This window comes from Tachyglossus aculeatus, chromosome 11, assembly GCF_015852505.1.
Source record: "Tachyglossus aculeatus isolate mTacAcu1 chromosome 11, mTacAcu1.pri, whole genome shotgun sequence".
NCBI lineage: Eukaryota > Metazoa > Chordata > Mammalia > Monotremata > Tachyglossidae > Tachyglossus > Tachyglossus aculeatus.
In genome coordinates, this window is record NC_052076.1 from 41,677,755 (window position 1) to 41,924,715 (window position 246,961).

Genomic DNA, 246,961 nt, shown 5'->3' on the forward strand with positions numbered 1-246,961 from the left:
CCCTAACTTCCAATCCTGTGTCCTTCCCCCATTCATAAGGAGTTTGGTAGGGGAAGCAGACCCTAAGATAAAATGTAAATTGAAGGAAGAAGGAAAAGGGATGAAGTTCATGACCTACAGTTTCAGTGACAGGTTATACAAGAGGTAGAAAAGTGCTACAGAAAGCAATGAGAATTGCTGAATTGCAATGAGCAGTGCTTAGCAGGCAGACAGTGCCAAATAGGGAGTACAGAAATATAAGCAGGAGAAATGAGGAACTAATCGGAGAAGGCTTCAATCAATCAATGGAGTGTTTACTGTGGGCAGGACACTATACTAAGCACCTGGGAGAGTACAATACAACAGTTGATAGACACATTCCCTGCCCACCAGGAGCTAGAATGGGAGCGAGGCATTAAAACAAACTATGGATATTTACTTAAGTGCTGTGGGCCTGAGAAGGGGTGAATATCAGGTGCTGAAAGGATATTAGATCCAAGTATATGGGCGTTGCAGGAAGAGGGACTAGGGGAAATGAGGACTTCGTCAGGGAAGGCCTCTTGAAGGAAATATCATTTTAATAAGGCTTTGAAGGTGTGGAGAGTGGTGTCAAATATGAAGGTGGAGGGAGTTACAGGCCAGAGGCAGGATGTGGGCTAGTGGTCATATACCTGTATATATGTATATACCTGTATATATGTATATATGTTTGTACATATTTATTACTCTGTTTATTTATTTATTTATTTTACTTGTACATATCTATTCTATTTATTTTATTTTGTTAGTATGTTTGGTTTTGTTCTCTGTCTTCCCCTTTTAGACTGTGAGCCCACTGTTGGGTAGGGACTGTCTCTATATGTTGCCAATTTGTACTTCCCAAGCGCTTAGTACAGTGCTCTGCACATAGTAAGCTCTCAAGAAATACGATTGATGATGATGATGATGATGGTCAGTGGCGAGACGGATGAGATTGAGCAGTTTGGCCAAGTGTGCAGGCTGTGTTGTAGCTGGGTTATAGTAGAAAATCAATGAGGTAAGGCCAAGAACTGGTTAAGTGCTCTGTCTAGTTTGAAGAAGGGAGCTCCATGCTGTGGGGAGGGCATCTTGTTAGAGGCTGGCAGTGGGAGAGATGAGAACAGCGCATGGTAAGTAAGTAGATTAGGGAAGAAGAGTGTGAGGGAAGGGGAAGGGAGGGGAAGGAAAGGAAGGTTATGAAGGCAGAGCTGGAGGTGGAAGGTCAAACAGTTTCTAGAATTACTGGGATTGGTTTATTTACCTTCTCAAAATTTCCTTACTACCTCCTCAGGGCTGCCCCCAGCCCCTCCTGAAAAGCCCAAAATTTAGGAAGTGCACTTCTTAATCTTACCTTTTATTACCATATTGGTGAAGCTGTTCCTCTTTACCAAATATATTGAGGGTCAAAAGCGGATGATCAAGTGATCAAAACATTGATCAAAGACAACGCCAGAGACTCAAGTTTTTACTTCACGGAAGAAAGCAGTGGTAAACCACTTCCATATCCTTACCAAGAAAACTTTATGGATACACATACCAGAACGACTTTATGACTGAAGATGGAACATTCTAAAGAAAGTGTGTCCATGGAGTGGCTATGGGTCGGAAAAGACTTGACGGCATTTGAAGACGAAGACTCCTCAGTATACTTGGTTTCTCTTCTCAATCCCCCTCTGCTGTTGCCACCTTCCTTTTTAAACGACATTTACTAATCATCTTCTATTTGCCAAGTCTCGGGATTGAGACAAAACGACCAGACTAAATTCAATCCAGGTCTCACACGGTGTTCATAATCTAATAGTTGGGAGAGCTGGCACCTTATCCCCACTGTATAGACAAGGATACCGGGGCCTAAACAGGTTAAGAGGCACAACTGACCCCTTGTGCTGTACTCTTTCATTCATTCATTCAATCGTATTTATTGAGAGCTTACTGTGGCAGAGCACTGTATTAAGTGCTTGGAAAGTACAATGCAGCAATAAAGAGACAATCCCTGCCCACAATGGGCTTACAGTCTAGAGGAGGGGAGACAGACAACAAAGCAAGTAAACATTCACCACCCTACCTCTCCTTCACTGGGTTGTACCTTGTGTGAACTGGCCACAGTGCAAGTCTTCTCTTACTAGCTTTGTAGAAAGGAATGAGTCAGAATCACCCAGGACGATGCTATTTCCTATCATAAATGAGACACCTTTGAAAACGTCATTTCTTTTAAGCTTTTAAGTCCCTATTTTGCACCTTCCAATGCAATTAAAGATTTTCTGAAGCATCCAAAGATGCTTAGCTTAAAACCAGTAACATTTACTGCTCAGATCCCGTTTTACTTTTTCCAAAATCTTTGACTGCCCTTAAAACTTTTCACCATAACATCACAGTTAAAAGTTTCAAAGTTGTGATTTTGCTCATAAGATCTTGTTTCTTTGTTTCAGGACTGGACTCACACAAGTGTATTGTGGGTAATGATTGGTTTTATTATGCACGGAGCCACTCCTGAACCACATTAGGCTGAGGGTAAGATTTCAAGAGTTAGAATATCAACAGCGGAGATTGTGAAAGCCCAACTCATTCCAGATGTCCATTAAGAATCTCTGTTCTCTGTTCTAACAGGGAATGTTTGTTTAGCTTGTTTATGCTAACAAACAGGGGGATCATTTAGATTCTCCCAAAAAACAGCTTGATAATTTCAAGTGATATCATGGGTTAGGATGGAAATCTTGCAAAGCTGGTCAACACAAGAAGCATAGCTTAACCCACATCTTGGTCTTTATTCTTTCTATTGTCCTCATTTGGGGCAGGCTGCCAAATTTGAAATTGTTATTCCCCTTTTGTCTCTATTGTATTGACAGGTTTGTCTCTGTTGACTGAAAACCCCCTAGATCTGTTCATCTTACTTTGCATGGGACAGGGCACCACACAAAGAAAGCCCCTTTATAATGGTTTTCTGATTACGGCGGCAATGATACTGATAAACATAAATAAGTAGAGACTTTTGAAGCTATTTTATAAGAAAATGGATTTGTCAGATAGTGGACATTTTCCTTTCAACTTAAAATGTAGATTTCCCTTTAAGAAGAATCAGTTTCTGAAATGCGTTCCACAAATTTCGTGCTAAACATTCATTCAATCGCATTTATTGAGCGCTTACTATGTGCAAAGCACTGTTCTAAGCGCTGGGGGGTTACAAGGTGATCAGGTTGTCCCACGTGGGGCTCACAGTCTTCATCCCCATTTTACAGATGAGGTCACTGAGGCTCAGAGAAGTGAAGTGACTTGCCCAAGGTCACACAGCAGACATGTGGCGGAGCCGGGATTCGAACCCATGACCTCTGACTCCAAAGCCCGGGCTCTTCCCACTGAGCCATGCCGCTTCTCTAAACATCGATGTAAATGCCCAGAACTCGTTGAAACACTACTGCGTTATAAACACACACATGCACACACACACACACACACACACACACACACACACACACACACACACACAGAGAGAAAATCAATCTTCGTGCTGGAAAATGGCATTACTTGATGATGAAGTCTTAATCTTGCACACATCAGTGACTGAAAAGACCCATTTTTGATCAATACTTAAGTCCCAAAGTTGCACATAATGAATTCCTACTATGCTACTTAGAGGGCTGCTGTGGTTTTCAAATTTTCCTCCTTGACTTCTGGTCTTTCCGCAGCCTGTGTTCGAGGAGAAGAAGGTCTCTCCTGATAGCCACAAGCCAGGTTGGGATGCTTGCTGCTCAGCTGCTTGGTGGACAGGTAAGAGAAGCCTTATGGTCAGTTCCCAAGGGCGCCTAGCTCAGAGGCTGAAGATGGAACTGGGAAGTCCTATGATGACCGGCCTTGGGATCTCCAGCCAGGGCGATCTTTGCCGATCCACCTGGGAGGACTGAGGGCAGATATAAGCCACGGCCTATATCTCCCAGACCACTGCAATTGTTTTAAAGAAGTCTCTGAAAGCCAAAGACCTCAGGGTCTCATGCCTGTAAACTTCAAATTCCCCAAGCATCCTTTGGCACAATAACCTATGACTCTCAGTTCTTTGAATTCTATTTCCAACAGCACAGGACATTTTGTATACTTGAACCTAATCAAAAACATGGCTCATGATGAAGATGGCAATGATGTACTGGGTGATAATGAACTTTATATAATAGAAACAACTTATCCAATTCCTAATCTGAGGTCACTGTATCCCATCTGAGCTACTCATGTTGCACCCTTTTATGGGATGACTAAGAAGCAAATAATGTTATCAAAAATTCTTGATAAGAATACGATTTTTATCTCAAGTGCCAGTAAGTAGTATAAGGCTTTGGGAATAATGGAGCAAACCCCCAGGGCCTGCTGTGTGTAGGAATGGCAAGGATATCCACGGTTGTCCAAGCCAGACACCTCAAGTATCATGATTCTCACCAAGGAGCCCATCCCTGCCATTTCACCTTCCTTTACCCCCTTCCTCTGGAATAGCAGCCCCAGCCCTCGGAGCTGAGCAAGGGAAAGGCAGGGCAAAGAAGATGGAGCCAGTTCTGGGTGGGGTGGAGGGGGCTGTAGTACCACCACGGTCTTATTATTATTATTATTACCACTATTATTTGTAATGGTACTTGTTAAGTGCTTACTATGTTCCAGGCACTGTATTAGCATGTGGAGTAGAGACAAGCTAGTCAGGTCGCACACAGTCCCTGTCCCACCTAGGGCTCACAGTCTTAATCCCTATTTTACAGATGAGGTAACTGAGGCCCAGAGAAATTAAGTGACTTGCTCAGGGTCACACAATCAACAAGCGATGGAGCCGGGATTAAAACCCAGATCCTTCTGACTCCCAAGCCCATCCCAGTGGCTCTATCTACTAGCCTCTTTTTCCTTCTTCTTCTTCTTCTTCCACAGGCCTTGTCCCACATGGGACTTACATTCTAAAAAGGAGGGAGAACAGGCACTGAATCCCTATTTTACAGATGAGAAACCTGAGGCAGAGAGAAGTTAAGTGACTTGTCCAAGGTCACAAAGTTGACGAGTGGCAGAACCAGGATTAGAACCCAGGTTTCCTGACCTCCAGTCCCATGCTCTTCCTACTAGGCCATGCTGTGCCTAGTGAGCCCAGTGGGACCAGTAAGTCCACGGGGCCAAGCTGAGACAGGACAGAGATGTCCCCTGAGCTCCAAATGGAGCCAAGAAGGACGTGGATACTTTCGTCCACTACTTTTCATTCGATTTCTATCGGAAATCTACTTGGACTGTGAGCCCCATGTGGGCCAGGGACTGCAGCTGGCCTGATTAATTTTTTACCTCAGTACCCAGAACAATGTTTGACATATCGTAAGTGCTTAACAAATACCATTTTTTAAAAAAAGAATTCATCACAAGAGAATGATATGGGTATTTGCTTTAGTCAGAAGCTTGGGTTCCCCTAATCTAGAAGTATGGGGAGAAATAGAGGAGGTTGAGTGATGTTAATAGAGCAAAGGGGTGAATAATAACCAAGAGTAAAGAAGCAGTGTGGTCTAGTGGAAAGACCACAAGCCTGGAGTCAGAAGGATCTGAGTTCTAATTCTCACTCTGCCATTTATCTGCTGACTGGCCTTAGGCAAGTCATTTAACTTCTCTGTGCCTCAGTTCCCTCAACTGTACAATGGGGATTAAGACTGTGAGCCTTATGTGGGACAAGGACTGTGTCCAACCTAATTAGCTTGTATCTACCCCAGTGCGTAAAACAGTTCCCGGCACATAGTAAGCCTTTAACAAAATGCCATAAAAAATTAACTTCTCTGTGCCTCAGTTCCCTCATCTGTAAAATGGGGATTAAATCCTACTATATCCTACTTGGACTGTGAGCCTCATTTGGGACAGATCCTATAACAACCTGATTAACTTGTGTCTACCTCAGTGTTTAGAACAGTGCTTGGCACATAGTAAGCATTTAACAAGTACCATAATTATCCATTGTTATTATTATTATTATTTGGGATAGGAGCCAGCCAACTGTTATTGACACCTGGTAATGTCTAAGTACCTGTAGAATTTCTGAAACCATCAGTAGTAAGAGCACAATCATTGCTGTCCGGTGATTCTCTCCTAAGGCAGAAAATCCCCACATGTGCATTTTTTCAGATATTTTTGAAGATGTTTCTGAAGAGTTTTTTATTCCCAGCTATGAAGCTGAGCATGGTAAAAAGTACTTGGGGAAGGTGGTTGGGTGGTTCATGCTGGCTGTTTATGTCCTGGGATCATATTTGCCACGGGGCGGTTGTTGGTTACGTAACCAAACGTCAGGATCTGGTAACTAACAGCTCCATATTGCCAAGTCTGAAAACCATAATTAAGGTTTGATCACGAAATCCAAAGTCACCAACGTTCCTCCGTTGAGTCTAAGTCCCCTCCAGCTGGTTTTGGCTCCAGTTTGTGGCATTAAAATGAGTATGTTCTTTTTGACCAAGGGAGAGATGAAGGTAGAATTAAAATACGATCAAGACAAAGCCTGTGTTTTTGGTGACTCCATCTTGCCAAGCCTGTCAAGTTAAACCTCACTTACAATTCTGCCATCGCCTGTTTCAGTTTCTCCAAACATCTTTACTGTGGCCCATTAGACTTAACTCTGGCTTCCTGCTAATGAGAGGTGAGGCGCAGTCCCTGAGACGGAAATAACTTACATATGGCAGGTAGAGGGGTCTGCCTGAGCAAGCCGAGCTATAAAAAGATTAAAGAGGGATATGAATGAAACCAGATCGAGCGCAGAGGCTCTGATTCGAATGGACACGTAGAATGAAAGGCTGGAATTGGAGCTTACAATGTAACAGCTGAGTAAGCAGTGGAAAAGAAACATTCGAGGTGCTTTTTCGAGCTGCACATTTGCAAAACGGAAAAGTCAATCCGATTGAAAGAGAAGGCACTGCCACCGCTGAGGCGCCAGGTGTTCAAGCCACCAGCAGGGATCCAAGTGGCAGAACCACCCATGCCAAGTTCCGCTCGTCTCAGGTGTGTGGGTCTACAACCCCAGATTCTGTTCCACAGAGCCACTGGGGCAAAAACGAGAATGGAAGAGGTGGATCTCTCACTGGTTTCTTCGACCTGCTCATTTCTCTGGAGCTGGAAGAGGATGTCAAAGAGGGGAGGTAGCCCAAAGCTGCACCTGAAGCAGGGTGGCATAGTGGACAGAGCACGGGCCATGGGAGTCAGAGGTTCAGGGATTCTAATTCTGGTTCCCTTACTTGTCTATTGTGTGACCTTGGGCAAGTTACTTTCATTCATTCAGTCAGTCATATTTATTGCGCGCTTACTGTGCGCAGAGCACTGTACTAGGTGCTTGGGAAGTACAAGTTGGCAACATAACAGGGAAGTTACTTCACTTCCCTGCCTCGGTTACCTCACCTGTAAAATGGGGGTTGAGACTGTGAGCCTTACATGGGAGAGGGACTATGTCCGGCCCGATTTGCTTGTGTCCATCCCGGAGCTTAGTACAGTGCCTGGCACATAGTAAACACTTAAAAAATAACGTTGTTATTAGCTGTAGGGCCAAGGCAGGTCAGCCACTCCCCAGAGGGGCTAGACTGCTTTATTCTCATCCTGCTGAAAGGTAATCATTTTTCTCAAGTGACCTACCCGTTACACTATCGCATGAGCCAGCCTCCACCTCCTAGAACAAAGGTGCACTATATGGCTCCATATCACTGATAAATCTTTGATGACATGTGGGTTTCCAACTCATCCGGAGACGTGAACAAGAAGTCCTGGGCACAAAGTCTGAGTTTCCTTCCTGGAGAGAGGAATGAAAGTCATGGATTTGATCTAATTCAATTACTGAGCTTCCTCTGAAGAATTCTTGATAAAACCTACTTGAAAAAAGATTTAGAGACGCGGGGGTGAAGTGTTTTTTGTCACAGGCCTTTCTAAACCTTGGTAACCCATCACGAAACACATAGCCAAATGGAAAAAGCACAAGACTGGGAGCCAGGAGACCTGGGTTCTAATTCCCGCTCTGCCATTTGCCTGCTAGGTGAACTTGGATAAGTCACTTAACATCTCTTTCTCAGTTTCTTCATCTGTAAAATGAGCATTAAATACCGGTTCTGAGCCTCATGAGGGATTGTGTCATCTATTTGTATCGTGTGCACCCAATGCTGGGCATCTAGTAAGTTCTTAGCAATATTATTGTTATTATTATTATAATTACCATCATCATTATCTTTATTATTATTACTGAGCAGGAGCAAAGGCATGGGACCCTATACGATTATATGACACTGTGTGTGTGAAAATGTGTGTATGTGTCAGTGTGTCTACACATTCAGTTCTCCTATAGAGCAAGGATTACATCCTAAATAACCCTGCATTAAGGAAAGCTCACATACTGATGTTGTACTGCTGCACAAAACTGTTTCTTTCAACACTGCACCTCATTCTGTGCTGGTAGAACTGCAAGGATGAAAGAATATTCCCTGATTCCCCAAAAGTGTTCCATCCAAAATATGTGGTGAAAACATGTGCCACCAAAGCATTGTGCATGTGCATACATACATGTGTACGTATGAATGAGTGTGTGTTTGTGTGTGCAGATAGAGCAGGTGGTAAAACCAGTGCAAAATTAGATGATGTGGGTAAAATAGTTGAGGTGGAAATACAGGGTGAGATTTTAGACTGAATTTTGAATAAAATGCTTGTGGCTATGGTCTAGATGCAAAATTTTTTTTCACCATGCAGCAGGCCTGACTTCTTTTGCTGCATAGTGAGAAAAGCAGTGTGGCTCAGTGGAAAGAGCGTGTGCTTTGGAGTCAGAGGTCATGGGTTTGAATCCCCGCTCCGTCACTTGTGAGCTGTGTGACTTTGGGCAAATCACTTAACTTCTCTGGGCCTCAGTTACCTCATCTGTAAAATGAGGATTAAGACTGTGAGCCCCCCTGTGGGACAACCTGATTACCTTGTATCCCCCAGTACTTAGAACAGTGCTTGGCACATATAAGTGCTTAATAAATACCATTATTATTATTATTATACTCCTACTCTACAGATTTCTTCTTTCTTTTACTTTCACCCCACATGGATACCTGGAACCCCCTCAGTCCTTTCTCATTTTGGCTTACCCTATCATCTCCTCAACTGCTGCACCCCTTCATCTCCCATCTGCCTGGTATCCCAGCCCCAATACTGGTCAACTACTGAGGGTGGGGAAAAGTAGATGGGAATGGGATGGGGAGGCAAGGGAGACTGAAACTGAAAAAAGGCTCTGGTTCATAGAGACTTGCACAAGGCCTCAGAAACACTAAGTTGGAAACAGGGATGACCCCAAAGGTCTGCCACCTTCTTTTCTGCCCAGGTTTGGTGGTTTGATCCTCCTTAGTTTTTGGAGTCATGTAGTCCATTGATCAATCGTATCACTAAATTTATTGGGTGCAGGGTGCTGTACTAAGTGCTCGAGAAAGTACAGTTTAACAGAGTTGGTAGGCATGTCTCCTGTCCACAGGGAGCTTACATTAGAGTCTTGCAGTGTAGTCTCAGACCGGGGCCAACTCTAGTGAGAGTGGGATGAGGGGAGATGGGCATATGGCATGACAAATATATTGTATTTATTGAGCATTTACTGTGTGGTAGAGTACAATATAACAATATATAAAACATTATAACAGTAAACAGACACATTGCCTACCCACAACAAGCTTACAATTTGGAGGGGACTGTTCCCCTTCATACAGGCAGATAAATCCTTGGTGGCAATTCCCAAACTAAGCCCCCTTTTCCTCAGCTCCCCCTCCTTTCCGCATCACCTCAACTCTCTCCCTCAGTTTGCTCTTCCCCCGTCCGCCTCACAGCACTTTATATAGATAAGTATATATCTATAATTCTATTTATTTATATTGATGCCTGTTAACTTGTTTTGATGTTTGTCTCCCCGCCTCTAGACTGTAAGCCTGGTGTGGGCAGGGCTTGTCTCTATTGCTGAACTGTACTCTTCAAGTGCTTAGTACAGTGCTCAGCACACAGAAAATGCTCAATAAATACAATTATGTGAATGAATGAATGAATGGACTTGGTCTGAGAAGCCCGAGAAATTTATCTAATTCTGAGGAGAGGCCACATTCTCGACTCTTACTTTCAGGGATTCTGCCTACTAGCAAAAGGTAGGTGTTAACCCTCAAGAGCACTTTCATTCTCACTCTGGTCCTCTTCACATTTTCAACTATCAGATCATGAAAATGTAAAGAGCGAATTCATATGATCATATTTATTGAGCACTTACTGTGTGCAGAGCACTGAACTAAGTGCTTAATGATGAAGGATGATAAATAAAACACTTATCATGAAGAGTTGGAAAATGGAGTCTAATTATGGAGGTAGCAATGCTAAATCAAAAGAGCATAGGATTGGGATTCAGAAGAGGCAGGTTCTAATCCCATTCCTGGCGTCAGCCTGCTGTGCCTGTTTCTTCACCTGTAAAATGGAGATTAGATACCTGCTTTCCCAACCTCTTAGATATTGCACTCTAATCTTTTCTAATCCAATCAGTGGTATTTATGAGGGTTTATGCAGTACAGAGCACTGTACTAAGTACTTGGGAGAGTACAATAGAGAGGGCAGATATGAGCCCTGCCCTCAAGGAGTTGATAATTTAACGGGGGAGACAGACATTAAAATCAATTAGCAGAAAGGAAAACAACACACTGTAAGAATATGCACAGAAGTGCTGTGGAAGTGAAAGTAGGGAGAGTATCAAGGATTTAGGGGGTATAGAACCAGGTGCCCAGGTGACAAAGAAGGGGAGAGAATAGGGTGGGGAGATGAAAGTTTAGTTAGGGAAGGCTTCCTGGAGGAGATTTCATTTTGGCAGGACTTTGAAGATGAGGAGTGTGGGGTCTGTTGGATATACAGAGAAGGGAATTCCAGGCAGGAGGGATGATACAACCAAGAGGTCAACAGCAAGAGGTATGAAGTCAAAGCACAGTGAGTAAAGTGGTGTTAGAGGAGCAAAGTGTGCAGGTTGGGTTGTAGTGAGAGAGGAGCGAGGATAGGTCGGAGGGGGAGAGCTGACTGAGTGCCTTAAAGCCAATGGTGAGAAGTTTCCATTTGGTGTGGATATGGATAGGCAACCCCTGGAAGTTTTGAGGGGCACAGAGCATTTTCGTAGAAGTGATCCAAGCCAAAGAGTGAACTATGAGTTGGAGAAGAGAGAGGCAGGCGGCCAGGAGGTCAATGGGGAGGCTGAGGCAGGTGATACACCAGTCAGGACAAGGGCTGAATCTGATATGATTATCTTGGATCCACTCCAGCCGTTAGCATGGTGCTTGGCACAGGGGAGGCATTTAGTAAAAACTTAAAAATAGAACAAAAACCAATCATTAGGCAGCCAAGGAAAGTAATTGTAAAAGTTTGCCTGGGAGGAAAAGAAATGAAAAGAAAGAAGACAAGGCAAGCTAATTTGCCTCTTCCCTTCCATCCCTCTCTCTATGCTTCTACAAAGATTGTACTAATTAAAAGTGAAAGAGACTCTACACCTACTTTTCCTGTTCCACCGAAGTCCCGAGGAGGAAGCCCAATCTCTGTTCGAAAGGCATTTCATTATATCTGAAATTGGAAGTCTCCTTGGTAGCTCTCTGGTGTCTGAAAGTTACCATCCCCAAAAGGGTACTTTCAAACCCATGACACTTGTTAATGGATGTGCATCAGGCAGAAACTCCTCACCCTTGGCTTCAAGGCTGTCCATCACCTCGCCTCCTCCTACCTCACCTCCCTTCTCTCCTTCTACAGCCCAGCCCGCACCCTCCGTTCCTCTGCTGCTAATCTCCTCACCGTGCTTCGTTCTCGCCTGTCCCGCCGTCGACCCCTGGCCCACGTCATCCCCCTGGCCTGGAATGCCCTCCCTCTGCCCCTCCGCCAAGCTAGCTCTCTTCCTCCCTTCAAGGCCCTACTGAGAGCTCACCTCCTCCAAAAGGCCTTCCCAGACTGAGCCCCTTCCTCCCTCTTCCTCTCCTCCCCCTCTCCATCCCCCCCACCTTACCTCCTTCCCTTCCCCACAGCACCTGTATATATGTTTTTACATATTTATTACTCTATTTATTTAACTTGTACATATTCTATTTATTTTAGTTTGTTAATATGTTTTGTTTTGTTCTCTGTTTCCCCCTTCTAGACTGTGAGCCCACTGTTGGGTAGGGACCGTCTCTATATGTTGCCAACTTGTACTTCCCAAGCGCTTAGTACAGTGCTCTGCACACAGTAAGCGCTCAATAAATACGATTGAATGAATGAATGAATGATGTGTTGAGTTCATTGGCCCAGATTTTTTTCTCTAAACAGGCCAGACCAAAACAAAAAGGAAGAGATTGAAAGAAGCAATGACTAGAGAAGCAGCGTGGCTCAATGGAAAGAGGACGGGCTTGGGAGTCAGAGGTCATGGGTTCAGATCCTGGCTTTACCAATTGTCAGGTGTGCGACTTTGGGCAAGACAGTTTCTCTTTGCCTCGGTTACCTCATCTGTAAAATGGGGGTGAAGACTGTGAGCCCCACAGGGGACAATCTGATCACCTTATATCCTCCCCACTGCTTAGAACAGTGCTTTGCACATAGTAAGCGCTTAATAAATGTCATCATTATTATTGTAACAGATTGTTAGGTGTACCAATGGGACTTTCATTTCTTTCCATTCTACAAGGTGGATGAAGGAAGAAGCTTTATTTTAGTGATGTTCTTAAAAGAAAATTCCATTTCCTAGACTTCCAGATCTTCACTCTACCATGGGTTCTTTCTGGCTGGGGAGTGGAATTCACAACTGTGGGGTTCCCGGTCTCAGTTCCTTCTTCAAGAGAGAACAGCTTGGCACCAATCGGCCTTTCTGATACAGGAACGGGGAGGTAAATTATTCCACTCATCAGTCCGCAGAATCACCTTCTAGTAGCTTGAAGAGAAAACAAGGAAACAGATCAGAGCCTGGTTGAAAGAAGTCAAAAGAGAATATGATTATCTTATATCTTATCTTATATCTACCCCAGAGCTCAGTACAGTGTTTGGTACAGAGTAAACAAGTGTCAATAAATGAAAGAGATGGGCAATGGAGTACTGGCCCAATATTAGTGCTTGCTAATGAAATTTGCTCAGAATACACTTGTATCTTTGTTTTGGGTTCAGAGAGGATGCTACCTATTGAGTGAGATTTTTATCCTGGTGTTTGAATGACTGATTAACTGAATGACTGAATAAACTGATGCATGACTCACTCTCTCTTCAATGCTGTGAACTCATTAATGAGAAGCAGTTTGGCCTAATGAATAGAGTTCTAATTCTGGCTCTGCCACTTGTCTGCTGTGCGAACTGGAGCAAGTCACTTCCTTGACTTAGCTACTTCATCTGCAAAGTGGAGATTAAGACTGTGAGCCCCTTGTGGGACCTGGACTGTGTCTAACCTGATTACCTTGTATCTACTGCAGTGCTCAAAACAGTGCCCGGCACATAGTAAGGGCTTAATAAATGTCATTAAAAACCCCCTGAAAACCTAAAGATGTGCCTCCCCAGTTCCAAGTACGGGTAACGATTACACATGGTTCAGACCAAGGGCATTTGGAGCAAATTGTCCAGTTTCTGATTTTTCCTACAGTCTGGTATATTAGGTAATTACTCTTATCTCTTCCCAAGGAACCATAAAGGAAAAAAATGATAAATCAGGAAGCAGAAAAATGTGCCAGTCTTTAAAGATTCTGTTCCATGTAGGATGTGACGTTCGCGGTAAGGTGTGATGTTCACTCCCATAAGCGGGAAGTGATGAATCATTAGAGATATGAAATAGGATGGGTGAGGCCATGACAGGAAGGTGTATGCTAACTACAAAGCAGAAAAACTGAGATCATGATCTAAAAGCAGCCACCTAGTGAAGTTCTTTACTTTCCTCCCTTGGAGTCTTCTCAAGGTTTTGAATCTTTCAGATTGAAGTATTTATCACTGTTAGATCAACTAACTGGGAATTAGCTTGGCAAATCTGCTTTACTTACATTATTTTGGAGGGGTTGTTTAGAGTTGAGGAGTAGGCCTGAGGCCCATTTAGGGTATCTGAGGGTACTCCTTTGGGTCCCTCAGCCATACCCTCATCACTATTTTCTTGGCAATGATGTCACTTAGTTTATAATAGGTGTGAGAAATTCAGCTTTCCCATTGATTGGTGGGAAAGGTTGTCCTTATACCGGTAGTAGCTCCTGAATATTTTCTAAGGGGCTTCACGGGCCATGGTATATGCGGGTTACTGAGTGCATCCTGCTGGAGCTTTGGAGAAAATTAGGAATCATCACAGGTGCAAGTACAAGTATCTCTGCCTCTTTACCCCTCCACCTTTTCCCTCTTTCACTCTCCTCTTCCCTGGCAATTTACCATGACACCTGGGAGGAATTTATGTAGTGCCAGTTTATGTAACACCTTCAACAGGTCCCAAGAAGGTTTGCCAAACTGGATAAGGGACCCTCTGACTGAAGTAATTGCACATTTCTGGCCTAGATCTTGGCTGCCTAGAGAAGCTTCATAACAAATATGAATTAATGACCATTCTAGACTAATAGAGGACTACAAAATTTCATTGTTTCTGAGGAAAGGATGAGTACCCCTCTTTCTCACCAACCCCAGGAGGGAGAGGGCACAAAGTTGCCCTTCTGGTTCTCATAGTTCCCACTGTGTCTCCCTCTTTCATTATTAACTCCTCATTGTCTTCTCCTTTATAATCTCAAAAACACCTGGTACAGTTCATGGAAGTTAAATAAATAGTGGAAAATGACTATTCAATAGAAAGAAATGACAAGTCTGGTCTCTGAGTTCTTCTTTATTGTTCAACTGCTCTCTGGACAGGAAACAAGTCTAACAACTCTGTTGTACTGTATTCTCCCAAGTGCTTAATTCAGTGCTCTGCACCCAGAAATACAAGTGATTGATTGATTGATTGATTTGTGTCCCCATGTTTACCTTCAATTGTTAGCTCCTTCAGTGTGGGGGTTTGCCTTCTCTTTGGTGAACCTCTATAACCAATCTGGCATGGAGATATGCCATGGTAAGCCCTCAATCAACACTCATTGGGAGTGGGATACACCATGTTTGACATGTTTCTTCTTAGTTGGAAACATTCTGGTTTCCCCTCCATTAGTCCTGTGTCTGTGTCCAAAATCCAGGAGCCAGAGGGAAAAAAAATTCAGCTGAACTAGCTCAACAGAGCTATAAAAATGAAAAAGCCGAGCACTAACATAACGTTCTCTGAGCCACATGCTGCATACCTCCTCCTCAGAGCTCTGAAATTGTGGTCCAAGCTAATTAATCTCAGGTGTGTGGCATTCTATTCCGGTCCCCCAAACTTATTCATTGTACAGGTTGATGAGGAATAAATAAGGAGTTTCCGACTACTGCGGTTGCTTTTTTTCTTATGCATGAGACAATTTAGTAACAGTCGGCTCCCTAACTATAACATTTCAGTCAAAAAAGACAACAAACCAAGGTTATATGTGGGGCTTTTAAAAATAAGTGAGGCTGGAACAGGAACTGTGGGTAGGAGGGCCCCTTCAGGGGTTAACCTGCTAAAAGGAGAGGATTCAGTTTCCTCAGGAAGTATGGAAACCACTAGCAGGGATGCTAGGAATTTCTACATACTTTATGCGTAAATCTTGATGATCATTAGACTTTCCTAATTGCTTTCATTATCTTGTATCTACCCCAGCTCTTAATACAGTGCTTGGAACATAATAAACACTTAACAAATACCATTAAGCAAGAGGGGAGGGATCTTTGTTGGCAATGAGGACTGACTCTGCCTTATCTTTTTAGAGCTTCACTGGGCAAAAGGCCATGGCCTCTAGGCTGGAGAAGCCAGCTGGGCGCCTTTCCAAGCAAGGTGGGTTGGAGCAAATTTTCCTGCCTAAGAGTTTTCCATTATCCTGCTCGTGCCGAGATGTCCTGCTGCTCCTTCCAATCCCCCACTTTTCCAACCATTTCTTCCAGAACTTCATCCAGTGATTTTACCTCTCCATCAGGAACCCCTAGGAAGATAGAGGCATCCAGAGGTGGTGGAATCCCCACGGGACTTGTTGTGGTGCAATGACCAGACTTTTCTCATTATTAATAACGATAATAAAATAATAATCAATCAAATAGTAGTATTTGTTAAGCACTTACTATATGCCAGGCATTGTACTAAGTGCTGAGGTAAATACAAGGTAATTGTGCTGGATACAGTTCTTGTCCCACATGAGGCTCTCAGTCTAAGACCCTATTTTACAGATGAGGTAACTGAGGCACAGAGAGGTTAAAGGACTTCCCCAAGGTCACACAACAGAGAAGTGGTGGAGCGGGGATTAGAACCCAGGCCTTTCTGATTCCCAGGCTCGTGATCAGAAGTTATAGAAGAACAAAAGGACACAGCATAGAAAGACTTGAAAAAGAGATTGAAGCTTCTAATACTAGTTTATTTTCTCTGGGATGTCTCTCAAATTCCCTGTGATTTTATTGTACAAGTTTTGTTGGAAGAGTTTGAGTGTCCTAAATTCAACCCTTTCAGGTTTTAATTTGCACAGTATTTGTGAAGGAACCCACTAATTTATTATTCTTGTATCTTATTATAGAGGTCTTTAAAGTGAACAGGTAAGCCTTAGGGAAGATTAAGGACAATGTCAGTGCCAAGCAATCATCAAATGTTGTTTGGGAAAAAATCATAGGCTACAAACTTTTCTAAAACCCATCAGTTTCATCATATGTGAAGTCTGAACATTACCTATTTCCCTACTGGAAAATTTAATACATACAATCCCTGAATGATTCTTTTTGTAGTATTTGATAAGCCCTTACCATTTGCCCAGCACTGTAGTAAGCACTGGGATAGATACAAGATAATCAGGATGGACAAAGTCCATCTCCAACATAGGGCATACAGTCTTAATCTCCATTTTACAGATGAGGTAACTGAGGCACAGACAAGTTAAGTGACTTACCCAAGGTCATACAGCAGAGAAGTGGCAGAGCTGGGATTAGAACCCAGGTCCTTCTGACTCCGAGTCCCATGCTCTATCCACTAGACCAAGCTGCTTTTCTTTATGATTCCTATGCTTATGAATGAAGGGTAGCCATTAAAGTAAGACCCACCACCTTTTTTATAATCACATTGAAATGTTTTAATATGGTAGAATATTTATTAAAATCATTATCATCATCTTCATCAGCACCATCAACGTCATCAGCAACATCAGTATTTTCTAACTTTCCACTTTGGGCAAAGTACTATACTGATCTGCTAGATAGAAAATGCAAAATGTGTTTTGCTTGTTCTTTATTAGCAATAAAAAGGAAACCAGAGTTATCTCAAGAGGCAAATGACTAATTCTTTCTTTTTACCACTGGTCTGCCTCTGGGTGGTTTTTCTGACTTGGGTTTGCAGGTACAAATGGATCACATCTGCTCATACTTCCTTCCCAACAAAATCATGTCTGTTCAGAAATAAAAGTAAAAAGCTGATTGATGAGTTATTATCCCTCTGCTGAAAAAGATACACTGCAAAAAAAATTAGAGCAATGCTAGTACTGCAATTTATTGTAATGAAGGATTTTCATTCAATTGAGTTCTCCTACTTGCAACAGAAATACCTTGGATTAGCTTCAGTATTTGTCTTGGATTTTAAATAGCCGCAGGACTACATTATTGCCTGATAAATCTCTGTTCCTCTATCTTTATCTCTTAGGTAAATAATATATAGTGGACTATGTTTTGAAAACTTGTACATGAGCTGAAATTGGACTCTCCATCAACCTGCATGAGTCTGGGTAAGTATCCTGAAATGGAGATAAAATAGTTTTATGATTGTTTATTCAGGGTTATGGGAAATAACCCCCTTTGGGGTAGTTTAAAGTGCCTGTATTTCATGCAGAGATGAACAAGTCAGATGGCTCCTAAAATTCTGGCTAATGAAGATCCACTTCATGTGTATGCTAGTTATCCCCTTTTAGACTGTGAGCCCACTGTTGGGTAGGGACTGTCTCTATGTGATGCCAATTTGTACTTCCCAAGCGCTTAGTACAGTGCTCTGCACATAGTAAGCGCTCAATAAATATGATTGATTGATTGATTATCCAACATGTGATTCACTCTACAAATGGTGAACCTTCACTCACTGAGGCTGCAGGGAAGCCTGGTGCAAAGCAGTTTGGGGGGCTCTTGGTTCTATCATTATCATCAGTGATAGTTATTGAGTCTGTCATCATCATCGTCATCATCATCAATGATATTTATTGAGTGTTTATTGTGTACAGAGCACTGTACTAAGCACTTGGGAGAGTATGATACAACAGAGTTGGTAGACATGTTCCCTCCCCACGATAAGCTTGCAATCTAGAAGGGGAGACAAACATTAATATAAATAAATAATTTATAATATATAGTTATTAGAAGCAGCGTGGCCTAGTGGATATAGCAAGGGCCACGGAGTCAGAAGGCCATGAATTCTAATCCCAGCTCCACCACGTGTCTGCTGTGTGACTTTGGGCAAGTCAATTCACTTCTCCATGCCTCAGTTACCTCATCTGTAAAATGGGGATTAAGACTGTGAGCCCCATGTGGGACAGGAACTGTGTCCAACCCAATTTCCTTGTATTCACTCCAGCACTTAGTAGAGTGTCTGGCACACAGTAAGTGCTAAACAGCTACCACAATTATTAATATTATCAGTTATTTCTACAAAGAAAAAGACTTACCTTTTAATAAATTAACTTCAATACCTTAAATTCACTTTGAAAAGGAGACACTTTTCTGACTGTTCCCTAGTTTCTTTTGCTGGATCCTCAGTGCTTGGCACATAGTAAGCACTTAACAAATGCCACCATTATCATTATTATTATCTACCTCCCACTCTCTGACAGTGGGGGTCTCTCAAGGCTCGATTCTGGGTCCCCTTCTATTTTCCAACCACATCCACTCCCTTGGAGAACTCATTCTCTCCCAGGGCTTCAACTACCATCTCTATGCAGATGATTCCCAAATCTATATCTTCAGCCCTCACCTCTCTCTTTCCCTGAAATCTGGCATTTCCTCCTGCCTTCAAGACATCTCTTCCTGGATATCACACCTACAACTCAAACTAGACATGTCCAAAACTGAACTCCTTATCTTCCCACCCAAACCCTGTCCTTCCCTGTCTTTCTCATCACTGTAGACAATATCACTATCCTCCTTTGATTTCCTAGCCCTCAGTGAAGTATAAAATAGTGGGGGGGGGGGGGGTTATTTGCTGGGTCTTAGATAAATCCCAAAGATGAAGCAGGCATTTGAGCAAAAGAGAGTTCTTGCACAGCAGGAACAAATTGGGGAACAGTGTGGCCTAATGCATAGAGCATGGGCCTAGAAAGAACTGGGTTCTAATACTGACTCCACCACTTGCCTGCTATGTGACCTTGGGCAATCAATCAATCGTATTTATTGAGCGCTTACTGTGTGCAGAGCACTGTTTTAAGCACTTGGGAAGTACAAGTCGGCAACACATAGCCCCCAACAGCGGGCTCACAGTCTAGAAAGTCACTTAACTTCTTTGTGCTTAAGTTCCTTCATCTGTGAAATGAGGATTAAGAATGTGGGACATGGATTGTGTCCAATATGATTAATCTGTATCTTCCCCAGCATTTAGTACAGTTCCTGGCACATAGTAAGCACTTCAAAAATACCACAAAAAAAGCAATAGGCAATTGGAGAGCTGTGTCAGACTAGTACCAAAGCCCTCCCAAGGACATACAATGGCTCCCGCCACAGAGGAGAGCAGGACAGGGACCTTACTTGCCACTGGTGGGTGGTAAGTCCGTTTATCCTAAAGACGGCCTTATCCCCTAATAACCACACATATTGACTCTCCAGAGGTTGAAAAGGAGGAGCTGAGGCAAAGATTCCCAACCTCTGATCACGTGGGAACAAGAGTGGGCATGGGGATCTTTGAATGCTTGTGCAATGACAAGACAGCTTTCACCATTTTCCCATTTCTGACAGAGAGAGCAAGGTTCCCTAGTTCTAGTGGGACTGTGATTTCCCGAGTCTCAGAGGTACTGGGTGAGGGTGGGATTTCCCATAACTCCCCCAAACTCCAAATGTGGTTCAAGAATATTGGCCTGGAACTGGGATTCCCCTTTAGTTGTCTTCCTAGGATTTGGGGTACAGTTCACTTGAACCTTCCTCAGTTGGCAGGAAAGTAGCCTAGTGGGAAAGAGCATGGGCCTGGGAGACAAAGAACCTGCATTCTAATCCAGGTTCTGCTAATTGCTTGCTGTGTGACCATAGGCAAGTCACTTAACTTCTCTGTGCAACAGTTACCTCATCTGTAAAATGGGGATGAAGTCCTCCTCCCTCCAGTTTGCCATCCAATTTACCAACCAATTTACCATTGGCTTTAAGGCAATCAATCAGCTCATCCCTTCCTACCTCATCTCGCTGATCTCCTACTACAGCCCAGCCCACACACTCCCCTGCTCTATCACGAGCTTACTCACAGTACCCCAATCTTATCTATCTCACTTCTGACCCCTTACCTATGTCCTCCCCCTAGCCTGGAACTTCCTCCCCTCTATGTATGCCATATCACCACAATTCCCAACTTCAGAGCATTATTAAAGTTTTATTCCTTCCAAAACGCCTTCCCCGATTAAGGCCCCCTTTCCTCAGTTTGCTCTCCCATCTGTACCATCTATGCACTTAGATCTGTAACCTTTGGGCATTTGATATTTGCCCCACCCCCAACCCCACAGCACACATATACATATCTTTAAATTATATTTTATGTCACTTATTTATTCATATTAATGTCTGTCTCTTCCTCTAGACTGTAAGTTCATTATAGGCAGGGAACGTGTCTGCTAATTCTGTTGTATTATACTCTCCCAAGCACTTAGTACTGTGCTCTGCACATAGTAAGTGCTAAATAGATACCATTGATTGACTGAGACTTAGAGATATACAGTTGGACCATGGCTCCGGAGAATTTGGTTGAACACAGCTAGGCTGAACTTGGGCTACAGAAGGCTTGACAGAATCAATCAATCAATCTATTGGTGGTATTGATTGAGTGCTTACAGTGTTCAAAGCACTCTGCTAACAGCTTAGATAATAATGGTATTTTAAATGTGCATTAAATGCCAAGAGCTGAGGTAGATACAAGATAATCAGCTTGGACGTAGGACTATAACTTGTCATGGGCAGGGAATGTGTTCATTTATTCTGGTATTGTACTCTCCCAAGCACTTAGTACAGTGCTGTGCACACAGTAAGCACTCAATAAATACCACTGACTGGCTGACATGGTCCCTGACACATATGGGATTCTCAGTCTAATTAGGAGGGAGACCAGGCATTGTAACTCCATTTTACAACTGAGGAAACTGAGGCACAAAGAAATGAAATGACTTGTCAGGGGTCACACAGCAGGTAAATGACAAAGCTAGGATTATAACACTTGTCCTCTGACTTCTAGGCTAAAACTCTTCCAACTAGGCCACACTGGTTGCCTGAGTCTTACAAGCCTGTTCAATTGTGCTACAAGTAAACTAAGGAGAAGTCAAGAACACAGGCAGTGTCACTTCTTGCTCAGATCTTTACAAGCTATTAGATGCTTTGGAATGACTAGGGACCTGGTCAAATTAATGGCCAAAACCCAACTGTTTCAGATGACATGGGTGATTTAGATGACTTGAATTGAGGGCTAACGACATAAGGAAACAGAAGGAAAATCCTAAAACAATTCAGCCTAGTCATGCGTAAGTTAAAATTCTGCCTAGCACAAAATCTCAGCATCTTCTGGCCAAATTCTGCTCTTCTGCAACGTACAGAGATGGCTGCAAGTGCTTGTGAAGGGTTTCAGGTTCAGGAAAAGGGGACTAGTACTGCGTCATCCTGTCACTCCCTTGCTATCCCTTTTTTTAAAAAAATCTTCCTTCTCCCTCAGGTACCACAAACCAAATAAGACAAATTGCTAAGAGACTAGCTACACTTTTAGGGGGAGATATGCTTTTGGGTTTTTTTTTAATAGTATTTGTTACTATTTATCAAGCATTGTTCTAAGAGTTGGGGTAGTTAAAGGTTAATCAGGTTGAATCCAGTCCCTGTCCCACATGGGGCTCAGAGTCTAAGTAGGAGGGAGAACTGGTATTAAATCTCCATTTTACAGTTGAGGAACCTGAGGCTCAGAGAAGTTAAATTACTTGACCAAGATCACACATCAAGCAAGTGGTGGAGGTGGAATTAGAACTCAGGTCCGCTGCTTCCCCTGTGACTGATGTAGCACTGCAAGAGACCGCCACTGAAGATGAAATTCTACTGTGTAATTTGATCCAATTATCCTGACCTCTTTTACATCTTTGTAAATCTCATTAATACCCTGCATTTTAATATTCATAACTTTAAGGTTTACATCTCCAGGATAGTATCCCATTTATTTCCTTAAGGATCTTAGTTGGTCTGTACCCTTTGGTATTCACCCCACTTGGTGTTCACTTAGTATTCACCCCACTTATGTACATATCCATAAATTATTTATTCATATTAATGTCTATCTTCCCCGACAAGAATGTAAGCTCACTGTGGGCAGGGAATGTGTCTGCCAACTCTTGTATTGTACTCTCCCATGTGCTTAATATAGTGCTTTACACACAGTAAGTCCTAAATGAATGCCACTGATTGATTGATTGTTTGGTCTAACATCCCTTACTGGCTGTAAAATACTCAGGAGAAGATTATGGATCTTGTCCTTCTTTCCTGTGAAGAAGTGTGACCTAGTGGAAAAGAGAACAGGCCTGGGAATAATGGGCTTTGAATCCTAATCTCGTCTTTACCACTTGCCTGACATTCTTAGGCAAGTCACTTCACTTCTCTGGGCCTCAGTTTCCCTGCTTGTAAAATGGGGATTAAAAACCCCTTCTCCCTCTCCCTTGCACGGTGATCCCATTTGGGTCAGGGACTGTATCCGGCCTGATTATTTTACTAGAGCTTAGTAATAATAATAATAATGATGATGGCATTTATTAAGTGCTTACTATGTGCAAAGCACTGTTCTAAGTGCTGGGGAAGTTACAAGGCAATCAGGTTGTCCCACAGGGGGCTCACAGTCTTAATCCCCATTTTACAAATGAGGTAACTGAGGCACAGAGAAGTTAAGTGACTAGCCCAAAGTCACGCAGCTGATAACTGGAAGAGCAGGGATTTGAACCCATGACCTCTGACTCCAAAGCCCATGCTCTTTCCACTGATCCACTCTGCTTCTCTAGTACAGTGCTTAGCACTTAATACCATTGTTGTTTTTCTTAACAGTGCCCAGGACAGTGCTCTGCAGAGCCCAATAAATATTTTTAATGATGGTGATGGTAGTACCATCATTAAAAATATTTTGTTGGAAAACAATTAATATAGCATCTCCATCCCCTCCTCAGCAGCTACATACTTAAGCATCCCTTCACTCTGCAATGGGAAGCTGTCTGTGGAAATGGAAGAGCATGGGCCTCTGGGAGTCAGAGGACCCCACTCTACCCCCTTTTTTTAAATGATATTTGTGAAGCACTGACTATGTGACAGGCACTATTCTAAGTGCTAGGGTAGATACAAGATAATAAGGCAGAACACAGTCCTTGTCCCAAATAAGACTCACAGTAATAATCCCCATTTTACAGAAGGGGTAACTGAGGCATAGAGAAGTTAAGTGATTTGCCCACAGTCATAAAACAGACAAGTGGCAGAACCGGGATTAGAACCCAGGTCCTCTGACTCCCAGGCAAAAACTGGGTCCCCTTTTATTTTCCAACCACATCCACTCCCTTGGAGAACTCATTCTCTCCCAGGGCTTCAACTACCATCTCTATGCAGATGATTCCCAAATCCACTAGTTCAATCCACTAGGCCATGCTGCGTCTCTGCTTTATGACCTCAAACAAGTCACTTAACTTCTCCGTGCTTCAGTCACCTCATCTGTAAAATGGGGATTAAGATTGGGAACCCTACGTGGGACAGGGACTATGTCCAACCTGATTAGCTCGTATTTATCCCAGGGTTTAGTTCAGTGTCTGGCACATAGTAAATGATTAATAAATACCATTAAAAAAGATGGCAGAACCCATGTAAACTCTAGACGGTGTTCCCGAACAGGAGTAAGCCCTGGGCAGGGCCAAGAAGGAGCAGGGTGGAACCTTTACCAGACTACAAGCTAATTTCCCTAGATACTTTGGGGGAAGGCAGTGAAGGGGAATTTTGGGAAGCAGGCCTCCTCCAGGAAGCGACGCAGCTGGAATGTGGCTTTTGGCAGCTATGACACAGTCAGGCCCAGAGCATTCTGCTAGCTCCTTTCCACGTTCAAGAGGAGAATGGGGTGAAAGGGAAACTCTGCCTTGGAATACTGCAGCTGGTTTATGCTGATCCACTTCCTTCACCAAGGTAGGAAGTCAGGCTAATTTTGTACGTGTGCAAAATAGTTGAATAAGGGAACATATGCTTTTTCCATGTCAGTGGTACCGCCAACAGCCACAAATTCCATGCTCCCTCTTTAGCCTCAAAAATGCATCCATAAACATTCATCTTAGCAGTCTGTAGAGATTTAATAAAGATTATAGCTTCCTGCAATTGTCTGGTGGGCCTATGGAGCTGGAGCAAGGCAGATCAGCCACCTATGGTAAACAGACCTGTTCTGGTACTGTTCAGTAAGTTTAGGAAAATAAACTTCAGACAAAGAAAGGGAACCCACTTGACTGTGCAAAAAAGTTCAGGGAATTTAATTTTCATGGTTATTTTATACAAGCTCCCCAAATACAGTGTAGGTTGCCCCATCGTAGTCTTGGGGTGATAATTGTGATTACTGTGAAAGAAAAAATAAGAGAAATTTTTTCTGGGTTGGGTCAAAAAGTAGCTTTATAAATGGTGTTCATCTTTAATAAAGCTGACAGACTATATCTACCTGTAAATCATATAAAATGCTGGAATTTGCAAGAAAAAACAGAAAGCTACTTCTGGTTTTCATTCCCTAGATAAATCAAATAATTTGTGGAAATTTTGAACTTCTGTTCTAAGATATCTTCAGTTGAAAGCCATTTTTGGAGCAGATATAATAGTATCTGAAAATAAAGGGACTAGATAAAACTTTGTGAAGCCGTTGGGAAAGAAGGATTTCAATAATATATAGAATAGTCAGTGGAGTTTATTTCTTTGGTATAGTCTCTAGGGCAAATGACTGTTTATTGTTACTAAAAGGAACTTCATGAATTATGAAGTCCTGAGGGCTTTAAAGGGAGCTATTCAAAATTAGATATTTGAAACCTTCTTTTGAACTCATTGCAGATACAGTAATAAACATTCACTTGGTTTAATTTCCTTTTGCATTTCTGCTTTGACTTGACAAAGAATTTCTTGTATTTTAGGGTGAATAGTTTCCACTTTCGGCTTTTTGAGGCCAGAGTTTGGCTAGCCCCCCTGGACATTCAGCCCTGTGGGAGGCCTGAAACATAACCTGGATGGGGATTGGGGGTGGGGACGAAGAGGAGGCAGAAAGGGGGATGATGTCCACTGGGCAGTGTATCAGCTGGAGTGGCCTCCTTTCACAGAATTCCAGCACCGCGTCTATCCCTAACCCTACCCCAGTCTTGCAACTTGGCCTACAGACTCCGCTCCATATTAAGCCTCTGGTGCCCAAGAGGCCCGGGATGTTCTAACCTGCAAGTCCCCTGCACAGCCAAGGTGACATTCAATAAATACGATTGAATGAATGAATGTTGCCAACTTGCGCTTAGTACAGTGCTCTGCACACAGTAGGCACTCAATAAATATGATTGAATGAATTTACTATTCTATTTGTTTCATTATGATGTGCGTAGAGCTATAATTCTATTTATTCTGACACCTGTCTCCGTGTCTTGCGTTGTTGCCTGTGTCCCCCTTCTAGACTGTGAGCCCGCTGTGGGGTAGGGACCGTCTCTCTATGTTGCCAACTTGTACTTCCCAAGTGCTTAGTACAGTGCTCTGCACACAGTAAGCGCTCAAAAAATACGATTGAATGAATTAGCGTGAACTTCTCTGTAGCCTTCCTTGGGGGACTGGAGGCACTGGAGCCCACCAGGCATGCCTGGTGGATACTAGAACTGGGGGGAGACTCCCGAGAGTATCCCTGAGAAAGAAGAGGAGCCTCCACCCAACAAAACAACTTGAGCAAGTCTCGATTCTATGGCATTCCAAGGTCCTTCTGGGCTCCGTGCAGCGCATTCTTGGTCTGAAGGTACCAGAGTTCCCAGGAGCAGGGGAAAATGGCCCAGCTGGGGCTGCCCTTTTTGTTACCGGGAGATGTGGTGGGAACAAGGGGAGAGGGAGAGTGAAGATGAGAAAGAGACAGAAGCAAGTGAGAGAGGGAATAAAAGGAAGAGTGAGAAGAAGAAAACAACAAAGAGAAATGCAAGGAAAAGAGAAAGGGGAGAGGGAAGAGGGGGCATAGAGGGGAAAAAAGAAGAAAGGGGGAAATTGTTGTGTGCTGGCTGGGAGAGGGCCAGGGGGAACAAGTGGGAGTTGGGACAAATTACTAGTGCATGAGATCGCCAAAGATGAATAGCTTAGTTATCTGCTGGGTGGAGTGGCCCCAGAGGGCAATGATTTTGTGGAGTCTAGGAAGGTTAGAAAACATTTTAGTGTGGTACAGTTTTCCAAAACTCTGCCTATCCAGTTCATTTCATTCTTAGGGTGGAAGCAACCATTTAGAAGCCCAGGCTCAGAATCTTTCTCTTCCCTGGGTCCTGCCCCTCATATGGGGAAAATGGGCCCAGCCGGCTTTGAGTAGGCTGTTCAACCCTGCTTGGGCCCTCAGCTGCCTAACACTTTCATCTGGGCTAGTGAGTCAATGAATGCAGATGGGTCCCCACCTTCACATGTCTTATTCTATGATAATTTTTCAAAGTCCTACTAAAATCATACATCCCTCTAGACTGTAAGCTCCTTGTGGGCAGGGAATGTGTTGGCCAACTCTGCTGAATTGTATTCTCCCAAGTGCTTAGTACAATGTTTTGCACATGGTAAGCACTCAATAAATCCACTGATGATACTTCCTCCAAGAAGCTTTCCCTGACTAATCTCTCATCTCCCCACCCTATTTTCCCTCCCTTCTGCATTACCTATGCACTAGACTCAGTACTCCCTAAGCATTAGGTCATAGGTTCCAATCCCAGCTCTGCCACTCATCTGCTGTGTGACCTTGGGCAAGTCACTTAACTTCTCTGTGCCTCAGTTTCCTAATCTGTAAAATGGGGATTAAGACTGTGAGCCCTAAGTGGGACAGGGACTGTGTCCAACCCTATTATCTTGTATCTACCCCAGTGCTTAGGACAGTGCCTGGCACATAGTAGTCATTCATTCAGTCAGTCATATTTATTAAGCACTTACTGTGTACAGAACACTGTACTAAGCATTTGGAAAGTGCAGTTCAGTAAGCGCCTAACAAATACCATAGTTATTAGTAGTATATTATTTAGGAATTCAGCCCCCCCCCCCCCCGCAGCACTTAAGTATGTATCCTCCTACTCGGTTACTTCCCCCAACCTGTAATTTATTTTAATGTCTAAATCCCTGTTAGACTGGAAGCTACTTGAGGGCAGGGACTGTGATTATTTACTCTATTGCTGTTCTCTCCCAAGTACTTGGTACAGTGCTCTCTACACAAAGAAAGCACTCAATAAATACCACTGATTGACTGATAACTTCTATTTCATGAGTCATTTAGAAAAATGCCCTGCCCCAAGGGGTGGAAACAGGAATACAATTGAGTTTTCCTCATCTTGGGCAGATTCTGCCAGGCTCCTTCCACTGTGTGCCCAGAGTGGTGCCCTGTTACCATGGAGACCATTTGGATAATGGGTTGCGGGGTGGAGTGGAGCTGCCGCAATATAGCTCTGCATCGGGACTTTGCAGCTCTGGCAAATAAGGGTCAGAGGTCTAATTAACAGTAATCTTAATGCTGGCCTCCCCCTATAAACTGTAAGCTCCTTGTGATCAAAGATCATGTCTACCAACTCTGTTGTATTGTACTTTCCCAAGTGCTTAGTCGGGCTAAGGTCATGGGTTCAAATCCCTGCTCCACTGCTTGTCAGCTGTGTGACTTTGGGCAACTCACTTAACTTCTCTGTGCCTCAGTTAACTCATCTGTAAAATGGGAATTAAGATTGTGAGCCCCACATGGGACAAACTGGTCACCTTGTATCCTCCCCAGCACTTAGAACAGTGCTTTGCACATAGTTAAGGGCTTAACAAATACCAAAATTATTAGTATTATTATTAGTCAATCAATCAATCAATCATATTTATTGAGTACTTTCTTTGGGCAGAGCACTGTACTGTTTGGGAGAGTATAGTATAACAAAGTTGGTAGACACACTCCCTATCCTCAATGAACTTACAGTCTAGAGGAGGTTACAGTGCTCTGCACGCAGTAAGTGCCCATGAAACGCCACTGACATTGATTGACTGACTTAAGCGCTTAGTACAGTGCTCTGCACATAGTAAGCGCTCAATAAATACAATTGATTGATTGAAGGCATGAAGAAGAGAGGCACTTAAATCCACTTGACTCAGCAACATAGATTTCCTTAAAGCCAACCCTTCTATTCGATCAATTGAGAAGCAGCTTGTTCTAGTAGATAGATTACAGGCCTGGGAGTCAGAAGGACCTGGGTTCTAATCCTGGCTCCGCCACTTGTCTGCTGTGGGACCTTGGGCAAGTCACTTCACTTCTCTGTGCCTCATTTACCTCACCAGTAAAATGGGTGTCGAGACTGTGAACCCCATGTGAGACAGGGACTGTGTCCAACCCGATTTGCTTCTATCCACCCCAGCGCTTAGTTCAGTGCCTGGCACATTGTAAGCGCTTAACAAATACCACAATTATTACTAACCCCACTGTAGCAGTAGAACTAGTAACGGTGCCTATCGAAAGCCTTCTGAATGCAATACGCTGTACTAAGTGTCCGGGAATGCAGAAGAGCTTTGAAGGAGGAGATGAAGTCTAGCAGATTTTTGAAGGGGGGAGTTCTCAACTGGGGAACAGCATGGCAAGGGTCTGGAAACTCATGAGGCGAGAGCAGGGAGCAATTAGAGCTTTCTTGTCCAATCAATCTGTGAGGCTTCTCCCAAGCTAGAGATACCCATGACTTGAGACACCTCCCCTCCGGGTTTGAGTGCCCACATGTGTGTCTGGTTCACTGTACATGTGTCAGTGTCCATGTCTGTCTGTCTGTGTCATTCAGCCACACCCATGCTAAGTAAGCACGGATAATTTGCTTTTATTAATGACAAACCGACTGGCTGGGACAGAATGCGATGCGAGGATGGTATTTATAGGTTTCTCATCACGAACACTTTGAAAAGAGGAAAATTGTGAAAGCTAGATTAATTTATTTCCTGGGCTTGGGACTCATCCTTCTGCCTGAAACAGTGCCCCAGGGCCTGGTGAGTGTTTCTCATGTGCTTTTGCCTTGCATGCTGACCTGTCTCCTGACAGAGTATTGGAAACATTTTTATATCAAGACTTGAAGGGCAAAAGCTTTAATGACCCCTGTCAAACTCACATCCTTCCTGCTGCCATCTTGTCTTCTTATTTGGCCCCAAATTTGGGCTTACACATATTTTCCTTATTTGTCTTCTCCCTGCCGCACACAGCTCATTCTAGCACTTAGTTTATTTGCCCTAGAGCTCACTAGTTTATCCTCTATTTATTGGAGTGGCTTGGAAATATTTGAATTGTCTGTCTGAAGAAGTGATTAACAGGGCTACAGCACCTTAAATGATGCAATTCACCCCGGCCTTAATTATGACTTTTACTATAATTGCTTTGAGTATTTGTCTTTGTCTCTGTAATGTGCTGGTCACTGCATAGTATTTTAGTCCGGCAAACAAGGTTCACAGGTTTTATGACTCTGTCTACATTTAGGGCTATACCCTCCCATGCTTCCCCAAATCCACGATCTCATTAGCAAATAAGGGGCAAACTCCCTTCCTAGATCCTTCTTCTCCGTATCTGTGGAACTAGTCTTATGGCCTTCACAAATCACCGTCCAAGTGGCATCTGAGTGCTGCTTCGAAATAGGGCAAAGAGTCGTCCAATCCCCTTCGAAACTTTCAACTCATTGAGGGCAGGGAACATATCTACTAACTCTACTGCATTGTATTCTCCCAAACACTTAGTACAGTGCTCTGCACACAGTAAGCACTCAAGAAATTACATTGATTGATTTATTGATTGATCTTCCCCCAATCCCAGGGAGCAGATATGTATGTAGCTTTAAATTTTTGCCTCCTCCTACTTGGAATTTCTGTCATTCTGACTAGATTGCAAGCTTCCTGAGGGCAGGAATCATGTCTACTTTCTCTCTCATTCTATGGGGGATAGAGAATAGGTATTTCAGATGAGAAAACTGAGGACCAGAGAAGTTAAGTGACTTACCCAAGGTCTCTTGACTCCAGCGCAGTACTCTTTACATTAGGCCCCTCTGCATCTTTTATTAAAGTGTTGAAGGGAACAGTGCTGTGGAGGCCAGAATGGAACCACAGAAGACTCCTGGCTCATAATCACCATGGGCCCATGCCAATCCTAAACCAAGATATGGAAGCAGCATAGAGTGGTGGAAAGAGCACAGGACTGGCTATCAGAAGACCTGGGATCTAATCCCTACTCTGCCACTTGCCTGCTGTATGACCTTGGGCTAGTCACCTAACTTATCTGTGCCTCAGTTTCCTCATCTATAAAATGGAGGTTCAATACCTGCTCTTCCTCAGACTGTGAGCCCCATGTGAGATAGAGACTGTGCCTCATCAGGTTATTTACATCTACCCCAGCACTTAATACAATGCTTGGCACCTAGTAAATGCTTAACAAATGCCATGATTACGATTAGGGTTATGGATCTTTGTGAGAGAGAGGGTCCTGAGGAGCACATGGGTTAGGAAAGGGCTGCACGGAGGGGAGTAAGCAGATCTTGCCTCCCGGGTAACCATCAAGCTACGCCCCCGGAGTTTGGAAGGAGGCCCGTAGCATAAATTAAGGAGCTTCTTGTGCTTCTATTTCAAGTTTCAAATTTCATCAATGCAGCGACTGTAGAGATGTAGTTATTATTATTGATTATGATACACTGGAGTGGAAAAAGGGATTCTTTACAAGATTAAATCCAGAAGTAAAACAGCCCTTGGAAATGATTTCAAGTTGAGAATGCAGGTATGTCTTTCACCGCGAGAGAATGGAGTTTCCATTAGAGGGCAAATTATTTTTACTCTGAAATGGTGATGCTTTTCCCCCCAGAGCCAGCCAAAAATATTTACTGCCACCATTTTCAGCCTCACTTTTGGAGAATAATTTCCCAAGTTAAAGTATTGTTTCTCAGAGCCATTCAGTGAGTGGCTTTCTCTCGGTGAATCGATCAGTTCATTTGGCAGAGCATGCAGAGGGATTCTGCTTTCTTTTGAGTCTGATATTCTGTGCACCCTTCCCCAATGCCCCCTACCTCCCCAGGGTGGGGGATGCTTAGGTGACTCCTGAGAAGAATTGCAGACCAGCAGCTCTCTCCCTCTTACCCTCACTCCTGTCCCACTACAACCCAACCTGTACACCTTGCTTCTCTAATACCAATGCCTTGATCACATCTTTCTTGTTGTTGGCTCCTTGCTCGAACACTCCCTCCTGCCTGGAAGGCCCTCCCTATTCATATCTGAAAGATCACCACTCTCCCCGTCTTCAAAGCTGTACCCAAATCACATCTCCTCTAGGGAGTCTCCAATGACTAACCTCTCATCTCCCCACTATAGTCGTCCTCCCTTCCATATCACCGATGTTCTTGAGTCCATACCCACTATGCATGTTGATTCTCACTCAATCCCACCCCTACAACCCATCTGATGCTTCCCCTAGCTGTAATTTATTTTAATATCTGTCTCACCTACTAGCGTACAAGTGGGCAGGGGTTGGGTCTAACAATTCTATTATGTTATACCAATTTTATTATGTTATACTCTCCTAAGCACTTAGAACATTGTTGTACACACAGTAAGTACCATTGATTTGATGGATTAGACACCCCTTGGCTGACTTGGAAGCCACAGGTGTATGCTACATAGGTTATGAATGTTGCATGACGATTAGGACACCAAAAGGTTTTTTGTGGAAGCCTCCAGAACCTAGAGACGGTCACTGGGTAGACCTCAACCCCTCCTCTTGGTTCAGAGCTGTCCATTCGTTCATTCATTCATACTTACTGAGCACTTACTGTGCGCAGAGCACTGTACTAAGCACTGGGGAAGTACAAATCGGCAATATATAGAGACGGTCCCTACCCAACAACGGAATCACAGTCTAGAAGTGGGGATTGTTGCATTACATTGTTGCCCAGGTGCCTTTTCTGAGCTTGGGATTTGGCAGCAGGAGCTGAAGAGAGGGAGGTTGGACATTGAAAATGAAAATAGCAAGCATAAAAGCATCAGTATTGGTCTGGGAACAGACCATCTGGTCTAAAACGGAATTGTCTGATCTAAAATGGGATGAATGGTCACCCTAATTGGGGGGAGGAAGTCATGACCTATGCCATAACTACACTTAAAGAGGATTGGCTGTGACTATTTCCCTCCACACATTCCTCTTATTCCACCTCTTCCTGAGGCTTCCTAGTGTGGAGTATTGATTTTGGGAGGGAGGAAGGAAGGGAAGGGGTTGGGGGAAAGGGAGAGGTGGAAAGAAGAGATGTGAAGAGGGGAGGGAGGGAGGGATGCCTGGGGCTGGGATAGGCTGGGAGAGGAAGAAATGAGAATCACACAGCCTGAAGATTCTGTTTCCCTCCCCCATTTCCTCTGCACACCCAAAGAGCCTTAATTTCTACCCGTTTAAATTCACAGTTCCCCACCACACACACACAACACACAACACACACACACACACACACACACACACACTCAGGCACTATAATCTTTATTCTTACAGTGAACGAAATTGAAGCGATTTAAACTATTTGAGATGCTTGTGCAGGCAAATCCATATTTCTTTAATTGAATGTCAAGAATTGGTTTACGATCCTACAGATGGATTCAGTCCAAGGCCTTTAGAAATCCAGGTGGCTTTTCTAAATTTCCAATGGCTTTTCCCCTTTCTCCATTATGCAAGTGCCTTTTTACTTGTAGGCCAACGTACCTACACACGCATACACACACACACACACACACACACACAGATACACCCCCCCCACACACACACACACACATACCATATACACACTCAGGCAGCTTTGTGAAAATGGGGTCTAGGGTGTCATGGCTTTGCATGTCCCCATGAACTTGTAGCACTTGCAGAAGAGAGACCTCTTCTTCATCTCCTCAGCCTCCTCTGGGAGCTCTGCTTCCAGCTGCCAAAACTCCGGAAGAGAAATCTGGTCACAGCCACCACCCAAAGACCCTTGGGGATTCTACCGCCTCGGGACACATGCCTATACAAAGAATGGACATAGTGGACAGAAACACTCCCCCCCCCCCGCAACAGCCCCACAAAGAGAACGCGGTGCACACGCCTACCATGCTTCTTCCTCATGGGACCCCATGAGCCCTCTCGGGCGTCTCCTGTCAGGCAGGCTTTTGCTTGGCACCAGGCATCCTGTGGGCAGGGGGGTGGGGGTTGGGTGGTACCCGATTCAGAGCTCAGGTAGGAGTCATTTCCTCTGTTCTGAGTCCAGTTCTTCACCTAGTGGGGAAGCGGGGATGGAGGGAGAAAGTACTGTTGGAAGCCCTTCATTTCCCTGGCCTAGGGAGAGAGAACAACTTCCCTTCATTCCTCCCTCCCTCCTTCCCTCCCTCCCTTGCTCCCCTGGGGGCTGTACTGTGCTCCACATCCCTGCCCTTGAGCTCATTCCCAAGGACAGGCCCTTTCGGATACTGGATGGCAGGTGTGGGGATAGGAGTGTGAAGTCAGGAGCAGAACAGCTGCAGGCTCCACTGCCTGCATCTGGACTCCTTTCTATGTGGCTCCACCCTTTGTCCCATCCAAATTTTACCAATGCCAGTGAAAATCTGGAGACTGGAGGCTTCATGCTTTTTTTTCCAAAGTGTTCTCTAACCCAGGGATTTATGGCACAAGAGCACTTCCAGATCTCTTTTCCGACAAAACAACCCAGGGTCCTTCCATCCAGCCCTCTCCTCCTGGATTTAGTAACCAGCTATCAGTCTTTTGTCCCACAATCTTAACTCTTCATTCAGGATTGTATAGGTTGGGCTCCAGAGATTCAGATGAAATCTAGGATGGCGAATTAGCCAAGAAACGTTATTTTGACCTGAATTTCCTGTTATTTCAGATAGGCGGGCTTTGTTTTTCAGCCTGAAATAACCAAATATTTCAAATATTTCAGACTAAAGTGAGTTTTTTTAATTTCATTTTTCTAAATTTGTAGAAGCCATAGTTGTCTGATTCCAGAATGTCCAGAGCTTCAGAAGGGAGGGGTAGGATTTGACAGTGATCTCTCTCTGCAGATAGACAGCTTATGCACTGCCAAACTGGCGCTGGCTGCCTCTGTCCTGGTCAGTGTCAGGCTGTTTGTATTGACAGCCTCAAACCAACTACTCCCTGGGCGTCATTCTGGTCTCTCCTGCTCACATCCTCCCTTCTATGTGGAACTTCCTCCTCCTTCACATCGGGCAGATCACTGCTCTCCCCATTTGCAAAACACTTTTGAAATCACATCCCTCCAGGAAGGCTTCCCTGATCATTTTCTCATCATCCCATCCTTTATCCCTCTAGCTGCCACTTCTGTGGCTCCTTATCATTTCCTTTTCCCTCCCCTTTCATCCTCCAGGCAGTAGAGAAGCGGCGTGGCTCAGTTGAAAAAGCCCGAACTTTGGATTCAGACATCAGGGGTTCAAATCCCGGCTCCGCCAATAGTCAGCTGTGTGACTTTGGGCAAGTCACTTAACTTCTCTGTGCCTCAGTTACCTCATCTGTAAAATGGGGATTAAGACTGTGAGCCCCCCGTGGGACAACCTGATCACCTTGTAACCTCCCCAGCGCTTAGAACAGTGCTTTGCACATAGCAAGCACTTAATAAATGCCATCATTATTATTATTATTGTTAGCACTTTATACTCCATTGCTTTCTCCTCTCTGTAACTTAATTTTTGTCTCTGCTCCCCCTTTGTTTTGCAAGCTCCTTGAGGGCGGGAATCCTATCTACTAATCCTATTGAATTACTCCAAGCACTTTGTACAGTGATCTGCACAGAGCAGGGGGTCAACAAAAAATGTTGCTCAATTCATTCTTGCCCTGAACATGGCTTAAAGGATTAAACAAGACTATGATAGCCCCAGGAGCTAGAAATGAAGTGTCAGGAATGGTGGAAGGTTGTGTCAAGAGGTCACAGAAATATGCAGGAAAATGGAAAATGAGAAAATGCCAGGAAAATCTGGTGCAAATACATAGCGAACAGAGAAAGCCAGAAGAAAATATAATGGGAAACAGCCTGACCTAAGTGGAAAAAGTACAGACCAGGGGGTGACAGAACCTGGGTTCTAATCCTGGTTCTACCACCTGTCTGCTGGATGACCCTGGATAAGTCACTGAACTGCGTGGTGCCTCAGTCTCCTCATCTGTAAAATGAGGATCAAAGCTTATTCCCTTCAATTTCGACTGCGAGCCCATGTGGGACAGGCACTGTGTCCATCCTGATCCAATATTGTATCTACCCCTGAATTTATGTCTCAACTGAATTTAGATAGGTGATGACTGACCCAAATGAGAAAAATGCAGATTTTTCATAGGCATCACTTAGTTACTTGGATAATTCAGATGTGCAGGCCCATGCCAAGGAAAGCCAAAGGATCTTGCCCTAAGTATTAGAGACAGAGCTGGATCAGATGTCAAAACTCCCTAGAAAAGTTCCAGGTTTGCTGGCTGCAGCCAGACAGATAGTGAATCATGTCCAACACTGTGTATCACTCAACAAACCCAAATGTCCCCTTGGCCAGCAGCCTTCCCCAGACCCATTATTTTATAGACAGTAAGGAAATTTATGGGGTTATAAAATATCCAATCAAATCATTTTTGTTATTGTAACTTCTCTGGATGTTTGTTAATCAAAACCAAAGAACCAACTATAATCTCAGAGATTAGCTGGTAACTCTTTTGACTATTTGGTCAGTGAACCTTTATCCTTTGTTAAAAGTTTCATTTTGCTAATTAATGCCCATAAGTGTCTTGCCTGAGACCTTGGAAAAGAGAAACAGAGATCACTTGAGGCATTATCGTTGTTGTTATTAATATTAGTGTTATTATTATTATTATCATTACTATATTTATTAAGTGCTTACTATGTGTCCAGCACTGTTGTAAGCACTGGGGTGGATACAAGTTAATTGGGTCGGACACAGTCCCTGTCTCACATGGGGTTCACAGTCTAAGTAGTGGGGAGAAATATTGAATCCCCATTTAAAAGATGAGGAAACTGAGGCATGTTCCAGTGATGCCTATTTTGAGAGGTGTCCTATGGGACAGTAAAATGGAACATGTGATGCCTATTTTACTGCTTCAAAGAACACCTCTCAGAATCCCTGGAAACTGATGACCGTTGTGACATCAGAATGAATGATTGCTCTGAGTTGTGGGTGCTTCTCTCTCTCTTTGCTTCCATATTCAGGCCTATGTCAATCAATCAATCAATCGTATTTATTGAGCACTTACTGTGTGCAGAGCACTGTACTAAGTGCTTGGGAAGTACAAGTTGGCAACATATAGAGACAGTCCCTACCCAACAGTGGGCTCACAGTCTAAAAGGGGGATGTCAAAAAGTCTAAGCAAAAGGCAAGATAGGATTAGTGGGAAATTATGTCCATCATCTGCTCACTCCAGGGCACTGAATGCTGGTCATCCTTCCATCGAGTTCATCTGCCTGTTTTCATTAAATCACTGTTGAGATGTTGAGAGCCTGCTGACCTACTTAAAATGTAAGTTAACTGATCATGGCTCCCGTATCATTTCAATTTAAGCTTACTGCAGGCAAATGGCCAATTACAGTAGCACCATATATGGGTTGCTTCTATTTTTGAGCCTGCCCGTGTCATCCCAAAGACATTAGGAAAAGCCATGCTTCCTTAATTGCTGAATGCCAGGCTGGTCTGTCTGAGGCAGGGGTCTCTGAAGTGTTCCCCTGCAGCTCACTTTTTTTGAGACTGTGTACCAGTCTGTCTTTGAATTGTATACTCTGCTGTCTTGGCTTGTGTGAACCCTCTTTCAGTTCATCATGCAGCAACTGTAAGTAAAGAAGAACGAAGCTGCAAGTCTCTTATTAACTGACTTTGTGCTCCTGATTTTCTAAGCCTGGAAATGACAGTGGTAGATATTAAGCCTGTATTATGTGCCAAACAATCAGATTGGACCCATTCCCTGTCTCACAGCCTAAGGGAAGGAGGGAGAACAAGTATTTATATTTTGCAGAGGAGCAAACAGAGGCACAGAGAAGCTAAGTGACTTGGCAAGGTCACACAGCAGGCAAGTGTCAGAGGTCGGATTAGGACACGGGTCTTCTTACTCCTAGGTCCATACTCTTCCCACTAGGCCCTGCTATCTATTTTTTTCCCTCTCCCCAGCAAACTCCATTTATTTTTGTTGTCCAGTGGTTACCTATCAACAATGTAGCAGAAACCATTTCATCAGCTCTCTCCCTCTACTTATCAACAATCTTGACCCACTTCTCCACTCACCCTCTGTTTTCCTCTCCATCCTCAAAGTCCTCCTCAAAACCCACCTCTGTCAGAAAGCCTTCCTCAATGACACTACCTTCCTAAATCCCAATTGTCCTTAGTCTTCGTGCTTATTAATCTACCTTGGACACTTAAGCCTGTTCTTGACAAATATTAATATTCACTTACTATATTTCTCCAGTTATCCTTCCCTACTTCTGCAATCAGCAACTGCAGTGCTCCTCTTTCCTCTTCAAAATATCTGTGAATGGCTTGTCCCTGTCATATCCTCCCTTCCAGGGCAGGGACCAAATGTCTTGCTCGATTATTGTTTCTCAAGCACATAGTGCTCTGTATATAGAGATGGAGCATGGCATTGTGCAAAGAAAGGGGCCTGGAAGTGAGAGGACATGGGCTCTAATCCTGGCCCTGCCACTTGCTTTGCTGTCTGACCTTGGGCAAGTCACTTCATTTCTCGGTACCTCAGTTTTCTCAACTGAAAAGTGGGGTCTCTATACCTGTTCTTCCTCCTAGTTAAGTCCTAGGGAGGCAGCTTAGCCTAGTGGAAAGAGCATGAGACAGGGACTGTGTCTGACCTAATTAACTGTATCTACCCCAGCCCTTAGAACAGTGCTTGGCACAAAGTAAGCACTTATCAAATACCATTAAGAAGTGCCCATAAATATTTTTGATTGATTTACATGGCCCTTTTGAACAAGATATCATCTCCAAGCCTGAAGCACAAGCTATATTTTTGTTGGCAGCATGGCCTATAGAAAGATCAAAGGACTGGAAGCCAGGAAGTCTGGTTTCTAGTGGTATCTCTGTCCCTCACCTGCTGAGTGGCCTTAGGCAAGTTCTCAACCTCTCTGGGCTTCTGTTGCGCATCTGTAAATGGGAATAAGATAGACTGTGAGCCCCAAGTGGGACAGGAACCATACCTGATCTGCTAACCTTGTATTTACCCCAGCGCTTAGCACACAGTAAGCACTTTAAAATGTCATATTTATTATTATTGATGATAGAATCATACAGCACTTCTTTACATACCTGTAATTTATTTTAATGTCTGTCTCCTCCTCTAGACCATAAGCTCCTTGTGGGAAGGTGAAATGCCAACCAACTCTGTTGCATTGTACTCCCCAAGTGTTTAATTCAGTTCTCTGCACACAGTAAGTACTCAATAAATACCATTAATTGTTTACTTGATAGCAAATTATCTAATATCATTCAAGCCAATACATCTGGGGTCTGCAGCTACATGAGGCTCCAGTGAATTTGGTGACCTAAATGATCTAGCTAGTTTAGGGTGGATCCAGCATTAACGAGAGAAATGAAACTGAAAAGGAGATGGCTGAATTTCTCTTGGACATTGCTGAAACTTGTTTTCTTTGAACCAATCCTCAAATTCTTCTCTCTCTTTTTCTTCCCAGGAGACTATTATGCAAATACTAAAGTGTTTCCCTTTCCTTTACCACTGAACAGCTGCACGATGGCCAGGACTTCATTGTGCTCATTTGACCTACGACAAGACTTCCTTACCCAAGTAGTTAATGGACTCCAAGTAAACCAGCTTAACTAAACTCCCCCTTGAACAAAACAAAGTCTCAAGACTAGCCATTTTGGTCCAGGTCACCGGGGAAATGCTTCTGACTTGACTTTTCCCCTGTGTTTGGTCCAAACCAGTGGAAAGAGCATGAGCCTAGAAGTCAGGGGACCTAGGTTCTAGTCCCGGCTCTGACACTTACTTGTGGTGTGACCTTGGGCAAATCATTTCCCTGCTCTGTACCTCAATTTTCTTGTCTGTAAAATGGGGATTTAATACCTGCTCTCCCTCCTACTTAGACTGTGTCCAAACTAATTATCTTGTATCTGCCCTAGCAAGCACATAATAAATACCACGATCACTATTATTATTATTAACAATAATAATAATAAAGAATCCAAGAGGCTCAGAAACATGATTTTTAATTTTGGGTTTCCCGGCTAGTACTGACATTTTGAAATCCTGTAAGAACAACCCTGCTTACTTCATTCCTAGCCAGTCCTTCCAGTCAAAGTGCCAGAAATCTCACAAGAAAGGCTGTTCTTGCAAGATTTTCTGCCAAGTCTTTCAGAATCCAGGGACATGGACAATCTAGATGGAAGCACCGGAGTTTTAGATTTGTACCCACGCACACTTGCTGTGTTTCTCCTCCTCCTTCTTCCTCTCCATCCCCACAGCATTTTGAGATTCCTCCATTACTTAAAATGTGCCTTTTGGTGTCCAGCTGTGAGCTGGGGTCAAGCACGAGGAAGTGGTTCATTTGGCCACTAGCCACTGGAATATTTCTGATGAGAAATAACAGTGATTGAAAACTGGAGGGATTTCGTTTTTCTTCCTTCCGACATCCCACACAGAGCTCAGGTTTTCAGTGGCGTTTCGGTAGTAAGTTCAGCTGAGTTAACAGTTGAGTGTTGGCATCTTATCAGAAAACACAAAGCAGCAGGAACCTCATTTGAAGCCCAGTTGAAACCATAGTCATTTGATGGATAAAAAAAAATAAATTCAAAAGCCACTGATTCCTGACTAATTGTGTGTGCTATCCTGCAAAAGCTAAAGGAGCCCTCCAGAGAAATAGTTACCTTGTCTGATGGGTGAATCAGAAGGAAATGATGTGATGAAATATACTTCTCTCGTAACAAGCTGGTATATTTCCCAGTCTTTAGTGTTTTACTCACTTTGGGGGTGGGGTCAATGTTATTTATCCAAAGATAGGCAGAGATGGTTATGGTAATATTATTACTATTTACTGTCATACATATTTGTATTATCCTGGTCATTTGGCCTTTGCCAATCATAATGATGATGGCATCAGCATGTACATTAGGGCAGAGTTCGGGTGTTTGAACTCTATTGTGCTCTCCCAAGCACACAGCTCAGTGTTCTGCACATAGTAGGTGCTCAATAAATACCACCGATTGATTAATATGGTCATTTACCATGGAGATGAAAACATCCTGACTCCATGACGAGAATCCAGAAGCATCTCCTTCTGAACTGAGATCTATGCAGAACTACCCCAGTAACTCACGATGCCAGATTGCTTAAATTTGCTTCACTCTTCTTCAATCTCCATATTTGTTTCAGTTCCCTTATTTGGAAACTTATTTGCACAAACTTCTTTGTCTTTCCTTTGTGTAGTATTGCGATAGAGTAGCTTAGGGGAATAGCTGCATTAAGAAGCATCATCATTTTATTAAATTTCTTAATAAGATGTCATTATTAGAGAAGCAGCGTGGCTCAGTGGAAAGAGCATGGGCTTGGGAGTCAGAGGTCATGAGTTCTAATCCCAGCTCTGCCACATGTCTGCTGTGTGACCTTGGACAAGTCACTTAACATCTCTGAGCTTCAGCTACCTCATCTGTAAAATGGGGATTAAGACTGAGAGCCCCATGTGGGACAACCTGATCACCTAGTATCCCCCCAGTGCTTAGAACAGTGTTTCGCACATAGTAAGTGCTTAACAAATACCATCATTATTATTATTATTGTCATCAAAATTATTCTCATTTTAAAAATAATAACAAATACCCATAAATTAGCCACAGATTTTTGGAATGTCTGTTTCTGCCTTACCCTATAGGTTAGCTTCTTGTACATATTATCTTTTGTCTTCCTCTGCCTTACCTCATCCCTAGCCCTGTTTCTCACCTACTCTTCCTAAATTTCTACTCTCAATATCTCCGTACCTCTCTCTTCCTTCTCTTTCACTGTCCCTCTCTTCCTCATCTTCCCCTCTTCCTATCCTTCACCTCTTCCTTCCCCTTCCTCACTGCTTATTTTTCATGTTTGTCCTTCTCTCAGCCACGTTGATTCCATCTCTTCCTTCTCTCTCACTGCCTGTGCTACTAATTCTCTCTTCCTTTACTGTCCCTTCTCTATCGCTCCTTCTCCCTTTTTTCTCCCCACTCTAACTGGCTCTCTTCACTTCCTGTCTGCCTCTGACTCAATCCTCATCTCTCTATCCCAGTCACACCCCAACCCACAGAGCTTACCTAGACCCACAGCCAAAGGCTCTCCAAGGCTTCATTCCCTGTCACTTCCAACACTCCACATTCCCACTCTTAACTATTCTCAATTTTTTGTAGCCGTGGTCCCCAGCCTAGTCCACTTTCCCCCCAACTCCTTTACTTGTCTCAGTCATGATCTCCCCGATTCCTGACCTATCTTGTTCCAAATTATTCCTTTTCTACTTCTTAACAATAATAATAATAAAAATGATGGCATTTATTAAGCACTTACTATATGCAAAGCACTGCTCTAAGCATTGGGAGTATATAAGATTATCAGGTTGTCCCACGTGGGGCTCACAGTCTTAATCCCCATTTTACAGATGAAGGAACTGAAGCACAGAGAAGTCAAGTGACTTGCCCAAGGTCACACAGCTGACAAGTGGCAGAGCTGGGATTAGAACCCATGGCCTCTGACTTCCAAGCCTGGGCTCTTTCCACTGAGCCACGCTGCTTCTCTTCTTGCCACACTTTGCCTGCCTCATCCCAGTCCCTTTAAAAAAAATGGTACTTGTTAAGCACATACTATGTGCCAGTCACTTCACTAATCGCTGGGGTAGAAACAAACTATTCAGGTTGGACACAGTCCATGTACCACATGGGGCTGACCGTCTTAATCCCTGTTTTACAGATGAAATAACTGAGGCACAGATAATTTAACTGACTTGCCCAAGGTCACAGAGAACACAAGTGGAGGAGCCAGGATTCAAATCCACCCCTTCCCCTTTGGGTTGTAAAGAACTGTCCAAACAGAGGGGAGAATTTTCAAAACCCTACTGAAAATTGGATGGTTCTGTTGACCCTGAAGTTGAAAGTAATTGTCTTCTAGCTAATCAATTAATCAATTAATCAATCAATCAATCATATTTATTGAGCATTACTGTGTTCAGAGCAATGTGCTAAGCACTTGGAAAGGATAATGTAACAAAATTGGTAGACACATTCCCTGTCAATCAATCAATCAATCGTATTTATTGAGCGCTTACTATGTGCAGAGCACTGTACTAAGCGCTTGGGAAGTACAAATTGGCAACACATAGAGACAGTCCCTACCCAACAGTGGGCTCACAGTCTAAAAGGGGGAGACAGAGAACAGAACCAAACATACCAACAAAATAAAATAAATAGGATAGAAATGTACAAGTAAAATAAATAAATAAATAAATAAATAGAGTAATAAATATGTACAACCATATATACATATATACAGGTGCTGTGGGGAAGGGAAGGAGGTAAGATGGAGGGATGGAGAGGGGGACGAGGGGGAGAGGAAGGAAGGAAGGGAGGAAGGGAGCAATGTCCAGCACTGGAAAACTGTATGTACTCCCTATTAAATTCTAATTAGACCTGGGTTCTAATCTTGGCTCTGCCCCTTGTCTGCTGTGTGTGACCTTGGACAAATCACTTCACTTTTCTGTGCCTCAATTACCTCATCTGTAAAATGGGGATTAAGACTGTGAGCCCCATATGGGACAGAGACTGTGTCCAAGCTGAATACTTTGTATCTACCCCAGCAGTTAGAACAGTGCTTCACATATAGTAAGTGCTTAACAAATATCATCATCATCATTTTTGCTACATTCCACCTATCAAGCGTGGAGCCAGGCACTTCCATCCTGGACAAAACATTCCATGTGAACAGAAAACACATCTACCAACTCTGTTGTATTGTCCTCTCCCAATCACTTAGTACAGTTCTCTGCACAGAGTAAGTGCTCAATACATACCATTGCTTGCTTTACCGATTGATATGATCACATCAAACTGATTGGCAGGGAGTGGCTCAGGCTTTGAGCGTCTCCTTTTTCATTCATTCAATCGTATTTATTGAGTGCTTCCTGTGTGCAGAACACTGTACTAAGCACTTGAAAAGTACAATTCAGCAACAGAGACAATCCCTGCCCACAATGGGCCTGCAGTCTAGAAAGGGGAGAGACAGACATCAAAACAAGTACACAGGTATCAGTAGCATCAATATAAATAAATAGAATTATAGATATATGCAAATCATTAATATAAATAAATAGAATTATAAATATATGCATAAATACATGCTGCAGGGAGGGGAGGGGGTAGAGCAAAAGGAGCGAGTCAGGGTGATGGGGAGGGGGGGAGGAGCAGGAGAAAAGGGGGGCTTAGTCTGGGAAGGTCTGGGAGAAGTTGAGCCTTCATCCTTCCATCCTGCCCCCTCCCCACATATGTACAACTTTAGAACTGAAGGACCTGGAGGACCTGGAGGCAAAGGAAAGAGGGAGGAAAAGAGGATAGAGGAAAAAAATAGCAGATGGCAATGACATGGACTGACCAATTAAGAACAGAGAAGCTATATCAATGACAGGCAAGGCGGATCCATGGCAATTCTCAGGGTGAGCCTTCCTTAATGGTCACCAAATTTCCCCTCTTGATAAAGAGACTGAATTCACTATGGCAACAATGCTGCAGGCTGAATTCACTCAGATTATTTTTGTTGATTTCTGACTGCCGTACAGTTGGCCTCCTGTAGACATGACTGCATTCCCATTTTTGCAGTTTCTCTAGTGACCTTAAAAGAAATGTCTGCTTATTGCTTTTCAATCACAGGGAAAGAAAGAATGGAAGTAAACATTTATGAATCTGAGAAATAATGATTGAAGATGAAAACTTGCTTTAGGTGGGAGGTGAGGTCTGGGAGAAATTCGCTTGTTTAGACAAACAAGGATTTTACAGTTCACTTAGTTCAGAGTGTTTGGTTCTGTAAGGGTGGATACTTCACAGGCAAATAATGCACTCTTTTAATTCTTCCTTTATTGGCCTATAACATGCTTGCATGCAAGATTAAGCAGAAACCCTTTATTACAGGGCCATATGGCCAATTTGAATGGAGTAAATCGACTGAGAATTGTGCCTGACCTACCGCTTTGGATGTTGCTGGATCTGATTAGTGTGTCTCCTCCCACCGCATGGAGCTCCATCTGATGCTAAGAGGAGTTATCTGAGAAAACAGCAGAGAAACAGAACTCCAGGGTATATTCTCTGGGCACTAAATGAACTAAATGTGTATTCTCCACACTTGAGCTATCTCAACTTGGCTGACCTTTTTCTGAGGGGTAACTCTGAAAGTCATCTCTCAGAGTCACACATGGAGAGTTTCCAGTACTCTACCACTCTCGACTCTGCACGCAGTAAGCGCTCAATAAATACAATTGAATGAATATCCATTCCATGCCTAGCTTGAGCAGTGGCTAGCGAGTGGAAGGCAATCTGCTACAAACTCACCTGTGCTGGGCAGCAGCAGCATGGGAGAGAGATGAGGGCAGAGACTCGTTTACTGTGCTGAAGGAGGCAATGGTAAACCACTTCCATATTTTTACCAAGAAAACTATGGATACATTACCTGAACAGCTGCAGATGGAGGTGGGGTGTTCTGGAAAAGATGTGTCCCTGGCGTCACTACGGGTCCAAGATGACTCGGCAGCATAAGACAAGACAACTCTGAAAGTCATCTTTTCATTCCCTTTCCTTTGGGATTTATTGTCTGTAACTTATTCTAATGTATGTCTTCCCCTGTAGACTGCAAGCTCCTTTTTATGGTATTTGTTAAGTGCTTGCTCTGTACAGGACACTGTATTAAGCTCTGGGATAAATACAAGCTAATCATGTTGGACACAGTCTGTGTCCCACATGGATCTCACAGTGTTAGTCCCCATTTTACAGATGAGGTAACTGAGACAAGGAGAAGTTAAGTGACTTGTGCGAGGTCAAACAGCAGACACATGGCCTCTGACTCCCAAGCCTGTGCTGTATCTACTAGGCCATGGGATCACCTCTACCAACTCTAAGGTAAGGGTTAGGGTTAAGGTTAGGGTTATTATATTTTTGTACTCTTTCAAGCACTTAGCACAATGCTCGGCACCCTGTAAATGCTCAATAAATACCATTGGTTGATTGATTGAGATTGTAAATTACAAGCTGATTGGCTGGCCACTCTGTCTGCTCCCTATAGCACATTCTCCAAATCGCTAACCGGCCTACTCCCTAGACAGGTTAAAGCCACCACTAATCACTAGATCAGTGATTATTAATCATTATTAAATATTAATTAATTGTTGATTAATCATTAATCACTACAGCAATAGAATTTCCTCCACATCCAGGAAGATGCTGTTTCCTTGAACACAGTCAGTTGAGGGGAGAGGAGGGGAGTGAGAAAGTCTAACCCCTCTGGTTGGCAATGTTTCTGTCAGTTCTGCTGGTGACAACTAAAAACTCATTCAGCTCATACCTGTGAGGGTAGGCTATGGGAGAAGAAAACCCCAAACCATCCCAGACCACCCTCATGTCAGACACTCAGAACAGAGCAACCGTGCTTGCTGACGCATTTTATGAGGTGCTTTGCTGGCTCTTGACTTATTGTTCAGCTTGTTATCATTGGAGCAGTTGTTTCTGGCTCTTGGTGATGGCAAGGAGGAAAATCTCACTTATTTCACATATTCCAGCATTTGCTTTTGAAACTCAGAAATGTTAGCGCCAAGGGTATGTGGAGCCTGACAGAATTTGGGGTCTGGTTTGACGTACTCCACGCCCAATATGTCCCCTTGGCTTGGACTCACAGGTCCTGCCCGGGAGGAAGTATGTGCTAATGATTTTGGCAAAGCGTAGCTAGACCTGAGTAGGCAAATATTTCACCTTTGGGTTTGATGTTGCAGAGAGAATAGATTGTGTGGGAATGCTAGATAAAAAGATTTAGACACCCCTGGTCATTTGACTTCACACCACATTAGCAATGGCTTCAGTTTAGTGACAAAGATTTTGCTCCAATGCTATGGTGATTTGTTTTCTATTTGATCCCAATCCTTCTATTTTTTTCCACATATCTCAAAGTAGTCTTTTGAGAAAGACTTGCAAATAAAATCCCAAACTTCCCAGCCCACACCCAAGCACCTTTGAGTCAAGGAAGAGAATGAGCAGAAGCTCTGGGCAATGCTTTTTGCAAGTTTAGTCTAGCAATGGAGCAATTGTCCAGGCTTTTCCAAGCCTGTTATTCCAATTTTTAAAAAAGCAGAGAAGATATTGGAAAGCAAGGTTTGGAGAAGGAATAGGAAAGAGCTAAAGTGCTTGAATTAGAAGTTGCTGACTCCGGAAAGGTCATGTTTTATAAGAGTGGCTGATTGCTCTTGCCTGCTGCTGGGAAAGGAGCTCTCGCTAACTTTTTCATTTTTCAAGAAAAGTGACAGCCTCAGCCTTGGACACTTTCAGATGAAAAGAAGATAAGTGGCCTAACATTTAGCCAGCCAGTGACATTCAAACCACTGCCACAGGGACAGTGGAAGGGTCTAAGCTGAGTTAGGAAGGGGGGTCATCAGGCAGAAAGGTCCTTAAGACTCTGAGTGCCTTGTGGACAAGGAACATGTCTACTAACTTTGTTATATTGCATTTTCCCGAGTCCCAAGAGTCCCAAGGACTCTGCACACAGCAAATGCTCAAGATTGTATTTATTGCCCACCCCTCTTTCCTGGTTCTGTACCAAACCTGTGAAAGTAAATCCAGGCTCGGGCAGAGTGTTCAGAGGAGTCTGGGCTCCAGGATTCTATTACAGCCAACTACTCTACTAAAGCTCAACTGCTGGAGCTGCCACTACTCTCCGGTCCAGAGAGGCAGTTCATTTTCCTCCTGCACCCAAAAGACCTTATCATTAGCCCTCTCCCATGAGCATGGAAGAGAATCAGACTGAATGAGCATTGGAGAAATCCCAAGAGCCCACCACTTTTTACTCAATCAGTCAATCAATCAATCAGTATTTTTTGGAATGCTTACTGTGTGTAGAGAGAGCACTGTCCTCAGTGCTTGGGAAAATACAATACAGTAGAGTTGGTAAACTCAATTTCTTCACACAGGGGCTTAGGTTGTGAGCCCCATGTTGGACAGGGACTGTGTTCAACCTGATTAACGTGTATCTAACCCAATACTTAGGATAGTGTTTGGCACCTAGTAAATGTTTAACAAGTACCTTAATTAAGGAGCTTACTGTCTACAGGGGGAGACAAACATTAAAATAAATTGCAGATAGGGGAACTTGTACTGTATAAGACAATGTACACAAGTACTGTGGGGCTGGGGTGAGTAACAAAGTGTTTCCTTCCCTCGGAGAAACAGCCTAACTGGAGGATGACTCCACTCCAGGCTTTCTGATTTCTGCTGTATACTGAATTCCCCTCTAGAATGTAAGCTGTTTATGGGCAGGAAATGTGTTGGTTGCCTGGGACTGGACCAGAATACTTCTGGAGGTCTAGATTGGCCATCGGAAGCCATTTGGTCTGGACCCCAACCCCTGGAGTTCTGGGCAGAATTCTTCAGGCTAGAGTCTGAGTCAGTCAAGACACCCTGCTGAACCTCATCCTGATTCTCCATAAAGGTCCAGGATTATACGTTCTTTCCCCGAAGTCCTTTTTTCCCCCTATTCCTTATGATTTATTTATTTATTTATATTAATGTCTGACTCCCCCTCTGAACTGTAAGCTTATTGCAGGCAGGGAATGTGTCTGTTACACTGTTACATTGTACTCTCCCAAGTGCTTAGTCCAGTGCTGTGCACACAGTAAGCACTTAATAAATATGACTGACTGACTGGTTCTGACCGAATCCCAATGTCCTCAGGCCAATTTGGACACTTTCTCCCTTTTGGTCCCACGTTGGGAGGGAAGTAACACCAAAACCATTCAACTGTCTTTTTGTGAGGAAATAGTCAAGCCACACTTTGAAGAACAGCGTAACATCCCACCGGGGGAGAGGCAGCAGCTGCTAGGCAAGCTGTACAATCTCTGCTGATCGGTTAATCCTGGCATGTTCCAAACTCACGTCTATCCCCCACTGCTTCAATCCCCACCCCAGAGCAAATTCTGGCCAATCATAGGGTATTCCAAGCGCTTAGTACAGTGCTTTGCACACTGTAAGTGCTCAATAAATCTAATTGAATGAGTGAAGTGACTCATGCCAAGGGGGCAGCATTTGCCCATAAGTTGGAGGGGAGAGGAGGGAATAGAGGAAATAATCAGGTTGGTCACCTTAGTCACTCTCCACTCCTCTGTAAAGTAGATAGCTAGCAAGGAGGCTCAATCCAAGTGTGAGGGTGAGGCAGTGGGAAGTTGGAGAGATAACACTCCTTGCTCAAAGTCCTTCAGGAAGGCAATTACACAAAATTCAAGATTTCTGATTCACCACCCCTTAGTCAATGAAAATTTATTGAATACGGAGCATTATTCTAAGCACTTGGGAGAGTCCAATAAAATTAATAGACTTGAGCAGCGTGGCTCAGTGGAAAGAGCACGGGCTTGGGAATCAGAGGTCATGGGTTCTAATCCCCGCTCCGCCACTTATCAGCTGTGTGACTTTGGGCAAGTCAGTTAACTTCTCTGTGCCTCAGTTCCCTCATCTTTAAAATGGGGATTACGACTGTGAGTCCCACGTGGGACAACCTGATCACCTTGTATCCCCCCAGCACTTAGAACAGTGCTTTGCACATAGTAAGCGCTTAACAAATACCATCATTATTATTATTATCCCTGGCCTCAAGGATCTTACTATTTAGTGGAGGAGAGAGAAGAAGTGAATTACAGGGAGAAGGAAATAATAGGGCATATATCAATCAATCAATCATATTTATTGAGCGCTTACTGTGTGCAGAGCACTGTACTAAGCACTGTACTATATCAGTAATAAGGGGAGGGATTGTGAGTACTGAAAGTGCTTTAAGTGACTCAAAACTGCTGAACTGGAAGCGGTGGCATTAGTAAAGTGGGCAGATTAGAGATTAATTAGAGAACGGTTTCTGTTGGGGATATACCTTCATAGGGATTTTGAAGATGGGAAGAGCAGGGAGCTGTCGGATATCAGTTCAATAGCTCATGGTGATTGATAACCAGAAGGGTCAGGACTGAGTCCATCCCAGATGGCAGAAACATAACATCATTCCAAGGAAACCCTCCCCTGGAACGTTCTTGCCTGGCCACACGCTCCTTGCTGATCCCGACCTTCCAGTCTGAGAGCTGTCAGAGAGGCTTCGGATGCCACTTCTTCCGCTCTAGCATGGAGTTGTTGGGTAGGGACCGTCTCTATATGTTGCTGACTTGTACTTCCCAAGCACTTAGTACAGTGCTCTGCACACAGTAAGTGCTCAATAAATACGATTGAATGAATGAATGAGGCAGATGGAGTCAGCGACAACAGAGAACAAAGAAACAAGGTGGAGGTAGAGAAGCAGTGTGGCTCAGTGGCAAGAGCAAGGGCTTGGGAGTCAGAGGTCATGGGTTCAAATCCCGGCTCCACTGCTTGTCAGCTGTGTGACTTTGGGCAAGTCACTTAACTTCTCTGTGCCTCAGTTACCTCATCTGTATAATGGGGATTAAGATTGCGAGCCCCACATGGGATAATCTGATCATCTTGTATCCTCCTCAGTGCTTAGAACAGTGCTTTGCACATAGTAAGCGCTTAACAAATGCCAACATTATTGTTATTATTACTTTCTGGAGGGGGAATTTCTGAGTGAACATATTTTGGAAAAATGGGATTAGCTTGGATTTGAGAAAGTTTATATTAGCTCAAGAAAAATCTTCAAGGGCCTCCCCCATCACAAATATTCTGCCAGGGAGACACTTGAGCCCTGAGGAAAATGGGCTGTAAAAGAAACTAATTTTCAGGGCCAGTTGCCCCAAATGTAGAAAAAGGATATATCTATTATGAAAACGGGACAAACTTTACAGTGGAAACTGCATGAAACATTCTATATTGCAGACCAAATCTATTTCACTGAGTCATTCCTCCTTTTATTTAATGAAATTTGTTAAACTCTTACTATATGCCAGGCCCTGTACTAAGCACTGGGAGAGATAGGAACTAATCAGGCTGGACACAGTCCATGACCCACATAGGGTTCATGTTCTTAATTCTCCTTTTACAGATGAGGTAACTGAGGCATAGATAAGCTAAGTGATTTGCCCAAAGGTCACACAGTAGACACATGGCAGAACCAGGGTTATTAGAACCCAGGTCCTCTGACTCCCAGGACTGCGCTCTTTCAACTAGGTCAAACTGCTTCTTAATATCTTTTAAGTGTCTATTCTAAGCAAACTTTAGTTCTGTCTTTTTAAAAATAACTTCTTACACTTCAAAAACTCCAGAAAAAGACAAATTTGCAAGTGCAAGAGACACACCATAGCTTGCAAATGCTTCTAGAGAGGAGAAAAGTCTGCATTGAATAAAGAGAAGCAGAAATCTGTCAGGATACATTTCTTCTGAGGACTTACATTATTCCTGGGAGTATCGAGTTTTGAAAAATGTTTAGTTAGAAAGGAATGCATTGGCAACCAGTTTGAGCTCCAAATGGAAGAATTTAAATCTACAAATGACAATATCAAAGGAAGGAAATTCTTGGTAGATTAAAATCCCATTCCAGGTACAGTATGTTAAGTACTGTTGATGTGTCCTGGCCCCAAATACCATACCATATTACATAGTAATACTTTTTGTTTCTTTTCATAGTTAGTGAGTGGTATTTCTTTTGTACCCTGGCCCAGAGGCATATCTGAACACGGGACATATTTCATGTCAGTAACAGCCTCTTTCTTTCACGGAGTTTGAGGTGTTTTACTGATGTTATCTTGTTCATTTCAATGTCTCCAGGAAATTTGGGAAGGCAGGTAGGATTCTACTGTTTTTTTGGTAGGATAATGATTTGCCCAAAGCATCATAAATTACCAGATTACTGTCAGGATTCTTTTTTCTAGTCTCATGCTCTATTCTTAAGGCCTGGATTCTAAAACTCCCCATTCCACCAGTAGCCTGCTCTGTGTCTTCCGGCAAGCCATTTAATTTCTCTGTATCTGTTTCCTCATTTGTAAAATGGGAATTAAATACCTGTTCTCCCTCCCTCGTGGGCTGTGAGCCCGACGTGAGATAGGGACACTGTCTGTTCTGATGGTAGTGTACCTTCCCAGCGATTGCTGAGCGCATAGTAAGTGCTTAACAAATTCCATAATAATATTAATAATTATTACTGTTTGCCTTTTCCCAAATAAATAAATAAATAGATAAGCTAACTGGCAGCATGCAACCTTGGCATCATCTTTGATTCTTCCCGGTCATTGACCTCCCACATTCAGCCAGCCTCTAAATAATAATAATAATAATACTAATAATGATGGCATTTATTAAGCATTTACTATGTGCAAAGCACTGTTCTAAGCACTGGGGAGGTTACAAGGCGATCAGGTTGTCCCACAGGGGGCTCACAGTCTTAATCCCCACTTTACAGATGAGGTAACTGAGGCACAGAGAAGTTAAGTGACTTGCCCAAAGTCACACAGCTGACAATTGGCAGAGCCGGGATTTGAACCCATGACCTCTGACTCCAAAGCCCAGGCTCTTTTCACTGAGCCGCGCTGCTTCTAGGCTTCTCTAGATCTGCCAGTTCTTCTTAATATCTCACGGGCCCATCTCTTCCTCTTCATCCTTACTACCATCTCCCTGCTTCAAACCCTCATCACCTCCCAGATGGATTACTTTAACAGGCCTCTGCTTAAAGTTTTTCCCAACACAAGCCTCTCTTTTGTTCATTTGGCCATACGAAGTCACATATATCATCTTTCTACCATGCCAGTTGGAAACATCACCACTCCTTGAAAGTTTCCAATGGCTATATATTTTTCTTGCACAAAGAAGGAATGCTTAGCCACTGACTCCAAGGCTTTCCTATTTACCTATCAGCTCTCTTCTCCTGTTATCTCAAATTCAACTCTTTGTTCTTCCCAAATTAACCTTCAAATGGTATATTTAAATATAGTTATTCTGCTAGCTTAAAAAAGATTCACATATGGCTGCATGTGTGAGCTGAATAGGCTAGTGTAGATCCCACAGTCTGGAAGCCACCATGCACACACAAAGGCCCTCCTTTGTTCTGTTGTGATTGTTGTTTACCATGCTCCTTGTTAATTTTGCCTCCTTATGGCATGGTCCTTATAAATAATAATAATAATGATGGTATTTGTTAAGCACTTCCTATGTGCCAAGTACTGTTCTAAGAGCTAGGGTAGGTACAAGGTAATCAGGTTGTCCCATAAGGGGCTCAGAGTCTTAATCCCCATTTTATAGAGGAGGTAACTGAGGCACAGAGAAGCTAAGTGATTCGCCCAAAGTCACACAGCTGACAAGTGACAGGGCTGGGATTAGAACCCATGACTTCTGACTCTCAAGCCTGTGCTCTTTCCACTAAGCCACGCTGCTTCTGCTTGAAAAAAAGTCCTTCTTTTCTGAATGGTAGCACATTATGCTGCTCTCTCCATGGCAATTGACTTCAACACATTAATTGTAAATGTTTGTTGTTGAATTGTACTCTCCCAAGTGATTAGTACAGTGGTGTATACACAATAAGCACTCAGTAAATACGTTTGAGTGAATGAATGCATGAATGAATAGTTGGGGTATTTGTTAATGACTTACTACGTGCCAAGCACTCTGGTATGTTCTGAGGTAGATACAAGATAATCAGATTGGACACAGTCTCTGTCCCACATGGGGCTCACTGTCTAAGAGAGAGGAAGAACAAGCAATTATTCCCCATTTTACAGATGAGGAAGGTGAAGGGCAGAAAAGTTAAGTGACTCACCCGGTCACACAGCTGGCAAGTGGTAGACATGGGATTGGAACCCAGGTCTCCTGCTTTCCAGTCCTGTGTTCTTTCCACTAGACCACAGTGAATATCCTTGAACACCTCCTGATATAGATGATGTGATGCCATTATAACTTTCATTCATTCATTCATTCAATCGGGTTTATTAAACACTTACTCTGAGCAGAGCACTGTACTAAGCCTTTGGGAAAGTATGATACAGCAAACACAACACAATATAACTTCCTCACTCGTGACTCTCTTGTCAGAGATGCATGGCTCCCATCTGTATCCCTACCTAGAACTCTCTCATCAATTAAATCTGCTAAAAGACACCACTCTCTATCTTCAAAACCCTCCTAGAGGGTCGTCTCCTTCAAAAGGAATTCCCAAGTAACCGCTTCATCTCTCAATGGGTAGGGAACCTGTATGGTAATTCTGTTGTATTGTACTCTTCCGAGCCTTCAGTGCAGTGCTCTGCACATAGTAAGTGCTCAATAAATATGATTTATTGGTTGATTGATCTTTCTGAGAAACAGCATGATCTAGTGAAAAGAGCACAAGTCTGGGAGTCAGAGGACCTGGGTCTTAACCCCGGCTCTGCCACTTGCCTGCTGTGTGGCCCTGGATATGTCACTTCACTTCTCTGTGTCTCAGTTTCCTCGTCTGTAAAAATGGGGATTCAATACCTGGTCTCCCTCCTCCTTAGACTGTAAACCCCATAGAGGACAGTGGTTATAGCCAACCTAGTTACCTTGTATCTATCCCAAAGCTTAGTGCAGTGTTTAGCACACAGTAAGTGCTTAATAAATACCATTATTATTATTCCTGGTCATTTCAACTCGGGAGGAAGCAGAGACTCTCAGAGTGGACTATTCTTTTCTCTCTTCTCCCTGCCCCTATTCTGAGCTCCCTGTGGACAGGGGTCTTGTCCACCAACTGTATTGTACTCTCTTAAGTCCTTAGTTCAGTGTTCTGCATACAGTAAGTGCTCAACAAATACCACTGGTTGATTGATTAGCTAAGGAACAGAGCAGATCCAGAACAGAAGTGAGTTGCTCGTCTACCAAGTATGGTTTCCTCTGGACCTTAGCCCTGAAGCAAGAGGCAGTGCTGGAGGGAGAAGAAACAACAGGAAGTTCTAGGAGTAAAATTGCAGAGAAAAAAGGAAGTAGAGGGTCGAGAAGCAGCCAGCTGATTAGGAGCAAATCAATAATGACAGAAGAACAATTATCAGAGGGGATGATCTATATTCAAAACCTCATAATTCCCCAGAAGGCTGGATGGCTTTTTTTTAATGGTGTTTGTTAAGTGCTTAATATGTGTGAGGCACTCTACTACTACTAATAATAATAATGATGGCATTTGTTAAGCGCTTACTATGTGCAAAGCACTGTTCTAAGCACTGGGGGGATACAATGTGATCAAGTTGTCCCACATGGGGCTCACAGTCTTAATCCCCATTTTTACAGATGAGGTAACTGAGGCTCAGAGAAGTTAAGTGACTTGCCCGAGGTCACCCAGCAGACTTGTGGTGGAGCAGGATTCGAACCCACGACCTCTGACTCCAAAGCCCGTGGTCTTTCCACTGAGCCACGCTGCTTCTCTAAGCACTACTAGGCACTGAGGTAGTTACAAGATAATTACGTTGGGCACAGTCCCTGTACCACATATTTCCCAGATATTTCTTAAGTGCCTACTATGTGCCAAACACTGTATTTAGTGCTGGGGTGCAAGATTTATCTGGTCCCACATAGGGCTCAGTCTTACTCCCCATTTTACAGACAAGGTAACAGAAACACAGGGAAGTTGAGCGTCTTACCCAAGGTCACACAGCAGACAAGTGGTGGAGCAGATATTAGAACTCAGGTTCCCTGACACCTAGGCCTGTGCTCTTTCCATTAGACCACACTGCTTCAAAAGGTTTTGAAAGAAGGGAGGTGAAACAGAGGGCTAAACCTCCTTTTCTCAAGTCAAATGAAGGCATGTGGTACCTTCCCAATCATCATCATCATCATCATAATAAAAATGACGGTATTTGTTAAGCACTTACTGTGTGAAGCACTGTAGGTAGGAGTTGTAAGTTTCTGAATAACTAGTGAGACCGGGAGAAAATTGGCTACTATCCGAGCTATTTGAAAAAGCAGCAAAAGACCAGTGTTTGCACAACTCATGAACAAATAGTGTTCAGAGGGGACAATTAGTGTTTCAAAGAAAGCTGGTAGAGCAGGGAATTGTCAGCAAATCATAAAAGAGTTAAAGTTACTGAATGCTTTAGAGGAAATATGTGGCCTAATGGAAAGAGCACAGGCTTAGGAGTCTGAGGACCTAGGTTTTAATACCAGCTCTGCCATTTTCTGCTGTGTAAGCTTGGGCAAGTCACTTAACTTCTCTGTGCCTCAGTTCCCTGCTCTGCACACAGTAAGTGCTCAGTAAATACGACAATGAATGAAAATGGGGATTCAATACCTGTTCTCCCTCTTACTTGGATTGTGAGCCCCATGTAGAACCAGATAATCTTGCACCCCAGCACCAAGTACAGCGCTTGGAACATAGTGAGCACTTAGGAAATATCACAATTATTAGAAATAATGAAGGGGTGATAGATTCTGGTCCATGCCAATGCTAGGAGTCTCACTCAGAAAGGAGAAAGTACAAGTTGAATGGATCCATTTTGATTGTTTTAAGCATCAGTAGCTGATAGTCTAGCTAGTCTAGCTAGTCTAGATAGTAGTCTAGCTCTTCTAGACTGTGAGCCCACTTCTAGACTGTGAGCCCACCTTCTAGACTGTGAGCCCACTGTTGGGTAGGGACCGTCTCTATATGTTGCCAACTTGTACTTCCCAAGCGCTTAGTACAGTGCTCTGCACACAGTAAGTGCTCAATAAATACAATTGAATGAATGATAACACTCCTCTCGAGGTCACACCTGGAGAGTTTCCAGTAATCTACCAGTCTCAACTATGGGAGGGAGAGTCAAGCAGAACCATCATCAGTCGTATTTATTGAGCACTTACTGTGTGCAGAGCACTGTACTAAGCGCTTTGGAAGTACAAGTTGGCAACATATAGAGACAGTCCCTACCCAACAGTGGGCTCACAGTCTAAAATGCACTCCATTCCTAGCTTGGGCAGTGGCTAGCAACTGGAAAGCAATCTGTTGCAAGTGGGTACTATTCCCAAAGCTTGATAGGAAGAGATGAGTCTGAATCCTTTTGAGGCAGCCACTTTTAGTAGTAGTATTTATTTCGCACGTACTGGGTGCAAAGCACTGTTCCAAGCATCAGGGGACAAAGTGTATGGATGAGAATTAGACACAATCCCTGGTCTTCGAGGGGCCCACAATCCAAGGAGTAAGCAGCGTGGCTTAGTGGAAAAGAACACGGGCTTGGGAGTCAGAGGTCATGGGTTCAAATCCCGGCTCCACCAATTGCCCGCTGTGTGACTTTGGGCAAGTCGCTTAACTTCTCTGGGCCTCAGTTACCTCATCTGTAAAATGGGGATTAAGACTGTGAGCCCCCCGTGGGACAACCTGATCACCTTGTAACCTTCCCAGCGCTTAGAACAGTGCTTTGCACATCGTAAGTGCTTAATAAATGCCATTATTACATTAAAAAACCCAAAAAACTCACTTGTACTGGGCAGCAGTGGCATGGGAGAGAGCTGAGGGTGGCGATTCAAGTTTACTGCATGGAAGGAGGCAATGGTAAACCAATTCTGTGTATTTACCAAGAAAACTCTATGGATACACTACCAGACCAATTTGCAGATGGAGATGGGTGTTGTCGGAGAGATGTGTCCATGGTGTTGCTATGGGTTGGAGGCGACTCGACAGCATAAGACAAGCTGCTGTTATTTAGCGCTGAGAAGCAGAGTGGCCCCATGGAGAGAGCGGAGGGCTGGGAGCCAGGAGACTTAGGTTCTTATTGTGGCTCTGCCACTTGCCTGCATTGTCACCCTGGGCAAGTCATTTAACTTTATTTGTGCCTTAGTTTCCCCATCTGTGAAATGGGAGTTAACAATTCTCCTTCCCTCTTACAGCTCTAAGTGGGACAGCCTATAGCATTGTATCTATTTTATTGTATTGAGAGGAACAGTGTGACCTGGTGGAAAGAATGCAGGCCTGGGAGTCAGAGGATCTGGATTCTAATCCTGGCTGTGTTAAATTGGGCAAGTGACTTAACTTCTCTGTGCCTCAGTTCCCTCATCTGCAGAATGGGGATTCAGTGCCTGTTGTCCTTTCTACTTCGACTGTGAGTCCCATGTGGGACCTGATTATCTTGTATCTACCCCAGCACCTAGTACAGTGCTTGTTATATGATTAACAAACATTATTATTATTACTAATTATTATTATTACTAATGATAACTACCACAGCATTTGGCACATAGAAAGCACTCGACAAATACCACAGTTTGGAGGGAGGCCCCACAAGATTGAAAGCTGCTGTGTCTGCAGGGATCCCGCAATGCCTGGGCTTACCTCCTTCGCCTCTTCCTCCTCCTCAGTGGCCCAACCCCACTGAAGTGAAGCCTGGAACACCCATCAGAAGGCTTCCAGCCTTTAGGACCAAACACTGTTTGGCTGGACCAGTGAGGAGCCCAAGGACTCTCTCCTCTAAGTGGTTTAGCTACTTCATGTATTATTTCATTTGGATAGTTTAATCTTTAATTTGCTCCTGTTGTTATGTTTAATAATAATAATAATGTTGGTATTTATTAAGCGCTTACTATGTGCCAAGCACTGTTCTAAGCACTGGGGTAGATACAAGATAATCAGATTGTCCCACGTAGGGCTCACAGTCTTCATCCCCATTTTACAGATGAGGTAACGGAGGCACAGAGAAGTTAAGTGACTTGCCCAAAGTCACACAGCTGACAAGTGGTGGAGCCGGCATTAGAACCCACGACCTCTGACTCCCAAGCCCGTAGTTCTTTCCACTTAGCCACGCTCCTTCTCCAAAGTGTTCGAGCACTTACACATTTCCAGATACCTGTGGCACTTCTGTACAAGCCAATTAAACACTCTATGACTCTGGCATTTACTCATCCAGAAACCCTCCTTTCCACTCTCTTCTACCTCCCAATAATAATTTTGAGTGTCTATCTCTGCTGTTAGTCTGTAAACTATTCAGAGGTAGAGATTGGGTCTTAGGCCTCTATGATACTCTTCCAAGTACTCAGCACAGTGGTTTGTGCACATTAGGAGCTCCATAAGTACCACTGATTGATTGATTGATTGATATATCTTTCTTTCCCACTTAGAGAGTAAGGCCCTCTTGGGCCTACAACCACGTTTGAATTACCTTGTGTTGCCTCTAGCCTCAGCACAGGGCCTGACATGTAGTAAGTGCTCAATATCCCATAATCCCAGGTAATAAAAGAGGAAGGGAGGTTTGCCTTCTAAACCAGGAAAAACAAAAGGCTACAGTTACCTCAGGGACCCGGGAAAGTTTGTAAAGAAAAATGTAGACTGAGGAAATCTTGATCAGAAAAGGAAGCGACAAAGGCAGCATTATGGCAGATATTGAAAGGGCCACCATTAATCTTTTCCTTTTGAGAACTAAAGGATGAGTGAGACCCCTCCAGAAGATCATGCAGAATAGAAACAATGAAAGATTGTTCACAGAACTGAATCAGGAAATGGAAATGAAGAGGTGCCTTCAGGAAAATGTTGGCAGGAGGTACAGGGTAAAAGGGAAACTATACAAAGTAGATTAAGGAACAAATGAGGGACGTATATATATAAAGGGAACTGAGATAATGAAGGTAGGGAGGGGAATCCAGGTTCAAAATATAGCCTTACCTGGAGCTCACGAGGAATATTCCAGGAGATCAAGGAAAGGAAAGCTGCCCTAACATTAAAGGTCAAAAATGGCTAATTCAAGATCAACCCAAAGCAAAAGTGGGAAGTGCACTTCCTAGGATTCACCCAGAGGCTAGGAAAACAAAGAAGACATGGGAAGAAACCTTGGGGGGCCTCCAAATGATACTAGCAAAAACAGAAATTGAGGATTCGTGGGCAAAAATATTTACCTCGTGGGTAAACATTTTCCTGATGAAGGGGAGAATGTCACTGGGATTGATGGACCCAGCACTGCCTTTTAAGAAGAATTTTCCCTTTGTTCTAGGGAGGCTTTGGCAGAGGATTTCAGTGTGACTCTGGAGAAAGGGGAAATCACCCCTTTTTAATGCTACTGACCATATTGTGCCTGGTTCTCCAGAAGTCAGGGATCCAGTGAAACCTCCTTTTGGGAGGGGAGGGCGGGGCGAGGGGCAGTGAGGGGAATTGCCCTCCAGTTATGGCCCAGTAGATCGCCATCACAAGATGGTGATAGCTCTGAGCATCCCCAAGACCACATAGCCCAGAGCACAATATGAATGGTCAGAACACTTAATAAAAATTATGATTATTATGATGGCATTCATTAAGTGCTTACTATGTACTAAATGCTGGGATAGACACAAAATAATCAGTTCAAACATAGGTCTAATCTCATCCTGGGCTCACAGTCTCTAAGAAGGAAGAAGAACTGGAATTTTTCCCCATTTTACAGATAAGGAAACCAAGGCATAGAAAGGTGAAGTGACTAGCCTAAATCATATAGCTGGCAAGTGTTGGGGTGGGATTAGAACCTAGGTCTCCTGTCTCCCAGTCTTTTGTTCTATCTGCTAGACTATGCTGACTTTCTATCATCCTCCAGACCCCTTTTGGGAGCTACTCAGCTTCCTGGGAGATTTTCCCTGCCTGCAGCCTAGTCCCTCCTGCCATCAGAATCAATCCATCCATCCATCCATCCATCCATCCATCCATCCATCCATCCATCAATTAATTGTATTTATTGAATACTTATTACTGTGTGTGCAGTGAACTGTACTAAGCACTTGGGAAAGTACAATATAACAGAGTTGGTACGCATGTTCCCTGCCGACAATGAGCTTACAGTCTACAGGGTGAGAATAGAGCCAAAAGAAGCAAGGGAAGAGGAAAAACCCTTGCAAACACAGATTACAAGATCACTGTGAATCACCCAAATGATTCACAGAAGCTAAACTGTTCCATAACAAGAAGGATAAATGGACCTTAAAAGTAACCTCAAAAGACAGAGTGATTCTGGCCTAAGGAGAAGTTGCTGGACATCCAGGGGACAGATCAAGAAAAGGCAGTGGACAGGATAAGGCATGAGGTTTGGGTTTTGTTTAAAATCTGATAGAAGCCAAAGGCTTACTAGCCATGTCTATGACATGTGGGAACACAACATAATGTATCACATTTCAATAGAGATTGTGTGGGACTGGAGAAGAAAAACGGCCATGAGGAATCAATCCATAGTACTTACTGAGTGCTTACTAAGTTCTCAGGAGAGTACAATAGAGTTAGTAGAAACAAACCCTGCCCTTACAATTGAATAGAGTTAGGTAGGCTTATCAGGCATAAATAACACCATAAGGAAAAGGAAATATATAGGCAGTATATTGATGCTGCCTGCCTGCTGGATATCCAGGCAACATTTCCATTGGCCATTTTATTATGGTATTTGTTAAGCACTTTCTTTGTGCTAGTTTCTGTACTAAGCACTGGGACAGATACAGGCTAATCAAGTTGGACATAGTCCCTGTCCCACATAGAGCTCACAGTCTGAATTCCCTTTTTAAAGATGAGACAACTGAGGCACAGAGAAGTGAAGTGACTTGCCCAACATCACACAGCAGACAAGTGGTAGAGGCAGGATTGGAACCCAGGTCCTTCTGACTCACAGGCCTGGGCTCTATCCATTAGGCCATGCTGCTTCTCTAATTTGGGGCAGAGCTAGGCAAGGCAGAAGAAATAGGGCACCCAACCTCTATTATCCCGGAAGCAGTGTGTAGGAGAGGATACATAGATCAGAGAGGAGTAAAACTTGGATTTCAAAGCGGGTGTTGGAAGAAGATTCAGGGAGAGAGATGTTTTTCATACCTAACACCACTGTAGAGAATTTTTCACCAATAGAGATGGGTAGCTTTGAAAATGAGAAGAAATGATAGGTATTTTCATTGTTTCACTTTAGATGCCAAGATGATAGGCCATGAAAAAATGATCACGAGGCATTCAGCCATCAAGAGGAATGTGCCCCCACAGCTAGATTCTATTGTGTATCCATGATTCCCAAAACATATCGTGCCAAAGCTGGGTTCTGCAGGATTCCATGTCCCAAATAGTCAAATAACTATAGAGGCACTTAGCAATGGCAGGTTTAAGTGAAGCTACCTTTCAGAAAATGCATTCTCAGCAGGGGTGGTCCCTGCACGCTAAGAACTTCTGAGGCAAACTAAGTTAAAAGTTCATGAACTTTTCAAATTAGTTTCTGTTGAACTCAATAACTTATTTGGCAAAGGGGGTAGGGGCAGGTGCATGAAAGCATTTGAACAAAGATCGCTTCATTTTGGCTCCCAGTCAAGCTGGAGGCAGCAGTCCCGTCCTCTAAGGGCTAGAACTAGTAGCCAGAAAGGAAATAGTACTCTCATTCATTGTCTTGCCTTTCCTGAAAAGAGGCCAGTGGGCTATTTTGGACATGTAAGGATGACCCTGTAACTTGTGAGCCTTAGCTGTCTACTGATTCAGACAACTGCACAGCACAAATTGGTCCTGATCAGTGGAACTGGGGGACGTTTTCAACTAGAATATCAATAATGACTACTCCCTGTTCATGTGATGCCCATTAAGCCAATTTCCAGGCATGGGATCAAAGAGAAACTAGGCTGAGATGAAGAAAATTTTTGATAAGATTGGCCTGCACAACTGGAACTTTCTTTCATAGGGCTGCTACTGTGAACTGTAAATTAATTAAAACAGTGGCACTGACCCTTGTAAGGTAAGGTCGGTGAAAATTGTATTGGATCCAAGGTAGTTTCAAAAAATCCATGGATCTGAAAATTTTCAACTTATGTGCAAAACTATATTAACCTATTTATGGTCAGTGACAACTAAGAATCAGAGATGAGTGGGGTCCTCGAAAGAAGTGCATGGCAAAGCAGAGTGCCACTTGGTTACTGGAGGGAAGTTATCCTAGGACATATTGATGCTGTGGATTGTTGCTTGGGAAGAGCCAGAGCTAAACCATGTAAACTCATTAGTGGACCACACTGCTGATTTACTGCATATCTGTTAGAGTGCAAGGCCCTTGAGTAACTAGTGAAAGGGTCTGAGAAGGATCAGGCAGAGAAGGAAAAGGAAAACCATGAGAAAACCAGGTCGAAGTGAAGGGAGAGGTCCACTGTGTAGAAGGCAGCTGAGAGATTGAGGAGAATTATGTTAGAGTAGAGCCTGTAAATGGTTATTGGTGACCCTGAAGAAAGATAGATGTCTCTGTGAATTGAAGAGAGTGGAAATGATTTTAGAGGGTCAAGAAGGGAATTGGAAGAGAGGAAATGAAGACGGCCAGTGTAAACAACCAATTTGGAGTTTGGACAGGAGTGAGAGGAAGGAGATGGGATGATAACTCCTCACCCTGGGCTTCAAGGCTCTCCATCACCTCGCCCCCTCCTACCTCGCCTCCCTTCTCTCCTTCTACAGCCCAGCCCGCACTCTCCGCTCCTCTGCCGCTAATCTCCTCACCGTACCTCGTTCTCGCCTGTCCTGCCATCGACCCCCGGCCCACGTCATCCCCCGGGCCTGGAATACCCTCCCTCTGCCCATCCGCCAAGCTAGCTCTCTTCCCCCCTTCAAGGCCCTGCTGAGAGCTCATCTCCTCCAGGAGGCTTTCCCAGACTGAGCCCCTTCCTTCCTCTCCCCCTCATCCCCCTCTCCATCCCCCCCATCTTACCTCCTTCCCTTCCCCACAGCACCTGTATATATGTATATATGTTTGTACATATTTATTACTCTATTTATTTATTTATTTATTTTACTTGTACATATCTATCCCATTTATTTTATTTTGTTAGTATGTTTGGTTTTGTTCTCTGTCTCCCCCTTTTAGACTGTGAGCCCACTGTTGGGTAGGAACTGTCTCTATATGTTGCCAATTTGTACTTCCCAAGCGCTTAGTACAGTGCTCTGCACATAGTAAGCGCTCAATAAATACGATTGATGATGATGATGATGATGATAACTGGATGGTGCAATAGGAGCCAGAGACGGTTGATTGAGGATAGGGGAGACTAGGGGAGACATGGCAGAATATGAAGGAGGATATGGAGGAGCCATCCTGGAGTGAGTGGCTGGAAATGACCGTCAGGGAGGGAAGGAAAGTGAGCAAAAAGGGTTTTTAGAAGGTGAGAAGAGTTGGGGTTAGAGGCACAGGGGGTGGGGTTAGATTGTGAAAGCAAATGAGAAATCTCTTGAGAGATTCATTCATTCATTCAGTTGAATTTATTGAGCACTTACAGCATGCACAGCCCTATACTAAGTCCTTGGGAGTGTATAACAATAAACAAATAATTAAACATTCCCTGCCCACAACGAGCTTACAGTCTAGGGTTGCTGAAAAGAGTGAAAGTGTGGATTTAGAGATGACAGTGTGACTCTGACTTAGACTCTGACTTGGTCGAGGATCATTGCCTTAAAATGGCTGCTTTTTTTTTGCCCTCAAGCTTTGACCTTGGTTTTTTAGAGTGGGCAGCTGAAAGTTTTGGCCAAGATGGGAAAGCGACTGCCTTTAAGTCAAAAAAAGGAAGCAGAGCCAGCGTGTTTCAAGTGCCACCAAACCAGGGAGATTTACTGCTAATGCTGAAAAAAAAAGCAATAAAATATTAACAGCTCTTCAACTTGGCTAGTTAGCTATGCCCTCCTGTTGATGAGCTTGCATCCAAATTATGAGAAAGGGAAGTAATTTACAACAGCCCCATAACTTTGTCTTCTGCATCTGCTTCATTCAACTTCTCAAGCCGTGGAAAGCTGTTCTTAAGAAGAGCTGGACATTACTTTGGGGAAATGGGGGTTTCTTCTGTCAGAGGGATGCACTGATAGGACTTTTTCCCACTGCTTTCTCCAGCACTGGGCTATTTTCAAAGTATAAGTCCTAAAGGTAACAGAGCTAAGGTATGGGAAAAGGATTTCAGGTTTGCACTACCTGTTTTATTGCTGTTAAATAAAGGTGTGGCAGATAGCCATCCAAGGGGATCCTGCTCTTAATCATTGCGACAAATGACTCCACTTTGGGGAAGTTGTAGGTGAAAAACGAGTTGTGGAGATTGTCCAGGCAAGCCGAGCTATATGGCGCCATTTTTTAAGGTGCAAGTCTGAGTGGGATTTAGGTGCTCAGGGGAATGGAGGGAAAACAAGACTCTGTTCCCGCCCTCTAAGTTATAAGAGAAGATATGGCAAATACAAATATACATTTGACTGAAGTTCATAAATCCTACAAAAGATCCCCGAGGATACAATCGGCAAAAAAATCAAACATTTAATTTACCAATACAAATTCATCCATCTGTGTAGATCCTTTTGCAAGGTAAATGGAAACCTCTGAAAATACATGAAGGCAACATTTCCCCAGAGCCGCACAGAAACCAAATAGTCAAACCAAGGCTGAACTACTGAATCACCCTTTCATTCATTCAATCATATTTATTGAGCACTTACTGTGTGCAGAGCACTGTACTAAGCGCTTGACTGGCCTTCTTGCCTTCAGAAGCTCCCCTATCCAGTCCATACTACCCTCTGCTTCCTGAATCACTTTTCTTAAATGCAACTCTGCATAAGTCTCTTCACTCCTCAAAACTTCAGTGATTGTCCATTCCTCTTCACATCAAACAGAAACTCCTGACCATTGGCTTTAAGGCATTCCATTTGCTCTCACCCTCTTGCTTGTCCACTCTCATCCCCCATTGCCGCTCTCTGCACTCAATCAGTCAATCAATCAATCGTATTTATTGAGCACTTACTGTGTGCAGAGCACTGTACTAAGCACTTGGGAAGTACAAGTTGGCAACATATAGAGACAGTCCCTACCCAACAGTGGGCTCACAGTCTAAAATGGGGAGACAGAGAACAAAACCAAACATATTAACAAAATAAAATAAATAGAATAGATACGTACAAGTAAAATAAATAAATAAATAGAGTAATAAATATGTACAAACACTCCAGCTCACACTGTTCCTCCCAAGCACACCTTCATATTATGGTCTCATTCTTAACTCTCCTTCCACTGACCCCATGCTCACCCCACTCCTCCTTTTTGGAACTCTTTCTCTCACTTCAAACTGACCATACCAAAACCTCCTCATCTTCAAAGCCTTTCTGGAATCTCCCCACCTTCAAGAGCTTTTCCGGGATTCATTTTTCTTCTCCTCAGATCACAAGCTCCTAATTACTACCTTGGCACTTTTGCACTCATAGTTACCCCTAGCACTTTTGTGCTTGTTGATTCACGTTCTATTATTTTAAGCAGGTACTTATCCATGTATCCATCTTTCCATTCTCTTTTTCCTCCTGTCTGTAAATTACTTTGCCTGCTTCCACCCATTAGATTGAAAGCTCCTTGACAGAAACCATGTCTTCTTTAATTGTTCTCTCCCAGGCACTGAGTGCAGTGCTTTACACACAGTAGGTCCTCCATAAACAATAATAATAATAATGATGACGGCATTTGTTAAGTGCTTACTATGTGCAAAGCATTGTTCTAAGTTTTGGGGGGCTACAAGGTGATCAGGTTGTCCCACATGGGGCTCACAATATTAATCCCCATTTTACAGATGAGGTAACCGAGGCTCAGAGAAGTTAAGTGACTTGCCCAAAGTCACACAGCTGATAAGTGGTGGAACTGGGATTAGAACCCATGACCTCTGACTCCCAAGTCCGTGCTCTTTCCACTGAGCCACGCTGCTTCTCTAAATACTAAATAAATACTGTTGATTGATAGATTGGTTGATTGAATAATACATCCTAGGTTGTGGAAACTAGATGAGATTTCCTGGAGGAACTGGGACTCTGGTTTTAAAGGAAGAATATTAAAACCTCATGGTGACAGTCTGTTGCTCACATAATTTTCTACAAGTAGTGGCATTGATTAGGTGCTTTGGGGCAGTTCAAGGAAATAAATACTTTAATCATCTCTTTGCTAATTATCTCTATTCATGCCACCCCAGCTAGAATTCAGCCACCAGAAACTGGAGCTCTGCCTGTTTTACTTCAGTCCTCAAACACACAAAAAGAAGTCTGAGCCAAAGGATAGTAAGTCAGAGCCAGTCACTCATCTTCAGAGGGCTCACAGCCTCGAAGAGGTGAGGGATGATAGGGCAAATTTGGTGAAAAGCAACAATTCAACAACAATAATCACAAGGAAAGCAGAAGTACCATGCCATACTGCTGGAGGGGAGAGTGTTCAGGTTCCTCACTGCTCCAGGCAGGGCCATCTCCCATCTGAAGAGTTATGATTCTCCCAAAGCTTGAACAGCCAGGAAGACAGGCTTTTTCCCTGGCCATCATGTACTGGAAGGGTGGAGTGACAATACAACTTCTGACAACACTATGTGGACCCTGGAGCGTCAATCAATCTATGGTATTTATTGAGCACTTACCAGTGCAAAGCACTGTACTAAGCACAAGGGAGATTTCAACAGAATTGGTAGATGGGTGGGGAGCTCAAGTTTGTATGCCCAGTGCTAGCCTCTGGCTGTCCTGTCTCCACATAATAATAACTGTGGTATTTGTAAATGCTTACTACGTACCAAGCATTGTATTAAGCGCTGAGATAGATACAAGATAATCAGGTCCCACATGAGGCCCACAGTTTAAGTAGGAAGAAGAATGGGGATTGAATCCCCATTTTTCAGACAGGGCACAGAGAAGTTAAGTGACTTGTCCAAGGTCACACAGCAGACAAGTGGCAGAAACAGGATTAAAACCCCGATCTTCTAACTCCCAGGTCAGTGCTCTTTTAATCAATCGTATTTATTGAGCACTTACTGTGTGCAGAGCACTGTACTAAGCGCTTGGGAAGTACAAGTCAACTTTCCACTAGGCCATGCTGCTTCCCACAAGGAACTGGGCTTCTGTCCCACCCTCATCTAAAATGTCATACACCTGAATCCCAACATTAAGAAACTCCTCAGCCTTCTGTCCTAGTTTAACCTTTCTTCATTGGGTCTGTTTTCCAGTCCTTTAATCATTTCAGTCATTCTTCTTTGAACCTTCTCCATGTACCCTAGATAGACTTCTGGGTGCAGAACCCTGAACTCAGTGCTGGAAAAGAACTATCCAGATGAGATATAGACACAGTCCTTGGCTCCCAAGAGGCTCACAATCTAAGAGTAAGGTGGGGCAGGGGTTGGTAACAGACACATAAAAAAAGTTTAACCAAAAATTTAGAAGTCAAGAATGACTAAATACAGCAGCACCAATCTGGCCTCAGAGCCCTCACAGCATATTTTTTGAACCCAGCACTGAAAACTGGATGCTATCGTCAATCAATCAATCAGTGACATTTACTGAGCACTTACTGTGCGTAGAGCACTGTGCGAAGCACTTGGGAAAATAATAATAATAATGATGGCATTTATTAAGTGCTTGCTATGTGCAAAGCACTGTTCTAAGCGCTGGGAAGGTTACAAGGTGATCAGGTTGTCCCATGTGGGGCTCACAGTACTAATCCCCATTTTACAGTTGAGGGAACTGAGGCCCAGAGAAGTTAAGTGATTTGCCCAAAGTCACATAGCTGACAGTTGGTGGGGCCAGGATTTGAACCCATGACCTCTGACTCCAAAGCCTAGGCTCTTTCCACTGAGCCAAGTACAATACAGTAGAGCTGGTAGACGCAATCCCTGCCCTTCATGAGCTTTTTGTCTAATAGGAGATTGAGTGCTGAGTTCAGCGGACTATTTCCCACTTCTGCCATGTCACACTCCTGATAATACCCTCCAATATCAGCTACATTGCTGATTCAAATACCTTAGCTTGTGGTCCATTATGACGCCCAGGTCTTTCACTATCTTTCATGGACCTAATCGAGCTTTCCTCATCTTGCCTATGTTCTTTGTCCCTAAGTGAACTGCCTTGCATTTGGCTCCAGTGAATTTTATTCTGTTTTGAATGAACCACAAGCCATTTTCTTTCTGTCTCTGGAAGGAAAAATATGCTGGCTCAACAACCTCCTCTTAGCTGTTAATCTACCTCCAAGTAAAGCCCATAATAAACGTGATCGTGTTCTCCCTCCCTTCCCCCCATCCTTTCTTCCTATTTCTTTCTTCCCTGTTATCAAGAAGCATCTGTCAAAATGAAGGCTTTATTCTTGCTTCTCCCATGAGTTTACTGAACTGAAAGTTTTAGGGTAACTTGTGTGCAAATACCTTAATGGAAGGAAACCTACTTGATTAGTGTTTTTATGTTCAGATTCATCAATCACCCCTTCAAATAAATAAAATGCTGTCTGTTTGTGTTAAACACCTTGGTTTTCCTTTATACATACTGTAGTGTGCCATAAAAAGAAACTAACAAGAAAGCCATATATAGCTCTGTTAATATTTAATTGCTAGAGCAGTACCCAGCTTTTTATAGCGACTGTATCATAAACTGGAGTCACGGCACCAGAAACAAATTAACCATATCTAGAATACAATGGTTGAGTTTATTAACATTGAAATGTAAGAGGCATGCTTTTACTACTTTTAATAATTATTTTTTATCTGGTAGCAACTTCCAAAAAGCCAACTAAATTTATTTTCACTTGTTCAGGACTTGCTTTCCCCTGGGAGGAAAGAATTTTTAAAAACAGTAATAGTATGAATAACGGCATTTGTAAAGCACTTATCATATGCCAAGCACTGTACCAAGTGCTGGGTTATATGCAATACAACTAAATCAGATATGGTCTTTGTTCCACATGGGGCTCACATGCCCCCCCCCCCTCAAATCCGGCAGACAATCCTTCAAAGTCTTACTGAAGGCACATCTCGTACAAGAAACTTTGCCTGATGAAGCCCCCGCTTTCCTCTTCTCTCACTTCCTTCTGTGTCACCCTGACTTTCTCCCTTTATTCATCCTCCCCAACCCAGCCCCACAGCACTTATGTACATATGTGTAATTTATTTATTTATATTAATGTCTGTCTCCTCTGAGGGCACTTCTCTTCCAAGAGGCCTTCCCAGACTAAGCCCCACCTTTTCTCATCTCCCACTCCCTTCTGCATCACCCTGACTTGCTCCCTTTGCTCTTCCCCTCATCCCAGCCCCACAGCACTTATGTATATATCTGTCATTTTATTTATCTGTACTGATGTCTGTCTCCCCCCTCTAGGCTGTGAGCTCGTTGTGGACAGAGAATGTCACTGTTTATTGTTATATTGTAATAATAATAACAATAATGACATTTGTTAGGTGCTTACTACATGCCAAGTACTGTTCTACGCGCTGGGGTAGACACAAGACATTCAGGTTGTCCCACATGGGGCTCACAGTCTTAAGCCCCATTTTACAGATGAGGTAACTGAGGCACAGAGAAGTTAAGTGACTTGCCCAAAGTGACACAGTTGACTAGTGGTGGAGTCGGGATTAGAACCCACGACCTCTGACTCTCAAGCCTGTGCTCTTTCCACTAAGCCAAGCTGCTTCTCTGTATTTTCCCAAGTGCTTAGTACAGTGCTCTGCACATGGTAAGCTCTCAACAAATACTATTGAATGAATGAATGAATAAAGGGGACGGAGAACAGCTATTCCATTCCCATTTTATAGATGAGGAAATCAAGGCACAAAGAGGTTAAGTGACTTGCTGTTGTCTTTCTGAAATCAGTCAACAAGTAGATTAATATTATCACTCCCATTCTGAGACTGGAAAAATTGGGGCCCAAAAGAGTAAATGGCTTTCCCAACATCGCTTACCAATAGCTCGACCATAAAATCGTCATCAGGGACATCAATTGATCATTAGCATTTATTGAGCAATTACTCTATGCCAAGCACTATACAAAGTGCTTGGGAGAGTAGAGTATGATAGAACTGGTAGACACAGTATGGCCTAATGGAAAGAGCAGAGGCCTAGAGTCAGAGAACCCAGATTCTAATCCTAACTCAACTACTTGTCTGCTATTCACTCATTAATTCAATCGTATTTATTGAATGCTTACTGTGTGCACAGCACTGTACTAAGCGCTTGGGAAGTACAACTTGGCAACATGTAGAGACAGTCCCTACCCAACAATGGGCTCACAGTCTAGAAGGGGGAGACAGACAACAAAACGAAACATGTGGACAGGTGTCATCAGAATAAACAGAAATAAAGCTAGATGCACATCATTAACAAAATGAATACAATAGTAAATATGTACAAGTAAAATACATAGAGTAATAAATTTGTACAAACATACATACAGGTGCTGTGGGGAGGGGAAGGAGGTAGGGCAGGGGGGCATGGGAAGAAGGAGAGGAAAAAGGGGGCTCAGTCTGGGAAGGCCTGAAAATGTAAACAGAGTCAATCCTCGGCACCTTTCAAAACCTACAACCTCTTGCAAAAGCGTCCCCAGGGAAGTAGCACCTCCAGCTGACCCACTTCCAGCCCTGTAACAGACATGTCTTGCTCCCCACTCCTCCCACACATGGCTTGCTCAGCTTTGCACCTTGGGAAGCTCCACCTGAGTTCTGTGAGGCCTTCTCTTTACCCAGAAAGAAGGGCTCCCTTCCACCCGCCCTTCCCTCCACCTGAGCCCAGACTCATCCCCCTGGCCTGCCTCATTGTCGCGGGCCAACAAGAACTGAAATGGTCCCCTGAGCACTCCTGGCCCTTGAGCCCCCCGTGGGCTGGCAGCCCAAGAACCAAACCAAAGCAAACAGAAAGGACAAGGCCTGCTATGTGATGGGCAAGTCGCTTACCCCCTTTCTGCCTCAGTTTCCTCATCTGTAAATTGGGGATTGAATTTTATTTCCTCCCAGTTAGACTGGAAGCATCATATGGGACAGTGTCCACCCTGATTATCTTGTAACTACCCCAGCAGCTCATCATTTATACTCTAAGCTCATTGCTGGCTGAGAATGTCTACTAACTCTGTTATTTTGTACTCTCCCATTCACCTAGTACAGTGCTCTGTGCACAGTAAGTGCTCGGTAAATACAATTGATTGATTAGTACAGTGCTTGGCACATAATACATGCTTAACAAGTACCATAATTTTTATTAGACAGTATCCCTGCCCACAAGGAGCTTATTGCCTAGGGAGGCAGACGGAAATTAAAATAACATACAGAATAGGAGAATAGGTACATAAGTGCTGTGGGTGTGGGGTGAATACAAAGTGTTTAAGGGGTAATAGATCCAAGTGCTTTAAGTGATGCTTTTATTAGACAGTATCCCTGCCCACAAGGAGCTTATCGCCTAGGGAGGCAGACAGAAATTAAAATAGCATACAGAATAGGAGAATAGGTACATAAGTGCTGTGGGTGTGGGGTGAATACCAAGTGTTTAAGGGGTAATAGATCCAAGTGCTTTAAGTGATGCAGAAGGGAAAGTCAGCAGGGGAAATAAAGGTTTAGTTGGGGAAGGCTTCGTGGTGGAGATATGATTTTAAAAGACTTTGAAGGTGGGGGAAGTGGTGATCTGTCATTTGCAAAGTGGGAGGGAGTTCCAGGCCAGAGGGTGAACATGGGCTGGGGATCAGTGGCGAAATAGACGAGCTCTAGGTACAATCATATTTATTGAGTGCTTATTGTGAGCAAAGCACTATACTTAGCACCTATGGTGAGTTGGTTGGCTTTAAAGAAGTAAAGTGTGTGGGCTGAGTTATGGTAGGAGGTCAGCAAAGTAAGGTAGAGGTGGAGTGCTTTAAAGCTGAGGGTAAGGAGTTTCTGTTTGATGCAGAGGTAAATGGACAGCCACTGGAGATTTTTGAGGACTGGGGAGATAGGGACTGAACAGTTTTTCAGAACAAACATATTTACTGAGAACCTACCATATCCAACGAGGCCCAGCAGTGTAAATGAGCTGCTTGCTGCTGAGGGATGTCCCAGTGTGATATGATGTGTTCCAGACAGCCGGGTATATTCTTTGAGAGTGGGAGGGAGCAGGAAAAGAAGAGGCGACATAAACTTTTCTGGAAAATGTAATTTCAGAATGGACTCTTGAAGTCACCATGACCCCTGGGCCTACAGTCCCCAGTAACACATACAGGGAGCCAAGAAGGCAGCCAATCAGGAACACTTGCCCTCAGTTTTTAGCAAGTCACTGAAAGTGCCCTGAGGAAAGGGAACTTAACATCTTCCGATCCCCAGTCCATTGCTCTCTATGCAGTGAGTCCCTTTTGTCAATGATACTCACTACCGTAGTGCACATTCTCTGCTTATCTTGTCTTATGCTGTCGAGTCATCTCCAACCCATAGCGACACCATGGACACATGTCTCCCTGAATGCCCCACCTCCATCTGCAGTCGTTCTGGTAGTGGATCCATAGAGTTTTCTTGGTAAAAATACAGAAGGTTCACCATTGCCGCCTTCTGCGCAATAAACTTGAATCTCCTCCCTCGACCTTCTCCCTTGACGCTGCTGCCCAGCACATGTGAGTTTTGACTTGTAGCAGATTGCCTTCCACTCGCTAGCCACTGGACAAGCTAGGAATGGGTAGGCCTCTGCTTGACTCTCCCTCCCATAGTCAAGATGGTAGAGTACTGGAAACTCTCCAGATGTGACCCTGAGAGGGAGACATTCTCTGCAACTGAAAGAATTTCAGAAACTCTGGTCACCTACCTATCACATCCCTCCTACATCTAGAAAGAAGCAAACAGGACGCCTGAATCTTCTACTAACATTTGAATTTGTGAATCAGGGCTTAGAGGAAAACTGAAAAACACTTTACAGAATGAACCCATTTGATTAGATGTATTTCAAGCATGTGCCTGGAGAAGGTCAAGGGGAGAAAATCACCTCCCCCTCCCAAGTATTGATTACATACTTCTCATTATTACATAAGACAAGTAAGGGTTTATTGTGTTGACACTGGAGCAGGGAGTGGTAATAGCTATTTGACATTGACTACTTTCATATGTTGTTTATCATTTACAGCTTAGTTTTACAACTTGAATTGTCTGGCTTCCTTATCTGCCACGTAACTGTGGCTATCACTTGAATGATACAGAACTTCCAGATTTCTCAAGTCAAGCCCCCAAGAAAGTTTACAGGGAACAGAATTCTTTCACATGCTAGCATTCGGGGTGAAGACACCTCAGGCCTAAACTACCTGATCCGAATAACAACTCTCAGAAACTGTGACCGAGGCTTCGCTTACCCCAGAAGGTCAAAAGCTGATTCTGATCAATCAATCAATCATATTTATTGGGAACTAACTGTGTGCAGAGCACTTTACTAAGCACTCTGATCGAAGTCTGGAGGATGATTTGGGCAGTCCTGTCCCAACCATCCTACCCATGGGAGATTTGACAAGGGACATACCCCTCACGAGAGGTACAGTGGATAGCAAGAGCAGCGGAGCAAATGCGGGGAATGGAGGTGGAGAGGTGTCCACGAAGGCAACAGTGAAATAACATGCAAATTGAGCTTACTTCCTCCTTTGTGTGAGATTTCTGTTTGTGGTTGAGGTTGGTGCACAATGTCCTTGTGAACCTTCTTAAATAGTCTCTCCTGCCCTCCTTGTGAAACCACAACTAAACTAGGAAAATAGCTCTTATTAAAAGAGTCTAGGTTGGAGCTTTCTTTGGGCTTTGGGGTAGGTACCCTCTTCGGGCTCCATGCTAGGAAGGCTGCCCACTGCCCAGCTGCTGTTTCTCCCCTTGTTCCTGTTGCTCTTCCATGGGTCCATCTTCACGATACAAACCCCGGCCCTTCCCTGTGTTGGGCCCCAAACTGCTTGGAGCGTGTCGGGTGGCAGGCAGCTGTAGCGGTGGATTGTTTCCTGGGTGGTGGGAGTGGGGAGGAGGGAAGGGAAGCTGATTTTGTGGAAAAATCTTTGGAGAAGGAGAAGGAGAAGGAGGAGGAGGAGGAGGAGGAGGAGATGAAAGTCTCTGTCTGCCACTTTCCCCGGCCTCTCAAGTTGTGTGAGAAGTCCCTCCTCCATTATAACTCTGACAAATCAGGTCCTGCCTGATGGCTCTGAGCCTCCTGCCACCTGGATGGTGGTGGTGAGTAGGACTCTTCAGCCCCAACCTTGGGGAGGGGGATCTGGGTGGCAGGTGGGTTTCCAGAGAGCAGAGCTGGGCAGCCCCCAAGGCAGTCTCCAGTCCTGGAAACCTGGCACTGAGAGTTGGATCCACCATGCAAGTCTCGACTGAGCCTCCCACCACCCCACCCAGGACCAGCTCTTGTCCCCTGTCCCCTCTCATCAACCTCTTCTCCTCCTCGTTCCCCCAAATAGGGAGGGAGATCCATGAGTCTGCATGTTCCTCCCAGTATGCCCTCTTCATTTTTTTAAAAAAATGGTATTTGTTAAGGGCTTTCTGTTTATCAAGCATTGTGTATCAAGCATTGTGTATCAAGTGCTGAAGTAGATACAAGTTAATCAGTGGGACACGTTCCCTGTCCCCCATGGGGCTCACAGTCAAGTAGGAAGGACAACAGGTATTGAGTCCCTATTTTACAGCTGAGGAAACTGAAGCAGAGAGGATAAGTGACTTACCCAAGGTCACACTGCGGGCAAGTGAAGGAGCCAAGATTAAGAACCCAGGTCCTCTGGCTTCCAGGCCCATGCTTTATCAACTAGAATTCACTACTTTCCCTTCCATTGGATGAGTCGCCCACACATCTCAACTGACTATTATATTTTCCTCAAGCATTTGCAGGGCACATACATGTCCCAAGTATGTGCAACAGAACCTGACTTTCAGGGTATCTGGTCACTTAACTTAGACCCAAGCCCTCCTACACCCCCGTTCTGTCACACCTATGTAAATATCTTTAAACTCTGTTGCCTCAGCCTACCTAAAATGTATTTCAGTGTCTCTACCCAGTTAGACTGTAAACTCCCGGAGGGCAGGGATCATGACTGCCTACACAACTTTACTCTCCCAAACATTTAATATAAAGATCTGCACAAAATAAGCCCTCAGTAAACACTTTTGAGGGATTGTCTAGAAGAGTTGAGATCTGTGGCTGTTCAGTGTGTTGATTCATGTGACAGTGAATGTTAGAACAGCCACTGATCATTTTTGTTTGAAGTATTAGCCTCTGGTCTCAGGATCATCCACTTGGCTGGGGATTGCGAAAAACTTAAGTATCACATGGGATTGGATTTAACTTAAGTGTCCAGATGCTGCATTGCCTATCTAAGTTAAGGTTGGGTTTCTTGGCCAGGGTCTGTCTTCTGAGAAAGGAGGTTTCCAACATAAAGAAAACAGTCAATGTTCTCCGGAGTTCCGCCATTGCTGTCAGAACCGAGGCTGCCTGATGAGAACGTGTAGACATTAGAGGTATTTGACAAGTGGACTAATGCATTTTGTGCACCTGGCTAGATTGCAAACTTAAGGGCCGGGATGGTGTCTACCAACTTTTTGTACTCTCCCAAGTGTGTTGTACAGTGCCTTGCAAACAGTAAGCACTCAGGAAATATCATTGATGAATTGATTTAACTGGTATTTATAGAGTGTTTATTACAATTGATTGAACGAGAGACCTGTTTATTTATCTGAGCCTCAATTTCATCATCTGTAAAATTGAAAATAAATACCTGTTCTCCCTCTTCTTTAGGCTTTAAGCCACCTGTTGGGCAGGGACTATTGGATGTGATTGTATCGTATCGCATCTATTCCAGAGCTTAGCACAGTGCTACAAACATAGGAAATGCTTAACAAATATCACAATTATTTTTTAAAAAATTACTACTATTATTATCAAATAGCATTTTAGAAAGATGACACCGGCAGACAGATATAAAATAGATGGGTCAGAGAAGACGTTGATGGCAGCATGATCTATAAAGACTCTAAGGTAAAAGTCAGGTTAGGAGGTGACAAGGGCTTGGATCTGGATCGTAGTAGTAGGAATTTTATTTATTAAGCACTTACTGTGTGCAGAACACTGCTGTAAGCTCTGGTGGGAATTAGACATGTTCCTGGCCTTCATGGGACTCCCAATCTATGAGGCCATAAAGACAGAGAGAAGGAGGCAGATCTGGGAAATACGGGGTAAGAAAAGACATCTGGATTTAGAGGAAGACTAAATAAGAGAGGTGAAAGCAGAAAGGAATCAAAGATGACAGCTTGGGTGTGAACTTCTAGGACAGGTAGGATGGCAGTGCAGAGGCAATGTGGCAGTGTGATGAGAAAGGTGGAAGGAGCAGGTATAGGAGGGAAGATGAGGAGTTCAGAGTTTGCTATGCTCTCAAGTGGAAGCTTCTTGTGGGCAGGAAACTGTCTACCAACTCTGTTATATTGTACCCTCCCAGGTGCTTAGTACAGTACTCTGCACCCAGTAAGTGCTCAATAACTACCACCATTTGATCGATTATGTTGAGCTTAAAATGCCAGAGGCACCCATGAACAAGTAGAGAAGCAGCGTGGCTCAGTGAAAAGAGTATGGGCTTTGGAGTCAGAGGTCATGATTTCAAGTCCCGGCTCTGCCAATTATCAGCTGTGTGACTTTGGGCAAGTCACTTAACTTCTCTGGGCCTCAGTTACCTCATCTGTAAAATGGGGATTAAGACTATGAGCCCCCCCATGGGACACCTGATCACCTTGTAACCTCCCCAGCACTTAGAACAGTGCTTTGCACATAGTAAGCATGTAATAAATGCCATCATTATTATTATTATAAAAGGCATCCTCTCTCCCAGTCTGAGTGCACCTGTCACAATGACTAGGATAGTCTTCTCTCCGGGTTAGCAAAAATCCAAATTAGAGATGAGAATCTTGGGATGAAGCATGGACAGGATCCTTCTTTTCCACAGCTAGGAGACACCTTGCTGGGATCCTTCAGACTCACTGAGGGCATTACAACCCAGGGCACCTTCTCCTTCCTGGCGCCACGATTACCTTTCCTGCTACTCAAACAGCTTCAAGGCCATACTGGTTGTCTGACATTGATCTGGCTTTAGCCTCTGGAAGGCATTTACTCAGCTAGGAACCAGATAAGTAGCATTCAGCATTTATTCCAGGGATGATGCCAGGGTTTCTAATCAGACGCTGAGATTGCTGAGGCTATCATTACTAGGTGTCTTGGGGCAGAGTCCAGGGAGAAAAATATAAAGTCTTATCTTCCCAAATGACAGTTGTTCCGTGCGTGGCACAGCTGGGCCAAGACCTGGTGTTCACCTCTCCTTTCCTTCATCTGATACCACATTGCCTGGGTTGGGGGTCTCTGGGGGAGGAGTGAAGAAGGAAAAAGACCAGTTAAGGGCCTTCTGAATTGTTCACACCTACTTCTCTCTCAAGTCCATTAGTGTAAGTTCAACCTGTTCTCTCCATCCTAGGGCTCCTCTTCTCTCCTGCCTCCTTGACATACCATCTTCTGCATCTTGTAACCTCTCCAAATCCCAGATGTTCCCCTGTGCCCCTCCCCAACCCCCCGCCAAGCATGAAGCAGTCATTTTACAGGCAACATCTTAACTTCAGTCCCAGAATAGGTGCACTCTTTCAAAAACTATCTTTAAGGAGAGCATTGGTCCAATTTGACACGGGAAATCCCATTTTCAGTTGGCCTGTCCCCTGTCCAGTAGGCATAAAGCACCGAGGGCACAGCCTCCCTTTGCCACGGTTCCTGCCGCCAAGTTCCCTGCCGGGGTTCCGAGGGGCCTGGGAGGGGAAGGCAGAGACTGTGGAGCACGTAGTTAGGGTGTCCCCAGAAAATCAACTAATCAATCAATCAATAGTATATATCAAGCACTGGTTGTGCAAAGCCCTTAATGGAAAAATGCTCTGTTACGAAATGGCAGCCATGATGTCATCATATTGGGCTGTGAGCCTGGAGTAAAGCAGGTGATGTCCTTTGTGACCCCTTGTGCAGAATCTGAGAGGGCCATCAGGGTCCACCTTACCTCTAGTTCACTGGCAGAAATATTTTATGCTCTTTAAACAGAGCCCTTCAGCATGTTAGGGTTTTATTCTGTATTATGGAGTTATCCATCTGCAGTTATAATTTTCCCCAGCTCTGGGATAGAACCACACTAGCAATTTCTGCCCCTGGGACAGTAGCACATTGCTGCTGGTCTCTTCCAGAGGATGCAGAGAAGCATTATCTTCCCTATTGTCCCTGGATGGAAGCTGGAATGAGATGGGAGAAAGACATCTGCACTATTTACCACCAAGGAGACACATTCTTTACATAACCTCTGGCTGTAGCTCCCTTCTATTACCCTCTACCCCAACTGGGATTCAAGTAGGGGTTCTTTTTTTAAAAATAGTGTTTGCTAAATGCTCACTATGTGCCAGGCATTCTACTAAGTGCTGGGGTTGATCCAACATAATTGGGTTGGATCCCACAGCCCCTGTTCCACACAGGGCTGGCAGTCTTAATACACAGTTTACAGTTGAGGTCAGAAAGTCACAGAGAAATTAAGTGACTTGCCCAAGATCACACAGCAGACGAGTCAGGGAGCCGGGATTAGAACCCAGGTCCTCTGACTCCTAGACCTAAGCTCTTTCGACTAGCTTAGTGTTAGTGCTTAGTCTGCCGCACTCTCCCAAGAGCTTAATGCAGGGCTGTGAACCCCTCAATAACTACTACTGATTGATCGATTAGCATTGGTGAACAAGACAAGCCGATACCCTCAACATGCTTCTGTTCTTGAGTCCATGACTCATGCATACAGGCCTGAAGACAAATCTGGCCTATTGTATGCCATAAACTCATTGTGGGCAGGGAACATGTCTGCCAACTTGTTACATTGTACTCTTCCAAGTCCTTAGTACAGTAATAATAATAATAATAATAATAATAATGATGATGGCATTTATTAAGTGCTTACTATATGCAAAGCACTGTTCTAAGCACTGGGGAGGTTACAAGGTGATCAGGTTGTCCCACGGGGAGCTCACAGTCTTAATCCCCATTTTACACATGAGGGAACTGAGGCACAGAGAAGTTAAGGGACTTGCCCAAAGTCACACAGCTGACAATTGGTGGAGCTGGGATTTGAACCCATGACCGCTGACTCCAAAGCCCGTGCTCTTTCCACTGGGCCACACTGCTTCTCTGTGCAGCACTGCACACTGCACTGCACACAGTAAATGCTCAATAGATACCACTGATTGATTGCCCTGGGAATCATATGACTTCCTCCCTGTATTGCTGTGGCTAATGAGCACAGACTAAAATCTCCATTTTTGTGAGAGAAAATAGTACTGGACCTTTCCATAGCTTTCTGAGGCACTTGGAAGACGGTCACTTATTGAGCCCAATTTTGACCCCTGTGTTGGGGGAAAGCAAGCCTGGGCAACTATGGACTATCTCAACCAACATTTGATTTTGCAAAGGTAGGAAAGAGACAAGTTTAACAAAACAGAGAGCTTCAGTGCTTGGATACTCAACTCTCGATCAGATTTACCATTAGTGAAGTTAAATGAACCTTAATTTGCTTCCCCAAACCATCATCCACTAAGCCCAATTCTCTCTTCGGACATAATAGGGGCTGAGTTGTCCAGGGGCATTTTTTTTTCTGCCCCTCAATGGCAGCTTAGTGATAGACAAGTGATGTATATATCTAAATATACCTCCTTCCCTTCCCCACAGCACCTGTATGTATGTATATATGTTTGTACATATTTATTACTCTATTTATTTATTTTACTTGTACATATCTATTCTATTTATTTTATTTTGTTAGTATGTTTGGTTTTGTTCTCTGTCTTCCCCTTTTAGACTGTGAGCCCACTGTTGGGTAGGGACTGTCTCTATATGTTGCCAACTTGTACTTCCCAAGCGCTTAGTACAGTGCTCTGCACACAGTAAGTGCTCAATAAATATGATTGATTGATTGATTGATCTAAATAGATAGATAGACAGACAAGTGATGTATCTATCTATCTCTCGATAGATAAGTAGACATTTTGGCTGTTTTAGAGAATCAGAGACAGAACAAAGGGAAAGTTTTTTTCACCTCACCACAGTTTAATAGAGAAGCAGCCATTGCCTAGTGGAAAGAGCAGCGGCCTTGGAGTCAGAATACCTGGGTTCTAATCCTGATTCTGCCACTTGCCTGCTGCGTGATCTTGGGCAAGTCATTTAACTTCTCTGTGCTTCAGTTTCATACCTGTGAAATGGTGATTAAATGCCTGTTCTCCCTCCTACTTAGACTAAGAGCTCCATGTGGGACAGTGACTGTGTCCAGCCTAATTATCTTGTATCTACTCCAGAGCCTACTATAGTGCTTGGCACATAGTAAGCATTTATCATGTCATAATTATTAGCATAATTGGACAGGTGTAGGCTTTAGTCATCTATAACAGGAAGGTGAGACTTGAGCTCTCTATAATTCACAAAAGAAACTACACACTCCATGAGCCTCAGTGCAACAACCGCAATGACTGAACACCCAAGTTTAGCTTCTCTGTAATTGAGTGAAGGAAACCATCAAAGAAAATTACAGAAACAAGTCTTCTGAAAATCCTGGTAAGACCAGAAAGAAAGATACTTAGCACCGGGATGGAAATGGCTAGAAGTGATTAACAGACCTCTATAAATTTCCAGATTGAAATGATGGGGACAAAAGAAGCCTCTTTGAGTCACAATGGGCCAACATTTTGGAGTCAAAGTCTAGGAGAAGTCCATTCAGTTAGATGGACTTTGAATTTGCTTTGGTGGCTTCTTCTTTTAATCTGAATACCAACATTTGCAGAAATATATGGAGAACAGAATTCATGATTTTGCTCACTAAAATGTGGAGAGCCCTCCAAAACCTAAATTTGAGTCTTTGGAAGGGCTGTGTGTATCACCAATACAGCAATATTAGCATCTTCTGAATCAGCTCTGCAATAGTTAGATCATTAAAGGCTATTAAATAAAGGGTCTCTAATAGTGGGTAAACAATCAACTAATGGTCAATCACTGAGACATTCTAACAACACGCAAGCATCCATCAATGGTATTTTTTGAACAATTTCTATGTGCACAGCACTGGACTAAGTGCATGTACTATACTAAGAGTTTAAAATGTTAAACTATCTAAATGCCAGGCTTCCCACAAAGCAAGCATCAATCCCTTGTTCTAAACCGGTTCTAACCCTATCCCCAGTGAACCCTTATCTAATCTTAATAAGGTTTTTCGATGATTTCATTTTGTCAGTGCTTCAACTTTGAGGTTGGCTATTTGTCACTGAAAAGATCTCTTGAATATGTGACAGTTCCATCAGCCTAACCGTCAATAAATCAAAAGCATTTTATTCAGCACTTACTCTATGCTAAGTGTTTGGGAGAGTGCAACAGAGCAAAAAATCATGATGCCCAACTTTAAGGAGTTTGCAATCAATGGGGAAGGCAGGCCCAAATTAAATTACAGATAAGAAGAAGACAGTGGAAAGATGGACATGTGGATGAGTAAGTGCTTAAATAGTAGAGTATGTGAGACAATATGTGCAGAAGTATAACGGGTAGTTGTGCATGCAAGGGCTGAAATGGAACATAAGTGCTTTGAGGTGGTTGTTGGAAGGGTGCGATCTCCGGAGAGGGAAAAATGATCTGGGAAAGACTCCTGGAGGAGGAGGGATTTGAGAAAGGCTTTGAAGATGAGGAGAGCTGCAGTGTAATGTGAACCAGGTCCCAGAGAAGCCGGAGATTAGAAGGAGGCACAGTAAATGGGTTAGCTTGAGAGGGTGTGATTGAGGGTAGAGTGAGAGAAGAGTGTGGGCAATAGGGAGCAAACTGACAGAGTGACTTAGAGCCAATTTTCAGGCATTTCTGCTTGATGTGAAGAGGAATGAGTAACCGACTCATACAAAAAAAAGTCATGGGTCTTGTAGTTTCTTGATTCTAGCAACTAGTTCTGGGCTAGATACCCTTAGACTGTGAGCCCGTTGGGTAGGGACCGTCTCAATATGTTGCCAACTTGTACTTCCCAAGCGCTTAGTACAGTGCTCTGCACACAGTAAGCAAAAGAGAAGAAGCATGGCTCAGTGAAAAGATCCCGTGCTTTGAAGTCAGAGGTCATGGGTTCAAATCCCGGCTCCACCACTTGTCAGCTGCGTGACTTTGGACAAGTCACTTCACTTCTCTGTGTCTCAGTTACCTCATCTGTAAAATGGGGATGAAGACTGTGAGCCCCCGTGGGACAACCTGATCACCTTGTAACCTCCCCAGCACTTAGAACAGAGCTTTGCACATAGTAAGTGCTTAATAAATGCCATTATTATTATTATTATTATCATTAATAAATATGATTGAATGAATGAATGAATAGAGAAGCAGCATGGCTCAGTGGAGAGAAGCAGTATGGCTAAGTGGAGAGAAGCAGCATGGCTCAGTGGAAAGAGCACAGGCTTGGGAGTCAGAGGTCATGGGTTCTAATCCTGTCTCTGCCACATCTGCAGTGTGACCTTGGGCAAATCACTTAACTTCTCTGAGCTTCAGTTACCTCATCTGTAAAATGGGGATTAAGATTGTGAGCCCCAAGTGGGACAACCTGATCACTTTGTATCCTCCCCAGCGCTTAGAACAGTGCTTTGCACATAGTAAGTGCTTAACAAATGTCATTATTATTATTATTATTATTATTATACCAAATAAGTATTGCTCTTGGTCACAGTGATGTATCTAAGAGACTCCATCACTGCCTATCAGCAGCTCCCCAAACATGTTGCACTAATGGCTAAGTTTGATTTCTCTGTATTGGTTTCAATGTTGGAAATAATATCTCTATTGCATGCTTAAAAAAAGAAAGAAAAATGGAGAGACAATCACCTGATACTTCTAAATATGGTGCTTTATGGTGTACTGACATAGCTTTATTGTGTACCGACATAGCTTTATTGGGTACAGACAGAGGAAAACTTTGTCTCAGACCAGAACTATGCATTCATTCATTCAATCATATTTATTATTATTATTATTATTAATAATAATAATGATAGCATGCGCTTACTGTGTGCAGTGCACTGTACTAAGCACTTGGAAAGTACAATTTGGCAGCAGATACAGTCCCTACCCAACAGCAGGCTCACAGTCTAGAAGGGGGAGACAGACAACAAAACAAAACAAGTAGTGTGAATGCCAACACAATAGATAAATAGAATTATGGACATATACACCTAATTAATAAAATAGAGTAACAAATATGTACAAATATACACAAGCTTTGTGGGGAGGGGAAGGGGGAAGGGCAGAGGGAGGGAATGGGGATGGTGGAGAGGGGAGGAGGAGCAGAGGAAAAAAGGGGGGCTCAGTCTGGGAAGGCCTCTTGGAGGAGGTGGGTTCTCAGTAGGGTAGAAGGGGCAAGGTGATGGAGAACTAGAAACGGAGACAAATGAAATGACCATATACAACAGGCGTTTCTCCAACAATGGTCACTTGTCTGTTTTTCAAATGGTGATATCACATTTAGACATAGTACTGTTACTAGGATGCTAAATTTAGTTCATTTAAATGGTTTGGAGTTTCAGAGGCAAATTTTGAATAAATTTTTCCTCTCCACCACACCCATAATGGAAGAGAATCCCTTTACCCTACAGAGAAAGGGGAGGAATTTAGTCAGTCTTTCTGCCCAATCACCACTGTCACTCCTTTTATTCTATCTCCTAAATAGTTTTCTGTAATTTCCCTGGGATTCAAATTTCTACTACCTTGTAAACAATGATGGTGTTGCTCCGAACCAAAGAAAACCCTTTCATACCAGAGATGCATGTCAAGGTCCCCAGTCTATAAATGGTCATAGATTCTGGACAGCTATGGATCCATATGGAAAGAGAGAGTCTATAACCACAACTATTCTCTGTAGTATTCCTTAAGATTAGGATACTTAATTGTCTTCGTGTGGAGTGATGCCATTTGATATTTTACATGAGTTAATGCCAAACTGATTTTTTTTCCCCCACTGAACTGGTGAGCCACCATTGGCTAGGTGGATAAACATAACTGGCCCTTCCAGCTTCCTCCTTAAGCTGACACTGGCCTTGTTTGGTAGGAGCTATTGCTTTGCCCTAGGAGAGAACCGTTGGTTTTGAATACCTTCCCCACTGCACTTTTTTTTATGTTGTTTACACAGGGATTGACATAAACTGCATTGTATTGAACCAAGGATGCATTCCAAGTTGATTTAGCTAGGGCCTTATCAGCATCATATAATCACAATGGGACACTGATACATAGGTAGGGAGTCAGAGGGAGAGAGAGAAAGAGAGAGAGAGGCAGAGAGAGAGCTGAGGGCCAGCCTCCCTTCCCTCTGGCCTGCTTTCGGCACTGGGAGGGGGGTCTGAGGGAGTTGGGTAATGATTTGTCATTTTGAGGGCTACGTCTCTTTTTGCAGTGGAGACCTTGGCCGTGATTGACACTGGGGCTGTTTTGGCCTGATCCACCGTATTTGACAGGTAATAATGAAGCTTTGTGAAACCATAATGGATATGGATATGCCAGACTACGCTGAGTCGCTGGACTCTTCCTACACCATGTTGGAGTTTGACAGCCTGAGAGTGCTTCCCACCAACTCCGGTGAGTCCTCCGTGCCCCTATTATTTCAGATGGTTCGTACTGTCTTAGGAGAGTTGCAATGGGAAAGAGAGATTTTTCAACTGAGACCCCGAAAGTTGGGGGCAAGGAGAATCAGAGGGTTGTTGCTGGTTGTCGTTTTCGGAGGCAGTTAAATGTAGAGGAGCAAGTCCTTCCACACAAAAAAATGGAATACTTCTTAACCATGTTTCTGGCCTTTTCTACCGCATGGAGGTCTGGTATATTTTGTGACCCTCCTTCTTAGTTGTACTACGCTTACTCGGCCAGAATAACTCTGTTTTCCTGGTACCGGCCGCAGGGAAGATCCAGATTTATGATGACAAAAAAATGTATAAAAATGTGTTGTTTAAGCAACTTAATCCTTTAAACCTCTGCCCAATGCACCCTCATGTCCCGGGGTTTGTTTTGGAACTATTTTCTCTCAGATATTTAAGCGATGAAATAAATATCTCAGTGCTATAATCACCCAACAGGGGAACGACTCATTTTTATTTAGTAGTCTTGACAACTTGATGTGCACAAGTGAATGTGTAAATGTGTTTTAAGAGAGTGTATTCATCATCAAAAGACCCCCACCCTATCCGCCAAGATCTCTCCGAGAAAACTGAAAAGTCACACTTGTGACTAGATTTCTCCAGGCCATTTCTGACCTGTTTCTTCACCAAGCAACAATGACCAGTCATCAGAGCCCAAAGTTGGGGTTTGGGAAGCTTAGATAAAAGCCACGATGCTAGAGGTCCAGTCAACTAATGGTTTTTATTTAGCACTTACCGTGTGTAAAGCACTGTACTAAGCATTGCACCAAATGGTGCAGGATATGTGAAACCAGCCATTGTAGGAAAAAGGGTAAATTGCCTACTCTGCTCATTCCTGTTCTGGGTGGGACAAGTGGGATATAAACCATGTTTTATTATATCAATTATGCTCCTCTGATATTTCGGTTAACATTTTTTCATCAGTGGTTTCAGCAGCCCCTGATTTTTCAGGGCTGGGGGGAAAGGGTTGTGATGAAATGGAAGGAGATGTGTTTTCTATGAATTGGAGGCTGGTACGTCCCCCAGGTACATGCCAGCATGAGGAAGAGTTCTCTACCCTAAGAAAGTAACTTTCTCACCAGGTGTGCGATTTTAAGGGCATACATGGCTTCTTTTTGACCCAAGAGATGTCCATTTCCAGTCATAAACTAGATGAATTTCTGAATCCAGATCCATCTCCCTCAGTGGAAGGCTTATTTCTGCCCCTTGTTGATGGATCATGACACTTTTTTTACTTTGTTTTGACTAGGTCATCACATTGTCCCCAGACCCTCAAACCCAGCAGAAAACTTGGATTTTAATTATTTCATTTGAGGGGAGGGCAGGCTGTCATTTCTAAAGGGAAATGCTATCTAGGTCAATGTTGGCCTGTTTGCCCTGCTGTTAATCAGTAACTAACTCTCTTAGAAACTAGTTGTTTTGAAATGTGCTTGTTTGTCTTGGTTTAGAATCCTCTGGGCAATTGGGAAAAGTAGCTGTTGTTTTAGAAAGCCAAACTGAGAATTTGGGGTTTAGAGCAGAGGGGAGGCAGGGGGTCTGTCTCATTCGATGGAGAACCATTTGAGGAGCTGGAAAGGCTGCTCAGGTTAGCCTTCAGTGAGCCGCAGGAGACTGTGTGGAGGGCACATTAGCCTGTCCTGTGAAAGACTGAACTGTCATTAGTTGTTTACGCCCATTAAAAAATGGCTCCAGGAAAAAGGCAGAGACAGGATTTAAAAAATAAAAGCCAGCCCTTTGGGCTGAGGGATGGTCAAGATGAACAAACAGGCAGTTCCCAACCATTTTACTCAGGAACTCGGTGTTTTGAATGACAAAGCCCGTGCAAGGGTTCTGGTGAGGGAAAGAGGAACTAGAAGTGGGAAGCAGCCTGGCTGGAGACTGATTTGTGACCTTGATCAAGTCCCTTTATCTCACTCTGCTACAGCTTCCTCTACAAAATTCAGAAAACCCTCTTAGCCTCCCTTTAGCAGGGTGAGGCCTGAATACAAGTCCTAGGCTTATTCAGTATTAGTGTCCACAGTTGATCAAATGGCCATTTTCAGAGGCTGGTGCGTATGTTGGGCAGGATGATCGGTGTGTACTAGAGCTTCTTTAGCCATTGGACAGATGAGATGGTTGCTCCATGGCTTTCGGGAAGGACCACTGCAGCCACCCCAAAACTCCCCACCTCCACACTTACCACTGTTGTAGCACCCGCTAACCTAGAAATAGCCCCTGCAGTTTCAGGCAGAAAAATTCATGCCCTGGCCCTGAGTGTGGATACATGGTCCATGGAACCCAAGGGGGATTTCTCTACCCAGGAACTACCCAAGATTTAATCTGGCCTTGACAACTCTCCTCCACATCCCTATCCAATCTCACCCTTCCCTTAACAGAGTTCCTAAGGGGCAGCATGCAGCAATTGCCTAGCTCAGTGCCAGGTAACACAATTGTGTTTTTTAAGCACTTACTCTGTGCCAAGCACCGTTCTAAGCACTGGGGTAGATACAAGGTAATCAGGTTGGACACAGTCCCTGTCCCACATGGGGCTCACAGTTTTAATCTCCATTTTACTGCTAATTGACTGAACTGACTGATTATTCATAAACCCATCAGCAACGCCATTGGGTCGATTCAATACAGGCCAGGATTCTGGCTCCAGCAAAGGATGCTTAGGGATCTGAAAAAACAAACAAACCAGCAACCCATGCCTAGGCCAGGGGGTTCTTAATGCTTTCTATCATTTAGCCTCTGCCTAAATTTCCCCCAACTTCCTAGAACACGGCCAATGTTTCTTTATAATAATGTTGGTATTTGTTAAGCGCTTGGTAAGTGCCACGCACTGTTCTAAGCGCTGGGGTAGATTCGAGGTGATCAGGTTGTCCCACGTGGGGCTCTCAGACTTAATCCCCATTTTACAGATGAAGTAACTGGGGCCCAGAGAAGTGAAGAGACTTGCCCAAAGTCACACAGCTGACAAGTGGCAGAGTCTAACGAGTCTAATTCTCTCCTCCAGCCAAGAAACATACACTTTATTCCCCAGGAGCAGATAGAGAAGATCTTTCTGCAGGTCCCCCTTGTATTCTTCTCGGAACTGGCCTAACTCAAGATGAGAACGTTCCTGCTGAAGCCATGCCACTTTCCTATCCCTTTCCAAAACTTTTTGTGGGAAGGTGTTGAGTCTGTGGGAGAGCAGAAGGGGGAACTGGGTGTCCAAGAGAAAGAAAACTTGCTCCATGTTCTGCCAGTCTACCCTCAGGCACTGTGTTATGTTGCTCTGTGTCCTGCCCAACTCCTTTGCTTAAGGGAGGAGAGAGCAGGTGTCATTCTCCACCTGCTCACACATTTATTATACTTACCCGCTCACCTATGAGACACTCACCTCATTTCCAGGCTTTCCTCCAGCTCCCACATTTTCTTTCTGTTTCTCTCATCAGCCCAGTCATGGGCAAACCCCACCCATCCCCTCAGAATATCCCCATTTGTCCCTGTGCCTCACTCCAGCTCCATCCAGACCCTACTCACTTCTCCTACACACACACACACATAAGCAAAATCTTCTGGCTCTAAGGATCTGACATGAGCCCCGACGGCTCCTCGGATTCCTCGCAATCATATGAATTGTGGGTGAAAACTAGCTCTCAAGTAGCAGTGTAGAAAAAAGGAAGTCCTGTTAAAGCCTCTAATCCATTTCCTGGAGGCCAACCCAGAACGCCAAGCCCAGGCTCAATTGCCAGGTAGCTCCATGCCCTTCTTTAGAAATGGCAAAATGGGGGAGGGCGAGGAGGATGGGGGGTGGGGAGAAAAGGAATTCAATCATTTGTCCAATCATATTTATTGAGCTCTTGCTATGTGCAAAGCACTGTACTAAGCTCTTGGGAGAGTACATCATCCATCATCATCAATAGTATTTATTGAGCGCTTACTGTGTGCAGAACACTGTACTAAGCGCTTGGGAAGTACATGTTGGCAACATATAGAGACAGTCCCTACCCAACAGTGGGCTCACAGTCTAAAAGGGGGAGACAGAGAACAAAACCAAGTGTACTAACAAAATAAAATAAATAGAATAGATATGTACGAGTAAAATAAATAAATAAATAAATAAATGAGTAACAAATATGTACAAACATATATTCATAATATACAGTACAATAAAACAACAGACACATTTCTGCCCACAGTGAGCTCACACTCTGGAGGGGGAGACAGACATTAATAAAAATAAATAGATAAAGAAATTACAGGTCTATACAGAAATATGTATCTGCACTGTGGGGATGGGAGGGAGGATGAAGGAAGGAAGCAAGTAAGAGTGGCGTAGAAGGGAGTGGGAGAAGAGGAAAGTCAAGGAAGGCTTCTTGGAGGAGATGTGCCTTCAAAAGGAAGAAGGGACAGATTGTCCCACAGACACAGTGAACTCAGATTTTTTAAAAGGTATTTATTTTTACTTTAAAATGTAGTGTCCTAATTGCATCCAGTTATTTCTAACCTCCTGATTTCCTGTTTCAATCCCACTTCTCCTTGGCATTCACACCCTCCTAATGATACTTGACGTGGCTCACATTAGCCAAGCTATTTCTGGTCCTTCAAATCCTTCCCCTTTAAATATCCTCAATAAATATCATTTCAATTTTCCTGAGAGATTTAAATTGTAGCATTCAGGTTTTCATGCTTCCTCTCCACAATGCTCTCCCATTCTCTCACTGCCACCATCCATTCCTCCCTATGAATTAAACAGATCTGTATCCATCTCCCTCAAGGCTGCACAGCCAGCATTTGACCAGCTGTAGGGTAGCAACAGGAAATGAAGCACTGAACTGAAAATTGGGGGATTTAAGAGTATAGATTCTTTCATCGAACTTACTCTTATGCCTCACTTCTTTAATTTCCTTGGGTATTTTCCCTCTTTTCTGCAGTTCTGATCTCTTAACCTATCTTAAGGTTTTGAAAATTAATGTGACAGATAAGTGACTGTAGGAAGAATCTTTAGAACTTCATGGCAGAAGATAGTGACGTACGTTCTTTTGGCCTTCTGGAAACCCTGGGTTTCGAAAGGCTCTCCCACCACATAATGGTTTTGGATGATTCATTTTTTGCAGCATTTTCAACGGTAGGTGTGATTGGCCAAAACTTGGCTAGAGGCCTTTCCAGACTGAACCTTTCCTTCTTCTCCCCCTACTCCCCCTTCCCATTCCCCCCACCTTTCCTCCTTCCCCTCCCCACAGCATCTGTATATATGTATATATGTTTGTACATATTTATTACTCTATTTATTTTACTTGTACATGTTTATTCTATTTATTTTATTTGGTTTATATATTTTGTTTTGTTGTCTGTCTCCCCCTTCTAGACTGTGAGCCTGCTGTTGGGTAGGGACCGTCTCTATATGTTGCCAACTTGTACTTCCCAAGCGCTTAGTACAGTGCTCTGCACACAATAAGCGCTCAATAAATATGATTGAATGAATGAATGAATGAACCTCTCTGTGCCTCAGTGTCCCGCTTCTTAAAGTGGCTATAATAAAACTCCCAAGCATCCTGTCATCATAGATAGTTCATTATTATTGGTTCTGACTGTAAATAAATAGTCAATATCCAGCATGCTTTTAAAATAGCTAGATTTGAACACTGCTATATGGTGCTTCAGGAGATGGCTTTTTAGAAGTACTTCAGGGACATCTATGAGGCAACCTATAATCTGATTATAAGTAACCTCCAACAACCCTGTAATTACATAATTTGCTATTTTAACAGGGGCTATGGCATAGCTTCTGTTTACCCATGGACATGCTTTAAGTGTACATAGGTAGGGTTATTTCATGAGTGTTAGACTAAGTTTTTAAGGTAGAACTAAATAAGAAGAAGCCCTTTATCCATTAAAAAGTTTCCATCTGTCCTTCTGCCAATGCATCATGGCTAAAGTCGCTCCAGCCCTGTGACTCACAGAGCATTTCCTCTGCCAGAGGAGCTTTGACAGCCAATATATCCCGGTATGAATCCCATTGCTGGGGCCGAGTCTGTGAGCTGACAGTTCTCCAGAGTTCCCCAGGAACCCTGCTGAGCACAGACCATACCTCAGAGACCAGAGTTAGGCCTTTACCGCTCCTCTGTGGCCACAAGGTCCCTGCTGGCTCCATTCCTCGTGGGAGTTTTCATCCTTCCCACAACCCTTTGAAAACCCAAGCTTAGGTCCAGCTTGAATCCTTAGTCCAAAAGCACCCAGATGCAACCACTATGGTGGGAACCCAAAGGCACTGTCTTGGGCCCCAGCAAAAAGAACTCTCTACCAGGGATGTGAAGACAGGAAGCCAGGTCCCCAGTTGGGCTCCAAATGTGGTCCTGGGGAGAAGCCCATAAGGAAATGTGTTCTCCTGCTGTCCTGCTCTGGTAACTCCACACCCCAGATCTCCCTCTCCCTCTCTCTCCTCCCTGCTCTGTCCCACAACCTCTCCTGGGCAGCTACCCTGGATGCTGGACCAATTCCATTACATGACCAGTGACCAAACTTGCTATTGCAACTATCCCCCTCGTCCCCCTCTCCATCCCCCCCATCCTACTTCCTTCCCTTCCCCACAGCACCTGTATATATGTATATATGTTTGTACATATTTATTACTCTATTTATTTATTTTACTTGTACATATCTATTCTATTTATTTTACTTTGTTAGTATGTTTGTTTTGTTCTCTGTCTCCCCCTTTTAGACTGTGAGCCCACTGTTGGGTAGGGACTGTCTCTATATGTTGCCAATTTGTACTTCCCAAGCGCTTAGTACAGTGCTCTGCACATAGTAAGCGCTCAATAAATATGATTGATGATGATGATGATTGCAAATGGCTGAGGCCTGAGGAAGCTCAATGACTTGTGGCTCAAATCCTCCTTGAGGAAAGCTGCGTGGCTTAGTGGAAAAAACACAGACTTGGAAGGCAGAGGTCATGGGTTCTAATCCCAGCTCTGCCACTTGTCAGCTGTGTGGCTTTGGGCAAGTCACTTAACTTCTTTGTGCTTCAGTTACCTCATCTGCAAAATGGGGATTTAGACTGTGAGGCCCACGTGGGATAACCTGATTACCTTGTATCCCCCCCCCCCCAACTCAGTGCTTAGAACAGTGTGTGGCACATAGTAAGCACTTAATAAATACCATTATCCAGTGCTTAGAACAGTGCGTGGCACATAGTAAGCGCTTAATAAATGCCATCATTATTATTATTATAGTAAGCGACAAATACCATAAGTATTATTATTATTATTAGAGTGGTGGTGAGGGAATGGAAGGAGCCCAAAGAAAGGAACCAGGCCCGACTTTCCCCCTCTGGAGCTCATTGCAGCTCCAGGGGGAACACAAAATTCCCAGCTGTCACTCTAGCAGATTCTTGGATGCTGGGAGAAAAATACCTACTCTGTCCTTGCAACCACTGGGGAGGGCCATCAAAGGACTCCAGCTGCAGGAAGAGGAACAAGGGTTCTCCACTGAGATCAGGGTTTCTGGAGCCCACCTGAGGGCTCCTTCATTCAATTCATTCATTTATTCATTCAATCATATTTATTGAGCACTTACTGGGTGCAGAGCACTGTACTAAGTTCTTGGAAAGTACAGTTTGGCAACAAATAGGAACAGTCCGTACCCAACAACGGGCTCGCAGTCTAGAAGGGGGAGACAGACAACAAAACAAAAAAACAAACAAGTAGACATCAATATAAATAAATAGAATTATAGATATATACACATCATTAATAAAATAATAGAATAATAAATACGTACATATATACACAAGTGCTGTGGGGCAGGGAGGGAAGTAGAGAGGAGGGAAGGAGTCAGGGCGATGGGGAGGGGAGGAGCAGAGGAAAAGAGGTCTCAGTCTGGGAAGGCCTCCTGGAGGAGGCGCCCACAGTCCTCTTCAATTTTGGGGTTCAGGTTGTACCTGGGGAAGTGAGACCAGGCTGGGGTTCCCCTCAGCCCATTCCCTACGATGGAGTTGAAGCAGCACGAGACTCATGAGTTGCCCCAGATTAAGGAGATCCTGACTGTGAGGGCTGTAACCAAGGAACCAAGTCAAGGCGTCCTTGGCTTTTACTGATCATTTATTAATGGTATTTGTTAAGCACATGCTTAGATTAGCATATTTTGGACACATAATTAGGAGGACTAATTCTCTGGAGAAGACACTAATGCTAGGAAAGGTCCAGGGAAAATGTGGAAGAGGCAGACAGCAGCTAGATGGATGGAAACCATAACAATGATAATGGAAGAACCACTAGAAAGATTGTGGATTATGGCAGAGGACAGGATGTTCTGGAGAAAGAATATCCATGGAGTCACTATGAATTGGAAATGACTCGACGGCACTTAGTAATAATAATTTGTTAAGCACTTACTATGTGCCTGGCACTGTACTAAGCACTGGGTTAGATAAAAAATAATCAGGTTGGACACAGTCCCTGTTCCACAGTCTTCATCCCCATTTTGCAGATGAGGTAACTGAGGCACAGCAAAGTGAAGTTAAGCGACCTACCCAAGGTCACAGAGCAGCCAAATAGAGGAGCTGGGATTAGAACCCAGGTCCTTCTGACTCCCAAACCTGTACTTGGTCCACTAGGCCATGCTATTTTTACCTCATCTCTCCCTACTCCCTGGCTTTGATCTGAAGAAGCAATAGACAAAAAAGAGAGAGACTTGGTCAAAAATAGAGTTCAGTCCGTTTCAAACATTTCCAGTTCAACCAGTCAGAGCACTATACTAAACATTTCACAGACTATAATAGATCTGGTAGACATGATTCTTGTCCTCTAGGAGCTTACAATCCAGCTCAACTGGAAACATCTAGCTCTTAGTACTGTTCCTCTTTTAGAGACAAAACTATAGATCGGGCAAGATGTTTCAGTATGTTAAACAGCTGACTGTGTGCAGAGCACTGTAATATGCAGTTGGGAGAGTACAATGGAGTTGGCAGATATAATCAATCAATCAATCAATCAATCGTATTTATTGAGCGCTTACTGTGTGCAGAGCACTGTACTAAGCGCTTGGGAAGTACAAGATGGCAACATATAGAGACAGTCCCTACCCAACAGTGGGCTCACAGTCTAAAAGGGGGAGACAGAGAACAAAACCAAACATACTAACAAAATAAAATAAATACAATAGATATGTACAAGTAAAATAGAGTAATAAATATGTACAGACATATATACAATCCCTGTCCTGTCTTTAAGAGACAAACCTATAGCCGGGGTACGCATTTAATGTGTTAAAACAGCATTTTTCCACTGGAGACGCGCAAGGCAGACACCAAAATCTTTTCTAACCTTTTATAAACCTTTGTTTTCTTCTCAGTAACAGAAAACTCCCCTTTTGGATCAGGGTGAGGGACAGGTAATTGGGAGCTATGAGATTCAATATATGGTGGAAATTCAAAAACCCCAAGATCCATGTGCATTTGTATTCAATTCTTTGGGTATCTGGAGAGGTATATGCGGTTGCATGGGGCAAGGGGGTCGTAAACAAGGATGAAATAGTTATTGGTGGGTGTTTATAGCACTTTTATCCCAAATTATCCCCCAGTACTGAAATTGCATTCTCTTCAAAATAGAGAGAAGTCAGGTTCCAATCTGCAGCCTTTACCATCTGTTGGTGAGTCACCAAGGATGATGGGTTGGCTGAAGTTACTCTCCCTCCTGGACCAATTCCGCCAATGTGTTTTACAACCAAAATCTGGGAGCCATTTTTCTCCCTGTGTCATGGGAGGAACAGCTTCTGGGTGTATCCATCCCTTAGACACACGTCTTTGGGTGGTGGTTGGTTATTAGCTTGCCGCACGGAATGCTTCGGATTGAGGCTCTAGCGGCAGATGACAACTACCTGAATCTGATTCTGGCCAGGTTTCGGATCTCTCATCTGAAAAGGAAGCAGTAGCATTGAACGTTGTGTGCCGGACAAGCACTGAATGCCTTGGATCTGGAGGTCTGGAGGGCCAAGGTTTGCTCCGCCGGCAAACACTCTACCCTGCTCTTTTCTAAGAAAGGCCCTGAGAAATTTTAAGGCGGATGAACAATGAGACTTTATTTTGGACAGGAGAGCCTTATCCTCATCCAGGAAAGAAATGAGTGGAACAAGAAGACCCACATATGTGCTTGATATTGACACAAGCCATGTGTGTGGGTGTGCAAAACACAAAATTCTGGCAATGTAACCCTGGAATAGTATATCCCACTCTTCCACAGAGTCCTGATCCAGCCACTGGCCATTTAAGGTACTATCAACTGGAGAATGATAATAAAAATTGTCAGATTTGCTCAGCACTTACTGTGTGCCAAGCACAATACAATACAATATAATCAGAACAGACACAGACCCTGTCTGAGAGAAAAGAACGGGAAAAACATCGCCATTTCACAAATGAGGAAACTGAGGTCAGAGAAGTAAAGCAACTTGCCCGAGGTTATACAACACGCAAGTGACCAACCTGGATTTAGAATCCAGGTCCCCTGATACCCCATTTTCTGCTCTTTCCATTAAGTCACACCACTTCTGAAGACTTGATTCTCCAGTTCCAAGAGGGACCCTTGGTGTAATTGGTGTCTTGCAGAAATTTTTGGCATTTTACCATTTCCTTACTTATATCTTTCTCCCTGCCCATTCCCCTCCTTTGGATCCTTTAGGTTGCTTAATACCAGTTCAGTGTCAGCAGAATCTTCCCAGAATAACTCGTTCTGAGAGACCCAAAAGAAAAAGAGCAGGGGAATTTTCTGAAAACACCCCATCTGAAAATTCCCAGGAAACTCTGTGGAGCTGGGAGAAAGCTCTCCTGATAGAGACCTAGAGATTTTCTAGAGAGGTGACCCGTTTTAGGTTTGTGACAAAATATTGCAATTATATTTGGAACATCTGCCAACTCTACAGAAAGTAACAGTGGGTATTTAGAGGAGCTGACCAATGTTTCATAACCAACCTCAAAAGTTTTCGGCACGTATGGGATGCCAGTTAGCTCATATTAAACAGGAACGTGGTGATAAAGGATCTCTTTAAAGAGGTGCAATAATCAAATAACAGGGATTATTTTAGCAGGCTGCCGGGAGAACCTGCTTGGTGAAGAACTCAACTCTATTTTAAATGAAAAAAATCCCTGAGTCAAGAGAAAATTTAAGGACTCTGTCAAGATAAGTCATCTGTTTAATCTTTTTTCCCTTAAGTGATTAATGGCATCCTAGGTTTTAAAACCTGAGAAACATTTTAAAATTACGTTTCCTTTTCCCACTATCCATTGCACTTACATTTTATTTAATTTGGCCAGAAACAATAATAACCGTGGACTTTTTTAAGCATTTACTATGTGCCAAGCACTGTACTACGCCCTGGAGTAGATACAAGATAATCAGTTCAGATATAGTCAGAAAAATAGCTCTCATCAGCTTTCATTTGGGCTTTTTTGTCGGATTAGACCAGTGGCCCCATTAAATGAGGATGATAGGGTGGAAGGAACCGTGGAAAGGGATGGAGGATTATGAGAGAAGCAAAATAACAAAAATAATTTTAATATTTGTTAAGCACTTATTATGGGTCAAGCACTGTTCTAAGCACTGGGGTAGGTATAATCAGGTTGGATGCTGTCCCTGTCCTCTCGTTCCCCCCATCCCCTCCTCATCCCCCCTCTCCCTCTATCCTACCTCCTTCCCCTCCCCACTGCGCTCGTGTATATTTGCACATATTTATTACTCTATTTATTTTATTAATGATGTGGATATAGCTATAATTCTATTTATTCTGATGGTACTGACACCTGTCTACTTGTTCTGTGTTGTTGTGTGTCTCCCCCTTCTAGACTGTGAGCCCATTGTTGTATAGGGACCATCTCTATATGTTGCTGACTTGTACTTTCCAAGCGCTTAGTACAGTGCTCTGCACACAGTAAGCGCTCAATAAATACAATTGAATGAATGAATGAATGAATGTTGCCGATTTGTACTTCACAAGCGCTTAGTGCAATGCTCTGCACACAGTAAGCGCTCAATAAATACGATTGAATTTATGGATGAACGTGGGGAGCATAATATAAATATCAGGGAGAACAGGTATTGAATCCCCATTTTACAGATGAGGAAACAGAGGCCTAGAGAACTTGTGACTTGCTCAAAATTGTATAGCAGGCAAGTGATCATCATCATCATCAATCGTATTTATTGAGCGCTTACTATGTGCAGAGCACTGTACTAAGCGCTTGGGAAGTACAAATTGGCAACATATATGTTGATGAAAATGAAGTGATGAAAATGAGATTAGAACCCAAGTCCACTGACAGCCAGGCCCATGCTCTTTCCACTAGGAAAATGCTGCTTCTCAGAACCTCCCTTCAAGGCCCTGCTGAGAGCTCACCTCCTCCAGGAGGCCTTCCCAGACTGAGCCCCTTCCTTCCTCTCCCCCTCTCCATCCCCCCCATCTTACCTCCTTCCCTTCCCCACAGCACCTGTATATATGTATATATGTTTGTACATATTTGTTACTCTATTTATTTATTTATTTGTTTTACTTGTACATATCTATTCTATTTATTTTATTTTGTTAGTATGTTTGGTTTGGTTCTCTGTCTCCCCCTTTTAGACTGTGAGCCCACTGTTGGGTAGGGACTGTCTCTATATGTTGCCAATTTGTACTTCCCAAGCGCTTAGTACAGTGCTCTGCACATAGTAAGCGCTCAATAAATACGATTGATGATGATGATGATGAACCTAGGATTAAGAGAGGTAAATGAGCCAGTGAGAGTTCTAATCATGGGCAACCTATTTCTTCCCCCCTCCCCATGGCCCAATCCATTCCTGGTTCTTGCCCCTCTTCCCTTGAGTTCTACTGGGCCAGTTTTTCAGTTCGATTGGTTTGGAGTTTCTGCTTTCCGTTTCTACCTCTAGATTGTTAACTCCTTGAGGGCAGGGATCTCGTCTACTAGTTCTATTTTACTATCTCAAGGTCTTAGTCCAGTGCTCTGCATACTCAATGAATACTATTGACTGATTAACAATCAACAAGTACGCTTGCAAGGCTGAAATGCAGGGAGTTGCTGCTACCAGATATGTGCTCTTTTCTTTTGGATTTGAAGGATACAGTCTGGGGGAATGCTAACTATCTGCATGGAAATTTCCTAGTAAATTTGATTCTGCCCCAAAGTTTTGCTGAACCTGCACTCTGCCTCTTTAGCTTAACTGTATCCCTTTAAGGGAGCCAAAAACATCGAACCAAATGAGAAATGGTTCTTGAATGTGCTTTTTTAGAGTATCTTCTTTTGGGAAATGCATCTACCAGAGGCCGCATTACGCTTCCACTGTGAAATGGAAAACTAGGGACAATTACCTAGCTAAGTCAGACCCTCTGAAACCTATTTAGCCTGAAACACCCAGTTCATTGAGGCATAATGGGTCTAATTTCCAGGGAATTGCCTCAGCTCTCCATGGGTCTTTGCCAGCACTCTGAGGCTTGATTCCCAGTCCTTTCCTGGAGATGAGTACTAACCTGACATGGGCAGTGGATTGGGGGTTCTTCTGTTCACTAGTTCTCTTTCCCCTAGTATCCTGATTTCCAGAGTTATTAACATAAATTACGAATCAACATGGACCAGGAAGAGTATCATCATCAATCGTATTTATTGAGCGCTTACTATGTGCAGAGCACTGTACTAAGCGCTGTACTAAGAGTATGAGTGTATGCTGTTGAAGCAGCATGGCCTAGCGGAAAGTGCGTGGACCCGAGAGTCCGAGGACCTGGGTTCTAATTCCAGCTCTTTCCCTTGTCTGCTGTGTGACCTTGGACAAGTCATTTAACTTTTCTGTGCCACAGTTCCCTCATTTGTAAAATGGGGATTAAGACTATGAGCCCCACGTGGTACACAGACTGTCCAAACTGATTGGCTTGGATCTACCCCAGCGCTAGCTGAGGTTGGGATTTCTGGGTCTTGATCTGAGCCATGAGGGATATAAAATCCTGCTGCTCCGTTGAATTTGTCACCGTCCTTGTCTTTAATATTTTTGTTTCATCATTCCATATATGGAAGGCCCCCTCTTTCCATTGCCTCACAACTTATTCTTAGATTGTATCAGGGAGAGTCTCTATAGCTCCACCAGGAACTTCTTTCCCAGCGTTTAGTACAGTGTTCTGCACCAGTCAGCTCTTTTAAGTACTATTACTACTAATAGAATTGATCCATTCTTTATGCCAGTCAAATCAGTTGCCCTTTTCAGAACTTATCTGAAAAATGGGCTAAGGTTACGTTTGCAGAATCTATGTTGTAGGATGAATCTGTGGGGATGAGTTATCAATAGTAAAAATAATATTGAATTTATTAAGCACTTACTCTGTGCCAAAAGCAGTGCTAAACACAAGATTGCCAGTTCACCCACAATCCCTGCCCCACATGGCATTCACAATCTAAGAGCTGGGGGAGCAGATTTTATTTATTCCCATTTTGCCTATGAGGAAACTGAGGCGCAGAGTGCTTAAGTGACTTTCCCTAGGTCCCATCAGCTGACCAGTGGCAAACAGCGCTTAGAACAGTGCTTTGCACATAGTAAGCGCTTAATAAATGCCATTATTATTATTATTACCTCGTTGTCCTCACTTCCAGACCCGTGCTCTTAATCATCCAAAGAGTTTCCCTTGAAAGTGGGCTAAACGAGAACCAGGTATTGATGATGTATGATCTGTGAGACTGAAGAAGGAAGATTCCCCAGCACCATTGAAGCGGTAGGGTGGTGAAAGCTGCCTGCAGCTGGACAACAGTTTGAAAGGGCATCAATTTAATGGAAACCTGTCTGCCAACAGCTCCACCAGATGTGGGGTGAAAGGCCTGAGTTCCCGGAAACTGGGAGAGGTGCTCAAACCATTTGAGAGCTAAAATTAAAACCATGAATGTTGGCTCCGTTGCCAGGTGTGGGGAGGGGGTTGAGCAGAAGCATAAGCAACTTTCTGCCGGTGGGGAACATGGCTGGCATGTTTCTTTGGGCCACAAGAGCATGGCTGTTTTTCCAACTGGAAACTGCTTTTTACTGGATCAAAATGTTCGCTTGCGAACCGACTTGGAAATCTGCGTTATTGTAGGAGGAAGGTCAGGACACACATTTTTCCAGTCTTCTAGCGGAGCAAATTTTCCGATGTCGCCAATCCTTTCATCCCAAGGATCCTAAGTATTGAGATATTCAAGAGTATCTCTTGGAAGGGCTGATTGGTACGGGGAAACCGTTTGGGGGTTTGGGAGCAAAGATGCCCTGGAAATATAAATTAATGAAAGAGAACCTCTGGAGTTGCCTTGCTTTAATGTCCTTCTTTTTGTTCTTTCCTCCTCTTGCTTTAAAAGGACTGAGAGAGTCCGTGCTGTGCCCCCCGGAGACCATCGCCTCAGAATCCACCAGTGCCAGCCTGCTGAACAATGGCATCAACTCCCTGTGCGCTATCTGTGGTGACCGAGCAACCGGGAAACACTACGGGGCCTCCAGCTGTGATGGCTGCAAAGGATTCTTCAGGAGGAGCGTCCGCAAGAACCACGTCTACTCGTGCAGGTATCAGCCCACGGCAGGGGGACTGACGCGGTGGCTGGAGGGCTCTGAGTAGCTTGGGGTCTGGGTTCATCCCCTCACTGAGCTGCATCAGTTTCCTCTGGGAAACAGGACGGCTCTAGACTGTAAGCTTGTTGTGGGCAGGCAATGTAGCATTATTTTGAATGAGAAACAGCATGCTGTAAAGGATAACATGGACGTCATCCCCCGGGCCTGGAATGCCCTCCCTCCGCCCATCCGCCAAGCTAGCTCTCTTCCTCCCTTCAAGGCCCTGCTGAGAGCTCACCTCCTCCAGGAGGCCTTCCCAGACTGAGCCCCTTCCTACCTCTCCCCCTCGTCCCCCTCTCCATCCCCCCCATCTTACCTCCTTCCCTTCCCCACAGCACCTGTGTATATGTATATATGTTTGTACATATTTTTTTTTACTCTATTTATTTATTTATTTATTTTATTTGTACATATCTATTCATTTTATTTTGTTGGTATGTTTGGTTTTGTTCTCTGTCTCCCCCTTTTAGACTGTGAGCCCACTGTTGGGTAGGGACTGTCTCTATATGTTGCCAATTTGTACTTCCCAAGCGCTTAGTACAGTGCTCTGCACATAGTAAGTGCTCAATAAATACGATTGATGATGATGATGATGATGATAGAGCATGGGCCAGAGAGTCAGAAGGACCTGGATTCTAATACCGGCTCCACCACTCTTCTGGGTGTTCTTGGGCAAGTCATTTAACTTCCCGGTGCCTTAGTTACCTCATCCGTAAAATGGGGATTAATCAATCAGCCATATTTTTTGCGCATTTACTGTGTGCAGAGCACTGTTCTAAGCACTTGGGAGAGTAAAGCGTAACAGAGTTGATAGACATGTTTCCACGCTGAGAAGCAGCGTGGCTCAGTGGAAAGAGCACGGGCTTTGGAGTCAGAGGTCGTGGGTTCTAATCCCGGCTCCGCCACCTGTCAGCTGTGTGACTTTGGGCAAGTCACAACTTCTCTGGGCCTCAGTTCCCTCATCTGTAAAATGGGGATTAAGACTGTGAGCCCCATGCGGTACAACCTGATCGCCTTGTATCCCCCCACCGCTTAGAACAGTGCTTTGCACATAGTAAGCACTTAACAAATACCATTATTATTATTATTATTATTTCCTGCCCACAATGAGCTTACAGTCTAGAGGGGGAAACATTGATATAAATAAATTAATGTCGATATAAATAAATGAATTATGGATATGTATACAAGTGTTGTGGAGCTGAGGGAAATCCAAGTGATTAAGGTCGTGAGCCCCATGTGGGACATGGACTGTGTCTAGCCAGATTAGCTTGTATCTACCCTAGTGCTTCGTACAGTGTCTGGCACGTGTTAAGTGCTTAACAAAGACCATTTTAAAAAATCACAAAACAAAATCTGGTGTTTTCCAAGTGGAACTATGCATTATTGTTTCAAATTTGAATTCCTGTTCCTGGTACTGTCTTCAGCCTGCCCCAGATATCTTGGGGTCAGCACATTCACCTGACATGACTGGCAGTATCTGAGGCCCTTTTCCCTCCCCCAGGCCTGTGCCGCCCACCTCACAGCCATCCCCAGGATCTGGGCTGCTCCAGGTGAGCTAAAGCAGAGCAGGTTGGGAGTGGCAATACCTCCAGACACAGCGGCTGATCCCTGGGAGGACCCTCATGCCAGATAGGAGACACCCCTGAGCCCCCACAATCATCATCCATAAGCCCTTGTCTGCCTGGCCATAACAAGATATGTATCAGCTGATTTTAATAATAATTATTATGCTATTTGTTAAGGGGTTACTGTTAAGTGGTATTTGTTAACTGAGCGGAGCACTGGGGTAGATACAGTTCAGTGCTTAGAACAGTGCTTTGCACATAGTAAGCGCTTAATAAATGCCATCGTTATTATATACAGTACAGTCAGATCAGACCCAATCCCTGTCCCACATGGAGCTCACAGTCTAAGTGGCAGGTGAACGGTATTGAGTCCTCATTTTATAGATGAGGAAGCTGAAGCACAAAGAAGTGAAGTGATTTGCCCAAGTGGCAGAGGTGAGATTAGAAGCCAGGATTCGTGACTCCTGATCCCATGTTCTTCCCTAATTATAAACCATGGGGAGGAGCCACATCCCCGACACTGCATCAGGGCTGTCAGTGATAGTCCTGTCCTGGGTAAGGGCCGATGTGTAACTGGGGGTGTTAGGATCACAGGGCTAGTTGGGAGCAAGTAGGGTTTTCCTATAATCAGAGGTCTCTGGAGAGCTTGGAATTTTCCAGCTCAAATGGCCGACTGTCTCCAAAACCTGTCCTGGCCCACGCATTCTAGATTTATAAGTCTCTTTTATTTGAAGGTGCTGCAGCCTGACATTCTGTGAGACAAAGTGAGGTGGTCTCTGAGGCTGGGGAGGCCCCGCAAGTCTAGGATGATTATTTATCAGGAGGAGGTAATAAAAGATTCAGACCTTGTCTCCAGTCATCTAAGAGAGAGGGTGTTCTCTTTGAAGAAGGGAGAGAAGCCATATTAGTACTGTATTCCTTTCAAAGTGAACCTGGGGAGCTTTTAGACTGCTGCAGGACCCTTCTTTAGTTGAAGCTTTTTCAGTCTTGAGAAATACCTGTTTCCTTGATGCGAAGACATATATTTGGGGGCAAATCTGAACAGACAGTGATTCCTCAGAAATGTTCCCACCTGTTGAAGGAGTTGAATTAATCAACTTCTGATTTGCCAGGCCTGAGCCTTTAGAATTAATCAAAATTTAAGGTAGAGCTGGTATTGAATTGGAGTGAATGGGTGCTAAACTAATCAATCACAAAAATGCATGGACACAAACACTCTCACCCTCTCATATTCACTCCGCCAAACCCACTCACCTTCCTCAAGTCTGGGGCCCCAGGGGACCTTTAAATACCCTTTAACATTTGCCAACATTGAAAATAGGGCCCAGAAGTGTCTATTTCCCTCTTCATCTTTATCTTTATCTTCTTCATCCTCCTCCTCCTGCTCCTCCTCCTCCTCAGACTCTCCACCCCTCCCTCAGTGCCTCTGCTTCCCTCTAAGTGCAAACATAATCCCTACCCTGACAGATGGGCAGCACTTAAGAACTAATGACAATGCTATCAGATTTTGGTCGATGAATTCCTGATTCGCATCAGATTTACATGCATTTGCATAATAGCCTCACCAGACCCTGACTCTGAGTATATGAAATAAATTAATTCATGCAACCTAGAGCAAACAATTTCACATTCAATGTTAAAGGTACATTCGATTATACCTGAAATGCATAACAACCTTTGAAAGCATGAGGATAGGGGAAAGGGGGCACAGAATGAGGAAGTGGTGGAGAACCTGTTGAGACCCTTGAATCTCCAAACTCTCATATTCCTCCTCCCCAGCGTGACCTGCCTAGAACTAAAGACGAAGCTGAGTCATCTGAAGACATGGCCCAGAAGAGAAGAAACCCCCCTCTAGACTGTATGCCTGGGTAGACTGTACGCTCTTTGTGGGCAGGTATCACATTATCTCAACCCCACAGCTCTATGTACATATCTTGAAATTACATGTTATAAACTATTCATTTATATTGATGTCTGCCTCCTCATCTAGCTTGTAAGCTTCTTGTGGGCAGGGAACATGGCAGCTAACTCTGCTGTATTGTACTTCCCCAATTCATTCATTCAATCGTATTTATTGAGCGCTTACTGTGTGCAGAGCACTGTACTAAGCACTTGGAAGTACAATTTGGCAACAGATAGAGACAGTCCCTACCCAACAGCGGGCTTCACAGTCTAGAAGGGGGAGACAGACAATAAAACAAAACAAGTAGACAGGTGTCAATATCATCAAAATAGAAAAATAGAATTGTAGCATTGTTCCCCACACACCAAAAGTGTTCAATAAATACCACTGATTGATTGATTTACTACCAACTTTGTGGCACTGTACTCTCTCAAGTGCTTAGTACAGTTCACCTGGTAAATGCTCAATAAATTCCATTGATTGAAGACAGAGGAACAGGATCAGGCATTGTTCTTCGAAACTGAGGATCTCAGTGAACCTTACACCAAAAAGGAGTAAAGTTTCCTCCTGGTGGGTCCAGGATTGAAGTGGTTGCTGAGGTATAGGGCATAATGAATTCTATGGAACTCATGCAGTTTTCCTGGGAAAGTTGGAAGTTGATGGGGAACTAGTTAGAGAATCCGGTGCCTCAGTATCTGCCCTGGACACAGCCATAGATAGCCCCTGGGGGTTACAGTGAAAATGGAAGGGAAAATGATCCCCATTGGAGGGGTAGAGAATTTTTGTCACTGCTGCAGTGATTATTTAAGCTCTCTGCCATTCTGAAAAAGTACAGAATTTTACTGCAAGGATGCTATTCCCAGTGAATTGTCAGTGCACTATTTCCCCTGCATGAGAATTAATCCACATCATCTTCATAATCATCATCATCAGTGTTATTTATTGAGTGGTTACTGAGTGTAGAACACTGTACTAAGTACCTGGGAGAGTACAGTACAACAGAGATGGTAGACGTGTTCCCTGCCAACATTACACACATACGCAAAAATGTGGGCCATGTTCAGAGAGGCATTGGAGCGTAGAAGACAAATAAAGGGTTTGGCACAGCTGGAAGTTACCTGTATAGGTCTGTCAGCTAGTTCAGAAGACAGATACTTGACATCCAGAGCTCGCTTTCCATTTTCATGGCCTACAAAATGGAAATGGAAGAGCGGGACAGGGCCCTTCAGGAAGCACCATTCCCACTGCCAGCGTTTTAGAGTGGGGCTTGGCCAAATATGTGGCCACGAGAAGTTGATCCCTTTTCTAGGTTCAGAAATGGTCAACAAAGTATTTGAAAAATGCTCTTTTCTTTCCGGCGCTGCCTGTTCACTTCCTGATATCAGCTGGGATGGGGACCAAAAACGTCAAAACACCTCAAGAAAGGTTGTTTTTCTAGGCCAAAGAGAACTGCAAATCTCAGGGCGAAGCTGGAGGCTTCCAAAGTCCACGTTGGCAGCCTTGAGCAGTTCAGATTGTTTGGATTAGCCACTCAATTTAGGAAATTAATGGGATCTGAACACAATCTTGAATTTCATTAGGTGAGTCCGTAGCCAATTATTCACAAGGTTCTTTTCTTCTTTCTTTCCTTTGGGCCACTGGCAGAAGGGATGGCAAGAAATGAATTTAGGGCATTTGAAAGAAGTAGCAGCTTTCAACCTGCTTTTCTTCTTAGTGTGTTTTGGGAAGACTGTCATCTCCCTCTAACATCTCATTGCCTTCCAGATTTAACAGGCAGTGCGTGATAGACAAAGACAAGAGAAATCAATGCCGATACTGTCGCCTGAGAAAGTGCTTCCGAGCAGGAATGAAGAAGGAAGGTGGGTATAGCTATAATTATTTTTAGTCACTCCACTTCCCTGGTGGGTACTGCTTTCTTAGGTGTTCTCAGGGTGGCTTTCGTCTCCATGATATTTCCTTAGAGTCATGCTAATGGTTGCTCTGTGGTGAATCATAGACAGGTGTGCATCCTTCTTCCACAGAAAATCCATTACTTATTCATCCGCTGAGCACCTGCTCCTTGGATTTGATTTCCAGCAGGAACTAGGCAATTTAATGTGTTTTGTGCATCGCTGCCACGACGCTTAGAGATACGCCAGGGCACAACCTCAAGATGAGGACTGCTCAGAGGCAGAGGTTACTGACAGGCTGCTCTGCCAAGCAGTGGTCAAGAATGGGTGGCTTTTCCTGGAGTCAGGTTCCAATCAGATCACGAGGCCGGGAAGGAGTCCCTCACAGGGCCCAGCAATGCAAGTGGCATGCAAACCTGTGGTAAATTTAGGGCTTACGTGGTCACATTTTGGTCTTCTCAGATGTTTATTTCCCACCAAAGATGTTATCATCAAGATTAGGGATGAAACTCTCTTCTATCTCTCTTCTCTCTCTTCTTGTGAGCATTTCCCCTTCTCTGCAGTGAATTCACTCTGGCAGAGCCTGACCTAAGGCCTCCCCAAATCTGTCTGGGGAACTGGACCACTTAGCTGCCCAAAGAGGACCTTCAGGTCATGAATGGGGAAAGCTGATTTTTGCCATCGTTTGCTGGCTTTCTGGAAAACTACATGGATATTTTGAAGAAACTCTTATGCTTTCCTATGAAATTTCTGAGTTTTCAATGCTGCCTTTAAGATGGGAAAAAAACAATATGTCATCCTTACTGAATCAATTCCTAGTTGAATGGCAAATAGAGTATTTAGCAGCAAGAGTCATCCATCAGTCAATCAATCAGTAGTATTTTTTAAACACTATGTTCCAAGCACTGTACTAAGCACTTGGAAAAATACAACGGATAATGGTATTTGTTAAGCGCTTACTATGGACTGTTGTGTTAGAATACTCTACAAGATAATCAGGTCCCACATGGATCTCACAGTCTAAGTAAGGAGAGAGAAGAGGTATTGAATCTCCATTTTGCAGATGAGGGAACTGAGGCAGAGAGAAGTGAAGCGACTTGCTCAAGGCCACACAATAGGTAAGTGGCGGAACTAGGATTAAAACCAGGTCCCCTGACTCCCCTAGGCCTGAGCTCTTTCCACTTGAAGAACTTTCAAACTAGCAGGACAGACAGACCCGAAAATAATTTATAGCAGGAGGAGGGAAATGAATATTTAGGTGAGTGAGTGCTTAACTAATAAGGTGTGTACAGAAGAGCTACAGGTGGCTGTGAGTAAATTAGTGTGCGGTGGGTGTAAAATTCTGGGGTAGAAGTTACGGCCTGTGGAAAATAGAAATTATTCAGAGAAGGCTTCCTAGGGTAGATGTAATTTCAGAACGGCTTTGAAGATGGGGAGACCTTTGGTCTGTCGATTCTAAAGGGAGAGAACATTTCAGGCAGGAGAGAGAGGTGAGCGCAGGCTCAAAGGTGAGAGAGCAAGAGTGACGCACAGTAAGTTGGTTTCAGAGGAAAGAAGAACATGAGTTAGGCCGTAGTGGGAGTAGAGAATGTATCAGTAGCCGGAAGATAGATGTTTGAGTGCCCTATAGCCAACCACCAGGAGTTTCTGCTTGTTGTAAGGAGGAATAGTTAGTTATTCAAGGCAGTTGAGAAGTGTGGAGACGTGGGCAGAACAGCATTTAATCAATCCACTGATCAGTGATAGTTGTTGAGCACTTACCATGTGCAGAACACTGTTATAAACTACTGGGAGATTATAATACAACAAAATCGGTAAACATGTTCCCTTCCCACAGTAAGTGTGCAGTCTAGAAAAGAAAATTAAAGCAGAGTGAAGTACGGACGACGAGGAGAGAGACTGGAAGCAGAGAGGCCCGTGAGGAGGCTGATGAAAGTGTCAAGCCACGATATGGAAAGTGGCTGGACCAATATGGGGGCCATTTGGATGGAGAGGAAGGGACAAATCTTGCTAATGTTGTGGAAGCAAAACCAATAGGCTTTAGCAACAGACAGATATGAAAGTTAAGAGAAAAGATGGAATCCAAGCGAATACCACGGTTTCAGAAGAGATGAGAATGGTGGCATTGCAACTGTGAGAGGATAGTTAGGTGGAGGAGAGGATAGGGGAGTGAAGAAGAGGAGTTTGGTTTTAGTCATATTGAGCTTGATTTAGAAAAATGCTATTGTTGTTGTGGAAACTGGGCTATGTTTTCTTGTTAACATAGGGGTCTCTCTGAAATGAAATGGAGGTTACTGAGTCACATAGGGTCCAGAGCCTACACTGACATTGAACACATGGAACCACTTGGTGTATTTCAGGTATAGCTACTTTACTGTCTCACTGAATACAGTCAAAAGGCTACATTCAGGCATTAAGTATGCTTGCACAATATGCAGATGCAAAAGTGAGATTACCCAAAAGTAAAGCTGTCAATCTATAAATGACCTCCTCTCAATCTCTGACTTCAGGAAAAATGAAAAGCTTGCAAAATGACAAGCCTAGGGATCCTTCTATCAGTTGGAAGCAAAAATATTAGAAATGGAGAGAAAATATTGAGTCACAGAGTCTACGACCTGTCAGTGCAGGGTAGGAAAATTAAGGAATACTGTCTTTTCTCCACATTTTCTTGAAAAGTCCGCCAAAGTGCTATCACTTAGGGAAGCAGCGTGGCTCAGTGGAAAGAGCCTGGGCTTGGGAGTCAGAAGTCATGGGTTCAAATCCTGGCTCCACTGCTTGTCAGCTGTGTGACTTTGGGCATGTCACTTAACTTCTCTGGGCCTCAGTTCCCTCATCTGTAAAATGGGGATTAAGATTGTGAGCCTCACATGGGACAACCTGATCACCTTGTATCCTCCCCAGCGCTAAGAACAGTGCTTTGCACATAATAAGCACTTAACAAATACCAAAATTATTATTATTATTATTATTATTATATCATCAGTGGTTAAGCTCCTTCTCTCTGTCCCACCACCCACCATGAAGCTTCCATAAGATTAAGATGTTTCATTCTAAAAAGACAAAAATTGCTCATGGTTAAAAATTATTATGGCTGTGCAAAGGGTGAACACAGAATTGTTGTTCACCAGGTGCCCAAACCCTAGAACTTGACTGCTGCTTATTAAGGCTTGAGAGTAGTAGGTATAAAATATGAAAGGAAATATGGAATATAGAACCTAACAGGGTTGTACAGCAAGAAAATATCAACATTTTCAAAAGGTTTTAATAAATTCATGGTTGATGGGACCATAATGGGTAATTAAAGGGGCAAGGTAAGGGTGTTTGAAGCATCAGTATCTTCATTTATTGAGGGTCCGTTGGGTACAGAATGTTTGAAAATATGTAATACAAGTCAATACACAGTCTCTGCCCTGGAGGTCTTACAATTTATCAATCTATCTATCAGTGGTATTTATTGGGTGCTTACTGTGTATACAGCACTGTAGTAAGCACTTGGTAAAGTACAATACAATTGAGTTGGTAGCCCCAATTTTCCCCACAAGGAGCTTATAATCTACAGGTGGAGACAGTCATTAAAATAAATTTTGATTAGGGGAAATAGTAGAGTGTAAGGATATTTACATAAATGCTGCGGGATTGGGGTGAGCATTAATGTCTCAGGAAGGGTAAGGTAGATTCAAGACTAAAGAGCTTAGATTGCTCCTTCCATCAGATATGGGGGGAGAAAGGAGGGCATCAATCACATAGGTCACTTAAGTCTGCTAAATTGCAAGATCCTTGATGGCAGAGATTTTGTCTAACAACTCTAACGTGTTCTCCCAAGCACTTAGTAAAGTGCTCTGCGCAGAGTAATCACTCAATAAATACTATTAAATGATGGATGGCTCTTCCAAGTGTCTTTTGCTGTCCCCATCAGAGTTTGAAAGCTAAGTTGGAAGGGCCATTTGGTTGGCCCTGTGTAGTACTGCTCCCACTCCTCAGGGAATTCTGTGGGCTTGTCTCATTTAGAGTGAGTTCAGTGGGCAGAGTCCTTGCCCTTTGCATTTGCACTTGATCCTTGATAAGCCCAGGGAATAGTAACTCAAACCGCATGACATCTGGATGCTCTCTGGTCCTGGAGCATCAAGTTCCCACAAGGACGGATCATGGGAATTTTGCTGGAATTAAACCCCAGCACAGCATGTTCTCTTATCACAGTGTTGGGAGTGGCGAATTGAAAATGGCAATGAAATATCCTTTCAGCCTTCTTTCCTTTAGCAGTTTTAGCACTTCCTTCATCAGACCTCTTTGTACCTAATGGTGACCTTAAAATAAATCACTACTGGTTTGGCCAGCCCTAAATATACTGTCTGTTTCTCATTTCCCGGTAAATGTAACATCCATAGAATACTTTATAGATACACTATAGAATAGTGAATAGTCGAAGTGAACAGAAAAAACCCATCTTTATTTTAAAAGCAAAATAAGCTTCATTCCCACGGAGATGAGTGGATCCCTTCATCTAGTTTATAAGTACTGGGAAAAAAACTGTCAGCTTTTAGGATGCAAATTAAGTTGTCCAGAACTACAAAGCCATCTATGTAAACCAATGAGAATAACTTTCTATGATCCAGACCAACTGTAGACATTGGAATTCACATGGGTTCCAAATACGTTATTTTCCCACAGACGTGGCTTTGCTCAGCAACTCTCCCCACACCACACCTCCCCCAGTTCATGGTTGGAATCATCAGACCACAAGCCACTAGGTCCAGGCAATTAAAGTCAAATCTCCTAAAAACTGCAACCATAGAAGGCTCACGCATTAGAAATCCATCGAACTAGGAACCTGCATGGCTGAAAAATCTCGCTTTTGCATTTCCCCTTGCTTTTTTAATTTAGGAACCCTGAGCAATCTCTTTTTATATGTTTCCCTTTTAGTGCTTCATTTTGAATGATCTGTTACAAAGTCCACTGAAGAGTTGGTGGACCAGCCCCATTTGCAACCATAGAACGCTCTTGCATTTAAAATTGATTCAACTAGGAAGCCTGCCACCTTTGAACGTGCATGGCTGAAAAATCTTACTTTTGCATTTTCGTCCAGCATTTTTTTTTTTCAGGAACCCTGAAAAATCCTTATTAAATGACTTTATGTTAGTGTTTTATTCTATGTGCTCTGTTATAAAGTCTACAGAAGAGTTCTCAGACCCTGGTATACCAGCTCCATTTTGACTGGGACAGGAGAAAGGACACCTACATGGACCACTAGCTCTAATTCTTTTGGGTAGAGTTGGTCAGGGAGATATTGACGCTCTCCCTCCATCCCTCCATCACCAAGGCCACAAGGGAATAGACACTAATTTGAGGTGTTAGGGTATGAATGTGGTGGTAAAATGGTTGCCAAGCAACTAAGAGGAGAAGCCCATGAGTAATGTGGGTACTGTCTTTGCATGGAAAAGGAAACCTTCAGAATTGACCAGAATGCAACAAAGAACTATCATTTTAGGAAAATTTGTGGCTTTGAAATGGTACAAAAAATTGATATTCAAGAGATTAAGTAGAAAATGTCATGCAGGAGATGGAAAATTAGATTATTTTCACACTCAGTTGTGCTTGAGTGGCTCCTTCGCATGCTCGTGTTCTCAGTAAGTTTAAATGTATGAGATGGTTTCCCATAAATATAAACTTAACCATGATGGGCAGGAATGGAAGGAACCAGGTCTGGAGGGAGACGGAGAGGGTGGTGTCTGTTTTCAATCAAATCTGCTAACAGTGACTAAAACTTGCCGGGACGTTAGAAATATTATGAGCTCCGATCGCCAACAGTTTTGACGGTTAATGGCATTTCCTGGAATATGGTTAGCAAACACAGCCTCGGGGCTGATTTTGGTTGGTAAGCAGAGAGCATGTCAATGGGTTCATTGGGAGAGCTGGAGAGAAAACGTGGCATTTCCAATACTGGTCCCCAGAAAGGGGCACTGGAACAAGGGCTGGATGGAGAGCTCATTTGTTCACATCCAGCTTGTTTTATGGGAACCGGTCCTTTTGAACCCTACTTGAGGAGTCCCTGTATCAGGACTGGAAACTCTATTTTCTTCTGGGCCGAAGTAACTATCATTCAATTGGTGGTTGATCATTTCCTCTTGATTCCCCTTTTCCGAATAGATGGTCCACACCATACAATATAGATCTGAAAAGCCACCCTTCGGTGCAGGGTCAACTTGTGGTATCCCAAAAAATAGAGGTAATTGTTTAAAACAGAAACGTTTGCGGCATGTGGGTGAGTTACATTTGCCATATATATTCATCTAGGGAGAAAGTGCATTTTGAATTATTATTAATATTAATTACCATAGTAATAATGAGGGCATTTGTTAAGCATTTACTATGTGCCAAGCACTATTCTAAGTGCTGGGGTAAATATAAGGTAATCAGTTTGTCCCATGTGGGGCTCACAGTCTTCATCCCCATTTTACAGAAGAGGTAACTGAGAAGTGAAGTAATTTGCCCAAAGTCACACAGCTGACAAGTGGCAGAGCCGGAATTAGAACCCATGACCTCTGACTCCCAAGTCTGTGCTCTTTCCACTAAGCCACGCTGCCTGGAAACACCTTGGAAGCAGTGTGGCTTAGTGGATTGAGCATGGGCCTGGATGTCAGAAGGACCTGGGTTCTAATCCTCGCTCCACCAAATGTCTACTGTATGACCCTGGGCAAATCACTTCTCTTCTCTGGACCTTAGCTACCTTATCTGTAAAATGGGGACTAAGACTGTGAGTCCCTGGGGGGACAGGGACTGAATCCAACCTGATTAACTTGTACCTACTCCAGTGCTTAGAACAGTGCTTAGCACAAAGTAAACACTTAACAAGTACCATTGCTGTTATTATTATTATTATTATTAGTAGTAGTAGTAGTAGTAGTACACCAATCCTCAAATTGAAGCACTGCTAAAATAGAACAATGTCTAGAATTCCTTTTTTTTCCCTTTATTTTACTTTTTTACTTTTAGTGTACTCTTTATACACTGTTCAGATCTCTTTATTTTGGAGCTGGAACTTCCAATAATGATTCAAAAGCTCACCAGTGAAGAACAGGGAAATGAAAAACATTTTCCATTCTTATTAACCAATGTCTCCTGAAATGGAAGGCCAGAAGGCAGTAAGATCTAGTAGTTAAAACATAAAGCTGGTAGGCACAAAAACCGTGTGAGTTCTATTTTGAGCTCCATCCCTGATTTGCTCAGGGATTTGGGAAAAGTGACCTAACTGATTTTTTATGCAGAGTTCTCTTATGCCGAATGAAACAATATAGGAATGCCATGATTGGGTCAAACCAATTGTTCATTGAGCCGATTATTCCATCTCTGACAGGGGCTACAGGAGGCTTAGAAAAACTGTCTGATTGTGGTTCTCCACGGCACCCATTCTTTTAGTTAGGGATGTACCATCTAACATCCCTAACTTTTCCCTTTACATCCCAAACTTTCCCTCTATCTTGGACCACTCATTCCTGAACTCATTCAGAGCCCTTGTATCCCTGCTAATAGTTCCTGTCTTCACAGCTTTCTGTGGTAACATGCTACCCAAACCCCACTGTGAAAAAGGGTTTTCTTTTGCTTATTTCATAACTTTCAACCTAAATTCATTCATTCAATCATATCTATTGAGCGCTTACTGTGTGCAGAACACTGCATGAAATGGAGAGCCCACTCATCCTGGAGCTGCGGGAATTAGTGGGAAGCTGTGTGGCTTAGTGAATAAAGATGGTCCTGGTAGACAGAGGTCCTGGGTTCTAATCCCAGCTCCACCACCTGCCTGCCATGTGACCATGGGCAAGTCATTTAAATTCTCTGTTCCTTAGTTTCCTCACCAGCAAAATGGGGATTCAATACCTGTTCTCCTTCCTACTTAGACGGTGAGTTCTATGTGGGACAGGAATTGTATCCGGCCTGGAGGCTGGTGAACTAGTGGGGCAGACACTCCTGATTTTCCAAAGCTTTTTCTAAATTAAAAATTTTAAACCAGGCTTTTTTGGGAAAGATCCAATACCCCTTCCCAAATGCCCAATATAATTTTCAGGGGGAATCAAGCTCAGAATTAGGATTTCAGGCTCCTCATTAGCATCTTGTCAACTAGGCCCTCATTTCTTCTTCTCCCACTTCCTTCTCCATCGCCCTTGTACTTGGATTTGCAGGTTTTATTCACATCTCCCTCAGCCCCACAGCACTTTACATACATAGCCGTAATGTATTTATTTATATTAATGTCTGTCTCCCCCTCTAGACGGTAAGCTTGTTGTAGACAGGGACTGTGTCTACCAACTCTGTTTTATTGTATCCTCCCAAGCATTTAGGGCAGTGCTCTGCACACAGTAAACTCTCAATAAATATGATTAATTAATTGATTGATTTACTAACCTTGCAAATCATCAATCATAGAAACAAAGTCTAGTACACTCAGTTTTCCTATTTCGGGGAAGTTATGGTCCTGATGCACCCCCATTTTATAAAACCTACATTTTGGTATCCCACCTAGGCAAACAAAAGTTTCTTCCACCATTCTACCACCTTCTCTTCAGCTAGACCTAGCATGTCAACAGAAGAACGTTTCTGATTCCAAAGTAGCAGTTGATCCAAAATGCACAGCAAAAACATGCGGTAGGGAAATTTAGTATAATGTTTCAGTTAAAGATGCAATATGGGAAATGGCCTACATAGAGGGACAGAGCATATATGATTGAATAATACTTTAGGTCCTTTGAATCTATAAACAGCCACTCTGCTAAAACAGATCCTGCTATTTTAATATACCAGCATGACGTGTCTTGTAAAGTTGTTTCTGAAGGCAATAACTAGACATATCTCTAGAGATGGAGCACTCACAGTGATCCAGTATGAATGGTATTCCAAAATTTGGGATGCCACCAGAACACTTAGACAATTGAAAAGGTTCTGAATTGGAGTAATGCCACTTTAGACCTGTCTTCCCTCCTGCTTAGGTTGCTAGCCCCTGTGGATTATGCCCAATCTGGTGATCACCTATCCACCCCAATGCTTAAAAAAGTGCTTGACATATAGCAAGCGCTTAACAAATACCGCAATTATAATTATTATTATAATATAGGTCTCGTAATGAATGAGTGAATGAATTAGCTACTCCCTACTTCAAAATAATAGTAATAGTATTTATTAAGCACTTACTCTAGATGAAGAACTTTCCCAAGGGCTGGGAAGGATTACATGAGTGGGAATAGAGGATCACTGGCCCTCAAGGGGCTGACAGTCTAAGAATAAAAGGGGAAATGGAACTGATGACAGACATATACAGGAAAAATAAAACAATGAGAAGGCAAAACCAACATTAAAGCGAGGACTGAGATAAATACAAAAATAAAATAAAATGCAGTAAAAAACATAGGTCTATGGCTAGAAGAACCGTGTTTTGGGCCTCTTATGGCTTAGTCTAATAGTCAAAGCAGTAGTCACGGTGACTGTCACAGATGAACCCATGACAAAGTTCTACATTTTGTGGAGGGAACAGCTGCCACTCCTTCTGCCCTTCCTGCCAGGATGGAGCAAGACAGGGCATTGGCAAAGCGATTAGGTTATTGAATGGACTGAGAGACCAAGAGAAATCCTGCTGGATTTTTGTTTTGTTCGTTTGTTTGCTTTATATGGTATTTGTTAAGCACTTACTGTGTGCCAAGCACAGTACTAGGCAGGTTGGACATGGGGCTCGCGGTCTTAATCCCCATTTTACAGCTGAGGTAACTGAGGCACAGAGAAGTTAAATGACTTGACCAAGGTCCCACAGCCGACAAGTTGAGGAGTCAGGATTGGAACTCAGGTCCTCTAACTCCCAGGCCCAGGGTCCTTCCACTAGACCACGCTGCTTCTGTGTTGCTGTTACTCAGGAAAGTTTCCATCCTAAGCTATATTTCAAAAAGAGCTAACCTTGTCCACCCCAGAGTTACATTTGTTAACAAATCACTCCTTCAGCACCGACTTTCACCTCCTGTAGTTGGATTCTGCAAGTTGTCTGCCTAGCTGCACTCTTCAGCCAAAACCAAAACTGTCCCCAAAGGTCAGAATATGAATTTGGAGTTAATATGTGGCCATAGCCCTCCAAAACCAGAGCCCAGCCCAGAAGAAACCTGGGAATTAATTGCTGTGGACGGACCTGCCTGACATGGTGCTCCATTCGAGCAAACGTTTTGAAAGGAAGGAGAGAAAAGGAGGCAGAAAAGAAACAGTGTCAGGTGCTGCAAACATTAAACACAACATCATCATAAAGGACAGCCTTTTTCAGGGTGTTTTTTCAAGCTCCTCGTGGGCAGCGATGCTGTCTATCAACCCTATTATACTGTACTCTTCCAAGTTTAGTGCTTGGCACAGAGTAAGTGCCCCCAAAATACCACCGATTGATTATTTCCACTAGGCCACAAAGCTTCCATCTTTAATTTCAGGCCTAAATCTCAAAGCACCACTTACTGCAGAGATTCTCGTCACTTTTTCTCCTTAGAGAAGCCAGCCTTTAAAGATCCCTGGTGACTTCAGGGAAGATAGTAGAAGTAGCTTTAGAAGAATGGATTTAGATCTGCTTATGTTAATGTCTATCTCCCCCTCTAGATTGTAAGCTCGCTGTGTGCAGGGAATGTCTCTGATTACTGTTATAGTGTACTCCCCCAAGAGCTTAGTATGGTGGTCTCCACACAGTAAGCACTCAATAAATACGATTGAATGAATGAATGAAAGGCTGAACCAGCACACGGTGTGCAGGTGTCCCACACTGACATTTTAACCACACATGTACTCATAGTTGAATTTCACCATCAGCGGTGTCTTCTTTGAATACGAAGGACAGTTACACACTTCCTCCAAAACCGTTCAGGTAAAATCACCGTGTTTCCCCTGTGGTTTCCAGACGCAAGTCCACGTAGCCCTGAGTTCTCACAGGAAGTGGCTTGGCAGAAACCCCTGTGTACTGTGATGGGAAATAGTTCCAACCTTGCCAAATCTCCTGACTCAGTTCTTAATGCTTCCCGGACATCACCCCTGTCAATATTATGTCATTTAAGATTACCCCTCTTTCTGTTATCTCCATATAAAGTGTTGAAATATCGCGTGAACCTTGAACAAGGGCGGGAAGGCCAGGACTAGTGAAAGGCAACAAGACATTCAGTGCCAACAAACCAGGACATGAGTGGTGTTGGAACAATTGGCTCACAGGAAGACTTGCTAATAAGAGCGGGCATTGTCAACGTTCTGGGATCGCTGCTGTTCTGAAGTTTCTGAGGGTACGAGAAAGGGAGAGGAGGAAACTGTATTTTTAGTTTTATTTATTGCACTCTTTACAGTCTGACTAGATGAGGCTTGTTCTCTGTCCAATATCCTCGGCGGCTGTACGTCCTCAGTTGAGTGATTTGAGAAATCAGACTCGTTCTTCCTCTCATCGGATCACGAATGTGGGGCTATTTATGGATCACCGCCCATCGGAACAAGGCTTAGCAGCCCTCCAACAGCCCCAGCACACTCTATGCTCTCCAAGATCACTGGAGGCAAGTGCCAATCCGACTGGCAACAGCTGAACTGCCAATCCATTCATTCATTCATTCAATCGTATTTATTGAGCGCTTACTGTGTGCAGAGCACTGTAGTAAGTGCTTGGGAAGTACAAGTTGGCAACATATAGAGACGGTCCCTACCCAACAGTGGGTCCTGCGTCAGCTGGGAGACCGTGTTTATTTTGATGTTTGCTTCCCACAGTTAAAAAATGGCAGGACGTGATGTTTGTAGCGACAGCAAATTCCCTGCCTCTCCCTCTAGGGATGCTGGGCTAAGCTGGAAATCAAAAATTCATGCAAGATTTCTGCCCAACTATGTCACTGACAAGACCTTGCCCCCTTTGAGTCCATCCATCTCAGAGACTTGGCCGATTACCACGCTGGCCTTGCCTACTCTCTCTCCTGTCACTGAGACTGTGGCCTTTTCCAGAGAGCTTGACCCGGCCTGCATAAAAAGTTAATCATAGCCTTTGAAAACTGGCCATGCCAGTCACCGAGCTGCCTTGGAGGTTGCCAAGAATCTAAAGAGCTAAAAGGAGCTTACATGGCTGAAAAGGATTAGTTCCTCCTAAGATACAGACAAATCACCATCAAGCTAGGGGACTCAGAATCAGAATCAATCACTCATTGAGTGCTTACTGTGCGCAAAGCACCACACTAAGCACTTGGGATAGTACAACACATTCGAGTTGGTAAACACAGGCATTAAAATAGACTACAGAAATAATAATAATAATAATAATAATGGCATTTGTTAAGCGCTTATTATGTGCAAAGCACTGTTCTAAGCGCTGGGGAAATACAAGGTGATCAGGTTGTCCCATGTGGGGCTCACAGTCTTAATCCCCATTTTACAGATGAGGTAACTGAGGCTCAGAGAAGTTAAGTGACGTGCCCAAGGTCACACAGCAGACATGTGGCGGAGCCGGATTCGAACCCATGACCTCTGACTCCAAAGCCCGTGCTCTTTCCACTGAGCCACGCTGCTTCTCTTGAACACTTTCTTTTTACAGAAAGTAAAAATGGGTATGTAAATAAGTGCTGTGGAACTGAAGGTGGGTGAATATTGGGTTCTTAATAATAATTAAGTAATATCAATAATTATGCTACTTGTTAAGTGTTTACTATTTGCCAAGCACTGTTCTAAGTGCTGGGGTAGATACGAGTTAATCAGATTGGCTACAGTCACTGTCTCACATGGGGCTCACACTCTTATTCCCCATTTTACAGATGAGGTAACTGAGGCCTAGAGAAGTGAAATGACTTGCCCAAGGTCATACAGCAGGCAAGTGATGGAGCTGGGATTAGAACCCCAGGCCCGTGCTCTGTCCACTAAGCCATGTTGTTTTAATGAGTTCTCCTGAGTCGTCTTGCGTCTAGTTGCTTCCCATCCAACTCGATTTGCTCGATCTACCCCAGCACTTAGCACAGTGTCCAGCACATAACAAGATCTTCCAGTGCTTAGTACAGCACCTTGCACATAGTAAGTGCTTAACAAATACCATAAGTATTATTATTATTGTTCATTTTGCATCCCCTTGGGGAGTTTAGAGACAACAGAGCATCCAGCTTCCGGCCAAAATGAAGACTGATGAAGTGGTGGGCGTGGCTCAGTGGAAAGGGCACAGGCTTTGGAGTCAGAGGTCATAGGTTCAAATCCCGGCTCTGCCACTTGTCAGCTGTGTGACTTTGGGCAAGTCACTCAACTTCTCTGTGCCTCAGTTACCTCATCTGTAAAATCATATTTATTGAGTGCTTACCGTGTGCACAGCACTGTACTAAGCACTTGGGAAGTACAACTTGGCAACATATAGAGACAGTCCCTACCCAACAGTGGGCTCACAGTCTAAAAGGGGGAGACAGAGAACAAAACCAAACATACTAACAAAATAAAATAAATAGAATAGATATGTACAAGTAAAATAAATAAATAAATAGAGTAATAAATATGTACAAGCATATATACATATATACAGGTGCTGTGGGGAAGGGAAGGAGGTAAAATGGGGGAGAGGGGGACGAAAGGGAGAGGAAGGAAGGGGCTCAGTCTGGGAAGGCCTCCTGGAGGAGGTGAGCTCTCAGTAGGGCATTGAAGGGAGGAAGAGAGCTACCTTGGCGGATGGGCAGAGGGAGGGCATTCCAGGCCCGGGGGATGACGTGGGCCGGGGGTCGATGGCGGGACAGGCGAGAACGAGGTACAGTGAGGAGATTAGCAGCAGAGGAGCGGAGGGTGTGGGGTGGGCTGGAGAAGGAGAGAAGGGAGGTGAGGTAGGAGGGGGCAAGGTGATGGACAGCCTTGAAGCCCAGGGTGAGAAGTTTCTGCCTGATGCGCAGATTGATTGGTAGCTACTGGAGATTTTTGAGGAGGGGAGTAATATGCCCAGAGTGTTTCTGGACAAAGATAATCCGGGCAGCAGCATGAAGTATGGATTGAAGTGGGGAGAGACACGAGGATGGGAGATCAGAGAGAAGGCTGAGGCAGTAGTCCAGATGGGATAGAATGAGAGTGCATACTAAGCACTTTAGGAGTATCATTAAAAAAATGAAGTTACACCTACACATAAGGTCCCATCCACTATTATGCTATTACGTGTCAAGCACTGTACTAAGTGCTGGTGTAGATACAAGATAACTACGTCCCCCAGGGGCTCGGAGTCTCAAGTAGAAGAGAGAACAGTTATTGAATCCCCATTTTGCAGATGAGGGAACTGAGGCACAGAGAAGTTAAATGATTTGCCCAAGGTCACACAAAAAGAAAGTGATGGAATAAGGATTAGAACGCAGGTCCTCTGGCTCCCATTCATTCATTCATTCAATCTTATTTATTGAGTGCTTACTGAGTGCAGAGCACTGTAGTAAGTGTTTGGGGGAGTACAGTATAACAATAAACAGATACATTCCCTACCCATAATGAACTCACAGTCTTGGCTCATGCTCTTTCCACTAGGCCAAGCTGCTGTTCTAATTATTCCCCTAATCCTTAACCTTGGTGTCCTTCTTGGCCCTTCTCTACTGTTCAACTCTCACACTCAGTCTACTCCCAAATCCTGCCAGTTCTTTCTACACAACTCCTGGATCCACTCCTCCTTACCAACCAAACTACTACCTTCCTTGTACTACCTCTAATCTTCCTCTAGAATGTAAGTTCATTATGGGTGGGGACCGTATCTAAAAACTCTGTTATATTGTACTCCCCAAGCACTTAATATAGTAAGTGTTCAATAAGTAAAGCATGGCCTTGGGAGTCAGAATGCTGTGGGTTCTAATCCCGGCTCCTCCACTTGTCTGCCTTGTGACCTTGGGCAAGGCACTTCACTTCTCTGGGCCTCAGTTACCTCATCTGTACAATGAGATTGTGAACCCCACATGGAACAGGAACTGTGACCAACCCCATTTGCTTGTATCCACCCCATTGCTTAGTACAGTGCCTGGCACATAGAAAGTGTTTAATAAACCCCACAATGTTTAAATACCATTGATTAATTGACTCCTTATTTGGTACCACTCAAAGGCCTGGTGCAATATACTGCAGCTAGTGGTGGCTCAATAAATGCTACTACAACTACTACTACTGTAGATATGCACATTCGTATATCTTGAATTTATTAACATCAGGATGTACAATGAATAGCTTGGACCAGCAGATTTCTGTATGAAATTTACCTTACCCCACCAAACGCTCGATTCCAATTTTGTCTAATTAAAGGACTGAATTAGTACTACTGGAGCATGAGTAAACTCTGCCACCTCTGTTCTTCTACTTCCAAAAAGTAACTACATCAGCACACATATGATCCTCAGCTCAGGATCGAAAGATTAAATCAAAAAGATTTTAAACTCCAAATAATAAAATCTGCCTAATGCCAATGTCAGCACCAGCTCCAGAGTCCCAGAGCAATGCAAGAATAGGCTAGTCTGTTGGCTTTTCATTAAGTAATTCCCTGTTCTTGGATTTGGGCCTTGTGTGTTGTTGTTTTTTTTTAATTATTATTTGGTGCCGTTCCCTTCTGGGATTTTAAAACACAGATGTAGCCGTGGGTAGAGAGGAAAACAAACACAGCTAGGGAGATGTGGGGAAGCTTCACAATTTTTCAGTCTGGAGGTGTTTTCCATTTGGTCAGCCCTGGGGGAAAGACGATGGAATGAAAAAGAAACAGGATGGAAAGAAGATACTGCATCTAAATTAGAATCTGACTCAGCTGGTCAGATGACAGATGTATGTTCAAAATAATAGCCTCTGTGACATGAGATCACACATGGGAATCCACCAAGGAAGTGCCTTTCTGAAATTAACAGTCTGTAGCCCTTCAGTCTATATGTGGTTCCTTGGACCTTTCCCTGTTTTATTGGGTAATTACAGTATTTTACGTGGAACCTAAGGAATCACAAACAGTTCCTGGATACAGGAAACCCTTTTTACTTGAATCTGTTGAGAAAAATGGAAGCACCACGAGCGGGAAACAGGAAAACTAGCAGCATTTTCCTCCAAGTAAACAATAGCCAATGTGGCCCCTTGCTTTCCTCCCTCTATCTCTGGTTCCCTTTTCCATCTGCCCTCTTTCTTTCTCCTCACATCACCAATCACCCCCCACAATACTTCATATTCTATAAGTGTTCTAAAAATGAACTCTTCTATTTCTCTCAGGTCCTCTCAACTCAGGTGGTATCCAATGACCTCCTCCCTATAGACTGGTCATAGTCCCCAGATCAATCAAACAATGGTATTTATTGAGCACTAAGTATGTGCAGAGCACTGTACTAAGAGCTTGGAAGAGTACAGTACAACAGAGTAGGTAGACAGTTTTCCTTCCCACATCAGGAAATTAGAGACTAGAGGGGGAGACAGACGCTAATATGCATAAATAAATTACCAATATGTACATAATGTCAGGTGCCCGGGTGCAATTTTGAAGATTGTGGTTTCTGGAAATTCTGGATTTCCTGTGACACCACTAAGGGACAAGGCATGAGGAGACCTAAGGTATTGTTTCTTCCCATTCCCATTCTGGCAAAGTGCAAAAAAGTACCGCTAACCAGGCCATTGGGAAAATTCATTCAGTAGTGTTTACTGAGTGCTAATTGTGTGGAGAGTACTGTGCTAAACACTTGGGAGAGTACAACAATAGAAACCTTCTCTGCCCACAACAAGTGCCCAACTATTCTTTGAGGTAGCCCAACAATAGCATTGTCGAATTAAAGGACTGAATTAGTACTACTGGAGCGTGAGATACATGCTCCAACAATAATAATAATAATAACAATAATAACAATATATATAACAATATATAACAATAACAATAATTATAACAATAATAATAATTCTTATGGTAGTTGATAAGCACTTGCTGTAATGCCTAGCACTGTACTAAGTGCAGGGGTAGATACAAGATTATAAAGTCAGACACAGTTCCTATCCCACATGAGTCTTTTCAGCTGGTATTTCTTTTTGAGAATGCCCTTGGGAAGAAGCACTAATTATTGAGGAGCTAATTTACCCAATTAGGTCTTAAGTTTCCTCCCTAATGCACTAGGTTTCTCTGGCTGTACCAAGTTCTTGGCTTCACAGACCAGATTCCACCACAGGCAACCCTTTAGGTGGAGTTTTTCATCCCATTTTGAGAGATCACCTACTCAGCAGTTCAACTCAATTAAGAGAGCTGACCTGTACTCTACTTACAAGTATAATAAATATTGCAGCATAATTACACACAGTAATGCTTTGATTTCATAGGAAGTGAAACATTAACTACTTTGTGAGGGTACTGCCATGACTTCTAAGGAAGTTTTAGTGATAACGTAAAAAAAATCACCCTGAGAAAGTCATTTGGTAGCAACCCCTCATACTTGACCTTATCAGTTTCTGTGAGGATTTAAATATGGGCAATAAAAACCCATTTGGCAACTTGAGATAAACAGGGATTGTCAAGTATATCTGCTGTAAAGGAATATTAATAAGACTTTACTGTCATCGTTTCCAGTGGTTCCTCCAGGTAGATCAGGTCATTTGATATAAATCACTTCTCTCTTAACTTGGAGCGAAGTGGATGAAAGAGACCTTGACTTAAGCCTCCACGGTTGGAGTTCCCTGATTTGGGATGGACATATTTCCTGTTTTCTTCACTTTTTAATGCAGGGGTTGGGGGGAGAGAGGGAGAGGGAGAGGGAGAGGGAGAGAGGGAGAGAGAGAGACAGAGAGAGACAGAGAGAGACAGAGAGAGACAGAGAGAGACAGAGAGAGAGAGAGAGATCCTTGCACCTGAAGGGGGAAAAGCCTGATAGGTGCTTTTGAATAAAGCAGATGTTTCCCTTCTGCAGAAAGAGTCCAGTTGGAGGTTAAATAGGACTGAATCATCATCAATCATATTTATTGAGCGCTTACTATGTGCAGAGCACTGTACTAAGCACTTAGTACAGTGACTGAATGACCAATTATAGATAATATATATCATTATTTCACCTGAGGATGAATATATCTCTTTCTTTTGTGCATGCTATTTGCCATGAGTTATTAACAGGTAAGTTTATTTGGGGATAAGCCTGGAGGAAGTGGTTAGCGTGCTTGTGTTGTCAGTTGAGGTGCCAACAAAAGAGTGGTGTTTCTCTTTAATACTGTTCATTGTTGATATTGTAAGTAGTGAGTATTTACATGTGTGACTCACAAAAACTTACTAAAGCTTGTGACGTGTTCCTTCAGCCCCAGTGATCACCCACCTCAACTTAGCCCTACCAGAAAGTAATTAAGGCCTTTCAATACTGAATAGAATTCATTCCCCAAACTGAATAGAATTATTTGTGTTATGCTGCCTCACTGCATCAAATCAGAAATACAAAGGATGAATGGACTTGGAGGGCTCATTATCTCCTATGAATAATAAATGTTGGAGTTAGTAATACCATTTACAGAGAAACTAATATAGATAGGAATGCACTGAGAAATTAAATTGTTCATATTCATCATGCTTTAATTACTCTAGAGTAATAGCTTTACCATAGCTTATCTATGGGAGAGAATGGGTGGCTTAATTTGTAACATTCAAGTCAGCTGTAGAAGAGAGACTCTACCTACAGTAGCACAGTGTGGAGCATTACCTAAGTCCTCCTTGAATCATTACAACGGAAATTACATTATGAGGATAAAAAGAAAGGTTCACCTCGTAAAGCCGATAATGCAGTGTACTAAAATGCCCCTGGAGGGGTATACCAGGCTATAAGTAGCCATGATTAACCCTCATGGCCAGAGACCAAAGTAGGTGGACGTGGAAGGCAAGGGGGAGGAAGTGGAAAAGGAAGAAGAAGAGGAGGGGGGACAGAAGGAGGAGGAGGAGGAAAAGAAGGGGGAGGAAGAATAGGAGGAAGAGATAGAGGAAGCAGAAGAGGAGAAGGAGTAAGAGGTGGAGGAAGCAGAAGAGGAGGAGGTAGAGTTGGAGGAAGTTGAAAAGGAAAAAGAAGAGGAGAAGGAGCAGTGTGGCCTAATGGATAGAACACAGACCTCAGAGTCGGAAGGACCCAGTTTCTAATCCTGGCTCCGCCCCATGTCTGCTGTATGATCACTTAACTTCTCAGTGTCTCAGTTACCTCCTCTGTAAAATGAAGATTAAGGCTGTGAATCCTACGTGGGACATGGACTGTGTCCAACCTGATTGGCTTATATCTACCCTAATGCTTAGTACAGTGCCTGGAACGTAGTAAATGCTTAACAAATTCCATTAAAAAAAAGGAGGAGGAGGAGGAGGAGGAAGAGAAGAAAGGAGGAAAAGGAGGAGGTAGAAGAGGAAGAGAAAGAGAAACAAGAGTGGGATGAAGAGGAGGAGGAAAGCTCACATGATTCTGGTTGGGTATGATGTAAGGTCTTTCAGGGAGACTTCATAGGTGATTAGATGGAGGGTCTGGTCAAGGATTCCCCTTGATTCATATGAGACTGTAGACTGTAAGATGTTTATGGGTAGGGAATGTGTCTGCTAATTCCATTTTACTGAACTCTCCCAAGCAGTTAGTACAGTGCTCTGCATTTAGTAAGCACTCAAAAAATACCACTGAATGATTGATTATTGAGAAGCAGTCAAGAACCCAGTGTCCCCAGTTCTTCCTTGAAACCACTTCATTTGCCACAGAATGGAAACTCATTCAGGACATAGATTATCCCAACTAACTCTATTGCACACTCCCAAGAGTTTAGTACAGTGTTCTGCACAAAGTGCTCAATAAATACCATTAATGGATAACCTTCATCTCTGAAACTAGGAAGTATTTCTGAAGAAGTCATATGACAATTAGAGAAGCAGCATGACTCAGTGGAAAGAGCACAGGCTTGGGAATCAAAGGTCATGGATTCGAATCCCGGCTCCACCACTTAGCTGTGTGACCTGGGGGAAGTCACTTAACTTCTCTGTGCCTTAGTTACCTCATTTTTAAAAATAGGGGTTAAGACTGTGAGCCCCATGTGGAACAACCTGATCACCTTGTATCCCCCCCAGCACTTAGAACAGTGCTTTGCACAAAGTAAATGCTTAACAGATACCATCAAAAAAAATTATGGTATTTATTGAACAATTGCTGTGTGTCAAACACCGTTCTCATTGCTGGGGTAGATGTAAATTAATAAGGTTAGAAACATCCCTGTCCCACATGGAACTCACAGCCTAGGAGGGAGAATGAGTATTGAATTCCCCACTTTACAAGGTCACACTTGCTCAAGGTCACACACTAGGCAAGTGGAGGAGCCAGGATTAGAATCCAGGTCCTCTGGCTCCCAGGCATGTGCTCTTTCTGCTAGGCCATGCTTCTTCCCTAGTAATGCGGACCCTTGGCAGGCTTTATTGAATGCCTGCTGTGTGGGCAGAGCACTGTACTGGGCACTGGGGTGGGGGTAGCTAGAAGCAAGTTATTTAAGGAGATTATACTGTTCCCGCCCTGCCATAGATAGGACATGCTGATATCAACCCAGACATATGAGAATTTCTTCTTTGAAACAATCCTAAACCTCTCCTGCATCCATTGCTATTTCATTTTGTTCTCAAAGGACAGTCAGAAGAGTTGTTCACTGTCTTCTGCACACTATTCTTCACTTCTTTGAATACTGATACTGTCACCCCTCAGCTTTTTCTTCTGGAGGCCAAATAATCCAGTTCCGCAAAATAACGCCAATGCCTTGAACCACTCTTCATAAGCCTTTATTTTCTAACCCTTTAATCATGCTTGTGGTTCTCCTCTGAACGCCCTCCAAGTTCTCAGAGTCTCTCTGAAGTTGTCTTCCAGAACCGTACATGGAAGTCAGACTGAGGACATTTAGCTCGCGTGCTCCAGCTTGGAGCCTTAGCTGGATTGCTGACTTCAGCCGCTTCTATCAGTGGGATGGGACTCTGGCCATTAGAATCAATCCAGCAAGAAAAGAGTTTCCTTGACAGTTGGCCAAATGACAAAATGTGCTTGGAAACCATTTAATTGTCCCACCTTTAGGGCCAGGTAAGATGTGCGTGGTCTAGGTGGAAACTTAGATAAAGTCTATTCCCTGTAAAGTCCCTGATTGTCAAATCAACAATTCCTTTTGGCATCCCTGCTTTCTATTCCTTGGCGTCAGTTGTGGAGAAAGCCAAAGAAATCATTTCACCAGGTTATGTGAAAAAGGTCTGAAAAAACACTTAGAGCCTCTACTGTGGGCAGAACACTGTACTAGGTTCATGGGAGAGTACAGTGTCATCACTATTGTTATCATTATTACAAAGTAAATGATTCAGAACCTGCCCTAAAGAAGCATTCCATCTAATGGTGAGAAGCACCCCTGAACCTTGTGAGCCTTAATTATTTTTTGGTCATGTCTGAATCCACTTTATTCTGATTGGGGAGTGTAAATCAATCAACGAATTGTGTTTACTGAACATTTACTGCGTGCAAAGCATTGTTCTAAGCACTTGGGAGAGTATGATATAATGGAATTGGTAGTTACATTTCTGGAATCCAGCAGCTTACAGTCTAGAAGGGGACACAGACATTAAAATAAATTATGGATATGTTCATAAGTGCTGTGGGGCTGAAGGTGGGGTGAATAAAGTGTACAAATCCATGTGCAAAGGTTATGCAGGAGGGAGAGGGAGTAGGGAAAATGAAGTCCTAGTCAGGGAAGGCCCCTTGGAGGAGATGTGATTTTAATAAGGCTTTGAAGGAGGGGAGAGTGATGTCTGTCATAAAGGAGGAGGGCATTCCACGCCAGAGGCAGGACATGGGGTCGGCGGCAAGTAGATGAGATTGAGGTACAGTGAGTAGCTTTTAATGTTTTGATTTGAATGGTATTTTTTAAGCATTTACTATGTTCTAGACACTGTACTAAATGTTGGGGTATATATAAGCTAATCAGGTCGGACAGAGTCCACGTCCATGTCCCACTTATGGCTCACAGTACTAATCTTCATTTTACAGATGAGGGAACTGAGGCAGAGTTAAGTGACTTGCCCAAGGTCACACAGCAGACCATGGCATTAGAGGTTGGCAGTAGAAGAGTGAACGTGTTGGACTGTAGTAGGAAATCAAAAAGGTGAGATAGAAAGGGTAAAGTTGGTGAGTGCTTTAAAGCCAATGACAAGAAGTTTCTGTTTGATGCACAGGTGAATGGGCAACCACTAGAAGTTCTTAAGAAGTGGGAAAACATGGACTAAACAGTTTTGTAGAAAAGTGATCCGGGCAGCTGAGGGAACTGTGGACTGGAGTGGGGAGAGAAGGCAAGGAAGTCAGCAAGGAGGCTGATTTAGTAATCAAACCGGTGATAGGATAAGTGCTTGGATTAACATAGTAGCAGTTTGGCTGGAGAGGAAAGGGTGAATTTTTGTAATGTTGTGAAGGTAAAACTGATAGGATTTGGCCACATATTAAATACGTGGATTGAATGAGAGAGGTGAGCTGAGGATGCCAAGGTTACGGGTACGGTAGAAAGGGAGAATAAACCTGAGAGTTAATCCTTAAGAAAATGTATAAAAACAAGAGAAACAATGGTTTTGCCAAGAACAGTTGGGTCCAATCTGTCCACTCTGCTTAGCATTTATGAAGATCCCACAGTGTGAAATACACCACTCAGGAGATTTAAAAAGGCGTAGCCTGATCTCAGGAAAAGTTCACAGTAAGACCAGATGCACAGTGAGACAAGACGCAGCATGGCCTAGTGGAAAGAGGACCAGCCTGGAAATCAGTGGACCTGAGCTCTAATTCCAGCTTCACCGCTTGTCTGCTGTGTGACCCTGGACAAGTCATTTAACTTCTCTGAGCCTCAGTTACCTCATCTGTAAAATGGGGATTAATACTTTGATCCCCATGTGGGACATGGACTGTGTCCAATCTGATTATCTTGTATCTACCCCAGGGTTCAGTACAGTGCCTGGCACCTAGTAAGCATTTAACAGATACCACAAAAAAAAATATGGTGAATAATTAATTAAGGTACTTGTTAAGTGCTTACTGTATGCCAGCACTGTTCTAAGTGCTCGGGTAGGTACAAGATAATCAGTTTGGACAGAGTCCCTATCCCATATGAGGCTCACAGTATAAGTAGTAAGGAGTAGGGTGTAATAGGCTTGCTGGAATATAAAGTAATAAATGCTATCATCATGCTCTTTCCTCTGTCAATCAATCGATTGTATTTATTGAGCACTTACCGTGTGCAGAGCGCTGGACTAAGCGCTTGGAAGCAGGATGGGGTGGTGGATAGAGCATGGGCCTGGGAGTAAGAAGGTCATGGGTTCAAATTCCGGCTCTGTCACTGCTTTTTACTCCCAGGCCCATGCTCTATCCACCACGCCATGCTGCTTCCAAGCACTTAGTCCAGCGCTCTGCACACGGTAAGTGCTCAATAAATGTGACTTTTTGGGCAAATCACTTTATCTGTGCCTCAGTTACTTCATCTGCAAACTGGGGATTGAGACTATGAGCCCCACGTGGGACAGGGATTGTGCCCAACCCAATTTGCTTCTATCCACCTCAGCACTTAGTACAGTGCCTGGCACATAGTAAGCACTTAATACCATAATTATTGTTATTATTATAACCCCCATTTGACAGATGAGGAAACTGAGGCACAGAGAAATTAAATGATTTGTCCAAGGTCACACAGCAGACCAGTTGGCAAAGCTGTGATTACAACTCAGATCCTCTGATCCCCAGGCCTGTGCTTTATGCATTAGTCCATCTTCTTTGCCAACTTGTACTTCCCAAGCGCTTAGTACAGTGCTCTGCACACAGTAAGAGCTCAATAAATACGATTGATTGATTGATTGATTGATTGATCTTCAGAGAAGCAACGTGGCTCAGTGGAAAGATCCCGGGCTTTGGAGTCAGGGGTCAGGGATTCATATCCCGGCTTCACCAATTATCAGCTGTGTGACTTTGGGTAAGTCACTTCACTTCTCTGTGCCTCAGTTACCTCATCTGTTAAGTGGGGATGAAGACTGTGAGCCCCCCGTGGGACAACCTGATCACCTTATAACCTCTCCAGCGCTTAGAACAGTGCTTTGCACATAGTAAGCGCTTAATAAATACCATCATCATCATCATCATCATCATTCTGTTGGTCATACTCCCTCTTGGTAAGCTGATAATGTACTATCTAGTATAGAGTGGGCAACCTGTATGGCAGTGAGGGAAAAAATGATAGTCATGGCATTCTCAGCCTCATTTTCCATCTCTCTGGGACTAGGGGATGATGAGACATTGTGAAGGGTTGTGAGGGATTGATAAATTGCATTTTTTTTTTACCATCTAGTCCGATTCTCCTTTGGAAAGCCCGAAAGCCCCCAGAATTGACAGATGAGGTCTGAGGGAACTGTTGGCTCGACATCCCTGCACTGTTTTAGACTGTGAGCCCACTGTTGGGTAGGGACTGTCTCTATATGTTGCCAATTTGTACTTCCCAAGCGCTTAGTACAGTGCTCTGCACATAGTAAGCGCTCAATAAATACGATTGATGATGATGATGATGATGTTGACCCACCTGGATTGGGAACTGCCCTAAGGTCACCCAGGCTGGCCAAGAGGTTGGAGAAGAGGCCTGGTGGGTAGATAAGCATGAGAAACTCTCTTTCAGTTAGGGCAGCATGGGGTCCAGAGGGTTCTGGGGGCAGATTCAGATTAGGGGTACTATGGGACCACTGCTTCTACGCAGCCCAAATATGAGAACAGGAGCTAGGATAAACTCATGGCTAAAATAGAACTTTGAACCCCCAAATTCATCTGGGAAAAACACTGGTTCCTGGTGGAAATAAGAGACAAGTGAAGGAGCCAAGAAAGGCACAGTAAACATTTCCAGGCACTAATGCTCAAGGGTGAGGATCGCAGACCCTCACCATAAGGTCCTGTTCTGTTTGCTCTTTGAAGAACCAGGTTGAGGTGCTAGAGTGCTTGGGATGGAGAATCCTGCTTCTCATCCTTCTTCTCGCCCCAAGACTGGTTCAGGGTAGATCCTTGACTCTTCCCAGAGGGAATGAATCTGCAGAAATAAGGCAGTTTCCTCCTGAGGAAGGAAGGAGAAAGAGGAGGGAGAGGATTGGGGGAGAAGTGAACAAGGACTTGGACTAAAGTTGGATGGGCTGGGAACAGGGAGGGAGAGGGAGGAAACTGAGAGATATAAACAGGAACTGCCGGTGAAGAAGAGGACAAGAAGCCTGAATTTTGATGTGGTAATAATAGTAATAATAATAATGATGGCATTTATTAAGCACTTACTAGGTGCAAAGCACTGTTCTAAGCGCTGGGGAATTTACAAGTAATTACTGTGATATATATTATGAGCTTACTAAGTGCCAAACACTGGGCTAAGCGCAGAGGTAGACATAAGATAATATGATCAGATACAGATTCTGTCCCACATGGTTTTCACAGTCTAAGGTGGAGAGAGGACAAGTGTTTAATCTCCATTTTACAAATGAGAGAACTGAGGCATAGAGAAATTAAGTGAGAGGCGGGAAGGTGGGGGAAGGGGAATGAGGGGGCTGACAGGGTAGACTTTCCATTTTGTTTTCCCCACTTGACTAAGGGGCAAGTCCTCAATCTAAACCGAGCTCTGCTTAGTGTGGGCTTGGAAAAAGGATCCTGATGGATGAGGTGATGGTGATTGCCTGAGAATCTTCAATGATGGTTCCACAGCTTATTGAGCACTAGGCAGTTAACAAACTGTGATTATTTTTCGGCTGCCTTCCCCTCAGCTGAATTTATAATGTGTTATAAGGTCATGGTGCACAGAAGGGGTAGTGTTGAGGCTATATTTGGACATACACACAACTCCAGAAACTTCTCCTTTGGTTTCAGCTATCAATCCTCTCCCACACACTTAGTCCAGGGCTCTGCATGGAGTAAACATTTAGTAAATGCCATTAACTGATTGACTGATCGACTGGTCAATACTGTCCTTGGCAGAGTCAGCCTGGGGTCCCTCAGCACACTTCTCCTCTAGGGCCTTCAGAGCCAAGAGGAAGTGGCCTGAAAGAGCCAGAATTGCTAGGCAGACTGGCTAACCTCTCCTCAGCCTCCCTTTCCTCACCTATTTGCAGGAAACCATCTTTACTACGCATCTGCTGTCCTTCTCTGGTGCTGCCTCTGCCGTCCCGTGAAGGGAAGGGGAGGAGGAGATTGGCTGCTCCTTTGTAGGTTGAAGGAATCTCTGTCTTCAAGAGAGATCCAGTCTCCTGCCTGGGATCTCCTCAATCAGGGTCTGACCGGCAAGGATCAGTGGTATTTACCGTGTACTTACTAACCTCTTAGGGGAATACAGAAGAGTAGGGAGACACAATCCCTGCTGCTTTCAAGGTGCTACAATCTAGTGGATCCTAGAGCTTCCAGGTTGCACCGTTCTCCCATACTCCATTCCCTTCCAGGAGTGTTGAGACAGGCCTTGGGTTGAAGATAGGTGCAGGAGGACCCCAGTGCAAAAGTGCATTCTCTTTAGAAGGGAACCTGAATTTCCTGACTTCTTCCAGAAACCAGAGCCAGAAGGGAGAAATGCCAGGACCTCCTCTTGTCCCAAGGGTGACCAGACTCCGATGCTTCCCTCAGTGTCAGAAAAGGCCACGGGGAATCGCCTTACCCTACCATTTATCCTTTCGGTTGATCAGCGCGGCTTAGTGGAAAGAGCCCAGGGTTGGGAGTCGGAGGATGTGGGTTCTAATCCTGCCTCTGCCACTTGTCTGCTGAGTGACCCTGGGCAAGTCATTTAACTTCTCTGTGCCGCAGTTATCTCAACTGTAAAATGGGGATTAAAAGTGTGAGCTCCATGTGGTACAACCTGATTACCTATCTACCCCAGCGTTTAGAACAGTGCTTGGCACATAAGAAGCACTTAATACCATATTATTATTGTTGTTGTTGTTAATAATAATTTAATAATTAATGTTAATGTTAACATTAATAATGTTAATGTTAATAATGTTAATAATTTATTAAGTGCTTACTATGTGCAAAGCACTGTTCTAAGAGTTGGGGAGGTTATTATTATTATTATTATTAACCATTTCCCCACTTCGGTAACCTAAGAGATTGACGTCAAATTATTTTTCCAGGATTAAAAGCAGGGAGGTGGGATGGACTCCACATTCTATTCTGCTGCTGTAGCCATGCAATAATAATAATAATGGTTTTAAGCATTTATTAGGTGATGAGCACTGGGCTAACCACTGTGATAGATCAAGATAATCAGACCAGACACAGTCCCTGTCCCACACAGAGCTTGCAGTCTAAATTGGAGGGAAAACAAGTAATCCCCTTTTATAGGAGAGGAAACTGAGGTCCAGAGAATTGCGACATGTCCTAGGTCACCCAGCAGACAAGTGGTGGAGTCGGAATTAGTACCCACGTTCTCTGATTCCCAGGCCAGTCCTCTTTCCTCTTGGCCATGATGCAGTAAGACAAACCCAACCAGTCTGTCCTCCTTTGCTCAGTGATAGGTGAAATGAGAGTTCAAGGTGAGATCTTATTTAATCTTGCTCCTAGAGCACCACCCATGTTGGACACCCCACCCGCTTTCTGGGTTCTGCTGGAATATAAAAAGCTCACACCATCCTCCTGTGTGACTCCATCTAGAGTAGGTAAAGTCAGTTGTACAGGACCCTCACTTACAATAACTTCAGTGCGCCCCAGTAGATGTGGGGAAAAAATGTAAAGTTTGCCACCTTTGTTTGTATCTGCATCCATTTCAGAGGCCTTTGTTTCCACAGAATTTTACCTGGATCATCTAAATGGCTCTCTTCAGTCCCCTCTTTTCTTGTATATTACTTGCTCCCATTACGTTTGTACAACTTTGATTTCTTTAGAGGAGCTGTTTCCTTTTGGACCTACATTAATGTTTTAAAAAATACAATTGTTTAATGGGAGATGAACGGAATTGACTAAGAAAAGCCTGCACTTGGATTTGGCGAATAAACCCGTGGGCTACTTCCCTGGTGAAATGGTGCTGCCTGCTCTAGATTATAGCTGCTCTAGGCTTTCTTCTCCCCAAATGGGCTAGGCATTCCCACGTGCCAAGGAGGTTGGAAGAGGCCAAAGGACAGCAAATGGTCAGCTCCTCGGAAGAAAGGATCCAACCACATGGGTCTCTGGGTGCTAAGTAGTCAAAGCCAGACTCTGAACAGAATTAAGCATCATTTAGCAAGAGGAGCAGAACCAATGCTCAATTTTTTTTTGCTTTTGAAGCTGTGCAGAATGAGCGGGACAGAATCAGCATTCGCAGGAGCAGCTATGAGGACAGCGGATCCTTGTCAATCAGCGTGCTGACCCAGGCAGAGGCAATGGCCACCCAGGTAAGACCATCCCTCCTCAGTGTGGGAATGATGGCAGGGGGTTGGCAGGCATAGCCCTGATTTGTCTGGGGCTGGACAGGGAGCAGAGCTGACCTTTACTAGGGCATCCTGGTTCCCTACAGCATTTCTGGGGGAATTTCAGGATTGCAGCATGGAGGGAAGCTTTTCCTGGACTTCAGGTGTAACCTGGATGTAGTGTGCCATTGCACTGCCTAAGGTAAAGTCCTTTAGAGACCCAAACCCAAGGCCCACCCTCCTCCTGGAAGACCCATTTGTCCCCAAAGTATCCTGTGATGGGATCCACCCATGTTGGACACCCCACCCGCTTTCTGGGTTCTGCTGGAATATAAAAAGATCACACCATCATCATCATCATCATCATCATCAACATCATCAATCGTATTTATTGAGCGCTTACTATGTGCAGAGCACTGTACTAAGCGCTTGGGAAGTACAAATTGGCAACATATAGAGACAGTCCCTACCTAACAGTGGGCTCACAGTCTAAAAGGGGGAGACAGAGAACAAAACCAAACATACTAACAAAATAAAATAAATAGGATAGATATGTACAAGTAAAATAAATAGAGTGATAAATATGTACAACCATATATACATATATACAGGTGCTGTGGGGAAGGGAAGGAGGTAAGATGGGGGGGATGGAGAGGGGGACGAGGGGGAGAGGAAGGAAGGGGCTCAGTCTGGGAAGGCCTCCTGGAGGAGGTGAGCTCTCAGCAGGGCCTTGAAGGGAGGAAGAGAGCTAGCTTGGCGGATGGGCAGAGGGAGGGCATTCCAGGCCTGGGGGATGACGTGGGCTGGGGGACGATGGCAGGACAGGCGAGAACGAGGTACGGTGAGGAGATTAGCGGCGGAGGAGCGGAGGGTGCGGGGTGGGCAGTAGAAGGAGAGAAGGGAGGTGAGGTAGGAGGGGGCGAGGTGATGGACAGCCTTGAAGCCCAGGGTGAGGAGTCCTGTGTGACTCCATCTAGAGTAGGTAAAGTCAGTTGTACAGGACCCTCACTTATAATAACTTCAGTGTGCCCCGGTAGATGTGGGGAAAAAATGTAAAGTTTGCCACCTTTGTTTTTATCTGCATCCATTTCAGAGGCTTTAGTTTCCATTGAATTTTTCCTGGATCATCTAAATGGCTCTCTTCAGTCCCCTCTTTTCTTGTGTATTACTTGCTCCCAATACGTTTGTACAACTTTGATTTCTTTAGAGGAGCTGTTGCCTTTCGGAACTACGTTAATGTTTTTAAAAAATACAGTTGTTTAATGGGAGATAAACGGAATTGACTAAGAAAAGCCTGCACTTGGATTTGGCGAATAAACCCGTGGGCTGCTTCCCTTGTGAAATGGTGCTGCCTGGTGGTCAGGTATTGACTCATCAGGGTAGCATGATTTCTACTAGCCATTTTCGGCTTTCATCATCATCATCATCAATCATATTTATTGAGCGCTTACTATGTGCAGAGCACTGTACTAAGCGCTTGGGAAGTACAGATTGGCAACATATAGAGACAGTCCCTACCCAACAGTGGGCTCACAGTCTAAAAGGGGGAGACAGAGAACAAAACCAAACATGCTTTCCCTGGGCTACTCGAGCGCAAGAAATTTCCCATTAACAATCAATAAGGTGTCGTTTTTCAGAAACGGACACCGACCTGGCAATCCAAACAGTGAAGACATTTAGAGGCAGGACTGAAATTGATAAATGTGCCATAACACTGATCACGTGGCAAGAAACTCTGCCCACCGAGAGGACTGTAAATATTTGCAGTGCCTGTCTTCTTTCAGAAGTGGGCTGTGCTGGGGTGTTCTGAGGGTTGTTTTGTTTTGTTTTTTACTAAAAGACTGATTTCCCAGCTAAAACCTCTCCTCCCTCACTCAGAAAAGTCAAGAAAAGGATAAGACAAATAGGTAGACAAACCCTGTGTATGTCACAACTGAGATGAGCAGTGGTATTGTACGGGAGGGAAGGAATTTGGTGCCCTTCTCTCCCAGATGTTTTGGTGGCTAAGAAGTAGCCAACATCCAACACACACAAACACACCCCCCCACACACACACACAGAGTGTGTGTATCACTGACTCCTTTGACACAGGGAAAACATTTGTCCTTTGATCCAAGGGAAATAAGGCCCAAAAAGGAGAGGCAGGTTGGAAATGAAGCAAAAGGACTCATAGAGTCAACTGCATCAGAGAAGACCCGGTTACGGGATTTAGAACCACTTCTGTTGCTAGTGTGATGGTGGAAAAGTTTACTCATCCTGACTAACCTGTGCAGCCTGGACAAGATGGAAACAAAGAGGCAAGTGTGGCTACTCAGTTCAGGACTGAAAGATCCAAGTTGAAATTGAGGTTCAGTCCTAAGGCTCCCTATTTTGGTGGGGGGGGGGGAGGTTAATGACATTTGTTAAGTGCTTACTATGTGCCAGGCACTGTACTAAGCGCTGAGGTAGAGACAAGTTCATCAGGTCGGACATAGTCCCAGTCCCCCATGGGGCTCACACTCTGAATCCCCATTTTACAGATGAGGTAACAGAGGCCCAGAGAAATGAAGTGACTTACCCGAGGTCACACAGCAGACAGGTGGCAGAGCCAGGGACAGGTTGGACACAATCCATTTTCCACATGGGGCTCAGTCTTAATCCCCATTTTATAGATGAGGGAACTGAGACACAGCAAAATTAAGTGACTTGCCCAAGGTCACAGCAGACAAAGGGCAAAACCGGGATTAAAACCCAGGTCCTTCTGACACCCAGCCCCATCCTCCATCCATTAGGCCACACCGCTTCCCAACACAAGGTAACTAGGTCCCTATAACCTAGTTACCCAACCTGCCAGTGCCCTTTCCATCTTCCAGTCAAGGTGATGGGCACGAGGAAGGTGATCCCTGCCCTTTTTCCTCCTGGAGATGATATAAGAGAGACTTATTAAGCACCCATTCCTTGTCTAATTTCAGGTATTTTCATCCTATAAATAATTCAGCTTGAGAGAAGAGCCCATATGAGAGGAAATGTAGATTTCTTCTCTTCAGCTGGAGTCTCTGGCCTTCAACTGAGGCCCTGTTGGAACACGCAAAATGAACTGACCTTTGCTACCTGAGTGGGTTTTTCAAATTGGGCTGTACTAGCCCCTTGGGCTGAGTTTTGGATGATGTCTCCACAAGCTGAGCAGCCTCAGGGCCCTGCAAATCTCTGACAATTCTCCCAGTACAATCTGTGGTCACATTTGAACACTTTGGTGTACAGTATGTGTGAGATTATATTGATGCACTATGTGCTTGCTAAGAAATGCCTATATAGAATATGGGAGACTGTATTCATGTGCTTGCCTTTGGGCACTAAGGCCTGGAAAGTCTGCCTTCAAAACAGTCTTCAAAACAGGGTTAGATATTCCCGAACCCAGTTTTACTATGAATTTACCTGGGAGTCATAAATTCATGCGTTCTAATCCAGGCCCTGCCACTTGTCTGCTGTGTGACTTTGGGCAGTCACTTCACTTATTCTGTGCCTCATCCGTAAAATGGGGATTGAGACTGTGAGCCAACCCAATTTGCTTGTATCCACCCCAGCTCTCAGTACAGAGCCTGGTAAATAGTAAGAGCTTAACAAATACCATTATTATTATTATTCTGCAAATACCCCTCCATCCTTCCCGTCTCACAAGCCCGTAACCTTGGTGTCATCCTTGACTCTGCTCTCTCGTTGACCCCTCACATCCAATCCGTTACCAAGAACTGCCGGTCTCACCTCCGCAAAGTCGCCAAGATCTGCCCTTTCCTCTCCATCCAAACTGCTACCCTGCTGGTTCAGTCTCTCATCCTATCCCAACTGGATTACTGCATCAGCCTCCTCTCTGATCACCCATCCTCCCGTCTCTCCCCACTTCAATCTATACCTCACACTGCTGCCTGGATCATCTTTGTGCAGAAACGCTCTGGGCATGTTACTCCCCTCCTCAAAAATCTCCAGTGGCTACGAATCGGGCAAAAACTCCTCACTCTCGGCTTCAAGGCTGTCCATCACCTCGCCCCCTCCTACCTCACCTCCCTTCTTTCCTTCTACAGCCCAGCCTGCACCTTCCGCTCCTCTGCCACTAAACTCCTCACCGTACCTCGTTCTCACCTGTCCCACCGTCGACCCCTGGCCCACGTCCTCCCCCTGGCCTGGGATGCCCTCTCTCTGCACATCCGCCAAGCTAGCTCTCTTCCTCCCTTCAAAGCCCTACTGAGAGCTCACCTCCTCCAGGAGGCCTTCCCAGACTGAGCCCCCCATTCCTCTTCCCCTCCCCACAGCACCTGTATATATGCTTGTACATATTGATTACTCTATTTTACTTGCACATATTTACTATTCCATTTATTTTATTTTGTTAATATGTTTTGTTGTCTGTCTCCCCCTTCTAGACTGTGAGCCCTCTGTTGGGTAGGGACCGTCTCTATATGTTGCCAACTTGTACTTCCTAAGCGCTTAGTACAGTGCTCTGCACACAGTAAGCGCTCAATAAATACGATTGAATGAATGAATGAATGAATGTTATGCTGTAACTTTGCTGGGCATTAGTGCCCTCAGCTGGCCAACTGCATGAATTGCAGCCCTGACTCAAGCTTGCCTTCCTTTATAAACCGAGACAGTATTCGTCATTAAGCCCAACACACAGTGCTGACATGGCTATGAAGAAGATTGCCACCATCAGTGACGTGTGCGAGTCCATGAAACAGCAGCTTCTGGTCCTGGTTGAGTGGGCAAAATACATCCCAGTGTTTTGTGAACTTCCGCTGGATGATCAGGTAACTCCCGGGTTCCTGGGGACAACGTTTCAAAATTTCACACCAGCATTATTTGGTGCAATTCCATCATTTCATGGTATTTATTGAAGGCTTACTATATGCAGAGCACTATAGAGTACTATATGACCTTGGGCAAGTCACTTCACTTCTCTGTGCCTCAGTTACCTCATCTGTAACATGGAGATAGCGACTGTGAGCCCCGCACGGGACATGGGACTCTGTCCAACCCAATTTGCTTGTATCCACCCCAGCACTTAGTACAGTGTCTGGAATATAGTAAGTGCCTAACATATACCATAATAATAATCATTATTCTATGCAGAGCTTGAGAAAGTACAACAGAGTTGACAGGCACGTCCCTTGGTCAAAAGGAGCTTACAGTCTAGACAGGAAGACAGACATTAATATAAATAAACGATTAATATATTCTCTGCATTCATTGGGTTGTTACTTCTGAATAAATAAGGGTCACAGGCCTTCAGGGCCGGAAACCAAGGCCTCAGTGAAGTTGTTTGCCATTTTATTTCCTGCTATTGATGACGCTGTTGCTCATTAATTTGGAGGGCCTGACTCGGGTTTGTTCTCAGTTACAGTTCTACCCCTGGCCCTTTTCAGAAGCCCCCTCCTCTACTCGCCCTCCCAGTAAAGACCACACTTCTACCCGATGAGTAACTCATGGCGAAGCCTAGCGTGAAAGGGAAAAAGGTTGACACCAAAGGATGAATAGTGGAAACAGCAGTCCAGTCATGCTTCCAAGCAATAGTGCTCGTCTCTAGGAGGTAGAGCACTCTGAAAACTTGGGAAAAAAGAGCAATTAGCCCAAGGAGGTGTGGGCTTGAACTGTGAGAGAGAAAGCCAGAGTTGGCTGAGGAGTTTCTGCCAGAAAATGATGGTGGAGGGTGAGAGGCAAAATCTTCTCATCAGCATTGGCTGGATTGCTGTAAGCACCATCTCACCCAGTGAGACTCCAGAAAATCCTCCTTCCTTCTGGCATTTCTCCCCATTAAAACTTTTCCCCATAGGTCCATCTGTGACAAACTTCCCTAATGCAACAGTTTCTCTTAATTTCCCCAATACAATGTTGGACTCGTGTTGCATCTTCCCATTCATTCCCCTAAGAGAAAACCATGCTACCTCTTTAAGCTCATTATGGGCAGGGAACATGTCTACCAACTATGTTGCACTGTATTTAGTAGGTTTAACCATTATACCAAGTGCTTAGTAGAGTATTCTGATCCGTCTGCCTCACAAGAAGCCACCATGAGAAATGGAGTAGGGTGCAAGGAGTTAAGAACCTACTGTATTTCTACACTGATCTTCTGCCTTCTGCATCTAACCTCTGATTTCTCTTTCCCTTGCACCTTGCAGGTAGCCCTACTAAGAGCTCATGCTGGGGAGCACCTGCTTCTTGGAGTTGCGAAGCGATCGATTCCCTACACGGATTTTCTACTCTTAGGTAAAAAGATTACCAGCTCCTTGTCTCTGCTTTGCTCCAACTTGCGGTCAATCAGTGGTACTTATTGAGAGCTTACTACAGGTAGAGCACTGTACTAAGCTATTGGGAGAGTACACTACGCTTATACTCTGAAGCAAATCAACAGGAGAGTAGCTCCTTGGGGAACCACCACAGCAGTCAGGCAGCAGCAACACCAACTGTTGTTTTTCACTCAGCCCAGAAGCTGGCCCATCAGGGAGTAACATCAGCGGGGGAGTGTGGGTATGGAGGCAAAGTGTGCACACCTCGAGGAGGGCAGGAGGGGATGAAATTTGAATTGAAAAGCCCCTCGGACTTCCACAGTCTTGGACCTACCGGAGCCTTAATCCAGTCCTGCTTGGAGGCAATTCCTACGGACCATTCCAGTCCCACCACCCCATCTTGAAATTGAAACGGGTTAGTCTGACCATGCTGATTGGATGCTGAAAGTACCACATCGCTGCAGGCACCTCCCTCATTTAACCAACCCAGTCCCTCAGGCCCCTTGCTCATGGCAGAAGAGGAAGAGACTCAGAGATTACCTCCTGAAGTCTTTTCTAACCCCAAAGTCTTCCCATGAAAACATCTACTCTAGCGCATTCAGAGCCACCTCTCGGTATCAGCAAAGCATCATGGATTGGCAGTTAATCTGAAGGCCTTTCCGGGAGGAGAGCTGGGAGGAGCAAATCAATTAATTGATTGTGTTTATTGACTGCTTAGTGTGTGCAGACCACTCTACTAAGCATTAGGGAGAGTAAAATATAACAGAGTTGGTAGACATGCGTCCCCTCCCACAAGGAGCTTATAGTCTAGAGTCTGCCTTACAGACAGCCATTAAAATAAATTATGTATAGGTACATAAGCGCTGTGGGGCTGAGGGTAGGGTGAATAAAGAGTACAAATCCAAGTGTTAGGGTGATGCAGAAGGGAGAGGGAGTAGGGGAAATGAGGGCTTAATAGAGGAAGACCTCTTGGAGGAGGTGTGATTTTAATAAGGGTTTGAAGGTGGAAAGAGTGGTGGTCTGTCAGACACAAAGAGGGAGGGAATTCCAGGCCAGAGGTGAAGGATCTAAAACCAGAGATCTAGGTACAGTAAATGGGTTAATGTTAGAGGAGTAAATGAGTGTGAGAAGCAGCATGGCTCAGTGGAAAAAGCATAGGCCTGGGAATCAGTGGACCTGGGTTCTAATTCCGGCTCTGCCACTCGGCAGGACACACTCTGCTGTGTGTCCTTGGGCAAGTCGCTTAGCTTCTCAGAGCCTCAATTTCCTCATCTGTAAAATGAGGATTCAATATGTGTTCTCCCTCCTACTTAGACTGTGAGCCCCATGTGGGACCTGATTATCTTGTATCTACCCCAGAATTTAGCACACTGTTTGGCACATAGTAAGCACTTAACAAATACTGCAATAATAATAACAATAATTAGTAGGATATCAGTGAGTTAAGATAGGAGGGGGCAAGGTGACTGCTTTAAAGCCAATAGTAAGGAATTTCTGTTTGACGCGGAAGTGGATGGGCAACTCTGGATGCCTCAGCCTTCTCAGGATGGCAAAAGTGGGGTCGGAAAATGGAAAGCTTCAAACCAGAGGCCGGGACTAACTGTGGAAAGACTCTGACCAGCGGCTGGGATTGACTGCAAGAAGTTTAGGACTAGTGGCCAGTACTGACTGCAGAATTCTCCGACCAGCAGCCAGGACTGACTGAGGAAATTCTCTGAACAGTGACCAGGATTTACTGCGGAAATTATCCAACCAGAGGTCAAGACTGACTGTGGAAATTCTCTGACCAGCGGCCAGGATTTACTGTGGAATTCTCCAACCAGCATCCCGGACTGCGCAGAAATTCTCCGACAAGCAGCCAGGACCGACTGCGGAAATTCTCGGACCAATAGCCAAGGACCGACTGCGGAATTCTCGGACCAATAGCCAGGACTGCCTGCGGAATTCTCCGACCCAACCCAGTTGTAGCCAGGATTTACTGCAGCAATTCTCCAACCAGAAGTCAGGCCTGATTGCGGAAATTCTCTGACCAGAGGCCAAGGCTAACCAGAAATTCTCTGACCGGTGGTCAGGATTTACTGTAGAAAATCTCCAACCAGCGGCCAGGATTTACTGCAGCAATTCTCCGACCAGTGGCCAGGACTGGCTGTGGTAATTCTCCGACCAGCAGCCAGAACTAACTGCAGAAATCCCTGGACCAGTAGCCACAATTGACTGGGGAAATTCCCAGACCAGAGGTTTGGAACTGAAATGGGAATCTTCATGCAGGTTGGTCTACAGGCCTAACTGGCTGGCTCTTTGCCTCTCTGCCTGCCCCCCTGCCTTCAGGGAAGCTGAGGAGGAGACACTTCCTTCATCAGTTTGGACCTTGCCCTGCCTCAGCACACAACACAGACCAGGTGTGGCAGTGGGAAGCAGGGGTGAAAACTCGGGGTCTGTTTACATACACAGTTTCTGGTTTTCACCTCAACACATTGGTCTATTTACATGTCAACATGTAAATAGACCAATAAACATGTGGTAGATACATGTAGATCTACTCTCAAAGATCCCCTTGACTGGGTGTGATCCTTCTCACCTTCCTGAAAGGATCTGCAATCAGTCTTGCAATTAATCACAGGAAACACCCAATTAAGCTGTTAAAACTGCAGAAAATCTTGTAAAAACCTTAAAATTCTCAGACCTCAAGTCCCCTCAAGCCCCTTCCTCATCACCCCCATTCCAGTCCTTTTCTACCACAGCCCCATAACCCCCAGCCTTCTTTTCCCCCATCCCATCCTTCCCAAGCAGTTTCTCATATAATTTTATAATCTATCCCCTCCACCTTCTTCTCCAAACCCATACAATCAATCAATCAATCAATCAATCAATCGTATTTATTGAGCGCTTACTATGTGCAGAGCACTGTACTAAGCGCTTGGGAAGTACAAATTGGCATCACATAGAGACAGTCCCTACCCAACAGTGGGCTCACAGTCTAAAAGGGGGAGACAGAGAACAGAACCAAACATACCAACAAAATAAAATAAGTAGGATAGAAATGTACAAGTAAAATAAATAAATAAATAAATAAATAGAGTAATAAATATGTACAACCATATATACATATATACAGGTGCTGTGGGGAAGGGAAGGAGGTAAGACGGGGGGATGGAGAGGGGGACGAGGGGGAGAGAAAAGAAGGGGCTCAGTCTGGGAAGGCCTCCTGGAGGAGGTGAGCTCTCAGCAGGGCCTTGAAGGGAGGAAGAGAGCTAGCTTGGCAGATGGGCAGAGGGAGGGCATTCCAGGCCCGGGGGATGACGTGGGCCGGGGGTCGATGGCGGGACAGGCGAGAGCGAGGTACAGTGAGGAGATTAGTGGTGGAGGAGCGGAGGGTGCGGGCTGGGCTGGAGAAGGAGAGAAGGGAGGTGAGGTAGGAGGGGGCGAGGTGATGGACAGCCTTGAAGCCCAGGGTGAGGAGTTTCTGCCTGATGCGCAGATTGATCGGTAGCCATTGGAGGTTTTTGAGGAGGGGAGTAATATGTCCAGAGCGTTTCTGGACAAAGATAATCCGGGCAGCGGCATGAAGTATGGATTGAAGTGGAGAGAGACACGAGAATACATTCACATTCCCTTTCATTTTCCTTCCTTGAGCACTGTAACCAGCCGCTCATTATCCAGTGACTCCTTCCCCACTGTTTTCAAGCATACTCATGTATCCCTTATCCTAAAAAAACCCTCTTGACCCCACAGCACCTTCCAGTTATCAGCCCGTCTCCCTCCTAACATTCCTTTCCAAACTCCTCTTTGTCCACACCCACTGCCTCCACTTCCTCTTCTCCAATTCTCTCCTTGATCCCCTGCAGTCTGACTTCCACCCTGCTCCACTCCATGGAAATTGCCCTGTCTTAAGGTCAGCTATGACTTCCTTCTTGCCAAATCCAATGGCCTCTACTCCATCCTAATCCTCCTCGACTTCTCAAACTGCCTCCAACACTGTAGACCACCCCTTTCTCCTGGATACATTATCTAACCACTGCTTCACTGACGCTGTCCTCTCCTGGGTCTCCTATCTCTGTGGTCAATTCTTCTCAGTCTTTCACAGGCTTTTCCTCCGCCTTCCACCCTCTTAGTTTATCCTAGCAACAACCAAGATTGGAATTATAAAAACACTGTGACACCAATGCACAGACTGTGAGAGCCATGGGGGATAGGGATTGCATCCAATCTGATTACCTAGTGCTTAGAATAGTGTTTGACACATAATATGTACTTAACAACAAAAATAATAATCATAACAATAATAGCCACAAGGGAGAAATGAAAACAGCACCAGGACCCTGTGGGGTTAAAAAATGTTATCAGTACTGTAAAAGGCAATCTTTATATGCATATAACGTTGGGCAGTCAGTCCTATCCCACATTATAATAAAAATCACAAAATCAAATAGTGTCTTCTTCAAACTTGAAGAGCATCTATAATATGTGTGTATGTATAAGGTAATATATACTATGTATGTAATTTATATATAGCAGCCTATATATATAGTGGGATTGTATATGTAGGGAAATAAAAATTCTGGCCCTACTGGCCTTATAGTATGAACCTGAGAGCAGGTAGGGGAAGAGGAAAGCTTGCTCCTGGGTCTGCCCAAGGCCAGCCCATCTTTGGTAAGGCTGGTCAATGTGGATTTCCTCTCCACAAGGGATAGGTACGGGAGCTGAGTCACCGGCCAACGGCTGCTGGGCAGGGCATCAGTGCCACCGAGGCAGGTTCATCTAGGGTTTAAACTTTGGGCAACAAGTAATCAGAGCTTTGGGAATCTGAGGTCGAGTTAGATCATTGTTTTTTTAGGCTTTGAGAAAACGCCTCCTAGTTAGCAACTAATTCATTTAGTCCCTCTCCCCACCAACAGACCATATTCCAAAACACCAAATGAATTCTTGAACAGAAATTCTGAGACTGTGTTTTTGGCTTTATTCCTGCCCTTGGTTAAGCTGAAACTGTTGCTTTGGGGTCATGTGACCTTATGTGACCCTTAGCCAGGCTTCAGTTTCTCCTCCAATAAAACCAGAGAAATTGGCATTGATTTGCCAGTTGTTCTGAATTATCCAACTGACGGGCTTTATGAAGTGTCTGGATTCCATGCCAAATCCCAGAGCCAGACCTGAACTGCTAGTAGGTGGGTAATCCCAATACAGGTGTCTGGTGGCAGGTGGCCATTTCCCTTCAAGCAGGGACAACTTTCTAATTGTACCTCCCCTGGAATCTTTTTGTACTGAGGACCGGTGTACTGTTTTGATCCCCTCTCCTCATACTGATCCTTTAGAAGGTTGAGTTAAAGCTACTGACAATTTGTATATCCCTCTGCCCCTCTGTTTTGTAATCAGTGATGACAGAAATGGTTGTGTATGCTTCATCTTTGTAACAGGAGATGTTTTCAAAATGACCCCAGGTGTTAAAGTGGAGATTTGAGGAAGTTTCCCTGATAATAATGGTATTTGTTAAGCACTTAATATGTGCCAAGCACTGTTCTAAGCACTGGGGTAGATATGAGGTAATCAGGTTGTCCCACGTGGGGCTCACAGTCAATCCCCATTTTACAGATGAGGTAACTGAGGCACAGAGAAGTTTAGTAACTTGCCCAAGGTCACACAGCACACATCTGGTGGAGCCGGGATTAGAACCCACGTCCTCTGACTCCCAAGCCTGTGCTCTTGCCACTATCTTCTCTAAGGTGGAGATCACATCTTCACTTCTAAGATTTGATCACCAGTTTACACCTAGGAAATCCAGACAAAACCAATTATCTTTATCAGCCGATTCACTTCTGCTACTCAGACAGTCCACTAGCCAATAACACATGGGCACATAGGAAGTAGAAATCAAAAAGGCCAGCATGATGAACAGATGTTCCGCAAGGCACCACTTCAAGTTGAAGGGTTATAAAGTTATTGTGGAGTCCAATCTTCTTTATGGCTGTAAGACTCTGACCTATCAGAAGGCACAGCCGCCTTCCTGAGGGTTTTTTTTTATGGTATTTGTTAAGTGCTTACTTTGTGCCAGGCACTGTACTAAGCTCTGGGGTAGATACAAGCTAATCCTGTTGGTCACAGTCCATGGCCCCCATATAGGGCTCACGGTCTTAATCCCCATTTCAGCTGAGGTAACTGAGGCACAGAGAAGTTAAGTGACTTGTCCAAGGCCAAACAGCAGACTAGTCACAGAGCTGGGATTAGAACCTAGGTCTTTTTGACTCCCAGGGCTGAGTTCTATCTACTAGGCCATGTTGCTTCTCCGGGGAGTTGTATCACCACTGGTACATATGAACTGTACTCAGTCTCCGGAGAGCTGTATCACCACTGGTAAATATGAACTGTACTCAACATCTCAAACGGCAAGGAAGGATTACCTAGAGCCAGGTCTACAAGGCAGCAGCTCACAGCATTGAAATACTGCTCAGAGCAACACAGTTCCATTGAGCAGGTCAGGTGAGACTATGGACAACACAGGATACCAAACCTCCTGCTCTGTGATGTCCTCAAAGAGACCACATGCAAATTGGGAAGGCAGAATACACTGTACCTTTTAAGAACTTGATATCTCCCCACAGCACTCAGGTAGATACCCAAAATTGATTTTGTCTGTCTCCTCCTCTAAACAGTAAACTCCTGGTGGGCAGAGAATATGTCTACCGAATGTGTTGTGTTGTACATCTCCAGGAGCTTAGTACAGTGCTCTGCACACAATACGTAGTAATAAATACCACCGTCTGATTGATTGCAATATTTGGAGACTTACTGAAGTACAGCCTTTGTGTGATGTAGCAGTGGACTGTTTGAAGACTCCTGCCGCTCTCCTTGAGGTGGTGACCTGGCCAAGATCAAGAATCCAAGACGCAGGCTCAAAAACAGAGGCTTGCCCTGAGTAGGGCAAATCCATTAACATAGCAAGACTCCATTTTTCATGCACACAATGCATTAGAGAGTTTGGGTCACACACCAGTCTTTCCAGGCACTAGCACACATGGATAGAGCCTCACCGTCAGTAGTATCTCTGTCATAAATGAAGGACAGTATATAAATGTCAAATGCTTTTGCCTCGGTGGCGTGGGATGATTTGGGAGCCGAGTATCTGTGCAGGATTCTGTTAAAGTTCCTAGTTTCTAGATTACAAACCTTCCCAGACCTCTCAGTAATTGCTAATGGGACTTGAACCTCTCAGATTTGGGGACGTTTGTGGTTCTCTTCTGCAATGGAAAGTCACTGAGGTCCATCTTGGCTATATCCCCCTTCTAGACTGTGAGCCCGTTGTTGGGTAGGGACCGTCTCTATATGTTGCCGACGTACTTCCCAAGCATTTAATACAGTGCTCTGCACACAGTAAGCGTTCAATAAATATGATTGAATGAATGAAAATAGTTACATGAGCGCCTTTCACTTGGCCTTTAGATGAGTTTCATTTTTGTAATTAAGAAAAATGATTTTTCTTAAACTAACCCACAGAACTTTCCCTGCCCAATTGAAGAACTTTCCAATGGCAGCTAAAAAAGAAGAGCAAAGAACAGTGCTTTGCACATAGTAAGTGCTTAACAAATACCATTAAAAAAAAAGAGCAACAGGGTTGTGAGTGTAGGCGGTCAGTTTTTATGAGTGCCTGGGCTTGTTCACAGCTTGATTTCTCTCAAGTTCTAAGGCTGATATAGTCCTTTTCAACTGGAAAGGCTGCAAGACGGTGATAATTTCTACACCTGGGAAGAGGGACCAAGAGATTCCAGATGTTTCCATAGGTGTTAAGAGGACCCAGATGGTCTCCAGGCCAAGGGGATGATGCCGAGATGTTTTCTGTCCTCCCCAGGAAACGACTTCATCATTCCCATGCACTGCCCGGAACTGGAGATTGCTCGTGTCGCTACCAGAATACTGGATGAGTTGGTCAAGCCCTTGAGGGAAATCCAGATTGATGAGAATGAGTACGCTTGTCTGAAAGCCATAATATTCTTTGATCCAGGTAAGAGAATTACAAATCACTACTCCCGAACTGGGACCATTTGAGAAAGCCAGGGAACAGAAACCTATGGCAGAATAGTTGATAGAAGAAAGATAGAAGGGGAAGGAAGAGGAAAAAGGAAGGAAGAGAAAGAGAGTGTTTGGGTAATCAATCAGTTCCGTGATAGATGGAAGAAAAGTCTACATTTATTCCTGTTCTTTAGATGAGGAACACTGATAGAAAGTACATTGCTTTTGCCTAATGGAGCAATATGATTTCTTCTAAATGAGGGAAGCCCATTGCTTTCTGCTTTGTGGTATGAGTTCTCTTTTTCCACTTTTCTGGGGAGAAATTTCCTCTGGCACTATTAAAGCCAGAGTGTCAGTCAGTAGTAGTCAGCAGTCAGTAGTAACTGCCTGCCTGTGCAGTTCTCTACCTACAGGGTAATTTGTCCAGTCTGTCTGTCCATTTATCTACTCCTGTGCTTAGCACATAATTATGATGTTTGTTAAGCATTTACTGTATGCCAAGCACCTGCATTCTAATCCCAGCTCTGCCACTTGCCTGATGTTTGACCGTGGGGTAGGCACTTCTCTGTGCCTCAGTTACCTCATCTGTAATATGGGGATTAAGAGTGTGAGCCCAATGGGGGACAGGGACTGTGTCCAACCTGATTTCCTTGTATCTACACCAGTGCTTAGTACAATGCCTGGCACGTAGTAAACACTTAAATACCACAATTATTATTAACAAGGACCACAAGCACAGTACTAAGCTCTGGGGTAGATATAAAATAATCAAATACCACACGGGGCTCATAGTCTAAATAGGAGGGAAAACAGATATTTAATTCGTTCATTCATTCAATCCTATTTATTGAGCACTTACTGTGTACTAAGCGCTTGGGAAGTACAAGTCGGCAACATATAGAGACAGTCCCTACCCAACAAAGGGCTCACGGTCCTGTTTTGCAGATGAGGAAACTGAGGCACAGCAAGGTTAAGTAACTTGCCCAAGGTCACAAAGCAGGTAAGGGGCAGAGCTGGGATTAGAACCCAGGTCCTCTGAGTCCCAGGTCCATACTCTTTCCACTAGGCCATGCTGCTCCTCATAGGAGTCTTCAGGCATTTTAGAAAGTGTCTTCCTTAGCACCTCACCATAAGGCATCTCATACAAGATAGCACAACCATTAACTTCCATTTGCTTCGGCAGGGATACGGGCATGATGGGTATGACAGAGGGGATGAGTCAGGACACAACCTTCCTTGGGATCAACATTATTAAGAGCATCTTCCTATTAATAAAGTATTAACGTAGCATTGCTTAACTCCTAAAACATATCCTAACACATTTCCTTATTTATTACTCCTCCCCGTTTAATTATAAATATTCAGAAGTCAAAAATCAACAGAAATAATGGTCTCTTTCAGGTATCTCACCACCCCAACCAGAGTTGGTGCCAACTCTGAGTGACATTTCCGTTTCAATCCTTGTGGTGGGCAATCCCATTCTACCAAGGGGAAAATCGAGGCACAAATGTAAAGTTTAGGATGGATCTTGGAATGGGACATATGAGTTTCTGATCTCAGTTCAGTGTCCAGATCTAGTTATCATCCACTCTGGAGCAATTTCCCATAGATATTACTCTCTACCCGAGGTCAGAGAAAAACAGGTGAAAAAGAGTTAAGGTCCAAATTTCAGGTTTTCACAGAAGTCAGAAGAGCACAGCTCGGACTGAATCGGTTGGACTGTGGATTCCTGGTTTGAACCCAGGGTGACAGGAACCTTCTTAGAGGGCCAGGACTATGTAATAACAGCAGCTGCAATAACAAAGCAAACAGTCCAGCAATGTGCCTCAATAGATTCCGGTCAGTTTAATAGAGCCGGAGAGAGTGGCCCTAATGGATGCGTTACAGGGTGTGCCGGGACAAGGAGGCCAGCTCAAGGTGACGAACATTTCATGAGGATTTGGACTCAGGTGACAAAAAAACAAGTTAGTTAGAACCAGATATTAAAGCTGGTCAAGACTCCTGGTCTTTTTATTAAAGGAAAACAGAAGACAAAATCAACTAGGATTTAAAGATTCAAGTGAATAGAGCAATAATCATGATGATTCTTATTAAATTCTTATTAGGTGCCAAGTGTTGGAATAGAAACAAGATAATAATAATGATAATGATGGCATTTAAGTGCTTACTATGCGCAAAGCACTGTTCTAAGCGCTGGGGACGTTACAAGGTGATCAGGTTGTACCATGGGGGGCTCACCGTCTTAATCCCCATTGTACAGATGAGGTAACTGAGGCACAGAGAAGTGATTTGCCCAATGTCACACAGCTGACAATTGGCAGAGCCGGAATTTGCAGCCATGACCTGTGACTCCAAAGCCCGTGCTCTTTCCACTGAGCCATGCTGCTTCTCTAAGATCAATCAATGGTACTTACTGAGCACTTACTGATAATCAGATCAGACCCAATCACTATCAGACACGGGGTTCTCTGTGATCTAAGAGGTAGGGAGAAAGCAGCTATCCTATCCCCATTTTACAGATGAAGAAAGCAGGGCTCAGAGAGGTTAACTGACTTGCCCAGAGTCACACAGGAAGCCAGTGACAGAACTGGGGCTAGTGACCTGCTCTTCCTGAGCTCCCAGTCAAATCTTTCCACCAGGGCGCCTTGCCTTTTCTATAACAGAAAGGTAGAAGGCACATGACTGCTCAGGTGGCTAATGGGAAAGCAAGAGTGGGAAGGTGGGGGGATTCATTCATTCATTCAATCGTACTTATTGAGCGCTTACTGTGTGTAAAGGAGTAATTTATACCAACACACTACACTCTGGGCTGGCTGTCCATTGGCTTCCCAGTGCAATTCAAGTGTAAGTCGACTCGAATCTAAAACCTCCAAGTAATTTGACTCTCATCACCTTACATGTGTTGCTAACTTCTGGCCCAGGCATCTTTCCACTAGGATGCTCTCCCTCACAGTTATATTGTTATGTTGTAATCTCCCAAGCATTTATTAAAATGTTCTGCACACAGTAAGTGCTCAATGAATATGACTGACTGACTATAGAGCAGCTAGCACAGGACGTTGTGCAGACTTAAAATATCAATAAATTCAAGTAATATTTGGACACAAATTCAAATAACCAATCAATCATATTTATTGAGCACTTGTGAGAGGGCATTATTACGGAGTTGGTTAGACACATTCCCTGCCCATAATGAGCTTACAGTTCTAAAGTCTAATAGTAGTGGTAGTAGTAGTCGTAGAGAAGCAGCGAAGCCTAGTGGAAGAAGCACAGGACTGGAAGACAGGAGACCTAGGTTTGGGCCACTTGTCTGCTGTGTGGTAATAATAATAATTAACAATTATGGTATTTGTTAAGCACTTACAATGTGCCAAGCACTGTTCTAAGCTCTGGGGTGTATACAAGGTAATCGGATTGTCCCACGTGGGGCTCAAAGTGTTAATCTCCATTTTACAGATGAGGTAACTGAGGCACTGAGAAGTTATGTGACTTGCCCAAGGACACATAGCAGATAGGTGGCGAAGCCGGAATTAGAACCCATGTCCTCTGACTCCCAAGCTCATGTTATTTCCACTAAGCCACGTAACTTCTCTTTGCCTCACTTTCCTCCTTAAAAATTGGGGATAAAATACTTAATGATGATAACATAATAATAATTATTACAGTACTTAAGGGCTTTCTATGTGCCAAGTAAGAGAAACAGCGTGGCTTAGTGGAAAGAGCATGGGCTTTGGAGTCAGAGGTCATGGGTTCAAATCCCGGCTCCGTCAATTGTCAGCTGTGTGACTTTGGACAAGTCACAATTTCTCCAGCGCTTAGAACAGTGCTCTGCACATAGTAAGTGCTTAGTAAATGCCATTGCACATATGGGGCACATAGTCTGACTGGAAATAGTCCTTTCCCCACATGAGGCTCACAGTCTGAAGGGGAGAGAGAACAGGTATTGAGTCTCTATTTTACAGATGGGTTTGTTCAATCAAATTTATTGAGCACTTACTCTGTGCAGAGCATTGTACTAAGTACTTGAGGGAGTACAATATAATAATAGACACAGTGAGTTTACAGTCTAGAAAAGAGGGGACATTGAGGTATCTAGAGGCTAAGTGACTTGCCCAAGGTCACATAACAGGCAAGTGGCAGAGCTGGGATGAAAACCTAGACCCTCCCAGATCCACTCTTTCCACTAGGCCACATGTGTTCTCCCAACCTCTTTAGTCTATGAGCTCCATGTGGAACAGAGTCCATTTCCAATTCATTCATTCATTCAATCGTATTTATTGAGCGCTTACTGTGTGCAGAGCACTGTACTAAGCTCTTGGGAAGCACAAGTTGGCAACAAATACAGACGGTCCCTACCCAACAACAGGCTCACAGTCTAGAAGGGGGAGACAGACAAAACAAAACATGTGGAAAGGAGAGAAAGGGGCAATGAAAGGAGGAGGAGAAATTCATTCATTCATTCAATCGTATTTATTGAGCGCTTACTGTGTGCAGAGCACTGCATTAAGCACTTGGGGGAGTACAATATAATAGACAAGGTAGACATGTTCCCTGCCCACAATAAGCTAATTAGTGCTTTATACTACAATGATTATTATAGTAATAACAATATTTTTGAGCACCAACCTGGTGCAGTGCTTGGTATTAGGAGCTTGAGAAATTCAGAGCAATGAAGTGATACACTTGCTACCCACAAGGAGCTTACCCTCCTGTAATGAAGGCAAGGGCCTTCATTCTGGTTTTGTACCTGCAAGCTACGCAATAACAGTCAGGAAGATTTCATGGAATTCCCCAGGAAAGCTGCATTTGGGGTTGAATTTCACCAAGCAGAAATTCCAGCTGCTAGCCCACAGGCAATCAATCAATCAATTGTATTTATTGAGCGCTTACTGTGTGCAGAGCACTGTACTAAGCGCTTGGGAAGTACAAGTTGGCAACATATACAGTCCCTACCCAACAGTGGGCTCACAGTCCTTCATATAGCCTCCATGTAATAATATACAGAACTCCTGCATATCAATATTTCATTTGTAAAAGCTTGCGTAAACAGGCTTACCGCAGCAACATTTTAGTAAAAGTCAAGCGCAAACCCTACCGTTTCATCGTTGCATATTGAGTGGATTTGGGTGCCAAACATAACTGCAGTAAAAGCGAGAAATAGGAGACCCTCAAGGCACAAGAAGATCAATAGGATTACAGTCACAGGTGGAGAAAAGTCACTGCATTCAGTCCACTGTCTTGCACTTGTTTCCTGGTTTTGCCGTCCCTCTCTCTACATGAAATTAATAGAGTTATAGTATGGTATTTGTACCAGCTTGAACTGAAGTGTCCCAAGCTTAACCCAGGAATTGAGTCACTGACCTAACTGTTGGCACATTGCACTGACCCGCCTGACCTTTGAAGGTGAGAGCGCAAGCCATTGACTTAAAACACCTTTGTCGGTGTCTCTCTCTCTCTCTCTCAGACTGCAAAGGACTGAGTGATCCCGGCAAGGTGAAAAATATGCGTTTCCAAGTCCAGGTGAACCTGGAGGATTACATCAACGACCGGCAGTATGATTCCCGAGGGCGATTCAGCGACATCCTACTCCTCCTCCCGCCTCTGCAGAGTATCACCTGGCAGATGATAGAACAGATCCAGTTTGTCAAGCTCTTTGGAGTGGCGCGGATTGACAGCCTGCTGCAGGAGATGCTTTTGGGAGGTAGGAAGAAGGGAGTCTGGGCCTCCAGTCCGTCCTGAGGCAAACCACGATGTCCTTGGACCTACTGCGCTTTCTACTCATGCTCAAGGACTTTGGATCTTGAAGTTTATCGTGATGTTTGCCTTGACTGGACCTTTAAAATGAGTAGCTTGTAACCTTGGCTAGCAGGATGGGAGTCCTTTTGCAACGTATCTTTAAGTTATGTAATATGAGTTATATTTATTAATGTCTGTTTCCCCTTTAGACTGTAAGCTCGCTGTGTCTGCCAACTCTGTTGTATCGTTCTCTCCCAAGAGCTTGGTACAGTGCTCTGCATATAGTAAGCGTTCAGCAAATACCAGTGATGATGATGAGGATGGTGATCAAAATGGGATCCTAAGAACCATTCCCTCTTCCCTGTACAGGCAACATCATGGATATGCCACAGTACCATCCTGGGCCACCCAACCTCAACCTGGAGCCACTCACAGGACACATGCTTCCCAACACCCTCAATTCTGTGATCCATTCGGTTCCCGTTCCAATCAACAGATGCTCTTCTTTCTCTGAGAGTCACGGTGAGGAAACTGAGTCAGGCCTTGTGCCTGGATTTTCTTGGAAGTGCTACCATGAACTAATGATAGTGATATTTGTTAAGTGCTTCCTATGTGTCAAGCACTGTACTAAGAGTTGGGGTAAATGCAGTAGAATCAGATTAGGCACAGTCCCTCTCTCTCATGGGGCTCACTTTCTGTGGGGGAGAGAGAATGGGTATTTCATCCTCACTTTACAGAGGAGGAAACTGAGGCATAGAGAAGTGAAGTGACTTGCCCAAGGTCATACACCAGGCAAGAGATAGAGCTAGGATTAGAACCCAGGTTCTCTGACCCCCACGCCTACTCTTTTCACTGCTTCTATGCAGAAGGCCAAAGGGGCCAATCCAGTCTTAGATGGGTGGGCAGAAGCGCCAAGTGGCCAAGACAAGGAATGGAAAAATCATCCCTCAGTACTTGGACGATACACTCATTCATTCAATCATATTTATTGAGCACTTACTGTATGCAGAGCACTGTCCTAACCGCTTGGAAAGTACAATTCGGTAACAAATAGAGGCAATACCTACCCCAACAATGGGCTCACACCTGCTCCCAACTCTTTGTAAGGCCGCTCAGTGTGAAAAATATTCAAAGCACCAGTGGACCACAAGTGGCTCATATGTGAATCACAACTAATATTCCAGGAACAATCAAGTCAATATTTTGCAACAAAAAATATGGTTGGAGTTGAGGGGTGGCACAGACAGTTCAACAAGCAAATGTCTCATTAAAGTAAGGGAATATGTCTATGGTTACCTGCAATGCCTATATAGTGACATTCCATGACTCACTCCACCCCTGAAAGAACCACACGGTTGAAGAGGTAACACGTGTTTAATGAAGGTGGGCCAGGGAGGAGAGGGGAGTAAAAACAGCCTGTTCTTCCCCAAGGTTTGAAAGTTTGGATTTTATTTGGGAGAAATGGCTCAATGACAGCCATTTCTTTGTTTTGAAAATTGGAACTCTGAAGCCATACTAGCTTAGAGCCTAATAGCCTTTGTAAAGCTTAGGCAACAGTTTCCCAGTGTGTCATTGGATGGCAAAATGGATTCTGAAGACCAAGACTCTATGTACCAATCCATCCTTCCCCACCCATTCACCGGGCTGCCTGAGGAGGAGAAGAATTATCCTGATGAAATGTTGTCTGGCTTTCCCGGCCCTACAGGCTGACAGAATTCAGGACAAGTATCAGAGGCTGGGGCCAGGCCAGGCCTCGGGGACCTCTGGGTTGGGAGCAGCCAAGGAAGATGAAGCTTGACCTCTGGGGTCATTTCCCAGTCCAAATCAATGGAAAATCAGGGCTGTTCTGGGGTCTTCTGAGAATTGGGCCAGATCCAAACAAACCTCCGGAAGTGGGAGAGTGCCTCCAGCACTTCCCCAGAGGTGATTTCTTAGAGTCATTCCCTGACAGGGCTAAAGTAATTTCTTTGTTCTACTTACATGCTTCGTTCTAGAAGCATGGGTAGGAACTTGTCTGTGTTGTTGTGGGTGGGGAATGTGACTGTTTATTGTTACATTGTACTCTCCCAAGTGCTTAGTACAGTGCTCTGCACACAGTAAGGACTCAAATACGATTGAATGAATGAATGAATAATAGTGTCATTTTACAGACAATCAATTAGTGATATTTACTGAGTGCAGAGCACTGTATTAAGCACTTGGGAGAATACAGTAGAGTTGGCAGCCAGGATCCTCGACCTTAAGGAACTTGAGGGAGGGGGGCACCTTCCCTTTGAATATTTTCCTGTAAGGATAAAAAATCCTTAGCTCCTTGGGATGGGTTCAAACAAACCATAGTCGACTCACAACTCAGTGGGCTAAGAAATGTTTAAGAATCGAGGGTCTCCCCGTTCTAATTCTGGCTGTGCCCGTGGCTGAACCTGTGACCTAGGGGTGCGGTCCTTCCTAGCTCACTGTCCTAACTCCCTCACAAGAGTAATAAAGGAAATTGCTGTAAACTGTTCCATTTGCACTCTCTGATCCCAAGCTTTTTTCGTTTTCCCCCCAACTTCCAGTATCTCCAGACACACCCCTTTCTTCTCCTTCTACCAGCCCCGGAAGCGAAGATTACAAGCTGGGGCCAGCCACGGTACCTGAGGCCCCACTTCAGATGCTGCCTCAGGCCATTGTTCCCAAACAGGAGATTTTATAAGGCACGAGCGAAGGACACAAGCCACCCAGAGAGCCGACCGTGAGACTTTCCCATTCCTTTTGCAGTGATGCGTTAATGGCCCCTGCCCTTATCTGCCCCAAATCTGGGGGAAATGAGCCTGGAAGACTGGAAATTTCACTGATGCTATCTTCAGCTTTCTTGTACTGGGTTTCCAGCAGGCTTGGGATCACTTCATTGACTCTCTAGTGCATCCATTGGTCTTGAGAGCACAAAATGGCTAACTTTTAGAGAAGTTTTAGAAGAGTAAAGTGCTTTCCATAGCTCTCACCTATTGCTACACGATCACCACAACGACCCTCGAAATGGCAGTGTCAAAAAAACCTCAGGTACTTCTATCAAAGGACACTCCCATTGCCTGTTCTAGTAGGGTCTATTTGTAGGAACGACCTGCCTGAAACCAAAGGCTCAACTCTCCTCCATAGCGTCTTGCGTCTGGATCAAAGCTCCCCTGCCACACAAACACACTGCGTATTGCACCAGACTTAGTATGATTTATGAATGTCCAAACTTATTGAATGATGATTCAGAGGAACCATACTTAAATTTTGATAAATATATGATTTGGAATGGCAGTGTCTTCAAAGGTTTGAACTTTTTGCTTTGCTGTTTTTTTAAAAAAGTAAATTCTTCCTTTGGTCTTCAGTCAATATGCATGGAAGTGGGGGTAGGGGAAAAGAGTTAGTACCAAAGGACTGCTATTCTGTTCAACACTTTTTTTGGAAAGAAAATGACATTAGATCTATATGGTGTTTCTGTACTTTTTCAGGTGCTTCTTCAATCTATTTAATCCAAGGAAACACATACATACATATATTTTCACTGATGAAAGCACTTTCAAAGGCCTAAGTAGAAGACATACTCATCACAAACCAGAAGCAAAACAACAAATGTCATTTATTGGAAAGGGCAGAAGTACTCCTCTGTGGTGGCTATTTTGTGACACAGAGATCTAGTGAGTGTAACATAGCAAACATCGATCTCAAGTAGCTCAGTTCACAGATGTCCCATTTATTTCCAGCCACATATCTTTGGGTTATAGCAACTCACTTCTGTCTCACTATAAAAGGGACAGGCCACAAACAATATAATTGGAGATGCATTACAAAGGGTTTCTATAATATGAGAGCGTGCTTACCTGTTTGGTTCAATGTAAACCAGTGTCGATCCTTTCCAAAATGCTTTTTGGCTGGCCAGCTGAAAAAATAAGAAATGAACTGCATGCAAGCACCCTTACCAACCATAAAAATGCTTTAAAGGAGTCACTCATCTTTTGATATATGCTCTCTACATAGTAAATGGCTTTACATTTAGCAAATATGTACCCGAGGTCAGGTTTTTCCATTGTGGAGGTTTGTTAGATGCTAATAAGACACAACCTGAGAGGTCACAATGAGTTACCTGACCCTTTAGGGATTATGAGTTGTCTTCAAGTCTGGTTGAAAGGCAAGGTGAAAGTAGGGGTTAACTACTGGAAAATTGAGTTTGGTTCTTTAAAATGGCTGTGAAATGAACATTTATAATGTTTTCACTGAAGGAATCACAACTTCTCTATGCCTCAGTTTCCTCACCTGTAAAATGGGGAAATAAATAATTGTGCTCTCTCCCCGTAAGACTGTAAGTGTCATGCCGGGTAGGAACTGTGTCTGACCTGATTATCTTGTATTTACCTCTGCCCTTAGTTCATCACAACTTCTCTGTGCCTCAGTTTCCTCACCTGTAAAATGGGGAAATAAATAATTGTGCTCTCTCCCCGTAAGACTGTAAGTGTCATGCCGGGCAGGAACTGTGTCTGACCTGATTATCTTGTATTTACCTCTGCCCTTAGTTCAGTGCTCGGCACAGAGTAAATGCTTACATACCACAATTATTATTTAAGTGGCCTTGAAAAGAACAACATTCGGGTGTGTAAGAAGGGCAGATATTGCTGCTTCTCCTATTTCAAGTTTTCCCAGCCTGAAGTGGGGCCCCCAGGTACCTCAACCAGGACCTCCCACCTCAAGTGGGAGGTGGGTTATGGGGCTGGTAAGTTAAAGGGGCAAGGGAGAAAGGATTGGAAGTCAGGATGCCCTGGCTAGAATCCAGGGCATCATGCAGCACTCTCGGGGCCGGTATCCCCTCTGCCAGGCCTCCCCGCCTTGAGAAGTGTCTGAACAATCAGTTGGAATCTCCTTGACCACCACCTGATGACAAAACAACACAAACCTCCAGCCCTCATAACCTGCCTGACTGCTCCCTTTCCTTCTCTCTTTTCTCCGATGCTGTTTGGCGGGCTGCTGAGGTGGTCAAAAACTGACTCCCCCTTAGGAAAGGAATTCAACATCCTTGCACCAAATTACAAGATATGCTTCTCATGACGATAAACACACACGAGTTGTCCACATTAGCCTGTGGAAGTTGCTTTATCCATATACTAGAACGGTAGAAGTTAGAAAAAGCTAAAACATCTTTGGAAATACTCTTAGAAATGAAGAGAAAAAATTGCTTCCTAATTAGCTTCCTAGAAAAATTCAGCAGATATGATTTCATTTTTAAAAAGTTGACTAGCACTACATGAATGGAAACATTTACCAATTAGGAATTTAAAGTATGGTAAGTATGAAACTATGAACTGTTTTACTCTGAACAACTTCGCACATGCAGTATTACTGACAAGTGAATTTAATGAACAAGTGATGATTTTGTTCTCCTATGTCTGTGAATCAGGGTAAATACACACAAATCTCAAGTTTCTTGAATATTTATTCCCCAGATATGTCAGCTTTCCAAGTTAGCCTTCAAGAGCAAACTTCTTCAAATCACTTTTTCTGATGCATAAATTGCAAAATGTCAAACCCCAGATCTTTAGCTTAGCTGAGTCAAGACAGAATCTGATAGCAAAATTGGCCGAAAAATGCGACGTATAGCTTGTTATACTAAGGAAGGCACTGTATACCGGTAACAGTATTTACTTGCATCCTAAAATACAAAATCTTAGTGGGTTGGCATTACAGAATAACATTTACTTTGGGGCTAATCATTTTGTCTTAACCAAAATGCCTGTATTTGTAAATTGGCCGATACTCAGCTTCAGTGTTAAAATTGAGAACTATGGTAGACTAGCCATGTTTTATGTAACAAATACCTTTGTTCAGGGAACTCAGAAAAATCTTTCAAGCTTCCTGTCATCTTGGAAGGTGATTTCACAGTCAGAGATAGGAATGGGGCAGGAACCTAGTGGAGCAGGGCAGGAATGGAGGCAAGGGCGAGGGAAACTTATTACCTCTATTGTGGCTGGAGAAAGCCAGTTCCAGGATCTTCCTGCCAAGATTATTCAAGCCGTTGGTGGCAGACCAGAAAAACAAGCTAGGGTTACCAAGTCCCATTTCTGCTCTTCTTCTCCCACATAACTTATTTAAAGTGAATTTACCTGAGTCAAAAATGAAAATTTGAATTTTGTAAAAGGTTAAAATGAATGACATGCAAAACATTCCATTTTGATTACTACTTGTAAACAGTTTTGCATGGTTTCTCCTAAAATAAAATACCGTCTCCTTTGTTTCTTTTCATGTACTTTCAAGTACAGTCCGATGTATCTGTAAATACCTGTAAACAGAAGTGCTGTAAGTATCATTACTTAACAAGTGCCCTTTTCAGATTTCTGGATTTCTTTTTTTAAAAATAAATGTGCAAGACCCATTCGGTGATGATTTTGTTTCAATCAGATGTCGGAACAATTTGGGTCAGAAAAACACAGTTGCCTCGCCTCTTAAGGTTTGATTTAGGCTTCATACTCAGAGTATGGCAGACGCTCCTGTTGCCTTTTGCTGTGTGGCATTTTAACTGGGCCAAATGGCAACACACTACATAGAAATTGGCTTTACTGATGACTCTAAAGTATTGAATCTTTCACTGTCCTTGTAGCAGTTACTATAGAGACGTACCACTATATCAAGCACTGCAACTCACAACCAGTTTTTCTAAGGGTCTTCTGATGTCCAATTTTCTTTGGATTTCCACCACTCCACTACATATGCCAAGTTTTCAGTCTGGGTTGGATCTGAAACTTCAGCTCTATTTGAAATGGAGGAGAAAAACAATGCATTAGAGGCCAACTGAAGGCTCTGCTCACACTACCCCACTAATGGTGTTCCATTACCCTCCCAATGGTTATTCTGAAGTTGGGGGTGGGTAGGAAGTCGATGCTACTGCTTAGGGTGCCCATATGCCAGGTTATATATCAGACAGTTACGTTTTCAGCTGGACTGCCCGCAGCCATTAGTGATGCAACATTGGATGTCTTTAGGGCTGCGATTTTCATTTTAAGCTCCCACCTTCCCAGTGCCTTGGCTCCTGCAGCCGAGTTCCATGGCTCAGAGGTGTCTCCTGGGAACCTGGGAGGGGTGGCAAAAGCTCTGGAGAAAGTTTTGAGACTGGGGTCGGGGGGCAGTTCTCCCACAGAAATGCTTTAGGTGAGGGAGGTCTCAAAATAGTGCATTTGACTTCATGACACGAAGCTGCATTCCCACTGTCATGTGCACTACATGTCCAATACCTGCTGTTAATTCTGTTGCATTGTACTCTCCCAAGCCTTAGTACAGTGCCCTGAGCATAGTAAGCGCTCAATAAATACAATTAACAAGTATTATTAAAAAAAAAGGGGAGGTGAAAGGACAAGGTCCAAGTAACTGGCCAAGACACTGGTTAAAGCAAAGTCCAACAGGGCAAGTTATCTAAGTGTTGGCACCCATACACATCCAAAGATAATAACCCGTTTTTCGTACATCAGCTTGGGAAAACTCATTTTGGCAGCCTGGGCACTCACTGCAATGCATACGCTAAGATATGTTGTTCAAGAAGCTTTATGCATCTCCTAAATCCCATATTTCTCTGGTTCAAGGAACTCACCACGTCTACAGTGCTCAGGTACCTGTAATAGCAAGCTCTATTGTAAAGAGCTTTAGGTCTTTAGTTTGTCAGACTTATATACAAAAGATATAGCAGTTTTCTCCCTTGGTGGGGACAGGAGGCAGGTCAAGGAGGAATATATTTGTGTTTGAGCCAGACTTAGTTTAAGATCATATAATGGCCAGGCATGATAACTGGATGTTGGCTAGGGAACACATTACTTACATACATAGCCACTAATGCTTGCATCCCCATTCGAACTGTAAGCTCTTTGTGGATAGGGAACATGTCTACCAACTCATAGTTCTCCCCCAAGTACTTAGTACAGTGCTCTGCACGCAGTAAGTGCTCAATAAACATGATTGATGATGGAACTGAAATAGGAGCAACCAGCAAGCCGATAGCAGTAGATCACCTTGCCATTCTAAAGCCTGTGGCAAATCCCAGTCAATGCTAAATGCTCAAAGCCACAAACCTCTTTCTGCTCAGAAAGACGTTCGATCAAACTTCTGGAGCATTTATGTGTTTTATCCCTTCCTCTGCAGATCCCAGTGTAAGATGCATGTGGCAAAAATAATGGCAGCGAGAGTTAGTTTTGAGAGTCTAGACCTCATGATAATTCACAAGTAGAGTCAAGCCCTCTCTGCTCAAAGGTCATTTTATTCTGTACACAAGATGCCATGACAAAGTTTTCAACCTTCAGGGGCAGCTGGGGGTAACGTGTCACTATTTCCCCACATTATATAAGCTCATTGACAACTGCCAATAAATGTTCTTCAGACAGATGCAATGCTTCACTAAATCACTTGCTCTGTAAATCCCAACCCTGGTCATCTCCTAATAATAATAATAACTGCAATAAGCTCATTTTTTGGGGGGAATGCATCTACCAACTCTGTTATATCGTATTCTCCCCAGCACTTTGTACAGGGCTCTGCACATGGAAAGAACCCAATAAATATGGCTGATTGATATTTGTAAAGTGCCATGAGCCAAGTATTGTTCTAGGCACTGGGGTAGATGCAATACAATCAGATGAGAAGCAGCATGGCATAGCAGATAAAGCACGGGCCTAGGAGTCGGAAGCTCATGAATTCTAATGTCAGCTCCACCACTTGTCTGCTGTGTGACTTTGGGTAAGTCACTTCACTTCTCTGTACCTGTTACCTCATCTGTAAAATGGAGACTGAGACAGGGAGCCCCATGTAGGACCGGGACTGTTTCCAGCCCGATTTGCTTGTATCCACCCCAGTGCTTAGTACAGAGCCTGGCACATAGTAAGCAAATACCATAGTTATTATTATTATTTTCCAACACCCAGCACAGTTTCTGTCTCACGTGGGGCTCAGTCTAAAGGAAAGGGTAGTTAATTCCCATTTGAAATACAGTGAAGTGACTTACCCAAGGTCACACAGCAGACAGGTTAAAAAGCCAGGATTGGAAAACGGGTCACATGACTCCCAGTCTTGTGTTCTTTCCACTGTTTTTTTCTAGAGTATTGAGGAGGCATCATGAGAGAGCAGTGTGGGTTACAACTGCATGGCGATGGCCCTGGAGTCTTTGGAATTCCTCCAAAACAGCAGTAGAAAAGCCAAATAGGGAAGTGGACTGTTACCAGCCACTCTAATCTATAATGATGCCTTTCTGTTCCGTTTTACTGAAACAGAGCCTAGAAGATGGAAAATCTATTTTTATCTTTGAAAATTTCAATCCTATTATCCCACTTACAAAGCCAAATCACATTAAAACCCAGAGATTTGGATTGCCCCCTAACTCAATTACTTGGCATGAGTATCTCAGATGGATTCTCAAAGAGTATCAAGCAACAGTGCAGCTTTGTTGTACGAAAGGAGGTTGAAAAGCCAAATTGGTTGTGGAATGGAGAGGAGAAATGGCTCCACATGGGAAGCAGGATTAGAGGGGGAAAAAAACAGAGCTAATTTTCATAATCTGCCTCTAGTTACACTCTTCCCCCACCACCAACCCCTGATTTTGCATGTCACCTTCTCCAATTCAGTGGACAGAGAAAATATATTTCTTTTATTGAAGGCCCTAACACAGTTCCACTGACCGACAGCCCTCCTCACAGAAAGGAATATGGGAAGCAACGTAGTAAATCAGCAGTAGTGTGCATTCGAGGCACGTGAGATGCCACGCACGACCAGCAAACAGCCAGGGGCACAGGTGTCCCCCACAAACACACAGGCGGCCGCTGTAAGTGCCGCATGTGCACTTACCCAAACGCAGTCCACCTTAGAAATACAGCTCCTAGCACGGCCTTAAACTAGCTTAAAAGCACACGCGAATGCATGACTGTGACAGCCTGACCTCAAAGGAGGACTCAAAATTGAGAGCTCCTGGGGATGAAATAGCTGGTTCAGCTGGGGACTGGGAGGGCCGGAGTCTAGTCAGAGCCTGGCTTCCGGAGCACTGCCTAAGGTTTGGCTGCCGTTGGGGTCAGAGAAGACACCCCAGTCCAGCAACAGTAGTGGCATGGAAGCTTGAAAGCAGCAAGGAATAGTGGGTAGAGCACAGACCTTGGAGCCAGAAGGTCATGGGTTCTAATCCTAGCTCTGCCACTTTCATTCATTCATTCAATCGTATTTATTGAGTGCTTACTGTGTGCAGAGCACTGTACTAAGAGCTTGGGAAGTACAAGTCGGCAACATATAGAGAAGGTCCCTACCCAACAACGGGCTCACAGTCTAGTAGGGCTCACAGTCTAGAAGGGGTCTAGAAGGGTCACTTGTCTGCCGAGGGACCCCGGGCAAGTTACTTCACTTCTCTGCACCTGTTACCTCATCTGTAAAATGGGGACTGCGACTGGGAGCACTAACTGGGATAGGGACTGTGTGCTTGTATCTACCCCAGCACTTAGTACAGTGGCTGGCACATAGTAGGCACTGTACAAATACCGTAATTCTTATTTGCAGCTGGAGCAAAAGCCATATATCCAAACATTAAGTGATTGAGAGGCCTTAGAAATACAGCTCCTAGCACGGCCTTAAACTAGCTTAAAAGCACACGCAAACGCATGACTGTGACAGCCTGACCTCAAAGGAGGACTCAAAATTGAGAGCTCCTGGGGATGAAATCGCTGGTTCAGCCGGGGACTGGGAGGGCCGGAGTCCAGTCAGAGCCTGGCTTCCAGAGCACTGAGCTTATATAGCCATCCATCATCGATGATGCTTAAGCACTGTGTTGAGAGCTCTGTACTAAGCACTTGGGAGAGTACAGTACAACAGGGTTGGTAGACACATTCCCTGCTCAAAGTGAGCTGACAGTCTAGAGGGGGAGATAGGCATTAATATAATTTGTAATATATAATTGATAGATAGGCGCTGTCAGACTGAGGGTGTGGCAAATATCAAATACCCAAAGGTCGCAGATCCAAGGGCAGTCGAGCCAGAAGCGAGAGGGAGCCGGGGGTAGGAGAAGCAGCGTGGCTTAGTGGAAAGAGCATGGGCTCGGGAGTCAGAGGTCGTGGGTTCTAATCCTGGCCCCCTGCCACTTGTCACCTGTGTGACTTTGGGCAAACACTGAACTTCTCTTTGTCTCAGTTACCTCATCTGTAGAATGGTGATTAGGACTGTGAGCCCCACCTGGGACAACTTGATTACCTTGTATCTACCCCAGCCCTTAGAACAATGCTCGGACATTGTAAGCGCTTAACAAATAGCAAAAGAGAGGGTTTAATTAGGGACCGCCTCTTGGAGTAGGCGTGACCTTAGTGTCTATGCACTTCAATCTCATCTTCATGCTTCAATCTGACCCTTGGACACTTGATATTCTCCTCACCTCCAACCCTCCAGCACTACGTATCTTAATTATATATTTATTCATATTCATGCCTGTCTCCCCCTCTATCATCATCATCATCATCAATCGCATTTATTGAGTGCTTACTATGTGCAGAGCACTGTACTAAGCGCTTGGGAAGTACAAATTGGCAACATATAGAGACAGTCCCTACCCAACAATGGGCTCACAGTCTTAAAGTGGGAGACAGAGAACAAAACCAAACATACTAACAAAATAAAATAAATAGGATAGATATGTACCCCTCTAGAGTGTAAACTCATTTTGGGCAGGAAACTTGGCTGCTAATTTTGTTATTTTGTACTCTCCCAAGTGCTTAGTCCAGTGATCTGCACATAGTAAGTGCTCAATACAATTGACTGACTTCAATTTTACTTACTGAGAGCTGCGTGCAGAGTACTAAGCACTTGCAAGAGTGCAGTACAGCAATCAACAGACATTCCCCGCCCACAATGAGCTTAATCTAGAGAAGCTTCTTAACCATGAAGTTTTGGATCACTGAACTTAATTGCATGTTTGCCTGCCTGAGATACCTGAATCCAATCTGTGCAGTTGTACAAATGTTCAATGATCTAAAGGTAGTTTCAAATTCACTCCTGTATAACTGCTCTCAGGGCATGGTTAACTCGGCCGCTCAACAAGTGCAAAGTTAAACATGTACCTACCCCCCTTTAAAATGCCCTGCTTATAAAATTAGGCACAGACACCAGCCCTTAGATGTCACTTACCATCCACAACAATCCAAATTGAACATTGGGATGCCTCAATCAGTCCAGCAGGCCCCATATTTCTCACCCCCCTGCCCTTCTTATGCACTTGTGTTTAAATGCATAATCCACTGAACAGTCAGTTATTTACTCTGATGACTATCTGTAAACATTTTTAAGTCTCTCTCTCCCTTCAGCAGATGGGACAATTTAACAGAAAGAAGCATGAGACACATACCCTGTCCACGATGAGCTTACACTCCTACTAGGACAGTCCACAAAGACTTTTACTGCTGCCACCAATCACTACCTCCCAAGGTTCCAGAGTAGTTTACGAGACTGCCAGTGTGCCTTTGAAGTGAAAAAGGAAGGAGTCGAGGAAAGCGGGGTTCATTGGTGTGCTTCAATTCCACTTCCCATCACTTAATAACCCACCCAGGGAGTGCTGTCAATTTATTATTTTATTTTATATAAAAAATTACAATATAACAAGGGGTTGAAAAGCCAAGTAAACTTTGATTTCACACACACTTGCTAGGTCTCACAGGATTTAACCGCTTTGAATTTCTCGATTTTTGACGAACAGAATATACATATTAAAAGCCTCAGGGCAAAGCTCAGATCATGTTTTCACTCTCAAGGGAAGTTGTGCAACGGAAGATGCACGATTATTCTGGAACTCACTCATATCACCTAGGTTACATACAATATACATTTTTGTTCACCTGACTGTGATGCACTGAATGGGCCCACCGATTCCCTGCTACTATATACATTTCTGCAAATATTTAATACAGATTCAGAAATATTGTACAGAGTTTTGTTCATTTGGCGATTGTGTATAGTGATCTCTTAGTTAATTCACACCTCCAGTGGTACAGGCCCTGATGAGGGGAGGGTGGAGATATTCTTTAACAGACTTTTTCACAGATAAACAGTTTGTGCCCACGGGAAACATACATTTTTTTAGCCCATGAGGTAAACTGACGAAATGCCCTAGAACATGTTAAAGACTAGGGGGTAGGCAAAAGATGGTTCCCAACTCCGAAATGGCCTACCAGAGGACTGAATCTGTACCGAGGGCTGACACTGGGCAAATCGCTTCTACGTACATTGGCTGGATGCTGGTTCCAGCCCTAAGGAGCAAACTCCATGTCCCCAAGGCCAGTGACAAGTCAGTGCTCCCTAACTAAGCCGTTAAGAAGGAGCCACCACGGATTAAAGTGGCTGCTCTTCTAGAGCTCGACCGTCTTCCACAACCCCCCGACCATTCTCTTCACCATCAACTGGCCCCGAGCCACTTACAAAACATGGTAAGTGGCCCCTGGACCAAATTACTACCCACACTCACAGCCTGGCTATTCAAGCTACTGGCCAAGTAAACATAAACTGAAAATGTTTTAAGGCAAACCTGAAATGAGGGAGCCGTTTACTGTCCAGGGTTAGTTTTAAACTCTGAATCACGGTTCCTGTTTCTCAATCATCCCACGGGTAAAAGGAACATATGTGATGACACCAGAAGGAATTCTAGCTCTACTATACCTGATGGCCTATTTTCAGTTAAGTTTATCCCTAGAATGGCAACATACACGCTTCCCCCATTAACATTTGCGGCAAAGCTACCATAGGCAGCTTATTCTACAGTGGTCATTTCCTTAAAATCACCTTGCTGCTGCTAATGAAATTGAAATGTCCCTTCAGCGTGGTGTGTTTTTCTCCTTAAATATGAAGTAGCACAAAAAATTGGGCTAAAACAAGGTTTCTCTCTGCCTTCTCACTGAGAGTGCCGCTAGTTCATTAGTTCACTGGCTGAAAAATCAGTTCCAGACTGTGCTCAAGGTCCACATTTCTTAAAAAAAAAAAAAGTAATAAATGGGCAAAATAGGACCAGAAAGGAGTGATTATGCTTCGGATTGGGTTACTCTCCATACTGCAATACATTCATAATTAACCCCCCAAGAGGATATAATCATAGTGCTGCCCTCCTCCCTGAAAGTAGGTTTTAAAAATGCTTTTGTTGCTGTACACAGTCATTAAATGCCATAACATTGGGAAAAATCTACTCCCAAAAGAGGGAATAAAAAGAGAAAGGCAGGCTGCTCGCTCAATCAGTGGTATTTATTGAGCGCTTACTGTGAACAGGGCGCTGTACTAAGCCCTCAGGAAAGTTGGTGGACATGATGCTCGCCCATAAGGAGCTGACATTCTACAGGGGGAAAGAGACATTAAAATAAATCAATTGCTTTGAGGGGCAAGAAAATGCTCTCTCCTGGGGGACTGGACGAGGAGGGGAGAATGAATGAATTAGAGAACTGTACCTGACTTGTCTGGGTTGCTCAGTGCACTAAGCTTTTGCATCTTCAGTGCAAGAGATGATCCTGGGCCAATGTCCCTGTCTTGTTAAGCCAAGCAGAAATGCAGTCAATAAATGATCTGAGGTGGTAAACAACTCCCTGAAGCTATAAGTTCTAGACCTCTCTTTCCCCTGTTTCCCCCTACATTAGTATCTGTCTTCATGATTGACAACCACAGCTCAGTACATAGTATCTTAATAAAATAGCATATGCAATACCCCAAACAACATTTTATCAAATGAAAAGGATTTAACAAAAATCATAATTAGTCTCACAGTAGGATAATGACATTTGGCTTCTTTAGCGTGGCCGTACACCTCCCATTGGTTGTTGTGCTGAAAATCCATTACAGCATCCACTTAACATTTGGGAAAGTTGATGATCTCCGTGACTAAAAATGTATAAAACTCTGCTTGCTACAAGCAACGTTTGTGTTAGTTTCAGTTCCGACAGGTCACAGATTATATGTCGACAGCCTTTCAGACCCCAAATAAATATTTTATAGTAAGTTTGCAAGTTCCAGCGTGGGAAGACAGATCTCAAACAGAAAACTCTGGTCCCCCTTTCTTTGCTCTAAGGAGAAGCCTCCTGATTTGAAATCCAGCAAAAGGATTTATCCATAGGAGTGACGGCTGGCCCCCAAAAACAGATTTCATGCCTTCCCATCGTAGTCTCCGTTCCCACGTTGGCTTTTCACTTTTGAGTCTTTCAATCTCCTGCATACAAAGTGAGCGATAAATGATGGAATTACTACGTGATGGCAGCCAGATTACCCAAATGCACAAAAATGAGAAAATTATCAATGAAAGAAAATCACATACTACCAGTCAGAAAAGAAATTAAGTTAAACACCCAATTATTTTGAAGAAAATAACAGTGATTCATCAAACACGTCACTATGTTGTCTAAGTAACATTAAACCAGCTTAGATCATTTCACCCCAGGGGCATTACAAACTTAATTTTGTTAAAAAGAACTGGGTGATACAAAATGGTTACCACTGACTTGACATACACCAAATGACACTCTTTAATTACTTTAATCGGTCTCTCATCAAACCAAACAACTACTTCCACCATTCACCTTTTACTTTATCTCTCCCATTCAATTATAACCAAATGGTATCTCAAGCATCTCCAATTCATTGGCAGATCTTCCTAACAGAGTGGCATGCAGGGAAGTTTCAAACTCTAGAAAAGAGCCCATAAATTTGCCGATTTACATCTACTTGTATCCCCCTATTAAGGTGTAGGTTCTTTGAGGGGAGGGATAGATTCTTATAGGTTCCCCAAACAACTCCTTCAGCGCTTCACATAAAGGAGGGGCTCCCATACTGTTCATGATGTGGATCACAGACCAGGATGGGAAAATGCTCCCAGCAAGCTATGCTAACGATGGCATTGGTTAAGCACTTACTGGGTGCCAAGCACTGTACTGAACACTGAGGTAAATACAAGATAATCAGGTTGGACAAAGTCCCTGTCCACATGGGGCTCACGGTCTTAGGAGGATGAAAGTCAGGTACTGAAGCCCCATTTTGCAGATGAGAGAATTGAGGCCCACGGTCACAGAGCAGTAAGTGGCAGAGCTGGGATCAGAACCCAGGTCATTCATCCAGTCGTACTTATTGAGCGCTTACTGTGTGCAGAGCACTGTACTAAGCACTTGGGAAGTACAAATCGGCAACATATAGAGACAGTCCCTACCCAACAACAGGCTCACAGTCTAGAAGACAGGCTCATAGTCTAGATCTGCCTGGGACAACTGAAAACTAGGTCCTCTGCCTCTCAGGCTTCTGGTCTTTCCACTAGGCCATGCCGCGCTTCTAGTTATTCAAGCGGGTTCTGGGAGGCAGGTCCAGGGTAATGAAGTGCAGGTAGAGGGGAATCCAGAGGGAAGATTGGTGAAGATGGAAGTTGTTGTTGGTCCTGAGGATGGGTCAGAATGAGACAAATGGCCCAGTGGCAGTCTGGCAGAAGTGGACTCAGCCCACCTAGGAATTTTAAGACTGGGAGCAGGGGATTTCCCTAACTCTCTTTCTAACCCTGAAACACAAACCTATAGTAGGTTGTGTGGGGTTTAAAAGGGTAAAACTGCCTGCCCCTCTAGTAGGTCTGCTCAGTGAACCTGCCCCTTTCTAAATCCGGACTGGGGACAGGGTGGTAAAGGAATGGGCTTATTGGAGTGGCAGGTAGCTCCACTTTAACATGCTCCTGCCCGGGTGCCAAAGATGGCATTTAGTCTTTCAGCTTTATCCCCTATATGGCCACCCTGCTCAGACCACTGTAATTTTGGTCCTGGGAGGGCCTGCTGTCAAGGGACACCAGAGGCACCACTTTGGGATGCACACAAATTGAATAAATGTTATTCTATTAATTTTATTAATGATGTATATATATCTATTATTCTATTGACCTATTTTTGATGCTACTGATGCCTACTTGCTTCGTTGTCTGTCTCCCCACTTCTAGACTGTGAGCCTGTTGTTGCGTAGGGATTGTCTCTGTTGCCCAACTGTACTTTCCAAGTGCTTAATACAATGTTCTGCACATAGTTAATCGCTCAATAAATATGAATGAAGAGATCTGATTGGTCAGGGGACCGTCCAGACTCCTGAATGGATCTGCGTGGATCGACAGGAGTCCTATCCAGGTAGAAAAGTTGATGTGAATTAATATACAGAGATAATGCTCTAAACTTTACCATAGAGGTGGGGAAGAGAGACTAGATGGATTCTACACAACCTGGCCTGGGAATCAGAAGGGTCTGGGTTCTAATCCTACTCCACCGCTTGTCTGCTCTGTGACCTTAGATAAGTCACTTAACTTCTCTGCACTTCAGTTACCTCAACTGTAAAATGAGGATTAATCCTGCAAGCCCCATGCGGCACATGGACTGTGCCCAAACCTGATTACTCTCTATCTACCCCAGAGCTCTGCACGGTGCCTGGCACACAGCGATTAACAAATACCATGTAAGGGGGAAAAAAAACCCACTCCCAGCCTCAAGAAGATAATAATTTGGACCAGTCTCACAGTTTAGAAATGAAATGCTTTAAAAGTTTTGCTATTACTGCCAAAGAATGCCTGCCAAAACAAAAGGTTTGGCTGGACTAATAGCTTAAACCTGCCACTGATCAAAATGTATTTGGGGATGTGAAAAAAAAACTACTGGGGCTCTCTGGTCCCATTTTTTCCTCTGCTTGGCTCACAATAATAAGGTGAACACTACATTAACAGCAATAGTGAAAATACTGACTTCACATTTGAAAAATTCATTTGAACACATCTTCAAAAAAAGCACGAAATCTAGGCACAAGACTTTCAGAAGAAAAGATAAAATGGGGGCCAAGTAGAAAAAGCACATTCGTGTAAGAAAAACAACATGCACCAAAAAAAACTTCAAAAGCAAAACTCTCGTAATTGGGCTATTTTAATTTCATTTTATGCTAGAGTGGAAAAAGAACTAAATGACTGAATTTGTCTCATCGCTATGTCACCTGGAATTCCGGGTGCCCTGGTAGGTTGTAATTTCAAATACTCTAGAAAAATGAAAGCATTTTAAAGCCATTCTAAATGTGACCTGTCAGAATCAACCCTCCTCTGAAGTATTAAATATAGGCTATACTTTCCAAAATGTGTAAAAGCATGAGTAGAGCTGAAAAAGTTGCTGAGCTATATCTGTAGAGACTGGGGAAAGCCACTGAGGTAGTTAGGGTTATATAAAGGACATTTCTTCCCTTTCGGCTTGTAGAAATTAATCACTAAACTCTGTATAAAAAGAGCACTTCCAATCAAGGCTCTTGTGTGTTTCAACGCGTGACCCATTGACGAATGGCTAGGGAAAGAGCAGCCATCGTAACGAATGACTGAATCCCTGGTAAGATTTTTTACTGAGAATTTTCACACAAACTCCCCAAAGAGGCAACAGAATAATTTTAACAGTTCTTTTTTTTTTTTTTATCCCAGCCAAACCAGTGGGTCTCAAATGCTATCCCAGATTTAAACACGAAGGTAAAACACTAGTTTAAACCCAAAGAGGCCCTGCAAAACCAAAGATCAAGGTTCCAGTGAAGATGTTTTTTGGGTCATTTTAGGGCCACAGCTATTTCATGATGCCAGACTTGAGGGACAGTCGCTATTTGCTCCCCACAGCCGAACCTCAAACAGGTAGAATCCATACCTAAGCAGTCAATGACGCTTGGTTCCTAGCTGGAAGTACTGAAAATAAATCGGTAATATTTTCTAAAGAGGAGAAACGAGGCTGTGGGTCAGACAACTAGCATTTGAGTGTCCATGAGATGCGGAGCATGGTTTAAGGAACGTGGTTCTCCCATTAGGGGCTGAGAGGAACGCAGGGTAATTTAAAGATTAAACACTTGCTGACGTTGATGCTGCAAGTTGTTTCGACTAATAAGAAGCCACTAATTACTTTCTAATGTCTAATTATAGTTTAGGTTCCTAGGCAGAAAGTAAATCTATTCCCCAGAGGAATCTAACATCTGGAATTAGATTTTCCTTTCTAAAAATATTGTGTCATTGGTTCTCAGCTACACCACTTTCTACAAAGTGATGTTTGTCAAATAAGTACACTGTACATTTTAATGTTACTTCAAATTATTTGGAGGGCCATAACTTTGGCCAAGGCTAATCTTCACCCCAGGAAACCAAATCAAATTAAGACAAGGCAAACTGAGTATATAATAAACAAAGAGCTAAACTAAACATGATCCAAAACCTTCAATTTTTCAAATAGAAACTGAACCCCAGATTGGGATTCTTTACAGTATTTTTTTTTAAAAGAAAATATGGCTAGTACTACTAAATAATTCTAAATGAAATTCCTATTACCTGCTCTTGGGAAATTTGCATGTTCTGCAGTCACTTTAAGAACTAAAATGACAATAAATGGACAGAGCCTTTCTAAACATATAATTTGAATCACCCAATTTGGGGAATCAGATATTGTAATGATCAGGGAGAGCTCAAATGAGACATTTATGATTGCTTTTCAATAATCCTTCATACAGCCTCCATGTAACAATATACACAACTCCTGCATATCAATATCTCATTTGCAAAAGCTTGAGTAAACAGGCTTACCATAGCAACATTTTAGTAAAAGTCAAGCGCAAACCCTACCGTTTCATCGTTGCATATTGAGTGGATTTGGGTGCCAAACATAACTGCAGTAAAAGTGAGAAATAGGAGACCCTCAAGGCACAAGAAGATCAATAGGATTACAGTTACAGGTGGAGAAAAGTCACTGCATTCTGTGAAGTGAAAAGACAAATGAGCAATGAGTAGAATATGAATTTCTGAATCATGTAATGTTGGCTCCACTTTGAAAAAGAACTGTACATTTTCATTTAGTCTTACTATAGAAAGCCTAAGCTTATAATATAGTCAATTCGGCAAGACTAAGATGCAAACAGGTAGTTTGGATCTTCTAGAGATAGGTAAATATTCACTGCCTCTTTCAAAATGGAAAATAACTCCCTGAAGGCATGGACTGCCTTTCATCGTATATACAGAACCTGGCATATTGTTGGCTCTTCACAGATATGTGAAACAAATTATTGTACTTTAAAGAATTCCCTCCCCTTACTTCCATGCTGGCCAAGAACCCTGAGAAAAATCCCCAATTCAGGAGGGCAGCAGGGGAAGAACCCTACCTGCATGACACAGTGTGGGGAAAATTGGGGTCAAATGGCTCTTCCGAGAGTGGTGAGGAGTCCAAAGCAATGGGTAATAATAATAATAAAAATAGTGATTTAAGTGCTTACTATGTTTATTCTATCATATTTATTGAGTGCTTACTGTGTGCAGAGCGCTGTACTAAGCACTTGGGAGAGCACCAAATAACAATAAACAGATACATTCCATGTGCTAAGCACTGAACTAAGTGCTAGGGTGTATACAGGATAGATCAGAGCAGAAACTCCGTGTCCCCTAAGAGGCTCACTAAGTGGGAGAGAGAGAAGACAGTGAATCCTCATTTTACAGATGAGAAAACTGAGGCACAAAGAAGTTAAGTGACTTGGCCAGGTCCCATGGCACGCTTGGGATAGAACCAGGATTAGGATCCAGCTTCTCTGATTCCCAGGCCCATATACTTTCTACTGCACCACACTGTACTGCTGTTCTTACTGAATTCAGCTTTTGCTAAATTACCCTGTGTGCTTGCCTCTCCTGGTCTTCCTACAGACTGCAAGCTGTCTGCATAAACTGGGGGCTGGGAGAATTAGTAGTAATAGTACGAAGTGGTCACTATGTGCAGAGCACTGCGTTTGGTGCGGGTGGGAATTAGACAAGGACTTATGGGGCTCACAGTCTAAACACCACTTCAACTACTGATCATAATAATAATAATGGTATTTGTTAAGCGCTTACTATGTGCCAAGCACTGTCCTAAGCGCTAGGGAAGATACAAGGTAATCAGGGGTTCACAGTCTTAATCCACATTTAACAGATGAGGGAACTGAGGCTCAGAAGTAATGTGGCTTGCCCAAGGTCACACAGCAGTCAAGTGGTGGAGCCGGGTTTAGAACCCACATCTTTTGACTCCCAAGCCCGTGCTCGTGCCATTAAGCCACGCTGCTGATAGTAAAATTAAGAAACTGCAGCTCCAAATCCTGGCTATCATCGAAACTTCTTAAATTAGGAAAATGAAAAACTGAAAATGAGAATCTTCCTGTCTTCTCTAGAAATCCACCCCCTCCACCTATGCATCTGAATCCATCCCTTCGCACCTTATTCGAAGCACTTGCTCCACGCTTCTTCCCTCCTTGACCATCATCTTCAACTGTTTGCTCTCCAATGGCTTCTTCCCCTCTGCTTTCAAACATGTTCACATTTCCCCATCCTAAAAAAAAACCCTCCCTTGATTCCATGGCTCCCTCCACTTATTGCCCCATCTCCCTCTAATCATTCCTCTCCGAATTTCTAAAGGAAGTCGTCTACACCCACCGTCTCCTCCAATTCTCTCCCTGACCCCCTCCAATCGGACTTCTGTCCCCTTCACCCCACAGAATCAGCCTTCTCAAAGATCACAAATGATCTCCGTCTTGCCCAATCCAACGCCTCTAACCCATTCCTAGCCCTCCTCGACTTTTCAGCAGCCTATGACACTGTCAACCACCCTCTTCTGGAATCATCCAACCTCAGCTTCGCTGACACTGAACCTCTTCTGGCTCTCCTCCTATCTCCCTGGCCGCTCATTCTGTCTCTTTCATGGGATCCTCCTCTGTCTCCCAACCCATAACTGTGGGAGTCCCTCAAGGCTCAGTTCTGGGTCCCCTTGTAGTCTCCATCTACACTCACTACCTTGGAGAACTCACTCTTTCCCATGGCTTCAACTACCACCTCTATGCGGATGATTCTCAAATCTACATCTCCAGCCCTGATCTCTCTTCCTCTCTGCAGTCTCACATTTCCTCCTGCCTTGAAGACAACCTCTACTTTGATGTCCCGCAGACATCTCAAACTTAACACATCCAAAACAGAGTTCCTTATCTTCCCACCCAAGCCCTGTCCCCACCCTGATTTTCCCATCACTGTAGAAAGCACCACCAACCTTCCTATCTCACAAACACATTACCTTGAAATTATCATTGACTCATCTCTTTCATTCAAGCCACATACTCAATCCTTCACTAAATCCTGTCGGTTCAACCTTCAGAACATTGCTAAAATCCACCCTTTCCTCTCCATCCAAACTGCTATCACATTACTCCAAGCAATGATCCTATCCCACCTTGATCCCTGTATCAGTCTCCTCGCTGACTTGCCTGTCTCCTATCTCTCCCCAATCCAGTCAATGCTTTTGTCTGCTGCCCACATCACTTTTCTACAAAAACACACAGGCCATGTCACCCCACTCCTCAGGGACTTCCAGTGGCTGCCCATCCACCTGTGTCAAAGAGAAACTCCTTACCAACAGCTTTAATCAGCTCGCCACCATCTACCTTACTTTGCTGATTTCCTACATAACACAGACTGCACATTTCACTCCTCTGGTGCCAACCTACTCTCTGAATCTTGACGTCGTCTATCTAGCCACTGATCTTTTGCTCACATCCTGCCTCTGGCCTGGAACACCCAGCTTCACAGCACTTATGTGTATACATATGTAATTTACTTATATTCATGTCTGTTTCCCCCTCTAGACTGAAAGCTCACTGTGAACAGGGAATGTGCCTTCCAACTCTGTTAAACTGTATTCTTCCAAGCGCTTAGTATAGTGTTCTGCATAAGTGCTCAATAAATATGACTGTTTGTATAAAAGCAGGCAGCTATAAAAGAGCTGCACCAACTGGGAACTATTAAAAAACATCATGCCCTCACCAATTCATTACTAGAGAAATGTGGAATTGTGGGGATTTTGATTTTTGGACAACAAAGAGGCATAAAATCAACTTCAAGTTCTGACCCCATATTGAAAAGGATATTTAATTGGTAATACCTCTGAATACCATTTACTAATTTCTCTCTTCCATATTTTCTTCTCTTTCCTCGTGGCAGTAAAATAGTACAACTACACTTCCACTCACTATTATACTCCTAAGTATTATGACAGTCACTGACAAGGTGGGTGGTGGATCCTTTTACTGGAGACAATTACGGAGAAGGTTGAAGGTAATTTTTCTGCCTTTAACTTGGGCTTGGATTTCAGCCTTTCAGAGTCACTCATTTACTGGGAACATAGGCAAGTAACAGCGTCTGCTAAGAGGTAAGGAATGGTGGCTTCATTTATTTTACTACCTGTTTATATCCCCTGCTGTAGAGAGGTGGAGAAAAAATTTGCCTGAGCTAATAAATTGTGGGTACTTATTTCCAAGGCTGACCTAACAGACCCTTCAAACGTCCTTCCTGACCCAAATGTGATTAATACAGCATGTCAGGATGAACAGGTCACCCAGAACTGGTCAATTAGACACTTGATACTCCCGCAAATTTCTGAATCACATTTGTCAAAGCAGTTCTCAAGCTCACAAATTACAACAAGGGAAACTGAGGGGACTCCAGCCGAAGGAGAAATGAGAATTTATTTCCCAGAGGTAAACCATTACCTGAGAAGGAAATGGAAGAAGTCTAAGTTAGAAGAGCAGGTGGGAGAATAAATTAAAATTTGCTAGGAGAGGCAAATACTCTTAAGTTTTAAAATTTGGCAACTAAACTGCAAAGGCTTTCTCTGGGCAAAGGTTAAAAGACTGAAGGGGTGGAGAGATTTTGTTGGGTGGTAACAACAAGAGGAATAAACTGAACTGAATTGTTCTTTAGATTCACACCACCTAGAGAAATAGACCTCTAATGAATCAAAACAATTAATACAGGGAAAACAGGTAAAATAGGAAAGTCACACATTGTGGCTCCATGCTAGGCAACTATGGAAAACTAATGTCCCCGGATGTAAAGAATAAGTCACTCTAAAGAAGGATTCAAAATTCACTCAGTTCTTTCATAATGTCCTCGTCCCCCACTCCATCCTCCCGTCTTACCTCCTTCCCTTCCCCACAGCACCTGTATATATGTATATATGTTTGTACATATTTATAACTCTATTTATTCATTTTACTTGTACATATCTATTCTATTTATTTTATTTTGTTAATATGTTTGGTTTTGTTCTCTGTCTCCCCCTTCTAGACTGTGAGCCCACTGTTGGGTAGGACCTGTCTCTATATGTTGCCAACTTGTTCTTCCCAAGTGCTTAGTACAGTGCTCTGCACACAGTAAGCGCTCAATAAATACGATTGATTGATTGAATTTCACTATGTGCTTTGCCTAGAATGTTGCTGATGGAGTCTCCCATCAGGAATGACAGAGGAGTCTTGGTCCTGTGATTCCAGGACCAAGAATCTATGCAGGGGGAGAACACTGTTAGGATATTAAGGAATGTTCTTTCAGCAATATGAGGCTATTTGGATTCAGGATGTCGCTATAACAGAATAAATGGTTTACACATACGTGCACGGCCTAGGACACCATGAGTATTACAGCATGAATTTTTCATACATGGGATTTTCAGAGAACAAAATCCCTATGTTTAGGAGAAACGGATGTATAATAATGGAGAAGCCAAATGAGATACTTCAGGAATGTTAAAAGCTTATTTTCACTTTACAAGATTTGCTATTTTATGAAACGTGCACAAAGATTCACTCAAAAGTGAACATTTATAGGTTTCTATTAATGGCATCCTCAGAGAGAAAAGGTAAATCTTTGCTTACCAGTCCACTGTCCTCGGACACAGGAAAAAAACTGAAACCCACACAGGATAAGAGCATGTGCTGAAGATAGAGCTATATACATCTGGAAATGAAAATAAATGGAGAGGAATCCTATTAGCCAGATCTCACATTTGCCATGATCAGTGTGATCAGTAGGCTAACTGTTGCTCAAATTCCAATTTGTCTTGTCAGATATAGCTAGAGCCTCCCCACCCCCAAATTAAATTTGAAGATCCTTGCAAGACTAAGATAAAATGACTAATTAATAATAATAATAATAATAATAATAATGGCATTTATTAAGCGCTTACTATGTGCAAAGCACTGTTCTAAGCGCTGGGGAGGTTACAAGGTGATCAGGTTGTCCCATGGGGGGGCTCACAGTCTTAAGCCCCATTTTACAGATGAGGGAACTGAGAAACAGAGAAGTTAAGTGACTTGCCCAAAGTCACACAGCCGACAATTGGCGGAGCCGGGATTTGAACCCCTGACCTCTGACTCCAAAGCCCGTGCTCTTTCCCCTGAGCCACGCTGCTTCTCATAGTGGAAGTCAATACATTTTTAAATAGAATGCATTAAAAGGTAGCCAGAGATGGGCCTTGGATCATTAAGTGCATCCCGTAAATTGACCAATCATATTTATTGAACATTTACTGTGCGCAGAACACTACTATGCATTTCGGAGAGTATAATACAATGGACTTAGCGGACATGATCCTTTCCCTTAAGGAGCTTACAGTCTAGAGGTGGGGGGGAGACAAACTAAATTACAGATAGAGGACAGTGGAAGAGCATACGGACATGCATAAAAATGCTATGGGACTGAGGGAGTGCCAAAGGGCGAAAGGGGTATAGATTCAAGTGCATACGTGACGAAGAAGGAAGAGCGAGTATGGGAAATGAGGGTTTAACTGGGGAAGGCCTCTTGGAGATGTGATTTTAGGATGGCTTTGAAGGTAGGGAGAGTGGTAGTCTCTAGGATATGAAGGGAAAAGGAATTTCAGGACAGAGTCTCCCTGGGCAAGAGCAAGGAGTCACCAGGGAGCTAGGCGAGATGGAGGTTCACTGAGTAGGCTGGCAGTAGAGAAGTAAGTGTACGGGGTGGACTGTTGTAGTATGAAATCAGTCATGAAAGGTAAAAGAAAGAGAAATGATTGACTAGCTTAAAGGAGTTTCTGTTTGATGTGGAGGTTGATGGGTAACCACTGGAGGATTTTGAGGAGTGGGGAGACGTGGACTGAACTTTTTTTAGACCTGGCTGCAGAATGGAGAGAGACAAAAGGAAGGGAAGTCAACAAGGAGAGAAGACATGATATGGTAAGTGCTTGGATCAGCACGACAGCAGTTTGGATGAAGAGGAATGGGTGGATTCTAAATAACTTAAGAAGGCAGATGGTGAGGATTTGGAGACCGACTGAATATGTGGGTTGAATGACAGATATATCAAGATAACGCCCAGGTGACGGACTCGTGAGACAAGGAGGATGGTGGTGCGATCTACAGTGATGGAAAAGTCAGAGGGAGGACAGGGTTAGGATGGAAAGAGGAGAAGTTCTATTTTGGATGTTACTTTTAAGGGGTCAGTGGGACGTCACAAGGAGACATCCTGAAGGCAAGAGGAAATGCTGTTGTACTCACCCAAGCATTTGGTACAGTGCTCTACACACAGTAAGCAATCAATAAATGACTGATTGACCTAGTAATAGTACTCATGCACAACCATGTATAAACCTTAAGCTAAAAAGAAAGTTTACCCACCCTGTAGCTAATAATACACTGCTAATCAAGAAATATATATTTTGTGCCACCAATTTTAAGGATTGAGGAGAAGTTTAATTCTAAAATCAGCCCAAACCAAGGATATACTTAAATCAATGTAAAATAGTTCTACTTACTGTAAAGAGCACAAAAAATCTCTGATTTTTTTCTCCCACACAATTGTTCACCCAGGGGCAGTGGTGATCCATCTTCCGAATGCATCGTTTGCAAATACTATATAGATATTTAAAAAGAGAGCATCCTTTTGACAATAGTATCTGGTGAGCTAAGACTAGCAGAACAATTCACCTGACTAAATCAAACATAGCAGGAAAATAAAGTGCAGAAAATATGGCTCTCAATAAGACTTTGGGACTTGCAAGTATAACGTAACAAAAATGCTCACGGTGCTTAAACAGGAGGAAAATGTTTACAAATGTTAGAGATATTTGCTGAAAAGCGATAGTGAAAGAGGTGCATTTACTGCTTGTTGCTGTGGTGTTTTATTATGATGCCTGCTAAGCAATATTCAGCTTCAATAGCCCTTCTTGCCTTCAAGTTTTGAATATCTCTGATCTGGTTTCCAATAATGTCAGCTTCCCAATTATCAAGATAGCTCTAGCAAAATCATAAGGAAAAGACACTACACAACAACAAAAGATACTACAGCTTGCAAGATGATTGCCAAAGAACAAAAAATAGACTTTCAATCATTCTTAGAATTTCCACCTAATAATTAATGATGATAATAATCCTGGCACTTGTAAGCTCATTGTCGGCAGGGAATGTGTCTGTTTATTGTTGTATTGTACTCTCCCAAGTGCTTAGTACATTGCTCTGCTCACAGTAAGCACTAAATGCAGTTGAATGAATGAATCAGGGTGGACACAGACCCTGCCCCACATGAAGTTCACGCTCTTAATCCCCTTCTACAGATGTGGTAAATGAGGCACAGAGAAGTTAAGTGACTTGTCCGAGGTCACACAGCATACGTGTGGCAGAGCCAGGATTAGAACAAAAGGCCCATGCTCTATTTACTAAATCACGCTGCTTCTTGTTAGGTTATTTGACCTAAATGCCAAATAACCTAATCGACTCGTGCAATGTTTGGCAGAAAACAGTTGGTTCAATTTGTAGGCACCCACGTTTTAAATCTGTTTCAGGGTATAGAGAGCTGAACTAATATCTGCAAGAACTGAGAAATTTTTAGCATTTCCAAAATTTCCACAAAAGTTGCACTACCCGCACAGTTCCAAGTCAAGTGATATGAGCATATGCACCCACAAAATTCTGACCCCCCAAATACTCTTTATTTCAGTGCTTATTGGCAATTTATTCTTGACAATATTCTACAGATAATATAATGGCAGATGACTTGTTATATCTTTATTTCGTACTCCTTCCTTTTCTATAGGCTCTTTCCGCTTACTTCTTATTTTGCTGACCAAAAATTCACCTTGCCCTTGAATGGTTCAGAGATAAATGGATTTGGTCTCAGCTCAGGAGGATTCAGGCTGACTTAGCTCTGTTCAGTTTAAACTTGAGGCAGCTCTGAAGGATCATAAACACAAATGCAATCTGTTCAGCCAGACTGAGGCCTGGTAGATGGAAGTTATCTCTTGAGCCTTTGCCAAACAGACCACCCTCATGCATGGCCCCACTGCACTAGCCAAGGCCTGTGAAGAGTCAAACGCTCCGGATTCCTCCCGAACAGAGGCCAGAAAGATCAACAATGAGTGAAGTTTTCCCTGACTCGAGTCTGGTGGAAAGCTTAACACACAACAGTGTAATGCTGTATGTTCTAGGAACATACGTGGGTCTATTGGCCCTGACTTGAAGCTTCAGGAAGTTGAGAGTTGCACATATGCACACTCTGCTCACCTGCTTTTCTGGCAAACTTGAGCCCTGGCAAAAGCAACTCTACCAAGAGCAGGTTCGGGGTGATGCCACTGATGCCAAGACTGGATCTGTGTCAGAAAGAATCTTTTGCACACAGTCTTTGAAAACATAGAAGGGAACCTTCTCTGGTCCTCTAGACTGTGAGCTTGTTCATTCATTCATTCAATTGTATTTATTGAGCGCTTACTGTGTGCAGAGCACTGTACTAAGCACTTGTTGTGGGCAGGGAATGTGTCTGCTGTTGCACTGTACTCTCCCAAGCGCTTATCTCTCCGGTCGTTCATTCTCAGTCTCTTTTGCAGGCCCCTCCTCCCCCTCCCATCCCCTTACTATGGGGGTTCCCCAAGGTTCAGTTCTTGGTCCCTTTCTGTTCTCAATCTACACTCACTCTCTTGGTGACCTTATTCACTCCCACGGCTTCAACTATCGTCTCTACGCTGATGACACCCAAATCTACATCTCTGCCCCTGCTCTCTCCCCCTCCCTCCAGGCTCACATCTCCTCCTGCCTTCAGGACATCTCCATCTGGATGTCTGCCCGCCACCTAAAACTCAACATGTCCAAGACTGAACTCCTTGTCTTCCCTCCCAAACCCTGCCCTCTCCCTGACTTTCCCGTCACTGTTGACGGCACTACCATCCTTCCCGTCTCACAAGCCCGCAACCTTGGTGTCATCCTCGATTCCGCTCTCTTGTTCACCCCCTCACATCCAAGCCGTCACCAAAACCTGCCGGTCTCAGCTCCGCAACATTGCCAAGATCCGCCCTTTCCTCTCCATCCAAACCGCTACCCTGCTTGTTCAAGCTCTCATCCTATCCCGTCTGGACTACTGTATCAGCCTCCTCTCCGATCTCCCATCCTCTTGTCTCTCCCCACTTCAATCCATACTTCACGCCGCTGCCCGGATGGTCTTTGTCCAGAAATGCTCTGGGCATATTACTCCCCTCCTCAAAAATCCCCAGTGGCTACCAATCAACCTACGTACGCATCAGGCAGAAACTCCTCACCCTGGGCTTCAAGGCTGTCCATCACCTCACCCCCTCCTACCTCACCTCCCTTCTCTCCTTCTCCGGCCCAGCCCGCACCCTCCGCTCCTCTGCCGCTAACCTCCTCACCATGCCTCGCTCTCGCCTGTCCTGCCGTCGACCCCCGGCCCACGTCATCCCCCTGGCCTGGAATGCCTTCCCTCCCCACATCCGCCAAGCTAGCTCTCTTCCTCCCTTCAAGGCAACTACTGAGAGCTCACCTCCTCCAGGAGGCCTTCCCAGACTGAGCCCCCTCCTTCCTCTCCCCCTGCTCCCCCCTCCATCCCTCCCGCCTTACCTCTTTCCCTTCCCCACAGCACCTGTATATATGTATATATGTTTGTACGTATTTATTACTCTATTTATTTTACTTGTACATATCTATTCTATTTATTTTATTTTTTAATGCTTTGTTTTGTTCTCTGTCTCCCCCTTCTAGACTGTGAGCCCACTGTTGGGTAGGGACCGTCTCTATATGTTGCCAACTTGTACTTCCCAAGCGCTTAGTACAGTGCTCTGCACACAGTAAGCACTCAATAAATACAATTGATTGATTGATTGATTGCTTTGCACACAGTAAGCATTCAATAAATATGACTGAATGAATCAATGGTCCCTTGCCATTTAGATGAGCGCTGCTCAAACATCAATGGTTAAGATCAATCAGTTGTACTTAGTGCTTACTGTGTGCAAAATACTGTACTAAGGGCTTGGAAGAGTACGGTATAATAGAGTGATAGACGTGTTCTCTGCCTACGATGATCAGCCTATGATGATCAGCCGTTCTCTGCCTACGATGATGATTACAGTCTGGAGAGGACGGTAAGAGGGGAAAGGTATATCCCACCTCCAGAAGAGTATGTGCTTTCTATGCAGCAGTACTGGCGATGATCTGCACTGAGCCATCCACACTCTCTCAGCAGATCCCCTAGTGTCCAGTGGGAATGGCCAGTACAGATAGCATTTGTAGTCCCTGGTCAGACGTTCTCAATAGCAAGAAAGCACCATCGTGCGCTCAACACATTTGTTGCACCATCACTGAGTATGATATTCAGAGTAGTTTGGTAAGGGTTGGGGGGCTGCTTTCAACTTTCTTGCAAAAACCAGGGGAAGAACAAAAAAAAAAATATCCAAGAATCTAAAAATAACAGTTGTCTTCTGCGTAACCAGGGTAGAGAACAGGATATGAGAGCAAGGAATAAGAACACGAGGGTGGTTGCTTCAAGGGACAGTGCAGTGTCACCAGACCCAGTTTTTTAAATGGTATTTGTTAAGTGCCTGCTATGTGCCAGGTACTGTACAGATACAGATGTGCAGACACTGGATGACCAGGTTGGACACAGTCTTAATCACCACTTTACAGATGAAGGAACTGAGGCACAGAGCATCATCATCATCATCAATCGTATTTATTGAGCGCTTATTATGTGCAGAGCACTGTACTAAGCACTTGGGAAGTACAAATTGGCAACATATAGAGACAGTCCCTACCCAACAGTGGGCTCACAGTCTAAAAGGGGGAGACAGAGAACAAAACCAAACATACTAACAAAATAATATAAATAGAATAGATATGTACAAATAAAATAAATAAATAAATAGAGTAATAAATATGTACAAACATATATACATATATACAGGTGCTGTGGGGAAGGGAAGGAGTAAGATGGGGGGATGGAGAGGGGGACGAGGGGGAGAGGAAGGAAGGGGCTCAGTCTGGGAAGGCCTCCTGGAGGAGGTGAGCTCTCAGCAGGGCCTTGAAGGGAGGAAGAGAGCTAGCTTGGCGGATGGCCAGAGGGAGGGCATTCCAGGCCTGGGGGATGACGTGGGCCGGGGGTCGATGGCGGGACAGGCGAGAGCGAGGTACGGTGAGGAGTTAAATGACTTGCCCAAAATTACACAGCAAGCAAACGGCGGAGTAGGGATGAACACCCAGGTGTTCTGACTTCCAGAGCCGCCCTCTTTCCACTAGGCCACACTGCTTCCACCTCTGCAGAGATTTGGAAGACCTGATGTCAGCAGGTGTCTGACTGCAAAACCACCCTGTCCTATCTGCTTCCACACTGATGAGGACAAAAGGCCATGAAACAAGGTGCGTCTAGATCCCATCTCCTCGAGCCATCTTTCATCGTACTACAAAGGCTCACCAGTGCTGTGATAGCAACTCCATTCTTGGACAGTACACTTGCTACACATAATGCCAAACTTTCTGGGCAATTTATATTCAGTCTTAAAGAACGCTGTTCATTTTCACACTACGGAAATTATACTCAAAGGTACGGAAGAAGGAAGATGGTAAAAAGTTATTAAAAACCTATACTCTGAACTACACCAACCAGGAAGGCAAGAGTGGGAAAATCATAATTCCCCAGATGCCCCTTTTTCTGAGTTGGGCCAGTGGAAGAACATATCAAAGGAGAAATGACTTGTGGCCCTCCTATATTCTGGATCCAATTTGTCCACTAGAGTGAGGTTCTCTATTCCAATGTGCAAAACATTCAGCATGCAAAGGGCTCATAAGGGAAGTACTGGCTGCAGATGCACAATGGGAGAGCAAAAAATGAACTTATGATACTCTGGTGTATGAGCCACTGCATCCACAGAGGGAGGAAAAACAGCAAAATGCTGATTACTACACCACTTCTGACAGAGAAGCAGCGTGGCTTAGTGGAAAGAACACGAGCTTGAGAGTCAGAGGACATGGGTTCTAATCCTGGCTCCACCACTTGTCCGCTATGTGACCTTGAGCAAGTCACTTAACTTCTCTGTGCCCTCACCTGTAAAATGGGGATTAAAACTGTGAGCCCCATGTGGGACAACCTGTGATTACCCTGTATCTACCCCAGCACTTAGAACAGTACTTGGCACATAGTACTATGTACATACACTCCTAAAGGAGGCCTTCCCAGACTGAGCCCCTTCCTTCCTCTCCCCCTCGTCCCCCTCTCCATCCCCCCATCTTACCTCCCTCCCTTCCCCACAGCACCTGTATATATGTATATATGTTTGTACATATTTTTTTACTCTATTTATTTATTTATTTAATTTATTTGTACATATCTATTCTATTTATTTTATTTCGTTAGTATGTTTGGTCTCTGTCTCCCCCTTTTAGACTGTGAGCCCACTGTTGGGTAGGGACTGTCTCTATACATTGCCAATTTGTACTTCCCAAGCGCTTAGTCCACTGCTCTGCACATAGTAAGCGCTCAATAAATACAATTGATGATGATGATGATAGTAAGAGCTTAACACATACCATCATCATTATCATGATCACACCACTTCTGACTACACCAAATCAACCACCAGTACAGCTGTATTGTGGTTCCCTTCTCCTCCGTTTCTGAATGTCTTGTGTTTGTCTGCTTGAGGGCAGGGACCATGTCTCAAATGCATTTTCACAACACCCAACTGTTCCAATTTACTTTCCCAAGCAATCAGTAGAGAATTCTGCAAACAGTAGGAGCCTACTACTTTTTTTTAAAAAAAAAGAAGAGGGAATGAGCATTAAAAGAGTAGGAGGACCCAGAACAGAACCTTGTGGGATGCTCCCAGTTATGGAGTGAGAGGCAAAGGAAGAACCAGGAAGAGACTAAGAGGTAACTGTGTCAGTAAAGCCAATAGTGGAGAGCATTTCAGGAGAAGGGAGAGAGGTCAATAAGGAAGGGAAGTTCAGTTCAAATTAGTGAAAAGTATGAACTGCAAAATATTTTTTTCAACAGTTTTAAGTACACAGAGTAAGGGAGAAATGGGCTTCACTCCGTTGGGTTTCTGTGAAGGTAAGTAACTTGGGTTAGCTGCTTCTTATTTTATTGACCGTCTCTCTAAATTCATTCATTCAATTGTATTTATTGAGCGCTTACTGTGTGCAGAGCACCGTACTAAGCGCTTGGGAAGTACAAATCGGCAACATATAGAGATGGTCCCTACCCAATAACGGGCTCACAGTCTAGAAGACAGGCTCACAGTCTAGCTCTGCCTGGGACAACTGGAAACTTGGGATAAATCTCTCCTCACACTGCTGTTCTGTGCTCCGACTGCTACTTCTGTGTTTCCTCTGCTATCTGCAGCTTAACATGATCTTAAAAAGGGGGGGGGGGGGATCATTCAATCACTTTCTTCTTTAGATCACAGGCTCCCTCCTCCCTTGGGCAACCACTGAGACGGCAAAAGTAGGAAGCAAGTCAAATCATCATGACTTTCAGCTTAGTGGGGTCCAAATTAGTGACGCTGCATTTTGAATAACCATGACCTTTGTCCCAAGAGATGATTTTAAAGCATACAGAATTTTAAGATAACTGAAAATGAATCCATTCAAAAGCATCTGAATTAATTTAAAAAAAAAACAGGACTGTACCTGCAGTGGTGTGCACGTTCAGGTTTGATGCAGCAACATTTGGGGCACTTGTAGATCACTTCTCCGGGTTTCAACTGCAAACTCTCCATATATTCTTTAGTGGCATTTCCTTTGGGTACAGCCCCCTAAAGTTGCCAGGTTGTAGTAGTGATATTTTTTTAAAAAATAAAAGGATAAAATGTTTTAAGGAGAGAATACTTTAGGCCACACAACTTAATTTTTTTATGGTATTTACTAAGCGCTTACTACGTACCAAGTACTGTACTAAGCACTGGGGTAGATGCAAGCTAATCACGTTGGACACAGTCCATGCCCCACATGGGGCTCACAGTCTTAATCCCCATTTTACAGATGAGGTAATAGGCACTAGAAGTTAAGTGACTTGCCCGTGGCCACACATCAGACAAGTGGTGGAGCCAGGATTAGAATCCAGGTCCTTGTGACTCCTGGGCCCATCCACTAAGCCACCCTGCTTCCCTTCCTGTAAAAAGAAGGTATTTTACAGATTTGTATTTGTAATTTTAATGAGCGGGCTCAATATGAAAAACAGTATGCGTTTCTTCAGGCAAAATGTAAACATACATTTCTAAATGTGTGTATAACAATTTATCCATAAAATAAATACACTAAATTCACTGCTTCCCAGCAATGGCAAGCAGCCTGAGACCAATTGGACTGTTAAGACTGGTCTTTACCACATGGAAATGCATATGAATGGCAGTTCATTATTAGGTCTGCATAGTATTAGCATACTTTTGGAATCAATACAGTAACACTGCCCACCAATTTCATTCCATTTTAACAAAATGTGTGCAATGTCAAAGAAAACTATTTTCAGTATGAAACCTCAGAAAAATTGTAAATAAGCCTGGACCTCAAAATACTTCTTTCACATTCTACAAGTTATTTACATTATTTTTACAGCTTTAAAATAAAGCCCGCAGAATGCATGTGTACTACCTGCCCCCGATTATCCCACAGACTATCTGCAAGTGCAGCAGAAGGCGGATGCCTAGATTTCTAAAACCGGGAGAATAATCACTGTTCAAAACAGAGATTTTTATTTGACAGGGTACCTCTATAGATCACTCATTCATCAATATTAAATAGTATTTATTGAACGCTTACTGTGTGCAAAGCACTGTATTAAGCAGTTGGGAGAGTACAGTACAAAAAAAAATGGATGCATCACCTGCCCACCACTACTGAGCACTAACTGTGTGCAAAGAATGGAAACAAAAATGTGGTTATTTCCCCACAGCACCTGTATATATGTATATATGTTTGTACATATTTATTACTCTATTTATTTATTTATTTTACTTGTACATATCTATTCTATTTATTTTGTTAGTATGCTTGGTTTTGTTCTCTGTCTCCCCCTTTTAGACTGTGAGCCCACTGCTGGGTAGGGACTGTCTCTGTATGTTACCAACTTGTACTTCCCAAGCGCTTAGTACAGTGCTCTGCACACAGTAAGCGCTCAATAAATACGATTGATGATGATGATGATTTGTTAAGCACTTACCATATGCCAAGCTCTGTACCAAGCCCTGGGGTAGATACAAGACAATTAGGTCCCATATGAAGCTTACAGTTTCAGTAGGCGGGAGGACAGGTTTTGCAGATGAGGAAACTGAGGCACTTAAGTAACTTGCCCCAGGTCACAGAGCAGTAAGTGCCAGTGCTGGGATTACAACCAGGTCCTCTGACTCCCAAGCTCCTGCTCTTTCCACTAGGCTTCCCAGCCTGCAAGCCTTCCTATAGCCATTTGAGTCATTTCTACGTGCCAGAAAAGAACTATCAGAGCACATGCCGGACAGATCCTGGTCAATGTGTCCCACAAAAAACGAAGTCTAAAACACGAATTTATTTTCTTTGTACGTTGCAACTGAATATTTACCTGAATTAAGCAAATACTCCCCAAATCATATTTCTTTTTAAAAATCCCGAAGAACCTCAGTCTACTTGCAGGTAGTTTTGGGGGTTGACACAGCTGATAGAGATGTACTGTGCACAATATTCAGAGACTGGTTGTCTGGTAAGTTGTACTGTACTTTCCCAAGTGCTTATTACAGTGCTCTGCACACAGTAAGCACTTAATAAATATGATTCAATGAATGATCAAAATCCCAGCTCTGCCACTTATCAGCTGTGTGACTTTGGGCAAGTCACGTAACTTCTCTGTGACTCGGTTACCTCATTTGTAAAATGGGGATTAAGACTGTGAGTCCCACGTGGAACAACCTGATTACCTTGTATCTACCATAGCACTTAGAAAAGTGCTTGGCACATTGTAAGCACTTAAATATTATTATTATTTTAATAATACATATTTTTCTGGGAGGAAATTGTACACAAGAAACACAGTAACTCTTAGCATAATGCAATGAACTGTCCTTTCCTATATATTGGTCAGACTTGGATAACAACCTGGAATTTTCTCACTGGTTTTCAATTTTCTTCATCTTTCATCTTTTGAAATAAATTGCTAAAATCCCAATATGGCACTTTGCTAAAGTTCTGAGGAGGGAAAAAAACAAGGTTTTCCGAACAGGCTATCTGAATCAGATTTTATTTTTTGCATTTGTTAGTGATTTTTTTCAGCAAATATATGAATATGGCTGAGTCCAACCATTATATGTTTTCAAGTTAAATGTCACAAATGTGTGTGTGTGTGTGCGTGTGTGTGTGCGTACACATAATGTAGAAATATATGTAATCCTGCTTGGTCACTGAAACAAAAACAAATTTACACTCTCAGCACTGAGTTCACAGGGTTTCATTTTCTTGATAAAATGTAATGATACTTCGTTGATTTCATTTTTGAATGTACACCATTAGAGAAAAATTTTCCCCAGGCAATTAGTCCACCTCAACAAAGAATGTATGTTATTGCAAACTGCTTATAGCACTCATTTGCATTACTATCTCAGAGGAACTACTCATGGTAACTTAATTTGAGAAATGTCTTCTCATTCTTTTCCATGGTAGACAGAATACAAGTATAAAATAAGAAGAGTTAAGGTTTCTATTTTTGTACTTCAGAAGGAGGAAAAGCACTGCTTTCACAATCTTTTGTGGTTCTGAACATAAATCCCTCCATTTAGAATCTTAAAATTTCACTTCAGTTTTAAAATGCTGAAATAATATTTACAAAGAATACAGGCTCCCCCGCGCCCCCTTCCATCTAAACCTGATTATTTGCTCATTCCTCTCCTCGCCCCTGCAAATGGGAAGGGCTGAATTAAGGAGAATCCCAACTTTAAAGACTTCCAAAGTCTCTTCATCATCATCATCATAATAATAATAGCATTTATTAAGCGCTTACTATGTGCAAAGCACTGTTCTAAGCGCTGGGGAGGTTACAAGGTGATCAGTTTGTCCCACGGGGGGCTCACAGTCTTCATCCCAATTTTACAGATGAGGGAATTGAGGCCCAGAGAAGTTAAGTGACTTGTCCAAAGTCACACAGCTGACAAGTGGTAGAGCCAGCATCTGAACCCATGACCTCTGACTCTAAAGCCCGTGCTCTTTCCACTGAGCCATGCTGCTCCATTCATATAGTACATCACATGCCTATTAATAATGCATAGTGCAGCACTTCGGTAGTGTTATTTCATAAGACACTATAAATATATAAGCCTAATTATTAAATAGATTCTAAAGCTGCGGCTATTCTTTACCTATTAATATTTGTTAAATCTCAAATAGAAAGATGGCAAGAAGTGCTATGGTGCTAAAAGGTTAGAATATCTTGATTTGGGGAAAAGACAATAATCCAATATCACTGACACCATTCAAATACATGACAAAACTGTGTGAACGGGCATGTTGTTAGCCCAGTGCGTGTATTTTCATACACCAATGGCAATATTAAGCAGCTTGTGTAAAAACTTGAAAACCAAGTTAACCAAATTCAATAACTAGGACTTTAGTAACCTCCTACCAAAAAATAATTGTGGGTAATCCTCGAATATTACAAATCATATCAAAAGAACCACACTCTCGAGGGGGGGAAAACAGACTCATTTACATGACTTTCCAAAATGTAAAACCAACATGAAACTACATCAGAGATTCACCCTGAATGGGTTTATTTTCAAATGGAGGTTAGAAAATAATTTCATGCAATTTAGATTTTCAGTACACCTAAAATATGACAGATTTTCAGAGGCTACAAGATGAGTTAATTTTTAAAAAATAGCTCCTCTGGAATTTCCTTGCTCAATTCAATCCCCAAACTATATGTACTGTGTAGTAGTTAGGAGAAGCTGATGATAACTCCACAGTGCCACTATCATTTATGATTTCATCTCTTTCCAAGGAAATTACTCAAGGACACAAACAGAACCCACCACCTTTACAAACTGTCTTTGATAAATGGCACTGTTAAAGTGCCCCCAACACACACACACACCCCAACCCCCCTACCCTTTTGTCACTTCACAAACTTTTATCAGCCTCCTGGCAACCAAATTCTGATTTGAAATAACTACCTATTACTTTATACTGTCATTTGCAATTTTTGATAAAATAATAGGCATTCTGGGTAATAAACCTATAATTAGCACAAACTGATTACTATGATGTTAATCACAGGAAAATGAATGTAAGACTAGCAATGAAAAAGCACAAATTTGTTTAAATGGTTTATGGGATAGTCCCTTCTGGTTTTCTCATTTTCACATATTAATGGTGTGGCTTCCACACAAATACAGCTACATTTATGGAACTGGCAATCGGAACATAAAGTAATCCTAAAATAGATTCCTTTCCTTTTTGACTCAGGACCTGATTTAAAAGTCTCCAAACCTCTACTTTAAGAAAATTATCTCAATGAGGAGGGAATTAAAAACAAAACGCTCTTAGCAGAAAATTTCCGAGTCCCAGAGGGGAAAGTGTCAGAGGGAACAGCAAGATACTTACGGGGTCAGTTAGCATTGTTCTCAGATGAGATGACAGAGCTAAAATCGCCAGGCAATTAAAAATCACACCATTGACCACAGAATACCAGAAGTCTTTGGAAGGCAGCAACATGACAAAAGTCACCACGAAGTCTGCATAGACCACTAGAAGCCACGTCATGACGGCGCAGACCATGCCGCAGCCATCCCGAATGAACCAAATCCTGTCTGCCACGTCGGCTTCGGATGAGGAGTCATAATTCTCATTTTCGGCCAGAAGGGGATGGTGCTCAACATCCCGGAACCTGTGCCCTGATGACTGCATGATTTCCTGGATGTGCCCTGCGGAAAAGGTGGAAAGACAATATTTTTCCGTGTCCACACCAAGGCCTCATACTATTTGTTCATTTTTATTTCACCACAGAACACTCTGCCTTGAACTCAGGACCATACATGCAAACCTCTCTAAAATGGACGAGGGACAAAAGGCATCCCATAGACATGCAAGAGAATGGAAAAATCTTCCAAAAGGACAACCAATGATAACAATAATCGATCGTATTTACTGAGCGCTTGCTGCGTGGGTGAGAGAGTACAATACAACAAAGTTGGGAGACATGGCCCGACCCACAGCGAGCTTATGGTCTAGAAAGGATCTCACTTGAAGAAGTGAAACTCATTTGAAGAAGTGAATTCTAAGTATTTTCATGTTGTCTAAAATTATCATCTACACATCAATGCACAAATAAAATCACAGCAGCTCCTATCCTATCCAAGCTGTGAAATGAACAAGGAGCCTTTAAAAGAAGTTACACCCTTTCGGGTACCTTACATAACACAGGGTTTAAAGACATTGACATTTACTTGGCTTAATCTCCAGGGGATGTCGACAGACATTCTGAATCTTGAAAGAAAGGAAGGGGTGAGAAAGGATCATGATCCTGGAGGAGGATAGACTCAAGTGACTCTCATGCTTTCCAGTACTACAACTGTTAAAGCCTCATTTGATGGTGTAAAACCCAAGAGCTCATTTCTTAATTCCTAATCTAATCTCACAGCAATGTTGACTGTACTGACCTATATTTAAAACGGGATTTTATTTTGCCTGTGGTATCTCTCGGTGTTGGATAAAGAATTACGGTGGGGGAGGAGAGATTCCTTGGAAGGATCAGCAACCAATTCATTTAAGTCCCGTACAATTCCCTTTTCTTTCTTTTGCTAATGAATCTCACTCGAGCCGAACTACAGCTCAGAAGATTTAAGCACCAGACAGGCAATTATGAGACTTGAGTTGTATTTAAAAAAAAAAAAACCAAAATCTACCACTGACTCAGCATGATCCTACAAAAATCCAGACTACTCCCTTTGTTTCCTTCACTCTATTTACAGGGATAATCCGTGTACCTATCCCTCAGACACAGGGTACCTACTAATGAAGTGCTTGGAAAATGTTCTGACTTCTTTAAAGAAGTAATACAAATTCAAGCTTGGTTTATTCCTATTTAATACATAAGCACCTAATCTGATTGGCACTGAGTAGAATACAGACAAAACAAGGCTAAAAACCTACAACCAGTGCTTAGGACAGTGCAGCGCTTAGAACAGTGCTTGGCACATATAGAACAAGTACCAACATTATTATTATTATTATTAAACTATGTTGTTAAAGAGAAAGTGAGCTACACAAGCTGGAAATACTAAATACCTAGTTTTCTTCTCCAGACGTCAGTTGTTTTGGTGGTTTCTTTCTTTCACATGACATCAGGATCTACCTAACACAGCTTGATTTCGAGTGCAGTGGTTTATGGATGAAGGTAGTCTTAAGAGGAAGATGAAAGAGGGAGTTGGGAGTTGATTTTAAAAACAGGAGGGAGAAACAGCAGAGGCACATGCTACAAAAAGAAAAACGCACAGAGAAGGGAATTGGAGGAAATCCCCAAGAGGACTGGCCGGTGGCACGTCAACGTAGAGAGGAGTAAAAGAAAAAACAAAGTAATGACGGTACAGGCTAAGTACACAGGAACTTTATATCAATAAAGGCTGTGCAAAAGAATCAGGGGAAATCTTATCAAGTGGTTTTTAACTGATCCAAAGTGTGAGGAAATAAATGATTTTGTCCATACCTTTCTGAATAGACCACAGGATAGAGGTAATGGGAAGGAAAATGACATACTGATGAAGTTATTTTAAATACAGGCACACGCACTAAATATTTACCACAATGTTTGCAAAAACCCTTCATCATAACCACTTGGAAAAAAATCTGAGTAATGTTTGAAATGATTAGACGATTCCACACAGTGAAACCTGGAAAGGTTAAACACTGATGGAAAAATTGCTCTGAATTTCTAAAAATTGCTGCAAGGCTGCTGGTTGTGACAGGATTAAACACTGACCAGGAGTAAGGAGACAGTTCTGGCACTTGCCTGCTCCATCTTTCGTTAAACTTGAATCTCTGGATGCCTTTATTTTTCACTGTATAAGATGGTATAAGATAGTAATTCTACCTACTCCTTCTTGCTTTTGGGGACTGTTTTGGGGACAGTGGAACATGTGCAAGTGCCTGGAAACAAACACACTGTGCAATGCAAGAGTTTATGTCCATTGCATAGGACCTTGGTCATCAGCAATTTATTTATTTTTTTAATGATGATTCTTCAACCTTTTTATTCCACTACAACCCTTTTGGGTTCCCTTAATCCACAATTCACCTCATACCACCGCTCTCACACAAAAAGTCAAATGTGTTTTCCCTTGGCATCACCACAGATAATAAAGAAATACAAGTGCTGTTCAGATAGCTGCTTCTGTGGTCTCAGCTATGGTCCTCTTTTCTTACTCCTGACTATATTTTACATATCTTCACCACTTTTCATTTTACATGCAGTAGACTACTTGAATTTCCTTTTTACCTGTGGCATCACCCCTCCTTTCTCCCATATTTGCAAGGACATGGTAAATTTAGCTTTAAAGTGCTATGGGCAACTAGGTAATAAAAACCTTGTCTTCCAAACAAGGGAGAATTGAACTCTCCTAGTTCTACCTGTTGATGCCTAATTTTGAAACTCCAGCAGAAATGCGTAAGGAGTTTGGCAATTTCAAATTGAACTGACTCTTTACCCTCAAACTTATCATGTATTCAGAACAGTTGCCAAAATTTAGGTTAGTTTTATCTTTTTAAATTGAAAAGAGAATCTGAGGTATCTGGTAAAGGAAAGAGGGAGAGGAGGACAAAAGGCTATTTACTTTTTCATTGCAAGGGGGAATCAACTGAAAAGACCGGAAAGCAGGATAGAGGCTGTTTAGTGATCCAACAGCAATCAATCATTTGTATTTATTGAGCATTTACTGTGTTCTGAGCACTGTACTAAGCACTTGGGAAAGTACAACACAACAATACAACAGAAACATTCCTTGCAATGGCACTTATTAGTTAGCACTCAGAAGTAAATGGGCTTTTCTCATAAACAGATAAAGAATTTTTAGCAATTCCTTGCTAAAGAATTGTGCAGTACACATTTCTCCCTAGGACATTAGTATTCTTGTTGATAAGTGTTGTTACTGCTACTTATATTTCCTACTGGTGCCAATCAAGGCTCGAAAACTACCTGCATACCTATTATATGGCTTCAGTCTGGGGTTTATTATACTGCATTTTCTTTAGCTAAGCTTGCTCTTAAATGGATATTTGATTTCTTGTTATCTGAGACTGTCAGAAAAATCATAGCATTTTTCCTGGTGTCACTGCAGTCGACTCTGCATGTGTAGAAAAAATTACTAGGTGCGGAGGCACTGTGCTGAGTCACTATTATTTATGCTTTAACAAGAGAAACAGGAAAAAGGGAGAGGAGGAAGTGGAGAAACAATTCCTCTGCATTGACTAACTTGCAAAATAACTAGGAATGTGATGGGAAATGCTAAATGAAAATTTTGTATTTGTACAAGGAGGGGATGCAATCTGATCTCTTAAAACAAGAACCATTAGGAGTGTCTTGCTGTCCTAGAGCTACACTTAATCTTGAAATCGCTATTGATTTACTGCTATTAAAGGCCACTGCTGAGAGAAAACCAAAAGCACTATATTGATTGAAGACACTCAGGCAGATGTCTCACAACCATTTTTCTACGCTAATAGAAATTTCCCTGTGATGACTGAGCCTTAACAGGATTTTGATCATAGCTTCAAGCCTGGGATATTTACCGCTATGTTAAAGACAGGATCTTCACACAAAAATCTAAAACTGACAAATTCAACAAGCCTCCTCTATATACTGAAGAGTCTTACTTGTAATCAATCAATCAATCGTATTTATTGAGCGCTTACTGTGTGCAGAGCACTGTACTAAGCGCTTGGGAAATACAAGTTGGCAACATATAGAGACAGTCCCTACCCTACAGTGGGCTCACAGTCTAGAAGGGGGAGACAGAGAACAAAACCAAACATATTAACAAAATAAAATAAATAGAATAGATATGTACAAGTAAAATAGAGCAATAAATATGTACAAACATATATACATATATATAGGTGCTGTGGGGAAGGGAAGGAGGTAAGACGGGGGATGGAAAGGGGGACGAGGGGGAGACCTTTCTGTATCTTTCTGTTCCCTGGAGAACACCTGATGGCATTTCTTAAGCGCCTACTACGTGCAAAGCATTTCAATCAAACTTGAAAAGCAAATGGGGGCATTATTTACTGTGAGATGTGCTAATTCTTCATCAATTTAGCTATTTTACTGAGTCCCACAGCAACAGATATAATCTTAAATTCTGACCACATCATTTTGGGAGGAGACAATAGAAAACTGATTTAGAATACATTTATGGGAATACCAAAAATAACTAAATTCCTTTCAGAATAAGTATTCTTTTGATATGTGCCTTAGTTTTCACACACCTATGAGTGATGTCATAGATGAAGGGGGAGGGAGTTCCTGGTCAGATAGAGGGCAGGGGAATGGTTTTGGTGGTGGGATAGACGAGATGGAGGGATAGTAAGTAGGTTGGCATTAGAGGAGTAAAGTGTGTGGGCTGAATTGTTGACCATCAGCAAGGTAAGGAAGGAGTGGGAGAGCTGATTTAATGCCTGAGAGCCAACTGAAATGAGTGCGTTTGATGCACAGGTGTATGGCCAACCACTGGAAGTTGGAGGAGTGGGGAAACATGGACTAAACTCTTTTTTTTTTTTAGAAAAATGACCTGGGCAATAATGGAGTGAAATACAGACTGGAGAGGGGAGAGACAGGAGGCAAGGAGGTCGGTGGGCAGGCTGATGCAATAATCAAGGTAGGACAAGTGCATGGATCAGTGTGGGAGCAATATGGATGGAAAGGAAAGAGCAAAAACAAACTGGGAAAAGCCATAACCTGCCCTGAGGTAATTAACTAGAATATGAGCAGGTTATGAGTTAAAAACACCCAAGTTAGAGATTTATTTTGCTGTTTTCCTTGTTTTTTTAAGGGAAGAGATGGCTAGAAGAGGAAAAACTGAAATTAGAGTCTCCCCATCTCCACTGAGACCGACGGCAAATGCCTAGCAAATTGAATACTGTTGAGAATGAGAAAAAGCCTGGAGAATGTGAGAGAGGAAACACTTGGTGAATCCCTAGTCAAGCCCCATCATATGTGCCCAGAGGGTAGCCCATGAAGCCAAATAATAAATTTGCACTGCCAGTCCCAGGCTGTTTTTTTTTTTGTTTTAAATAGCATTTGCTAAGCACTTACTAAGTGAAGCAGCGTGAAGCAGCAGCAGAGAAGCAGCATGGCTCAGTGGAAAGAGCCCGGGCTTTGGAGTCAGAGGTCATGGGTTCAAATCCCAGCTCCGCAAATTGTCAGCTGTGTGACTTTGGGCAAGTCACTTCACTTCTCTGGGCCTCAGTTACCTCATCTGTAAACTGGGGGTTAAGAATGTGAGCCCCCTGTGGGACAATCTGACTGCCTTGTAACCTCCCCAGCGCTTAGAACAGTGCTCTGCACATAGTAAGCGCTTAATAAATGCCATTATTATTATTATTATTATTATTATTAAGTGCCAGGCACTGTTCTAAACACTGGGGGAGATACAAACTAAGGTTGGACACAGTTCACATCCCAAATGAGGTTCACAGTCTTAATCCCCATTTTAGAGATGAGGTAACTGAGGCACAGAGAAGCTAAGCGATTGTGGTATTTGTTAAGCGCTTACTATGTGCTAGGCACTGCACTAAGACCTGGGACAGATACAAGCTCATCGGGTTGGACACAGTCTCTGTCCCACATCAGGCTCGTGGTCTTCATCCCCATTTTACAGATGAGGTAGCTGAGGTACAAAAGTTAAGTGACTTGCCCAAAGTCACACAGCTGACAAGTGGCAGAGTCGAGATTTGAACCCACGACCTCTGACTCCAAAGCCCGTGCTCTTTCCACTGAACCACGCTGCTTCTCCTGGGTCCCTGCTGATGCTCCAGCCCTACTGCTCTCTTCTCCCTCCTGCTCCAACTTACTCTGTATGGGACATAAAGGGAGGTGGAGAAGCACACTACGTAAATGCTACTACAGATGGGCTAGAACAAGCAGTAATGTCTAATAGCTGGTCTGCCCATTTCCTTCTGGCATCTCCAAAAAAAATTGGTTTAGGGCCTAGTCTAAATTCCAGCCTCACCTTTCCTTTAATATATAATTTCCTTTAATATAGTATATATGTTTGTACATATTTATTACTCTATTTTACTTGTACATATCTATTCTATTTATTTTATTTTGTTAGTATGTTTGCTTTTGTTCTCTGTCTCCCCCTTTTAGACTGTGAGCCCACTGGTGGGTAGGGACTGTCTCTATATGTTGCCAACTTGGACTTCCCAAGCGCTTAGTACAGTGCTCTGCACACAGTAAGCGCTCAATAAATACGATCAATTGACTGATTAATTCAAAATCCGCACTGTGGCTGTGGATAGGCAGCAGCAGCTTGCTAAAGGCTGTCCAGTAATCAGAATATGAGAGCCCCCCTTTTCCTCTTCTTCTCCTTCCCTCCCCATTGCCCTGACTCACTCGCTTTGCTCTACCCCCTCCCCAGTACTTGTGTACATATGTATATATTTATAACTCTATTTATATTCATGATGTGCACATATCTGTAATTCTATTTATTTAGATTGATGCCTGTTTACTTGTCTTGATGGCTGTCTCCCCCCTTCTAGATTTTGAGCCCATTGTGGGCAGGGATTGTCTCTACTTGTCGATGAATTGTACTTTCCAAGTGCTTAGTACAGTGCTCTGCACACAGTAAGCGCTCAATAAATATGACTGAATGAATGAAAAAGGAGGCCAGGATAAATATTCCATAAAAGTAAATAATAGCCACAAGTCTAAGGTCACCCTGAAGATAAGAATTTGCATTCTCTCATGGAGAAACTGGGCAATCCCCTGCAAACCTGGGTCATGTGGCTCCATCAAAGTCTTGCGCCTTACCAGTGGTCTGATTTTGCAATTGATCTAAATAGTTAATCAAATTTATTGAGTGTTTATTGTGTGCAGGGCACTCTATTAAGTGCTTGGGAAGTACAATTTATAATGGCCTTGGTAGTCACATTCCCTGCCCATTAATTCACATGTTTCTATTATTCACTATCAGAAGGAAAATATCTGAGATGACAATAAGGGATGTTTGACCCAGCCAAGCATTTAAAAATTCTAAATATCCTTGGTTTTTTTTCCTTTTTTCCACCATTACAGAATCAGCAAACAGTAGCAGGTGAAAAATACCACAAATCCCCTGAAGCAACTTTTCTTTAAAAAAAAAACAAACAAAAACCAACTAGCTTCCACTCCATCCCCCTGACGTTTTCAACACTACTCTGATGTCTGGTCTATCTTACTACGCGTACTTTCAGAGCCTCCAAACTCAACTGCTATGACCATCAGTTCTGTGTAATTTAAAATGCAGAGCCGTCAAAGAACACATCTGCTCTTAGTCTGGTACCACTCATGAAGATCAGTGGTTGAATGCATTTATAACAGGATTGAAAATTACAGTCACCAGGTCACTAGTGGGTATACTGCTTTGTTTACTAATGCAAAGAGCTGCCTGAGGCTAATTACCTTCTCTGCTTTGGATAAAAACTGCAGTGACAACTCTTGGATGCCAGAGAACACTCTGGTAAAGAGACGGGCTTCCCTCCGCCTACTCGCATAGGCAATGGGTGTTACTGCCGCCTCAGTTGTCTACCATACTCACCCTGATCATTTCAGGGAAGCAGCACGGCCTTGTAGAAGGAACACGGGCCTGGGTGTCAGAGGACCAGATGCGAGTTCTAATCCTGGCTCCTCCACTGGCCTGCTGTGTGATCTTGGGTAAGTCACTCAGCTTCTCTGTGTCACAGTTACCTCATCTGGAAAATGGGGACTCAATGTCAGTTCTCCCTCCTGCTTAGATTGTGAGCCCCATGTGGGACAGGGACTACTGTCTGACTTAATTATCTTCTACCTTCCCCAGTGCTTACAGCAGTGCTTGACACATATTAAGTGCTTAATACATTATTGTTATTCTTGTCGTTTTTCAGGATTGACTCCTGTCCCTCCTCTCTGGAGCCCCCAGGGCTGGGGTTAGACTTCTATCAATTGATGGTATTTATTGAGCGCCTACTATGTGCAGAACACTGGGGGCAGAGTAATGAGGAGCTGCCAGTCTCCCATCTCAGCTCCTTCTCTGGCACTGGCTCCCAGGGCTCTAAGCGTTTCTGAATTCAATTCTGCCCAGAAGTCTTCAAAGATAGGCATTAATTTGGTTGCATTTTAATAATTTGTTTCTATTTTTTTTTCCTGTTCTGAAGCTTCCTTGGGCTCAAAACACAAGATAAACTTTGAATAAAACCAACAAAAAATGGCCATATTCCTTGAAAAAAGGATACCAGATTAAAAGAAAATAAGTAAATGGAATTATTTTGGATTGTCCACCCTCAGACTTGGATCTTCAGTAACTGGTACAATCATTGCGGCATTTGTTAAGAGCTTACAAGCAATAGGGTAGATACAAGATAATCAGGTCAGATACCCTTCCTGTCCCCATGGGGCTCACATTCTAAGTCAATCAATCAATCAATCAATCGCATTTATTGAGCGCTTACTATGTGCACAGCACTGTACTAAGCACTTGGGAAGTACAAATTGGCAACACATAGAGACAGTCCCTACCCAACAGTGGGCTCACAGTCTAAAAGGGGGAGACAGAGAACAGAACCAAACATACCAACAAAATAAGATAAATAGGATAGAAATGTACAAGTAAAATAAATAGATAAATAAATAAATAGAGTAATAAATATGTACAACCATATATACATATATACAGGTGCTGTGGGGGAGGGAAGGAGGTAAGATGGGGGGATGGAGAGGGGGACGAGGGGGAGAGGAAGGAAGGGGCTCAGTCTGGGAAGGCCTCCTGGAGGAGGTGAGCTCTCAGCACTAAGTATCCCATTCCCTCTGGGTGTAAACGACTTTTATCTACCTCATCCTCCTCATTTCATTCATTCATTCAATCGTATTTATTGAGCGCTTACTGTGTGCAGATCACTGTACTAAGCGCTTGGGAAGTCCAAGTTGGCAACATATAGAGACGGTCCCTACCCAACAGTGGGCTCACAGTCTAGAAGGGGGAGACAGAGAACTAAACATATTAACAAAATAAAATAAAATTATTGTATGCCATCCCGTAAAACCCATTATTTGAGGCTTCTAAAGTCTTGCAGAAGCTCAGCTAGTAAAGTTGTCTTTTTTCAAAAAAAAAAAAAAAAACTATTGCCTTCAATGCTACCAGCTCCTTTCATTCAGGGTGAAGGTATAAGATTGAGGACGAAGCACAGGGAAAGGCTGGGAACGACTGGGAACTACGGGCAATTCTCCTCCGCTAATTCTAGACAAGGAAACCACTGCGCTTCTCAATGATGACTTCTACGAGATTTTGCAAGCGACTGGCTAGCTTTATGTACAAATTGTTCGGGCTCTACTTACATACACTGAAGAATTACACAATATTAAAAAAAACCCAATAAACCTGATCATAGGACCTTAATCCTAATGGTAGAAGGGGAAGAAATTGCTGCCTATTGAGCAGCATTAACCCTTTGGCCAGACAGAAGTTGGCACACTAAAAGAGCTATTTAATACTTAATGAATAGTAAATGTGCTTCCAATTTACTCCAATTGTACAATTAATCCAACTTGGAGCTACTTCATATGACATTGGTAGTGACTCCAAACTACAGGTGCCAAATTTTCAGGCTGGAGGCTAAGCCTCGTTTGGTCCACGAAAAATTAAATCCAAAAGACAGAATCAATTTGGCAAGGCACTTGAAATGCAACAAACCAAACCACAACCCGGACTGTTTATTTTGATAACAGTTTGAAGAAACTATTCCCAGACAGGGCAGGTGGGACCAAAACTGTGTAAATAAACCAGACTCCCTGAATTTTCCCAGAAAGGCTAGACATTTCTGCCCTGAAATTATCACCTGAAATGCAAACCTGTTAACCATCACGTCCATTTTCTTGTTCAGTTTCACAGTGTCACCTACCAGTCACATTTGATAGTGACAAGTGAAGGTCACGAGCAACCAGGAACTAGAAAGCAGCCAGTCAACTGGCACAAAAGCAATGTTTCTTGCTACACAGCTCTGCTGCTCAGGACATTTGAGGCAGATAGATGACAAAGAGATATCAAAGCAGCTGCTTTATGATGAGCTGAAGTGGTAAAACTATGAGCAGATTGGGCAGAAGAAACGTTATATAAGGGCACACTTAAATATCACTTCAAACAATTGAGCATTGCTGTAGAATGCTGGGAAACAGCAGCAGAACAAACTTGCATATTGTTATTTATAGAGTGATTTAATCAATCACATTTAATGCGCGCTTCTTTGTGCAGAGAAGCAGCATGGCTTAGTGGACAGAGCACGAGCCTGAGAGCCGGAAGGACCTGGGTTCTAATCCCAGCTCTGCCACACATCTGCTGTGTGACCTTGGGAAAGTCACATAACTTCTCTGGCCTCAGTTACCTCATCTGTAAAATGGTGATTAAGAGTGTGAGCTCCATGTGGGACAGGGACTGTGTCCGACCTGATTAACTTGTACCTACCTCAGAGTTAAGTCCTGGGCATATAAATACCATAAGCACTTAAATACCATAATAATAATAATAATAATAATAATAATAATAAATGTACTAAACACTTGAGAGAGTGCAATGTAAGAGTTCAAACCAACTGTATTTATTGAGTGCTTACTGTGTGCAGAGCACTGTACTAAATGCTTGGGAGAACGCAAGACAACAGAGTTGGCAGACACATTCCCTGCCCATAACAAGATTACAGTCTGGAGGGGGGAGACGGACACCAATATAATAAATTACAGATGTGTACACAGGTGCTGTGGGGCTGAGGGAGAGGTGACTAAACGGTGCAAATCCAAGTGCAATGCGGAAGGGAATGGGAGAGGAAGAAATGAGGGCTTAGTTGGGGTAGGCCTTTTGGAGGACAGACACAATACCTGCCCTCAGGGAGCTTACAGGCTAATGGGGATATGTATATATTAAATAAATACATGGGGTAAATCATCAGGCAGAGACAGGATCACAAATAGCTATAGGCTTTAAAAGCAGTGGCTATAACCATAAACCAAAAAATGGCCTTCACATGAACTCAGCATTATTTCAACCACACCAAAACACAGGTATAAGTACCAATAAAAGGGTCATTTTTCAAAAATTCAGATTTATTGGAAAAAAAATCCTTACCTTAAGTTTATTTGCTTTTAAATTTTGGACATTGTGCATTTCCCTTGGCCTCTTAAGTGCATATAGCCATATCTGATGTGATCTGAAAAGAGAGTTAAGGAATGTTGAGTACAATTCTCTAAGTTCAGGGTAGAAAGTTTCAAAATCCTAAGACGTAAAGACTCACTCAACCTTTAAAACAGATTATAAATTCAAAACGTGGTAGTTAGCCCTTTGCTAATGGTCCAGAAAGAAACTTAAAAATAAACTGAAAGGCACTGTTGGCAAAGCCTGGTTGGGATAATATTCGGATTCCTCCTGGAGGCAGAAATAAGGTCGAGAGTAAGATGCCTATTCTTGCAGCAACTGCTGTCTTGGAACTTCATTTCCTCTAAGCCAGAGGCCTATATTTCCCAGAAACATGTGAAAATAAGAACCAATCATCAAACCAAAAGGAACCACCATGTCAGACTCTCTCTGTGGGCTTTCTGGGACACACGCAGTCTTTCTGAACGTCTTGTCCTGTGTGGTAATAATAATAATAGTAATAATATTTGTTAAGCACTTACAATGTTCCAAGCACTGCACTAAGCATTAGATTCAAGACAATCAAGCCCCTCATGGGCCTCAAAGTCTAAGTAGGAGGGAGAACAGGTATTGAATCCCCATTCTGCAGATGAGGAAACAGAGGCACAATTAAGATAAGTGACATGCCCAAGGTTACAGACCAGACAAGTGGAGGAACCAGGATTAATCAGTCAATCATATTTATTGAGCGCTTACTGTGTGCAAAGCGCTATACTAAGCACTTGGTAGAGTACAACAAAACAGACATTCCCTACTCATAACGAGCTTACAGAATAGAGGGGGAGACAGACATTAATATACATACATAAATTACAGATAAGTGCACATGTTCTGTGGGGCTGGGATGGGGGGGATGAATAAAGGGAGCAAGACAGGTTGACACAGAAGGGAGTGGGAGAAAAGGAAAGGATGGCTTAGTCAGAGAAGGCCTTTTGGAAGAGATGTGCCTTCAATAAGGCTTCGAAGCAGGGGAGAGTATGTCTGTAGGATATGAGGAGGGTGGGCGTTCCAGGCCACGGGCAGGACGAGGCCGAGGGGTCGGCCAAAAGATACCTGGGATCGAGGTACAGTGAGAAGGTTAACATTAGAGGAGCAACGTGTGTGGGCTGGGTTGTAGTAGAACAGTAGTGAGGTGAGGTAGGAGGAGGCAAGGGGATCAGGTTCTTTAAAGCCAATGGTGAGGAATTTCTGTCTGATGCGGAAGTCGATGGGCAATGACTGGAGGTTCTTGAGAAGAGGGGAAACATGACCTGAAGGTTGATGGAGAAAAATCATCCAGACAGCTGAGTGAAATATGGACTGGTGTCGGGAGTGACAGGAAGCTGGGAGGTCAGTAACGAGGCTGATCATCATCAATCGTATTTATTGAGCGCTTACTATGTGCAGAGCACTGTACTAAGCGCTTGGGAAGTACAAACTGGTAACATATAGAGACAGTCCCTACCCAACAGTGGGCTCACAGTCTAAAAGGGGGAGACAGAGAACAAAACCAAACATACTAACAAAATAAAATAAATAGAATAGATATGTACAGGTAAAATAAATAAATAGGGTAATAAATATGTACAAAATACAAGGCGGGATAGGATAAGTGATTGGATTAACGTGGTAGCAGTTTAGATGGAGAGGAAAGGGCAGATTTTAGCAATGTTGTGAAGGTCGAACCGACAGGATTAGAACCCAGGTCCTCTGACTCCCAGGCACATGCTCTTTCCATTAGGTCATGCTGCTTCTTGTGTTAGTATGTTTTGGAGTACACAAGTTCAGAACTTTGGGGGAATCCAAGTAAATAATGTTCAAAATTATTTCTTGGTTTTATCGAAGCCTGGACAGGAGTAAGCACTTGGATCTCTTTAGCTTCCCATTTTTCCCTCCCCATGCATTACACTAAACTTTTGCGCCTAAATTTTAAGTGCATGGGAAATGTCTGAAGGAACCGAGAATTTCTCTCAGGTTCCTCTCGCACTGTCCTGACAGGCTGGCTTTCATTAAATGTTACATGGGCAGTGACTGCAGCAGTGACTTGGAATCGCAATGTGGGACACAAGGAGTACAAGAGGTGCTTTTCATTAGAAGTAGCGCTGCACCCAGTTTAGTTATTCTTTAGCTAACAGCTCATAGCTGGTACCTTAACAAAATCCACCCATGAAAATCCCTTTTAGATATAAGGCTTGAGAGAACCCTCTCTGCATGTTAAGCTAAATAAATTTCACTCTGCCTTGCAAAGGTCAACAAACCAGGGTTTTGGATCATGGCTGTAAAGAAGTTTTAGGTCCCAAATAAAAACCCTACCCTGTATTCCTCTAATAGCAATAGTATTTATTAAGCACTTACTGGGTGCAGAGCACTGTACTAGGCGCTGGGAAAGCATACAGAGGTGGAAGTTATATCTAATAATTATAATTAGGTATTTGTTAAGTGCTTACTGTGTGCCAGGCACTGAACTAAGCAGTGGTGTGAATGCAAGGAAATCGGGTTGGACACAGTCCCTGTCCCATGTGGGCCTCACAGTCTCAATCTCCATTTTACAAATGAGGTAATAGTAATGATGGTATTTGTTAAGCACTTACTATGTGTCAAGCACTGTTTCAGGCACTGGGGTAGATATAAGCTAATCAGGTTGGACCGCGTCCCCGTCCCAAACAGGACTCACAGTCTTAATCCCCATTTTACAGATGAGGTAACTGAGGCACAGAGAAGTGAAGTGGCTTGCCCAAAGCCACACAGCAGACAAGTGGCGGAGCCAGGATTAGAACCCAGAAGTGAAATGACGTGCCCAAGGTCACAGAGCAGACAAGTGGTGGAATCAGGATTGATCCATTGCTTGGTACATAGTAAGTGCTTAAATAAGATTATTATTATTATCATCCCAGGAACATAGGCTCTAGTAGATTTGGATAGGCATGGAAGCACAGGAGTCAAAAAGCCATCTCTAAGGTAATCAAGTCCCATGTCACGTAGCTTAAAATCATCCCGCAGTATTGTCCATTAAGCAATTTTTAGGAAGTTGAGACTGGAGCTTGGGTATCCTCTATAAAGCTGGAGTTCAGACAAGCATTCTTTTTTAAATGTACCTTCCAAGAAGTCTTTAAAAGCTATCCCAAGATGACTGCCTTGCTCCCTTTATTCATGCCCCCCTCCCAACCCCAACAGTACTTATGTACATATCTGCAACATGTATACTAATGTCTGTCCCCCCTAGACTGTAAGCTCATTGTGGGAAGGGAAGTTGTCCTTTGTTATATTGCACTTTCTCAAGCATTTAGTGCGTTTAGTTTAGCATTTAGCACTAAACAAATATCACTGGTTGACAACACATTTTGGATAGAAAAGACAGAAGAATTATGGAATGTCTTCCCAATATGGCCCTGTCTAGATAAAACACAATGTGATGTCAGAAGAAATAATTGTTTATGCGCGCAGCACTTGTACAACAACTTTAATAATAATAATGATGGCATTTGTTAAGCGCTTACTATGTGCCAAGCACTGTTCTAAGTGCTGGACAGTTTTTCTTGGTGTTCTTCAGACGCTGACTGTCGGAGAGCTAATTATAACCCAAAGGACACATTCAGAGACGTCAAGACTGTAGAAAATGATTATGTGAATCGAGATACCATTTTCACCCTTTGAAAGTAGATTTCCCGCAAATGAACACTGCCAATTAATATGCTGCCATGTTACACTGACAGTGTATTTCCTTATGCCATTTGATTGATGTTTAGTTATAAACGTTAATTGCCAAGTTATCAGAACTACAGTTTGAAATCACTGTTCCTTTAATAACTACATTTAAACAAACATTGAAAATCAATGCCGTTTATTCTGACAATAAGCTAAATTGCACTCACTGTTTCAGCCCAACAATACATCTTAAATAGCCAATAAATACAAGAGAGAGACAGGTTTTCTGGATAGAAGGGGAACAAGGCAAAAAAAAGTTGAGAAAATTCAGCAGGATGAGATCTATTCATAACTGAAGAGCTAACAACAGCTCTCTAACTACACACTAATGCTACAGATCATTTGGTCTATATTGAGACAATGCTAAACACCCACAATTAAAGAGTTTAGAAAAGGCAATTAGTAGGGAGAATACTGCTGTATTTCTATGCAAAAACAGAAATAAAGGTAGTTGGGTGGGGATTTATTCAAATTCAATATCAAGAGGCTGAACATGGATTTTTTTTAATGTAAATCAAGCAAATTAGAATGGTCCAGAGCCTCTAGTTCTAAAAGGAAGGAGGTCAAGATATGTGAAGAAAAGATTTTGATATAAACTGAAAATGTGATCCACGGCACTAACACTGCCCTATTGTTTCTAGCGTTAAATGGAGGATTCTTGTAAAAGTGGTAAATGTGGGATGAGCAAGGGAAAATTTTGTACATTCCTAGCCTTTTTTTTGCAGAATGATAGCCTTGGGGAGTTTACTTTCAGGGCTACACTGAAATGAGTGTATCTGCACATTAGGTAAGGCCCAAAATCACAGTGCAAAATTGTTCTCTTCACTCCTTGCTCCTAAGGCTCTGAAAATGACCCTGGCTCACAATCTTCCTTCCAAACAAGACTACAGCATGGCTCCATCCCCTGGCTCTAGTCCTGCCTCCCTTCAAACCAATGCTGTATTCCTCTGGGGTCGGCCTTCATTCCCCTTCACCTAGAGTCCTCTGGGGTCAGAGATTCTGGACTCCACAGCCAACTCCTTTTCCACCCATCTCCGAGGCTGCGGGATAATCACTGATGTTTGACTGGTTGAACCCCAGCATATCCTAGATATCATTTCGGGGCGGGGGGGGGGGGGGGGGGGAAATCGGTGAGTTCAATCCATTGCATTCTTTAGGTAAAATTTTATTTTTCTCATCTTACTACAGTCTTCTGCACAAAGGCATTTATTAAGAATATTTCATTTTAAAACACTGATTCTTACTGCTCAACAATCATCTCAAATTTCCTTTTGATTTCCGGGCCCCTTAACTAGGCACACCTCTAGTCCCCAGGGCCCCGTTTGATTTCCAGAAGCACTTTCCACATTGTTAGGCAAGAGCTGCAAGGAGTGAATCTGCCTGGCTCCAGCATCACACCAATTTCTCGGCAGAGATTCAAGCAAAGAGCCTTCAGAGGACAACAAAAATATGTAAAACAACAACAACAACAACAAAAAAAAACCTATCGGTAAAGGGCAAGGTATAATATCTGCCCCAGAGGTGACTTTGGGGTGTAAACGAGAGAATGTCCTCAGTTCTAACCCTCTGGGATTTTGCAGTTGAAATGAACTCCTTGTTTAACAACTTCAAAACATCATCTCAAACAATCAGTGATATTGATTTTTTCATGGTATTGGTTAAGCTCTCATTATGTGACAGGCACTGTATTATATGCTGGGGTAGATCAGCGCTTAGAACAGCGCTTTGCACATAGGAAGCACTTAAATACCATTATTATTATTATTATTATGATAAGCTACTCAGGTTGGACACAGTCCATGTTCCACATAGGGCTCACAGTTTTAACACCATTTCACAGATGAGGTAACTGAGGCATAGAGAACTTGACCAAGGTCATACCACACACAAGTGGCGGTGCTAGAATTAGAACCCAGGTCCTCTGACTCCGAGGCCCATGGTCTTTCCACTTACCTATGCTACTTTTTTTTGTTGTTGGCATTTGTTAAGTGCTTACTATGTGCAAAGCACTGTTCTAAGCGCTGGAGGGGATACAAAGTGATCAGGTTGTCCCACATGGGGCTCACAGTCTTAATCCCCATTTCACAGATGAGGTAACTGAGGCTCAGAGAAATTAAGTGACTTGCCCAAGGTCACACAGCAGACATGTGGCGGAGCCAGGATTCGAAACCATGACCTCTGACTCCAAAGCCCGTGCTCTTTCCACTGAGCCACGCTGCTTCTACAATGAGCATTTACTGTGTACCAAGCAATGAACAAGGTGCTCTGTGATAATGCCTGCTGTTGCCACAACATAAATCGAATATGGTCATAGCAAATACTCTACCTTTACCCTAGTAACGACTCTAGTGAGAGGAACAGGGTGGTGAGCATGGCCCATTATCAACCAGCTCTTTCACCTGAATTTGGTGTGTGCAATTTTGACCTTTGCTTGATCCTTGAACATCAATGACTGCAAGATCTGCCACATATCATCTACCCTGTAAAAAGATTTACATTTCAGAACCATGACACTTTTCCTCACCCCTTAAAAACCTAAGTCTTGGACCAATCAAATGTATATTGTGAACATGTCTGGGTGCTGAGACTGTAATAAGGTTTTGGGGCAGGTTTATGGGACACACAGGGCTGGGCACTCCGCAGCCTCAGTCACCCTGAATACCCTTCCTTTCCTTAATCGTTCCCATATCATCCTCATCGACAGCATTTTGTTCGTGACATTCCTCAAGATGGTGAGCCCCTCATGGGACAGAGATTGTGTCCAACCTGGTTATCTTCTATCTATCCCAGAGGTAGCACAGTGTCTGGCACATATGAAGTGCTTAACTACCACAATTACTTTTTGTTTTATTGTTAAGGGCGGGGATTCTGTCTACTTACTTATTGTACTCTCCCAAGTGCTTAGTACAGTGCTCTGCATGCAGTAAGCACTCAAATACCACTGTACTGAGAAGCAGCATAGCCTAATGGGTACAGCCTGGAAGTCAGAAGGACCTGGGCTTTAATCCCGGCTCCACCACTTATTTGCTGTGTGACTTGGGCAAGTCCCTTCATTTCCCTGAGCCTCAGTTACCTCATCTGTAAAATGGGGATTAAAACTGAGCCCCGTGTGGGACATGGACTGTGACCATCCTGATTAGCTTGTATCTACCCCAGTGCTTAGTACAGTGCCTGGCACATAGTAAGTTTTTAACAAATACCATAAACAACAGAGCAATATACTAGGTGCCCAGGAACATAGAACAAAAGAAAAAGACACGGTCCCTGCTCTCGATGATCTTATAATTTAATAAGCAATCTGAATAGACACCACACCTCCTCAAAGATGCCACAATCTAGCCGTGTGTTAGCCAATCCAACAAATCAATTTCCTTTTCCTAGAGAATCACTTTCCTGCCCCTCTTTAATTGCTCACATACTCTTGGTTTAGAGTCATGTTTAAAGTCAGTGAAATCAGGAAGAAAATGCACAGCAATGCGACTGGATCCTAACAATAGGAAGCACAACTTGATGGGAGAGAACACGTTTTAAGTGACAATGTGGACAAGTTAATGGCACGAAGCAGCTTGATATGCCGCCATGAAAAAATATGACTAATGTGAATTTCTTGGTGCAGAGAATATTAAGCATGGTAACTTCAAACTTGGGGTGGTGAAGGAACCTTTATGACCATTTGGTAGCAACAGATGTTTCCATAGTGCTGCTTTCCTAATTTTTTTTCTAATATTTAACATGCACTAGGATTTAATATGACAAGGCTTTGTATAATTCAGAATTCCTCTAAGGTCTACTAATGAACACCAGTGCCGATGAGAAGACTACCTGCAGCCTGTTTCACACAAATGTGTCATCATTATTATTAATAATAATGATCATAATAATGGTATTTGTTAAGAGCTTACTACGTACCAGGCACTGTACTAAGTGCTGGGGTGGATACAAGATAATCAGGTTGGACTCAGTCCCTGTCCCACATGGGGCTCACAAATCTCAATCTCCATTTTACAGATGAGGTAACTGAGGCCCAGAAGTGAAGTGACTTGCCCAAGATCACACAGCAGACAAGTGGCGGAGCCAGGATTAGAACCCAGGTCCTTCTGACTTCAGGCCCGTGCTCTATCCATTAAGCCATTCTGCTTCCTCTTACACTTAGCAGCTTGGGCTTTTGTGGCCAAAGTCTGTGGCGTTTTTTTAAATTTACCATTTCACATCAAGAGCTGTACGATAACTTTTGCTCAGAATTTCATCTTACTGCACTATGGCTACCTAGATATTCTGCTGTCTTTTTCCAGGGCAACAGAGATGATGCTTAGCATACATAACTACAATACTGGGGAGCAGACACATTCCAGAACCTTAACAACAAAAGAATACGATAGGATCAAGATATTCCACCAGCACTGAAGCTATTCTTGCTGTAATTCTGCTTGATTCTCAAGAGGGGAGAGGAGGCTGAATGACCAACCGATCTGCAAGTAGTTGAGGCCCAGCAAGAAAAACAAAGCTGATGCATTCATTTATTCATTCAATCATATTTATTGAGCGCTTACTGTGTGCAGAGCACTGTACTAAGCGCTTGGGAAGTACAATTCGGCAACATATACAGATGGTCCTTACCCAACAACAGGTTCACAGTCTAGAAAGATATATCTCATATTTTTTCTGCCATGATTTGGTTTCAGAGAAAATCTTTGGCCCTCCAGAACTAGACCAATTTTCAGAGAACAGTTTTCCGTTACCAGTCAAGTTCCATGATGGCCTCAGCCTCAAACCAGATTCCAGGAGATTTCACTGCCGCATGCTAGGGAATCCCTAATTTGTACTCATAGGACTATGGCAGAAGATAGGACATTCTGGAGAAAATATATCCATAAAGTCACTATGAACCAGAAACACTTCAATGGCATGTGATGATGATGATGATAATAATCATAAGTACTATAAAAATATTATCCTCAACTGGGGAATTGAGGACTTAACTCTCTGAGTAGTCTAGTGGGACAATCCGGCCTGCATAGGCAATCCTGAAAGAGAGAGGGATTTTCCTTTCAAATGTGCCCGACTGACCTCGGATCTTCCAGTCAACCCCTTACCTTATCACTTACAGACCACCTATTGTCATCCCCGTCCCCCCAACACACACACACCGTAATAATAATAATAATGATAATAATAAATAATATAATGGCATTTGTTAAGTGCTTACTATGTGCGAAGCACTGTTCGAAGCGCTGGGGAAATACAAGGTGATCAGGTTGTCCCACGTGGGGCTCACAATTTTAATCCCCGTTTTACAGATGAGGTAACTGAGCCCGAAAAAGTTAAGTGACTTGCCCAAAGTCACACAGCTGACAAGTGATGGAGCCGGGATTAGAACCCATGACCTCTGGCTCCCAAGCCCGGGCTCTTTCCACTGACCCACGCCGCTTCTCTATTTGATTAGACCTTCAAAGTCTAATCAAAACCACATCTTCAGGAGACTTTCCCCAACTAAGCCCTGACTTCCCCTACTCCCTTTTCCACTCTGCATCACCTAAGCACTTGGATTTGTACCCATTAAGCACTTGATATCCACCCCACTTTCAACTCCACAGCACTTGTGTACATATCTGTTATTTAACATCTGTCTCCTGCTCCAGATTGCTTGCTATGGGCAGGGAAGGTGTTTCTGCTAATTCTCTTGTATTGTACCCTCCCAACCACTTAGAACAGTACTTTGCACATAATGAGCACTCAATAAATACCACTGATTGACTGATGTTATCAAGAGGTTAATAAACGCAGGGATCCATTACTTCTCTAATGGCCAGGGACTGTTAGATTTTGTGAGGCCCCTATAAACAAGTCCTTAAGTCTTTTATGCGGGGAGAGCTCAATGTTTTGCTCCTTACCAGGAGGGAATGTGTCCACTAATTTTGTGGCACTGTACTCTCCCAAGGGCTTAGTACAGTGCTCTGCACATGGTAAGCACCCAGTAAATACCACTGACTGATTCTGACAGAAGACACCATCATCATAATCACTCCTGCAAATAAATGCTTGGTTCAATTTCCTGAATGCAGCAGAAGAGGCATCAGATGAATTACAACTTGCCCTGCCTGTGGCTGTAGACACACAATATCTGACCCTAAAGGGGCACAGTCTAAGAAGGGGAGTGGGGGAGGAGTCTGCCTTAAATCAAAAATGGCATAATGGTTCAAGCTGATTTTTTTTTATTTGCCACACACCACTCTAGTGTCCACTTTGACTTCATTAAGATGCATGGTCCACTCCATGGAACACACATACTAGATGAAATAAGTGAGGGAAGAGCACATCAGGTGTTCTTTATGTACAACAAACCCCTCTGAAGAAGCTTAGAAACTACAAATACAAAGCACCACCACTGAGGTCAATATAAACATTTAACACTTTTCCCTAATTTGTACGACTAAATAAAAATTCCCTATTGCAGTGATTTTCAACATGTGAACTAAGGACCACATTCACCACTGCCACTCTCCACACCTATAAGGCGGAGTGTCTCTAGGACTCTCCCACTTTCGGTAAGGAGCCAGGGGAAGATGAAGGGGAAAGGGTGAGTCCCGTTCTTCCTATTATTATTAATAAACTAACAATAATAATTTGGTATTTGTTAAGCACTTGCTAGGTGCCAGGCATCGTATTAAGGACTAGGGCGGATACAAGGAAATCAGGTTGGACACAGTCCCTGTCCCACATGGGGCTCACAATCTTACTACCCACTTTACAAATGAGGGAACTGAGGCATGGAGAAGTTAAGTGACTTGCTCAAGGTCACACAGCAGACAAATGGCCGAGCCAGGGTTGGAACCCAGGTCTTTCTGACTCGAGGGCCAGTGCTCTCTCCATTAGGCCTCTGCTCCTCCTCCCCTCCCCATCACCCCTGCTCCCTCCCTCTGCTCTACCCCCCTCCCAGCTGCACAGCACTTGTGTCTATATGTATATATTTATTATTCTATTTATTATTGATGTGTATAACTCTATAATTCCATTTATTTGTATTGATGCCTGCCTACTTGTTTTGTTGTCTGTCTCCCTCCTTCTGGATTGCGGGTCCACTGTTGGGTAGTGATTGTCACTGCTGCCGAATTGTACTTTCCAAGAGCTTAGTACGTGCTCTGCACACAGTAAACGCTCAATAAATACGACTGAATGAATGCTTCATTCTTCTTTCTCCTCCAGAGAGGGCAGTCCCTCTCTGACTTTCCTCACTTCCACCTCACTCCACTTGCCTGGGCTCTGGTTTATGCTATCCCCCAGGCCATTCCTTAAAATGCACATATCCTCTAGGGAGCTTGTGGACCACTTTAGTGGCTGCAGGCTGTCATTCTAAAAATGGAGCATTTAGGGAAGCAAGTGAAAGCCAGCCAATCAGAAGCAGAGTAGAGGGAGGCTTCTCCAGAGATGAGGATGGCCAGGGGGGTGCTCAAGGGGCAGGGACATATGAGGGGAGAGAAGACGCTCCTTCAGAGAGGTGGAGAAGGTGGAGAGGGATTCTGAGGATATACCATGGAGACTACTGCCCATCAGTGTGCGCAAAAGACTTCTGTGGGTGTCAGCATATTCCTCATAATAATAATAATGACTTTTATTAAGCACTTACTATGTGCAAAGCACTGTTCTAAGAACTACGGAGGTTACAAGGTTATCAGGTTGTCCCACAGGGGACTCATCAGGTCAAAATCACGATGGACCAACTTCCTAACCTGAACTAAGTTACAAAAGGAATTCTTCAGGTTACCCTAAGGATAAGGAAGAAAACTTACTAGCAGAACTAACAGAACTCCAAAAATAACAGCCAAACTATAGATTCCAACCCAATAATTTGGGGGGGGGGGGGGGGCGGGGATGGACTGTTATTAGTAATTGGAAACAAACATTAGTGGTTAGAAAATACTATCACAATGTCAGTTATTGAATCTTTAAACATTAAGTTTTTCTCTCAAAGAGGAAGCTATTTTAGGAACGCTTAAAAAACTGGCTACACTGCCTACACAGAAGGAGTCAATGACTGCATTAAATGGGTGAGAGACAGGATTAATCATTTTTCCAACACTAGGTACAGTAACAGTTTAACAGGACACATTAACAGTCCTGCAACACTTGGGAATCTTGATCTTAAAGGCATCACTACTCAGAGGGCACTGCCATTGGTTCTAGTAAATGGTATGTGCTCTACCCCTACCCCTGAATGCCCTATTAATATTAATTTAGAACACATGTTGTTCAAAGTGACACTGGGCTGCTGTTTAAGCATCAGTCTCAATTTTCCAAAAACGAAATTTCACAATGCCTCAGATTTTAAAACCCCTTGTGTATCAAAGAACAAAACATATAGGTGAAAAACAATTGAGTCATAGCCATGATTAAATATGCTGCTTTCATCATTAGGTTATTTAAGATAATGACTTGTACTTAGCATGTCCAGGAATTTTCTTATACATTATCCAATTGTGAATACCATCCCAAATTAGGCTTTTTTAGGACTGGGATCCTAACCATTTTGTAAACAATCTTTGCCACTTGGCTTTAGAAACAGTACTGGCTGTTTATGTTTGTTATGTTTATAGTCTAGGGTTTTTATTTTTTTAACCTATTGAATGGAAGTGGGGAAAATTTTTTTTAAGTGATTTCCTAAATAGATTAATCTTCATTTAGCATTGTCTACCCACTGGTAATACTATGCATCTTAGATTAGTGGGCAGAAAACTGGATGGTGAGTCAAGACACCTGAATTTTAGACTGGCTCCATGGCTAATTGTATGACTTCAGGCAAGGCTCTTTACCCGGTTGTAAAATGAGGACAATAAAAACTGCCTCTCAGGGATATTATGAGGACAAATGAGATAATAAGAATAAGCTCTCTGAACTCCTTAGAGAAAAGGTTCCCTATAAATCTAAGGTATAATAATAATTATTGTACCATGGCAGAGTTTGGATTTGTTATTTATGTTTGTTTTAAAAGTATTATTTAAATTCCTTCTTACTCTGAAAGTCATATCCCTCTGATTTGTCTGTTTAAACCTACAGCTGGGGATTTCACCTCTAACAGGTTCCAAGAGAAGCGTACAAATCAAAAGTGAACTTCTGAAAAGGAATCAAGGATGTGACTTTGAGTCTTTTAAAACTCATGTATGATCTTAAGCTATCTTAGAACTAATCTACAATTTTGAAATATAACTGCTTAGCCTTCAGAAACCTAGCAACTATTTGTCAAAGGAAAAAAAAAAACCCATCTTGCCTGGCTATGACCCAACCTTTTAAATTAAGGGAAGTATTAATCCCCATCAGTCAATGACATTAACACTATTTGCATACCCACTGGGACTAGTATTTTCCCCAGAATTTTCATAAAATTTTTTAGGTTCAAATCAGAGCTATATTGTTCTGGACCAAATAGAAAACAATCACTCTGCTTTTACATTCTACCCATTAGCGATGGTTGTGACCTTCCTCTTAATACAGTGCATTAGTCACTTATTTGCATCAGCATCAAAGTTTATAGGCTTTGATCTGTAATTTGTGAAGCATTCAAAGAAAATCCTCCTTATTTTATAGGGTTCTTTTAAAAGTTATCTTTATTGTCTGCTGTGCCCAGTCAACACATTTTTCTCCGCCAGTCTAAGGCTCAACAAGTCAATATACTCACAGATCAAAGACAGACATTTTTCACAAGGCATTTTCAATGATACTACAGTCTTGATCTTAGAAAAATGACACCATCTAGGGTTTCAGTTACATAGAATGTAACCAGATGCAGAGCTTCTCATTTCCAATTCCCCAGTTGCACATCTAATCACTGCACTGATTGATATTTCTCTCTTTACTGCTGCATTATACTTTCCCAAGCGCTTAGTACAGTGTTCTGCACATAAGTGCTCAGTAAATATGATTGAATTTCAAAATTTAGAACACCCTATTTCAATATAACATCCAAAAAGATTCAAGTGACCATCTAAACGAGCCAATTCTTTCGACGATGGAACACCAAAAAAATTAAATTTGCTTCAAAGCAAAAAAATTGTGAACCAACCCCTGTGCGGCCCGAGTTTCCTAGCCAATCTTGTTATGTATTACTATTTTTAACCTCCCTTGTCATTTCAGGGTCCTTCTTTAGATTGGGGAAAGTAAGGCATGGCCAGAACAATGTTTTGGAAAGAGGCCTCAGCAAATTAGTTGTGGGTGAACCTACGAAATATACTGTCGGGTGGTGTTTACTTTCTGCAAATGAAATCGTGTCCATGGGGCAGGGATGGAAGGTGGTCTAAACCTGAGTTATAAAAACCCACCTGCCCAATTTTCCAACTTTTCCAGCCTCAACGCCCCAAAAGACCGGTTTGGGTCCCAGTTCTCACTGAGAACTCTTCTCGCAGGCCCCGTGGGCCGGGCACCCGAGCGCTTAGTACAGTGCTCTGCACACAGTGAGAGCTCGATAAATACGACTGAATGAATGAGTAGCGGCTTCAGGGAACAATCAATCAATCGTATTTATTGAGCGCTTACTGTGTGCAGAGCACTGTACTCAGCGCTTGAGCAGAGGGTCGAGACTTCGGGGTGGTGGCGGTGGGCACAGTCTGACTGCCTTGGCCATCAAAAGCAGCCTGGCCTAGTGGCTAGAGCCCGGGCCTGGGGGTCGGAAGGTCATGGGTTCTAATCCCGCCTATGCCACTTGTCTGCTGTGTGACCTTGGACCAGTCGCTTTACTTCTCTGTGCCTCAGTTCCCTCATCTGTAAAATGGAGACTGAGACTGCCAGCCCCACGTGGGACAGGGTCTGTTTTCAACCCGACTTGTCTGTATTCATTCGTTCATTATATCGTATTTACTGGGCACTTACTGTGTGCAGAGCACTGGACTAAGCGCTTGGGAAGTACAAGCGCTTAGTACGGTGCCTGGCACATGGTAAGCGCTTAATAGATAACATCCCAGCGCTTAGGGAAGCAGCGTGGCTCAGCGGAAAGAGCCCGGGCTTTGAAATCAGAGGTCATCGGTTCAAATCCCGGCTCTGCCACCGGTCAGCTGTGTGACTTTGGGCAAGTCACTTTCTTAGAACAGTGCTTTGCACATAGTAAGTGCTTAATAAATGCCATCATCATTATTATTATTAGAACAGTGCTTCGCACATAGTAAACACTTGTATATCATCATTATTACCATTACTGACTGCAGCAGGGCATGCAAGAAGCAGGTGGTGTGGCCACTGCCCTGGGGAATGACTGATTTTCTTTTTTTCTTTCTTTTAAACCAGGGGCAGAGACAACGCAGGGGAAGAGGCCGCGGACCGTTGTTGGGAAGGGACCGTCTCTATACATTGCCGACTTCTACTGCCCAAGCGCTTAGTCCAGTGCTCTGCACACAAGAAGCGCTCAATAAATACGCTGGAATGAATGTTTTGTTTTGTTGTCTGTCTCCTCCTACTAGACTGTGACCCCGTTGTTGGGAAGGGACCGTCTCTATACGTTGCCGACTTCTACTGCCCAAGCGCTTAGTCCAGTGCTCTGCACACAGTAGGTGCTCAATAAATACGACTGAATGAATGAATGAATATATGTTGCCAACTTGTCCTTCCCAAGTGCTTAGTCCAGTGCTTAGAGAAGCAGCGTGGCTCAGTGGAAAGAGCCCGGGCTTTGGAGTCAGAGGTCCTGGGTTCAAATCCCAGCTCCGCCAATTGTCAGCTGTGTGACCTTGGGCAAGCCACTTAACTTCTCTGTGCCTCAGTTACCTCATCTGTAAAATGGGGATTAAGACTGTGAGACCCATGTAGGACAACCTGATCACCTTGTAACCTCCCCAGCGTTTAGAACAGTGCTTTGCACACAGTAAACTCAATAAATGCCATCATCATCATCTGCACACAGTAGGTGCTCAATAAATACGGTTGAATGAATGAATGAATATATGTTGCAAACTTGTCCTTCCCAAGCGCTTAGTCCAGTGTTCTGCACACAGTAGGCGCTCAATACGATTGAATGAATGAATATATGCTGCCAACTTGTACTTCCCAAGCGCTTAGTCCACTGCTCTGAACACAGTAGGCGCTCAATAAATACGATCAAATGAATATATGTTGCCAACTTGTCCTTCCCAAGCGCTTAGTCCAGTGCCCTGCACACAGCAGGCGCTCAATACGACTGAATGAATGAATATATGTTGCCAACTTGCCCTTCCCAAGCGCTTAGTCCAGTGCTCTGCACACAGTAGGTGCTCAATAAATACGACTGAACGAATGAATATATGTGGCCAACTTGTCCTTCCCAAGCGCGTAGTCCAGTGCTCTGCACACAGCAGGTGCTCAATAAACACGACTGAATGAATGAATATATGTTGCCAACTTGCCCTTCCCAAGCGCTTAGTCCAGTGCTCTGCACACAGTAGGCGCTCAATAAGTATGACTGAATGAATGAATATATGTGGCCAACTTGTCCTTCCCAAGCGCTTAGTCCAGTGCTCTGCACACAGTAGGCGCTCAATAAACACGACTGAATGAATGAATGTATGTGGCCAACTTGTCCTTCCCAAGCGCTTAGTCCAGTGCTCTGCACACAGTAGGCGCTCAATAAACACGACTGAATGAGTGAATATAAGTTGCCAACCTGTCCTTCCCAAGCGCTGAGTCCAGTGCTCTGCACACAGTAGGCGCTCAACAAATACGATTGAATGAATGAATATGTTGCCACCTTGTCCTTCCCAAGCGCTTAGTCCAGTGCTCTGCACACAGTAGGAGCTCAATAAACACGACTGAATGAATGAATATATGTGGCCAACTTGGACTTCCCAAGCGCTTAGTCCAGTACTCTGCACCCAGTAGGTGCTCAATAAATACAATTGAATGAATATGTTGCCAACTTGTCCTTCCCAAGCGCTTAGTCCGGTGCTCTGCACACAGTAGGCGCTCAATAAACACGACTGAATGAGTGAATATATGTTGCCAGCTTGTCCTTCCCAAGCGCTTAGTCCAGTGCTCTGCACACAGTAGGCGCTCAATACATACGATTGAATATGTTGCCAACTTGTCCTTCCCAAGCGCTTAGTCCAGTGCTCTGCACACAGTAGGCGCTCAATAAATACGATTGAATGAATGAATATGTTGCCACCTTGTCCTTCCCAAGCGCTTAGTCCAGTGCTCTGCACACAGTAGGCGCTCAATAAACACGACTGAATGAATGAATATATGTGGCCAACTTGTCCTTCCCAAGCGCTTAGTCCAGTGCTCTGCACACAGTAGGCGCTCAATGAATACGACTGTCCCAAGCGCTTAGTCCGGTGCTCTGCACACAGTAGGCGCTCAATAAACACGACTGAATGAGTGAATATATGTTGCCAGCTTGTCCTTCCCAAGCGCTTAGTCCAGTGCTCTGCACACAGTAGGCGCTCAATAACTACGACTGAATATGTTGCCAACTTGTCCTTCCCAAGCGCTTAGTCCAGTGCTCTGCACACAGCAGGAGCTCAATAAATATGACTGAATGAATGAATATATGTGGCCAACTTGTCCTTCCCAGGCGCTTAGTCCAGTGCTCTGCACACAGTAGGCGCTCAATAAACACGACTGAATGAATGAATATATGTGGCCAACTTGTCCTTCCCAAGCGCTTAGTCCAGTACTCTGCACGCCGTAGGTGCTCAATAAATACAATTGAATGAATATGTGGCCAACTTGTCCTTCCCAAGCGCTTAGTCCGGTGCTCTGCACACAGTAGGCGCTCAATAAACACGACTGAATGAGTGAATGTTGCCAACTTGCACTTCCCAAGCGCCTAGTCCAGTGCTCTGCACACAGTAGGCGCTCAATAAGTATGACTGAATGAATATATGTTGCCAACCTGTCCTTCCCAAGCGCTTAGTCCAGTGCTCTGCACACAGTAGGCGCTCAATAAGTACGATTGAATGAATATATGTTGCCAACCTGTCCTTCCCAAGCGCTTAGTCCAGTGCTCTGCACACAGCAGGCGCTCAATAAATATGACTGAATGAATGAATATATGTGGCCAACTTGTCCTTCCCAAGCGCTTAGTCCAGTACTCTGCACCCAGTAGGTGCTCAATAAATACAATTGAATGAATATGTTGCCAACTTGTCCTTCCCAAGCGCTTAGTCCGGTGCTCTGCACACAGTAGGCGCTCAATAAACACGACTGAATGAGTGAATATATGTTGCCAGCTTGTCCTTCCCAAGCGCTTAGTCCAGTGCTCTGCACACAGTAGGCGCTCAATACATACGACTGAATATGTTGCCAACTTGTCCTTCCCAAGCGCTTAGTCCAGTGCTCTGCACACAGTAGGCGCTCAACAAATACGATTGAATGAATGAATATGTTGCCACCTTGTCCTTCCCAAGCGCTTAGTCCAGTGCTCTGCACACAGTAGGAGCTCAATAAACACGACTGAATGAATGAATATGTGGCCAACTTGTCCTTCCCAAGCGCTTAGTCCAGTGCTCTGCACACAGTGGGCGCTCAATGAATACGACTGAATGAATGAATGTTGCCAACTTGTCCTACCCGAGCGCTTAGTCCAGTGCTCTGCACACAGTCAGCGCTCAATAAATACGACTGACTGATTGATTGATTGAGTGAGGGGAAGGGTCGGGCGGGGGCCTGGCGCCTGCCCCCCATTCATTCAGCCATTCCACCGGATTTCTTGGGCGCTTAGGGCGCGCGGAGCACTGGACTAGGCGGTTGGGAAGGCCAAGCGGGCCGCCGTCCGGACTCACCGGAGGCCCCCGGGGCGGCGGGGGGGCCAGGACCCGCCGGCCAACGCCGCCGCCGCCGCTGGTCCCGGCCGTCCGGCGGCGGGGAGGCATCATGCGGCCGCGCTCATGTCCGGTCCGGTCCGCTCCGGTCCAATCCGGTCCAGTCCGGTCCGGTTCGGTTCGCCTCACGCCGCGGCGAAGCCCGCTCGGCCGGGGCCGCTCCGCGCCAGCGGCACGATGCGAACGCGCCGCGGCCGCCGACGGGACTGGCGGGGCCTCACAGGGACGGCGCTTTTATAGGGGGCGGAGCCAGCCCTGCGCATGCGCAGGAGCGCCCTCGCGCGCGCGCGCGCGCCCCACTTCCGGCACAGGGGGGCGGGGCCGGGCCCGCGGGGAACCGTTCATTCAGTCAGTCCTTCATTCAATCAGTCGTCATCATCAATCGTATTTATTGAGCGCTTACTGTGTGCAGAGCACTGGACTAAGCGCTTGGGAAGGACAAGTTGGCAACATATAGAGACGGCCCCTACCCAACAGCGGGCTCACAGTCTAGAAGGGGGAGACAGAGAACAAAACCAAACATACTAACAAAATCATCATCATCAATCGTATTTATTGAGCGCTTACTATGTGCAGAGCACTGGACTAAGCGCTTGGGAAGCACAAATTGGCAACCTATAGAGACAGTCCCTGCCCAACAGTGGGCTCACAGTCTAGAAGGGGGAGACAGAGAACAAAACCAAACATACTAACAAAATAAAATCATCATCATCATCATCAATCGTATTTATTGAGCGCTTACTATGTGCAGAGCACTGGACTAAGCGCTTGGGAAGCACAAATTGGCAACCTATAGAGACAGTCCCTACCCAACAGTAGGCTCACAGTCTAGAAGGGGGAGACAGAGAACAAAACCAAACATACTAACAAAATAAAATAAATAGAATAGATAGGTACAAGTAAATTAAATAAATAAATAGAGTAAAAAAATATGTACAAACATATATACATATATACAGGTGGTGTGGGGAAGGGAGGGAGGGAAGATGGGGGGATGGAGAGGGGGATGAGGGGGAGAGGAAGGAGGGGGCTCAGTCTGGGAAGGCCTCCTGGAGGAGGTGAGCTCTCAGCAGGGCCTTGAAGGGAGGAAGAGCTTGAAGGGCTGGAGAAGGAGAGAAGGGAGGTGAGGTAGGAGGGGGCGAGGTGATGGAGAGCCTTGAAGCCCAGGGTGAGGAGTTTCTGCCTGATGCGCAGGTTGATTGGTAGCCACTGGAGATTTCTGAGGAGGGGAATGACATGCCCAGAGCGTTTCTGGACAAAGATAATCCGGGCAGCAGCATGAAGTGTGGATTGAAGTGGAGAGAGACAAGAGGATGGGAGATCAGAGAGAAGGCTGGTGCAGTAGTCCAGACGGGATAGGATGAGAGCTTGAATGAGCAGGGTAGCAGTCAACAACAATAACCAACAATAATAATAATAATGATGGCATTTGTTAAGCACTTACTATGTGCACAGCACTGTTCTAAGCGCTGGGGGGAGATGCAAGGTGATCCAGTTGTTCCACCTGGGGCTCACAGTCTGGATCCCCATTTTACAGATGAGGTCACTGAGGCTCAGAGAATCAATCAATCAATCGTATTTATTGAGCGCTTACTGTGTGCAGAGCACTGGACTAAGCGCCTGGGAAGTACAAGTTGGCAACATGTAGAGACAGTCCCTACCCAACAGTGGGCTCACAGTCTAAAAGAAGTGAAATGACTTGCCCAAGGTCACACAGCAGACATGTGGCAGAGCTGGGATACGAACCCATGACCTCTGGCTCCAAAGCCCGGGCTCTTTCCCCTGAGCCACGCTGCTTCCCCAATCAATCAATCAATCAATCATATTTATTGAGCGCTTACTGTGTGCAGGGCACTGTACTAAGCGCTTGGGAAGCACAAGTTGGCAACATATGGAGACGGTCCCTACCCAACAGTGGGCTCACAGTCTAAAAGGGGGAGACAGAGAACAAAACCAAACATACTAACAAAATAAAATAAATAGAATAGATATGTACAAGTAAAATAAATAAATAGAGTAATAAATATGTACACACAATAGTGGGGGTTTTCGACTGCCATTTAGACTGTGAGCCCACTGTTGGGTAGGGACTGTATATGTTGCCAACTTGTACTTCCCAGCCACTTAGTACAGTGCTGTGCACACAGTAAGCGCTCAATAAATACGATTGATGATGATGAACAAAACAAAACATACTAACAAAATAAAATAAATAGAATAGATATGTACAATTAAAATAAATAAATAAATAGAGTAATAAATATGTACACACAATAGTGGGGGTTTTCGACTGCCGTTTAGACTGTGAGCCCACTGTTGGGTAGGGACTGTCTCTATATGTTGCCAACTTGTACTTCCCAAGCGCTTAGTACAGTGCTGTGCACACAGTAAGCGCTCAATAAATACGATTGATGATGATGAACAAAACATACTAACAAAATAAAATAAATAGAATAGATATGTACAATTAAAATAAATAAATAAATAGAGTAATAAATATGTACACACAATAGGGGGGGTTTTCAACTGCCGTTTAGACTGGGAGCCCACTGTTGGGTAGGGACTGTCTCTATATGTTGCCAATTTGTACTTCCCAAGCGCCTAGTACAGTGCTCTGCACACAGTAAGCGCTCAATAAATATAATTGATTGATGTGCGCACACACATATATATAGGTGCTGTGGGGAAGGGAAGGAGGTAAGATGGGGGGAGGGAAAGGGGGACGAGTCCTCTCTTCAATCGTATTTATTAATAATAATAACAATGGCATTAAAAAATTAAATTCAAAAAGGATTAGAGAATTAAAAAATGAAAAGATGGAGACAAGTTGGAGAAGCCTCGTGAAGCAGGGAAGATTAGTAGAGTGGAGACAATGTGCAAACTTTGGACACATAAGAATTATACATATAGAAACAGAAAAGAACAGTGTATGAAGTAGGAACTGCAAAGAAACTGAGAAAGGAAGGGGAAGAGCCAAACTGAGTGACAGAATCAAAGAGAAAAAGAGAGGAATAGAGAAACAGGGTGGCCTAATTAAATGCTTACTATGTGCAAAGCACTGTTCTAAGCTCTGGGGAGGTTACAAGGTGATCAGGTTGTCATTCATTCATTCAATTGTATTTATTCTATTTATTTTATTTTGTTAATATGTTTTGTTTTGTTGTCTGTCTCCCCCTTCTAGACTGTGAGCCCACTGTTGGGTAGGGACCGGCTCTATATGTTGCCAACTTGGACTTCCCAAGTGCTTAGTACAGTGCTCTGCACACAGTAAGTGCTCAAAAAATGCTATTGAATGAATGAATGCATTCTCATTTTACAGATGAGGGAATGGAGCAGAGAGAAGTTAAGTGACTTCCCCAAAGTCACACAGCTGACAAGTGGCGGAGCCAGGATTAGAACCCACGACCTCTGACTCCCAAGCCTGGGCTCTTTTCAATAAATCAGATCAGACACGGCCCCTAACTCTAAGATGGAGAATAGGTATTGAAATACTTAATGCAATCAGATCAGACATGGCCCCTACCTCTAAGAGGGAGAATAGTTATTGAAATACTTTTCAGATGAGGAAACTGAGGTGCAGAAAAGTTAAGGGACTTGTCCAAGGTCACACATCAGGCAAGTGGCAGAGATAGGATTAGAATCCAAGACCTCTGGCTCTTAGGCCCGTGGTCTTTCCATTAAACCACATCTCAGATAGAGGGCTCCTGGATTTGGGCAAACTCAAAACCCTCCATGCAGGGTTACCCCTTGATTTACATTTTCATATTTTTAGGAACTTATTTCTGTTGTGAGTTATTGCCCTCAGAAATAAAATACTGAATCATTTAAATGTGACCAGTGGCCTGATGCCAAAGAGGTATAATTTTGGCAATAGCTTTGCCCCAAGGGTCTATGCCAGATATGTGCTTGTATATCTCTATTTCCATTGTAATCCCCAGAGAGTAGTAATCATGTTGAATCACTCATATGTAGCCCAAGTACCTGATGCCATTGTAGCCTTCCAAGAAAATTTCATACAGCCTCTGGTCATCACTTGCTTGAACAGACACTTTTTTTTTTACATATTTATTACTCTATTTATTTATTTATTTATCTTACTTGTACATATCTATTCTATTTATTTTATTTTGTTAGTATGTTTGGTTTTGTTCTTTGTCTCCCCCTTCTAGACTGTGAGCCCACTGTTGGGTAGGGACTGTCTCTATGTGTTGCCGACTTGTACTTCCCAAGCGCTTAGTACAGTGCTCTGCACACAGTAAGCACTCAATAAATAAGATTGATTGATTGATTGATTGATTGATTGACACTGATAGCTGAGAGGAGGAAACCAAATGGAGAGGCAGTACATTAGGAAAGGGAGAATAAGAAGGAAATTTAAGCAAACCAGAAGAGACAGAAGCAGCATGGTCCAGCGGAAGGGATACAGGCCAGGGAATCAGAGTCCTGGGTTTTAAACCTGACTCTGCCGCTTGCCTGCTGGGTGATCTTGGACAAATCACTTCTCTGGGCCTCTGTTTCATCATCTGTAAAATGGGGATTAAATGCCTCGTCTGCCAATTTTGCCCCAGGGGTATATATGAAATGTATGCTTGTAATATCTCTATTATTTCCGTTGTAATCTCCAGGGAATAGCCTATTGGGCACATGGGCGGTGTCCAATCTGATTATCCTGTATCTCCCCCAGTGCTTAGTACAACTCTTGGCACATAGAAAATGCTTAACAAATGCCATCATTAGTATTACAGAAACAGCATGGGAGAGAGGTAGGTAAGAATAGGATAAAAGCAGAAGTCACGAATGAGCAACAGCCAAGCTGAAATAAGTAAATGAGATACATAGCGAAGAGAGAGGAAGAGAGAGGTGAAGAACTGAAAGCAACATTATCAGTGATATTTATTGAGCTCTTTAGTGCTCTGCACTAAACATTTGGGAGAGTATCTTACAACAGAGTTGGTAGACACATTCCCTACCCACAACAAGCTTACAGTCTAGAAGAAAGCCAAACAGACAGACCACGCAGTCTAGAGGAACGCCAAACAGACAGAGAGAAGGCAAGGAAGCAAATAAATAGATAATTCTAGGGGAGAAAGACAAAATGGCATAAGAGAAAGCTGAGTCCAAAGGGAGCAATGCAAACAGAAAGGTGTGTTAAATCAGGGGAACAGGTGAGAGGAGCAGGAACACTGGAATACTTCTTTTCCAAAACTGGAAAGATGGGCCAGAGTCAACAGGGAGAAAATCAATAGCCCAAGCTTACAGGGAAAATGAGATAGTTGGGAGTAAATGGAAAACAAAGGAGAGAATGATATGGGCAGAAGACCAAGCAGTCGGTGAATCTATCAATGGCATTTATTGAGCACTTTCTGTGTGCAGAGCACTGTTGATCTCTGCCCACAAGGAATTTACCTGTGCACAAAGTTTAAACACTAAAGAAAGGAGAAACATAAATCCCACAGAACAGAGAAACTGGAGTGGACAGAAATGAAGCTCACTAGCCAAGCTCATTAGCTCTCTATGAATTTTAGCTGGCTCTCATTTACTTCAGGAAAACCTTATTGACTGCATGAGTATCAATCGACTGCCTTCAGCACGGTAAGGTGAAGTCTGCAGACAACCCCAGTGTGCGAGGCACGACTAAAGCCAAGAATTCTGGTCAAACCACTTGGGTACAGATGGGTTTTCACCCCTTAATACAGCTCTTTATCATTACCATCTTAGATTTCCTAATGAAAGATTTGGCAGACGGCAGAAGTGGGGAAGAGAAGACAAGGACCTGGGTAACTCTACAAACTGTAAAATCAGCTCTCAACAAAGTGAGAGCTGCCTACAGTTTGCATAGTTATACATTTGAATGAAATTGAGTTGGCTGGTTTTTAAGCCATTTCTTGATTTTTTTTTCCATTTTGATTCTTTCTCATCTACCCACTCATTCCCTCAGGCCCCTCTCATGGAGCATGTGGGGGTGGGAAGAAGTTGGAGGAAGAGTGAGGGTGCTTTCAGCTCTGGCTTTTACAGATGTTTACTGACCAATTAAAGATCTAATAATAAACGACTAAATATAAGGGCAAAAAGTAAAAGCCTTCCAGATTTCATTTCCTCGGGCCCCACATTTGGTTAATTGGGAAGCTATGTGTGCAGATGTGACTGTATCCAGTTTATTTATTGGCATTTTTAAATTTCCCCTTCTCTAAGAGCCCCAAGGCACAACCCCATGAAGTCACTCATTAAAAGTTAAATGATAATAGCTTCAATCATTACAAAAATAAAAGCTAGCAACACCAAATAGCCTATCTCATGTTACTGCTCAGAGTCCACCAGGAAACAAAGGCAAGTTTCACGTTTTGCCCGCAAAAGGTAGTAAATAGGACCGTTGCTCAGACCAGAACCAGGAAGAAGTATGAATAAGGAAATGGAGTCATTTCCAGGGGAGGGATTGAGACCCCAAGAGAGACTGAGGATCCACAAATCAGTCAGTCAGTCAATCACAGAGTCAAAATCAATCAGTCAGTCATATTTATTGAGCGCTTACTGTGTGCAGAGCTCTCCCGGCTCCTCCACTTGTCTGCTGTTTGACCATGGGCAGGTCACTTCTCTGTGCCTCAGTTACCTCATCTGTAAAATGGGGATTGAGACTGTGAGCCCCACGTGGGACAGGGACTTTGGCCAACCCGATTCGCTTGTATCCACCCCAGCGCTTAATACAGTGCTTGGCACACAGTAAGTGCTTAACAAATATCACAATTATTATCATTATTATTTATTGAGTGCTCACTATGTGCAGAGCACCATACTAAGTACTTGGGAGAGTACAATATAACAATAAACAAACACATTTCCTGCCCACAGTGAGACATCATTTCAGGACCCTGCAGCCCCACTAACGCTGACTGGGAGTCATTCTTGAGATAGGGCAAACAAAAACTCCTCACTATTGCCTTCAAAGCTCTCCATTACCTTGCCCCGTCTTACCTCATCTCCCTTCTCTCCTTCTACATCCCAGCCCGCACACTCTGCTCCTCTGGTGCTAACCATCTCACTGTCCGCGGACCCCAGGCCCACATCCTACCTCTGACCTGGAACGTCCTCCCTCCTCAAATCTGCCAAACAATCACTCTTCCCCCCTTCAGAGCCCTATTGAAGGCACACCTCCTCCGAGAGGCTTTCCCCGACTAAGCCCCCTCTTCCTCAGCTCCCCCTCCCTTCCGCGTCACCTTAACTCACTCCCTTTGCTCTTCCCCCCACCCACTCCGCCCACAGCCCTTATGTACATATGTATATATCTATAATTCTATTTATTTATATTGATGCCTGTTTACTTGTTTTGATGTCTGTCTCCCCCCCACCCCCCGCCAGACTGTAAGCCCATTGTGGGCAGAGATTGCCTCTATTGCTGTATTGTATTTTCCAAGTGCTTAATACAGTATTCTGCACACAGTAAGTGCTCAATAAATATGATCGGAATGAATGAAAGTAGTGATGATGAAGCCCACTTTGTTGGAAGGGAGTCTCTGCTTTGCCTGGGGTCAAGTTCCCTCTTCTCACCCCTTATTCCTCTCCCTTCCCATCCAGCTTCCCCTGACCTTATAGGCATGGAACTGCAAAAAGAGATAGAGCCAATTCCTAAAATAATCAGAAGTCTAACCACGGGGGCTTTCATTCATTCAGTCAGTCAATTATTCAGTCACACTTATTGAGCACTGACTGTGTGCAGAGTACTGTACTAATCACTTGGGAGAGTACAGTACAACAATAAACAGACACAGTCACTGCCCACAATGAGCTCACAGCCTGGGGGGGTGGGTCTTGATGATCTGTTGAAGTGATGCTGATTTTATTTTTCTGTGATGAATATTAAAGAACAATTTTACCAATCGACGGTATTACTGAGCACTGTATTAAGCCCATGGGAGAGAGTGATCAATCACACCCTGCTTTGCATTTGGAAACCGGGCAGAATCCACAACATTTGGGTAATACATTATTAATATTATTATACATTAATATCAATTTATCTATCTGTAACAAATGGATTTTAGAGCAAATTAAGCCCAAGTGGTCTTTGGAAGGCCAAATAACTCCACTTAGATTAGCACATTTTGGACACATAATCAGGAGGACTAATTCTCTAAAGAAGACACCAATGCTAGGAAAAGTCCAGGGGAAAGGAGGAAGAGGCAAACTAGCAGGTGGATAGAGACCACAACAATGATAATGGAAGAACCGTTAGGGAGGTTGCAGATTATGGCAGAGGACAGGATGTTCTGGAGAAAGTATGTCCATTGAGTCGCTATGAATCGGAAAGGACTTGACAGCACTTAATAAAAATAAGCAACGCCTTCTGTATCAGCTAAAGCTTCCCAGGGTTCTTCAGGAATAGCCTACTAGATTGTAAACCCCCTGAGTTCAGGGATCACCATGTACTTATTCATTATATTCTGCAAAGAGCAAGGGCTCAGCAAACACTCTATTGATTGATGAATGCCACTTAAAGGACACCCTACAGGGCCAACTTGAAGGTAACAAAAACACTGATAACCATGATAAAATTAAATCTTAGAGAAGAGAAAATAATTCATGTTATTTGCACATAAAAGGAGTTTACTAGTCACAGTTATCTGAGACCTCAGGGGCAAATTAACACTTAATATTGTAAATGTTCTTCAGTCAATCAAGCAATGGTATTTACTGAGTGCTCACTATGGCAGAGCACTGTACTAAGAGCTTGGGAGATACAATACAAGAAAATTAGCAAGTTCCCTGCCCAAAACAAGCTTACGGTCTAAAGGGGAAGAGAGATAATAATAATAATAACAATTATGGCATTTGTTAAGCACTTACTTGCAAAGCACTGTTCTAAGCACTGGATTAATACAAATAAATAATTTATACTATATAATTTAAAGAAATGCGAATAAGTGCTGGGGTTTTCAGGGTGTGACAATCAACCAATTTTTTAAAATGGTATTTGTTAAGCACTTACTATGTGCCAGGCATTGTACTAAGTGCCAGGGTGGACATAAGCTAATCACTTGCCCCACATAGCATTCACAGTCTTAATCCCCATTTTACAGATGAGGTAACTGAGGCCCAGAGAAAGTTCAGTGACTTGCCCATGCTCTATCTACTAGGCCACACTGTATTTATTAAGCATTTGCTGTGCGCAGAGCACTGCTGATGAGGATGTTGAGAAAGATGAAGATGACAAAGCACGGATCTGGGTTGGGATGAGTGAACATTTGGGTCAGAGGGCGACATCTGGACTTTTAGACTGTGAGCCCACTGTTGGGTAGGGACTGTCTCTATGTGTTGCCAATTTGTACTTCCCAAGCGCTTAGTACAGTGCTCTGCACATAGTAAGCGCTCAATAAATACGATTGATTGATTGATTGATCTGGACCCCAGTGACTGTGAGAAACCAGACACATTCCTTCTTTGCCACCCACTTCTCCTGAGGGTGGATGAGGCTTTGTGGGCACTGAGGCAGGGCGAGGAGAGGCAGAGAAGAGGAGGCACAGTGAAGGAGACTTGGGTGCAATGAGGGGACAAGAAGAGCAGGAATGCAGGGGAAGGGAGAGAACAACAGAGAGAAAAGGGAAGCCAGGCAAAAAGAAACGGCCACAAGGAAGCACATACATATGCAGACAAGGAGGAAGTCAGAAAGAGGGACTGGGACAACATAGTTACCTGCACACAGGTATACCATTTTCAAACACTCGGTTGTCTTCTCTCTGGGCAGCAACAGCAGAAGAGCAGAAGGAGCAGAGCAGATTAGTGGGGAAAACATTCATTCATTCATTCATTCATTCATTCAATCATATTGAGCGCTTACGGTGTGCAGAGCACTTGACTAAGCGCTTATGGGACTGGAAGTCGGAAAATTCAAGTTCTATTTCCCCTCTGTTATTGGCCTGCTGGGTGACCTTGGGCAAGACATTTAACCTTTCTGTGAACTCCATTTTCTCACCAATCAATCAATCAATCGTACTTATTGAGTGCTTACTGTGTGCAGAGCACTGTACTAAGTACTTGGGAAGTACAAGTTGGCAACATATAGAGACGGTCCCTACCCGACAGTGGGCTCACAGTCTAAAAGTAAAATGGGGATAAGATATGTGCTTTCCCTCCCTCTTAGATTGTGAACCGTAGGTGAATCAGGGCCTGTGCCAGATTATCTTGTACTGACCCCAGTGCTCAGCACAGTACTTTGGCACATAAATAAGCATTTAATAAATACCATTATTATTAGAAGCAGTCAAGGCAGAGAGCCCGGGCCTAGTATGTCAGAAGGACCAGAGTTCGAATCCCAACTCCGCCACTTGGCTGCTGTGTGACCTGTGCCTCAGATACCTTGTACTTGTGCTTAACTTGTATTTCCAAGTGCTTAGTACAGTGCTCTGCACACAGTAAGTGCTCAATAAATACGACTGCATGAATGAATGAATGAATACCTCATCTGTAAAATTCAGACTGTGAGCCTTAATTGGGACAGGGACTGTAACCAACCTGATTATCTTGTGTCTTTCCCCAGCACTTAGTACAATGCCTGGCCCGTAGTAACTGCTTAACATATACCATTAAAACAAATACGATTGAATAAATAATAATAATAATTTTGGGATTTGTTAAGCGCTTACTATGTGCCAAGCACTGTTCTAAGCACTGGGGGAGATACAAGGTAATCAGGTTGTCCCACAAGGGGCTCACAGTCTTAATCCCCATTTTCCAGATTAGGTAACTGAGGCACAGAGAAGTTAAGTGACTTGCCCAAAGTCACACAGCTGAGTGGCGGGACCGGGACTAGAACCCACGACCTCCGACTCCCAAGCCCACGCTCCTTCCACTGAGCCACGCTGAGATGACTGAATGAATGAAAATCAATCAATGGTATTTATTGAGCGCTTACTGTGTGGACAGCATTGTACTGAGCACTTGGAAGAGCACCCTATAACAGTGTTGGTAGACACATTCCCTGCTTAGAGGGAGCTTGTAGTCTCGAGAGACAACACACTATCTGACCTTGGCTTCACAGACTCCGTCCTCTCCTGGTTCTCCTCTTATCTCTCCGGTCATTCATTCTCAGTCTCTTTTGCAGGCTCCTCCTCCCCCTCCCATCCTCTTACTGTGGGGGTTCCCCAAGGTTCAGTGCTTGGTCCCTTTCAGTTCTCGATCTACACTCACTCCCTTGGTGACCTCATTCGCTCCCACGGCTTCAACTATCATCTCTACGCTGATGACACCCAGATCTACATCTCTGCCCCTGCTCTCTCCCCCTCTCTCCAGGCTCGCATCTCCTCCTGCCTTCAGGACATCTCCATCTGGATGTCTGCCCGCCACCTAAAACTCAACATGTCCAAGACTGAACTCCTTGTCTTCCCTCCCAAACCCTGCCCTCTCCCTGACTTTCCCATCTCTGTTGACAGCACTACCAACCTTCCCGTCTCACAAGCCTGCAACCTTGGTGTCATCCTCGACTCTGCTCTCTCATTCACCCCTCACACCCAAGCTGTCACCAAAACCTGCCAGTCTCAGCTCCGCAACATTGCCAAGATCCGCCCTTTCCTCTCCATCCATACCGCTACCCTGCTCATTCAAGCTCTCATCCTATCCCGTCTGGACTACTGCATCAGCCTTCTCTCTTATCTCCCATCCTCGTGTCTCTCCCCACTTCAATCCATACTTCATGCTGCTTCCCTGATTATCTTTGCCCAGAAACGCTCTGGGCATATTACTCCCCTCCTCAAAAATCTCCAGTGGCTACCAATCAATCTGCGCATCAGGCAGAAACTCCTCACCCTGGGCTTCAAGGCTGTCCATCACCTCACCCCCTCCTACCTCACCTCCCGTCTCTCCTTCTCCAGCCCAGCCCGCACCCTCCACTCCTCCGCCGCTAATCTCCTTACCGTACCTCGTTCTCGCCTGTCCCGCCATCGACCCCCGGCCCACGTCCTCCCCCGGGCCTGGAATGCCCTCCCTCTGCACATCCACCAAGCCAGCTCTCTTCCTCCCTTCAAGGCCATACTGAGAGCTCACCACCTCCAGGAGGCCTTCCCAGACTGAGCCCCTTCCTTCCTCTCCCCCTCGCCCCCCTCTCCATCCCCCCATCTTCCCTCCTTCCCTTCCCCACAGCACGTGTATATATGTATATATGTTTGTACATATTTATTACTCTATTTATTTATTTATTTATTTTACTTGTACATATCTATTCTATTTATTTTATTTTGTTAGTATGTTTGGTTTTGTTCTCTGTCTCCCCCTTTTAGACTGTGAGCCCACTGTTGGGTAGGGACTGTCTCTATATGTTGCCAACCTGTACTTCCCAAGCGCTTAGTACAGTGCTCTGCACACAGCAAGCGCTCAATAAATACGATTGATGATGATGATGATGAGAGGAGCCTACAGTGTAGACTCCTGTTGCCATGCAGCTCTGAAGTTGCTTTGCTACAGATGCTAGCCCCATGCAGGCTGTTCCCTTGGGGTTTCTGACGGCCTGCAGCCAGTCTCCACCCTATTCCCCTCCACCAAAACCTCTCTGGGAGCAGCATCCTGGATCCCCAGCGCGACAGTGTACTGCGACACTACCTGAAAGCAGAGCTTCTATCGATACCACTGTCTTTTTTGGGGCGGTAGGGGAATGTGGGGCTGACTCTTCAACGCATTATCCTGAGAGCTCAGCCCCTCCATACAGCCCAGCCCCAGTTTTAACGGGCTCGAGTTGCACTCCTCTGTCCCAGCAGCGGAGCTTAATTGCTCCTCAGGGATATCGTGCGTGATCTGGCTTGGTGATTTCTAGAAAGGTCGTGTGGCAAGTAGGCAGGCAGGATGACAGTAATCAGCTGTATGATTTAGTCATCATCAATCGTATTTATTGAGCGCTTACTGTGTGCAGAGCACTGTACTGAGCGCTTGGGAAGTACAAGTTGGTAACATATGGAGACAGTCCCTACCCAGCAGTGGGCTCACAGTCTAAAAGGGGGAGACAGAGAACAAAACCAAACATACTAACAAAATAAAATAAATAGAATAGATATGTACAAGTAAAATAAATAGAGTAATAAATATGTACAAACATATATACATATATACAGGTGCTGTGGGGAAGGGAAGGAGGTAAGATGGGGGGATGGAGAGGGGGACGAGGGGGAGAGGAAGGAAGGGGCTCAGTCTGGGAAGGCCTCTCAGTCATATTATATAATATCATATCATATCATATAATATTAGTCATATTAATGTCTGTCTCCCTCTCTAGATTGTTAGCTTGTTATGGGCAGGGAATGTGCGTCTGCAAGTTCTGTACTCTCCCAATCGCTTAGTACAGTGCTTTATTCATTCATTCATTCAATCGTATTTATTGAGCGCTTACTGTTTGCAGAGCACTGTACTAAGCGCTTGGGAAGTCCAAGTTGGCAACGTATAGAGACGGTCCCTACCCAACAGTGGGCTCACAGTCTAGAGGGGGGAGACAGAGAACAAAACAAAACATATTAACAAAATAAAATAAATAGAATAAATATGTACTAATAAAATAGAGTAATAAATACGTACAAACATATATACATATATACAGGTGCTGTGGGGAGGGGAAGGAGGTAAGGGGGGGATGGGGAGGGGGAGGAGGGGGAGAGGAATCACAGTAAGCACTCAATAAATACCATTGATTGCTTGGAGGAGCTGTGGTCTGTGTCAACAAATTGGAAGCTCTTTGAAGGCAGGGATTGTATCTCCTAACTCCACTGTATTACTGTCGGTTCTACCTTCACGACGTCTCTAAAATCCACCCTTTCCTCTCGATCCAAACTGCTACTCTGCTGATCCAAACACTTATTGTATCCTGCCTTGACTTCCACATCAGCCTCCTCACTGACCTCCCTGCCTCCTGGCTCTCCCCACTCCAGTCTGTACTTCACCCTGCTGCCCATATCTAAAAAATATATATATATTCAAAAATAGTCCATCTCCGCACTCTTCAGGAATTGTTGGCCATCCACCTCTGCTCCTTTCCATTGGTTTTAAAGCATTTAATCAGCTCTTCCCCTACTACCATACCTCTCTGATCTACTGTAGCCCAGCCCACGCACTTCATTCCCCTCGTGACAGCTAGCTCACTGTGCCCTAATAATAATGATAAAAATAATGGTATTTGTTAAACACTTACTATACGCCTGGCACTGTACTAAGCGCTGGGTGAGAAGTAGCGTGGCTCAGTGGAAAGAGCATGGGCTGGGGAGCCAGAGGTCATCATCATCATCATCATCATCATCATCAATCATATTTATTGAGCGCTTACTGTGTGCAGAGCACTGTACTAAGCGCTTGGGAAGTACAAGTTGGCAACATATAGAGACAGTCCCTACCCAGCAGTGGGCTCACAGTCTAAAAGGGGGAGACAGAGAACAAAACCAAACATATTAACAAAATAAAATAAATAGAATAGATATGTACAAGTAAAATAAATAAATAGAGTGAGGAGTCGGAGGTCATGGGTTCTAATCCCAGCTCCGCCACTTGTCAGCTGTGTGACCTTGGGCAAGTCACTTAACTACTCTGGGCCTCAGTTCCCTCATCTGTAAAATGGGGATAAAGACTGCAAGCCCCAAGTGGGACAACCTGATTACCTTGCATCTACGCCGGCGCTTAGAACAGTGCTTGGCACATGGTAAGCGCTTAACAAATACCAACATTATTATTATTTATTACAAGCAAATTGGGTTGGACACAGTTCTTGTCCCACATGGGGCTCGCAGTCTCAATCCTCATTTTCCAGATGAGGAAACTGAGGCACAGAGAAGTGAAGTGATTTACCCAAGGTCCCACAGCAGACAGAGCCAGGATTGGAACCCACGACTGTCTGACTCCCCGTTTGGAATGTAAGCTCGTTGTGGGGAGAGAACATGCCTTCCAACTCTACTGTACTGTCCTTTCCCAAGTGTTTAGTACGGTCCTCTGCACACAGTAAGTGCTCAATAAATACCATTGATTGATTGCTTTCTCCCTTGGGCTTAGAACAGTGCTCTGCAGACCGTAAGTATTCAATAATACCATTGATTGATAAAATTGCACTCTAATGTTCATCACAGAAAAATAAAATCAGAATCACCTCAACAGATCAACAAGACCAAACCCTTGCACCTCTGCAGACAGTAAGTATTCAATAATACCATTGATTGATAAAATTGTACTCTATAATGTTCATCATAGAAAAATAAAATCAGAATCACCACAACAGATCAACAATACCAAATCCTTGCACCGGGCTGGTAACTAACTAAACTCTGCAAGGCAGGTGGATGCCTATTTCTTTTTTCATAGATATCCAGAGTCCTCATGTTTTATCTCCCCGATGGCCAATAAGTCCTTCCTCGTGACCAATCAAAATTTCTCCTGCTCTAATTTTAGCCCATTTCCTCTGGTTTGATCCTCAGTGGCCATGGAGTCATCAACATCCTCACTAGGGAAACCTTTCAGTTATTAAATTCCCCAGAACCTTCTCTTCGGTAAAGTAACAATCCCAATGTCTTTAACCTTTTCCCAAAGGACCCGTTTTTCCTTCCCTTTCAGTATCATCCTCACCATCACCGATGAGGAAAGTTGTGTCACTCATGTAAGTATGCTCCCTCTCTCTTTACCCCGATTCCATTTCCAAAGGAAAAAGCAGAGGAAGGAGGGAATAGAAAGTGCTTTCCAATAAGGCATTTTGGTTCAGTAGAAGGAAGTGGTTAAGAAGCCCACTTAGACCACCTTAGAAACCATCAGGTAGATAGTGAAATGATAGTAACTCTCTTGGGAAAGCCGGACCTGGGCTCTTCTAAGAAAATGAATGTGACGTTTGTCTGTGTTGGGGGAGAGGACTGGAAGTTGGGAGACAATCCCTACCCTTGACTATAGAAATATTTAATTAGTAATGTGAATATTAAGCATTGGTGAGGAACCAGTGAAATTCTTAGTAATTCACTCGATCGTATTTAATGAATGCTTACTGTGTGCAGGGCACTATACTAAGCACTTGGGAGAGTACAATAAACAGACACATTCCCTGCCCACAACGAACTCATATCCCATGATACAGTGGGATTTCATTAATTGAGAATGTAATTGTATCATAAATGGCCATACTGTGAGATATGTTCGTGGTATATTTAGACTGTAGATCCCATGTGGGTCAGGAAATGGGTCCATCCTGATTATCTTGTATCTACCCCAAAGCATAACACAGTACTTGGAACGTAGTAAATGCTCAACAAAAATTAAAAACAATAATAACAATGATAATAATGATAATGTTTCCCATAGACACATATGCTATTATTAAGATCCATTTCAGAAACTCTGGAAAAATAATATGAAAAAGCTTTATTTGCTCTATACTTAAATACATGGTTAAATTTTTGTAAGGGTAATTCAAAATATGACATCGAAACACTAAATGAGGAGTTGTAATATAACAGTCTTTACAGAAGACTACTTATAATAATAATAATGGTATTTATTAAGCGCTTACTATAGGACAAGCACTGCTAGAAGCTCTGACTACTGACTGTGATAAGGTGTTTTTTTTGTTGTTGTTGTTTTCAAATTAAGGTGGTGTCCCACAGCCTTCTGTTTTATTGACCAAACAATTTAAGAACTTATTTAAAATATTAACCTAAAGCATCTGGCCTTTTTCTCAGTACTTGACCTTTTTAAAGAAAAAGCACTCTGGGAGTCTAATAACCACCTGACTTAAATTTCTCCTTGCTTTTTTTCACTGAAATATAAATAAAAGAGCACAACTATGCTGGGACCCTTTCCAGTCCAATAAACACAAGTGACTACTCTGGTGATTAAGACCTATAAATTCCACTGGGTTCTGAGGGTGTGATGCTGTGACAAATTTTGCCCATTTCTTTTGGTGGATTGCTGAACTGGCCCAGGTTATGGCCCATCTGTTCTGCTAATCCTGCCCTCACAGTGATTTATATCATGCATTTAAGAAAACGTTGTCCCTTTGCATTAATGCGTCCCGTTCAGCGGTGTGCCATAAAAATACGAAATTCCTTCTCAGCCTCCACAAGCTTTCAGCCTGTTCCCAATAGAATACCAGCTACTTCTTTGCAACTTTCACATTTATGGCCAAAAACTATTCCCATAATCTTCCTACATTTTTCAGAATCTTGCTCAATGCTTCGCCTCCAATTTTCCAGCGGCAGCTAGTAGTAGTGATTAATCAAATGCCGCTAGAAGTTTGCTTTGAAAAATTAATCTTAAATGTGATGACACTGCTTGATCACTGTGAACAGAAAAGGCAGGTTTGAGTCTAGCAAACAAAGAGCCATAAAAACAGCAATAAGCCCTATATTTCCGAACCATGGTCAGAATGCTGTGACCCACTCAGTTACACCCCCGGACACAGGCAGGGCTAAAATGCCTTCGAGGTAAATTGATGGGTAAATGAAGCAAGTGTATGATCTGTCTTATCCTGTATACAGGTGGGCTGGATTGTTCCCTCTTACAAAGAAAGAGTGAGAGCATTTTTTGAAGGGGTTCTTCCTGACTCTAATAGACGGCTCTCTCCTTCACCCCTCCTCCATGGACACTCAGTAAGGCCACAACGTGTGAGAAAGCAGCATGGCATAGTAGACAGAGCACAGGGCTGGGAGTCAGAAGATCATGGGTAGGTTCTAAACACGGCTCCACCACTTGTCTGCTGTGTGACCTTGGACAAGTGAATTCACTTTTCTGTGCCTCATGTAAAATGGTGATTAAGACTGCGAGCCCCACATGGGACAGGGACTGTGACCAACTTGATTTGCTTGTATCCACCCCAGCACTTAGTACAGTGTCTGGAACATAGTAAACATTTAACAAATACCATTATTATTATTATTCTCACCGTGCACTTTAGTTAAACCATTCTTAGGAAATCAGGGAACATTCTTCTGACCTAACAAGCAGCATTGAATACACTATTGACAGTGTGTCAGAATAACTACAACAACAACAAAAACAATGATCATAATAATGATAACTATAACAGTATTTAAGCACTTACGCTGTGCAAAGCATGGTAGATAAAAGTTGATTAGCTCCCACCCTGGGGCTCTAAGCTGGAAGGATTGAACAGGGATTGAATCCCCATTTTGCAGATGAGGGAATTTATTTTGCCAATTTATAATTCCCAAGCGCTTAGTACAGTGCTCTGCACACAGTAAGTGCTCAATAAATACGATTAAGTGAATGAATGAATGAGGTTCTGATAAGTTAAGTGACTTGCCCAAGGTAATACAGGAGAAAAGTGCCAGAGCTGGGATAAGAACCCAGGTTCTCTGACTCTCACGCCTGCACAATAGTACATTCCAGCAGCTTTGAACACCATGAATACCAGAGCTCAAATTTTCCTCCTAACCTGGGTTTTGCAAGAATACAACTCCCTACATCGAGAAGCAGCGTGGCTCAGTGGAAAGAGCCCGGGCTTGGGAGTCAGAGGTCATGGGTTCTAATCCCAGCTCTGGCACTTGTCAGCTGTGTGACTTTGGGCAAGTCACTTCACTTCTCTGGGCTTCAGTTCCCTCATCTGTAAAATGGGGATTAAGGCTGTGAACCCTATGTGGGACAACCTGATTACCTTGTATCCCCCCCAGCGCTTAGAACAGTGCTTGTACTTCCCAAGCGCTTAGTACGGTGCTCTGCACACAGTAAGCGCTCAATAAATATGATTGAATGAATGAATGAATAGTAAGCACTTAACAAATGCATTATTATTATTATTACATTGTAAGAGAACCAGGGGGACTCTTGACCCTTATGAAAGCTGCTGTCTTTGACTCAATATAAGCCTTCCCTAGCTATCATTTTTTTCCTAGAGACCTGACTTTTCACTGAGTGAAAAGTTGTCTTTGAGTCTAGACTGACATCAAGGCTCCTTGACTCCTCTCATTCAACACACATATTCAATCTATCACTAAATCCTGTCGATTCCACTTTCACAACATGACTAAAATCCACCCTTTCCTCTCCATCCAAACTACCACCCATATTTATTTGTTTATTTTTTCTTTATTTTAATGGTATTTATTAAGCCCTTACTATGTGCCAGGCAATGTAGTCAAGTGCTGAGGTAGATACAGCACCTGTATATATGTATATATGTTTGTACATATTTATTACTTTGTTTATTTATTTATTTTACTTGTACATATCTATTCTATTTATTTTATTTTGTTAGTATGTTTGTTTTTGTTCTCTGTCTCCCCGTTTTAGACTGTGAGCCCACTGTTGGGTAGGGACTGTCTCTATATGTTGCCAACTTGTACTTCCCAAGCGCTTAGTACAGTGCTCTGCACACAGTAAGCACTCAATAAATACGATTGATGATACAGATAATCAGGGCAGCCACAGTCCCTGTCCCTCATGGGGCTCGTAGTTTTAATCCCCATTTTACAGATGAGGTAACTGAGGGACAGGGAAGTGAAGTGACTTGCTTCAGCCTCCCCACCCCACAGCATTTGTGTATATATGTACAAATCTATAATTCTATTTATTTGTATTAATGCCTGTTTACTTGTTTTGATGTATATATATCTATAATTCTATTTATTTATATTGATGCTATTGGTGCCTGTTTACTTGTTTTGATGTCTGTCTCCCCCCTCCTAGACTGTACGCCCGTTGTGGGCAGGGATTTATCTGTCTTTATTGCTGAATTGTACTTTCCAAGTGCTTAGTACAGTGCTCTGCACACAGTAAGCACCTAGGGTCCATCTCTTTATGTTGCCAACTTGTACTTCCCAAGCGCTTAGTACAGTGCTCTGCACAGAGTAAGTGCTCAATAAATGACTGACTGAAAGAATTAATCCAATCATTTATCCTCTCCTGCCTTCATCATCATCATCAATCGTATTTATTGAGCGCTTACTGTGTGCAGAGCACTGCACTAAGCGCTTGGGAAGTACAAATTGGCAACATATAGAGACAGTCCCTACCCAACAGTGGGCTCACTGTCTAAGAGGGGGAGACAGAGAACAAAACCAAACATACTAACAAAATAAAATAAATAGAATAGATATGTACAAGTAAAATAAATAAATAAATAAATAGAGTAATAAATATGTACAAACATATATACATATATACAGGTGCTGTGGGGAAGGGAAGGAGGTAAGATGGGGGGGATAGAGAGGGGGACGAGGGGGAGAGGAAGGAAGGGGCTCAGTCTGGGAAGGCCTCCTGGAGTAGGTGAGATTACTGTTCCAGCTTCCTTGCTGACCTCCCTGCCTCCTGCCTCTCCTAACTCCAGTCCACACTTCACTCTGCTGCCTAGATTATTTTGCTATAAAAACATTCAAGCCATGCTTTCCCAGTCCTCAAGAAACTCCAATGGTTGCCCGACCATTCATTCAATCAATCAATCGTATTTATTGAGCGCTTACTGTGTGCAGAGCACTGTACTAAGCACTTGGGAAGTACAAGTTGGCAACATATAGCGACGGTCCCTACCCAACAACGGGCTCACAGTCTAGAAGGGGGGAGACGGACAACAAAACAAAGCATGTGGACAGGTGTCAGGTCATCAAAATAAATAAAAATAAAGCTAGATGCACATTATTAACAAAATAAATAGAATAGTAAATATGTACAAGTAAAATAGAGTACAAATCTGTACAAACATATATACAGGTGCTGAGGGGAGGGGAAGGAGGTAGGGCGGGGGGGTTGGGGAGGAGGAGACCACCTCCGCAGCAAACCCAAACTCCTCACCATTGGCTTTAAAGCACTCAATCACCTTGTCCCCTCCTACCTCACCTCACTACTCTCCTATTTCCACCCAGCCCATGTACTTCGCTCCTCTACTGCTAACCTTCTCACTGTACCTCAATCTCATCTATTTCACCACCAATCTCTCGCCCACATCCTACCTCTGGCCTGAAACACCCTCCCTCCTCCTATCTGACAGACAATGACTCTCTCCCTCTTCAAAGCCTTATTGAAAGCACATCTCTTCTAAGAGGCCTTCCCTGATTAAGCCCTTCTTTCCTTTTCTCCCTCTCCCTTCTGCATCTCCCTGACTTGCTCCCTTTATTCATCCCCCACTTCCAGCCCCACAGCACTTATGTATGTATCTGTAATTGATTTATTTATATTCAGTCAGTCAGTCATTCAGTCATATTTATTGAGCACTTACTGTGTGCAGAGCACTGTACTAAGCGCTTGGGAAGTACAAGTTGGCAACACATAGAGACGGTCCCTACCCAGCAGCTAGCTCACTGTCTAGAAGGGGGAGGCGGACAACAAAACATCTGGACAGGTGTCATCAGAATAAATAGAAGTAAAGCTAGATGCACATTAACAAAATAAATAGAATAGTAAATATGTACAAGTAAAAAAGAGTAATAAATCTGTACAAACATATATACAGGTGCTGCGGGAGGGGAAGGAGTAGGGCGGGGGGGGGGGACATCTGGGTTGTGAAGATAAGAAAAAGATAAGAAAAAGAGAGGGCAGCTTGATTTAAAAAATCAATCTATGTTAATTCCTGTCTCCCCCTTTAGACTGTAAACTCAATGTGGGCAGGGAATGTGTCTGTTTATTATTATATTGTACTCCCTCAAGTGCTTAGTACAGTGCTCTGCATACAGTAAGCACTCAATAAATATAATTGACTGACTCCCCCGATCTCCCTTTTTTTTAATGGCTTAACAAATGCCATTTCAAAAGGGCAGGGGGAGGAGAAGAGGTACTGAATTCCCATCTTACAGATGGGGAAACTGAGGCCCAGAGAAGTTAAATGACTTGCCCAAGGTCACACACCAGTCAAGTGCCAGAGCCAGAATTAGAACCCAAATCTCTTGATTCCTAGTCCTGTGCTCTTTCCACTAAGCCACACTGCTATTCAGAGTAGCTAGCCTAAATAAACCTGGAGTTATAGCAATACTTTTATTAAATATATCCTAAAATGCGTCACTAAAATACATCTTCGCAGAAAGGAAAAGGATGTAGCCTGCTCTTTTTTGCCTCATCTAGGGTTTGTGCCAAAAATATTTTTCTCTGTTTCCCTCTTAATTAAAGAGCAAAGCTTTGCTTCCCTCTTCTTATCTGCAGAGCTCCTAGTGACTTCAAAGAATGCCCCATGCATGGAGAAAACTTCTGGAGGAGGATCTGACTGGGCTCAAACTAGATAAAATTTATCTTTTTTGAAATATATAGTGTATTTACAGTTGTGTCTTTACACTTACATCTATAGTATTCACTTTATTTTATATACAGGTATATATGCACATACACACACACACACACAAAGACATATATATATGTTAGACTGTGAGCCCACTGCTGGGTAGGGACTGTCTCTATATGTTGCCAACTTGTACTTCCCAAGCGCTTAGTACAGTGCTCTGCACACAGTAAGTGCTCAATAAATACGATTGATATATATATATACACATATATATATATATATGCATATATAAATGCCACCTTTTTCTTTCTGCTGTTAACTGGCTCTTTCTATATTTATATTATTGGAATTTATTGTTTCCCTCGCTTTACAACCTAAATCATCAGATCCATTCTTCTAATACACTGAATTACTGAAAGAGACCAGGAAAGAAATAGCTTTTCTGCCATTTGATTCAGCTTCTCTTTACCTGGAGGGATTTTGTGGTAGGCATATTTTACAGCTTAACTTTTTTGAATCATTTGCATCTGATGTAAAAAATTTTACATTTCTAGGATGAGATAGGAGCTGTCTGTAGCCATGCAGAACTGGAGGGCAGGGATCATCTCTACTTTCTCTATTGTACGCTCCCCAGCAGTTAGTACAGTCTTCTGGACACAGTAAAGCTCAGTAATGATAATTAAATTATATATTATAAATTATTTATATTAATGTCTTTCTCCCCCTCTAGACTGTAAGCTCCTGGTGAGAAGGGAACATGTCTGCTAACTCTATTATATTGTACTCTACCAAGAGATTAGTACAGTGTTTTGCATATAGTAAGCCCTTGATAAATACCATTGATTGATTGATCTTACTGTGTGCAAAGCCCTGTACGAAGTGCTGGGGCGGATACAAGATAATCAAGTTGGGCTTAGATTGTGAACCTTATGTGGGACAGGGACTGTGTCCAACCTGATTAACTTGTGTCTACTCCAGCACTTAGACAAGTGCTTTACACATTGTAAGCACTTAACCAGTACCATAATAAATAAATTAAAAATAACAGATATCTAATTACCATTTTATGGATGAGGAAGCTGAGGCACAGAGAAGTTAAGTGACTTGCCCAAGATCACACAACAGGCAAGTGATGGAACTGGAGCTAAAATCCAGGTCTCCTGACTTCCAAAACTAAATATTTTCCTATTCTGGTAAACTATGACAGGCTTCATTGTAATTAAAATATGTTCTGCTTATATTAACCAATCAATAGTGTTTACTGAGAGCTTATTCTGCAGAGCACTGTACTTGCCCCAGCTTCTCTGAATAGTAGATTTTGGCTATTATGCAAATAATGTAACATTGTATTTTAAATTATGCAATATTTAGTGCCTCTCATTCCAAAATGTTTTAGACTAAATGTTACTGTCTGGAAAAGTATAAAAAGAGAATGAATCTAAATTTCCATAATCACTGAATATGGATTTTCTCAGGATCCAATTCCTTCCCCAGGGGTTTAATTTCCAGTGAACAATGAAGCAATTGGTTCTTTTGATTGGTGTCGTCTCCTTTCTTCAATTCACTATTCTCAGTTTTCCCTTCCTCTTGCTCTAGTCCAATTCACTTCCATCCTCTTTTCCTGTATCCAGTTCATTCATTCACTCATTCAATCGTATTTATTGAGCGCTTACTGTGTGCAGAGCATTGTACTAAGTAAGCACTTGGGAAGTACAAGTTGGCACCCACCCTTTCCGGATAC

At 43.5% G+C, this 246,961-nt stretch overlaps 2 protein-coding genes across 2 annotated transcripts; one reads left to right on the plus strand and one right to left on the minus strand.

The window, feature by feature from the left end:
• Positions 1 to 84,612: 84,612 nt before the first annotated feature.
• On the plus strand, positions 84,613 to 160,517 carry LOC119934922 (hepatocyte nuclear factor 4-beta-like). Its single transcript, XM_038754491.1, has 10 exons — positions 84,613 to 84,838; positions 100,208 to 100,409; positions 105,690 to 105,784; positions 134,017 to 134,123; positions 138,764 to 138,919; positions 140,288 to 140,375; positions 148,233 to 148,385; positions 153,858 to 154,094; positions 154,499 to 154,651; positions 156,685 to 160,517. The coding sequence occupies exons 1-10, from the start codon at positions 84,724 to 84,726 to the stop codon at positions 156,819 to 156,821; spliced, it is 1,443 nt and encodes a 480-aa protein (XP_038610419.1). The 5' UTR covers positions 84,613 to 84,723; the 3' UTR covers positions 156,822 to 160,517.
• A 6,178-nt stretch (positions 160,518 to 166,695) lies between these two features.
• On the minus strand, positions 166,696 to 223,137 carry ZDHHC7 (zinc finger DHHC-type palmitoyltransferase 7). Its single transcript, XM_038754194.1, has 8 exons — positions 223,032 to 223,137; positions 204,550 to 204,631; positions 192,809 to 193,128; positions 187,880 to 188,004; positions 180,733 to 180,829; positions 178,838 to 178,919; positions 173,748 to 173,878; positions 166,696 to 169,322 (listed from the first exon to the last, which is right to left on the minus strand). The coding sequence occupies exons 3-8, from the start codon at positions 193,109 to 193,111 to the stop codon at positions 169,146 to 169,148; spliced, it is 915 nt and encodes a 304-aa protein (XP_038610122.1). The 5' UTR covers positions 193,112 to 193,128; positions 204,550 to 204,631; positions 223,032 to 223,137; the 3' UTR covers positions 166,696 to 169,145.
• Between the last annotated feature and the right edge of the window lie 23,824 nt (positions 223,138 to 246,961).

Coding starts and splice junctions, on each gene's coding strand:
- ZDHHC7 (XM_038754194.1), bottom strand. CDS start 193,111: ATGCAGTCATCAGGGCACAGGTTCCGGGATGTTGAGCACCATCCCCTT. Junction 188,005..192,808: donor GAACAATGCTAACTGACCCC/GTAAGTATCTTG, acceptor TGGCAACTTTAG/GGGGCTGTACCCAAAGGAAA. Junction 178,920..180,732: donor GATTTTTTGTGCTCTTTACA/GTAAGTAGAACT, acceptor TTTCATTTCCAG/ATGTATATAGCTCTATCTTC.
- LOC119934922 (XM_038754491.1), top strand. CDS start 84,724: ATGAAGCTTTGTGAAACCATAATGGATATGGATATGCCAGACTACGCT. Junction 134,124..138,763: donor CAGAGGCAATGGCCACCCAG/GTAAGACCATCC, acceptor AAACCGAGACAG/TATTCGTCATTAAGCCCAAC. Junction 138,920..140,287: donor AACTTCCGCTGGATGATCAG/GTAACTCCCGGG, acceptor TGCACCTTGCAG/GTAGCCCTACTAAGAGCTCA.